Genomic DNA, 205643 nt, shown 5'->3' with positions numbered 1-205643 from the left:
TCCAGACTTGGAAACTGTTTTTAACGACCAGATCCATGGCGGCCACCAAGGGGGCAGATCTCCTCGTGGAGCCCCTGCTACACCACCCCCAGCTCCTTGTGCAGGTGGCAGAGTCCCGCTCGGTGCGCCAGAGCTTGATCCTGGCAGAAGTCACGAGAGTCGGAGACCTCCTGGACTACGACCACGGAGACTGGCTGGATCCCCTGACGCTTGCTTGGCACATGGGGCTCTCCAGACCTCATACCTCGCATGATCTACAGCCAGTATGCTTCCAAACTGCGCCAAGGAAACATCTACACATGCTCGTGCTCCACTCCCTTCATGTCCTCATCCTAGTGTCCCGCCCCGACACAAAGTGGCAAGACCTTCTGCCACCTTTGGAGGGTGAGCAGCCCTGGTGGGCCAGCCTATATTCAACCTTGGTTCCGAGGCCCGTCGGGGACATCAGCTGGTGGCTCCTTCACGGAGCTGTAGGCATGTGCACGTACTTGGCGCGGTTCACCCCCATCCTAGATACTTGTCCCTTTTGCGGTGTGAGGGAAACCCTGGCGCACGTATATTTGGAGTGTGCCAGGCTGCAGCCCCTGTTCCGGCTCCTCACAAATCTTCTATTACATTTTTGGTTGCATTTTTCCCCTCACCTTTTTATTTATGCACTCGCCATCCGTGGCCTCACAAAGTCGCGGGATCTCCTAGTTAACCTCCTCCTGGCCCTGGCTAAAACGGCCATCTATAAAACCAGAGAGAGGAGGTTGGCCGATGGAGTTTCCTGTGACTGTGGGGCTGTTTTCCGATCCTCAGTCCGTTCACGTATCCGGGCGGAGTTCCTCTGGGCAGCGTCCACCGACTCCCTTGATGCTTTTGAGGAGTGGTGGGTGCTGTCCGAGGTTCTCTGCTCGGTGTCCCCGTCCGGTTCCCTTTGTTTGACCCTTTGATTGGGGGAGAGAGTAAGGGACCCCAGCCCCAGCCATTGCTGCTGCGGACACCACCACCTTAGAGGGGTCCTTTCACATGTGGGTACACGTGCCCCCCCCCTCGGATTGTCCACCCCACAGCCTGCCCCTCTTGTTGGGTGCTTTCAAAGGAGGCAATTGTTGGTGACACTGGGCGTGGCGCCAGGTAACTCAACGGGTAGCAGACCTTGAGAGTCGATGAAGCCCCCTCGCTCTGGGCCACCAGGTAACTTGGAAGGGTGGAAGACGAGAGTCGAGGAAGCCCCCCGCTCTGGGCCCAGGCAAGACACTTCCCTCCCCTGAAGCTAATGAGAAAACAATTGTGTTTGGCTGCTGTGTTACACATTGTATATGCTGTTGGTTTAGTTTTTTAAGTGTGTTATGCAAATAAAAACACCTTTTTTTTTGTTATATCATGTTGTATCACAGCTTGTAATGTTAGGAGGTGATTGTGATTGGTGCAGACGATGCACTATGAAGGCTTAAGAAAACTGCCTGTTGCTTTGCAGGGCTCTGTTTGCTTTCAATTAATGGAATACAGATGGCTTTCAAACCAAAACCATTCTTTTATTAAAAAGCAACCGCCAGAGGAGAGAGACAAACAAACAAAAAAGAAAAATGAATCAGCACTGTGGGGGATGGGGGAAGGGAGGGTCCCATGAGGAGGTGAGGTCCCGGGATGGTTAAAAATTTGTGTATGTCGAGGTATTATATGCAACCTTATCCTCTGGAGTACAGTGCAGCGGGAACCTGTACTTCAGGAGGAATAAACGGCCGAGGGACGGGTGTGGAGTGCAGTGGGTACTGGGAGTCCACAGGGCTGGACTGTGATGGGGCAGGGGTGGAATGCAGCGGGTACAGACTGGAGGCAGGAGATTGATAAGAATGTGTTGACGGTGTCAGGGAGGTGCAAGGGAAAGAGTTTTGCGATAGCGTCTGCAGGGGAGGGTGGGCATGGAGCTGCTTGGCTGGCAGTGCTAGTAGCACCTGGATTGTGTCCACTTGGCACTCCATAACGTTTAAGAGCCCATACGTGGCTTTGTTCTGGCGCACCTCATTCTCCTTTCAGTCCCTCTTCTCACTGTCCCGACACTCCTTCAATTCTTGTCTTTCGGCCATGGAGTGCATCATGACATCAGGCAGAAAATTCTCTTTAGTTCTTCATGGCCACTTTCTAATTCTGAACAGCCATCAATAACAAAGAGTGAGACTGGGCTCTCAAGGTCATATCTGTGAAGCCAAAATGCAATATTTTACACAAGCAGTATTGTTTGCAACACACAGACCATTGATGCAGTGATTTAAAATACAGCCACTATTCACATACCTATCACTAACTGGCTGTCCCCAGCCAAGCACACATGAGCCCCATGACCGCCAAAATGGTAACAGCGGGGGTAGGGGAAATCACTGTCCAGGACGGTACTATACAGTGGGCACATGGCTCTTGGGGAGAGACAGCACTGTAGGCAGGGGGCCTTATAATCATTTGTGTGCCCACATTTTCCACAGGCTGTTTCCATTACGGAAGATATCTTGCTCCTGAGGGTGAGCAGGGAATCAAAGGATGGTCTTCTCCAAGACTGTGGTGTCCGCCCTGGCCCTTACGCGGCTCACCTGTGTGCAGCAATGGTCTCCGCCCCTTCTCCCCCCGGTGACACCAGAGTGGCACAGGAAAATTACCCTTAATGGGGCAAGAAACAAAGCAACTCTGCCAAAGATCCTGCAGCAGCGGATTGCCCAGTATCATGAGGGTTTCATGGAGATCTCTGAGGCAGATTCCCGTGAAGTGAGGGAGTCAATCATCACCCTATTCCGCCACTCAGACTAGGCATGTGGTGGTATGCACATCATACAGACACAAGCCTGCTTTCTGCAACCCTCCTGTCCCCAACAACTCGCTTCAGTGATTCCCCAGATCAAAGCCACTTACCAAAGGCCTCCTCTCCTGTTTGTGCTTCGCCAACTCCGACTGCTGTGACTGGCTAGCCTCCTCCGGGGTAGAGAAGAACTCCGGGCTCCATGCATCTCCAACCTCCGAGTTGTCCTCTGCCTCTGGGTCCTCCTCCACCTCCACATCCTCATCCAAGATTTCCTCCTCCTGGCTCAGTCCACTCTCGACTGCCATGTGAGCCACCGAAGTATCCAGTGACCTTCACAGTGGAGGTGGGGTCACCAGTGATTATCGCTCCCAGCTCTTTGTAGAAGTGGGAGCTTGTGGGTGCAGCACTGGAGTGGCGGTTTGCTTCCTCTGCCTTGTGGTAGGCGTTCCGCAGCTCCTTCACTTTGATCCTGCACTGCAGTGTCCTGGTCATGGCCCTTTTCTCTCATACATCGTGAAATCTGTCTGTAGGTATCATAATTCCCACATCTGGAGCACAGCTGGGAGTGGAAAACCTCCTCTCCCCAAATGCTGATGAGGTTCAGCAGCTTGGCATTGCTCCAAGGGGAGGGATCACCTGGTGCGTGGAGCAGGCATGGTCACCTGAAAAGATGCGCTGAGACCACTCCATGCATCACCGAGCGAACAGGAAGGGGACTTTCAAAATTCCCAAGGAATTTAAGGGGGAGGGTTCATGGTTGGTCACCTGAGGGCAGTGCAGTAGAGTTCAAACTGATGACCAGAGAAGCAAGAACAGGGATTGTGGGACACCTCCCGGAGGCCAATCACAGCCCTGTAATCCTCCAGGGTGTCTACACTGGCACCGCAGTGCTGTAGCCCCAGTGCAGAGAGCTGTACAACACTTATCGGGGTGGGTTTTTTACAGCGCTACAACTGTGCAGTTTCTGCGCACTAAGTGACTTGGCCGTGCGTACACCTCAGACGTTACACCACAGAAAGCTGCTTTCCTGTGCACAAACTTGCCAGTGTAGACAAGGCTGTAGATGGCTTACATAAAAATGAAAGACTGGTAATACAGGGTCAGACCAATGGTCCATCTAGCCCAGCGTGCTGCCTGACAGTGACCAGTGACAGACGTCTCAGAGGGAATGAAAAGAACAGGTTTGTTGACCTGCTCACCCTTACCTTTAACTTAATTGTTGTCGATTCCTACTTATCCTATCTTACCACACCTCCCCCGAGGTCTCTGGGAAAATCAGGAGTGAACCACTCCTTTGATACAGACATGTTCCAATCCAGCTGAATTGAGGCAGACTTTGGGCTAATGTCAGTTTGGAAAAGGCTCACTTAACCCAGCAGGCTTCTCATAGTATCTGTTGCTGTGAACTGCATGTCGTGTGGGTGTGTGAACCCCAAAGACATCAAACATGAAGAAACACAAGGCCAGTTCTGAGGAGGTTTCCAGAGCCAGGCCTGAGGGTTAAACAGCTGTGATCAAAAGGAAAAGGGGCCTCAGCACGTATAAAAATGACTGATTGCAAAAACAAAACAAAAAGTAAATTAAAAAACCAAACCAAACCAAAAAAACAACCCAGAAAAGCTACCATCACACATCGATCACCATGTTAGATTTTGATATCTCCTGCCTGATGTGACATCTTTAATTTGCGAGAAGGGACCTGGGGAACTCTCTGGCTGTTCCCCTCTCACTGGATAAAAGGTTCACATCTTGTCTCAAGTAATTTTCCTCTTAACAGAAGATTTATTTTAAAATTTATCAAAATAAATTCCATTTGAAATACAAATAATTACAATCTATCCTGGGTCTCTATTCTCATACGTGTTACTTCTCTCACATATTCCCCAACTCTAATTCCTTTGGAATGAGGTTTAATTTCAGGATTAGCCACCATTTCCTATATAGTAGGAGGGGGCAGAGAGAGAACTAGAAGAAAAACTGAATTATATTGTAACACTGAAAGTTATCACAGAATCAGCCTCTTTCGTTACACTAATTAACTTCATGTTTAATTTCATTGTCGCTGGTGGTAACTTATTCAAAGATTACAAAATATAAACTTATAGGGCAGTTTTCTCTTGATTCCCATTTCCACCCAGTGAGCTTTGTGTGAAGTCACATTCTACAATAACCTAGGAGCCTTCCATTTCTGTGAGTTCATTTCTCCCTGGGTCTTCTCCCGTAAGTGTGGGTGGAAAGGGGTCTCACACTATGTGGGAAGGTTGCATGATGAGAAAAACCACCTGTGCTCTATTTTCACACTTTCTAATCTTTCAAAGTAGCAAGAGGCGGAGAAATGATACAAATGCGTAAGACTCAAGACCAAAACTAAGAGACAAAACCACAGAGTCAGGACTCAGCATCCATGTATCCTGCAGTCTGAACTTGGAATCGGATACATTCCTCATTGGCTACCATCATTTGTCCAGCATGGAAGTGCTTCTTGTCCAACAAGGCAGCCAGATTGGGACCCATAGGCATGGAATGGCTCTGAAGGAATCAGCTGTTTCTCTCTGTGCTTCATCTAACTTTGGATCCAAATGGTAAAAGACAGTTGTTCCCAATTTAATCACGGCATCCTTTAGGAGTGTGATCAATGCCACTTAACTAGGGAGTAGCGTTCTAAAAACAGTTTACCTGGGCCACAGGTCACCACAGCGTCCATCTCTGGGGTGAAAATCAACCACCAGTACCTGCAATTTCTACCTGAGTTCTTGTCAAATCATTGACCTTACTTGGAGTAATTTTAGACTTCTCTAGGGTAGAATTCTTCACCAACCGCACAACATATCAGTCGCGATAATGAGGTATAAATCCCCCAAATATGCCTTTTTATTTCTTTAATCTGGTGGCACAGATTTAAAATTAGGGACTAAATTCAGGTCCGTTTTAGAATCCCTGTAAGACACCAAACGTCAGGTAGCTATTAAAAATAGGTATCTTTCTGCAGCCCTATCATATTCAACACGGATTCCATTTTCTACACATTTGCAGCATCTCCCAGGGGTGAGCTGAACAGAAACGTCACTTCCATTTTTCCCATCTCTACCTAAAAAGGGATTGTATTTCCCAAATAATAGGCAACATGCACCTGATTAGGAAGGAGATATCTTCAAGAGGCATCTCCTGAAGGGCCTGGGCCAGAACTGCAGTGGGAGCCAAATGTATGAGTATTTTGCCTATTTACATGTCATTTACTAAGGAATCCTCTTTCCAGCCCTTTAGAAAAAATATTGACCTAAGCAATTGAACAATAGGGGATTGGGATGGTGATGGGGAATCCCTCTGACTTACCCTATCTTCTTCTGTTGTTACAGAGGGTGAAATGACATTTTTCCCTATCCCTGCCCTGTTCCTGCTCTTTGTTATACTTCAATATATTTTAAGTGAGGAAAATGGTAGCAAAAATATCTGCTCTCCAGCACAACCTGAAGCAACATCAAAGCAACTGGGAATGAAACAATTTGTTCCCAAAGGGGAAACTTGATGACTAACAATTGCTTTGAAATGGGGGAACAGTATAACCGGGATGCTCAGGGTTTGTTTAGACTAGGAAAAGTGATGGAGTTTAGGTCAGGCCAAGGGGAAAGCTAATGTCAACCACTGCACATGGGCTGTATCTGCTCTACAACTGTAACTGTCTTTTTAAACCAAGATCACTCACTTGAGCAGCCAACGCCATGTACAGTCCTAGTGGATGTAAGGCACAGGTAGTTTTTTCCTCAGTGTAGCTTGTTGGGATCAAACCATCTCTCTGGAGCTGATGAACATTCCTGGCTGGAGGGGGACACACTCTTATGACTAAAAAGGAAAGGAGTTGATAGAAAAGATCACAGGACTGACCCCAAAGAAGGGTGAGCTGCAAAAGGCAGAAGCAGGCAACTCCTCTGGGGGAGCTGAGAGACCACGGTGAAGATGGTGCAAAGATCACTATACATTAGCAAATGTGATACTTTTAAAAACAAATCTTTGGCCAGGCCTACTCCAGGCATTTCTTACAGTTCTCTCCCACGTGGATTTCCTGATGTCTAATGGGGAATGACCGCTGATTGAAGCTTTTCCCACACGCAGAGCATGTGTAGGGTCTCTCTCCGCTGTGGATTCTACGATGTCTGACAAGGTCTGAGCGCTCAATGAAGCTTTTCCCGCACTCAGAGCATGTGTAGGGTCTCTCTCCTGTGTGGATTCTCTGATGTCTGCACAGGGTAGAGCTCTGTTTGAAGCTTTTCCCGCACTGAGAGCATGTGAAAGGCATCTCTCCTGTGTGGATTCTACGATGTGTGATAAGGTTTGAGCTCTGATTGAAGCTTTTCCCACATTCAGAGCATGTGTAGGGCATCTCTCCTGTGTGGATTCTCCGATGTGTGATAAGGGCAGACCTCCGACTGAAGCATTTCCCACATTCAGAGCACGTGTAGGGTTTCTCTCCTGTGTGGATTCTATGATGTGTGATAAGCTGTGAGTGCCGATTAAAGCTTTTCCCACACTCAGAGCATGTGTAGGGCGTCTCTCCTGTGTGGATTCTCTGATGTGCGATAAGGGCATAGCTCCAACTGAAGCGTTTTCCACACTCACAGCATCCATAAGGTTTCTCACCCGTATGGATTCTCCGATGTATGATAAGGTATGAGCTCCGATTGAAGCATTTCCCACACTCAGAGCATCCATAAGGTTTCTCACCCGTGTGGATTGTCTGATGTGTGATAAGGTGTGAGCTCCGATTGAAGCGTTTCCCACACTCAGAGCACATGTAGGGTCTCTCTCCTCTGTGGATTCCCTGATGTGTGAAAAAGTCTGAGCTTCCATTGAAGGTTTTCCCACATTCATGACATATGTAGCATGCCTCTTCCAAGTTCATTCTCCCATGTGTAATAAGGTCTGAGTGGCTACTGGAGTTTTCCTCTGGCCTTTGCTGAGTCTCACAGGCTTTTGCTGGGAGTGCACAACTCCCGGAATCTTTCCCTTTGGATCTTCCAGATAACGTCCCATATGGTTCTACTTGCTCAGCATCTTCCTGCTGGGGATTCTCCTTATTCTCACTCACCATTCCAACAGCTGATGGGAGACAGAGAGAATCCAGACATAGGTCACTCCCGGTGCCTGAGAGAAAGGAAATCTCAGAGACAGGAATGGAAAAAGGGATGAACAAACCAAAATATGTGCGGGAGAGAACAAATCTATGAGGAGCTGATTTTCCCCAAACCCTTCCCCAGAGGAGAGAGGAAGGGATCAGTTTTGGTCCGCATCTCACCAGAACACTCAGGGGAAAGCGAGATCAGGGAGGGACCTGCTGCCAGTTGTCAGTCAGGATAGGTGGGAAGCCATGAGTGACATCTGCCTAATGATTCTACATCTGCAGGAAACAATCCTGAACTTGGAGAGCTCACAAGGTCTTTGTAGGGCATCCCAAATGTTTCCTGCATTCATGGACAGTTTTTGAGTTGCTTTAACCAATTCCTCACCTGTGCAGGCAGCTCTCGGGAGCACTTTTTTCTCAGAGCCATGGAAGTCTGGGACCCACGGCTCTTCCCCTCGTTCCAGCTGCGAGATCACATCAGGCTTGGAAACTGGAAACCCTGCTCAAGGCAAAGAAAACAAGGAAGATCAGTGGAATTTGTGGGATACTTGTCACAAAGAATATTCCATGATTTTAAGCCCAGCTCATTTTTAAGCAGTAACATCTCAAGGCCAACTTCCTTTGCTCAACCCAGGAGAGTTGTTATTATTCTAAATCATATTCATTACCTTAGTGCCTAAGGACCAACTAACACTGGGTCCCCATTGTGCTAGGACAAGTACAAACACAAAACAGTGGATGGCCCATGCCCTGAACAATTTACAATCTAAATAGACAAGACCGACACAAAATGGGGGAAGGGGTACAACCCACTGTGAGAATATAGATTATCAGGGCCTGCCTGTAAAGCCTATACTTTAAGAACTTAGGTGTATTTTTATCATTTAGCTAGTTACAGGGGTATAAAAACAAAGAATCAAAATCTCAGTCTGCCTGTATATGGACCTTCTCTCACTAGGATAGTCTGAGGCCATGTTCTTAGGCTAATGAAGTGGTCCCCAACCTTTCTTGTGGGAATACCATACTGCTATTCCCAGAAGACTGTGGTGGGAGCCGGACACCCCACCGCCGAAATGCCAAGTAGAAGAACCGGACACCAAAATGCTGCCGAGAAGCGGTGGTGGCGGCAAGAAGAACTACCGCCGAAATACCGCCGAGAAACAGTGGGGTGTCCTGTGGACGCACAAAAATGCCATGGCGCCCATGGGCACCGTGTTGGGGACCACTGGGCTAAGGCCTTTGGCTAAGCAGCAGGGGCAGCCATAAGCCGGGAAGCGAACGATCACATTGTCATGTCCCAAACCAGTCACATAAGGTGCTATTGGGTTGTTTGGAAGACGATCCTGTCCAGACAGTGCCCATCACCACCAGACAAAGAAACAGATCTTAAGATGCTTAAAGAAAATTTAGTTTGATAGCATCCTGTCTGGCAAGAAAACACTTATCAATGGTCATCGTACCCTCATTTCTGTATTGTTTTATCTTTATGGCCACCACTTTTTGATTGTTAATCTGTCTGGTTCTCTAATTGTTTCTGTCTGCTGTATAATTAATTTTGCTAGGTGTAAGTTAATTAGGGTAGTAGGATATAATTGGTTAGAGAATTATGTTACAATATGTGAGAACTGGTTAGTTAAATTTCAGTAAAATGATTGGTTAAGGTATAGCTGAGAATATGACTATATAAACTGGGGTTAAACGGGGGGAAGGGAAATTGAAATCAGATTTATTAAGGGGGAGAATGGGAACAGGGACACAGGCAAGGTTCTGCAGCATCAGAGCTGGGAAGGGGGACGTGGGGGAAACACTCTGCAGCATCAGATCTGGGAACGGAACATTGGGGAACAGACTCTATGGGTGTATAGAGATAAGCCCGATTGGTGTGAATGGTTTTGGAACATGCTTAGGTTAGGGACCCCCCACAGCTCTAGATCCCCAAACCTCTCCTCCTTCCCATGCACCCACCCAGCCCACTTCCTGGGTGCCCTTCCTCCCCTTCTTCCCATTACTCTCAGCCGGCACCACCTCCCGGCACCTTGGGAGCTTCTTGTGTTCTCTCCTCGTCTCTCACTACCTCATCCCTCCCTGCTGCTTCTTAGCTCTAACTCTGCACACACCCTCGCCATTTCCTGGCATCTCAAATTATCTACTCCCCCTTCTCCTGCCCTCCCACAGCTCTGTTATCCCTTCACCTGTGGGGTCCTGAATGGCAACATTATGCGCTCTCCTATCAAAAGAGGAGCTCATCTGACGGTCACACAAGCCATTCATCAGTCATCGACCTATTTACTCAATTTAGAATTCTACAGGTGGCATATTTTCCTCTTAAAATGAGGAAAAGGCATGAAAGCTGTAGTTATGAAAGTATCCAATAAGGATACATTAAATGCACTTTTTAAATGACTGACGGCACCAAAAAGGCACATGTCCAAAAATTATTCTAGTGGGTGGGAGGTAAGGAAAAAAAAGGAGGGCAAGGGAACTTGTCAAAACTTGTATGACGAATAAAGATATAAAGTTATTACTACTCAGGTTCTTTAGAGACCCCACAGCTTCTAATAACCCAGGGGACAGGACTCCTTACCCAGCAATAACACCGTCTCATAGTTCTCCTGCATGACATCCCTGTAGAGGGCTCTCTGAGTGGGGTCCAGCAGAGCCCCCTCTTCTCTGGTGAAATACACAGCTACCTCCTCGAAAGTCACCGGCCCCTGAAAGAGCAAGAGTCCAACACTCAGTACCTGCTGCCCCAGTCATAACCCCACTATTCACGGAACAGCAGCACCAGGTAAATAGAAGCTCTGGGAGGCACATGTTAACAGATTCCCACCCCAACCTTGCCTAGAGCAGCCAGGATGCATCAGAGGGTAGAAAGAGAGAACCTTTGTGTCTCCCAGCTGACAGACGGAGGCAGGATCTTGACATTTATCACATACCTACCAGCAAGAGCTTGATAAAAGAGATGGGACTGCCTCTGTACCCTGCTGGTGCTCCTTGGTAGGAATCCCAACACTCTCCAAATAAAATATAGGGAAGAAAGGGGAAGTAAAGAATATAAGTTAGATCAGAATTGTAGAAAATTGGTAAGGGAAGCTATCAGAAATCAATGACCAATCAATGAAAATAAGAAGGAAGTTTTTAAAAGTATATTAAGTACAAATTTAATCCAAACAATGGTAGTGGTAAATTACTAAACAGAAATGACAGAATTATCAAAAAAATAATGCAGACGAGGTAAAAGTCTTCAATAAATATTTCTCTCCTGGGTTTGGAGAAAAACTAATGATGTAGTCGTATCATAAGATGTTGATTATGACACACTTTCCATTCCAACAATAGCTCACGAGGACGTTAAACAGCAGCTATTAAAGTTAGAAATGTTTAAATAAGCAGGTCCAGATAACTTGTATCCAAGAGTTTTAAAAGACCTAGTGGAGGAGCGTGGTGGACTGTTAATGTTGATTTTAATTAGGACTTGGAACACTGGGGATATTCCAGAAGATTGGAATAAAGCTAATGCTGTGCCAATATTTAAAAAGTGTAAAAGAGATGACCCTGCTAATTACAAGAGTGTCAGTCTGACATTGATACTGGGCAAGATAATGGAGCAGCTGATACTGGAGTTCATTAATAAAGAATTAAAGAGGGTAATATAATTAATACCCATTAACAAAGGTTTAGAGAAAATAGACCCTATCAAACTAATTGGATATCCTTATTGGATGAGATCAAAAGTTTGCCTGCAGCTGATAGTACTGATGTAATATACCTAGACTTCTGCAAGGCCTATGAATTGGTTCAGCACAATATTTTGACTAAAAAACTAGAATGATACAAAATAAACACGGCATACATTAAATAGATTAAAAACTGTGAGATTGTAAATGGGGAAGGATGGTTGAGTGGATTTATTTCTAGTGGGTTCCCACAAGCATTGGTTCTTGGCCCTGTGCTATTGAACAGTCTTATCAATAACCTAGAAGAGAATATAAAATCACTGATAAAGTTTGCAGTTGCCACAAAGATTAAGGGTGGTGGTAACTAATGAAGTGTCAGTAGATTCAGGCTGCAGCACTGGGTGTCTGGGAAGTTTTCCCAGCTCTGGCTGGGGGGTTATTTCCTGTTCCACAAGGAGGGGAAGTTCCATTCCCAACTCCTGTGCTTTGAAATTAGGCCCTATCTGACACTACGCCCCATATTCAGCATAGCGGTATGATTATAATAGGCTTGGGACATAATTATGATGCATTTGGTGCAAGATGCAGCATGTACGGTGTCATTGGAGAAGTTATGATTTGCTGAATATGATTATCCTATTTGTGTGCATGGATCATGTTTGTATCTGAAGTTATGGATATTGACTATGTATCTGCATTTCCAATGTGCTTACTCTGGGTAACACCCACAACTAGCCTTTCAAGTAAACAATGAAAAAGCTAGACAGTGCTGATGGCTCATTGGCAAAGACAATGGACTGTGGAAGAGCTGAGCCTTCCTGTGAATGTTTCAGCCAGCCTATGAGTCATGGCTACTATGACTCAGCAGGGCATGCAACAAGACCACATGACACTGAACTCCATTTTCGTACCTGTATTTTTCCACAAACTGGACTGGAAACTGAGTTTGGAAGAAAGGGTTCCCACCATATGGAAAAGCTACCTAAGGTGGGATGTGACATCATCTCTTGGCCTCATTCCCCACACAAGAGAATGCCTGGAAATACCTGAGGAACAAAGACTGAACTGGGGGAAGTGCTGGTCCCAGGGTAAGGGATTTCTAGCTTGTGTATGGAAACTTGCGGGACTGCTTGTATCATCACTCAGGGTGAGAAATTGCTCATTCAAATTCTATCCATTTAGTATGTTAGGCTTAGTTTGAGTTTTTGGTTATTTGCTAAGTAATTTCTTTGACCTGTTGGCTATCACTTATAATCACTTAAAATCTATCTTTCTGTAGTTAATAAACTTGTTTTATGCTTTATCTTAACCAGTGTATTTTGAGTGAAGTGTCTGGGAAAAATCTCAGCTTGGTTAGCTTGTTGTGCATATCTCTCCTATATTGAGGGGAAGGCGAATTATACATTATACAGCTCCCTGTGCACTGTAAGATGGTATAATTCTGGATTTATACAACAGCCGGTTTGCAAGGTTGGGGAGCTGGGAAATTGGCTGTTGTCTTCTATCTGTCCTTGAGTGGCTTAGGTAAAGCACTCAGGTTGCTTAGTTGGGTGCATGATGCCAGTTGCTGTTGTGTTGGGTGATAAGAGGGCCTGGAGAGTCTGGCTGAATCTCCAGCAAAGCACTGTGAGAAGGGCCAGACCAGCCTGAGGGTTAGAGGGCATAGCAATTCCCAGAAGTCCGCCCAAACTGCACCCCGGGGGTGACAACCCATCATACCCTAGATTACACAAGTCTCAGCAGGTTTGTCACATCCTGTCCCCTCCCTTTCTCCTCCCTAGATATTTCCTGCCTCCCACCACCTCCAGCAGCTCCCATCCTCCTATGCACTTACTGCTCCTCTCCCTCCAAGCAGAGCCCACCACCAGCTCCCTGATGATCCCTTACCTGAGCCAGCTCCATTGCAGCCATTTCCTTCCCCTGGGAGGATGGGATGATCTGGAGCAAAACGTGGACGCTATTCTGTAGCCTGCCAGGGCGAGAAGGGAATGTGAGAGAATTCAGACAGGGATTTTGTCCATTCAACAAGCTGATTCACCCCAGGATTTTTCCCTGCTAATGGACATTCTAGGTTCTGCAACGCTGCGAAGCACAGAGTGACCTTATTCCAGTACAGGCGTAGCCCCCCTCCCACCAGGGTGGAACCCTCTGAGACATGGTGAAACCCTCCCAGTAACAGAGTCTCTCTGTTACACTTATCAAGTTTGCGGACTATGCCAAGCCTGGAGGGTTGCAAGTGCTTTGGAGGGTAGGATTCAAATTCAAAATGATTTGAACAAACTGGAGAAATGTTCTGAGGTAAATAGGATGAAATTCAAAAAGGACAAATGCAAAGTACTCCACTTAGGAAGGAACAATCAGTTGCACATGTTTAAAACAGGAAATGACTGTCTCGGAAGGAGTACTGCGGAAAGGGACCTGGGGGTCATAGTGGATCACAAGCTAAATATAAGTCAACAGTGTAACGCTGTTGCAAAAAAAGCAAACATCGTTCTGGGATGTATTAGCAGGAGTATTTTAAGCAAGACACGAGAAGTAATTCTTCCGCTCTGTTCTGTGCTGATTAGGCCTCTGCTGGTGTATTGTGTACAGTTCTGGGTACCACATTTCAGGAAAGATGTGGACAAATTGGTGAAAGTCCAAAGAAGAGAAACAAAAATGATGAAAGGTCTAGAAAACATGACCTATGAGGAAAGATTGAAGAATGTGGGTTTGTTTAGTCTGGAGAAGAGAAGACTGAGAGAGGACATGATCACAGTTTTCAAGTACATAAAAGGTTGTTAAAAGGAGAAGGGAGAAAAATTGTTCTTCTTAACCTCTGAGGATAGGACAAGAAGCAAGGGGCTTAAATTGAAGCAAGGGCGGTTTAGGTTGGACATTAGGAAAAACTTCCTAATGGTCAGAGTGATTAAGGACTGGAATAAATTGCCTAGGGAGGTTGTAGAATCTCCATCCTTGGGGATTTTTAAGAGCAGGCTGAACAAACACCTGTCACGGATGATCTAGATAAAACTTAGTCCTGCCTTGAGGGCAGGGGACTGGACTAGATGACCTCTTGAGGTCACTTCCAGTTCTGTGATTCTATGAACCAAAGGCCAGAGAAGAGCAGAATGAAAGTCATCACTTTGTGGGATTCTCTTTGTCATTTTCCCCAAGGCAGCTGTCTCAGGTTTACAAAGTTGTTTGATACTCCCTCCTTTATACAGTCTCTCCTGGGAGTGCCCCCTTTCGTGGGTTGGGCCTAGTTTTAGCTTTTCGCAAGTGTGATCCTGGGGGCTCTGAGACTGGGCCTTCTTGCCTCAGCACACCTTGTTTCTTTCTGTGGCTCCCCAGTGAGTCCAAATGAGTAGATACTCCTGATAGAGACTGTGAACATAAGAACGGCCCACTGCGTCAGCCCAATGGTCCATCTAGCTCAGTGGCCAATGCCAGGTGCTTCAGAGGAAATGAACAGAACAGGTCATCATCAAGTGATCCATCCCGTCACCAATTCCCAGCTTCTGGCAAACAGAGGCTAGAGACACCATCCCCACCCATCCTGCCTGTGACACTGGCAGATGAGGTGTTGGCTCTTGCAAAAGCCCCCATGTCTTAATTGAACACGGACAAACACAGAGCTGGAATCAGTTTGGCTCAACTATGTTAGTATTGTTAGAACAGGTATTAGAATGATAAGAATGTGTTTAGGGTTTAGACTTTATTGAATGCTTGTGAGTTGCCGCCTGGGTTAATATCTGACTCGCTGCATTGTGAGCCTCTGTGGCTCTGTAAATCAGCGAACAGGAGAGAGACTTTACCTGTGTGAAGTGCTGACTGGCAACAGAATGTATTATACGCTGCCAGGCAGGAAAGGTCCATCAACACCAGACAGACTATTATGGGATGTTAAAAAAGGCAAAAGACTGTTGTTGTGTTCTTGACTTCCCATTAGCTGAGTTTGCAGCTCAGAGCACATGGCAGGAAGGGGATAAAAAACCCCATACGGAAGGAACTGATTAACTGTATGCTGCTTGGGCTCTGTGGGGCAAAGTTTCTAGGCATAAGCAAGCGATCCCCAGCTACTTAGCCTGGGTTAGTCCTAAAGAATATGTAGAGCTTGCTTATTATAATAGAAGCTTCTATTATCTTTTGAAATTTAAGACTGTAACTTGTCTGCATCTATAGGATTACCCGCTTTAACTTTATAAACAACTCGTTTCCTTTTAAATAATCTTAATATAGGTAATTACATGAATGGTTACAAGTGTTCTCTTTGTTGTGAGATTGAAGATTCAATTGACCTAGTAAGTGCCTGGTCCTTTGGGACTGGCAATAACCTGAACATTGCTGTGATTCGTGGTGTAAGGCAGTGGTTCTAAACCAGGGGTCTGGAGCTCTGTGGGGGACCATGAGCAGGTTTCAGGGGGGATGCCAAGCAAGGCTAGCATTAGATTCAGAGGCCCAGGACAGAAAGCTGAAGTCCCAGTACATGGGACTGAAATTTGGGGCCCTGAACCCCATCACCTGGGGCTGAAGACAAAGCCTAAGCAACGCAACTTTGGGGGGGGGCCTGTGGCATGGGGCCCCAGGCAGCTGCCCTGCTTGCTAGCCCCTTACGGCAGCCCTGGCTTTTATATGCAGAAAACCACTTATTTTGGCCCACATGGTCAAAACATGCGTATTTTATAGCATGTTGGGGGGGCCTCAGAAAGAAAAAGGTTGAAAACTCCTGCTGTAAGGGACCATCTGTCACAAAAGTGAGCTCAGTTGCGTGGTGAGATCTATGGGATGACCCAAGGGGACTGTCTGTGATTCCATGTTAATGCTGTTACAGTGCCTGAAGCGTTTACACTTGATACTTAATTGGTGAAATCTACTCTCATGCTCTCGAGTCACTGAAGACAGCGTTACAGAGACTTACAGGAGCAATGCCACCAGCAGCAATTTGCAGGAATGCAGAGCAGGCTTTACAGTGGCACCGTGTGGGCCAAATGGTCCATGGACTCAGTCAAGCCCCAGGTCTCCTCCAGTGCACATCAGCATCCCAGCAACCTTCAAGGAGGGTCAAGGATGCCACTCCTTCAGTGATGATGGATCTCCAGCATAGCATCACCCGCACCCCATGACCCGCCTTATCTCCTGAGACACAGGTGAGTGACAGAGGGTGCACAACGGATCCTGCAGTGGGGGATAACAAAACACACCCTCTGGGGGTCACCCCTCAGGAAATGAAGGTGACAGGCATTGTGGTGGCAGTAAACAGGGAGAGGAGGGAGTGGGAACAGCACCCTCAAAGGCAATACTGCCAGTGGGTCACCCCACCACATCAGGCATGGGGCTGATAGGGGGCCATTCCCTGGGCCAGGATGCCTCTGAACGGCTATATAAACCCCAAGCTAGCACAGAAGCGGTTAAACTGCCGCTTTAGTCTGGACTGGCCCACCCCCTCCAAACCTGCAAACCATGCCAGGACTGGAGCAGGAGTTAATAGGAGAGATCTACTCTACTCAAAGGGGAGCAACTTTGGGAAGGGAAGAGTCTGTGGAGCATCTCCAGCCCAAGAGAGAGGGCTGACAGCATTCGGGGCTCTGGCCTTCACCAAGGGAGGGTGGGGATCCCCAGAACTCAAAGGGGGAGTAGGCTGCAACTTGTGCTGGAGACCCAGTAAACTCTGAAGGTAACTGAGACACTCCCACAGCCCCCAGAAGTAAGAGAGGCCCACATCCTGATGGGATCTGTTCAGTGTTTTGCCCTCCGTTTATTTTCTTTCATTCCTTTATTTACCCTTGTTTGCTAACAGTTGGCTCTTTTGCTGTTTCACCTGGTACCCAAGAGAAGAAGAAAGTGCCCCTAGGCCTCAGCCATAGGGTGGAGCCCTGACGCACTAGAAGGACATGCCCCTGTAGTACCCCTGGGACAGGGGCAATTGGACTCACAGAGGTGCACCCCAGAAGGCCTGAGGCCTAGCACGCTGGCACCGGTTTGATGGGCTGGATGGCCTCTCACTGGGGGCTGCAAGAAGCCTGGCACATGGAGTAGATACGGGGTGGCCTGGGGAGCAGGAAGCAGGGCAGCATCCCAGACAGCACACTGAGAAGGGAAATGGAGAGGGGATGAGGGGCACTGTAGTGTACTCAGCATCCGTCCTGAAGGCCATTGGCAGAAAGTATTCCTCTCCCTGGCTTGGTCTTTTCCAGCAGCTCTCACCTGAGACATGACAAACCCATCACACCAAACATCTCTTAGAGGGTATTTCACAGAATCACAGAATATCAAGGTTGGAAGGGACCTCAGGAAGTCATCTAGTCCAACCCCCTGCTCAAAGGGGGACCGATCCCCAATTAAATCATCCCAGCCAGGGCTTTGTCAAGCCTGACCTTAAAAACTTCTAAGGAAGGAGATTCCACCACCTCCCTAGATAACGCGTTCCAGTCTTTCACCACCCTCTTAGTGAAAAAGTTTTTCCTAATATCCAACCTAAATCTCCCCCACTGCAACTTGAGACCATTACTCCTTGTTCTGTCATCTGCTACCACTGAGAATAGTCTAGAACCACCCTCTCTGGAACCACCTCTCAGGTAGTTGAAAGCAGCTATCAAATCCCCCCTCATTCTTCTCTTCCGTAGACTAAACATCCCCAGTTCCCTCAGCCTCTCGTCATAAGTCATGTGTTCCAGACCACTAATCATTTTTGTTGCCCTTCGCTGGACTCTCTCCAATTTTTCCACATCCTTCTTGTAGTGTGGGGCCCAAAACTGGACACAGTACTCCAGATGAGGCCTCACCAATGTCGAATAGAGGGGAACGATCACGTCCCTCGATCTGCTCTCTATGCCCCTACTTATACATCCCCAAATGCCATTGGCCTTCTTGGCAACAAGGGCACACTGCTGACTCATATCCAGCTTCTCGTCCACTGTAACCCCTAGGTCCTTTTCCGCAGAACTGCTGCCTAGCCATTCGGTCCCTAGTCTGTAGCGGTGCATTGGGTTCTTCCGTCCTAAGTGCAGGACCCTGCAGTTGTCCTTGTTGAACCTCATCAGGTTTCTTTTGGCCCAATCCTCCAATTTGTCTAGGGCCCTCTGTATCCTATCCCTACCCTCCAGCGTATCTACCTCTCCTCCCAGTTTAGTGTCATCTGCAAACTTGCTGAGGGTGCAATCCATACCATCCTCCAGATCATTTATGAAGATATTGAACAAAACCAGCCCCAGGACCGACCCTTGGGGCACTCCACTTGATACCGGCTGCCAACTAGACATGGAGCCACTGATCACTAGTCCATTCATCCAGCCCATACTTCTTTAACTTGCTGGCAAGAATACTGTAGGAGACGGTGTCAAAATCTTTGCTAAAGTCAAGAACAACACGTCCACTGCTTTCCCCTCATCCACAGAGCCAGTTATCTCATCATAGAAGGCAATTAGATTAGTCAGGCATGACTTGCCCTTGGTGAATCCATGCTGACTGTTCCTGATCACTTTCCTCTCCTCTAAGTGCTTCAGAATTGATTCCTTGAGGACCTGCTCCATGATTTTTCCGGGGACTGAGGTGAGGCTGATTGGCCTGTAGTTCCCAGGATCCTCCTTCTTCCCTTTTTCAAAGATGGGCACTACATTAGCCTTTTTCCAGTCATCCAGGACCTCCCGCGATCGCCATGAGTTTTCAAAGATAACGTCCAATGGCTCTGCAATCACATCCGCCAACTCCTTTAGCACTCTCGGATGCAACGCATCCGGCCCCATGGACTTGTGCAAGTCCAGCTTTTCTAAATAGTCCCGAACCACTTCTTTCTCCACAGAGGGCTGGTCACCTCCTCCCCACGCTGTGCTGCCCAGTGCAGCAGTCTGGGAGCTGACCTTGTTCGTGAAGACAGAGGCAAAAAAAGCATTGAGTACATTAGCTTTTCCCACATCCTCTGTCACTTGGTTGCCTCCCTCATTCAGTAAGGGGCCCACACTTTCCTTGACTTTCTTCTTTTTGTTAACATACCTGAAGAAACCCTTCTTGGTACGCTTAACATCTCTTGCTAGCTGCAACTCCTGGTGTGATTTGGCCTTCCTGATTTCACTCCTGCATGCCCGAAAAATATTTTTATACTCATCCCTGGTCATTTGTCCAATCTTCCACTTCTTGTAAGCTTCTTTTTTGTATTTAAGATCAGCAAGGATTTTACTGTTAAGCCAAGCTGGTCGCCTGCCATATTTACTATTCTTTCGACACATCGGGATGGTTTGTCCCTGTAGCCTCTATAAGGTTTCTTTCAAATACAGCCAGCTCTCCTGGACTCCTTTCCCCCTCATGTTATTCTCCCAGGGGATCCTGCCCATCAGTTCCCTGAGGGAGTCAAAGTCTGCTTTTCTGAAGTCCAGGGTCCGTATTCTGCTGCTTTCCTTTCCTCCTTGTGTCAGGATCCTGAACTCGACCATCTCATGGTCACTGCCTCCCAGGTTCCCATCCACTTTTGCTTCCCCTATTAATTCTTCCCAGTTTGTGAGCAGCAGGTCAAGAAGAGCTCTGCCCCTAGTTGGTTCCTCCAGCACTTGCACCAGGAAATTGTCCCCTACATTTTCCAGAAACTTCCTGGATTGTCTGTGCACTGCTGTATTGCTCTCCCAGCAGATATCAGGGTGACTGAAGTCTCCCATGAGAACCAGGGCCTGCGATCTAGTAACTTCTGCGAGTTGCCTGAAGAAAGCCTTGTCCACCTCATCCCCCTGGTCTGGTGGTCTATAGCAGACTCCCACCACGACATCACCCTTGTTGCTCACACTTCTAAACTTAATCCAGAGACTCTCAGGTTTTTCTGCAGTTTCATACTTGAGCTCTGAGCAGTCATACTGCTCTCTTACATACAGTGCAACTCCCCCACCTTTTCTGCCCTGCCTGTCCTTCCTGAACAGCTTATATCCATCCATGACAGTACTCCAGTCATGTGAGTTATCCCACCAAGTCTCTGTTATTGCAATCACATCAAAATTCCTTGACTGTGCCAGGCCTTCCAGTTCTCCCTGCTTGTTTCCCAGGCTTCTTCCATTTGCGTATAGGCACTTGAGATAACCCACTGATCGCCCCTCGTTCTCAGTATGAGACAGGAGCCCTGCCCTCTCACACGCCCCTGCTCGTGCTTCCTCCTGGTATCCCGCTTCTGCACTTACCTCAGGCTTTGGTCTCCTTCCCCTGGTGAACCTAGTTTAAAAGCCCTCCTCACTAGGTTAGCCAGCCTGCTTGCGAAGATGCTCTTCCCTCTCTTCGTTAGGTGGAGCCCGTCTCTGCCTAGCACTCCTCCTTCTTGGAGCATCATCCCATGGTCAAAGAATCCAAAGCCTTCTCTCTGACACCACCTGTGTAGCCATTCGTTGACTTCCACGATTCGACGGTCTCTACCCAGGCCTTTTCCTTCCATGGGGAGGATGGCGAGAACACCACTTGCGCCTCAAACTGCTTTATCCTTCTTCCCAGAGCCACGTAGTCTGCAGTGATCCGCTCAAGGTCATTCTTGGCAGTATCATTGGTGCCCACGTGGAGAAGCAGGAAGGGGTAGCGATCTGAGGGCTTGATGTGCCTCGGCAGTCTGTCCATCACATCGTGAATCTTAGCTCCTGGCAAGCAGCAGACTTCTTGGTTTTCCCGGTTGGGGCGGCAGATAGATGGACAGATTTATCCATAAGGGAGAGCATGTGAGGCTGTAACAAAGTGGGTGCTGCCTGTGAGTCTTACTGTCCTACACTAATCCTGTGTGTATCTCAGTTTCCCAGTGTAGTGCACCCAAGACTTCAGTGGTAGGAATTCGGTGTATAATTTTTGCTGAGGCCCTCGGGGCAGGTGAAGCATCCAGCTGCCTGCACTTATGTAACCTGAGACCCAGGAGAGGGGTGAGACCAGGTGACACCTTTTTCCCAGGAAGTGAGACACGGAGATGTAGGAGGAGCAACGGGGGGTGTCGGAGGTCGGGTCATTGAAAGTGGGCAGTCTGCATGGGGGGACTGGAAAAGGGGGAGTCAAAGGCGTCTGTCCCATGACTCCCAAGCTGGACTTGGCTGAAAGTCACTGATTTCTGTGATAGCAAGCTCTGTTCTACACTGTGTTCCTTTCGCCTAATAAACCTTGTGTTTTACTGGCTGTCTGAGAATCATGTCTGACTGCAGAGTTGGGGTGCAGGACCTCTGGTTTCCCCAGGAGCCCCATCTGGGTGGACTCGCTGCAGGAAGCACACACTGTGGAAGGGGATGCTGAATGCTCTGAGGTCAGACCCAGGAAGGTGGAAGCTGTGGAAGCTCCTGCCCTGGAGACAGTACAATCAGAGAGAGGAGGCTTCCCCAGAGTCCTGACTGGCTTCATACAGAGTAGTTCTAGAGCATTGACGCGGTGACTCTGTGACAAAGGCATCTACAAAAAGCTCATAACTGGTCAAGACTCATAATGACTGAGAGATCAACATATGGGTCATATGTAAGGAACAAAGTATTTATATTGAAAATCTACTTTATGGACTTGGAATGGAAATCAAATCACCAAGAGGTAATGTGCCCCAGGATTGGCCCATCCACCCAAGAGGGAGCAGCCACCAATGTTCCCTCTAATTTTTTCCATCCACGTGCAGAATGAATTTTGTTATGTGCTCCACCAATATTGAGGTAATGTGTGGATGTGCGCCACCAGTACAAACAAAAACCCTAGATATAATATATATTTTTAAACAGTTCATAAGTATGGAAGAAGAAGAAAGAATATTAAAACAAGGGATAATTAATAAGGTGCACTGCTCAAGATATGTATTTAGTATGAAATCAAATAAAAAGAAAATTGACACTGCCCTTGGAGTACATGTACCGGATACTGGAAAGGAGAGTAGAAGGTATTCACTCAGGCTTATACCATTTCTATGGGATGTCAATTCTTAATTTGATGAATACTTCACACACATAGAACAGTAAAAAGAAGTAATAAAGCAACACAGACAGCAAACAAAACCCCAAACAAACAAGTGACAACACTGAAAACACAAAAGGGAAGTAAAACATCAACTGGTCAGTTATAGGTATTTTAAATGAGTGTTTAGGACCCACGCTGTGCAAGTGCAACAGAGCCCTGTAGAAACAGGCGAAGTTCTCCTGTTTTCACATGGACACACACACACACACACACACACAGACTCAAAAACTCAGAGTAGAAGCCCTGGAGCACATTAACACATGGTTTTGGAGTTTTCAGACAGATCCCTGCTTCAAAGAGCTTGCAAATAAGGTCTTCATCCTACAAAACACGTAGCACCACACCTTGTGCTTTCTACTTCTGAGTCAATGGAGTACTCGGAAGAGCCAGACCTCTACCAGACAGCAAAGATCTGGCCTTAATGTTTCCAATACCTCTCCCCAAACAAATTCTAAAACTTAATGGAAATCACTTGTCTGGAATCCAACTCTAATTGAAAGGCCAAACAAATAAAACTGGAAGAACTTTACCATGGATACTGTTTAACTATTTACGATGTATTAATTAGTAACAGGATTTTTTTTTAAAAAATCATTAAGATCACAGTTTTCAGACACCTAAAACACGCTAAAAAAATTATGTTGTTAAAAGAATCCTTGCTCTCTTACCTTAAGCCATCAACACCTATATAAGCTTTGTTTGAAATGTAACTGTGCCAATGTCACAAGCTAGGCCTAGCCACATGCTTTTGCTCCAGTATTCATTCACTAAAGCCCCAATCCTGCAAATGCCTATGCATGGATGCCCTCCAGAGGCATAACTGTTTGCAGGATCAGTATCGAAGAGAGAATAAATAGCATGAAAGCAGCTTCTTAAAGCCACACCAATCAAAATAAAATCACAGATCTATTTCTTTTAACCTTGGATTGCTGTAATTTACCCATAAGATCACTACAACAGAAAGATCAAAGTGTTTTTTCAGTTTGTTCAGTGTGTGGACTTGACAGCAGTTTAGAGCCTGATCCTGCACTTAAGACCTCACTGCAACCTAATCTGCAGTCTGTACTCTTTAAAAATACTCATATAACTTCCTCAGAACTCTAGGAAGAGGACAGATTATTAACACCTATCTACAAAAGCAGCCTAAATGCTTTACAATAAAAAAAAACAAAAAAACACCAACACAAGTCAGATTCTGCATTAAGATCTGCTAAGGCAGAATCCCTCCGCCCTCTTTACCTCTCTGCTCTGGATCTGTCTCCCTCCAATCAAACTAAATCTTAGCCCAGTCTTTCTCACATCTCTGGCAGATGTCCACCAGCTGTCAACTGAAATGCAACATGGCCCAAAGCAAGCTCTTCATCTTTCCCTGCTGATACCAGGTGAAAAATATTTTGGTATAGAACTGCAGAGGAGTCACTGTTTTGTGTTTGCTCTATAATTCTAACAGTGGAAAATAGCGGGGGTGCCACATTATTCCTTCCCCATCAGATTATTCCTGACATATTTCAGATCTTGTAATTATATCAATAATCAGGTGGTAATTAATACCAGCTCCTCACCCCAGACTCATAGTTACCTCAACAACAAGAAAAGGCAAGATGTGCTTGGACTGACCTTGCTCTGATGCATTAATCAGACAATGGAGTTTCCCCAGCACCCCACCTCCCATGTAGCCACATCCCCCGCATGCCCCAAAATGCCAGCAACCTGCCCAAAATCTTGGCACCCCACCCAGTGCAGCCTGCTCTGACCAGTCCCTCCACCCCCCGTGCAGCCTGCTCCCCCAGCCCAGCCTGGGGCTGGAAGACAGTCCTTTCTCTCCCCGGCACCAGCAGCTGCAGCCCAGCTCGGGTTGCTGAGAGAGTCTGACTCTCTCCTCTCCCTGCAGCAGCCCAGCTGGAAGTCAGGACACCCCAAACTCCCCACCCCCAACTCATCCCACCTACCCCCTACTTCCCCCATCATGTCACCTTCTTCCACATTCTCTCCAGGGTCCAGGAGGCACCTAATTAGTGGACTCATATCTGCACAGCTCCACTAATTAGGTACTGTCAGGGTTCCTTCCCCACTCTGAACTCTAGGGTACAGATGTGGGGACCCGCATAAAAGACCCCCCCCCAAGCTTATTTCTACCAGCTTAGGGTAAAAATTCCCCAAGGCACAAAGTCTTTGCCCTTGGATTAGGTAAACGCTGCCACCACCAAGTGCTTTAACAAACAATCAGGGAAAGGACCACTTGGAGTTCCTATTTCCCCAAAATATCTCCCCAAGCCCTTCCACCCCCTTTCCTGGGGAGGCTTGAGAATAAACAAGATGAGCACAGACCAGCCTTAGATTTTTAAGACCCCAAAAAACCCAGTCAGATTCTTAAAAACAGAACTTTATTAGAAGAACAAAAAAAGATAAGAGAACAACTCTGTAAGATCAGAATGGAAGATAATCTTACAGGCAGCCAGATTCAAAACATAGAGAATCCCTCTAGGCAAAACCTTAAGTTACAAAAAGATATGAAAACAGGAATACACATTTCCTCCAGCACAGTGAATTTCACAAGCCAAAACAAAGAAAACCTAATGCATTTTCTAGCTAGAATACTTACTAACTTTACAGGAGTTTGAGGGCTTGCATCCTTGATCTGTTCCCAGCAAAGGTATCACACAGACAGACAAAAGCCTTTTTCCCCCACTCCAGATTTGCAAGTATCTTGTCCCCCATTGGTCATTGTGGGTCAGGTGCCAGCCAGGTTACCTGAGCTTAAACCTTTAGAGGTAAAAGGATTTTGCCTCTGGCCAGGAGGGATTTTATAGCACTGTATACAGAAAGGTGGTTACCCTTCCCTTTATATTTATGACAGGTACGCAGCCCTTCATTCCCTCGTGCGCGGCCGTCCAGGTGCGTACCTTAAAGGGAACTATGGTTGTCACTCCTCACTAGTCAGCTAGCAAGGTAATGCAACACTCAAGTGACCAACCTTGCTCCCTCCCACATGTGTAACTCACACCTTGCACTAACATAACCTGCTCACTCCCATCTCTTCTCCCTATAACTCCGAGTCCTAGAGCTGCTGCTGTCATTAATGCACACAGGCTTTCACTCCTGTTAATGCTGGAAAGACCTAATCCAGGGACAGGACTGAACCCTTATTTTCTCATCTCATAGGACAGTCTCAGCTGAGGGGGAGGTGAGAGGGGGAACAGGTACAAAGGGAAGAGAGTTGTTGTAGCCATGTTAGTCCCAGGGTATCAAAGAGAGGGATTTTTAATTGGTTCTACATGAAATTCCCTCACCCACCTAGTCTCTGCAAGAGATCTGAAAGTGCCAGAACAAAAACAGGAAGACAGAGCTCAGGACTCTAAAGCAAACATTTTCAATCCCCTGGAAGAAACTACATTTCCCATCTGCACACGGGTCTGTTTATATCCTATATGAGGGACCACCCCATTCCTCTCACAGCAACAAGGGGAGACTGCAGCCAGCCCCACAGAGTCCTTCCCCACCCTGGGATGTGAAAGATCCTTGTGCCTTCGGTTCCACACTGGTGAACGGAGTTTACGAGTACTCCCTCCCCAGACTCCCCAGGGCAGCCAGGGATAATTAGTGGGTTATGGGAATTAGAAAATGAAAATTCATTAAGAACAATATTCTTGTGTTTATTATTAAATCCCGAGACACCCACCAATCCCCGTCCTTCTTCCGATGAGCTATAAATATCTAAGGGACTCAGCTACTGATCCTACAGTGAGTTTCTGCCCCTCCCCACATTCTCTAGCAGCACTTTTAAGAACAGGCCAGGGAAACATGTAAATACTTTGAACCAAATTCCAGAAGCTGCTGAGCATGGACAAGTTAAAATGAAACCAAGGTTCTGTCTCTCCAAGGACCCGGCCACTAGTGCAAAATTATAGACACTCCCCAGAAATCTGAAATGGCCACTTCATAACTGATAGAATGGTATTTATCTGTTGACTTCTGGGAATTATCAATAAAAGAAACAACCCAGTGAAGGTGATACCCTGAGGGAAAGATCTCATGTGTCTTTACAAATCGGTATAATCCAATCTAATCTGGGACTTTATACACTAAAATGCTTCATTCTTAGCCCTATGGCAATTGCCTGGTGTCACTACAGGGCAGAATTAAGGTTGGGTGCCTTAGCCATGAATTTCCATCCCCTAGCACAGGGGTAGGCAACCTATGGCATGCGTGCCAAGGTAGCTGATTTTCAGTGGCACTCACACTGCCCAGGTCCTGGCCACCAGTCCGGGGGTGGGATCTGCATTAATTTTAAATTAAGCTTCTTAAACATTTTAAAAACCTTATTTACTTTAGTTATTGAATCATACAATCTCAGCGTTGGAAGGGACCTCAGGAGATTATCTTGTCCAACCCCCTGCTCAAAGCAGGACCAATCCCCAATTTTTTCCCCAGATCCCTAAATGGCCCCCTTGAGGATTTAACTCACAACCCTGGATTTAGCAGGCCAATGCTCAAACCACTGAGTGATCCGTCCCCCCATATATATATATATATATATATATATATATATATATATATATTAAAGACACATAGAAAGAGACCTTCTAAAAACGTTAAAAGGTATTATTGGCACATGAAACCTTAAATTAGAGTGAATAAATGAAGACTGGCACACCACTTCTGAAAGGTTGCCGACCCCTGCCCTAGCATATTGCAATTGCTGTTAAGTGGGTTTAGCAAAATTCATTGTGTCTATTTCTTTTTTTAATTTCAATAGAGGACATCGATATTTAATACTAAGCCCTTTTTTTAATGTTTACAATTTCAATGTTCAGAGCTGTGGGAAGTTATGTGGCTCATCGGACAACAATTATTTGATTAGAGTAGATGTTGAGATTTGAAACACCAAATCTTTTTAACTGTTGAAATAGAAATTGTAAATGTCACATGCAAAATATACAGTGTAAATATCCTTAAATCAAAACTTGACTTTGTTCAGAAGCATTTCTATGTTTTACCTAATTTTACGTGTGTGTGTGTGTGTGTGTGTGAAGTGAAATCAACATTTACTGCAATTTGTTAATAAAAATCCAATCCTTTCAAGCATACTTTCAAATAATTAAGTACTTTTAATTATTTCACTTCTTGGACTGTAATGCTTGCGTTGAGGATAATTACATTGTGATGTAGCTATGGTGAGGCCAGAAAGTGACACTCTGACACATGAGCGAGGGTGGAGGATGAGGTAACATGGAGGCTACCAGGGTTGAACATGGCCCTACAGAGCGTGAGGAGAAAACTCCCTCTCAGCCTCTCCTCTCTCCCACCTCCCAGAGTCAGTAACTCTGATAAATCATTCACTGAAATCTAAAGAGCCCCAGTATGTGAGAGAGTGATTAACGCACGTGCTTTAGGGGCTGCAGCGCCAACCCCCTGCCTCGACGAGGGGGATGAAGAACTACAGTAGAAAAGGGTTAGGCTGGGAGAGGGCACAGCTCATGTGGGACGGGGAGCTGAGTTGACCAAGAGGCCAGAACTCATGGGGGTTTGGGACAAGAAATCAAGAGGATTGGGAAGACGCACTTCTGTGTATTTTCTCCCTGTTTCCAATCCTGCCATGTATTTAATATAGAAACTTTTCATTCACATTTAAACACATTGGAGCTAAGCTGCTATTTCCACTTACATTGGTACCATTTTAATTAGGTGCTTAATCAGATGCTTATGCATCACAAAGCAATCAATAATTGGTGTGCTTTCATTAATTAACTTGACTGTGTGCTGTGCATTGCTTTTAAAAAAAATGACAGTGTGAGCGAGTGTCAATTTCAGGCATGAAGAAATGGAAATTAGGTGTCAGTTAATCTCTAATGCACTTATCTCAATTTTAATTTCAATTTTGAATCAGTATTAATACCATGTTGTTTAAACAGCATTAGCGTCTATTTGTATAATTGTTTGCAAGATTTCACTGGATATTGCGAATCAGAAGTCTTAACCTTTTATTTTGAGATCAGTAAATGCAATCCAGCGCACCACTCCTGAAAGTCTGCAACCCCTAGCCGTTGACATGCTCCCTAGAGAGCAAACACCTGGCGAGCCCTTTCGCCCTAAAAAGCGCTTTTGGCTCTTTGCCATTGCTTCATCCACCCCACCAGAAAATGCTGTAGGTAACCAGGTAATTAAAGCATACCTTCACTAGGTATAGTTCTACCAGCTATGCGCCAAAATTCAAATGGTTGTTTCTTTTATCTTTCATTCAGCTTTGCAATTATTAGATCCCATTTAAAAACTGGAACTGAAATAACAAAAGCAAGTTAAGAAGAGAGTGGCATCGGGCATAGGTGGGGGTAAAACAATAAAGGGAAAGAACTGACTATGCAAAAAGAAACATCCCAAACTATCAGAGCCCCAGATCCCCGTCCAACTGAATCCACCCCAGCCAGGCATATCAAGCTGGGCCCCTGAAATATCACCCATCCCGTCTGGCAGTGAATGCTGCATGTTCCAGATGGAGCTATGGTGTGTGCGTCTCCTCCACTGACATGCTGCTTTGATACTGAATGCACCCCTGCCACAGGGAGCAGAGACATGGACTCCTACAAAACAGAATCCCATATACCCCTCCAACATCACATCCCCTCCCCCACACTGTCTGCCATCCCTTCCCCCACCTCCACATGGCCATTCGCAGCCTATTGCTAACAGTTCCTTCCAGCCTTCAACACAATAAATAAAACACTCTGTTACAAAAGTTAGATTGTGCCAGAGAAACCCGATCTCGTTCTGTGAGGTGGTTTTCTTTTGGACAAAAGAAAATGCAATAGCATCTGGATGACAGTAAGGCATATGATACAGTTCCACATGGGAAACTACTCGTTACATTGGAGAAGATGGGGATATGAGAAGTGAAAGGTCAGTAAGAAATTGGTTACAGGGGAGACTACAAGGAGTCATACTGAATGGTGAGTTGTCAGGCTGGAGGGAGGTTACTAGTGGAATTCCTCAGAGATCAGTCTTGGGGGACCAATCTTATTCAACATTTTTATTAGTGACCTTGGCACAAAAAGTGGGAGTGTGACACAAAGCTGGGAGGTATTGCCAATATGGAGGAGGACCGGAATATCATACAGGAAGATCTGCATGACCTTGAAATCTGCAGTAAATGAAATGGGATGAAAATTAATAGAGCAAAATTATGCACTTGGGGAGTAATGACAAGAATTTTTACAATAAGCTGGGGATTTATCAGTTGGAAGGGACAGAGAAGGAGAAAGACCTGGGTGTATTGGTTGATAACAGCATAATTATGAGCTGCCAATGTGCTGCGGCCATGACATGGGTTAATGCAGTCCTAGGATGCAGGCGAGGTATTTCCAGTAGACACAGGGAAGGGTTAATATTGTTATACAAGGCACTGATGAGACTTCATCTGAAATACTGCGGGCCATTCTGGTCTCCCATGTTTAAGAAGGATGCATTCAAAGTGGAACAGGTGCAGAGAAGGGCTACTAGGATAATCCGAGGAATGGAAAATCTGCCTTATGAGAGGAGACTCCAAGAGCTTTAGCCTAGCCAAAAGAAGGCTGAGGGGAGATATGATTGCTCTCTATAAATACATCAGAAGGACAAATATCAGGGAAAGAAAGGACTTATTTCGGTTAAGCACCAATGGTGGCACTAGAACAAATGGATACTGGCCATCAATAAGTTTTGGCTTGAAATTAGGCGAAGGTTTCTACCCATCAGAGTGAAGTTTTGGAACAGCCTCCCAAGGGAAGCAGTGGGGGCAAAAAACCTAACTGGCTTCAAGACTGAGCTCGATACATTTCTGGAGGGATTGGTACGATGGGACTGCCTACAACGGCAGGTAGCCGATCTGCAACTGCTAGCAGCAAATATCTCCAACAGCCGGTGATGGGACACTAGATGGGGAGGGCTCCGAGTTACTACAGAGAATTCTCTCCCAGCTGTCTGGTTGCTGGGTCTTGCCCATATGCTCAGGGTCTAACTGACTGCTATATTTCGAGATGGGAAGGAATTTTGCCCAGACTCAGATTGGCAGAGACCCTGGGGTTGGGGGGTTTTTTTTGCCTTCCTCTGCAGCATGGGGCATGGCATGGATCATTTACAGGTTTAAACAAGTGTAAATGATGGATTTTTTGGTAACTTGAAGTCTTTAAATAAATGATTTGAGGCCTTCATTAACTCAGCCCGAGGTGTCTGTTCAGCACCACAATGGAGACCCTGATCTTACAGAATCATAGACTATCAGGGTTGGAAGGGACCTCAGGAGATCATCTAGTCCAACCCCCTGCTCAAAGCAGGGCCGATCCCCAATTTTTGCCAACTGTGTCCGTGCAGAGCCCTGCACAACCAGGGGCCTGACCTCAATCAGGGGCTCTGCAACTCCTGGCATTACAGGATCCCTAGTTTTGTTTAGGGTCCCTGCAGCATCTGACGAAATGTGGGGCCAAGATCTCTGTCAGGGTCTGTGCAGTGCCCAGTACAGCGATGGGGTGCGATCTTCGTCAGGATCCGTGCCGTGCCGGGCCCAATGGGGACACAGATCTCACTCGGGGTCTCTGAGGCGCCCAACACAATGGAGGCAGCAATCTGGGCCGCAGTCGGGCGCTGCCTGGCACAAGGGGGGCTGTGATCTCGGTCCAGGTCTCAGTTTTACCTAAAACAACAGAGGTGTCCCTGTCTCGGGCTCTGCCCGCCTCTGCCCGTTTCAGAATCACTCCGGGGAACGATTCCCCCCTAAACCGGGACAAGTCACTGCAGGTAAAGTGGGGGGGACACCCCCCCCCAACGCTGAGATTTGAACTGGCCACGGGCAAAGTGGGGAGGAAACGGGGTCCGGGGGGGGGAAGAGCCCGTCTCAGGGGGGGGGACGGGGGGGGTCACCCGGGCTGCTGCTCGTCGCTGCCGGGAGAGAAAGGGGGCAGGACGGGAGCGGGGGGCCCCGGGGGGGGCAGCGGTAAATCCGAGGGGATCTCAGCCCCCCCTTTCCCTCCCCGCCCCTCGGGGGGCCCCGGCTCTTCTCCCCCCCCCCGGCCATGCCCGGGCTGCGCCGACATTTTCCCCCCGCCCCTGTCCCCAGGTCCCCCGCGCCCGGCCCCACGCAGGGACCCCGGGGGGCTGGTCCCCCCCCGGACACTGGGGCAGAGTCACCGCCCGGCCCCGGGGCTCGCTCCGGTACCTGGAGGCTGCAGCTCCGCAGCGGGGCGGGCGGAGCCCGGGGCGGCCCCAGGGCGGCTCCGGCGGGCGCGGGGCCCGGGCCGGGCACGGGGGGGTGAATGACGGTCTCCCCGGCACAGACCCCGCGGCCCAGCGCGGCCCCGCAGCGCAGCGGCAAGTGAGCTCTGCCTCTGCGCATGTCCGACTCTTCGCGCCCCCCCCCCGATCTGCGCATGCCCAGAGCCGGGAGACACAAAACCCTCCTCCGGCTCCGGGAGAGGCTCCAACAGCCCCGCACGAGCCAGGCAGAGCCACAGCGCCGCGCGCGTTCGCAGCCCCTCTCGTCCTCCCGCCCCCACCAAACGTCACTTCCGTTCCCGGGAGAGTCAGGAACTACATCTCCCAGCCTGCCCCGGGGGGCGCTTCCGCCCTCTCCAGCCCGGGTAGGGGAGGGTTGCAGAGGAGGCTTTGGAATTAATTGATAAACTTAACAGTAACAAGTCACCGGGACCAGACGGCATTCGCCCAAGAGTTCTGAAAGAACCAGCTGGCATTCGCCCAAATGTGAAATTGCTGAACTACTAACTAGGGTTTGTAACCTGTCTTTTAAATCGGCTTCTGTACCCAGTGCCTGGAAGACAGCTAACGTTAGGCCAATATTTAAAAGGGCTCTAGAGGGGATCCCGGCAATTACACACCGGTGAGTCTAACGTCAGTACCGGGCAAATTAGTTGAAACAATGGTAAAGAATAAAATTGTCAGACACACAGAAGAACATAAATTGTTGGGCAAAAGTCAGCATGGTTTCTGTAAAGGGAAATCATGTCTTACTGATCTCTTAGAGTTCTCTGAAGGGGTCAAACATGCGGACAAGGGGGAATCCAGTGGACACAGTGTACTTAGATTTCCAGAAAGCATTTGTCAAGGTCCCTCACCAAAGGCTCTTATGTAAATTAAGTTGTCATGGCATAAGAGGGAAGATCCTTTCATGGATTGAGAACTGGTTAAAAGAGAGGGAACAAAGGGTAGGAATAAATGGTAAATTTTCAGAATGGAGAGGGGTAACTAGTGGTGTTCCCCAAGGGTCAGTCCTAGGACTAATCCTATTCAACTTATTCATAAATGATCTAGAGAAAGGAGTAAAAAGTGAGGCAGTAAAGGTTGCAGATGATACTAAACTGCTCGAGATAGTTAAGACCAAAGCAGACTGTGAAGAACTTCAAAAAGATCTCACAAAACTAAGTGATTGGGCAACAAAATGGCAAATGAAATTTAATGTGGATAAATGTAAAGTAATGCACATTGGGAAAAATAACCCCAACTATACATGCAATTTGATGGGGGCTAATTTAGCTACAACTAATCAGGACAAAGATCTCGGGAGTCATTGTGAATAGTTCTCTGAAGACGTCCACGCAGTGTGCAACGGCAGTCAAAAGCAAACAGGATGTTAGGAATCATTAACAAGGAGATAGAGAATAAGAAGGAGAATATCTTATTGCCCTTATATAAATCTATGGTACACCCACATCTTGAATACTGTGTACAGATGTGGTCTCCTCACCTCAAAAAAGATATACTGGCATTAGAAAAGGTTCAGAGAAGGGCAACTAAAATGATTAGGGGTTTGGAACGGGTCCCATATGAGGAGAGATTAAAGAGGCTAGGACTTTTCAGATTGGAAAAGAGGAGACTAAGGGGGGATATGATAGAGGTATATAAAATCATGAGTGATGTGGAGAAAAGTTATTTACTTATTCCCTTAATATAAGAACTAGGGGTCACCAAATGAAATTAATGGGTAGCAGGTTTAAAACAAATAAAAGGAAGTTCTTCTTCACACAGCGCACAGTCAACCTGTGGAACTCCTTGCCTAAGGAGGTGGTGAAGGCTAGGACTATAACAGGGTTTAAAAGACAACTGGATAAATTCATGGAGGTTAAGTCCATTAATGGCTATTAGCCAGGATGGGTAAGGAATGGTGTCCCTAGCCTCTGTTTGTCAGAGGGTGGTAATGGACAGCAGGAGAGAGATCACTTGATTACTACCTGTTAGGTTCACTCCCTCTGGGGTACTTGGCATTGGCCACTGTCAGTAGACAGCACACTGGGCTGGATGGACCTTTGGTCTAACTGAGTACGGCCATTCTTGTGTTCTTATTAACCACTTCTCTCAGTGGTGTCAATTTTTCACGCCCCTGAGAGATGTGGCTATGTCAACATAGCTTTTCAGTGTAGACCAGCCTTTACATGGCTTTTTGATGTGAAAGGCAATGGACTTCAGCCTTTTCCTTGACATTGATAGTTGACGATTGCAGCTTTCCTACCAGCTGGACACATCCTATGACAGATGTCATGCCTTTCCTTTGCAAATTAGAGAAGTGAGGAAGTCAGTGACCCTACAGTCTAAGTGGGTAAAAAGTTATACAACTTGTCTCCTTGAATAGTGTGTGTGTGTGTTTTTTTTTTAAAGAAATTGCTTTGAAGCTAAGCAAAATATGTTCTATTTGAAGTACAAAAAATTGAAATCTATACTGGGCGAATATTCTCTTATACACTCTTTCTAACACACATTCTTCCACCCCAACCTTTGGAGTGAAGTTTCCTACCAAAACTCCTTACACCACAGGGGGTAAATTAAATCAAATTAACTTTTGAAGATTAGCCATCATTTCCTGTATGACTAACAGAACTAAAAACAAGACAACTTTCAGTTTTCCAAAATAATTCAGATCATCAAACAAACAATTAGTCTCCTACTCTTTAACCAATAACTTCACCTATAATTTCATTTTCATTTGTAACAACATATTCAAAGACCACAAATTCTTGTCATATATGTTGGTTTTCTTTTAATCCCCATTGCCAACAACTGAATGTTGGCTCAAGTTGTTGCGTGTCCCAACGTAGATCCCAACCACTCCTCTGAGTTCATATATCTCTGGTTCTTCTGCCATCTGTGTTGGTGGAAGGGGTCTCCTATGTGGGAATGTTTGCATCATGAGGAAAAAAAAAACTTTCTCTTTTCACACTTTGTTAGGATATAGATATTCAGGCCTGTCTGCAAAGGCCTGTACTTTAAGAATTTCGGTGTATTCTTATCACTTGGCTAGTTAGAGGTATAAAAGAAAGCATCAAAATCACCGTCTGCTGGTGTAAGGGCCTTCTCTTACTGTGACAGTCTGAGAACCTGTTCTTAGGCTAAGGCCTTTGGCCAAGCAGCAGAGGCAGCCATAAGCTGGGAAGCGACCGGTTACCTCCTCACATTCCAAAGTAGTCACATTGAAAGAAGTGCTATTGGGCTGTTAGGAGTACAATCCTGTCCTGATAGTGCCTATCGCCTCCAGAGAAAGGGAAGTGCCTAGAAAATGTAAAAGGAAACTTAGTTTGATAGCATCCTGTCTGGCAAGAGCTCATTTATCAATAGCTGGGATGTGAAATCCTCACTTCTGTATTGTTTTGTCATTATAGTTCCCACTTTGCTGACCCAAACATTCTGTGATTCTACGGGTATGTCTACACTACGAAATTAGGTCGGATTTATAGAAGTCGGTTTTTTAGATATTGTTTTTAGATAGTCGAGTGTGTGTGTCCCCACACAAAATGCTCTAGTGCATTAAGTGCATTAACTCGGCGGAGTGCTTCCACAGTACCAAGGCTAGCATCGACTTCCGGAGCGTTGCACTGTGGGTAGCTATCCCACAGTTCCCGCGGTCTCCGCCACCCATTGGAATTCTGGGTTGAGATCCCAATGGCTAATGGGGCAAAAACATTGTCGCGGGTGGTTCTGGGTACATGTTGTCAGGCCCACCCTCCCACCCTCTGTGAAAGCAATGGCAGACAATCGTTTCGCGCCTTTTTGCCTGAGTTACCTGTGCAGACACCACACCGTGGCAAGCATGGAGCCCGCTCAGTTCACCATCACCCTACGTCTCCTGGGTGCTGGCAGACGTGGACTGCATTGCTACACAGCAGCAGCTCATTGCCTTGTGGCAGCAGACGGTGCAATAGGCCTGATAACCATCGTCATCGTGTCCGAGGTTCTCCTGGCCGCCTCGGTAAGGTCGGTCAGGAGCGCCTGGGCAGACATGGGCGCAGGGACTGAAATAGGAGTGACTCGACCAGGTCATTCTCTTTAGTCCTGCCGGCAGGCGTATTGCACCGTCTTCTGCCGAGCAGCCAGGAGATGAGGATGGCTAGCAGTCCTATTCCACCGTCTGCTGCCAGCCAAAGATGTAAAAGATAGATGGAGTGGATCAAAACAAGAAATAGACCAGATTTGTTTTGTATTCATTTGCTCCCCCCTCCCTCCCTCCCTCCGTGAAATCAGTGGCCAACAATCATTTCAGTGAGGTCTGCCAGGGGCACCTTGAAAAGTTTTATGGAGATTCAGTCCTGCTTGGAATATGAGGGGGAGGGATAGCTCAGTGGGTTGAGCATTGGTCTGCTAAACCCAGGGTTTTGAGTTCAATCCTTGAGAGGGCCATTCTGTGTGACAGTTGTTTTTGTTTCTCCTTGATATAAAGCCACCCCCTTTGTTGATTTTAATTCCCTGTAAGCCAACCCTGTAAGCCATGTCGTCAGTCGCCCCTCCCTCCGTCAGAGCAACGGCAGACAATCATTCCACGCCTTTTTTCCGTGCCGACGCCATACACGGCAAGCATGGAGCCCGCTCAGATCACTTTGGCAATTATGCGCATGGTGTTTAATGTGCTCCTTATCCAGCAGTATATGCAGCACCAGAACCTGGCAAAGCGAAATCGGGCGAGTAGGCGACGTCAGCGCGGTGACGAGAGCGATGAGGACATGGACGCAGACTTCTTTCAAAGCACGGGCCCTGGCAATGTGGGCGTCATGGTGCTAACGGGGCAGGCTCTGTTATGATATAAATATTCAGGCCTGCCTGTAAAGGCCTGTACTCTAAGAATTTAGGTGTATTCTTATCACTTGGCTAGTTATAGAGGTATGAAAGAATCAAAATCACTGTCTGCCGGTGTAAGGTCCTTCTCTTACTGTGACAGTCTGAGGCCCTGTGCTTAGGGCTAAGCAGCAGAGGCAGCCATAAGCTGGGAAGTGACCAGTCACCTCCTCACGTTCCAAACTAGTCACTTTGAAAGAAGATGCTATTGGTAGCACAGGTAGAAGAAAAGGAAAAGGGGAGGAATGATGGGAACACTGAGCCTTGGGGTGGCTCTGGGGGATCAGATTGTTGCTTTGGTGGGTGTGCATGAAAACTCTGTGGGCATGGGGGAGGCAGTTACACCTTGTGTAAAATTAATATGGCTAATATAATGTTATGGAGGTTAAACTATATGGAAGGAATGTGCATTTTCCCAGGATGTGTACAGTGCTAAAATCTGAAGCTGTGTCTCAGCTATTACCTGAGAATAAACTTAAAGCTTGGTACAGCAGAGAAACTATTGCAAACCTGATCTGTTGTACAGGAGGGGAGACTGAGGTACACCACCTCATGAATTTCATAAATGACCAGTGAGTGGGGTAATTCACTAACCTGACTATAGAACAAAATAAGGACAGCCTGGAGGTAATTCTTCTGTTTTTTCCTGCAATTAGCAAGGAAATTTGTAAAAGAAAGTGATATTATTATTATTATTAAGCAATAATCTGTCCCCACCGGGGGGGTGCAAATTGTTTCTTTTGTTTTTCAGACACTCTACAAGCAAGCTGGCGCCAGCGGGAAAAATAACCCACAATACCATGGATCTGTGTTTTGTGTTTGTCTTGTTGCTAGCATTGTTGTGTTTTTAATGAACAGAAAATCTCATGATGTGGGTGGGGGATGGCTTCAGAAGGCTGACCTTGGGGGTGGGAGATGTGTATGGGAATGCAAAATCCTCAGCCAGGAGGCCAGCACCTGTGTAATAGCTACCGTGATACCTGGAAATGGAATGGCAACTAAGGTGGCCCCCACAAGCCCTATGGAAATAATGAGAAGGGGAGGAGCTCACTGGGAATCAATGGAGGGGTGTGTAAAATAGTGTAAATCAACAGAAGATGGTTGGATGTGCCCCTGTCCTATGACTATGGAGGAGCAGAATCAATGGCCTATGCAAGGGGTGGACAATTGGGTGTACTGTGTATAAGGTGTTTTGCTGGGAATGTACATATTACTGGGGGCACAATTACACCAGCCCATAACCAAACTACACACATCTACGTGCTGCTATCTGGACTTTGGTGCACAAATGGATCTGTGAATCTTATTGCTGTGAATAATCAAACCAAGGCCTACTGCCTGATTCCATACCAAGTGGTCAAGCTGGTTTGGACAATATCCCATTTCTCTGTGAACATTCAATGGACTTATGATATGGACAAAAGCAAGCAAAACCTGTAGGGGCAGCTTGTTGCAACTGCCAGCAACTGGACACATCAGATCGTGACCCTGTCGAGGGAGGAAGCTTGCAATGCCAGACAGCTACCGGTCAGTCGGGAATCAATTGGAGTGGGCAAACCTATTGTGGTGGCTGCTGTGATGCAAGTACCAAAGCAATCAAAGATCTGCTGCTATCAAGGGTAGTGACCCTGGGAACTGTGCAGGTCATAGTGGATGACTTTGCTGCAATGGGATCCCCTAACTGTGGTGGGGCCATAGACGGGACCCATATCCCTATCTTGGCACCGGAGCACCAAGCCGGCGAGTACATAAACCGCAAGGGGTACTTTTCAATAGTGCTGCAAGCTCTGGTGGATCACAAGGGACGTTTCACTAACATCAGCGTGGGATGGCCGGGAAAGGTGCATGCCGCTCGCATCATCAGGAACTCTGGTCTGTTTCAAAAGCTGCAGGAAGGAACTTTCTTCCCAGACCAGAAAATAACCATTGGGGATGTTGAAATGCCTAAAGTTATCCTTGGGGACCCAGCCTACCCCTTAATGCCATGGCTCATGAAGCCGTACACAGGCAGCCTGGACAGTCGTCAGGAGCTGTTCAACTACAGGCTGAGCAAGTGCAGAATGGTGGTAGAATGTGCATTTGGAAGTTTAAAAGCGCACTGGTGCAGTTTACTGACTCGCTTAGACCTCAGCGAAACCAATATTCCCACTGTTATTACTGTTTGCTGTGTGCTCCACAATATCTGTGAGAGTAAGGGGGAGACGTTTACGGCGGGGTGGGAGGTTGAGGCAAATTGCCTCGCTGCTGGTTACGCGCAGCCAGACACCAGGGCGGTTAGAAGAGCACAGGAGGGCGCGGTGCACATCAGAGAAGCTTTGAAAACCAGTTTCATGACTGGCCAGGCAACGATGTGAAAGTTTGTTTCTCCTTGATGAAACCCCCCCACCCCTTGGTTCACTCTACTTCCCTGTAAGCTAATCATCCTCCTCTCCTCCCTTCGATCACCGCTTGCAGAGGCAATAAAGTTGTTGTTTCACATTCATGCATTCTTTATTAATTCATCACACAAATAGGGGGATAACTGCCAAGGTAGCCCGGGAGGGGTGGTGGAGGAGGGAAGCACCGGGTGGGGTGGTGGAGGAGGGAAGGACAAGGCCACACAGCGCTTTAAAACTTATTGAATGCCAGCCTTCTGTTGCTTGGGCAATCCTCTGGGGTGGAGTGGTTGGGTGGCCGGAGGCCCCCTCACTGCGTTCTTGGGCGTCTGGGTGTGGAGGCTATGGAACTTGGGGAGGAGGGCGGTTGGTTACACAGGGGCTGTAGCGGCGGTCTGTGCTCCTGCTGCCTTTCCTGCAGCTCAATCATACGCTGGAGCATATGAGTTTGATCCTCCAGCAGCCTCAGCATTGAATCCTGCCTCCTCTCATCACGCTGCCGCCACCTTTCAGCTTCAGCCCTCTCTTCAGCCCGCCACCTCTCCTCCCGGTCATTTTGTGTCTGCCTCCACACGTTTGTCTGTGCTCTCCCAGTGTGGGAGGACAGCATGAGGTCAGAGAACATTTCATCGCGAGTGCGTTTTTTTCACCTTCTAATCTTTGCTAGCCTCTGGGAAGGAGAAGATCCTGTGATCCTTGAAACACATGCAGCTGGTGGAGAAAAAAAAAGGGACAGTGGTATTTAAAAAGACACATTTTATAGAACAATGGGTACCCTCTTTCACGGTAAACCTTGCTGTTAACATTACATACATAGCACATGTGCTTTCGTTACAAGGTCGCATTTTGCCTCCCCCCACCGTGTGGCTACCCCCTCAACCCTCCCTGTGGCTAACAGCGGGGAACATTTCTGTTCAGCCACAGGCAAAGAGCCCAGCAGGAACGGGCATCTCTGAATGTCCGCTTAAGAAAAGCACCCTATTTCAACCAGGTGACCATGAATGATATCTCACCTCTCAGGATAACACGGAGAGATAAAGAACGGATGTTGCTGGAACGCCAGCAAACATACACTGCCATGCTTTGTTATGCAGTGGTTCCCGACTATGTGCTACTGGCCTGGCGCGGTAAAGTGTCCTACCATGGTGGACGGAATAAGGCTGCACTCCCCAGAAACCTTTTGCAAAGGCTTTGGGAGCACAGCCAGGAGAGCTTTATGGAGATGTCCCTGGAGGATTTCCGCTCCATCCCCAGACATGTTAACAGACTACAGCCAGTAGCTGTACTGGCCGCGAATGCCAGGGCAAATTAATCATTAAACACGCTTGCTTTTAAACCATGTGTAGTTTTTTAAAAGGTACACTCACCGGAGGTCCTTTCTCCACCTGCCGGGTCCAGGAGGCAGCCTTGGGTGGGTTCGGGGGATACTGGCTCCAGGTCCAGGGTGAGAAACAGTTCCTGGCTGTCGGGAAAACCGGTTTCTCCGCTTGCTTGCTGTGAGCTATCTACAACCTCATCTTCCTCATCCCCAAAACCTGCTTTCTTGTTGCCTCCATTTCCATTGAAGGAGTCAAACAACACGGCTGGGGTAGTGGTGGCTGAGCCCCATAAAATGGCATGCAGCTCATCATAGAACTGGTGTGTTTGGGGCTCTGACCCAGAGCGGCCGTTTGCCTCTCTGGTTTTCTGGTAGGCTTGCCTCAGCTCCTTCAGTTTCACGCGGCACTGCTTCGGGTCCCTATTATGGCCTCTGTCCTTCATGCCCTGGGAGATTTTGACAAAGGTTTTGGCATTTCGAAAACTGGAACCGAGTTCTGATAGCACGGATTCCTCTCCCCATACAGCGATCAGATCCCGTACCTCCCGTTCGGTCCATGCTGGAGCTCTTTTGCGATTCTGGGACTCCATCATGGTCACCTCTGCTGATGAGCTCTGCACGGTCACCTCTGCTGATGAGCTCTGCATGGTCACCTGCAGCTTGCCACGCTGGCCAAACAGGAAATGAAATTCAAAAGTTCGCGGGCCTTTTCCTGTCTACCTGGCCAGTGCATCTGAGTTGAGAGTGCTGTCCAGAGCGGTCACAATGGAGCACTCTGGGATAGCTTCTGGAGGCCAATACCGTCTAATTGCGTCCACACTATCCCAAATTCAACCCAGCAAGGCTGATTTCAGCGCTAATCTCCTTGTCGGGGTGGAGTAAAGAAATCTATTTTAAGAGCCCTTTAAGTAGAAAAAAAAGGGCTTCGTCGTGTGGACGGGTGCAGGGTTAAATCGATTTAATGCTGCTAAATTCGACCTCAACTCCTAGTGTAGACCAGGGCTAGGTAGCTGCAAGTGATCCCCAAACGTTGCTTTGTGTTCACATCTGTACAGATGCTGAGAATGGGCGATGGATCAATTGATGATTACCTGTTCTGTTCATTCCCTCTGAAACACCTGGCATAGACCACTCTTGGAAGACTGGACACTGGGATAGCTGGACCACTGATCTGACCCAGTACGGCTATTCTTATGTTTTATGTACAGGAATGAGGCACTCACAAAGCAGAAATGGGGGGAGGGGCTCTAAATTTAAATCAGTTTTAGAGAGAAATGTGTTCAAACACTGTGAGACGTGATGTATGGAAGAAATAACAAGCGATCCCCAGCTCCTTCCCCCAAGCCTTAGGTGGGGATTAGCTGCTAGCAGCTGTAGCTGGTATAAATGCCTGTGGATGCAGCCCACCAGGTGATTCACCTGGGGTAGGTGGTGAGTTGCTTGGCAGGGATGCTAGGGGCTGAAGTATGAACAGGGATCTAAGGACTCTACAGTGGCCTCCAGTGGGGGTTGAGGATGCAGTGGAATCTGAGCATCACAGTTATCAAGATTCAAAGCTGCTTGTGCGTGGAGAGGAGGGGGTTGACTCTGCTGAATTTTTAGTGCATCCCATTAACTACTTGCCCATGACAACCTGGCAGCCCCCTGCTTTGTTATTGCACTGCGGCTGTGTTCTCTCTGGAAAGGGTCTCCAGGAATTGGTATTTGCAGCTGCATTAAAGAGTCATAAAAGAGAAGGAAGAGTTAATGTCTTGGAAAAGTCTGTGTGTGTATGTGTGTGTAAGATGGGTGGGAGGGTTTCCAGAAATCAGTTTGCTCCAGTCTCTTTACTCTGGGATTTCCTTTAGAAAAAGCTGAAGCAGGGAGCAAACCCTCTGCCCTCTCTGAGGCTCAAACTCAGGAGCTTCAGATTATGAGATTGACATGCTGCCAACTACACTAAGAAGGCTATGAAAGGCTTTTAGCTAAATGCATGTAGGACCCTCCTACACAGTGACTGGGGCAGGGAAGGAGCCAGGGTTGTGCTGGAAGAAGCAGGGAGATCTGGTGCCCAGACACGTTGCATGGCAGCAAACAAACCGACTCCCCCTGCCTCTGAACAATCCACCTGGAACTAAGAGCAGCACTGAGGGGGGCTTTCTTCTTGCCACTTCTGCTGGCATAGGCAGGCATCCTGGAGGCCTTTCTAGAAGAGAACGGAGAACTGAGTTGGGAAAACCAGTTTGAAAACAGGAAGCTCAGGTTTAGACTCATTTATAATATTAAATAATCCTTCAATTCTAGTATCACAGTCAATACAATTGCTTCAGCCTCATAGTTTCCCAGAGGGAAAACTCAAGTTCTCTCCAAAGGAAGTGGAGAGAAAACACTTTTTCAGAGTCCAGGAGAGACAAGGCAGGTGGAGAGGCCTCAGATTGCTATAATCCAGTGCGGATAAATCAGGCTTATTCACCCTCTGTCCTGCGGGGGTCGGAGTTACCCCAGGGACAGGCCAGTGGTAGAAGGAGGAGTGCCTTGCTGGACAGCTAGAAAAAGTAAGCCATCATGTTTCTGCCTGGTTTCAAACCAGGGGCCTTTTGCGTGTTAGGCAAACGTGATAACCACTACACTACAGAAACTCTGTCACAGAGCTCTGCCCCTCCCTTCAAATTCCATCCACTTGGCTGGCGCTCACCCTGGCACACACTGACGGGCAAACCTGGAGAAAGTGGTGGCAGCCCTTCGGTAGGTCAGCTGGTAGAGCAAAGCACTGGAGCCGGCGCTCAGGAAGTCATCCTTACGTCTCCCTTGTGACTCCAGCTTGAAGGAGAGCTTCTTTTTCTTCCCCTTGCTGAGAAAGAGCAAGAGAAGAAAGAAAGCTCAGGTGGGCCAACTTGGTGCACAAGCCCACGCTGCTTTTTCCTGCTGCAGAGCCCGAAATGAGGGACTCATGGCAGGTAAAGGCACCGCTGCACTTCCAGAAAACAGCCCACCCCTGCACACAAAGGGACAAAACAACATGCCGAAGCCTGGGATTGAAGCAGGGACCTTTAAATCTTCAGTCTAATGCGCTCCTGGCTGAGCTACTTTGAGAGTTACTAGGTTTCTGTTTGGCCTGCTGTTTCTCTGTCTGGGATGTTTTTGTCAGCCACGGCACACAAAAAGGACCTCACTGTGAGTGGCCCACGAAGGCAAGATGAATTTTTGCCTGCCTTGCTCAGCTTGACTTGCTTCCTCCCCCCATTCCTGCCTTAGTTCCTGGCTTACCTGGTGGCTGCAGGCGACGGGGGCCTAGCGGCACGGGGAGGAAGTTGGGCAGCTGAACCCTGGTGGCAAGAGTCCTGCTGCCACTTGGCCCCCCACCCTGTATTCCCGGCCTTACTGACTGGCCGCCAGGGACTTGGTGCCCAGCAGCACAGGGGAAGGAGGTGGACAGAGCCACCCTCGCCTTGAAGCTCAGGCTCATTAAAACATATGTTCAGTCTATGATGGCCAATGAGAGACCGACATCACTTGCTATTTTATCACTTGAAAATGCCATTGGCCAGTCTTGGCATCTCTCTAATGCTGCGCTTCAGTTCATGAGGACAAAGTCGAGAAAGTGACCTTTGAACTAAAGGACTCGGGTTAACAGTCGAACGCTGTTTCTCACTGTAACACTAGTTAAGACTGGTCCACCCTGTGTTGGTGGCCGTTCAATTTCTAGATGTTAGTACATTCAGTTACTGTTAAAATTTAAAAAAAGCCAGAGGTTGAGCAGTGAGCACCCCCGGCACATTGGAAAGTTGGCATCTGTAGCTCCAGCCCCAGCGTCAGCACCTATAGAAGGAGCCGCATATTAACTTCTGAAGAGCCGCACGTGGCTCTGGAGCCACAGGTTGGCCTCCCCTGGCTTACAGCAATCTGATGCCTCAAACAATCTGTCTCTCCCAAAGTGTTGGATCTGCATCCCCAGAAGGCTCCTGCACTGCCTCCCCGCTTTTCACAGTCTATAGAAAGGAGGAGCATCAAGGGTTAATGATGAGCGACAAGGTACAACATGGGTGGCAGAGGCTTCAGGATCCCAGAGTGTTTGCCTGTCTGGGGCATTTTGAGTGAGATCTCAGGGACACATTGTAAGGCAGAATCCCAGGAATCTATATGAAAGGAGCATAGGGCCATAAGGACGTAAGAACGGCCATACTGGGTCAGACCAAAGGTCCCGATAGCCCAGTATCCTGTCTTCCCATAGTGGCCAATGTCAAGTGCTTCAGAAGGAATGAACAGAACACATAATCATCAAGTGATCTATCCCTTGTCGCCCATTCACAGCTCCTGGCAAACAGAGGGTAGGAACACCATCCCTATCCATCTTGGCTAATACCCATTGATAGGCCTATCCTCCATGAATAGATCTGGTTCATTTTTTGAACGCTGTTATAGTCTTGGCCTTCACAGTATCCTTTGGCAAGGAGTTCCGCATGTAGACTGTGGGTTGTGTGAAAAAATACTTCTTTTTGTTTGTTTTAAACGTGCTGCCTATTAATTTCATTTGGTGGCCCCTCGTTCTTGTCTTAGGAGAGGGAGTCAATAACACTGTCTTATTTACTTACTCACACCAGTCATGATTTTATAGACCTCTATAATATCCCCCCTTAGTCGTCTTTTTTCCAAACTGAAAAGTCCCAGTCTTATGAATCTCTCCTCATATGGCAGATGCTCCATACCCCTAATCATTTTTGTTGCCCTTTTCTGAACTTTTTCCAATCCAATATGTCTTTGAGGTGGGGTGACCACATCTGCATGCAGTACTCAAGATGTAGGCGTACCATGGATTTATATAGAGGCAATATGATCTTTTCTGTCTTACTATCTATCCCTTTCTTAATGATTCCCAAGATTCTCTTTGCTTTTTTGACGGCCGCTGCACATTGAGTGGATGTTTTCAGAGAACTCTCCACCGTGACTCCAAGATCCCTCTCTTGAGTGGCAACAGCTATTTTAGACCTCATCATTTTATATGTATAGTTGGGATTATGGTTTCCAATGTGCATGACTTTGCATTTATCAACATTGAGTTTCCTCTGCCATTTTGTTGCCCTTTCACCCAGTTTTGTGAGGTTTTTTGTAACTCTTTGCAGTCTGCTTTGGACTTAACTCTCCTGAGTAGTTTTGGATCATCTGCAAATTTTGCCACCTCACTGTTTACCCCTTTTCCCAGATCATTTAGGAATATGTTGAAGAGTACTGATCCCAGTACCGACCCCCTGGGGGACACCACTACTTACCTCTCTCCATTTTGAAAACTGAGCATTTATTCCTACCTTTTAACCAGTTATTGATCCACGAGAGGACCTCCCCTTTTATCCCATGACAGCGTAATAGAGCAGAATAGGGTTTCCTTGGGAGGGGGAGTAAACTGAGGATATATCAGGAGGTTGTGTGTCTGATACTCAGCCTTTGCTGCTCCTGCCGGCTGTGGCTGCTGAGGACATTTTCCTTCTCTCCTCCTGGGTCACTCTTCTGCCAGATTCTCAGCCAGTGCGGCCGCCCTGCAGCCGAGGGCAGAGCAGTTTGGTGAGAGGCTGCCGGACTCACCACATAAGAGCGGGGCTGCTGTAGCAGCTTGACTGATCATGGGCCACGTCCTGCAGCCCTGGCAGCCCAGGATAACCTCCCACTGAGGGCCATGGGAATTTAGCCTTTGGAACTAGCTGCTGGTACCTGAGGTCTCAGCTATGAAGTAAGCTGGTGGCACACACAGCTTCATCCAAAGAAGTGAAGGATGTAAGCGAAAGGGCAAAGTTGGCCACCTGGGGAGCTGCTGCAGTCCCATAACCACAGCTGGAAGGGAGAAGAGGAAAAACTCCCTGAAGTGCTCAAAGCAGCACCGAGAAAAGGAAGTTTGCCAGTGAGATCAGTAGCAATAAATATGAAATGAAGGAGTGCTTTCCCCTCTGTGATGACATGTTCGAATTATGTTACTTTACGATGAGATAAAGCTTTAAAATATCCTGCTCTAATTTCAGGATGGGTCTGTAACCATAATCGGTCTCTGTGGGAAGTGGCCTCTAGATAGTGATCTTTGGGAAGAGCTGGCTGAAGAGCCTTCCTACGAACCAGGAGATCCTGGCTTGGCCTGCCAGTTCTGCCTTGCTGAACCTGGCTTGTCTGCTAGGCTCCTTTTTTTGCATCTCTTCTCATAAAAAGAAAAGACCTCACAGCACAATCCTTGTAAGTGCTCGTTCAGGACGGAGAGAGCTTCCTTGTGGCGAAGGCTTGGAAAGTGGCAAATGCTAAGTCTGGAGCTGATGGAAAGTTACCATGAGTCAGAGTTGAGTTGAAGTTGCTGTGACTGAAACCCAGAGCACTAACCCACTCTAGGATCACAGCAGCTTGTGGGAGAAGCAATGTTAGAAGCCCTCTGTCAACTCAGCTGTGGCTTTCCCTGCACAGAGAGCCAGCCCGCTCAAGGTCTGCAAGTTTTGTGGGAAATGGGGAACGTCTGTACTTTGGCATTTGAAGGTGTTGTCTTGGACCATCAAGGGGAACAGTTGCAAACAGCTAGTTGAGGAAGGCACCATGGCTTAGTAGGTTAAAGCACCTGTCTTGTAAACAGGAGATCCTGGGTTCAACTCCCAGTGGTGCCTTGTTGTACAGCTTTTGTCTCCTCCGCTCATGTTTTCCTCTGTCTTCCTAGGAAACAGAAGAGACCTCCCTTGGCAATGTAAGTAATTGCTTACTAAGGAAAAGGCTTCTTTGCAGAGGAGCATTGGAGAGAATCAAATCACCAGCCTGGAGTTGATGAAAAGGCTATTGGTGTTGGGAAGGAGGTTGCTTTGACTGCAATTGCTGTGACACCAGAGCTTGTGTCCCATGCAATTCACTAGAAATGTCTATGCACAGAGACCCTTCTAGAGGGTTCTCTGCAGGGCTTGCAGGAAATGGAGAATAACTGTCCTTTCACCTTTCATTTTATTGTTGATGAAAGATGGAGCAGTTACGGGAGAAGTCCCAGAGAGTGGCACCGTGGCAGAGCTTGCCAATAAACCTGCTGGATAAAGAGCAAATTCAGGATCCAGCATCCAGTGCTGTTTTGCTGAACGTGCCTCCTCTTGTCACTTTTTGGTCTTTTTTGTTAACGGAGAAGCCCACCTTTGACTAGCCATACACATGCTTGCAAAAGAAACAGGTCTTTTTGCTGACAAGTGTTGAAAGGAGGCATCGGATGAACATGGAAACAAGGTACAGGTTGCTGTAACTCATCTTGCAGGCACGGCTGTTGAACCTGGGCTGCCTCTTACAATACTGTGCTAGTGACAAGTAGCAAAACCCCTCCAGGTGCTGTGATCACTTGGCCAACAACATGCAGAGACACACTATGGACACACTATGGTCCATGTTAAAGAGCTTTCCCTCAACCCTCCCGCTTCCCTGGTTCTTGTCAGGCAAGCAGCAAAAGGCCAGAAGTCCAAAGCGCAGACAATGCGATGTTTATTGGGGTTAGTTTCCAAGCAAGCATATTTCGGAGCCCTTCACACCAGTTGGGCTTATTTCTATACACCAATAGAGTCTGTTCCCCAGTGTTCCCTTCCAAGCTCTCATGCCACAGAGCATTTACCCTGTATCCCCCTTCCCAGCTCTGACGCCGCAAAGCCTTGCCTGTGTCCCTGTTTCCCGTTCCCCCCTTAGCAAGCATGATTCCAATTTCCCCTCCACTTCCTGTTTGACCCCAGTTTATATAATAATATTCTCAGCTATACCCTAACCAATCGTTTTACTGAAATTTAACTAACCAATCCTAACATATTGTGACATAATTCTCTAACCAGTTATATCCCACTACCTTAATTAACTTACATCTAGCAAAATTAATTATACAACAGACAGAAACAATTAGCGAACCAGACAGATTAACAATAGAAAACTGGGGGGCATAAAGATAAAACATACAGAAATGAGGGTTTCACAACCACAACCATTGATAAGTGATTTCTTGCCAGACAGGATGCTGGCAAACTAAGTTTTCTTTAACCATCTTAAGATCCATTTCTTTATCTAGTGGTGATGGGCACTCTCTGGACAGGATCTTCTTCCTAACCGCTCAATGCCACCTTATTTCACTGTGTCTGGTTTGGGATGTGACAATGTGACCGTACGCTTCCCAGCTTATGGCTGCCCCTGCTGCTTAGCCAAAGGCCTTAGCCTAAGAACAAGGCCTCCGACTATCCTAGTGAGAGCAGGCCCATACACAGGTGGACTGTGATTTTGACTCTTTGTTTTTATACCCCTGTAACGAGCTAAGTGATAAAAATACACCTAAGTGCTATAGCAGACTCACATGTCGATAGAGCGAGGCCAGAGCTGGCTCCAGTGTTGAAAGTGTTGTGACACAGAAACAACAGCGATGACAGCACACTAACGTTTCTGTAGCTGACAGGATTTGAACCTGCGTCGGGGGGACCCCCACAAGGGATTTCAAATCCATCGCCTTCACCACTCGGCCACAACTACTTGATGGACAGCTGCTTAGCTACACTATGATTCTGTTCTCACAGAACTGTCACTTCAAATTGCTTGCTCAGACCAGCTTCCCCAGCACAAGTGCGTCCATGGCGGAACAGCGAGAATTTCTGCCCATTTCTCTTCCGGCTGGAGCATGATCGGAGTGTGTTTGTGGTTAATGACATTGCAATAGATTGTTGTTCATTCCCCACTTCGACAAGTCAGACAGTCCCTTTCCTATTCAAATCTCCAGCACATCATTCCAATAGCAGGGGTCAGGATTTCTCTGGGGCACTGGCAGGGATGCAGGTAGCTACATCCCCTCTGTCTGACTATTGCCATTGCAGGAGAGAAGGTTTCAATGGAATTGAATGCCCTGGCTCAGACAAGAGACACAGGGAGGTGTTACTGTTCATGGATCTGTGCAAAGGAAATTGTGTCTCTGTGTGAAATTGAGGAGGGAAATGAAACATTCACATGGCAGCCCAATGCCCTAAGGAATGTGGGTGAAGGACTCGGGCTGAGAAATGATCTAACGGGTTTGTATCAATTTCTTGCCCTGATTAAAAACTATGGCTAAAAGGCAGCCATTGCTGTTAGTACTTAGAATCATAGAATCATAGAATATCAGGGTTGGAAGGGACCCCAGAAGGTCATCTAGTCCAACCCCCTGCTCGAAGCAGGACCAATTCCCAGTTAAATCATCCCAGCCAGGGCTTTGTCAAGCCTGACCTTAAAAACCTCTAAGGAAGGAGATTCTACCACCTCCCTAGGTAACGCATTCCAGTGTTTCACCACCCTCTTAGTGAAAAAGTTTTTCCTAATATCCAATCTAAACCTCCCCCATTGCAACTTGAGACCATTACTCCTCGTTCTGTCATCTGCTACCATTGAGAACAGTCTAGAGCCATCCTCTTTGGAACCCCCTTTCAGGTAGTTGAAAGCAGCTATCAAATCCCCCCTCATTCTTCTCTTCTGCAGACTTGTACCTGTGTAGGGTCACCCGGGTGGGTATCAAGTCCATTGCCTTAACCGGGGGTAGTCGATTATTTTATCAAGATCCAAATTTCTTGGTCAAGGTATAGTCATGGTCTAGATTCCAGAGAAAATAATACACTGATGATAATAAGTATATAAAAATGTTTGCAATCACTATGGGCATAACTGTGATGATTGTGTCGTGTTTCACTCTATCTCTTGTGCCACCGCCTTTCCCTTTAGCCTTGTCGTTTACCAAGGGTAAAAACTAAACCTCTCTTCAGACACAAGGGAGTGTTTGTGTTCATTCCTGCGAGCTACACAAGGGTTTGATGTTGCTGCTTTCAGTTCTCCGGCTCTTCCGGGACAAGGAACAATTCAGGCTGTCACTGAACTGAAGGAGGGAGATCATTTTTTGACAGGGAGAGGGATGCCTCCTCTTAAAGGTGTTTGTCTGGCTGGCAGCCCTGGTTCCCAGGTCTCTCCTGAGGGAAGAAAGTTTTGATGCAAAATACTAAATACTTTTAAGGGAGAGGAGAGAAAGTCAATGGCCACGTGATGGGGCCGGTCTGAACCACAACATGGTTCTTTCACGTGGGATGACTCTGAACACTGACTGATCTCCACGCCCTTGGATTTGAAGAGATGTTTAGTTTTGCACTTGGTAGACTACAAAGCTGAAGCAATTTTATGGATGGTGACACGATGATTGAAGGGTTATTTAATGTTGTAAAAATTGGTAAAAACACTTAGCTTAAGCTTGAGCTGCCTGTTATTAAAGGCTGGTTTCCCCACGTCAGTTCCATCAGCTCTTCTAGTATTGCCCTGGGTTGTCTCATGCCTCGGTGGGAAGTAAAGGGAATCGTCCCGTGCTGCCCTTTGCTCCAGGCTGATTTATCCAGGGAGGGGACGTGGAATTGATTTGTTTGCTGTTGAGAAGGGAGCCAGGCCAGTTCTCAAGGAACGAGAACTCCCAGCATCTTCCCAGCCCAACCCAGGCTGCTGCCCTGTCCCAGCCTCTGTTCCCCTGGGGGCCCTGCATGTCTGACTCGAGAGCATGCGGGGAGCAGCGGCTGACGCAGAGGACAGCCTGGGCTGGGCAAGTGCTAGGAGCTCAGCACCAGAGGCTCCCTGCTCAGCAGCAAACAATCAGTCCCCGTCCCCACCCCAGGACGGCAGCCTGGAGCTAAGGGCAGTGCCAAGTGGGGGTTTCTCTTTTTTCTCTTCCTGGGGTGAGCAGGCACCTGGGGGGTGGTTTCTAGCAGAGCAGTTGGAACTGAATTGGGGAACCAGCTTTTAATAACTGGCAACTCAGGTTAAGACTAATTTTGTTTCAATTTTCTCTATAAGGTAAAAAAAATCGAAAGTAAACGGGCAACAATGATTGGAACTCTTCTCTGCTGGTGTTCCCGGCCACAGAACGAAACGGCTTTGTGACTTTTCATGATGTGGGAGTCAGGTTCCCTCCTCACTGTTCAGAATCAATGTGCACAGAAGAAGCCTTTTGTGTTTCATTTCTTGTGTTTCATTTCATTTCTGCTGCCATCGTGTGGCCATTTCCTTCCCCTCCTTTCTGTCCAAAGCGCAGAGCTCAGTTCCTCCAGGGAGAGAGGGACATCTTTCTTCTTTCCTTCCTAAACAGCCCCTTTTCTTGGATTACCCTTTGCTGGGATCTGGATGGGGAACAGCCGTTTCTGAGGATTCATCTAACACCATATTTGGTGTTGATATATAGATTTTACAGCCAGACTAGATCACTATGTACATCTGCTCTGACAAAGGAGCTCTGCGTTTCTGGTCTAAATGGAATTATTTGGCCATTAATTCTATCGGGATGAAGGGGTTCTAGTTACCTGTGCCCTGTACCGTTAAGGGATTGGGGCAATGCTGGAGAGATTGAAGGGCGTGGAGCTGGGGAGCAGTGTGTGCTCCAAGGAAAGTTGTTGCTGTCCTCAGGTAACAGAGGGCAGGTCTTGTGATTTTGTAAGCCGTGGTGTTTGTATATATATAAAGTGTACTAAATCTCCAGGTTCAAACCCATCCCTTGTCTGGGCTATCCGAGGCGCTCTTTGTTGACTGTATAGCTCAGCGATTGAACCTTTGCCTGCCTGGCAATGGGTTCCTCCTTCAAATCCCAGTGCTTCTGTTTATAAACTTTTTTGAATGAAAATCGATTTCCTTACCCCTCTCCAGTATGATCAGGAATGAGGCTTGTAATAAATTGAAAAACTCAGCATTTTACTAGGCAAATGTATAAAAACCTAGCAAACCTGTCCATCAGCTGAAATCCGTTCCAGTCCTCGGCATCTCTGAGAGGGACACTGTATTTGAGGCATGTGGGAAACCACTGTGATGATGATTGGTTGAAAAATGCTGGATTCAATGAAAGATGAGACCATAGGAGGGGAAGGTGAATGGCAGCACCACACAAGGTCATAACACTCAGACATGGGGCTTCACTGTCACTACCCCTGTGTGTTCCATCATTTATATCCTAGAGAATCACACCCTCCCCATCCCCACACACTGTCACACAAAATCTTTTCCCCTTGAGCCCAATCCAACCCCAATGATTAGGGGACTGGAACACATGACTTATGAGGAGAGGCTGAGGGAACTGGGGTTGTTTAGTCTGCAGAAGAGAAGAATGAGGGGGGATTTGATAGCTGCTTTCAACTACCTGAAAGGGGGCTCCAAAGAGGATGGCTCTAGACTGTTCTCAGTGGTAGCAGATGATAGAACAAGGAGTAATGGTCTCAAGTTGCAGTGCGGGAGGTTTAGGTTGGATATTAGGAAAAACTTTTTCACTAGGAGGGTAGTGAAACACTGGGATGCGTTACCTAGGGAGGTGGTGCAATCTCCTTCCTTAGATATAGAATCATAGAATCATAGAATATCAGGGTTGGAAGGGACCCCAGAAGGTCATCTAGTCCAACCCCCTGCTCGAAGCAGGACCAATTCCCTGTTAAATCATCCCAGCCAGGGCTTTGTCAAGCCTGACCTTAAAAACCTCTAAGGAAGGAGATTCTACCACCTCCCTAGGTAACGCATTCCAGTGTTTCACCACCCTCTTAGTGAAAAAGTTTTTCCTAATATCCAATCTAAACCTCCCCCATTGCAACTTGAGACCATTACTCCTCGTTCTGTCATCTGCTACCATTGAGAACAGTCTAGAGCCATCCTCTTTGGAACCCCCTTTCAGGTAGTTGAAAGCAGCTATCAAATCCCCCCTCATTCTTCTCTTCTGCAGACTAAACAATCCCAGTTCCCTCAGCCTCTCCTCATAAGTCATGTGCTCTAGACCCCTAATCATTTTTGTTGCCCTTCGCTGGACTCTCTCCAATTTATCCACATCCTTCTTGTAGTGTGGGGCCCAAAACTGGACACAGTACTCCAGATGAGGCCTCACCAGTGTCGAATAGAGGGGAACGATCACGTCCCTCGATCTGCTCGCTATGCCCCTACTTATACATCCCAAAATGCCATTGGCCTTCTTGGCAACAAGGGCACACTGCTGACTCATATCCAGCTTCTCGTCCACTGTCACCCCTAGGTCCTTTTCCGCAGAACTGCTGCCTAGCCATTCGGTCCCTAGTCTGTAGCGGTGCATTGGATTCTTCCATCCTAAGTGTAGGACCCTGCACTTATCCTTATTGAACCTCATCAGATTTCTTTTGGCCCAATCCTCCAATTTGTCTAGGTCCTTCTGTATCCTATCCCTCCCCTCCAGCGTATCTACCACTCCTCCCAGTTTAGTATCATCCGCAAATTTGCTGAGAGTGCAATCCACACCATCCTCCAGATCATTTATGAAGATATTGAACAAAACCGGCCCCAGGACTGACCCCTGGGGCACTCCACTTGACACCGGCTGCCAACTAGACATGGAGCCATTGATCACTACCTGTTGAGCCCGACAATCTAGCCAGCTTTCTACCCACCTTATAGTGCATTCATCCAGCCCATACTTCCTTAACTTGCTGACAAGAATACTGTGGGAGACAGTGTCAAAAGCTTTGCTAAAGTCAAGAAACAATACATCCACTGCTTTCCCTTCATCCACAGAACCAGTAATCTCATCATAAAAGGCGATTAGATTAGTCAGGCATGACCTTCCCTTGGTGAATCCATGCTGACTGTTCCTGATCACTTTACTCTCGTGTAAGTGCTTCAGGATTGATTTCTTGAGGACCTGCTCCATGATTTTTCCAGGGACTGAGGTGAGGCTGACTGGCCTGTAGTTCCCAGGATCCTCCTTCTTCCCTTTTTTAAAGATTGGCACTACATTAGCCTTTTTCCAGTCATCCGGGACTTCCCCCGTTCGCCACGAGTTTTCAAAGATAATGGCCAATGGCTCTGCAATCACAGGCGCCAATTCCTTTAGCACTCTCGGGTGCAACTCGTCCGGCCCCATGGACTTGTGCACGTCCAGCTTTTCTAAATAGTCCCTAACCACCTCTATCTCCACAGAGGGCTGGCCATCTCTTCCCCATTTTGTGATGCCCAGCGCAGCAGTCTGGTAGCTGACCTTGTTAGTGAAAACAGAGGCAAAAAAAGCATTGAGTACATTAGCTTATTCCACATCCTCTGTCACTAGGTTGCCTCCCTCATTCAGTAAGGGGCCCACACTTTCCTTGGCTTTCTTCTTGTTGCCAACATACCTGAAGAAACCCTTCTTGTTACTCTTGACATCTCTTGCTAGCTGCAGCTCCAGGTGCGATTTGGCCCTCCTGATATCTTTCCTACATGCCCGAGCAATATTTTTATACTCTTCCCTGGTCATATGTCCAACCTTCCACTTCTTGTAAGCTTCTTTTTTATGTTTAAGATCCGCTAGGATTTCACCATTAAGCCAAGCTGGTCGCCTGCCATGTTTACTATTCTTTCGACTCATCGGGATGGTTTGTCCCTGTAACCTCAACAGGGATTCCTTGAAATACAGCCAGCTCTCCTGGACTCCCTTCCCCTTCATGTTAGTCCCCCAGGGGATCCTGGCCATCTGTTCCCTGAGGGAGTCGAAGTCTGCTTTCCTGAAGTCCAGGGTCCGTATCCTGCTGCTTACCTTTCTTCCCTGCGTCAGGATCCTGAACTCAACCAACTCATGGTCACTGCCTCCCAGATTCCCATCCACTTTTGTTTCCCCCACTAATTCTACCCGGTTTGTGAGCAGCAGGTCAAGAAAAGTGCCCCCCCTAGTTGGCTCCCCTAGCACTTGTGCCAGGAAATTGTCCCCTACGCTTTCCAAAAACTTCCTGGATTGTCTGTGCACCGCTGTATTGCTCTCCCAGCAGATATCAGGAAAATTAAAGTCACCCATGAGAATCAGGGCATGCGATCTAGTAGCTTCCGTGAGTTGCCGGAAGAAAGCCTCATCCACCTCATCCCCCTGGTCCGGTGGTCTATAGCAGACTCCCACCACTACATCACTCTTGTTGCACACACTTCTAAACTTAATCCAGAGACTCTCAGGTTTTTCTGCAGTTTCGTACCGGAGCTCTGAGCAGTCATACTGCTCCCTTACATACAGTGCTACTCCCCCACCTTTTCTGCCCTGCCTGTCCTTCCTGAACAGTTTATAACCATCCATGACTGTACTCCAGTCATGTGAGTTATCCCACCAAGTCTCTGTTATTCCAATCACGTCATAGTTCCTTGACATCACCAGGACCTCCAGTTCTCCCTGCTTGTTTCCAAGGCTTTGTGCATTTGTATATAAGCACTTGAGATAACCTGTTGATCGCCCCTCATTCCCAGTATGAGGCAGGAGCCCTCCCCTCACAGACATTCCTGCCTGTGCTTCCTCCCGGTATCCCGCTTTCCCACTTACCTCAGGGCTTTGGTCTCCTTCCCCCGGTGAACCTAGTTTAAAGCCCTCCTCACTAGGTTAGCCAGCCTGCTGGCAAAGATGCTCTTCCCTCTCTTCGTAAGATGGAGCCCGTCTCTGCCCAGCACTCCTCCTTCATGGAACACCATCCCATGGTCAAAGAATCCAAAGCCTTCTCTCCGACACCACCTGCGTAGCCATTCGTTGACTTCCACGATTCGACGGTCCCTACCCAGGCCTTTTCCTTCCACGGGGAGGATGGACGAGAACACCACTTGCGCCTCCAACTCCTTTATCCTTCTTCCCAGAGCCACGTAGTCCACAGTGATCCGCTCAAGGTCATTCTTGGCAGTATCATTGGTGCCCACGTGGAGAAGCAGGAAGGGGTAGCGATCCGAGGGCTTGATGAGTCTCGGCAGTCTCTCCGTCACATCACGAATCTTAGCCCCTGGCAAGCAGCAGACTTCTCGGTTTTCCCGGTCAGGGCGGCAGATAGATGACTCAGTCCCCCGGAGGAGAGAGTCCCCGACCACCACCACCCGCCTTCTGCTCTTGGGAGTGGTGGTCGTGGAACCCCCAACCTCAGGACATCGCATCTCATGCCTTCCAACCAGCGGAGTCTCCTTCTGCTTTCTCCCCCCAGACATATCATCTGGTCCACTCTCCGCAATGGTACCTGTGGAGAGAACATGAAAGCGGTTGGTTACCTGTGTCTGTGTTACTGGAACCCGGACATTCCGCTTACCTCTTCTGGAGGTCACATGTTGCCAAGCTTCTTCACTGGCCTCTTGGCTCCTCTGTGCAACCTGCTCTAAATCTTTAGAGCTTTGTGCCCCTAGAAGCCTATCCTGAGTTTTGTCCAGAAAATCCTCAGTTTCTCGTATACAACGCAGGGTCGTTATCTGTTGCTCCAGACCTTCAATCTTCTCTTCCAATATGGAGACCAGCTTGCACTTTGTACAGACAAAGCCGCTTCTGTCTTGTGGAAGAAAGACAAACATGGCACATCCAGTGCAGGTCACAACAGCTGAACCCCCCGCTTCCATATCACCTACCTACTATGAGCTTCCTCAGAGACGTTTGCAAGATGTAAGCCTCCCTGGGCTCACTCCAGGCGAACTCCCAGGCAAACTCCTGCTGTGAGCTGCTCTGCTGTCCCCGCTGCTCAGCTGGTTCGCTGCCACTCAGCTGGTTCGCGAGGCTCTGGCTATTTTTAAACAGCCAGGCTTCCCTGGCTTTTTTTAAGGTCAGGCTTGATAAAGCCCTGGCTGGGATGATTTAGTTGGGGATTGGTCCTGCTTTGAGCAGGGGGTTGGACTAGACGACCTCCTGAGGTCCCTTCCAACCCTGATATTCTATGATTCAACCCTACTGTGAGGGGACTGTTGCCCCCTTACTAACATTCAGTGGGGGTGTTTTAGTTGCTAGCCCCCAGTACTCAAAGGGGAAGGGTCGATGGGGAATCAGGACCCTGAGACTGACAGGCCCCAGGAACAATGGGGAGAGGCCAGTGCTCCAGGTCAGCCTGAGTGACAGGGCGGGCAGGCTAATCAGGGAGTCAGGAGGCCGGGGAAGTCCCATCCTCCATGTGAGCTGGAATTGCCTGGGTCAGACAGAGTGGGGCCGAGCTAAAGAGGAAGCAGGGGCCCGAGCTTAGCTGGGGAGCAGAGCTGGGCCAGATCCAGAGGGACCAGAGGCGCAGCCCAGAGAGAGCAGACCCTGTCCTGGGAGCAGAGCTGCAGCCCCAAAGCCAGAGGCACAGCCAGAGAGAGGAGACCCTGTTGTGATGAAGTGGGACTGTTCTTAATGTTTCCTCTGAATATTGTGGGGGTGCCTCAGTTTCCCCTATGCAATTCTTAAGTCTCTAGGTGGTGGGGTAAGGGTGTATGATCATTGCAGAGCCCTACAGGGCAGGTGTGTGCAGGGGTCTGGACACAGAGAATGGCCGACACCCTGTTTCCTGGCAACTGATGGTCTGGCCCTTCCCCCCTGCAAGGTGGAAGCTGTGTGAGCTTTGTGTCCTGAAGACAGGCTGCTCACAGGAAGGCGACTGCCGCAGAGTCCTGCCTGGCTTCATGGGGAGCTGTTCCAGAGCATCGCCCAGGGACTCAGTGACAACTGGTGGTAGCGGTGGGATGTACTGCACCCCATGGATGGCACTTCCTGCAGTAAGTGACTGGGGAGCAGTAAAACGAAGGGGGATTGATGAGGACCAGGTGTGCTGAAGGCTCAGAGAGGGGGGCGGTTAGCCCCTGGGAGTGTGTGACCAGTGAGAAGGACTGTGCAGTAATGGGGTCCCCCTGGGGCGGAGGAGCCTGCAGCTTGGCCCTGGGAGAGAGAAGGACTTTTGCAGTAACAGGTGTGATGAAGTGGGACTGTTCTTAATGTTTCCTCTGAATAATGTGGGGGTGCCTCAGTTTTCCCTAGGCCGTTCTTAAGTATCTAGGTGGTGGGGTAAGGGTGTATGATCATTGCAGAGCCCTAGAGGGCAGGTGTGTGCAGGGGTCTGGACACAGAGAATGGCCGACACCCTGTTTCCTGGCAACTGTTGGCCTGGGCCCTTCCCCCCTGCGAGGTGAGAGCTAAAGGGTTGGAGAACAAAGGAATCAGGTGACCTCCTGGCCCGGGAAAGGAACAAAGCCCAGGGGAGGAGGGGCTGGAGGGAGTTTCAGTTTGGGGCTGGCTGGGACATGGAGTGAAGGGCAGACGTGGTTGTCTAGCTCACTGCCCCCCAAAATGGACCCAGCTGAGGGGTCCCGTTCTCTGCACCTACAAGCTCTGTTTTAGACCGTGTTCCTGTCGTTTAATGGACCTCTGTTTTGCTGGCTGGCTGAGAGTCACGTTTGGCTGCGAAGTTGGGGTGCTGGACCCTCTGTCTTCCCCAGGAGCCCTGCCTGAGCGGACTTGCTGTGGGAAGCGCACGGAGGGGCAGAGGAGGCTGAATGCTCCGAGGTCAGACCCAGGAAGGTGAAAGCTGTGTGTCCTGAAGACAGGCTGCTCACAGAAAGGAGACTGTCCCAGAGTCCTGACTGGCTTCATGAGGAGCAGTTCCAGAGCATCACCCGGGGACTCCGGGACAACTGGTGTCAGCGGTGGGATGTACTGCACCCCATGGATGGCACTTCCTGCAGTAAGTGACGGGGGAGCAGTAAAACGAAGGGGGATTGATGAGGACCAGGCGTGCTGAAGTCTCAGAGAGGAGCGGTTTCGGGGGGCGGTTAACCCCTGGGAGTGTGTGACCAGCGAGAAGGACTCTGCAGTAATGGGGTCCCCCTGGGGACTGTGGTGAGCAGTCTCAGGGGTGGAGGAGCCTGCGGCTTGGCCCTGACAGAGAGAAGGACTTTTGCAGTAACAGGGTTCCCCTGGGGATTGCAGCGAGCGCTGGGACCGGAGGAGTCTGCAGCTCGACCCTGGCAAAGAGGTGGTGACCTCAAGAAAGACTGGCACCCTAGGGGTTCTTCCTGGAAATCATGGGGAGCTGAGAGCGCACAGGCCTATGAGCAGGCTGAGAGCGCACAGGCCACAACAACTTGGGAAGAGCGGAGTGACGGCCTATCACCATCTCCTTAAGAAGGACATTGTAACCCGGTGCAGAAAGAGAGGGTTGAGCATTGGAAAGTTCACCAAGGCACAGTTAATCGTGCAGCTGGAGGAGGATGACCGCTCTAAGGAGCAGATTCCTGACCCCAAATGGGGCTATAGCAGGATCTGGGAGCAGCTGGAGTAGTAGCCAGGCATTGCCGAGACTCCTGTCCCCGACTAGACGGGGGTCTTCACGATCGGGTTCCCCATCGGGGGATCGGAGACGGACGGGATTGGAGCTGAGTCCGAGAGAGCAAGAGGACTGTGAGAGACAGCGAGAGCCCGAGAAAGAGATGCAGAAGCAGCAGCAGCATGAACTGGGGGTGGGGGAGCGGAGAGGCCTAGGGGACCTCCCAGGGGTGAGTGGGGATAGACCCCGGGGGGCCAGTTCCGCAGGGAACCTCGAGACTAAATTGCTGCCCCTGGTTAAGGAGCGGGGGATGTGGATGCCCACCTCACTGCCTTTGAGCAGGCTGGCGATTTGAACCAGGGGGACCCTGCGGAAAAGCCCCGGTGTCTAGCTCCCTTGCTGGGTCCCAAAGCCATAGACTCCGTCAGCCAGATGGGTGGGGAGGTGGACAGGCTCCCACTCCTGGTCCCAACCTATATGTCTGTGTGGAGTTCCCTGGGGCTAGGCCCCTCGAACCTCCAGTGGGAGCGGAAGGTGATGGTCAATGGGGAGACATTCCTGGGGTGGGGAGATCCTGGGACAGAGAGAACTGTTGTCAGGCCCCGGGTGGTGCAGCCTCAGATGCTGAGGGGCTGTGTGAGCTGGGTGAGGGTCCCAGGGACGAAGCCCCTCGCCCTGCCTATGGCCCAGATCCCTGTGCAGACCCAGGAGGGGTGGGGCTGGCTGGCCGTTGGGGTTCTCTGGGATATCAGCTGTGAGACCCTGTTGTGGGGTGACTGTGTCTCTTTGGGACACGATCCGGGCCCTGCTCCGGTAACTGCCGAGGGTTTGAATTTGAATCCAGGGAACCAATCGGCGGAGAGGGAAATGGTCAGTGAAAATGCAGATGACCTGGCTGACAGCGGGGAGGAGCTGCTAGGCTCAGGATACCTGCCTGCCTGTAACCAGACCCCTGGGGCTGGGTGGGACAGAGAGACGCTCCTTGCCCTATTGCCCCATTGCAAATCGGAGAGGGGGGCTCAGGGGGCTCACGCTGGCTCTGATGCAGCAAGGAAAGCAGCGAGCTCACTGCCTACCCCACTGGGACAGCAAGGGCAGCGCTGAGCACAGGGGGAGCTGAGACCCCAGCTGAGGGGGGGGACACACAGGCAGGGCAGTTTATCTGTTGGGAGTGGCAAGGTGCCTGGTAAGGAAAGTCTGGATGAGCCTACGCAGCCTTGTGAGCTGATGGCTTTGTCTAGTCAGCAGGGTGTGGGAAGGCGAGGAGAGTGGAAGATGAGTGTCCCTGGACCTTACCTGTTAGCTGGGTGGAGAATTGGGACAGTGAAGGAAATGTGACCGTGTCTGTCAGGGGTATTGACTTGCCTATGGAGGAAGCTACCCCGGTCTCCAAGTGTAAGCAGTGTCAGGATGAGCTCCACCCTGACATCTGGTGGTGAGGTGTGGCAAGTTGTGGAAAAGAACTTCAGGGGCTGATCTCATTTGCATAGGCACACCCACCCCGCCTAGAATGAGGCCATAGCTGCCCAAATGGTCACTTTGGCTGCTGTGGGATCCCCAGTGTCTCTGTTATTGGGGCGGGAAGAATAAATTGTTATTACTCTGATTATGGGAACTGTGCTTGGAACTGTACTTGGCCTTTTGTTTTGCTGGAGGGATTCACCATCAACTAAGTAGCACTCGCTAGGCAAGGGTCATGGGTTCCAAAACTCTGTGAATTGAGAAAGGTGGGGGATAAGTATTAATACTTGGTTGTATGGGTCCCTTGGTGAGGGCCTTACATGCTAATTGCACTTTCTCTTCTCTCCACTGTAGAATATCAGAGCTAATTTTGATTCTATCAGGAGTCTAGTTACAGGTTGCTGAGCTCACTTTGGGCTAATGATGCACCAGCACTGAGGCTCCCCTACTACCAGCTGAATTCACCAAAGAGCTGAACTGACTGAGAACTGAAATCACTGAGTGTTGTGTTAAGTAGTGGGGGAGTCTGAAGATATATTGTGGAGCAGTTTGCAGGATGGTTGGAGTGCCTTGTGGACAGGCTGGTGGAGCAGTTCGGCGGGAGCTGCTGGTGGGATGCAGAGCAGTTTGTGGACTGGCTGGTGGAGCAGTTCGTAGGACAGCGGGAGTTGCTGGTGGGACGCGGAGCAGTTTGTGGACTGGCTGGTGGAGCAGTTCGTGGGACGGCGGGAGCTGCTTGTGGGCCACGGAGCGGAGTGAAGGAGTTCGTGGGGCGGCTGGCGGAGCGGAGCGAAGGCCATGGAGCTGTGGGGCGGTCAGCTTCAGATCATGTAAGGTGCCTCTTACCCCTGTCCCATCTTCACCCAGGTTGGGAGGTAAAGCTCCGCAGATAAACTTTCGAACTCTGGGGCTGCCCTGACCAGGGTCAGAGACTTTTGGGTCATTGGACTTTTGGGACTTTGGGTGATTTCGGGTTGCTGGACTCAAGAACCAAAGGGAAAGGGGCATGCCCCAATTTGCTTGGGGTGGGTTTTTTTGCTCATGGGTTCTGTTATGAATCCTGTTGGTGGTGTTTCCCCAACATAATGCCACATTGTTTCTCTCTGTTATTAAAAGGCTTTTTGCTACACTGAGACTATGTGCTTGCGAGAGGGGAAGTATTGCCTCTTGGAGGCGCCCAGCGGGGGTGGTATATATTTGTCCCAGGTCACTGGGTTGGGGCTCGAGCCGGTTTGCATTGTGTTATTGGAATGGATCCCCTAGATATTGAACCCGGCCCTTGTTGCTGCCAACTCTGACGGGCAGAAGGGTTACACGAGCAGTTGTCTGTGACCAGCCTTGTGTGCTGGGACAAGGGGAAAGAGATCCCAAGCTGTGTGTCTGGGAAAGGAGAAAGTGTGTCCGGCTCTTCTTTGTCTGTGGAGCAGACCGAAGGGGCCTTTCAGCCTGTGATGGTTGAGGGTAGTGCAGTTGTCTCAGAGTTGGTTCTGGATTCAGCTAAAGCCCAGGAAGGGAATGGTCCTAAGTTTGTGTCTGCTCAGGAGAATGGCCCTGTAACTAGGTCACATCCAGTTAGTGTCTATGTAAAATCCCAGAGACCAGATAATTCTGGTGCTTGTATTTTGCCTGTTGCTAGTGTGTTGTTGGAAAGGGTGTAGCAACTCTGTCTAATCAGGGTGAGATCCTAGCCAGGGCACAAGGAGAGCAGAAAGGTGATTTGATCGTGTTACCTACTGAGGGTGTGGAAACCTGTAGCAAGAAGGAAAAGATTCCTGAACTTGTGTGTGGCAAAGGGAAGGAGAATGCTTCTAGCCTTTTATCTAGGAAGTCTGTAAGTTTGCCTGAAAGGGGATGGTGTAGGAATCTGCCTGATGGGCCAGAGGTAATTCTGGATGTAAGCGAGACCCAGAAAGAGTCTGTTGTTGCTCAGGAAAGTGTTCCTCTAGAGCAAGCCCTCGGTGAAGAGGGTAAGAGCAGAATTTCTGTGAGGGGTGAATTGTTGCATAGAAAAGCCCTAGGGAAAGGAATCCTCATGGAGTCTTTGCAAGCAGTTTACTGCAGCTGAAGGGTGTGAAAGTGATTTAATCAAGAAAGTTTCAGTTCCTAACAGCCAGAAATTTTCTGTTGTGAATGGATCCACTGACTTTCCTGTTGAAAGATCCAGTGTGGAGAGCTTTGAGAAGGTCTCCGATGGAGTGAAAGCTGTTAAGAAAGTTGAACAGTCCGATAAGCAAGTGGCTGTGTTTGGCCAGCTTGTTGGGGAGAAGACCTAATCCCAGTTTGACCCCCTGGGCTTTTGGGGTGGCCAAAGGGCACGGGCCGCATAAACCTTCCCACATGCGTCCTGCGAGTGCTATCGACCACCCCCGACCTAAGGGAGGGCGTGAAACTGGAAGGGCCTGGTGTAACTCCTACCAGGGAATGGGAGAGATGCTGGGGCATCCATGGGAACGTTGGTGGCTTCGAACTTCCCCAGGTCACCGGCTAAAGTGACCCTGCTCAGTTTGATCTCAAAGGGGGGAGAGATGTGACGAAGTGGGACTGTTCTTAATGTTTCCTCTGAATATTGTGGGGGTGCCTCAGTTTCCCCTATGCAATTCTTAAGTATCTAGGGGGCGGGGTAGGGGCGTATGATCATTGCAGAGCCCTACAGGGCAGATGTGTGCAGGGGTCTGGACACAGACAATGGCCGACACCCTGTTTCCTGGCAACTGATGGCCTGGCCCTTCCCCCCTGCAAGGTGGAAGCTGTGTGAGCTGTGTGTCCTGAAGACAGGCTGCTCACAGGAAGGCGACTGCCCCAGAGTCCTGACTGGCTTCATGGGGAGCAGTTCCAGAGCATCGCCCGGGGACTCCGTGACACCTGTCCTGGGAGCAGAGCTGCAGCAACCGGAGCCAGAGGGGCCGGAGGAGCAGCCCAGGGGGCTGGAGGCAGAGCAGCAGCCGTGCTGAGGCAGAGTGGAGCTGGAGCTGGAGCTGGGGCTGGAGCCGTCCGGAGCCGGGTGTGGTGAGCAGCTGGGGAGAGCGAGGGGGACCCTGGGCAGTGGGCCCAGCACAGGGAGACGCCTCAGCCAAGAGGCTCTGCAGGCCAGACTCGGAGGGGGATTGGTAACCCCGACAGTCCTCAGGGGAGTGGGGGAGGGCCTGGGACGGAGCAGGGGTTGGGAAGAGGCGGGGTGGGGCAGATAAGGGGTGGGGATTTGGGGAAGGGGTGGAGTGGGGTGGGGCTTGGGCGGAGCAGTGGTGGGGGCTATGGGGTGAGCAGGGACCTGGGGGTGTTTCTAGCAGAGGAGTTGGAACTGAATTGGGGAACCAGCTTTTAATAACAGGCAGCTCACGTTCAGAGAGATCTTGTGGCTAATTTATTTATAACATAAAAGAATTCATAAGTAAACGGGCAGGAATTATTGGAACTCTTTTCTCTTAGTTTTCCCAGCCATAGAAAGAAATGGCTTTTTGGCTTTTCATGATATGGGAATCAGATTCTTTTGCTGTTCAAAAAAAGAAAAGGAGGACTTGTGGCACCTTAGAGACTAACCAATTTATTTGAGCATGAGCTTTCGTGAGCTACAGCTCACTTCATCGGATGCATACTGTGGAAACTGCAGAAGACATTATATACACACAGAGACCATGAAACAATACCTCCTCCCACCCCACTCTCCTGCTGGTAATAGCTTATCTAAAGTGATCATCAAGTTGGGCCATTTCCAGCACAAATCCAGGTTTTCTCACCCTCCGCCCCCCGCCCCACAAACTCACTCTCCTGCTGGTAATAGCCCATCCAAAGTGACCACTCTCTTCACAATGTGTATGATAATCAAGATGGGCCATTTCCTGCACAAAACCTGGATTTGTGCAGGAAATGGGCCACCTTGATGATCACTTTAGATAAGCTATTACCAGCAGGAGAGTGGGGTGGGAGGAGGTATTGTTTCATGGTCTCTGTGTGTATATAATGTCTTCTGCAGTTTCCACAGTATGCATCCGATGAAGTGAGCTGTAGCTCACGAAAGCTTATGCTCAAATAAATTGGTTAGTCTCTAAGGTGCCACAAGTCCTCCTTTTCTTTTTGCGAATACAGACTAACACGGTTGTTACTCTGAAACCTGTCATTTTGCTGTTCAGAATCAATGTACACACAAGCCTGTTGTGTTTCATTTCTTAGGTTACATCGCCATCATGTGTCCATTTCCTTTCCCTCCTTTGGCACCTTAGAGACTAACCAATTTATTTGAGCATAAGCTTTCATGAGCTACAGCTCACTTCATCGGATACATACTGTGGAAAGCGTAGAAGATCTTTTTATACACACAAAGCATGAAAAACCCCCCCACACACAAACCCACTCTCCTGCTGGTAATAGCTTATCTCCTTACAATGTGTATGATGATCAAGTTGGGCCATTTCCAGCGCAAATCCAGGTTTTCTCCCCCCCCCCCACACACACATACCCACTCTCCTGCTGGTAATAGCTTATCTAAAGTGACCACTCTCCTTACAATGTGTATGATAATCAAGGTGGGCCATTTCCAGCACAAATCCAGGGTTTAACAAGAACATCTGGGGCAGGGGACAGGGGTAGGAAAAAACAAGGGGAAATAGGTTACCTTGCATAATGACTTAGCCACTCCCAGTCTCTATTCAAGCCCAAGTTAATTATATCCAATTTGCAAATGAATTCCAATTCAACAGTCTCTTTGAATTGAATACACATTGTAAGGTAGATAAGCTATTACCAGCAGGAGAGTGGGTTTGTGTGGGGGGGGAGGGAGAAAACCTGGATTTGTGCTGGAAATGGCCCAACTTGATTATCATACACATTGTAAGGAGTCTCTACGTAAAAGAATAAATGGACACAAATCAGATGTCAAGAATTATAACGTTCATAAACCAGTTGGAGAACACTTCAATCTCTCTGGTCACGCGATTACAGACATGAAAGTTGCGATATTACAACAAAAAAACTTCAAATCCAGACTCCAGCGAGAGACTGTTGAATTGGAATTCATTTGCAAATTGGATACAATTAACTTTGGCTTGAATAGAGACTGGGAGTGGCTAAGTCATTATGCAAGGTAACCTATTTCCCCTTGCTTTTTCCTACCCACCCCCCACCCACAGACGTTCTCGTTAAACCCTGGATTTGTGCTGGAAATGGCACACCTTGATTATCATACACATTGTAAGGAGAGTGATCACTTTAGATAAGCTATTGCCAGCAGGAGAGTGGGGTGGGGGGAGGTGTTTTTTCATGCTTTGTGTGTATAAAAATATCTTCTACACTTTCCACAGTATGCATCCGATGAAGTGAGCTGTAGCTCACGAAAGCTTATGCTCAAATAAATTGGTTAGTCTCTAAGGTGCCACAAGTACTCCTTTTCTTTTTGCGAATACAGACTAACACGGCTGTTACTCTGAAACCTTTCCCTCCTTTCTGTGCAAAGCGCTGGTATTTTGCACAGTAAAGGTATTTCCTGAGGAGGGAAAGGGAGCTGCATTCACTTAATGAGCAATCACTAGAAAATGAACAAAAGAACAGCCACGCTATGTCAGACCAATGGTCCAGCTAACCAGTATCCTGTCTTCTGACAGTGGCCAATGCTAGGTACTTCTGAGGGAATGAAGAGAACAGGGACTCATCAAGTGATCCATCCCGTGTTGCCCATTCCCAGCTTCTGGTGACAGATTAAACCCATTAGATGAGGCCTCCATCCCTCACAGAAATCATCTCCCTTCTTCAGGTAAGGGACATCCTGGATCTTTCCTTATCCCTGAAGAGACCAAGGGTTGGAATCTGCTGTATCCAGCCACTTCTGTACATAGCAGGAACGAACACAAAGAGTTCCTTTAGAAGGAGCTGTCTCCTTCCTTCGCAGGTTAGATTTTTCTATGATTTTTCTTCCTCCCACGCTTTTCATCACGCTTGGAGCCTGACTCAGTTCAGAGCTGAAATGCTGCCTCCTTGAACACATTCAAGAAAATGTCTGTGCTATGGACAGAAATGGGATTCAGACCCCCTTCTCTACAGGAAGCTATAGCTTGAATACATTGAAATACAATGTGCGACCCTCTGGGTAGGTGGGAAAAGAGAAGCCAGCTCAGCACATGATGAAACTGGAGCCTAATTCCTCCGGGGAGAGGAAGACCTCTTTCTTCTCTTTGTCCTAAACAGCCCCCTTCCTTGGATAACCCTTTACTGGGATCAGAATGGACAGGGAACAGCCGTTTCTGAGGATTAATTTCACATGATATTTGGTGTTGATTCATAGATTTTACAGCCAGACTAGATCACTATGTACATCCGGTCTGACCTCATTCGTAACAGAGTCCAGAGAATTTTCCCCAGTGACTCCTACATCCACCCCAACATCTTCTGGTTGAATGAGCACGGTTCATTCAGAAAGTCATGATGTTTGGATGTAAAAGGTGTGAAGTGATGGGAAAACTGGCCCTTCCTCCTAGTTTAAATTCTTTGACTCCTACATCTAGACAATAATACTCAGCTCTTTACTGGCCATAAATGAAACCCAGGTCTCGCTAGGGTTGATTGAAGAGGTTTTTCTGTACCGTCAGCACGGTTGAGTGGTCTAAGGCACAAGACTCTATATCTCAAGTCAGTGTTCTGGTCTCTGTATAGAGACATCTGTTTAAATCGCCCTCTATTGGCTCATTTCAATCAGCTTCGTCACATGGAGACACAGTAGCTGGAGAAAGCCTAGTATGGCTGACAAAAATCTGTGTGCATGCATTCCCCAGTGGTTAGAATTTTGTGCTCTTACTCTCAGTTCCCAGTTGGGGAAGGACTTTTTCTAACAAAAATTTACTTTCCATTCTTCACTTGCAAGTCAAACAAAAAATACAATATTCCCCCCACCCCAACTCCCCATCCTTCTTCATGCTGCTGGAAAACTCTGTACCTTAAAGCCCAGGCTCTATGCCCTTTTATAGAACTAGATCTGCTTTTCCCCCCTGATTCATTGTATCAGGTTTCTCAGCTTTGGCTGCCCCGTTGGTCAACTCTGTGCAAGCAGGAAGCAGCCAAAGTGCTGATTTGCCGGCGCATTGGTTACGGGATCATGGTGTTTGCACAGCGTCTGCATGTCCATCTTTCACTGCCTTGTCCTCCTCAGTAAGCCGAAGCCTTTCCCACAGATACTTCCATCAGAAACTGTAGTGACCCAAGGACCTGCAGGTTTCCCTCACTCATCTTTATTTTCCTGCATTTCAGTGTTTTGTATGGTTGTCACTGGAAGCTGTCAGGGAAATGTCCATGAAAAAGTAGAGTGGATGTGAGCTTTGTTGGTTGTGAGATTTGTCTGTGTTTTGTGTCATTGTGAGATGCGCAAATTGGAGGTGCCCTTGCAGGATTTGTGATGATTGTTTGAGTTAAAACAGAAGTTCTTGGTGCCATTTGCTTCCCTGTTCTTCAAAGGGACACCAGCTGATGTAGTGGCTACTGAGAGAGCCTTCAAAAAGGGCCCCAAAAGTGACAGTAACTGGTTTCTGTAGTGTAGTGGTTATCACATTTGCCTAATGCGCAAAAGGTCCCTGATTCAAAACCAGGCAGAAACAGTGCTGCTTTCTCTCTTGTGGATCCTGTTGTCTTCTTTCCATCCAACTCCTTTCTCAAATACATCCATAGCTTCTATGCTTTCTTCCTCGTTGTTTTTTTTCTTTCATGAAACTTGAAGTTCAAAAGGAGAACTTAGCCTGCATGTTGAGGGACGGAATAGACCATCATTTGGGAGATTGCCAGCTACATATCAAATCTGAGCATAGAAGAATCCCAACCCTTTGTCCTGCCTAGTTACCTCCCAGCCAGCAGTGTTCCCCCTCGCTTTTGTTTATTTTGAGCTAACCACAAACAGCCTCGTGTACCCCTTCCATGTCAGAAAAATCTATTTCCTGATGATCACATTTCCCCTCCTTTCCTGGCTAGGCAGGGTAGTGATGTGAGGAATCAGAACATAATAATTGGAAATCGCTAGCCTAGTCACAGCATAATCATTGTGGAGCTTAAACTTTGTTCTGTAAACCAGCTAATACCTGTTATCTGCCCATGTATTTTCTGTTCCTAGACCAAACACTGGCCTGTTGGATCCGAGTTCTCCGGAATTCTCAGCCGTTGTTTCTGTGGGGGATTGGCTCCAGGCCATTAACATGGATCGCTATAAGGATAACTTCACAGCTGCTGGCTATTCAACATCACTTTTCCCTTTCTAAATAAGGTTTTTCCCATAATATTTTTTAACACTCAACAGCTTGCTCATCTTCAAACCATGTTAACACAAGCTCTGAGCTACAAATTTCCTTCCTGTTCCCCTGATTTTTTAGCACAGTAAATTGATATAAAAGAAACAGAAAACAAAACAATTTCCAATATTATACATTGAAGACAGGTTTTTTTTTTTTTTTTTTTTACGTTTTAATGCCATCTCGTTTTACTCTCTGGCCGGTTTTTATAAATCATCACAAATGCAGTAACGAGGAGTTACAGAAATATACAAGGAATGGATACAGTGTGACCCAGTCGATAGGCAGAGAGCTGACTCCGTCCGCAGCCTGAAACAATCTCTGTGACAATAAAGAGGGCTGGGAAGGATCTGACACGGAAGTACTTATATGCCCAATGCAGAGCTGGCACCAATGTAGGAAGAAGTAGAGAGGCTACAGATCGCTGAAGGGGACAGTGAGCCCCTGAAGGGTTATGTTTCCCTCTCTTAGCTAGGCTAGAATAGAAGAGGAGAAATTCTCTCTCACTCTGGGAGGATGATGGAAATGTCAGTTTGTCCTCTCTTTCTGTTCCACTAAAGCTCAGAGACAGGAGGAGACATTTCCTGCCTAAGAGCCTTGAGAGAGCAAGGCTAGGGAGCAGGCAAAGCTAAGGGCCCCGTTACATGGAATCTAACTCCTATCAGCTCGTGTGAGGTGCTATCAAAAGCCCTCCCTGGGCTTCTAGGATAGAGTTAGGATTGGCTCCATGTGTTTCCTGGAAGAGCCTCGAGGTAGGAGGAAGAAGAAGCAGAGAGGGTTGCGATGGGCCTAAATGAAACAGACAAGGATTGTACTTCTTGGGGTTTGTTTGTGTTGCTCTTGTGATCCTGGTGGAGGAAGCTGAAGCATCATTTGAGTTTGTGTCAATGCCTTTGGTTAGGCTCAGTTTGTGACCCTGAGCGCTGTGGATCCTTCACCCTCTGTTCTTGTCCCCTCAGGGAAATTGAGAACGGACCAGGTTCCAAAATTAGTCAGAGCAGTCGGCGAAAGCCTAGTACAGGTGATAAAAAACCACCCTCCCTGGTGGTCTAATCTAGTGGTTAAATTTCAGTGCTTTCACCACCGAGACCGGAGTTTGATTTCCAGCCAGGAAATGAAGCTTTTCAACACATATCTTCACTTGTTGTTCCCTCAACTGGTACTTCATCATGCTCAGATGGGTTTTGGATACTACGTGAAACTCAAACAGCCTCAGAACAGAGCATAGGCATGTTCCGACTGTGGACCTTTCATACAAGTAGAGCAGTGCAAATCATTTATTTCCTTGCTTGCTAGCTAGCCTAACCTATATAATAATAATAATAATAATTAATAATCATCGAGGTTGACCCAAGGTTAATTTTTTTCAGTTTTCTTGTTGAAACAAAATTGAAAAAAATCATTTTTGGTCCACCAAAATATTTCAGTAAATAAAATATTCATCCAAAAACTATTCACCCAGCTCCATAGACTAGTCTTCAGAATTAAGCAGCTGGAGAGAAGGATCAGTAGCCTCTTCCATTCCTGAAGTCTAGCTGCTGAAGGGTGGGATGGATCAGAAAATAACAATTGGAAATTTCTAAGCCAGCCTTTCAACACACACAACACCACTTTTCCCTTTTGAAATAACATTATTTCCTTAGCCCTTTTTCACATCAACCTCTTGTTCTTCTTCAAATGATGTTACCACAAGCTCTGAGATACTAATTTCCTTACTGCGCCCTTAATATTTTTAAAAACAACAAGGAGTCCTTGTGGCACCTTAAAGACTAGCAAATTTATTTGGGCATAACATTTTGTGGGCTATAACCCACTTCATCAGATGCATGGAGTGGAAAATACAGTAGGCAGGTATAAATACACAGCACATGAAAAGATGGGAGTTACCTTACAGAGTGTGTGTGTGTGGGGGGTCAATGCTAACGAGTCCAATTCAATTAGGGTGGATGTGGCCCATTTCCAACAGTTGACGAGGTGTGAGTATCAACAGAGGGAAAATGATTTTTTGTAGTGACTTGGCCACTCCCAGTCTTTATTCAGACCTAACCTGATGATGTAAAGTTTGCAAATGAATTCCAGTTCTGCAGTTTCTCATTGAACTCTGTTTTTGAAGGGTTTTTTTGTTAAAAAATGGCCACTTTTAAGTCTGTAATTGAGTGTCCAGGGAGATTGAAGTGCTCTCCTACTGGTTTTTTAATGTTACAATTTTTGATGTCTGATTTGTGTCCATTTACTCTTTTGCATAGAGACTGTCTGGTTTGTCCAATGTACATGGCAGAGGGGCATTGCTGGCACATGATGGTATCTCTCAGGGGGAGGGATAAGTCAGGGTTTGAGCATTGGCCTGCTAAACCCAGGGTTGTGAGTTCAATTCTTGAGGGGGCCATTTAGGGATCTGGGGCCAAAATTGGGGATTGGTCCTGCTTTGAGCAGGGGGTTGGACTAGACGACCTCCCTGAGGTCCCTTCCAACCCTGATATTCTATGATCATGTTGGTAGATGTGCAAGTGAACAAGCCCCTGATGGTGTGGCTGATGTGCTTAGGTCCTATGATGGTGTCCCTTGAAAATGTGGAAATGTCAGTTTGTTCTCTCTTCCTGTGCTATCTAAGCTAAGAGGAAGAGACATTTCCTGCATAAGATTGTTGAGAGGCAAGAAAGTGCATTTCATTTTGGGCTCATCATATAAACAAAAAAGGACACTTAAGGTAGTAAGATCAAGCACCCAACATAGGGCTCAAGCCCATGACCCTGAGACTAAGAGTCTCATGTTCTACCAACTGAGCTAGCCAGGCTCTCTGTAGCACTTCTTCAAAGGCACAGTCACAATGTGAGTTGAGATTCCTTTTCTGACATTTGCCCTCTGTCTTCATTCCTTCACTCTCCAGCTAGCAAACAGGGGCTATTACAAGGCTGGTTAGATGCTGGTTTCTACATCAGAGAGCTGGGGTTGATTTACCAGCTGGTCAGAGAAACAAGCACGAGAGGGTGGAATTTAGTGTTCTCCGACCATGGGGAGATGCTCTTTGACTCACATAGTGGGGGAGAGTCAGAAAAAGCTTCTCAGCTCCCAGAGAGGGGGTAGACAAGTAGGGTCCCCCCAAGCCACACACACATTTTTGCAGGACATCAGACCTCCTGCGGAGAAGCTTCTCAAAGAATATGTGGCCCCAGGAGTGTCAGAGAAGGGAATCACAGTTTGCCTTACGAGGTGGGTGAGGGAAACCTGTAGGTCCTTAGGTCCCTCCAGCATCTGATGAAACCATTTGTGGGAAAGAGTCTGGGGTAGCCGAGCAGGACAAGGAGAGGACAGAAGGGCTTGCAGCTGGTGTGCAATCCCCACGCTCCCAGTGGCCCAAAAGAAGCAGGGTTCAGCACTTTGTCAGCTTCCTGAGAGCGCAGCACTGACAAAATGAGAGCTACACTAGGGGGCAGCTAAAGCCCTGAGACCTGTGAAAATGAATCAGCCTCCCATCAGGTGGCATCAACTCCCCTTTCTGGGTTTCTATCCCAGAAATACTGTCAGCTCAATGATTTTTTCCCCTGACAGAGCCTCCAGATTATAAGCAGAAGAAGAAGCAGAGAGGACTGCACTGGGGTAAAGGCAAGCAGAGGAAAATTGCTCCTCTGGTGATTTCTTTGTTTTGCTCCTGTGATGCTGATGGAGGCATAATTTGAGATTGCGACACCATGTCATCCATTTTTTGGGCTCGGTTTGTGACACTGAGCACAGGGGATCCTTCACTCTCTGTTCTTGTCCCTTCAGGGCAATGGAGACTGGAGCAGCGTCTGAGATTGGTGAAGTAGGAGCCTGAGAAAGCCAAAGCTGGTTGTCAGAAAGTAATGGCACTACCTGGTCCTTTAAGTGGTGGGCTCTGGGGTTTTAACAGCTGAGTCGTGGGTTCGATTCCCACAGGGCAATGAAAGTTTGTAAACAAAAATCTCCATTCATTCCGCATTTGAAATTGGGAGCAAAAGAGGGCTCCTTGTCCTTATCAACAAGGGAGAGAATGGCTTTTTTCTTAGCAAATATTTTTAAAGGGCACTGACTCGAGCTGCAGATCTCATTTCATTTGTATTTACAGTGGAATGATTCTTTCTAGTATAGACAGAAATTCTTCAGCTCGCCTTGGATTCCACAGGAAGACTCGAAGCAATGGTGTCTAACTAATATCTGCCTTTTTTTCGGAGAACAGGAATATCTGAGTTTTCCATGGACATTTCCCTTCCAGCACCTTGGGCCTCATCCAACAATATAGGAAACCGACACACAGTCAAATACATGGAAAGTTTCTCAGCAAAGGGTTCACTGAGCAGGCCAGGGGAAAAGTTTTGCCAGAACACTTGGTTATAATATCCCACCCTGACCGTAAATGGAAAGCAAGGAGATGACTGTCAGAGCACACAGCCAGAGTAGGTAGGGCACCCACTTACGACTCAAAACCACCGATTATGAGTCTCACGTTCTACATTGTCAATGTACTGCGCCCTTCTCCCTCCACCTGTATATTGAACAGCTAAGCCTGCCTCCCCTCAAGCCATGTCAAGTCTCTTCTGGATAAGGAGCATGGAATTTACCCAACTAGGTGGCCTGAATGCACAGCTTTGGAGGATCTTTGAATTCCCTCCAACTTCTACCATAAAGTGCTAAGCAGTTGGTTTTGTAATGTTACTGGAGAGGCTGAAATCACAGAATCATAGAAACGATAGAAATGAGGCCGTTTCTTCAGGTAGAAGACAACGATTGTGTCAGGAGGAAGCCCCATAGTCACCACTGTCATATAATGATGATATGGTTTGTACAACATGTGTCTTGTGAGGTATCATTGTAAAAGTAGTGATCTGTTGAACGTTAATACCTGGTTGGATGGTGTGTACTAACCTTGTCTGGGAAGTGATGAAGTTTTACTCTATGTGCGTTATTGAAATATGTTCTGAGGTTGGGAAATGCCCACCACCAGCCTTTCAGGTGCGACAATGGAAAAGCCAGGCTCGCTGCTGGCCCATTAAAGGTATCCACGCTCCCAAGGTCTATCCCAGGAACCATGTATAATGCAGACTTCTCCAAGATAGCACAGAGACAATGGACACTGCTTGACTCACATCCTAGCAAAGGCGCTTTCTAGAAAGTTGGAAGAAACTATGAAAGAGGGGAAGAGACATCATGACTTGGCCTCGCTCCCCCACAACTCAACACCTGGAAACACATCAGGAGGACAAAGACTGAACTGAAATAATTCAGAGAGCAGAAGAGAATAATAATAATTCATTCAAATCAAAGTCCCCAAACAGACTAGTATTGGTTTTTCAGGGGAAAATTTTCAATTTGGGGGATTTTGTTTTCCCAGTCAGATCTTGCCAAGGGAAGCAGAGAGAAAATGTTTGAGTTGCCTCCTTCAGAATAGCTTGGCCTGGACACTCTAGCTGTGGGTCACTGTCATGGCCTTGCTGTGCACGGGGGCATTTTAATAATTTGGGGAGGTCCCAGGGTGTTTGGGGGAGGTTATGAGGATGTTACCTTTTGAGATAAGATATAGAGAGCTAGACAATTCTTTCAGCACCACATTTCATTTAAAGCGGGGATCTGAGTTCCTGAGAAGGTTTTTGTTTGCAGAAAGCACCATGGTTTGGTCTGTCATTGTACCAAAGGGGGATATGGTTGTTTGTAAAGGAAGAGAGAAGACTGAACGCCTTCGATGAGGATGGGATTCGAACCCATGCGTGCAGAGCACAATGGATTAGCAGTCCATCACCTTAACCACTCGGCCACCTCATCTGAGCTGTCAGGAAAGGACACGAGGAGAAATCTAAGGCCAGCAGAGATAGGGACAATAAGGAGTTTTTAAATACTAAGCATAAGCAGGGTCTGAATGATCTCCCCCCTCACATCTAGAGAGGAGCTGGGGGGAAAGACTTCAGGAACAGACTGTTTGCATAGACACGCCTACTCTGCCTAGGTACACAGCCTTGATGGAGCCGCTTTGCCAGAATGACCCATTTTGGCTGGTGTCAGGTTACAAATCACTTGAGCATTCAGTGAAATGAAATGTTTTTATCCTTCCTGTACGAGTGAAGGGCAGCAGAACATACCTAGTCCATCCTGACTGAGGGGCTAGGTGGGTGAGGAATACCTTTTATTGGACTGCATAGAAGTGATTGAGGACTTCACCTAAATCAGTGGTCCCCAAACTTGTGCCCTCTTATCCGTGTCTGCGGCCCTTCGGAAGCTGCAGTCGAGAACCAGGGCTGGGAGTGGGGCTCTTGTTTCCCGGGAAGAGGGGTGCGGACGGGGGTAAGGGGGACGAGGCTGAGCCAGAAGCCAGGGGCCCAGGCTGAGGGTGGGGTTGGGGAATAGAATCATAGAATCATAGAATATCAGGGTTGGAAGGGACCTCAGGAGGTCATCTAGTCCGACCCCCTGCTCAAAGCAGGACCAATCCCCAATTAAATCATCCCAGCCAGGGCTTTGTCAAGCCTGACCTTAAAAACTTCTAAGGAAGGAGATTCTACCACCTCCCTAGGTAACGCATTCCAGTGTTTCACCACCCTCTTAGTGAAAAAGTTTTTTCCTAATATCCAAACTAAATCTCCCCCACTGCAACTTGAGACCATTACTCCTTGTCCTGTCATCTTCTACCATTGAGAACAGTCTAGAGCCATCCTCTCTGGAACCACCTCTCCGGTAGTTGAAAGCAGCTATCAAATCCCCCCTCATTCTTCTCTTCTGCAGACTAAACAATCCCAGTTCCCTCAGCCTCTCCTCATAAGTCATGTGTTCCAGATCCCTAATCATTTTTGTTGCCCTTCGCTGGACTCTTTCCAATTTATCCACATCCTTCTTATAGTGTGGGGCCCAAAACTGGACACAGTACTCCAGATGAGGCCTCACCAACGTCGAATAGAGGGGAACGATCACGTCCCTCGATCTGCTGGCTATGCCCCTACATATACATCCCAAAATGCCATTGGCCTTCTTGGCAACAAGGTCACACTGTTGACTCATATCCAGCTTCTCGTCCACTGTCACCCCTAGGTCCTTTTCCGCAGAACTGCTGCCTAGCCATTCGGTCCCTAGTCTGTAGCGGTGCATTGGATTCTTCTGTCCTAAGTGCAGGACCTTGCACTTATCCTTGTTGAACCTCATCAGATTTCTTTTGGCCCAATCCTCCAATTTGTCTAGGTCCCTCTGTATCCTATCCCTACCTGCCACCGTATCTACCACTCCTCCTAGTTTAGTATCATCCACAAATTTGCTGAGAGTGCAATCCACACCATCCTCCAGATCATTTATGAAGATATTGAACAAAACCGGCCCCAGGACCGACCCTTGGGGCACTCCACTTGATACCGGCTGCCAACTAGACATGGAGCCATTGATCACTACCCGTTGAGCCCGACAATCTAGCCAACTTTCTACCCACCTTCTAGTGCATTCATCCAGACCATACTTCTTTAACTTGCTGACAAGAATACTGTGGGAGACCGTGTCAAAAGCTTTGCTAAAGTCAAGAAACAATACATCCACTGCTTTCCCGTCATCCACAGAACCAGTAATCTCATCATAGAAGGCGATTAGATTAGTCAGGCATGACCTTCCCTTGGTGAATCCATGCTGACTGTTCCTGATCACTTTACTCTCGTGTAAGTGCTTCAGGATTGATTCCTTGAGGACCTGCTCCATGATTTTTCCGGGGACTGAGGTGAGGCTGACTGGCCTGTAGTTCCCAGGATCCTCCTTCTTCCCTTTTTTAAAGATTGGCACTACATTAGCCTTTTTCCAGTCATCTGGGACTTCCCCCTTTGGCCACGAGTTTTCAAAGATAATGGCCAATGGCTCTGCAATCACAGTCGCCAATTCCTTTAGCACTCTCGGATGCAACGCATCCGGCCCCATGGACTTGTGCACGTCCAGCTTTTCTAAATAGTCCCTAACCACCTCTTTCTCCACAGAGGGCTGGCCACCTACTCCCCATGCTGTGTTGCCCAGTGCAGTAGTCTGGGAGCTGACCTTGTTCGTGAAGACAGAGGCAAAGAAAGCATTGAGTACATTAGCTTTTTCCACATCCTCTGTCACTAGGTTGCCTCCCTCATTGAGTAAGGGGCCCACACTTTCCTTGGCTTTCTTCTTGTTACCAACATAACTGAAGAAACCCTTCTTGTTACTCTTAACATCTCTTGTTAGCTGCAGCTCCAGGTGTGATTTGGCCCTCCTGATTTCACTCCTTCATGCCTGAGCAATATTTTTATACTCTTCCCTGGTCATCTGTCCAATCTTCCACTTCTTGTAAGCTTCTTTTTTATGTTTAAGATCCGCAAGGATTTCACCGTTAAGCCAAGCTGGTCGCCTGCCATATTTACTATTCTTTCTACACATCGGGATGGTTTGTTCCTGTAACCTCAATAGGGATTCCTTGAAATACAGCCAGCTCTCCTGGACTCCTTTCCCCCTCATGTTATTCCCCCAGGGGATCGTACCCATCAGTTCCCTGAGGGAGTCGAAGTCTGCTTTCCTGAAGTCCAGGGTCCGTATTCTGCTGCTTACCTTTCTTCCCTGTGTCAGGATCCTGAACTTGACCAACTCATGGTCACTGCCTCCCAGATTCCCATCCACTTTTGCTTCCCCTACTAATTCTTCCCAGTTTGTGAGCAGCAGGTCAAGAAAAGCTCCCCCCCAGTTGGCTCGTCTAGCACTTGCACCAGGAAAATGTCCCCTACGCTTTCCAAAAACTTCCTGGATTGTCTATGCACCGCTGTATTGCTCTCCCAGCAGATATCAGGATGATTAAAGTCGCCCATGAGAACCAGGGCATGCGATCTAGTAACTTCTGCGAGTTGCCGGAAGAAAGCCTCGTCCACCTCATCCCCCTGGTCCAGTGGTCTGTAGCAGACTCCCACCATGACATCACCCTTGTTGCTCACACTTCTAAACTTAATCCAGAGACTCTCAGGTTTTTCTGCAGTTTAATACCGGAGCTCTGAGCAGTCATACTGCTCCCTTACATACAGTGCTACTCCCCCACCTTTTCTGCCCTGCCTGTCCTTCCTGAACAGTTTATAACCATCCATGACAGTACTCCAGTCATGTGAGTATGACTATGCCACCAAGTCTCTGTTATTCCAATCACGTCATAATTCCTTGACATCACCAGGACCTCCAGTTCTCCCTGCTTGTTTCCAAGGCTTTGTGCATTTGTACATAGGCACTTGAGGTAACCTTCTGATCGCCCCTCTTTCTCAGTATGAGGCAGGAGCCCTCCCCTCTCACACGCTCCTGCTTCCTCCCGGTATCCCACTTCCCCACTTACCTCAGGGCTTTGGTCTCCTTCCCCCGGTGAACCTAGTTTAAAGCCCTCCTCACTAGGTTAGCCAGCCTGCTTGCGAAGATGCTCTTCCCTCTCTTTGTTAGGTGGAGCCCATCTCTGCCTAGCACTCCTCCTTCTTGGAACACCATCCCATGGTCGAAGCATCCAAAGCCTTCTCTCCGACACCACCTGCGTAGCCATTCGTTGACTTCCACGATTCGATGATCCCTACCCCGGCCTTTTCCTTCCACGGGGAGGATGGACGAGAAGATCACTTGCGCCTCAAACTCCTTTATCCTCCTTCCCAGAGCCACGTAGTCCACAGTGATCCACTCAAGGTCATTCTTGGCAGTATCATTGGTGCCCACGTGGAGAAGCAGGAAGGGGTAACGATCCGAGGGCTTGATGAGTCTCGGCAGTCTCTCCGTCACATCGCGAATCTGAAGAGCAGGGGCAGAGTGGAGCTGAGTGGTGCTCCCTCCCTGCCCTCCATGGGGGCTGGCTCCAGCCCTGAGGTGCCCCCATGAACATTCCTCTGTGCCTCCCTAGGAGGCATACCCCACATTTTGGGGACCACTGACCCAACTCGCTAAGCCGGGACTAGTGATGCCAAAGCCCAGGGAAAGGTAGAACAAGTGCAGGGACCCCGGCACTGGAACCATGGCCCTGCCCCCCCCCCTTCTGCCTGCAGCCCCACCCTCTTCACACCTTCCACCCATGGCCCCATCAACTACGTCATCTCTGTTCCACCTCTTCCCCCACTGCTCCACCCTGCTCGCTCCTTAACCCCCCCGTGGCCCTGAGACCGGAGAAGCTCTGTGCCCCGGCTGCAGTCCCCCGGCCATAGCAGGGAGTGAGAGCACCTCCAGCCCTGGGGATGACATAGGGGAGACTTTTCCAGGGGTCTAATTTGGCCAGGGGCCCTAATCATGGGCCCCATTGGCCCATGTGGCAACCCACCACTGCCCCCTTGGCAACACAGCTTTGGGGAGGCTTAGCTTCCCCGAGCCTGCATTACATGCCACCCAGGCTACCACTGCTCAGTGTGTGGCCAGTATCTCTGTGTCCTCTGCTGTTTGTGCTGGCCTTCGGGGTGGGCCACCCGGGCAGGCACCCAGGGCACCCGGTCATCAAAGGGGCTCCATGCAGCAGTGCAAAGGTGCAGGCTGCCAGTATAGTGTCAGAAATTACTTCCTGGGGGGGCTCCCAGATTTCTCCCTGCTTCTTCCCAGCTCAACCCCTCCCACAATGTTCCTCTGTGGCCCCATAGAGGGTTGCGGGGGAGCGAGGAGCAACACGAAGTGTTCCATGCATCCTGGTCACTTTCCCCACCTGGGCTGTGCTCAGAGGCGAGCATCAGAAGCTGCTTCTCTCTGCCCTCCCCTTATACAGTCCAGGAGAGGAAAGTGACCTGGATGCAGGGAGCTCTGAAGTCACTCCTCACCCCCCTCAATCCCCGCAGCCCCTAGGGGTGCCTGGAAGAGCAGCATTCCAGAGAGAAGAAGGCAGCAATGCCAGCTGCCCCATGCACATAGGTCAGTTTCCCCACATGGGTGCAGGAGGGGTACAGCAAGTAGGGGTGAAGGGGGTGCAGGAGGGGAGTATGGGAGTTAAGGGCAAAGGGGACACAGTGTAGGGGTTAGGGCACAGGAGGGGGCAGGGGTTAGGAGTGAAGGAGGTGCAAGGGTTGGGAGTGCAGGAACTAGGGGCAAAGGGGGAGTGGGGACCCCACAGGGGCCTGGGGCAATGGGTGTGCCAAAGTACAAGTTTTGCCCAGGGTGTCATTTTCCCTAAGGCTGGTCCTGGTGAGGAGTTTCCCCATTGATAACATTTCTTGCTGGGAGGGGGAAGAAGAGAAAAGAGGTGTTTTCTCTCTCTTTTTCCTCTCTATTTTTTCCCATTCCTTCAATTCCAGAATTCTCCCTTGTAAATTCTCGCTCTTCAGCCATGGCCACACTTACAGAACTGCACAGCAGTGAGTGTGCTGGGTAAGCTGGTCTGAGCAAACAATTGGAAATGAGCATTCAGTGAGAACAGAACCATAGTGTAGAAAAGCCCCTGTATTAAGTGGTTGTGGCTGAGTGCTTAGGGAGCTGGCCTAGGAAACCATGGAGGTCTTTCTGTGGAGGTTTGGTTCTTGCCAACTAGGGAAGGCTGGTGTGTGGTGTCTTCATGGCTGTACTTTCAGTGCCTGAGCACCCAGGGAGCCAAGTCTAGTCTTCCTCTCAGGCCAAGGACAAGTCTACACTTCAAACATTGAGTCTACACTGCTGGAGCTCGGTAATGAAGATGCTCTGTGCCAGGGTTTCTCAAACTTCATTTCACTGCAACCCCCTCCTGCCAAAGAAACTTACTACATAACCCCGGGAAGGGGGACCAAACACCAAGCCCCTCCACACTGGGCTGGGGGGAGCTAAAGCTGAAGCCCAAGCCCTGCCCCACTGCGGGAAGGGCAAAAGCAAAGCTTGAGGGATTCAGCCCTGGGTGGCGCGTAATCAGACCTTTGGCTTCAGACCCAAGCCCCAACAAGTCTAAGGCCAGCCCTGGTGACCCCATTAAAACAGGGTCATGACCCACCTTGGGATCTTGTCCCACAGTTTGAAAACAACTGCTCTGTGCTGATGGGTGTTACGAATTACACCTGATAGGACACGCACACAACTGCGACGAATTACACCTGGTAGGACACTCACAGCTTGAATCTAGGCTGAGGCACATAAACAAAGTCCGCAACCGCAGAGTTCCCAAAAAACACCAAGTTTATTACGCTCGAGCGTGGTGCCCCCCTGCTAACCAGGAGGGGACCCCAAATACAGATTGTACAAAGGTTATATACTTTTTAGCAAAGCATGTTGCCCTTGTGCATCAGAAACCTTAGCCAAAAAACAAACCCTTTTTTTATCTACCACCTATCCCTGCTTGGTGCATTCCTCGTGCTAAACTAGTATGTTAATTACACAGCATGGTCCTAAAGCCATGCATCAGTAACTTTTATTATCAGGATGGGAGGCCTCACATCAAAGGCCAGGAGATAGGGAGTTAGGGACAGACAAAGAACAGATACCGGGAGTCAAGGCAGGCTGGAGACAAGGAGGAGGATTTTCACAGGAATGCAGTATCTAAGGAACACTCCTCCTGGTGCATGATGTGCTTGCTTTTAGACAATGGTGGGCCCCAAACCAAAATGGAGTCACGTGTGCTAACTTTTCCTTAACATGGGAGAGAGTTTTCCTGTCAGTGTAGTTAATTCACTTCCCCAGGAGGTGGGAGCTATGTCAGTGGGAGAAGCTATGCCATTGGGTGTGCAAGTTGTGGTGTTTACCACATTTATGAACTTTAATCAAACCCCATTATTAAAACCACCTGTGGTCTGGGAGTAGAAAAGGAGCTCGCTGAAGCAGGGTCTGTCCTTCAAAGTCCTGGAGATCATGACTGCAGCCCACTGTCGTTATGGGGGTATAGTTCAGTGGTAGAGTGTTTGACTGCAAATCAAGTGGTCTGTGGTTCAAATTCAAGTGCCCTCTTATAAGCTCTTTTTTCAAAAAAAAAAGGAAAACATTTTCATTTCCATTCTCCATTATGTTCATGAATTCCACTGTATGAGGATTCTTGAAATGAATGTAAACCCTCAATGTTTCACTGTGCAAATGCATAAAAACGTAGCAAACCTGGCTGTCAACTGAAATCATTCCAATCCTCTGTGTCTAGTTTATGTTTTCATAAATTAAACAAAGGTATAATATGAATACACATTTGCAGATCCCTGTTCTCCAGGGGCTATTGTTAGGATATAGATATTCAGGCCTGTCTGTAAAGGCCTGTACTCTAGGAATTTAGGTGTATTCTTATCACTTGGCTAGTTCTAGAGGTATAAAAGAATCAAAATCACTGTCTGCCGGTGTAAGGGCCTTCTCTCACTGTGACAGTCTGAGGCCCTGTGTTTAGGGATAAGGCCTTTGGCTAAGCAGCAGAGGCAGCCATAAGCTGGGAAGTGAACGGTCACCTCCTCACATTCCAACCTAGTCACATGGAAATAAAGTGCTATTGGATAGGAATACAATCCTGTCCTGATAACGCCTATCGCCTCCAGAGAAAGGGAAGTGCCTAGAAAATGTAAAAGGAAACTTAGTGTGATAGCATCCTGTCTGGCAAGAACTCACTTATCAATAGCTGGGATGTGAAATCCTCATTTCTGTCTTTGTTCTATCACTGTAGTCCCCATTTCCCTATTGTTTGTCTGTATCATCTCTGTCTAGTTCTGTGATTGTTTCTGTCTGCTATATAATTAATTTTGCTGGGTGTAAACTAATTAAGGTGGTGGGATATAATTGGTTAAATAATCATGTTACAATATGTTAGGATTGGTTAGTTAAATTTCAGGAAAATGATTGGTTAAGGTATAGCTAATTAGAACTCCATGGTGGGGAAATTGGAATCATATTTAGCTAAGGGGGGAAATGGAACAGGGACACAGGTGTAAGGCTCTGTGGTGTCAGAGCTGGGAAGGGGGACACGAAGGAAGGAAACTGGAATCATGCTTGCTGGAAGTTCACCCCAATAAACATCGAATTGTTTGCACCTTTGAACTTCGGGTATTGTTGCTCTCTGTTCATGCGAGAAGGACCAGGGAAGGAAGTGGGTGAAGGAAATAGGCCCCTAACAGCTATGCTGTGCAGAAGAACAAGACCCACATCCAGTTGGGGTTCAGGAGTCTGATGAGCAAAGGCAACTTGGTGCAGGCTAAAGTCACCAGCACCTTGGCTCCTTCACATTCAACCAGCAGCTAGGATAAGGACATGGCATGAGAAGAAGACAGTGGCTCTGAGCAGGAATATAGTCACCAAGAAGCTGGCTAAAGCTGCCAGGATCCCCAGGAAGGCCACCACACCCATGTCTAGGAATAATCATCAGAATGCGGTGACTGCAGGGGGGACCAAAAAGTCAGAGACAAGCCCTCAAAAGGTGTAATCTGCCAAGCCTCAGAAGGTGGTCAAGATCCCACCTAAAATCAAGACTGGAGAGCCAACTTCAAAGCACCCAAAGCCAGGGCTAAGATGGTGCACTGAGAAAGAAGTGAAGAGATTTCTATTGGGATGACTCCTGCTCCCCTAATGGCTCTTTTATGAATCACCATGGACCACCCAGAGAGATCAAAGTCCTGCAGAACAAACAGCCCCCTGGATAGTATAATGAAGTGGTGGCCGTGGGGGGAAGGGTTTCTCTTCCAGAGGGGAAGTGCTGTGTTTTCTGTAACACCTCCCAGGTGTGTGATGCACTGACAGGGCAGCTGCCTAGAGCTCCCACATGAGCTCATTCTCTTTGACCTGCTTCTCTTGTTATTTCAGAACCAGCACGAGTGGGAGTGTGTCCCTGTCACTTCACCAGCTATAGAACAGGCTCTGTCTGCATCCCATCTTTGATTAATCCCACTTTTTAATGTATTCCTATTGTGATACTTCCCCAGTTCTCTGCCTCATTCTAACATTCTGGTCAGAGATTGACTATGGGGAGGAATGGACGAGTTTGCATGACATCTGGTAAGCTGCCATAGTATGTGATTGAAAACTCTGCTGGAGGTGGACAAGAGCCTGTTACAAACATAAAATAGCTTAGCTTCACCAAACCTACCTGTTACACATTCAAACCTTCCTGTACACACACAATAGAAATCAACAGCCTCTGGAACAACTCTGACATCATAATCAAAACGGCTAACAAAGGAGGTGCTGTCGTCATCATGACTAAGTTGGAATATGAACAAGAGGCTGCTAGGCAGCTCTCTAACTCCACATTCTACGAGCCATTATCCTCTGATCCCACTGAGGATTACCAGGAGAAACGACACCATCTGCTCAAGAAACTCCAGGCTTATTCACCCTGTATACTGGCACACCAGTGAAGGCCAGAAAGGAGCAGCGGTTCTCACTGGAACATGTCCACCCACTGCTCACAGGCAATTCCCAGGCCCACCACAGCACACTATCTTGATGAGAAAGGATCCCACTCGGCCTAACCATTGCTTCTTTTCCTTCCACCCGGAACCCCGCTTCTTTTCCTGGGCTACAAGTAGCCATCCCTGGGATGCCAAGAGGCAGGCACAGGATTCTTCCTCCCAGCAGCCAACTGCACTATCATGGGTTCGGCCCTCAGAAGGGATCCCAGTTGCTCACAGCCAGCCCAACCCCCGCCTCCAAAGCCATCAATCACGCCCCCGGGTCGGCCACAAAGGAGGAGTGGTTCTCGCTGCTCCATGTGTGGCAGGGAGCCTCTCAAGCCCATCATCGCACCCCCATCTTGGCCAGAAAAGAGCACCGGCGCACACAAACTCGGACTCAGCTTTGCTTCTCTTCCTTTCACCCAGAACCGTCCTTCTTCTCCTGGACTGCAAGTAGCCATCCCTGGGAAACCAGGAGGCAGGCACAGGATTCTACCTCCCAGCAGCCAACTGCACCGCCCCTGGCTTTGGCAGAATGAACGGTGACGCTCTGCTAACCCCACTGAGGCACTTAGCTTCAGCCCTGCCTTCCTCAGCATGACTTTCCTCTTTTGCCCTATTCCTGCCTCACTCCCTCCTTTGGCAAGTCACGCAAAGGATGGCAGCCGGAAGAGCTGGCCTCCATAGGCCAACGTCCAAGGGCAGAGGAGGCCAAGCCACAAGGCTCCAAAAGGTGACTGGCCTAGACCCTCTAGATTTCTCAGCTCATTTCACCACCCTCTGTCCTGCGGGGGTCGGAGTTACCCCAGGGACAGGCCAGTGGTAGAAGGAGGAGTTCCTTGCTGGACAGCTAGAAAAAGTAAGCCATCGTGTTTCTGCCTGGTTTCGAACCAGGGGCCTTTTGCGTGTTAGGCAAACGTGATAACCACTACACTACAGAAACTCTGTCACAGAGCTCTGCCCCTCCCTTCAAATTCCATCCACTTGGCTGGCCCTCGTCCTGGCACACACTGACGGGCAAACCTGGAGAAAGTGGTGGCAGCCCTTCGGTAGGTCAGCTGGTAGAGCAAAGCACTGGAGCCGGTGCTCAGAAAGTCATTCTTACGTCTCCCTTGTGACTCCAGCTTGAAGGAGAGCTTCTTTTTCTTCCCCTTGCCGAGAAAGAGCAAGAGAAGAAGGAAAGCTCAGGTGGGCCAACTTGGTGCACAAGCCCACGCTGCTTTTTCCTGCTGCAGAGCCTGAAATGAGGGACTCATGGCGGGTAAAGGCACCGCTGCCCTTCCAGAAAACAGCCCACCCCTGCACACAAAGGGACAAAACAACATGCCGAAGCCTGGGATTGAAGCAGGGACCTTTAAATATTCAGTCTAATGCGCTCCTGGCTGAGGTACTTTGAGAGTTAGTAGGTTTCTGTTTGACCTGCAGTTTCTCTGTCTGGGATGTTTTTGTCAGCCATGGCACACAAAAAGGACCTCACTGTGAGTGGCCCACGAAGGCAAGATGAATTTTTGCCTGCCTTGCTCAGCTTGACTTGCTTCCTCCCCCCATTCCTGCCTTAGTTCCTGGCTTACCTGGTGGCTGCAGGCGACTGGGGCCTAGCGGCACGGGGAGGAAGTTGGGCAGCTGAACCCTGGTGGCAAGAGGCCTGCTGCCATTTGGCCCCCCACCCTGTATTCCTGGCTTTACCGACTGGCCGCCAGGGACTTGGTGCCCAGCAGCACAGGGGAAGGAGGTGGACAGAGCCACCCTCGCCTTGAAGCTCAGGCTCATTAAAACATATGTTCAGTCTATGATGGCCAATGAGAGACCGACATCACTTGCTATTTTATCACTTGAAAATGCCATTGGCCAGTCTTTGCATCTCTCTAATGCTGCGCTTCAGTTCATGAGGACAAAGTCGAGAAAGTGACCTTTGAACTAAAGGACTCGGGTTAACAGTCAAACTCTGTTTCTCACTGTAACACTAGTTAAGACTGGTCCACCCTGTGTTGGGGGCCGTTCAATTTCTAGATGTTAGTACATTTCAGTTACTGTTAAAATTAAAAAAAAATCTATATGCTTAAAGGAAATAAACGTTTGTATTTGATTATTTCTGGCATGAATAAAAACAGATGTACAGATCCTAGCCTGCAAATGTATCATCTTATATGACAGAGAAAATCATGCATACAAATTCTGCATCAAAATCATGAAATGAGTTGCAAATGCAATAAAAATAAAATATTCAGAAGTTTAACATGTGAGGGGGGGCACCGCAGACGCTTCTTGCCTGGGGTGCCTTTTGATGTAGGGGAAGCCTGTCAGGGAGCACAGGAGTTAGTTTCACATACCTATTTTCAGGCTGTAATCTGTGGGCACCCTGCCCTGTGGGAGGGATCCCGGTAGCCCAGACTCAGGGCTGGAACAGGCCCCTGTTTTAGGGGGAGGCTGCATGGTTTAGAGCAGGGGGTGGCCAGCCTGAGCCTGAGAAGGAGCCAGAATTTACCAGTGTACATTGCCAAAGAGCCACAGTAATATGTCAGCAGCCCTGCATCACCTCCGCCCCCCCAGCTCTCACCATCTCCCACCCACCGACTGCCCCGCCGATCAGTGCCTCCTCCTCCCTCCCCGCACCGCCCGATCAGCTGTTTCGTGGCATGCAGGAGGCTCTGGGCGGAGGGGAGAGGAGCGAGGGCACGGCAGGCTCAGGGCAGTGGGCTGGAAGAGTTGGAGTGGGGGCAGGGCCTGTGGAAGAGCCAGAGGTTGAGCAGTGAGCACCCCCGGCACATTGGAAAGTTGGCATCTGTAGCTCCAGCCCCGGAGTCAGCACCTATAGAAGGAGCCGCATATTAACTTCTGAAGAGCCGCACGTGGCTCTGGAGCCACAGGTTGGCCTCCCCTGGCTTACAACAATCTGATGCCTCAAACAATCTGTCTCTCCCAAAGTGCTGGATCTGCATCCCCAGAAGGCTCCTGCACTGCCTTCCCCTTTTCACAGTCTATAGAAAGGAGCAGCATCAAGGGTTAGTGATGAGCGACAAGGTACAACATGGGTGGCAGAGGCTTCGGGATCCCAGAGTGTTTGCCTGTCTGGGACATTTTGAGTGAGATCTCAGGGACACCTTGTAAGGCAGAATCCCAGGAATATATATGAAAGGAGCATAGGGCCATAAGGACGTAAGAACAGCCATACTGGGTCAGACCAAAGGTCCCTATAGCCCAGTATCCTGTCTTCCCATAGTGGCCAATGTCAAGTGCTTCAGAAGGAATGAACAGAACACGTAATCATCAATTTTCTATCCTTTGTCGCCCATTCACAGCTCCTGGCAAACAGAGGGTAGGAACACCATCCCTATCCATCTTGGCTAATATCCATTGATAGGCCTATCCTCCATGAATAGATCTGGTTCATTTTTTGAACGCTGTTATAGTCTTGGCCTTCACGATATCCTTTGGCAAGGAGTTCCGCATGTAGACTGTAGGTTGTGTGAAAAAATACTTCTTTTTGTTTGTTTTAAACGTGCTGCCTATTAATTTCATTTGGTAGCCCCTAGTTCTTGTCTTAGGAGAGGGAGTCAATAACACTGCCTTATTTACTTACTCACACCAGTCATGATTTTATAGACCTCTATAATATCCCCCCTTAGTCGTCTTTTTTCCAAGCTGAAAAGTCCCAGTCTTATTAATCTCTCCTCATATGGCAGATGCTCCATACCCCTAATCATTTTTGTTGCCCTTTTCTGAACTTTTTCCAATCCAATATGTCTTTGAGGTGGGGTGACCACATCTGCATGCAGTACTCAAGATGTAGGCGTACCATGGATTTATATAGAGGCAATATGATCTTTTCTGTCTTACTATCTATCCCTTTCTTAATGATTCCCAAGATTCTCTTTGCTTTTTTGACGGCCGCTGCACATTGAGTGGATGTTTTCAGAGAACTCTCCACCGTGATTCCAAGATCCCTCTCTTGAGTGGCAACAGCTATTTTAGACCTCATCATTTTATATGTATAGCTGGGATTATGGTTTCCAATGTGCATGACTTTGCATTTATCAACATTGAGTTTCCTCTGCCATTTTGTTGCCCTTTCACCCAGTTTTGTGAGTTTTTTTGTAACTCTTTGCAGTCTGCTTTGGACTTAACTCTCCTGAGTAGTTTTGGATCATCTGCAAATTTTGCCACCTCACTCTTTACCCCTTTTCCCAGATCATTTAGGAATATGTTGAAGAGTACTGATCCCAGTACCGACCCCCTGGGGGACACCACTACTTACCTCTCTCCATTTTGAAAACTGACCATTTATTCCTACCTTTTAACCAGTTATTGATCCACGAGAGGACCTCCCCTTTTATCCCATGACAGCGTAATAGAGCAGAATAGGGTTTCCTTGGGAGGGGGAGTAAACTGAGGATATATCAGGAGGCTGTACATCTTTATTGTCCTAGTGAAAAGTGTGTCTGATACTCAGCCTTTGCTGCTCCTGCCGGCTGTGGCTGCTGAGGACATTTTCCTTCTCTCCTCCTGGGTCTCTCTTCTGCCAGATTCTCAGCCAGTGCGGCCGCCCTGCAGCCGAGGGCAGAGCAGTTTGGTGAGAGGCTGCCGGACTCACCACATAAGAGCGGGGCTGCTGTAGCAGCTTGACTGATCATGGGCCACGTCCTGCAGCCCTGGCAGCCCAGGATAACCTCCCACTGAGGGCCATGGGAATTTAGCCTTTGGAACTAGCTGCTGGTACCTGAGGTCTCAGCTATGAATTAAACTGGTGGCACACACAGCTTCATCCAAAGAAGTGAAGGATGTAAGCGAAAGAGCAAAGCTGGCCACCTGGGAGCTGCTGCAGTCCCATAACCACAGCTGGAAGGGAGAAGAGGAAAAACTCCCTGAAGTGCTCAAAGCAGCACCGAGAAAAGGAAGTTTGTCAGTGAGATCAGTAGCAATAAATATGAAATGAAGGAGTGCTTTCCCCTCTGTGATGACATGTTCGAATTATGTTACTTTACGATGAGATAAAGCTTTAAAATATCCTGCTCTAATTTCAGGATGGGTCTGTAACCATAATCGGTCTCTGTGGGAAGTGGCCTCTAGATAGTGATCTTTGGGAAGGGCTGGCTGAAGAGCCTTCCTACGAACCAGGAGATCCTGGCTTGGCCTGCCAGTTCTTCCTTGCTGAACCTGGCTTGTCTGCTAGGCTCCTCTTTTTGTATCTCTTCTCATAAAAAGAAAAGACCTCACAGCACAATCCTTGTAAGTGCTCGTTCAGGACGGAGAGAGCTTCCTTGTGGCGAAGCCTTGGAAAGTGGCAAATGCTAAGTCTGGAGCTGACGGAAAGTTACCATGACTCAGAGTTGAGTTGAAGTTGCTGTGACTGAAGCCCAGAGCACTAACCACTCTAGGATCACAGCAGCTTGTGGGAGAAGCGCATGTTAGAAGCCCTCTTCAACTCAGCTGTGGCTTTCCCTGCACAGAGAGCCAGCCCGCTCAAGGTCTGCAAGTTTTGTGGGAAATGGGGAACGTCTGTACTTTGGCATTTGAAGGTGTTGTCTTGGACCATCAAGGGGAACAGTTGCAAATAGCTAGTTGAGGAAGGCACCATGGCTTAGTAGGTTAAAGCATTTGTCTTGTAAACAGGAGATCCTGGGTTCAACTCCCAGTGGTGCCTTGTTGTACAGCTTTTGTCTCCTCCGCTCATGTTTTCCTCTATCTTCCTAGGAAACAGAAGAGACCTCCCTTGGCAATGTAAGTAATTGCTTACTAAGGAAAAGGCTTCTTTGCAGAGGAGCATTGGAGAGAATCAGATCACCAGCCTGGAGTTGATGAAAAGGCTATTGGTGTTGGGAAGGAGGTTGCTTTGACTGCAATTGCTGTGACACCAGAGCTTGTGTCCCACGCCCATGCAATTCACTAGAAATGTCTATGCACAGAGACCCTTCTAGAGGGTTCTCTGCAGGGCTTGCAGGAAATGGAGAATAACTGTCCTTTCACCTTTCATTTTATTGTTGATGAAAGATGGAGCAGTTACGGGAGAAGTCCCAGAGAGTCGCACCGTGGCAGAGCTTGCCAATAAACCTGCTGGATAAAGAGCAAATTCAGGATCCAGCATCCAGTGCTGCCTTGCTGAACGTGCCTCCTCTTGTCACCTTTTGGACAATCTTTTTTGTTAACGGAGAAACCCGCCTTTGACTAGCCATACACATGCTTGCAAAAGGAACAGGTCTTTTTGCTGACAAGTGTTGAAAGGAGGCATCGGATGAACACGGAAACAAGGTAAAGGTTGCTGTAACTCATCTTGCAGGCACGGCTGTTGAATCTGGGGTGCCTCTTACAATACTGTGCTAGTGACAAGTAGCAAAACCCCTCCAGGTGCTGTGATCACTTGGCCAACAACATGCAGAGACACACTATGGACACACTATGGTCCATGTTAAAGAGCTTTCCCTCAACCCTCCCGCTTCCCTGGTTCTTGTCAGGCTGTGGCGGTTCAAATACAAGACAGCACAGAGCTTTTAGCAAGCAAGCGAGCTGGTCTGCCAAAGGACTTCTGCCTGTCAGCTTTCCACCTTCCCCTTTATTCTTTCTCTCCCCCCGCGCATTACATTCTCCAACAGATAAAAGGAATACACTGGCTTTGTTTAACATTCTTATTTACCAATTTCTATCTACCGCATTCCTTGCTCTCGGGCCTTGAGCCCAGTCCCAGGAGGCTTCCCACGGTTCATGTCATCTGGGCGAGATTCCAAGGTTCATGCCCTTGAGAGGAGCTGTGTGTGCACAGGTCCAGCACAACACTCCGGGTGTGCTCTGAATGTTGCCAAGCGCATGAACCCTGTATGAATCCCACATCCCCTCCTTTTTTGTTTATTTGTGCTCAGCCATCTCATGGTAGCCATCAATTTACTTTTGCAAGCCAATTAACTCCCGGACAGACAAGGTCATAACTCGTGGAGCCTGCCAGGGCGGTTCTTGACAAAGCCTTAACAAAAAGGAAATACATTGCACACAGCAACAGCAAAAAATAAGCTCAAGAAGGTAAAGTGTAATTGGCCAGGCTCCAATTAGCCATGCTAGAGTACTGGGAAGAGAGGTTCGCGTAACCAGCGAGCATCATCTCATTCCCTATTTCCTCAGGGTGATGACATACTGGAATAAGGCACATACCTAACAATTCTTCAGCTGCTACAAAATCAAATAAACAAAAGTGGGTAACATTTGCTATTGAAGCCAATCTTTCCCATAAGTTATATGTCATTCGGGCCCATAACGGAGGAAGGCACCCGAGCCAACCCCTCCAGGAAATAGCAGGCACAAAAGGCATACAATCAGTACAGAATTAGCAGTGATTTGGGCGAGAATTGCCACAAACAAAGTCTCAGGAGTCTCTGGCTGTTGGTTTGCTGCCAGTCTTCGTTGAGCCGTGGCGACCAATGCTTTTACTGCTCCCCATGTCAAGGGCTGGCTTGGGACGCTACGTCTCCTCTGTCTCCGTCCCGCCATTGTCGACCCGGGAGGCACCGCGTTCTCCTCCAAGATCAGCTGAAACTCCGGTATGGGGTTCGACAGTCCCTGGTGCCACGCCATGCTGTTTCAGTGCCAGTCGCACACACCGGGCCGGAACCCACAATGGTCCTGCAGGGAGAAACACAGCAGCATATCCCCGACCCCAAGTAATTAAAGGCACTGGGCCCAGCCATTGCGGATCGGGCAGCTGACGGTAATAGACACGCGGTCTTTCCAGTACCTCGGACTTATGAAAATGCCGATCGGCGGGGGTCTGCTGATCTGCGTTCAGCGTTAAATTATTTAAAGTAAACAAAAGGATATGCATTTGTTGCTGAATGTCTCCTAAGGTTCGGAGACGCAACTCCCCTTGTTTTAATTGTTTGTCGAGCAAGGTTTTTAGCGTGCGATTTGCACGTTCAACAATGGCTTGGCCCGTGGAATTATAAGGGATCCCGTGTTTGAGACGGACGTCCCATTAGGCACAAAAGGTGGAGAGGGCTGTGGAGCAATAGGCTGGGGCATTATCCATTTTTATCTGGCTCGAGTGACCCATAACAGCAAAACAGGCTAGCAAATGGTGAATAACTTTGGGAGTGGCTTCCCCACGCTGTGGGGTCGCCCAGAGGAATCCCGAATAGGTATCAATGGAAACATGTAAAAACGAATAGGGGCGGAATTGTGGCACACGAGTGACATCCATTTGCCACAGCTGATTCGCTGCGGCACCTCTGGGGTTAACGGCATAAGAAAAGGTAGGGGCAGCAGTGGCACAGAGGGGGCAGGAACGAACAATAGAACGTGGATGATCAGCAGGAATGTGAAACTGTCGGGCCAAGACAGAGGCAGACTGATGAAAAAAGGAATGGCTTTCAGTGGGGTCAGAAAAAAGGGAATTTACCTGACCACGTAACGCGTGATCGGCGCGCGCATTGCCTTCAGTGAGTAGCCTAGGCAGAGGGGTATGACTGCGAATATGAGCAACAAAATAAGGGAAATTACAAGTGGTGATAAGATACTATAAGGACAAAAACAGGCGAAGAAGGTCCGCATCGACCTGAGGGGTGATGAGGGCAAGGGGTAAATGATCAATTACCTGATAAACATAATGCGTGTCCACGATCAAATTAAAGGGACAATCAGCAAAAAATTGAAAGGCCAAAATAACAGCAGCTAGTTCCAAGGACTAGTAAAGCTCTCCAAGCGCTGTGCATGCAAATATTGTTGTACAAGTGAATGAAGCACTTTCAGCTTTTCTAGAGGGAGGGGCCACTGGTCAATCCTCTAAGGATTGCCATACCAATGGTAATGCGGATGGCAAGGTGGGTGAGGGAGGATTTAGGGCCATTATATATTAATATCGAGGGTGGTGTCCAGCTTTACAAGTAAGTCACGGCCCCAAATATTGAGGTGGACAGGGAGCACAAAAGGGCGGATCGTAGCAAGGGCACGGCCTCCTGGTTTAGAAACCGTGACCCAAGACAAACTTTGGCACCCGGGTTTGCTACCCCCGATCCCCCACAACTCTTTAGAAGGAACTGTTGGCCAGCTGACCGGCCACTCCGGATCACGAATCACTGTAACGTCAGCTCCAGTGTCCACCAGCCCTGAAAAAGGAACATTATTTAAGAGAAGTGTTAACTGAGGTTTCGAGGGGCGGACCGACATTGTTAGAGCAACAAGTGGAGAGGACGTGTCGTGAGGCGGCGACTGAGACAGCGTCGATCCAAAGCCGTTCCCGCCCGGGCTCGATCCTCTGCGGCTGGCACCTGATAGGGGACTAAAATCAATTGTGCAATTGACCGTCCACGCGGGAGCGCCTGCGGAAGATGGGTCCACACCTGAACCTTAATAACGCCGGTGTAATCGGCGTCAATGACCCCTGGGATGACAAAAAAAACCCTGTTTCCCAGCGTGTGAGTGAGGGAGAACCAGACCCACAAATCCGGCAGGGAGAGGTCCCGTCACCTGTGTAGGTATGGCGCAAACCTCCCCCGGCAACTGAAAATCAGTGTCCTCCTGCATAATCAAATCAAGCCCTGCACTTCCGGCAGTCGCCGCCCTCATGGAGTCTATGGATTGTAAGGCAGAGGAACAGTTGTCTGAGTGGGAAACACCCCCGTTTGGCCCTGGGTTCGGGGGGGACCCGTCGTGCGGTTTCCCGACCCGCTACGACACTGATTAGCCCAGTGATAGCCCTTCCGACACTTGGGGCACTTCTTTGAGGGGCGGGCGGGCGCCGTCGATAAGCGGCACTCCCGCTGAAAGTGACCCTCCTTACCACAGCGGTAACAATGCTTCCCCTCCTTCCCGCTTTTCCGCAGGGCGGCGGCCATAACCCCAGCTTTATGTGCTTGTGTGCCGATGTTTTGGCACGCCCGCAGCATGTCCGACAGCTCTAGAATTCCAGAGGCTTGTGCAGCCTGGAGAGCACGGCGGCAATCCTCGTTTGCATTTTCAACCGCCATTTTTAACAGGATCTCCTGAGCTGCCGCAGGGTTATCCACCTGTCGGAGGATAGCCTCCTGCAATTTGTTGGTAAAATCCATAAAGGACTCTGATGCACCCTGACGGATACTGGCAAAGCTTTTGGTAGGCTTGCCTGAATCCGGGACCTTCCGGAAAGCATGCTGGGTGCAGGTGGAAATAATGGGGAAGACGGCCTGAGGGAGTTGAGACTGCATCTGAACGGTAGCAAACTGGCCCTCCCCTGCCAACTGCTCATAAATGACACCTTGCTCTCTATATACCTGGGCTTGGCGTTCCGCCATCTGCCGATACTCACTAAGCCAAATAACATACTGGCTGGGCGTCAGCATCATGCACAACAGCATCTTCCAATCTTCAGGGATCAGGGTGTACCCGGTACCTAGCCCTTCAATGAGACCACGTACATACGTGCTAGTCAGGCTGAACTCGCGAATCGCTTTCTTTACCTCCCAGATCACCAAGTAGGGCAAACTGCCCTGGCCATCATCCTGCCAGGTCACCGGACAAGCTGAGACCAGATCAGCCAGCTCCTCTGCTGTAATATCTGAGCGAGTCTTCGCTGCGTGAACCATTTGTTGCACCAGCGAAAGCCCCTGAGCAAACGCGGACGACCCCCCGGGGGGCCCCGGAGCATGGGGCCCCATGTGGGGATGGTGATCACACACCGGCTCCGGTGGGGAAGGCCAGGGAGGTGGTGGTAATAGAGGAACTGGGGGCGAAGCAGGGGGAGGGATGGTTGCAGGAGCGGACGGGGGTGGCGAGATTGGCAGCCCCTCTGTTGGCGCGGGAGAGGGTCTTTCCGAGGCGACACGGTGTGTCGCCTCGGTAGGAGGGGGGGTGGCTGCAGGAGCCGACGGGCGTGGCGAGATCACCAGCCTCGCGAGGGAGGGCCTGTCTGAGGCGACACGCTGTATCGCGTCGCGGCAGAGGTGCCAGGCATGTAAAGCCTGCACGGGCGCCCGAGGCTCTTTGTGCAATGTCTGGCCCAACCGCTCCCAGTCCGCTAGCTTAAGGGTTCCGGCTTCAGGGTACCACGGGCATTGGGCACTCACCTCCTGTAGCAGGAGAGTGAGTTCTAGAGTGGGGCAGTCATGCTGAGCCTTACGCAGCAAATACTGTAGCTCATTGCGGTGTTGCACTTGCAAAGCAGAGAGGGAGCTTCCCATACTTACCACAACGAAAAATACTCACCGGGATCCACGAAGCGGATGAGTGACGCGTCTGAAACCCTTGCCGGGCGAGGTGAGTGCTGAGGGCCCCACGTTTGGGCGCCAGTTGTGGCGGTTCAATGACAAGACAGGACACAGCTTCTAGCAAGCAAGCAAGCTGGTCTCTGCTAACAGGCTTCTGCCTGTCAGCTTTCCACCTTCCCCTTTATTCTCTCTCTCCCCCCGCGCATTACATTCTCCAACAGATAAAAGGAATACACTGGCTTTGTTTAACATTCTTATTTACCAATTTCTATCTACCGCATTCCTTGCTCTCGGGCCTTGAGCCCAGTCCTGAGAGGCTTCCCACAGTTCATGTCATCTTGGCGAGATTCCAAGGTTGATGCCCTTGAGAGGAGCTGTGTGTGCACAGGTCCAGCACAACACTCCGGGTGTGCCCTGAATGTTGCCAAGCACATAAACCTTGTATGAATCCTACAAGAGGTTATTTAAAAACTCTGCGCAAATAGACAAAACGTTCTTCTGACCCCAAAGGGTCAGCCACATTACCAGGTCAGTATAGGTTTGGATCTTACACAAAATACGATGCTGCCTGCCAATCCTTTAGCATCTAAACTAAAGGTTTATTATAAAAGAAACAAAGAAGAAGGGAGCTGTTAAATGGGAAAGCAGTCAGATACATTCATAAATCTATATATCAGGTTCTTAGCAGTACTGGTGAGTTTCTGGCTTGAAAGTCCATCTGGAACACAGCCACAGCTTGGATGGGTCATTTAGTCCTTTGTTCAAGGCTTTAGTTTGTAGAAAAGTTGCTCCAGAGGTAGGAAGAGGGATTGAAGACAAAAGGGAGTTGATTCACCTGCCCTTTATATTCCTTTTGCCATGTGGCTTGTACTTCCTGTGTCCCAAACACAAGCTTCACAGCACATGGCATGGAAAAGCCTTGGAATTCTCAGTAAACAGGCATAACCCTGTATGTTTTGCTGACTCAACAGATATTTCCCATTAGTCCTTTCCATGGGTTCATTGTACAGATGATGACCCTGGATGGGCCATCGAACAGGCTAGGCAGTACTGATGCCAATATGTCTGGGTGTGTCACCCAGAAATGCTGCACAAGTCTGGAAATACATATATACCCTACATTTCTATAATTCACCATACAAAGGTGATACAAACATAGAAACAAAATTATAATACTTGGAAAATCATAACATTTTCACTGACACCTTACATGGCATATCTAGTGCGATTCATTGCAATTTTATCATATTGGTATTAATAATAAAAATAAAATAATAATAATAATAATAAAGTGTCTCACAATTCCATACGGTGTCACACTTAGTAAACCAGGACCAGCTCCACAGGTCCTTGAAGATGCCAAACACTCTGCTTATGAGGGATTGAAATACCTGCTGGGAACACACATAGACAGAGACTGTGTCAGTCTGTACCCCTATGTTCACTCTTCTAGAAAATTATGACCAATTTTGTACATATTCTGGCTTGTGAGGTATCATTTGAAAATGCATAATCTACTGACTATTATCCTCCTGTTAAAATGTGTAGCAACACTGTATGTAAAGTTATGAGGTTTTACTGTATGATATTACTGAAAAAGTTACAATGCTGGTGTAAGCAGAGTCAGGATGGGCTCCCCCCTGACATCTGGTGGTGAGGTGTGGCAAGTAGTGGAAAAGAACTTCAGGGGCTGATCTCAATTTGCATAGGCACACCCACCCCGCCTAGAATGAGGCCATAACTGCCCAAATGGTCACTTTGGCTGTTGTGGGATCCCCAGTGTCTTTGTTATTGGGGCGGGAAGAGTAAATTGTTATTACCCTGATTATGGGAACTGTGCTTGGAACTGTACTTGGCCTTTTGTTATGATGGAGGGACTCACCATCAACTTAGTAGCACTCGCTAGGCAAGGGACATGGGTTCCAAAACTCTGTGAAGGGAGAGAGACTTGAGACAGGTATTAGTACCTGGTGGTGTGGGCCCCTTTGTGAGGGCCTGAAGCACCAATTGCACCTCTGTCTCTCTCCACTGTGGAATGTCAGAGCTAATTTTGGGTCTATTAAGAGTCTTGCTACAGGTACTATGCTGCATTCACTTTGGCCTTATGGTGCACCAGCACTAAGGCCCCCACTACTATGAGCTGAAATCACTAAGAGCTGAAATCACTGAGCACTGTGTCAAGTAGTGGGGAGCCGGAAGATCTAGAGTGCAGTGGTGCTGTTCGTGAGACGGCGAGCTGTGCAGAGGGAGCCGGTCGTGGTGGAGCGGAGCCGTTTGTGAGACGGCGAGCTGAGCAGAGCGGAGCCGATCGTGGTGGAGCGGAGCCGTTCGTGAGACAGCGTAGCAGAGCAGAGCCCTGTGGGGCAGTCAGCTTCAGGACACGCAAGGTACCCCTTATCTCTTTCCCCCACACACAGGCACATTTTAGCCAGACTGGGGAGTAACACTCTGCAGATGAACTTTTGAACTCTGGGGCTGGACTTTTTGGATTTTGCGTGATTTGAGGATTGCTGGACTCAAGAGACATTTGGGTTCTGGGACTCAAGAACCCGAGGGAAAGGATGTGGCCCACTTTTCTGGGGTGGGTCTTTGCTCATGGTTTGGTTAATGAACACTAGTTGTGGTGTTTTCCCAATTTAATGCTGATGTCGTTTACCTCATGTTATTAAAGATTCTCTACTACACCGAGACTCCGTGCTTGCGAGAGGGGAAGTATTGCCTCTTTGAGGCGCCCAGGGGGTGTGTAAGATTTTCCCAGGTCACTGGGTGGGGGCTCGAGCCAGTTTTGTATTTGCTTTGATGAGAGGGAACCCCTGTGTACTGAACCCGGCCCTTGCTGCTATCAACTTGGCCTGGCAGAAGGGTTACACTGGAGAACACCCACAGACCAGTTCCTCAGAGACAGCAAGGCAAACAGCTGGTCAAATAGCCATTCTCCAACAAGGGGAAGGTGTGAAGAAGACATTTACATTCCATCACAGGGACCACTTGAAGCTCATATCTACGACAGCCTGTCACCATGACTCAACTGAGAACTGAAGTTGTTTCTAGTCCAAAGGACTGAATTATAAAAAGAGGGGAGGAAAATGCTTGAGACTCTCTCTCCCCCCTTTCCCTCTGCTCATGACAACGCCTGAAGAACTGAACTTGGGTGCCAGGGGTGGGTTAGGGGGAGTCCTGGCTGAAAGAAAAGTCAGCCTGTCTCAGCATATGGTGAGAAAAACATTTGCTTTGAATCCGTTTTACCTTGTTAAGTTAGATGTTAGTTTGTGTTTTATCTTGCATTCCTTTTGTAAACAATTCTGACTTTTATGCCTCGTTACCTGTAGTCACTTAAAATCTTTTTTTCAGTAGTTAACAATCTTGTTTTATCATTTTATCTAACCAGTGTGTTTGGATTAAAGTGTGTTGGAAACTCCATTTGGGATAACAAGGCTGGTGCATGTCATTTTTCACTGATGAAATGACAGACTTCATATAAGCTTGTGTTGTTCAGTAGTGTGCTGGACAGTGCAAGATGCACATTTCTGGGGGAAGTCTGGAAAAAGAGAATTTTCTGGGGTTCTCCTGTGGTGCACGGTAATTTGTGAGTGGCTGACTAGCACTACTCAATACTGTGTAGCTGGGAGCGAGTTATATGCTGGAGACTGTGTGTTAACTGCCCAGGAGTGGCTGTTCTCACAGTAAAGCAGTGTAAAAGGCACCCCAGCTTGGGGAACTGAGGGGAAACAGCTGTTCAAAAGTCCAGATTGTACTGTGGTTCATATCACAGACACTCAGTTTCAAAGAGTCTCCTAAAACACAGAGAAAGTAAATCCATGTCCCAGAAATTGAAGACTCCAGATAGAGGGCAACTTGCCCTGGCACTGCTTCTTGCTGACAGAGAGGTCCAAAGACAATGAGAGAGTTCTGGGGAAGTTGTGAACAGTAAGCATTGGCTGGTGGGGTTCAGTGGAGAAAGGGAACAGGAAGGGCAGGGATATTACTGAATGCAGGATCTCAGCAGTCCTAGATGTCAGGATAGCACATATTACAGCCCATTGGAAAACATAATCCCAACTCAGATGATGGGGTCTATATTAGCTGTTTCCACTGAAGAGAGGGATCTTGGAGTCACTGTGGATAGTTCTCTGAAAACATCCACTCAATGTGCAGAGGCAGTCAAAAAGCGAACAGAATGTTGGGAATCATTAAGAAAGGGATGGATAATAAGTCAGAAAATATCATTTTGCCTCTATACAAGTCCATGGTACGCCCACATCTTGAACACTGTGTGCAGACATGGTCACCCCATCTCAAAAAAGATATATTGGAATTGGAAAACGTTCAGAGAAGGGCCAAAAAACAAAACAAACAAACACAAAACTAGGAGTATGAAACAGCTTCTGTATGAGGAGAGATGAAAAAGACTGGAACTTTTCAGCTAGGAAAAGAGATGAAGGGGGCATATGAGAGAGGTCTATCAAATCATGACAGGTGTGGAGAAAGTAAAGAAGGAAGTGTTATTTACTCCTTCTCATAACACAAGGACTAGGAATCACCCAATGAAATGAATGGGCAGCAGCTGCTAAGCCTGGTCTCCCAGATCACAATAGAGGCTGCAGCATCTGATCCAGGAAGCTGAACCCCAATATCATAAGCAGAGAGGGACAGAGCGTTTCAGCAGCCTTCCCTCCTTTAGCTCTCTGGGGAGAGCAGCTAATGAGAGCACGTCCTCACAGGGAGACTTGCTAATCTCATTTGCCCCACTGTTCATCTGGAGTCACTCCTTGTCTTTCCACACAGGGACTCTGGATTAACAATGGTCTCAATGAAACCAGAATTCAGAAAAAATGAGTCCAGAATGCTGTGGAAGAGATCATTGTGTGGCAGTGCTAACCCCCTTCCCACCTCCCTCACCCCCCAGATCTAGGACAAGGACTAGGGGTATGAATTTTCGCAACAGTACCGGAAGTTCCTGCAGTTTTCAAGAGAGGAGAAAAGCAAACTCTGTGTTTGATAAGTGGATAGAAAGTTGTCACTGTGACTGGGCATGGCCGGGGAACGTCGGGCAATACTTGGAGCTAGGATTCTGGCACAAGCTGATCAGGGAGAAGGAGCATGGTTAGTAGCAGCCCCCAGACAGCTCCCCAGTACCCAGACCCCCAGCCAGGGTCTCACCAGATATTCCCTGGGACCCAGCCCCCAGAGTCCCTGGCCAGGGACCCCAAATACCGCTCAGAGCCCCACCAGACCTTAATTGCCAGTCTGAGAATCCCAAAGGGTTCCCTCCACCAAGAGCCCCCAACAGCCAGGGACTGCTGGGAACTCAGTCTCCAACTGCCTGCCTAGGATCCCCACCTGCCCTTCAGCAGGATCTGCCATGCCATTTGCCTGGGATCCCCTGATGCTTTACAGCAGGACCCCTCACCCCATTTGCCTGGCATCCTCCCCCCCTCCCAGCTCTGTGCACTGGGCATGGCAACGATCCCAGGAGCCAGCAGGTGAATCCCAGACAGAGCCCCTGGCACAGCACCAGGTACCCTCTAACCCCCTGCCCCACCCCCAAAGAAACGCCCACCCCCGCTGTTCTGCAGCCAACAGGCTCCCAGCAATACCCACCCCCAGGACGCATAGCCTTAGCACTGGACACATCAGAACCACCCCCCGAAACCTCAAACCTCCAGAACCCACCAACCTGACTAGGGTACCCCCTGCCCAGTCACCCAGAGGCCTCCCCCTTCCACAATGCCCCTTCAGCTCCAGCTGCAATCTCCCCACACAGACATGCATCCCCCACCCACCTCCCAGCAACAGTGTTACCTCACAGTGTCTGATAAATGGATAGAAAGTTATCACCACCCCTTGCTGGCCAGTCACACAGGCAAAGGGAGCCCTTGGGGATGCTTCTTTAACAGGAGAATGGAAGGCATGGAGGGCCAAAATAGGTAACAGAGTGGCAGCCGTGTTAGTCTGTATCAGCAAAAAGAAAAGGAGTACTTGTGGCACCTTAGTCTCTAAATACTCCTTTTCTTTTTGCAAAATAGATAAGAAATTTCCATGCCCTGTCACTAGCAAATAATGGCCACCATGCATCCACCCCAGAGGTGGCTACATCTTAGCATGGCGGGAAGCAACCTCTTACAGAGACCATTTGTCACGCTATGTGGGATACTTCTAGACCCACGCTGCACCCAGAGTGACCTCCTCATCCTGTGCCAGCTGGAGAAAAGAAAAGGGTCCAACCAACTCTCTTGGTACCAGCTGGGAACCACTGATCCCCCAGACAGGGGGAGGCCTCTGGCTTTGATGTGTATTAAATATGTGGCTGGTCTCTTTCATCGGCAAACCTTTTAACAGAGATACAGTGGGGAACAAATGATTCTCAAAGGGGAGGGGAAAGATGATCACTGGGCAATTTAACCCCCTGCAACCTCCAGGATGAAGAACGACTCAGGGCCACAGGTTCCCTCCAAGGAAGGAGAAGTTGCTGGGATTTAGAAACATGGGGAACAGCCCCAAACCCAGCAGGATTTCTAATTGACATCTGATAACACAGAAAGAGGCAAAACCTGAGTTTTGAGATCAATGTTCAGAAATGAAAGAGAAAGGGTGCAAATTGGAGGGATTTTGGATCCATTTTGCAAATTATAGAGAGGAAAGTGGAAAATCATAGGGATTTTATATCAGTTGTTGATATGAGGTAAAATCTGTGTGTATTTCACATCAATATTTGATAAATGAATAGAGAGGAATTGGGCAACATTTGCAAACATTTTATATCCATGTTCAAAAATCTGAGAAAAGGTGGGGGCAGTACTACTCAAAAGGATCTGGAGGTTATAGTGGATCACAAACTGAATCTGAGCCAGCCCTGTGACTGAGTTGTGATGAAGGCTAGTTCAGTACTGGAATAGGTTACCAAGGGAGGTTGTGAAATCATCATAGATTCATAGATACTAAGGTCAGAAGGGACCATTATGATCATCTAGTCTGACCTCCTGCACAATGCAGGTCACAGAATCTCATCCACCCACTCCTGCGAAAAACCTCTCACCTATGTCTGAGCTATTGAAGTCCTCAAATTGTGGTTTAAAGACTTCAAGGAGCAGAGAATCCTCCAACAAGTGACCCGTGCCCCATGCTACAGAGGAAGGCGAAAAAGCTCCAGGGCCTCTTCAATCTGCCCTGGAGGAAAATTCCTTCCCAACCCCAAATATGGCGATCAGCTAAACCCTGAGCATATGGACAAGATTCAACAGCCAGATACTACAGAAAATTCTTTCCTGGGTAACTCAGATCCCACCCCATCTAACATCCCATCACAGGCCATTAGGCCTATTTACCATGAATATTTAAAGATCAATTAATTACCAAAATCATGTTATCCCATCATACAATCTCCTCCATAAACTTATCGAGCTTAATCTTAAAGCCAGATAGATCTTTTGCCCCCACTGCTTCCCTTGGAAGGCTATTCCAAAACTTCACTCCTCTGATGGTTAGAAACCTTTGTCTAATTTCAAGTCTAAACTTCCTGGTGGCCAGTTTATATCCATTTGTTCTTGTGTCCACATTGGTACTGAGCTTAAATAATTCCTCTCCCTCTCCGGTATTTATCCATCATTGGAGGTTTTTAAGGACAAGTTGGGCAAACACCTCAACGTTGGAGGGCTGGACTAGATGACCTCTCATGGTTCATTCCAGCCCTACAGTTCTATGTTCTATTCTGAGGAAATGTCTAGTCATTTTATTACACCACTGTCCCGGCCCACCCCACTAGCAGTAAATCGAGACATTTTGAAACCCTCCCAGTAACAAAATCTGCCACTGCCCCTATCAATCTCTCTTTCCCTTTTCTCCTTGCGTTTCCCATCTCCTGGCCCTCCCCCTCTGGCAGAATGACAGCCATTCCTGGGTGTTCGCTCTGCTCTCCTATGGCTGGATCGGCTCCTGCAATTCCTAAGGGGAGGAGAGATGTGGGGTGAGGAGGGGCTATTTGTGCAGAGTCACTTTCATACCCAGCACGTTCCCTGAGGTCTCTATCAATCACCTGGAGTATCTGGCTCAGATGCTTGGTGTGGGCAGAGCCTAGGGCTGGCGCATGGAGCTAATTACAGCTGGAGAAAGTCCTCACCTTGCCTGGGCACAGAGGAAGCTTCACTCCAACTCACTCCCAAGCCCAGACCCCACCGGGGGAGCAGCAGCTGCTCAGACTGGGCTCCCAGATCACAATGCAGGCAGCAGCGTCTGACCCAGGAAGCTCAACCCTAACATCCTGAGAAGAGAGAGACACAAAGTCAAACAGAGACTGAGGACTTTCCCCGCCTCCTTTAGCAACAACTGAAACCCCTTCCCCTTATTGGGACATATCCTGATTTTATTTGCCCCCACATTAATCTGGAGTCACTGCATGTTCTTTCTTGAAGTGTCTCTCGATTAACACTGGTCTGAGTGAAACCAGAAACACGGCTCAGGAGGGATGAGGCCAGAGTCCTTTCCTCCTCCCTCACCCCCGTCTTCTGAAAGGGATTCACAGCAACAGGTTTGCCTCCAAAACCTGGAGTTCCTCTAGTTTTGAAAATTGGGAGAGAAGCAAAGCCTGTCGTGATTTCATATCAGTAATTGATAAATGGATAGAAAGTTATCAGCAGCCCCTGCCACCCATTCACACAGGTGTGGGGAGCCCTGGGCGATGCTTCTTTAAGAGGAGAATGGATGGCACAGAGAAGCCAATTTTTTTTTTAAATTTCCATGCCCAGTGACTGGCAGATAATGGCCAATAGGGACCCACTCCAGAGACGACTACCTCTCAGCACTGGATGAAACCATCCCTCATGGAGACCATTCGTCATGGGCGTTTGGGATACTGCTGGTGAACATGGTGAGGGGCTAACAGAGTAGCATGGAGATTCTCAGCCACTCTGGGTACAGCCTGGGCAGCAAGGAGCCAGGCACAGACTGAGCCCTCGTCCTGTGCCCCCCAAGGAAAAGAAAAGGGTCCAGCCAACTGTTCTGTGAGCAGCTGGGAGATACCATTCCCTGAAAGAGGGGGAGGCCTCTGGCTTTGATGTGTATTAAATATGGGGCAAGTCATTTTCATCAGCAAACATTTTAATGAAGATAAAGGGGGAAAGAAATGAGTCTCAAATGAGAGGAGAAAGTTGACCCTTTAACTCCCTGCAACCGGCAGGATGGAGAATGACTAAGGCAACAAATTCCTCCAAAACAGGAGAACTTGCTGCAGCTAAACATGGGAACGTCTCCAAACACAAGATGTTTTTTTTAAACAGACATTTGATAATTACATGGAAAAAGACAAAATCTGACAGCTGACATTAATGACTTAACATGGAAGAGAAAAGGGTGGAAATCTGGAGAATTTTGATCGACTTTCACAAACTAGAAAGGAAAGTGGAAAATGTGAGGGATTTTATATCGATCGTCAATAGTAGGTAAGGAGGTAAAATGAGAGTGAATTTCATATTGTTATTTGACAAATGGAGAGAAAATGGGAAACATCGGCAAAACTTTTCTAAGTATATTGAAAAATTGGAGAAAAGGTCAAAATTGAGGATATTTTATGTTAATATTTTTTTATTAGTGAGACATGGAAAAATCTCATGGAATATTAAATTAGAAATAGATAGCTAGAGAGAAAGGAGGGCAAATTTTTAGGCCACTCTCCTGAAGATGACATCTGCGTGTAGCTCAGAGATTTGTCTCTCTCACCAAGTGAAGTGGGTCCAATAAAAGATATTACCTCACCCACCTTGTCTTTCTAAATGCAAAGCAATGCACATTGGAGAGAAAAACTGCAGCTACTTATACACTGTGGGGTAAATTAACTATCAAATGTAGCCCATAGATCCAGCTTTTTAGCATTTATTTTATGCAGCAATAATGCCAGGAACCTACAGGCCTGTATCCTGTATGATATTGGCTTGAGCAGTTAGCAAAAGGCTTGAGGCCTATGAACTCTGACACAGATAAATGGCCTAACAGTCACCCCTAAGGTTTGGAGAACTGGAAACAAGAGTGTCTAAGGGGGAATTTCGTCCATAAAGACATCAGCCAACCAGAGGAACATGAGCTAACACCAGCTTTTCGATAGAACATTCACAGATGTCTGACCACAGGAGTGCCACGGCACCGAATTGACACATTTGACCCCAAGATCATAAGATCATTAATACACAAACCTATAGGAGCAGGACACCCCAACATTAGTAGGGAGAGGAAATACAAATAAGGAAGAGGGGAGAAACCCCTATGAACATGCATTACACCTAGTGGCGTCAGCAGAACATATTATTGGCTACACAACTCAAGAAAGGGATCTGCATGTTGCTGTAGACAGATCAATGAGAAGCTCCACTCAATGCACAGCTGCCAGCAAAAAAGCTAACACGTTCAGATTCATAAGGAATGGGATGGAGAATAACACCGAACATTTGTAGATAAATCAGGGGGGCAGCCTCTAATATCCTTGGACCACCACGGCTACTACAGCACTGCACACAGGATATTTTAGATCTATCTTGGAGAATTGGGGAAGAAATAAATCTAAAAAGAAATATTTGATAATGAGAGAAAAGCACCCAGATCTGAAGAGATTTTATACTAAGTGAGAGTAGTTGGACAGTGTGCTGGGATTGGATATGGAAGTTCAATAAATGGACAGTAATAATTTCCCCCCACACCATTCACATGGGCAGCAGGGAGCCCTTTGGGGAGGTACTTTAAGAGGGTAGGTGAGGGGAGTATGGAGCAGGGAAACTCCCTGGCAGCGGGGAGGAGGCAGCAGCAGGGGCAGGCAGGTGACTGGCGGCTGGGGGGAGCTGCGTTGGGCAGTTGGGGGCAGCAGTAGCCAGGACTGTGTAACCTTGGGCTGGACAGTCTCCAGTGGGTTTTTTCCCTCCTTCTGTCCCCCCTTCCTTGCCCTGTTGCTGACAGACAATGGCCACCCCACCCCACCCCAGAGCCAGCTGGGTCTCAGGGCTCTGCAAGCTGCACTCATTGAGCCCCTTCTCATTTGGGGAATGATTCAGGACAACTTCCCACAGAAAGAAAGACAATTTGCTGCGGGTCAAACGGGTGGGAAAATATCCCAAATCTGAGATTGCTAAACGAACACTGGCGAACGAGAGAGAAAATGGGGCAAAATCTGAAAAGCGGGCGGGAGGGAGGGTCAGGAATTGCTCCCTCCCGCCGACCCGGCCCAGCCCCGTGCCGCGCGGCCCGGCAGGGGACGGTCTCTCTCGGGCTCCCGCCCGGGGCCGCGGCAATGGGGGCCCCGCAAGGCGGAGCCGGGCTGTCTGGGGCGCGGGGAGCAGTCAGGCTGACCCCGGGACCCTCCCTTACCTGCGCTAGGGAGGGCGGAAGCGCCCCCCGGGGCAGGTTGGGAGATGTAGTTTCTGACTCTCCCGGCAGCGGAAGTGACGTGAGGCGGAGGGGCTAAGGAGGCGGGCTCCGAACGCGCGCGGGGCGCTGCGGCTCTGCCTGGCTCGTGCGGGGCCGTTGGAGCCTCTCCCGGACGAGGGGTTTGTGCCGCTGGAGCGCTTGTCTCTACCCCGTCTTGCCTCCCGGCTCTGCGCATGCGCACATCGGGCGGGGGTGGGGCCGGCCTCACACAGGCTGCATTTCCCAGGGCGCCGGGCCCGGGGGGTCCCCCCAGGCTTTAGGGTCCGGCAGCCCGGGGCTCCGCCCGCCCCGCTGCGGAGCTGCAGTCTCCAGGTACCGGAGCGAGCCCCGGGGCCGGGCGGTGACTCTGCCCCAGTGTCCGGGGGGGGACCAGCCCCCCCGGGGTCCCTGCGTGGGGCCGGGCGCGGGGGGGGGGACCTGGGGACAGGGGCGGGGGGAAAATGTCGGCGCAGCCCGGGCATGGCCGGGGGGGGGGGAGAAGAGCCGGGGCCCCCCGAGGGGCGGGGAGGGAAAGGGGGGGCTGAGATCCCCTCGGATTTACCGCTGCCCCCCCCGGGGCCCCCCGCTCCCGTCCTGCCCCCTTTCTCTCCCGGCAGCGACGAGCAGCAGCCCGGGCGACCCCCCCCCGTCCCCCCCTCCCCGAGACGGGCTCTGCCCCCCCCCGGACCCCGTTTCCTCCCCACTTCGCCCGTGGCCAGTTCAAATCTCAGCGTTGGGGGGGTCCCCCCATTTTACCTGCAGTGACTTGTCCCGCTTTAGGGGGGAATCGTTCCCCGGGGTGATTCTGAAACGGGCAGAGGCGGGCAGAGCCCGAGACAGGGACACCGCTGGGCTGGGCTGGGGGGGCCAGGAAGGGGAGGGAGGAACCAGTGCCCCCCCCATGGAGACGGCCCAGTTCCCGGTTTCCCAGCCCCCGCTACTTCCCCTCCCCCACCCTGCCCAACCCAGCAGTGTCCCCCCGCCCCCCTCCACCTGCTAGTCATGTTCCCAGACCCCACTGCCAGCCCCTCCCCACAGCCAGTGACCTTCTCGCTCCAGCCCCGCTCCTTTCCCCTGTGAAAGCCACATCACCCAGGGCTCCCTGCCGGCCATGTGAGTGTGAGGCAAGAAGAGTCCATCCCACTCTGTTGTTGATTGAATATCGCTGTATAATCCCCTCAAATCTCCCCTCCTTTCTCTTGAACTGTTGAACGGTGACATAAAATCTCCCCAGATGTTGGTGCTTCTCTCTTGTATTCGCAAATATTTCGTTTGTGCCCCATTTTTTCCTCAGTTCTGAAATTCAGATATTAAATTCTTGAAAATCTTTCCGCTTTTCTCTCCAGGTGTCTGACTGAGATCAGGGCTCTTATCATACTGAGCGTGGCTCAGGCCTTGCCTGAGATCAGGTCCCCCAGTATGTCGGGCACTGCACAAACCCTGACCAAGTTTAGGGCACTTGTTATGCCAGCCACTGCACAGACCCCTACAGAGAGCAGGGACCTTGTTGTGCCGGGTGCTACAGTGACCCGGACTGAGATCTGGGTCCCTGTTCTGCCAGGCACTGCAGAGACCCCAACAGAGGTCAGACCCCACTGTTGTGACAGGTGCTGTGGAGACCCCAGCTGAGATCTGTGCCCCTGTTGTGCTGGGCACTGTAGAGACCCCAACTGACATCAGGCCCCACATTGTGCACTGAGACCTGGACCAAGATCATGGTCCCCCTTGTGCCAGGCAGCGTACGACTGCTGCCCAGATTGCTGCCTCCATTGTGCTGGGCACTTCAGAGACCTCCACTGAGACCTGTGTCCCCATTGGGCCCGGCACTGCACTAACCTCCAACCAAGATCATGCCCCACCACTGGGCACTGTACAGACCCTGACAGAGATCCTGCCCCCATATTTTGCCAGGTGCTGCAGGGACCCCAAACAAAATCGGGGATCCTGTAATGCAGGGAGTTGCAGAGCCCCCGACTGAGGTCAGGCCCCATGTTGTGCAGGGCTCTGCACAGACACTGACCAAGAGAAGGGTCCCCATTGTGACAGGTGCTGAACAGACACCAAGGGTATGTCTACACTGCCATTAAAACCCTTCAGCTGGCCCATGCCAGCTGACTCAGGCTCACAGGGCTCGGGCAAAGGGGCTGTTTAATTCCAGTGTAGATGTCTGGGCCCGGGCTGGAGCCAGGCTGTAGGACCCTGCGAGGTGGGAGGGTGCCAGACCTTGGGCTGCATCCCAGGCCAGAACATTTACACCACAATTAAACAGCCCCACAGCCTGAGCCGTGTGAGCCCATGTCAGCGGGCACGGCCAGCCGCCGGTGTCTAACTGCAGTGTAGACATGCCCACAGTGACAGAGAGTCCTTGCCGCAAAAACCTCAAAGGCTAAATAGGCAAATGGTGGGAGGCTACTCTCCATTTTACAAATGGGGAAACTGAAGCTCAGAGAGCTGAAGTAATTTGCTCAAGTTTGCATTGAGAGTTTGGGGCAAAACTGGGATCTGAACCCAGATTGTTTGAATTCTTGTGTCTCCCCTTAACCACAAGCCCAGCTTGTGTGTGTACAGCGTTGTTGTGGCCTGTGTTTGTATTGCATTGGCTTCCAAGGGAGGCTGTGGCATTTCCTTCATTGGAGGTTTTTAAGATCAGGTTAGAGGTACACCTGTCGAGGGCAGAGGTGGGCAAAGTACGACCTGTGGGACTGTCCTGCCCAGCCCTTGAGCTCCTGGCCAGGAAGGATAGCCCCTGGCCCCTCCCATGCTGTCCCCCATTCACCACAGCCTCAGTTTGCCGCGCCACCAGTGCTCCTGCCGGGCAGCATGGTGGTGTGGCTGGCTCTGGCCAGGCGGTGGGGCTATGAGCTCCAGCTGCTCTGAGTGGTATGGTAAGGGGGTGGGGAGCAGGGGGTTGAATAAAGGGCAGGGGGTTCTGGGGGGCAGTGAGGGGACAGGGAGCAGGGTGTGGTTGGATGGGGCGGAGGTTCTTGGGGGGGCGGTCGGGGGACGGGGAATGTTGGATAGGCGTGGGAGTCTGTCGGGGGGCGGGGATGTGGAGGGGATCAGGGCAGTCAGGGGACAGGGAGCAGGGGGGGGATGGATGGGGGTGGGGTCCTGGGAGGGGGTGGTCAGGGGTCAAGGAGCAGGGGGGGTTGGATGGGTTGGGAGTTCTGAGGGGGGCAGTAACAAGTGGGCCCTCTGTACAGTTGTGCAACCCTGATGTGGCCCTCGGGCCAAAAAGTTTGCCCACCCCTGATCTAGTGATACTTGGTCCTTCCTCATCACAGGAGACTTGAGTAGATGACCTCTCAAGATCCCTTCCAGACCTACATTGAAATAATTCTGTCTTGTGCTGTGTCGTGTTCTATGCTGAGCTGTTTTGCAGGGTGCCATTTGGAAATGTGATGCACCATGTTGTGTTGCATAGTGTTATGGTGTATTGTTTTGCCTCAGCTTGTTTGGTGCCTGTGTTGTGTTGGTTTGAGTCGAGCTCTTTTCCATTGTGTACTTTAGGGTGTGTTAGTTTGCCTTGTGTGGCTTTCCTCTCCTTTGTGTTGTGTCATTTTATGCTGTGGAGTGTAGTTTTTTGTTGTTGTTTTTCTGAATTGCCTGACATTATGTTGTGGTGGGGATTTTTCTGTATGTTGTGTTTTAGATGTATATATTGCATAGCATCATAGAAATGTAGGGCTGGAAAAGACCTCAAGAAGTTATCAAGTCCGGTGCTCTCTCTGCTGAGGCAGAACCAAGTATATGTAGATTATCTCTGACAGAGGTTTGTCCTGCCTGTTCTTGGAAACTTCCAGGGAAAGATATTCCACAGCCACCCTTGTAAGACTATTCCAGAGCTGAACTACCTTAGCTCTGGGGATTGACTACATGCCATTGTAGGCAGTTCCATCATACCAATCCCTCCAGAAAGGTATCGAGCTCAGTCTTGAAGCCAGTTAGGTTTTTTGCCCCCACTGCTTCCCTTGGGAGGCTGTTCCAAAACTTCACTCTGATGGTTAGAAACCTTTGCCTAATTTCAAGCCAAAACTTATTGATGGCCAATATCCATTTGTTCCAGTGCCAGCACTGGTGCTTAACCTAAACTCCTCTCCGTCCCTGGTGTTTTTCCTCTGATGTATTTATAGATAGCAATCCTATCTCTCTTCGGCCTTCTTTTGGTTAGGCTAAACAAGCCAAGCTGTTTGAGTCTCCTCTCATAAGGCACATTTTCCATTCCTCAGATCATCCTAGTAGCCCTTCTCTGCACCTGTTCCACTTTGAATTCACCTTTCTTAAACATGGGAGACCAGAATGGTCCACAATCTCAAAATAAAAGGTCAATATCCAATGAAATCTTGCGAACATTATACATGTAAACCCTAATGCTATTAAAACAACATGGTATTAATACTGATTCTATACTGAAATTAAAATTACGAGATAAACGCATGAGAAATGAACTGACACTAATTTCCATTTCTTAATGCCTGAAATTTTGACACTTGCTCACACCATCTTTTTTTAAAAGCAATGCACAGCATACAGTCAAGTTAATTAATGAAAGCACACTAATTATTGACTGATTTGTGTTGCATAAGCATCTGATTAAGCACCTAAGTAAAACTGTACCACTGTAAGTGGAAATGCATCAACACAGCTTAGCTCCAATGTGTTTAAATGTGAACAAAAAGTTTCTAAATTAAGTAAATGGCAGGATGGTTAATGGGGAAAATACACAGAAGTGCCTCTACCCAGTCCTGTTGACTTCTTGTCCCAACGCCCCATGAGTTCTGGCCTCCTGGTCAACTCAGCTCCCAGTCCCACATCAGCTGTGCCCTCTCCCAGCCGAACCCCTTTCTACTGCAGTTTTTCATCCCCCTCGTCCAGGCAGGGGGTTGACGCTGCAGTCCCTAAGGCACCTGCGTTAATCACTGTCTCACATACTGGGGGTATTTAGATTTCAGGGAACAATTTATCAGAGTTACTGACTCTGGGAGGTGGGAGAGAGGAGAGGCTGAGAGGGAGTTTTCTCCCCACACTCTGTAGGGCCATGTTCAACCCTGGTAGCCTCCATGTTACCTCATCCTCCACCCTCCCCCATGTGTGTCTGCTCATGTTTTCAGAGTGTCACCTTCTGATCATAATGCCACTGGCCTGAGCAGAGCTCCCAGACAGGAGCTACATCACAATGGGGTTATGGTACTGAGAGTCAAATACATCACAGGGAGGCTGTAATTATCCTCAAAGCAAGCTTTACAGTCTAGGAAGTGAAAGAATTCAAGAACTTCATTACTTAAAATTATGCTTGAAAGCACTGGATTTTTATTAATAAATTCCAGTAAATGTTGATTTCACTGTACACACACAAATGAAAAAATATGTATATAGGTAATATACAGAAATGTCTCTGGAGAAAGTTGAGTTTGACTAAAGGATATTTACACTGTATATTTTGCATTTGACGTTGACTATTTCTGTTTGAACAGTTATAAAGATTTGGCTTTTGGAATCTCAACATTTACTGTAATTAAAAATTGTTGTCTGACAACCCCCATAACTTCCCACAGCTCTGAACATTGAAATTGTAAACATTGAAAAAAGGGCTTAAATAAATATTGATATCTATTGAAATTAAAGAAAGAAATAGACAAAATGAATTTTGCCGATCCCACTTAACAGCAATTGCAATATGCTAGAGAATGGAAATTCATAGCTAAGGCACCCAAGCTTAATTCTGCCCTTTAGTGACACCAGGCTATCGCCATAGGACTATAAATAAGGCATTTTACTGCATAAAGTTCCAGATGAGATTACACCAATTTGTAAAGACACCCTGAGGGAAAGATTTCATGTATCACTTTCACTGGGTTGTTTCTTTTATTGGTAATTCCCAGAAGTAAATAGAGAAATACCATTCTATCAATTATGACGTGGCCATTTCAGATTTCTGGGAAGTGTCTATAATTTTGCGCTTGGGCCAGGTCCTTGGAGAGGCAGAACTTTGGTTTCATTTCAACTTGTCCATGCTCAGCAGCTTCTGGAATGTACTTCAAAGAATTTACATATTTCCCTGGCCTGTTTTTAAAGGTGCTGCTATAGAAAGTGGGGAATCATAGAATATCAGGGTTGGAAGAGACCTCAGGAGGTCATCTAGTCAAACCCCCTGCTCAAAGCAGGATCAGTCCCCAACTAAATCATCCCAGCCAGGGCTTTGTGAAGCCTGACCTTAAAAACCTCAAAGGAAGGAGATTCCACCACCTCCCTAGGTAACGCATTCCAGGGCTTCACCACCCTCCTAGTGAAAAAGTTTTTCCTAATATCCAACCTAAACCTCCCCCGCTGCAACTTGAGACCATTACTCCTTGTTCTGTCATCTGCTACCACTGAGAACAGTCTAGATCCATTCTCTTTGGAACCCCATTTCAGGTAGTTGAAAGCAGCTATCAAATCCCCCCTCATTCTTCTTTTCCGCAGACTAAACAATCCTAGTTCCCTCAGCCTCTCCTCATAAGTCATGTGTTCCAGTCCCCTAATCATTTTTGTTGCCCTCCGCTGGACGTTTTCCAATTTTTCCACATCCTTCTTGTAGTGTGGGGCCCAAAACTGGACACAGTACTCCAGATGAGGCCTCACCAGTGTCGAATAGAGGGGAACGATCATGTCCCTCGATCTGCTGGCAGTGCCCCTACTTATACACCCCAAAATGCCATTGGCCTTCTTGGCAACGAGGGCACACTGTTGACTCATATCCAGCTTCTCATCCTCTGTAACCCCTAAGTCCTTTTCTGCAGAACTGCTGCCTAGCCATTCGGTCCCTAGTCTGTAGCGGTGCATGGGATTCTTCCGTCCTAAGTGCAGGACTCTCCACTTGTCCTTGTTGAACCTCATCAGATTTCTTTTGGCCCAATCCTCTAATTTGTCTAGGGCCCTCTGTATCCTATCCCTACCCTCCAGCATATCTACCTCTCCTCCCAGTTTAGTGTCGTCTGCAAACTTGCTGAGGTTGCAATCCACACCATCCTCCAGATCATTAATGAAGATATTGAACAAAACCAGTCCCAGGACTGACCCTAGGGGCACTCCGCTTGATACTGGCTGCCAACTAGATATGGAGCCAGTGATCACTACCCGTTGAGCCCAACGATCTAGCCAGCTTTCTGTCCACCTTATAGTCCATTCGTCCAGCCCATACTTCTTTAACTTGCTGGCAAGAATACTGTGGGAGACCGTATGAAAAGCTTTGCTAAAGTCAGGGAATAACACATCCACTGCTTTCCCCTCATCCACAGAGCCAGTTATCTCATCATAGAAGGCAATTAGATTAGTCAGGCATGACTTGCCCTTGGTGAATCCATGCTGACTGTTCCTGATCGCTTTCCTCTCCTCTAAGTGCTTCAGAATTGATTCCTTGAGGACCTGCTCCATGATTTTTCCAGGGACTGAGGTGAGGCTGACTGGCCTGCAGTTCCCCGGATCCTCCTTTTTCCCTTTTTTAAAGATGGGCACTACACTAGCCTTTTTCCAGTTTCAGCAGCTGTTATTGTGCATGCTCAGTGAGAGCCCCAGCAGGGTTTCATGGGCCCAGGCCTGTACAGCGCAGCTCACCTAAAACCAAATTCCATCTTAGCAAAGATTAGGGGCTTGATTCTGTGCCATGGTTGTCGTTTTCCCTAGTACTTTAGTGATAGGCCCTATCTGCAATGGTTGGGTTTGCATAGGTGTGTTGTGGGAGTATTGGGTCATTGCTCACATCAGTCAGATTTAGGGTTACATTGGTGAGTACCTTATCTCTGCATTTCCTGATTATTACAAGTTTGAGTTTTGCTGATCTCTCTTTTGGAGGGGCACCAAACAGCTCTGGGCAACTTTAAATCCTACATTCATAAAGTTTTTTGTTAGTGAATTTCCTAGCTTTTTGCGCAGAGCAATGTTGGCTGGAGGAGTTAGCAGCCCTATAGGCAGTTGTGGGTTTCACACAAGTTTGCAATCAGGTGCACAGAGAAGTGCAATGACTTACCCAAGGTCACCCAGCAGGCCTGTGGCAGAGCCAGGAATAGTCTCTGTCCAGTGCTCTCTCCACGTAGGTGCTGGGTGATTCAGTAGTGCTGCCCTCCCCCCCCCCATACTTTTTGTTACGGTGTAATGGGAATAACAGTCATGGTTTCAAATGTCTCTCTCTCTGCCACCTCCTCCTGCTGCCACCAGTTCCAGCTCGGCTTCCCCTCCAGCCCTCTCTTAGCTCTGTAGGAGCCAGTAGCTGTCTCCTGTCCTCGGCTGCTTCATACATGTATTACAGGCAGCAGCATATGATATGGCACATGCCACCTTGGTGATGTAGCCTGAGCTGCACACTGAGCTGGGCCCTCACTGCTTCTTCCAGATGGGCCCCCTGCCCCTGCTCCAGCCATGCCCTAGCTCTGCCCCTCCTCCAAACAGGCCCCCTCCCCTGTATACTCTGGCCTGCCCCTCCACCCCATACACGTGTAACATGTGCCTTTAAATTATTCATATTTTGGATTTCAGATGATTAAATTTTTGTTACCTTCAGCTTCACCATCTTCCCTTGCCCAACCCGGTTTCAGGTGATTGGTGGTGCCCCGATGGTTTTCCATTGATAGTTTGGGAGGAAGCAAGGCTGGTCTCTTGAGCGTTGCGTTACCTTACCAGCTGACTAGTGAGGAGTGATGACCATAGTTCCCTCTAAAGTGCGCACCTGGGCGGCCACGCACATGGGAATGAAGGGCTGCATACCTAATAAGTGGAGCTGCACAAATGTGGCTCCACTAATTAGGTGCCTTCTGGACCATGGAGAGGATGCGGAAGAAGGTGAGGTGATGGGGGAAATAGGGGTAGGTGGGGGGAATAGGGGGTGAGTGAGGTGATGTGGGGGTCGGGAGTTTGAGGTGTCCCAACTTCCAGCCGGGCTGCAGTGGCAGGGAGAGGAGAGAGTTGGACTCTCTCAGCAGCCCCAGTTGGGCTGCCGGTGCCAGGGAGAAACAGGAGACTCCCCCAGCCCCAGGCTGGGCTGAGGGAGCAGGCTGCACAGAGGTTTGGGGTGCCAAGATTTTGGGCAGGTTGCTGGCATTTTGGAGCATGCAGGGGATGTAGATACATGGGAGGTGGGGTGCTGGGGAAACTCCATTGTCCGATTAATGCATCAGAGCAAGGTCAATCCAAGCACATCTTTCCTTTACTTGTTGTTAAGGTAACTGAGTCTGGGGTGAGGAGCTGGTATTAATTACCACCTGATTATTGATATAATTACAAGATCTGAAATATGCCAGGAATAATCTGATGGGGAAGGAATAATGTGGCACCCCCGCTATTTTCACCTGTTAGAATTATAGAGCAAACACAAAACAGTGAATCCTCTGCGGTTCTAAACCAAAATATTTTTCACCTGGTATCAGCAGGGAAAGATGAAGAGCTTGCTTTGGGCCATGTTGAGTTTCTGTTGACAGCTGGTGGACATCTGCTAGGAGATGTTAGAAAGACTGGGAAAAGATTTAGTTTGACTGGAGGGAGACAGATCCAGAGCAGAGAGGTAAAGAGGGCTGAGGGATTCTGCATTAGCAGATCTTAATGCAGAATCTGACTTATTTCAGAGTAACAGCCGTGTTAGTCTGTATTCGCAAAAAGAAAAGGAGTACTTGTGGCACCTTAGAGACTAACCAATTTATTTGAGCATAAGCTTTTGTGAGCTACATGCACGAATGCATCCGATGAAGTGAGCTGTAGCTCACGAAAGCTTATGCTCAAATAAATTGGTTAGTCTCTAAGGTGCCACAAGTACTCCTTTTCTTTTTGCGAATCTGACTTATGTTGGTGCTTTTTTTATTGTAAAGCATTTAGGCTGCTTTTGTAGATACGTGTTATTAATCTATCCTCCTAGAGTTCTGAGGCGGTTATGAGAGTATTTTTAAAGAGTGCAGACTGCAGATTAGGTTGCAGTGAGGTCTTCATAAGTGCAGGATCAGGCTCTAAACTGCTGTCAAGTCCACACACTGAACAAACTGAAAAAACACTTTGATCTTTCTGTTGTAGTGATCTGATGATAAATTACAGCAATCCAAGGTTAAAAGAAATACATCTGTGATTTTATTTTGATTGTTGTGGCTTTAAGAAGCTGCTTTCATGCTATTTACTCTCTCTTAGATACTGATCCTGCAAACAGTTATGCCTCTGGAGGGCATCCGTGCATTAGGCGTTTGCAGGAGTGGGGCTTTAGTGAATGAATATTGGAGCAAAAGCATGTGGCTAGGCCTAGCTCATAACATTGGTATGGTAACATTTCAAACAAAGTTTACATGGGTGTTAATGGCTTAAGATAAGAAAGACCAGGGTTCTTGTAACAACATAATTCTTTTGGAGTGTTGTAGGTATCTCAAAACTGTGATCTTAATGATTTTTTTAAAAAATCCTATGTTTACTAATCAATACATGGTAAATAGTTAAAACTGGAAGAACTTGACCATGGATGCTATTTATTTGTTTGGCCTTTCAATTAGAGTTGGATTCCAGAAAAGTTATTTGCATTACGTTTTAGAATTTGTTTGGGGAGAGGTATTGGAAACCATTAAGGCCAGATCTTTGCTATCTGGTATAGTTCCGGATCTTCAGAGTACTCCCATTGACTCAGAAGTAGGAAGCACTAGGTGTGGTGTTCGGTGTTTTGTAGGATGAAGACCTTATTGCAAGCTTTTTGACACATGGCTTTGGAGTTTGCAGACAGATCCCTGTTTCAATGTGCTTCAGGGCTTCTACTCTTCAGTTTTTGAGTTGGTGACACGCACACACAATGTGAAAACAGGAGAACTTTGCCTGTTTCTACAGGGCTCTGTTGCACTTGCACAGCGTGGGTCCTAAACACTCATTTAAAATACCCATCACCAGCCAGTTGCTGTTTTACTTCCCTTCATATTTTCAGTGTTGTCACTTGTTTGTTTGTGGTTTTGTTTGCTGTCTGTGTTGCTTTATTACTTCTTTTTACTGTTCTCTGTGTGTGAAGTATTCATCAGATTAAGAATTGACATCCCACAGATGGTATAAGCCTGAGTGAATACCTTTTACTCTCCTTTCCAGTATCAGAAAATATTGTATTAATATTTGCGATGAGAGCATGACTATTTCTAGTTGACTCATAAATTTGTTTAGCATCTTAAAGCTGGGCTGTGTGCGCAGATAATATGCATGCAAGAGGGATAGTTTTGTGAACTGCAAAAGTCGGTAGCATGCTAGTGTTTTGGCAGATGCTTCATTTTTTGAGAGCAGCTTTCCCTGAAGATTTTGTGGTCTATGGTAGGAGGAGGTTATTAAATTGGGCCTCTGGTGCATGTTTTTTATGCTTTCGCTTAATGCCCATGACTGTGTTTTATTTCTGTAGCTGTTTTCAGTAGGCCACATTTTGTCCCTTGTTTTAATATTCTTTCTTCTTCTTCCATACCTATGAACTGTTTAAAAATATATTTATATCTAGGATTTTTGTTTGAACTGGTGGCGCACATCCACACATTACCTCAATATTGGTGGAGCACATAACAAAATTCATTCCGCAAATGGATGGAAAAAATTAGAGGGAACATTGGTGATGACTCCCTCTTGGGTGGATGGACCAATTCTGGGGCCCATTACCTCTTGGTGATTGATTTCCATTCCAAGCCCATAAAGTTGATTTTCAATATAAATGCTTTGTTCCTTACATACGCCCCATTCGTTGATCTCTCAGTCATTGTGAGTCTTGACCAGTTATGAGCTTTTTGTAGATGCCTCTGTCACGGAGTCACTGGGTCAGTCCTCTGGAACTACTCTGTATGAAGCCAGTCAGGACTCTGGGGGAGACTCCTCTCTCTGAGCATACTGTTTCCAGGGCAGAAGCTTCCACAGCTTCGACGTTCCTGGGTCTGACCTCAGAGCATTCAGCATCCCCTTCCACAGTGTGTGCTTCCTGCAGCAAGTCCGCCCGGACGGGGCTCCTGGGGAAGCCAGAGGGCCCTACACCCCAACTCCGCAGTCAGACATGACTCTCAGCGAGCCGATAAAAGGTTTATTAGGCGACAGGAACACAGTGTAGAACAGAGCTTGCTATCACAAAAATCAGTGACTTTCAGCCAAGTCCAGCTTGGGAGTCCTGGGACAGACGCCCTGGACTCCCCCTCTTCCAGTGACCCGACCTTTGTTACAGCCTCACATGCTCTCCCCTATGGATAAATACCCTCCCAAGAGATGTTTGGTGTGATGAGTTTGTCAGGTCTCAGGTGAGAGCTGCTGGCAAAGATCAAGTGACCCTTTGCCAAGGGATCTCTGTGTCACTGTCTGACCCCCAAAGGCCAGGGAGAGGACAACTTTCTGCCAATGGCCTTCAGGACGGGGGCTGAGTTCACTGCAGTACCCCCTCGTCCCCTCTCCATTTCCCTTCTCGGTGTGCTGCCTGGGATGCTGCCCTGCTTCCTGCTCCCCAGGACACCCCGTATCTACTCCATGTGCCAGGCTTCTGGCAGCCCCCAGTGAGAGGCCATCCAGCCCATCAAACTGGTGCCAAAGTGCTGGGCCTCAGGCCTTCTGGGGTGCAGAGAGTCCAATTGCCCCCTGCCCCAGGGGTGCTACAGGGGCATGTCCTTCTAGTGCATCAGGGCTCCACCCTCTGGCTGAGACCTCGGGGCACTTTCTTCCTCTCTTGGGTACCAGGTGAAACCGCAAAAGAGCCGACTGTCGGCAAACAAGAGTAAATAAAGGAATGAAAGAAAAGAAAGTGTGTGTGTTGGGGTGCGGGGGGGGGGGGACTGTGGACAGATCCCATCAGGATATGGGCCTCTCTTACTTCTGGGGGCCCCGAGAGCATCTCAGTCACCTTCAGAGTTTACTGGGTCTCCAGTGCAAGTTCCAGCCTGCTCCCCCTTTGAGCTTTGGGGATCCCCACCTTCCTTCAGTGAAGGCCAGAGCCCCAAATGCTGCCAGCCCTCACCTTGGGGCTGGAGATGCTCCACAAACTGTTCCTTTCCCAGTGTTTCCCCCCTTGGAGTAGAGTAGGTCTCTCCTGTTAACTCCTGCTCCAGTGCTGACAGAATCATAGAATCACAGAAATGTAGGACTGGAAGGGACCTCAATAGGTCATCTAGTCCAATCCCCTGCACTGAGGCAGGACTAAGTATTTTCTATTATAGGCCATCCCTGACAGGTGTTTGTCTAACCCAGGGGTTGGCAACCTTTCAGAAGTGGTGTGCCGAGTCTTCATTTATTCACTTTAAGGTTTCGCGTGCCAAAAATACATTTTAACGTTTTTTAGAAGGTCTCTCTCTCTAAGTCTATATATTACATAACTAAACTATTGTCATATGTAAAAAAAGGTTTTCAAAACGTTTAAGAAGCTTCATTTAAAATTAAATTAAAATGCTGATCTTACACCGCCAGCCCGCAGCCGGGACTCCAGCCGGCAAGGGGCTGGCAGCCAGAACCCCAGACCGGCAGTGGGCCGAGCGGGGTCAGAGGCCGGGACCCCAGACCAGCAGTGGGCCGAGAGGCCCAGCCTGCTGCCACCCAGCCCACTGTTGGTCCGGGGCTCCATCCTCCGGCCCCTGCCGGCCAGGGCCCCGGCCGTCAGCCCCGCCCGCCGCCGGCCCGGGGTCCCGGCCCTGTCCACATAGAGTGGGTACCTACCTTCTCCCTGGTTCTAGCCATTCTCACCTCAGTCCCTGGAAAAATCATGGAGCAGGTCCTCAAAGAATCAATCCTGAAGCACTTACATGAGAGGAAAGTGATCAGGAACAGTCAGCATGGATTCACCAAGGGAAGGTCATGCCTGACTAATCTAATCGCCTTTTATGATGAGATTACTGGTTCTGTGGATGAAGGGAAAGCAGTGGATGTATTGTTTCTTGACTTTAGCAAAGCTTTTGACACTGTCTCCCACAGTATTCTTGTCAGCAAGTTAAGGAAGTATGGGCTAGATGAATGCACTATAAGGTGGGTAGAAAGCTGGCTAGATTGTCGGGCTCAACGGGTAGTGATCAATGGCTCCATGTCTAGTTGGCAGCCGGTGTCAAGTGGAGTGCCCCAGGGGTCGGTCCTGGGGCCGGTTTTGTTCAATATCTTCATAAATGATCTGGAGGATGGTGTGGATTGCACTCTCAGCAAATTTGCAGATGATACTAAACTGGGAGGAGTGGTAGATACGCTGGAGGGGAGGGATAGGATACAGAAGGACCTAGACAAATTGGAGGATTGGGCCAAAAGAAATCTGATGAGGTTCAATAAGGATAAGTGCAGGGTCCTGCACTTAGGATGGAAGAATCCAATGCACCGCTACAGACTAGGGACCGAATGGCTAGGCAGCAGTTCTGCGGAAAAGGACCTAGGGGTGACAGTGGACGAGAAGCTGGATATGAGTCAACAGTGTGCCCTTGTTGCCAAGAAGGCCAATGGCATTTTGGGATGTATAAGTAGGGGCATAGCGAGCAGATCGAGGGACGTGATCGTTCCCCTCTATTCGACACTGGTGAGGCCTCATCTGGAGTACTGTGTCCAGTTTTGGGCCCCACACTACAAGAAGGATGTGGATAAATTGGAGAGAGTCCAGCGAAGGGCAACAAAAATGATTAGGGGTCTAGAGCACATGACTTATGAGGAGAGGCTGAGGGAGCTGGGATTGTTTAGTCTGCAGAAGAGAAGAATGAGGGGGGATTTGATAGCTGCTTTCAACTACCTGAAAGGGGGTTCCAAAGAGGATGGCTCTAGACTGTTCTCAATGGTAGCAGATGACAGAACGAGGAGTAATGGTCTCAAGTTGCAATGGGGGAGGTTTAGATTGGATATTAGGAAAAACTTTTTCACTAGGAGGGTGGTGAAACACTGGAATGCGTTACCTAGGGAGGTGGTAGAATCTCCTTCCTTAGAGGTTTTTAAGGTCAGGCTTGACAAAGCCCTGGCTGGGATGATTTAACTGGGAATTGGTCCTGCTTCGAGCAGGGGGTTGGACTAGATGACCTTCTGGGGTCCCTTCCAACCCTGATATTCTATGATTCTATGATTCTCCTCTCTCTGCACTGAGCTGAGGGTGGGAGTGCGCTGAGAACAGGGCTGGGGGTGAAGGATCAGGTTGGGGTGTAGGGTCTGGCCAGGAGCTAGAATGAGGGAGGGGGCTCAGGGTTGGGGCAGGAGGTTTGGATGTGGAGTGCTTACCTGGGCAGCTCCCATTTGGTGCGAGGGGTGGGGTGGGGATGTGGGGGGTGCAAGAGTCAGGGCATGGCATGTGTGGGGGCTGGGTATGTGTGGGGGGTGCAGGAGTCAGGGCAGGGGGCTGGGGTGTGTGAGGAGTGTGCAGGAGTTAGGGCAGGGGGCTGGGTATGTGTGGGGGGTGCGAAAGTCGGTGTTGGGGGGTGGGACAGGGGTCAGGGCACAGGGCTGGGAGTGTGTGAGGAGGTGCAGGGGTCAGGGCAGAGTGCTGGGGGGTATGGAGGGTTCAGGGCAGGGGGGTGTGGGGGTGTGAGGAGGGTTCAGGGGTCAGGGCAGAGGGCTGGGGGGGTGTTGAGGTGCTGGAGTGAGAGCAGAGTGCTGGGGGGTGTGGAGGGTTCAGGGCAGGGGGCTGGGGTGCGAGCAGAGTGCTGGGGGGTGTGGAGGGTTCAGGGCAGGGGGCTGGGGGTGTGAGCTGGGGTTGTGGGGGTGCTCCCAGCCCCCTACCCTGAGCGGCTCACGACAGGGGGTTGGAGGGGATATGCCAATTCCACCCCCTTCCGCAAGCTCCCGGAGCAGAGAGCGCGCTGCGGCTCCGCCCCCCCCTCCCCCCCCCCAGCAAGGGCCGCGGCAGAGAGGGAGAGGAGGAGGGGTAGGAACCCAGCATGCTGGGGGAAAAGGCGGAGGGAGGGGGAAGCTTGCCTGCCCTGCAAGGAGAGAGCGGTGCATGGGGGGGCGGGGAAGAGCGGGCCGGGCCGGGCTTTTAATGATACGCTGCTGACCGCCGGGGTCTGGCAGACAGCAGCATGCCGTCAAAAATTGGCATGCATGCCATAGGTTGCCAACCCCTGGTCTAACCTGTTCTTAAAAACCTCCAGTGACAGAGATTTCACAACCTCCCTTCATAATTTGTTCCAGTGCTTAGATATCCTTACAGATAGGAAGGTTTTTTTTATGTCTAACCTGAATCTCCCCTGCTTCAATTTAAGGTCTTTCTGTCCTGTCCTCTCCTCAGTGGTTAAAGAAGAATTTATCACCCTCCTCTTTATAACAACGTTTTACATACCTGAAGACTGTTGTTATGAAGAAAAGAGAGGACGGGTGGGATGTATAGGAACAGGATGGCTTGTGCTTGTCATAAGGACTGTGCTCATCAGTCTCATGCCCAAAGGATCACTGGGGGCTTTCCTCCATTTCATGTTAGCCTGCGGGGGAACTGGGTGCTCATGGAAACAAATGATGATCGCTGGCTTGAGCCAAGCCTACAGCAGACAGCTTCCCGGCTGGACTCAATAGAGTAGCCAAATCTCTTCACTCCTGGCCTGCACACACCACATACTTCAGTCTTAGGCCCCCTCAAACAGCTCTGCCAATATAGTTCCTCTCTGACCTGCATCCCCTGAATACTCCAGGCCTGGACCCCTCTCATCAACAGGGCCAGCAATTTGCAGCAAACCGTGCAGTGCTTTTGTGATGTGGATAAAATGTTCTCTAAGAACTAGGCTTAGAATGCTGTACAGGTTTCACTTCATCCCTCCCTACAACGCTTAACCCCACTGCACTGGTGCCCATATTGACCTATGCTGAATACCGGACACCTGGTAAAATTACTCATATTCAAGCGAGTTCAATGGCTATCAATCAGAACTATGCAGTACAAACGTTCAAATTAACATCAAGCTGACTGAGCCCCCGTTAAAAAAATTCTGCGTAATTGGATTCTTTTTATTTACCTTCTTATCTTTAAGGCTTTAGGGTTCACACAGGGAGGGGTGACACTCTTCCCCCCATCCCCCACTCCCATATAACTTCCTTATGTGGGGGGTGACCGACCAACCCCACCCTCCCTGCCCAGGGCTCTCCACCCTCCATGCCTGGCTGGGCCCCTGGGACTGACCCGCCTCTCCTGGTACCCGGCACCACATCTTCCCGAGGCAACAAGTGAGGGGGCACGCAGGGTCACATACCCTACCTTCCCCAGATTTCTGCCAAGGCTCTCAGCAGAATGTGGCCAGCAGCAGCCTTTCGGCACTCTGTGGGAGGGAAGGGACAGGAGCTGCTCCTAGCTGCAGAGGATGATCTGGTCTTTGCCTTTGCAGAGCTCAACTCTTCCCCGCACCTGTCTGTGTCTGGAAGCAGCTTGTCCCCTCCTGCCCACACAGTGCGGAAAGGCAGGTAACACCTCCAGGCTGCTGCTGGCCACGCACCGACATAACCCAGCAGCCTCCTGTCCTCCCCACCCTGGCTCCAGCACAGGCAGGAAGCGGTTGAGCCCTAAGCATGCCTTGTGCACCAGGGCCCTGGGAACTCGACTGCAGGGGGTTCAACGAACCCGGCTAGAGAGGTGGCTCAGCAGAGGAGGGTGCCAGGGGGAGCGGCCTGCCCCACATGCTGCATCTTCGCCTTGTCACCAGCTTTGCACACCCACCCCCATCATCAGCCACTAGGTCACCCCACACTCACCGCTGATGGGCGGGCGGGTGGCCGGCGAGCAGAGATCTGGCCAGCAGCAGGACCCACCAGTACTCTGGGGGGTGGGGGGAAGAAAGACAGAAAATATGGGACGCTTTGCCCATTTTTAAGGAAAAGTCGGGACACCTGCAGGAAGACTTAAATATGGGACTATCCCTTTAAAAACAGGGCATCTGGTCACCCTACCACTGCACCACCCTAATCTCCTCCCCCACCTAAGGATCTCATTGTAAGAAGGAATGAAAACATCTAATCCCACCTCCTGTTCCCCACCCCATCCCCTTTACATTTCTTGAGAACTGCTGATGCAGTCTGATCTGGCTGTGCTGCCACCTGCTGAGAGAAACAGGCATTGCCTCCCCTTGCTTCACATTTTTACTGGACATGTTTCTGTCGGGGCTGTAACAACATGAGATAGCCATATACTGAAGTGAGCCCTGAACCGAGGTCGCCAGGGCTTGTGCATGGATTGCCATACAGATGGTCTTTCCTGCAAGAAGATAAGGACCAGAACTGGTTTGGGGATGCCAGGGTGAAGAGACTTAAAGTACCTTGAAGAGGTGGTTCTCAGTGGTGCTTTTCTTTAGGATCCCCAGCTCTTTCAGCTTCTGTCCCATATGTGTTGCAGGTGTGGAGGGGCTGGGCCAGTCCAGACTAAAGCAGCAATTTAACGCCTTCTATGCCAGTGTGGGGTTTATATAGCCCTTCACAGGCACCCAGGCCCAGGGAATGGCCCCCTATCAGCCCCATGCCTGATGTGGTGGGGCAACCCATTGGCAGCATTGCCTTTGAGGGTACTGCTCCCTTTTGCTCCCACTTCCTCCTCTCCCCCTTTACTGCCACCACAATGCCTGTCACCTTCACTTCCTGAGGGGTGACCTGCAGAAGGTGTGTTTTGTTATCCCTTTCCCTACCCCCCCCAGGATCTATTGTGCACCCTCTGTCACTCACCTCTGTCTCAGGAGATGAGGGAGGTTATGGGGTGCGTGTGATGCTATGCTGGAGATCCATCATCACTGAAGGAGTGGCAGTCTTGACCCTCCTAGAAGGTTGTCGGGATGCCGAAGTGCACTAGAGGAGACCATTTGGCCCACACGGTGCCACTGTGAAGCCTGCTCTGCATTCCTGCACATTTTCTGCAGTGCATTACAGCGTTGTGCCTGTAAGTCTCTCTAACGCTGTCTTCAGTGACTCGAGAGCATGAGCACCAGCCTCGGGCAGACTGGTAAGAAGCAGGGCCCAAACCCCAAATTGGTTGTGAGATCTACATGTAGATTTCACCAACCAACTGTGAAGTGTAAACGCTTCTGGTGCTGTAACAGCATTAACATGGAATCACAGACGGTCCCCTTGAGTCATCCCATAGATCTCACCATGCAGGTGAGCTCACCTTTGTGATAGACGGTCCCTTCCACCAGGGGTTCTCACCCTTTTTGTTTCTGAGGGTCCCCCAACATGCTATAAAAACTCCACAGCCCCCGTGGGCCACAATAACTGGCTTTCTGCATATAAAAGCCAGGGCTGGTGTTAGGGGGCCCCATACATTGCTTAGGCTTTGGCTTCAGCCCCGGGTGGTAGGGCTGAGTGCCCCAGACTTCAGCCCCATGCACTGGGACTTCAACTTTCTGCCCTGGGCCTCGGCGAGTCTAATGCTGGCCTTCCTTGGCAGCCCTGCTGAAACCTGCTTGTGGCCCCACAGAGGTCCCCAGTCCCCTGGTTGAGAACCACTGCCTTACACCTTGAATCACAGCAACATTCAGGTTACTGCCAGTCCCAAAGGATGAGGCACTTAAGTCAATTAAATCTTAGATCTTAAGATTAGTAGCCAGTCCTGTAATAACCTGTATTATTTATTTAAAAGGAAACAAGAGTTGTTTACAAAGTTAAAGCAGGTAATCAAAAAGATGCAGATGAGTTAAATTTCAAAAGGTAATAGAGCTTCTATAATAAGCAAGCGCTACGTATTCTTTAGGACTAACCCAGGCTAAGCAGTTGGGGATCTCTTGCTTATGCCTCGAAACTTTGCCCCCCAGAGTCCAAGCAGCATACAGATAATCCGTTCCTTCAGTATGGGGTTTTTTAATCCCCTTCCTGCCATGTGCTCTGAGCTGCAAACTCAGCTAATGGGAAGTCAAGAGCACAACAACAGTCTTTTGCCTTCTTTAACATCCCATAATAGTCTGTCTGGTGTTGATGGACCTTTCCTGCCAGGCAGGGTGTAATGCATTTTGTTGCCAATCAGCACTTCACATCGGTAAAGTCTCTCTCCTGTCTGGTGATTTACAGAGCCACAGAGGCTCACAATGCAGCGAGTCAGATATTAACCCAGGCAGCAACTCACAAACATTCAATAAAGTCTAAACACATTCTTATAATTCTCATACCTGTTTTAACAACACTAACACAGGTGAGCCAGACTGATTCCAGCTCTGTGTTTTTCCATGTTCAATTAAGACATGGGGGCTTTTGCAAGAGCTAACACCCCATCTGCGACTGTCACAGGCAGGATGGGCAGGGATGGTGTCTCTAGCCTCTGTTTGCCAGAAGCTGGGAATGGGTGATGGGATGGATCACATGATTACCTGTTCTATTCATTCCCTCTGAAGCACCTGGCATTGGCCACTGAGCTAGATGGACCATTGGTCTGACGCAGTGGGCTGTTCTTATGTTCACAGTCTGTATCGGTTTCAGAGTAGCAGCCGTGTTAGTCTGTATTTGCAAAAAGAAAAGGAGTATTAGTGGCACCTTAGAGACTAACCAATTTATTTGAGCATAAGCTTTCGTGAGCTACAGCTCACTTCATCGGATGCATTCCTGTCTGTATCGGGAGTATCTACTCATTTGGACTTACTGGGGAGCCACAGAAAGAGACACGATGTGCTGAGGCAAGAAGGCCCAGTCTCAGAGCCCCCAGGGTCACGCTTGACAAAAGCTAAAACTAGGCCCAGCCCATGAAAGGGGGCACTCCCAGGAGAGACTGTATAAAGGCTGGAGCATCAAACAACTTTATAAACCTGAGACAGCTGCCTTGGGGAAAATGACAAGGAGAATCCCACAAAGTGACGACTTTGATTCTGCCCTTCTCTGGCCTTTGGTTCATAGAATCGCAGAACTGGAAGGGACCTCGAGATGTTATCTAGTCCAGTCCCCTGCACTCAAGGCAGGACTAAGTATTATCTAGACCATCCCTGACAGGTGTTTGTCCTGCCTGCTCTTAAAAATACCCAATGATGGAGATTCCACAACCTCCCTAGGAAATTTATTCCAGTGCCTAACCACTGACAGTTAGGAAGTTTTTCCTAAAGTCCAACCTAAACTGCCGTTGCTGTAATTTAAGCCCATTCCTTCTTGTCCTGTTCTCAGAGGTTAAGAAGAACAATTTTTCTCCCTCCTCTTTGTAACAACCTTTTATGTACTTGAAAACTGTGATCATGTCCCATCTCGGTTTTCTCTTCTCCAGACTAAAGAAACCTAGTTTTCTCAATCTTCCCTCATAGGTCATGTTTTCTAGACCTTTAACTATTTTTGTTGCTCTTCTCTGGACTTTTGCCAATTTGTCCACATCTTTTCTGAAATGTGGCACCCAGAACTGGACACAATACTCCAGTTGAGGCTTAATCAGCACAGAGTAGAGTGGAAGAATTACTTCTCATGTCTTGCTTACAATACTCCTGCTAGTACATCCCAGAATGATGTTTGCTTTTTTTGCAACAGCGTTACACTGTTGACTTATATTTAGCTTGTGAAGCACTATGACCTCCAGATCCCTTTCCACAGTACTCCTTCCTAGGCAGTCATTTCCCATTTTGTATGTGTGCAACTGATTGTTCCTTCCTAAGTGGAGTACTTTGCATTTGTCCGTATTGAATTTCATCCTGTTGACTTCAGACCATTTCTCCAGTTTGTCCAGATCATTTTGAATTTTAATCCTATCCTCCAAAGCCCTTGCAACCCCTCCCAGCTTGGTATCATCCACAAACTTGATAAGTGTAACAGAGAGACTCTGTTACTGGGAGGGTTTCACCCTCTCTCAGAGGGTTACACCCTGGTGGGAGGGGGCTAGGCCTGTTCTGGAATAAGGTCACTCTGTGCTTCACAGTGTGACAGAACCTCCTCCCAATCCCTCTCTGCGCAAACGCTCCCTGAGAAGGAAGACAGGGACTAGAGAGGGTTCTTACACCTAACCCATTGACTGGCCGATGATGAAGCGGGAGAGAGGCTACATTGTGGGTCCGGGCAAACCTGTGAGGCAAACCCTAACCGCCTGGAAGCGCAGTACCCCCCGAGGCAAAGCCAGTGCTCTGCCACATCGGGCACAGTGAAAGGAAATGAGATTGTTTTCTACAGCAGCATGGCTCAAGGGCATTGGCCAGTCTGGACTATATTGTCTTCTTTGCTTCTCTGTCCTAATCTAAGGACTTTCCAATGCTGTGTTTCAGTTGACAAATAAACCCTGGTATGTTTTAAAAGTCTGCCCAGTGTCACAGCAAAAACTTGCTGAGGTGCATGGAAGCATGAATGAGGAACAGTCTCTGAACAGGAGTGTAGTTCAGCTGGGCCTGCTGGCAGAGCTCTCAGGCTGAAATAGGAGTGCTGAAGCCAGAGGCTTGTTAGGATACAGATATTCAGGCCTGTCTGTAAAGGCCTGTACTCTAAGAATTTAGGTGTATTCTTATCACTTGGCTAGTTCTAGAGGTATAAAAGAATCAAAATCACTGTCTGCTGTTGTAAGGGCCTGCTCTTACTGTGACAGTCTGAGGCCCTGTTCTTAGGCTAAGGCCTTTGGCTAAGCAGCAGAGGCAGCCATAAGCTGGGAAACCAACGGTCACATCCCCACATTCCAAACTAGTCACATTGAAATAAGGTGCTATTGGGCTGATAGGAATACAATCCTGTCCTGATAATGCCTATCGCCTCCAGAGAAAGGGAAGTGCCTAGAAGATTTAAAAGGAAACTTGGTTTGATAGCATCGTCTCTGGCAAGAACTCACTTATCAATAGCTGGGATGTGAAATCCTCACTTCTGTGTTTGTTCTATCACTGTAGTCCCCATTTCCCTATTGTTTGTCTGTATAATCTCTGGTTCTGTGATTGTTTCAGTCTGCTGTATAATTAATTTTGCTGGGTGTAAACTAATTAAGGTGGTGGGATATAATTGGTTACATAGTCATGTTACAATATGTTAGGATTGCTTAGTTAAATTTCAGGAAAATGATTGGTTAAGGTATAGCTAAGCAAAACTCAAGTTTTACTGTATAGTCTGCAGTCAATCAGGAAGTGTGTGTGTGGGGGGGGGGAAATGGGAAGAGGGAATGGGGATGGGGAAATTGAAATCATAGAATCATAGGTTTCAGAGTAACAACCGTGTTAGTCTGTATTCACAAAAAGAAAAGGAGTACTTGTGGCACCTTAGAGACTAACCAATTTATTTGAGCATGAGCTTTCGTGAGCTACAGCTCACTTCATCGGATGCATACTGTGGAAACTGCAGAAGACATTATATACACAGAGACCATGAAACAATACCTCCTCCCACCCCACTCTCCTGCTGGTAATAGCTTATCTAAAGTGATCATCAAGTTGGGCCATTTCCAGCACAAATCCCGGTTTTCTCACCCTCCGCCCCCCCCCCCCCCCACACACACACACAAACTCACTCTCCTGCTGGTAATAGCCCATCCAAAGTGACCACTCTCTTTACAATGTGTATGATAATCAAGGTGGGCCATTTCCAGCACAAATCCAGGTTTTCTCACCCCCCTCCAAAAACCACACACACAAACTCACTCTCCTGCTGGTAATAGCTTATCCAAAGTGACCACTCTCCCTACAATGTGCATGAAAATCAAGGTGGGCCATTTCCAGCACAAATCCAGGTTTTCTCACCCCCCCACCCCCATACACACACAAACTCACTCTCCTGCTGGTAATAGCCCATCCAAAGTGGAGAGTGAGTTTGTGTGTGTATGGGGGTGGAGGGGTGAGAAAACCTGGATTTGTGCTGGAAATGGCCCATCTTGATTATCATGCACATTGTAGGGAGAGTGGTCACTTTGGATAAGCTATTACCAGCAGGAGAGTGAGTTTGTGTGTGTGTGTTTTTTGGAAGCGGGGGGGTGAGAAAACCTGGATTTGTGCTGGAAATTGCCCACCTTGATTTTCATACACATTGTAAGGAGAGTGGTCACTTTGGATAAGCTATTACCAGCAGGAGAGTGAGTTTGTGTGTGTGGTTTTTGGAGGGGAGGGGGTGAGAAAACCTGGATTTGTGCTGGAAATGGCCCACCTTGATTATCATACACATTGTAAAGAGAGTGGTCACTTTGGATAGGCTATTACCAGCAGGAGAGTGAGTTTGTTGGGGGGGGGGCGGAGGGTGAGAAAACCTGGATTTGTGCTGGAAATGGCCCAACTTGATGATCACTTTAGATAAGCTATTACCAGCAGGAGAGTGGGGTGGGAGGAGATATTGTTTCATAGTCTCTGTGTATATAATGTCTTCTGCAGTTTCCACAGTATGCATCCGATGAAGTGAGCTGTAGCTCACGAAAGCTCATGCTCAAATAAATTGGTTAGTCTCTAAGGTGCCACAAGTACTACTTTTCTTTTTTCATAGAATCATAGACTATCAGGGTTGGAAGGGACCTCAGGAGGTGTCTAGTCCAACCCCCTGCTCAAAGCAGGACCAATCCCTAACTAAATCATCCCAGCCAGAGTTTTGTCAAGCTGGGCCTTAAAAACCGCTAAGGAGGGAGATTTCACCACCTCCCGAGGTAACCCATTCCAGTGCTTCACCACCCTCCTAGTGAAATAGTTTTTCCTAATATCCAACCTAAACCTCCCCCACTTCAACTTGAGACCATTACTCCTTGTTCTGTCATCTGCTACCACTGAGAACAGCCTAAATCCATCCTCTTTGGGACCCCCTTTCAGGTAGTTGAAAACAGCTATCAAATCCCCCCTCATTCTTCTCTTCCGCAGACTAAACAATCCTAGTTCTCTCAGCCTCTCCTCATAAGTCCTGTGTTCCAGTCCCCTAATCATTTTTGTTGCCCTCCGCTGGACTCTTTCCAATTTTTCCACATCCTTCTTGTAGTGTGGGGCCCAAAACTGGACACAGTACTCCAGATGACGCCTCACCAATGTTGAATAGAGGGGAACGATCACGTCCCTCGATCTCCTGGCAATGCACCTACTTATACATCCCAAAATGCCATTGGCCTTCTTGGCAACAAGGGCACACTGTTGACTCATATCCAGCTTCTCGTCCACTGTAACCCCTAGGTCCTTTTCCACAGAACTGCTGCCTAGCCATTCGGTCCCTAGTCTGTAGCGGTGCATGGGATTCTTCCGTCCTAAGTGCAGGACTCTGCACTTGTCCTTGTTGAACCTCCTCAGATTTCTTTTGGCCCAATCCCCTCCAGATCATTAATGAACATATTGAACAAAACCGGCCTGAGGACCGACCGTTGGGGCACTCCGCTTGACACCGGCTGCCAACTAGACATGGAGCCATTGATCACTACCCATTGAGCCTGACAATCTAGCCAACTTTCTATCCACCTTATAGTCCATGTTTGGCTAAGGGCAGGAATGGGAACAGGGACACAGCTATAAGGCTCTGTGGTGTCAGAGCTGGGAAGGGCGACACTAAGGAAGGAAACTGGAATCATGCTTGCTGGAAGTTCACCCCAATAAACATCGAATTGTTTGCACCTTTGTACTTCGGGTATTGTTGCTCTCTGTTCATGCAAGAAGGATCAGGGAAGTAAGTGAGTGAAGGAATAAGCCCCTTAACAAGGCTCAGGCCTGGTCTATGCTGGGGGAAGCTAAATCGGTCTGAGTTACACACCTTCAGCTATGAAAATAGCATAGCTGAAGTCAACGTACTTAGAGCTACTTACCGCAGTGTCTTCACTGCGGTAAGTCAACTGCTGCCACTCCCCCATCGACTCTGCCTACACTTCTCATGCCGGTGGAGTACCGGAGTCAACTGGAGAGCATTTGGTGGTTGATTTATTGTGTCTTCACGAGATGCGATAAATCGACCCCCGCTGGATTGGTCGCTCCAGAGGTAAGTGTAGACATGCCCTCAGTCTCAGGTGTTGAAGCTACATGGTCTATCCTTATGGAAGAGTGGGACCCCTTGGGGGTCTGGTGCACTCAAGGGGCACCTCCCAAGGACTGTTTAAAGGCCAGGATATTGCACAGATCCTACGGATCCATGACAGTGGGCCAGAGGTTAAGCTTTATGGGGAAAAGATATAAAAGAAGAAAAGCATCTAAATGCGTATTTACCATTACCCCCTCAACAGTTCTCTTGGGAATCCCTGATCGGTTCCAAAGTGTATTAAAACCTTTCTTAAAGGGTTACCTCTTGGTTATCAGGTCATGTCAGTTTGTAGCCCAAAAAGACCCCCCTCAGTCAGCTCAAACACAGCTGTTTCTCCCCAAAAAGTCAGTCTGTCTCTTCAGTCTCCTGAAAGAGGTTAAATCCGTCACTGCCCCTTTCTGCATAGGGCAAAGCTTCAAAAGCTGGAGATCTGCATAACTAACCTTGAGATGGGGCATTCATCACGCCTTAGTGACACCAGCTTCAACAGAAACCCATCCCTGAGCCCATCCCAGTATCATCTGACCCATCTCAGCATCATAGTCTGTGAAGTATTCATGCTTTCAAGGACCAGCTCAAATATAGAGATAGCAGTCTTAGCTAGGGCCAGTGTTTGCTGACAATGAAAACAGAGTAATTGACAAACATGAACAATATATAATCCTTTACAGCATGAAAGTGCATTTGGGGGAGGCAGCAGGAACCGGCTGTATGGGGGAGGAGGGGGCCAAGACACTGGGCATAGAGAGCCTAGAGCCAGCTGTGTGCTGGGGAGATGGGGCATGAACCAGATGTGTGCAGGGGAGATGAGCAGGGGAGAGGTGCTGTGGACACAACCAAGAGGAGGTGCGAGTGCCGTCCGCTCCACAGTATGATTAGGGAGCCCAGCATCCCACTGCAAAGTGCCCCGCCTGCCCAGGGGAAACTTCACAGTGGTTTTGCTGAGCCTAGACTTGTATGAGGATGGAAGAAATTGGCAGCAAGTCTCAACAGCAGCCAGCCCCCAGCCTCTGCCCTGTGCCCCGGGGGGTGGGAGTCAGGTGTCTCCAGGCAGAAATCTGGGGGGTTGTGACCTTGCATGCCCCCACCCTCTGTTCAGCAATTCTGAAGATGAAGGGTGATTCCAGAAATGAAGAGTAATGTCAGGGGAAAAAAATGCAGTAATAGCAGTAATTTCCAGAAAACACTGGCCCTAGTCATAAATTAAGTACAATAGTCTCAAGATGTATGCTTGTGTTCATCAGATCTGTCACTCTGCCTTCACATAGTTCACTCTGCTGGTAGGTTCTACCCCTTCCCCCATTCTGTGTCTGCCTTTTCTATTTAGATGGTAAATTCTTCCTGGAATGGGCCATCTACTATTCTGGGTTTGTACTGTGCCGAGCACAACGGACTGTTAAGTTGGTCCTTAGGCACTAAGGTAATGAATATGATTTATTAATTATTAATTTAATTATTATTAATTTAATAATAATAAATTTGTGAGTCTCTAAGGTGCCACAAGTCCTCGTTTTCTTTTTGCGGATACATACTAACACGGCTGCTGCTCTGGAACCAATAATTCTCCTGACACTTTGAGCCAAGGAAGATGGCCTTGGGATGTTAATACTTAAAAATGAGCTCGGGTTAAAACCATGAAATATTCCTTGTGACAAGTATCCCACAAGTTCCACTAACCTCCCTTGTTTTCTTTGCTTTGAGCAGGTTTTCCAGTTTCCAAACCTGATCAGATCTTGCAGCTGGAAGAAGGGAAAGACCCGTGGGTCCCAGGCCCCCACTGCTCTGAGAAAGAAGTGCTCCTGAGAGCTGCGTGCACAGGTGAGGAATTGGTTAAATCAACTCAAAAACTGTCTGTGAATACAGGAAACATTTGGGATGCACTACAAAGACCTTGTGAGCTCTCCAAGTTCAGGATTGTTCCCTGCAGATGTGGAATCATTAGGCAGATGTCACTCATGGCTTCCCACCTACCCTGACTGACAACTGGCAGCAGGTCCCTCCCCAGTCTCGCTTTCCCATGAGAGTTCTGGTGAGATGCGGACCCAGAACTGATCCCTTCCTCTCTCTCCTATATGGAAGGGTTTGGGGAAAATCCTCTCCTCATAGCTTTGATCTCTCCCGCACATATTTTGGTTTCTTCATCCCTTTTTCCATTCTTCTCTCTTTGATTTCCTTCTGTCCAATGCAGGGAGTGATCTGTGTCTGGATTCTCTCTGTCTCCCATCAGGCATTGGGATGGTGAGTGAGAACGAGGAGACACCCCAGCAGGAAGATGCTGAGGAAGTAGAATCCCATGGAATGTTATCAGGAAGATCCAAAGGGAATGATTCCTGGAATTGTGCACGCCAAGAAAAAGCAAAAGCCTGTGAGAGTCAGCAAAGGCCAGAGGAAAACTTCAGTAGCCACTCAGATCTTGTTACACGCAAGAGAATCAACTTGGAAGAGACATGCTACGCATGCCATGAGTGCGGGAAAAGCTTTGATGGGAGTTCTGCCCTTATGAAACATCAGAGAATCCACACAGGAGAGAGACCCTACACATGCGCTGAGTGTGGTAAAAGCTTTAGTTGGCCCTCACACCTTATCACACATCAGAGAATCCACACAGGAGAGAAACCCTACGCGTGCTCTGAGTGCGGGAAAAGCTTCTCTCAGAGCTCGAACCTTTTCACACATCAGAGAATGCACACAGGAGATACACCCTACATGTGCTCTCAGTGTGGGAAAAGCTTTAGTTGTCACTCGCACCTTAGCATACATCATAGAATCCACACAGGAGAGAAACCCTACATGTGCTCTGCATGCGGGAAAAGCTTCAATCAGAGCTCTACCCTTAGCACACATCAGAGAATCCACACTGGAGAGATGCCCTACACATGTTCTGAGTGTGGGAAAAGCTTCAGTCAGAGCTCAAGGCTTATCGCACATCAGAGAATCCACAGCGGAGAGACGCCCTACACATGCTCTGAGTGCGGGAAAAGCTTCAATCAGAGCTCAAGGCTTATCACACATCAGAGAATCCACAGTGGAGAGAGACCCTACACATGCTCTGAGTGTGGGAAAAGTTTCAATCAGAGCTCAAACCTTGTCTCACATCAGAGAGTCCACAGTGGAGAGAGGCCCTACACATGCTTTGAGTGTGGGAAAAGCTTCAATCATAGCTCAGGGCTTATCACACATCAGAGAATCCACAGCGGAGAGAGACCCTACACATGCTTTGAGTGTGGGAAAAGCTTCAATCAGAGCTCAAACCTTATCATACATCAGAGAATCCACACAGGAGATACACCCTACATGTGCTCTGAGTGTGGGAAAAGTTTTAGTTGTCACTCGTACCTTAGCATACATTGTAGAATCCACACAGGAGAGAAACCCTACACGTGTTCTGAGTGCGGGAAAAGCTTCAGTCAGAGCTCTACCCTTAGCACACATCAGAGAATCCACACTGGAGAGATGCCCTACGCATGCTCTGAGTGCGGGAAAAGCTTCAATCGAAGCTCTGCCCTGATCACACATCAGAGAATCCACACGGGTGAGAAACCTTATGGATGCTCTGAGTGTGGGAAACGCTTTAATCGGAGCTCACACCTTATCACACATAGGACAATTCACACAGGTGAGAAACCTTATGAATGCTCTGAGTGTGGGAAACGCTTTAATCGGAGCTCACACCTTATCACACATAGGACAATTCACACAGGTGAGAAACCTTATGGGTGCTCTGAGTGTGGGAAATGCTTCAATTGGAGCTCACACCTTATCAGACATAGGCAAGTCCACTCAGGAGAGACGCTCTACACATGCTCTGAGTGTGGGAAAAGCTTCAATCAGAGCTCAAGGCTTATTAAACATCAGCAAAACCACATGGGAGAGAACTGTAATAAATGCCTTGACTAAGGCCGGCCAATTTTTTTTTTTTAATTCACATTTGTTAATTCCCATATAGTGATCTTTCTGCCATCTTCACCGTGGTCTCTCAGCTCCCCCAGATGAGCTGCCTTTTGCAGCTCACCCTTCTTTGGGGTCAGTCCTGTGATCTTTTCTATCAACTCCTTTCCTTTTGAGACATAAGAGTGTGCGTCCCTCCAGCCAGGAATGTTCATCAGCTCCAGATGGGGGAAAGAGGTTTGATCCCAACAAGCTACACTGCGGCAAAAAACTACCTGTGCCCTACATCCACTAGGACTGTACATGGTGTTGGCTGCTCAAGTGAGTGATCTTGGTGTAAAAAGACAATTATAGTTGTAGAGCAGATGCAGCCCAGGTGCAGTGGTTGGCATTAGCTTTCCCCTTGGCTGACCTGAACTCCATCACTTTTCCTCGTCTAAACAAACCCTGAGCATCACGGTTCTACTGTTCCCCCATTTCAAAACAAACATCAGGTTTCCCCTTCAGGAACAAATTCTTTCCTTCCCAGTTGCTCTGATGTTGCTTCAGGTTGGGCTGGAGAGCAGATATTTTTACCACCATTTTCCTCACTTAAAATATATTGAACTATAACAAAGAGCAGGAACAGGGCAGGGATAGGGAAAACTGTCATTTCACCCTCTGTAACAACAGAAGAAGATAGGATAAGGCAGAGGGATTCCCTTATTCACCATCCCAATCCCCCTGTTGTTCAATTGGTTCGGTCAATATTTTTTCTAAAGGGCTGGGTAGAGGATTCCCTTGTAAATAAGCAAAATACCCATGCATTTGGCTCCCAAAGCAGTTGTGACCCAGGCCCTGGAGGAGGTCGCTGCTGAAGATATCTCCTTTCTAATCAGATGCATGATGCCTATTTGGGAAATGCAATCCCTAGCTAGGTAGAGATGGGGAAAACGGAAGTGACATTTCTGTTCAGCTCTCCCCTGGGAAATGCTGCAAATGTGTAGAAAATGAAATCCATGTAGAATGTGATAGAGCTGCAGACAGATACTATTTTTAATAGATACCTGACATTTGGTGTCTTACAGGGATTCTAAGCCACACCTGAATTTAGTCCCTAATTTAAACCTGTGCCACCAGATTAAAGAAATAAAAGGGCATATTTGGGGGATTTATACCTCACTATCACTACTGATATGTTGTGTGGTTGGTGAAGAATTCTACACCAGAGAAGTGTAAAATTACTCCAAGTAAGGTCAATGATTTGACAAGAACTCAGGTAGAAATTGCAGGTACGCATGGTTGATTTTCACCCCAGAAATGGAAGCTATGGTGGCCCAGGTAAGCTATTACCTGTGGCCCAGGTAAACTAGTTTTAGAATGCTGCTCCCTAGTTAAGTGCCATTGATCATGGTCCTAAAGGATGCCATGATTAAATTGGCAACAATTTGTCCTTTACCATTTGGATCCAAAGGTTCATGAAGCACATAGAGAAACAGCTGATTCCTTCAGAGCCATTCCATGCCTATGGGTCCCAGTCTGGCTGCCTTGTTGGACAAGAAGCACTTCCATGCTGCACAAATGATGGTAGCCAATGAGGGAATGTATCAGATTCCAAGTTCAGACTGCAGGATACATGAATGCTGAGTCCTGACTGTTAGGATATAGGTATGCAGGCCTCCCTGTTAAGGCTTATACTTTAAGAATTTAGGTATATGTTTATAATTTAGCTAGTTCTAGAGGTATAAAAGAATCAAAATCACTGTCTGCCTGTGTAAGGGCCTTCTCTCACTGTAACAGACTGAGGCCCTGTTCTTAAGCTAAGGCCTTTGGCTAAGCAGTAGAGGCAGCCATAAGGTGGGAAGCATATGGTCACATCCTCACATTCCAAACTAGTCACATTGAAATAAGGTGGTATTGGGCAGTTAGGAGTACAGTCCTGTCCCTGATAATGCCGATCACCACCAGATAAAGATGGTTAACGAAAACTTAGTTTTATAGCATCCTGTCTGGCAAGAAATCACTTCTCAATGGTTGTGGTTGTGAAACCCTCGTTTCTCTATTGTTTTATCTTTATGGCCCCCACTTTTCTATTGTTAATCTGTCTGGTTCTCTAATTGTTTCTGTCTGCTGTCTAATTAATTTTGGTAGGTATAAATTAATTAAGGTAGTCGGATTATAAATGGTTTGAGAATTATGTTACATGTTAGGATTGGTTAGGTAAATTTCAGTAAAATGATTGGTTAAGGTATAGCTGAGAATATTACTTTATAAATTAGGGGCAAACAGGAAGTAAGTTGGGATTCGAAAATAAGGAAAAAGGAACTTGTATTTAAGCTTGCTGGAAGTTCACCCCAATAAACTTTGAATTGTTTGCACCTTCGGACTTTGGGTATTGTTGCTCTCTGTTTATGCGAGAAGGACCAGAGAAGTGAGAGGGTGAAGGAATAAGCCCTCTAACATCTTGGTGCCATGACTCGGATGCATCGCATCGGATAGGTGAGTGGCAGCCTGTAAGTCCCCATCCCCAACAATCCATGCAGCTGCTTGGAGGGGGTATGTCAAATTCTCGTGTTGGTAGTTGCTGGTTCTGGCAAGCTGGGGTAATGGATTTTTTGAACAAATGGATAAGGAACAATCAGGGCCCATACCAGGTGCAGGGGTACAGCTGGGATGAGTTTGAAAAGGAGATGGGGGAGGTTTTGGGAGACCCCAAGGGAAAGGAGTGTAGGAAAAAGGGAATGGTATTACAAGGTTTGTGTGCTGGGATGGCATACTGGGTAAAAGGGGAAGCCGATCTCCTCCAACACATTAAAGATTTGGAGGGGATTGTGGATCAGCAATGGATTTTAACAGAAAAATCCATGTTAGCTGTAGAGAGAGCTGATTTGAAGGCACGAGATGCTGCACGGACAGAGGAGTCTTGTGAGGCAATCCGGCGAGAGAGGGATGAACTGCTGGGAAGAGTAGGAGACTTAGAGGAGGAATTGTATCAATGTAAACATGGGGGCAATGGACTTGGGGACCCCAAACCATCCGCCCCACTAATGGAACTGAAGGAGACACCTCCACCATCCTACCCTGAAAAAACACTGTATCCACCACTGCCAGTGGACATTGTAAGCCGGCCATCCACAGTTACAGTCCCTACGAGAGAGGCTACACAGGAGAAACTGCAGGAGATAGGAATAGTGGCCCTGATTGCGGGGTGGGGGACCATGCCCCACAAGTAGAACAGGCAGAAATCCGCCCCTTGTCCCTGAAGGACCGGGAGTCAGTACTGGGCCATTTGGGAAAGGTACCCCGGGATGATTGAGATCAGTTTGTGCTGTGGCTAGTGGAGGTGGGCAGGGAGAAGAAGGGTCTAACTTGTGAGGACCAGGTGATCATATGGCATAGTCTTTTGGGATGGGGCACCTTGGGAATCAATATGGCAGGACTGGCACACCCATTTCTAATCCTCAGACAGGTGACAAAACAATTGTTTGGGGTGTACTCTCGTACTGCAGGGATGAATAAGGTGAAGCAAATCTCTGGGGAAACAGGGCGGGATACACTGAATCACATACAGGCATGGGCACAGTGCTGCATGGATCCCCTGGACAGTCCATGGGTGATGCCCCAGGCAGGGACACCGGGTCCTGGTGGGGGTGTGGGATTGCTGGAGAAATGTTTGGAGCTGAGCGATCCACAGTTCGTGGGGCATTTAAGGTTGCAGCACCCTGAAGTTGCTCCCAATCAGCTACCCCAATTTCTGGAACAGGCAGATGTATCGGGGGCAGAGCCAGTCCATGTGTTACTGCAGGGGATCAGCACAAGGTGGAAAGGGGTGGGTCAGCCCAGAGGAGAGGATGTAGAGGGAGAGGTGGTGGCTTTGGGGGGCGTGGTAATCAGGGACGAGCGGGCAGCTATAGAGCCACAGATCCAGAGACTGCAGGCTAAGCTGACTACCCAGGATCTTACCAGATCAGGGGGAAAGTGGCCCTGGAGGCCAGGGGAGGGACTGCCGGAAATGCCAGGCACACAATTTTGCTTGAAGACAGGAATGTCTTCGGTGCCAGGACCCCTGTCCCCCCTGTGAAACAGTGGGAGAGACAGAGGTGGGAGCTGCAACTTAGGGGTGCCCTGGGAGGCCTCCTGTCCATGTTCTCAGTTTAGGACGGGATGCATCTGGTCGCCCCATGCTCCAGGGGGTGATCGAAGGGAGTCTCATGAGGGATTTTTTGATAGACACTGGAGCAGCCATCAGCTTAACCACATGGGGGCAGGGGAGACCCTCAGAAGGAACTGTGACAATTGTAGGGGCAACGGGAGGGGAGACACAGTTAACCCTGAGGCAGGGACAGATAAAGGAATCTGGAGGGAAGGGGAGATTATGTGGGGTTGTAATGATATGCTTAATCTGTTGGGGGCAGGAGATTTACACAAACTGGGACTTGTACTGGATTTAGCCAATTGGGTGTGTTTACTGGGGCAGATGCAGGATGGTCAGGGCTATACCATTCCCATGGGGATAGCCACTATGACCATTAAAGCCTCACATGCCCGCCCACCATCCCCGGCAGGGCGGGAACACATCCCTGTGTGGGCGAAGGATAACCTGGATTGTGGTGGGGCCGCATTGAGGTACTGCTGGAGGGAGGGGACCCTCCCCCACAGAAACAGTATCCTATTCCTCGGGAGACGTTGGCAGAGGTGGGGGCAACGATTGGGGAATTGGAACAGAGGGGACTGATCAGAGCAGTTGCATCCCCTTGTAATGCTGCTGTGTGGCCCGTGAGGAAGCCAAACGGTACCTGGCGCCTCACTGTGGCTTACAGGGCACTAAATGCTCTGGCCAATTCACCAGCCTCAGTGGTGGCAGCATACCCTGAAATGTAGCCCGTATGGGACCCCAATTTTGAATTTTCAGTTTTGGACATAGCGAATGGGTTTTGGTCTCTGCCACTAGCTACCTCATGTCAGTATAAAACTGCAGTCACATGGGAGGGCAGACAATTCTGCTGGACAGTCCTACCCCAGGGATATTGGGACTCCCCTGCAATTTTTCACAGATACATGAGACAGGCTCTGGAGGGGGTGGATTCAGCAAGGTGCATACAATATGTAGACGACCTGTTGCTAATGTCAGGGACAGAGGAAGAAGACAGGAAACTAACCAAGCAAGTCCTGCAAGCTTTGGCAAGAGCAGGGTTGAAGGTCAATGGGGAAAAGGCTCAGATGGGACAGACAAGAGTGACCTACTTAGGAGTGGAAGTGTCCCAGATGGGAAGGGAAATTGATAAGGGATGAGTGCAGTTGATCCAGTCCCTGCCACTGCCTACTGGTGTTAAAAACTTGCAAAGTTTTCTGGGTCTAACTGGATTTTGCAAGGATTTTGTGGCCAGTTATGCAGAAATAGCCCAGCATCTATTTGACCTAACCCGAGCCTCAACTTGGGAGTGGTCAGAAGAGTGTACTGAGGCAGTGAGAGTGCTAAAGGAAAACCTGGCCAGTGCTCCAGTGCTGGCCTCCCCGGATGGGGAGAAACTCTTTTATCTGTACCCTTTGGTATCGGACACTACCATTGGTTGTGCGTTAACACAGGAGTATGGAGCAAAGGACAGACCTGTGGCCTTTGCCTCTCGACTTTTGAGTGTTGTGGAACTTCAATATAGATGGTGTGAAAAGGTGCTCTTGTGCACCTACTGGGGGGTAGGGAAATTCAAATACCTTACGGGAATGCAGAAAGTAACAGTCCGATCTCATCATGACCCCTGTGGCTATTAAACATGCACACTATCTTACAGGGACCAGTGAGTGGGCAGCGTATTACCAAATGGTTGCTGGCTCTACAAACAGAAAACATTAAAGCAGAAGTGTTAAAGGAACCCATTTTCTGGGTAGCCAGATTACATCTGGCTGGCACCCCACACGACTGTGAAGCAAATCCAGATAAAACCCAACTTCTGGTGTTTCGGGCGGCTAACCCCAATCAGGTAAAGGAGGGGACACTGGTATGGTTTTTGGATGGAAGTTGTAGGTATCAGGGGGGACGGAAAACTGCAGGCTTAGCTGTTGTGGGAATCCGAGGCAATGAGACAGCCAGCACCATTGGTTTCTCACTAGAAGCAAGGTCAGCTCAGGAGGCAGCCTTGCTAACAGCTTTAAATGAAGCGGTCATAAATATAAAGGGAAGGGTAAACACCTTTAAATCTCTCCTGGCCAGAGGAAAAACCCTTTCACCTGTAAAGGGTTAAGAAGCTAAGATAACCTCGCTGGCACCTGACCAAAATGACCAATGAGGAGACAAGATACTTTCAAAGCTGGAGTGGGTGGGGGGGAAACAAAGGGTTCTCTCTGTCTGTGTGATGCTTTAGCCGGGACCAGCGCAGGAATGCAGGTCAGAACTCCTGTAAAGAGTCAGTAAGTAATCTAGTGAGATATGCGTTAGATTCTGTTTTGTTTAAATGGCTGATAAAATAAGCTGTGCTGAATGGAATGTATATTCCTGTTTTTGTGTCTTTTTGTAACTTAAGGTTTTGCCTAGAGGGATTCTCTATGTTTTGAATCTAATTACCCTGTAAGGTATTTACCATCCTGATTTTACAGAGGTGATTCTTTTACTTTTTCTGTAATTAAAATTCTCTTTTAAGAACCTGATTGCTTTTTCATTGTTCTTAAGATCCAAGGTATCAAAAATATAAAGGGAAGGGTAAACCCCTTTAAAATCCCTCCTGGCCAGAGGAAAAATCCTCTCACCTCTAAAGGGTTAAGAAGCTAAAGGTAACCTCGCTGGCACCTGACCAAAATGACCAATGAGGAGACAAGATACTTTCAAAAGCTGGGAGGAGGGAGAAAAACAAAGGGTCTGGGTCTGTCTGTGTGATGCTTTTGCCGGAGACAGAACAGGAATGGAGTCTTAGAACTTAGTAAGTAATCTAGCTAGGTATGTGTTAGATTATGATTTCTTTAAATGGCTGAGAAAATAGCTGTGCTGAATAGAATGAATATTCCTGTCTGTGTGTCTTTTTTGTAACTTAAGGTTTTGCCTAGAGGGATTCTCTATGTTTTGAATCTAATTACCCTGTAAGGTATTCACCATCCTGATTTTACAGAGGTGATTCTTTTCTTTTTACTTCTATTAAAAGTCTTCTTGTAAGGAAACTGAATGTTTTTTCATTGTTCTAAGATCCAAGGGTTTGGGTCTGTGGTCACCTATGCAAATTGGTGAGGATTTTTACCAAACCTTCCCCAGGAAGTGGGGTGCAAGGGTTGGGAGGATTTTGGGGGGAAAGACATTTCCAAACTCCGTTTTTTCAGGAACCCAGATAAAGTTTGGTGGTGGCAGTGGAAATCCAAGGGCAAAGGGTAAAATAATTTGTACCTTGGGGAAGTTTTAACCTAAGCTGGTAAAAGTAAGCTTAGGAGGTTTTCATGCAGGTCCCCACATCTGTACCCTAGAGTTCAGAGTGGGGAAGGAACCTTGACACAAGGGTTTGGATATGTGGTCACCTATGCAAAGTGGTGAGGATTTTTATCAAGCCTTCCCCAGGAAAGGGGGTGTAGTGCTTGGGGGGGATATTTTTTGGGGGGGAGACGTTTCCAAGTGGGCTCTTTCCCTGTTCTTTGTGTAACACTTTGGTGGTGGCAACGTTTAACCTAAGCTGGTAAGAATAAGCTTAGGAGGTTTTCATGCAGGTCCCCACATCTGTACCCTAGAGTTCAGAGTGGGGAAGGAACCTTGACAGAAGCAGATCCCAAATTTGAGGCAGAATGTTGGGTGGTGGTAGATTCATATTATGTATTTTGTGGGGTCACGTTAATGCTGAGAAGGTGGGCAGATCATCATTTCAGGGCAACAGACAGCTCCACAATCAAGCATGCTAACTGGTGGAAGTGAGTGGAGAAGCTGAGTCACTGTTTTCATAGAATCATAGAATCATAGAATATCAGGGTTGGAAGGGACCCCAGAAGGTCATCTAGTCCAACCCCCTGCTCGAAGCAGGACCAATTCCCAGTTAAATCATCCCAGCCAGGGCTTTGTCAAGCCTGACCTTAAAAACCTCTAAGGAAGGAGATTCTACCACCTCCCTAGGTAATGCATTCCAGTGTTTCACCACGTGTTTTACACGGATCAATGTGGTAAAGGTAAAGGCACACAAGAAAACAGGACCCCTAAGCAAAGGCAATAATCTGGCTGATGTAGAGGCCAAGCGGGCTGCAACAGAGGCACCCCCATAGCCCTGGGAGCCAGAAGAGAGTGTGCCTGTAGCAGTGATAACAAGAAGTGGGGTGGATACAGATCGGGGAGGGCGAATTCAAGAGTTGCAAGAATCTGACCCAGGACTGGAAGGCATCATGAAACTTGGGGACTGGCATGTGCCAAAGGTGGAACTAATGGAAGGGATTTGGTCTGATGGACCGGTCATGCTGTGCCCTCAAGGAAGCCGGATGGCTTTCTTAAGCTGGGTGCATGGGAGCTTGGCAGGGGGACACCCTGGGTTTGAGGAGGCACTGGGAACTTTAAAAAGGTTGTGCTGGAGGCCAGGAATGGCAGCTGATTAAAAATCACATCTGGAACATTGTTTGGACTGTGCCAGGCACAACCCACCACCTCACAAGGTGCTAAGGGGAGAATTAATGAGACAAGCCCCAAGGGGACCATGGGAAAGAATACAAAGTGACTACACAGGACCCCTACCACCAGATCAAAGGAAAAATCAATTCATGTTGGTGGTAGTGGATGCTTTCAGCAGCTGGATGGAAGCTTTCCCCACAAAGTATCAAACTGCCTGGGTAACTGCTGAAATACTGATAAAAGAGGTATTCATAGAATCATAGAATTCCAGGGTTGGAAGGGACCTCAGGAGGTCATCTAGTCCAACCCCCTGCTCAAAGCAGGACCAATCCCCGAGGTATTCACTTGCTGGGGGGTCCCAAAGGTGATTGACTCAGACCAAGGAGCTGCTTTCCAGTCTGATCTGTTAGGGGAGCTATCAGCCCTCACTGGAATCACACAGTTGTTCCATATTGCTTATCACCCCCAGGCTGCGGGGCAGGTGGAACGCATGAACCGCACCATTAAAAGTGAGCTAAGAAAGGGAGTGGAAATGGGAGGAAAAAACTGGTCACAGTTACTGCCCTTTGTCTTAATGAGAATAAGGGCCTGAGAATCAAAGGTCACAGGATTTTCTCCATATGAGGCTCTCATGGGAAGGCTCATGGAATGGTGGGAAAATCTACTTACCCCAGCACCTGGGGAAGTCACTACACACGGCTTAACACAAGAATGGATTTTAACTCTAATCGACCATGTAAAACAGGTACAGCTCGCGGTGGCCTGGCGAGACAAACAAGGAGCAGCAAGAGTCAAAACATGGTATGACCTTCCCAAGGAGCGTGATCTACTCACGGTGAGAGATCTAGTGATGTACAAGATTCCAGGTCAACACCATCCATTCCCAGCTCCTAAATGGAAGGGCCCCTATCTTGTCCTTGACCAATTCGGCCCCAGTCTGCTACTATTGGGTACAGAGAATGGAGGGTGAGAGTGGGCTCACTGCACGCAAATAAAAAGGTACAAACAGGGGATTGGGAAAGGGGACGTGTAAATTTTGTTATGTGTATATTACAGGTTAATTCAAAAAGGAGAAAAGGATGAAAATCCCCTGGCTCTGGATGGAACAATTCTTAGTGCTAATCACAATTGTCACATTTACAAATTCTATTCAGATCCCACGATATGAAGTGTCAAAAGGAGGAAACACATGGACGGCTACACATGCAACCTGTGGTAATAAAGCTAATGAAGACTATGAGACTCTCCCCATAGAAAGATGTATCACTAATACTCCAACAGGAATTTGGCAGTGTCGGTAGATGGTTTATGGATTAGATGGGGGAATCCCAACCCAGAGGAGAATATCAAATTTATCAGGAAATATCGCATGGTACTCCCTGGGTGCTGCCATGATTAATGATAGTGGAAAACACAGTTACCCAGCTATGGTGGTTTGTTACAGAGGGTCCAAAGATATAACCCTCTGGTCTCCTGGAGCAAATGAACCCTCTTGGGAAAATAGGGCCCCACATTTAGGGTGTGATGTTACCATATGTAACCCCAATGGTACTTCCATGGAAGATAATCCCAGAGGTTGTGATTGTTACATATTACATTGAGCGTAAAATCCCCTTTGTGATGCTGGGGGTATGATGAGTTAACTATTTTACAGAATGTAACCCTACAGTTGATATGGATGCCAAGTTGGAAGAATGCAAATTTAAAGTGGCCACAGCCTGGAGCCGAGAATATTCCCTGACAAGCAAATGTGTGGGAGCCATTGTGGGAGTGGGTGCAGCCAGCACTGTTTAACATGTCCTTTCACTCTATTCCAGGGGTGGGATGCCCCAAGGCATGGTGGGTGGACCAAATTCATCCTAATTGTAGTATGTACATCAAAGGATTGAAACAACAATTCAATTGGTGGGTGAGGGGACACACCTGGAATCGTCGTTGGAAAAGGGGATTGTGGGCAGCTGGGAACATTATGCTGGGCACATGGAATCTATGTGACGAATGGGTAACCAAGCAATTAGTAAGCCAACATGTGAGATTTCAACAACAAATTAATGAATTAATGGCACAGCAGCTGCCACAGGGTGGAGGATAGCAGAGAGGTAGATTTCAGAGTAGCAGCCGTGTTAGTCTGTATCCGCAAAAAGAACAGGAGGACTTGTGGCACCTTAGAGGTAGACTTGCAGTTAACTCATTGGGTAGGGGACCTGGTGATACGGGTGGGGGTTGGCTTCAGAAGAGTAACATGGGGAGAAGTGTGTGTAGGTATTCAGAATGCTCAGCTAATAATGTTAATGGATATTATGAGAGATGCTTGGTCAGAACAATGGCCTTCAGTACTAAATTGGGAGGCTAGCCCATAATTGAAAATAACATCCCCAACCTGTGGGAACAGTTCTTGTGTAATTGTTACTATGATACCCTGGGAAGGAAATGCAAATAAGGTGGTCCCCTTGTACCCTATGGGAGTAACTAGGGAAGGGGGAGCACTTTGGGAGCCACTAGGGAATAGGTGGGGGGGGGTGGAATGGGGTAAATTGGACTGTCATCACATTAAGCAGTTGTATATCCAGAGGAGGAATATGGATGTGCCCCTCTCCTATGACTATGGAGGAGCAGGATCAATGGCCTATTGCAAAGGGGGGCATTTAGGGGTAATGTATATGGGGTACAGTGTATTCTGTTGGGAATGGATGCAATCCTGCCATATAACACTAGGAGACAAAATCCTTCCACTATATGACCAAATTATGAAGTTCTATACACTGCCACCTGGACTAGGGTGCACCAGTGGATCAGTGGACTTAATCGTTGTAAACAATCGAACTAGCACCTACTACCCTATGTCGTACCAAGTAGTTGAATTGCTTTGGACAATACCAGATTTCACTGTGGATATTCAATGGACACACAATATGGACAAAAGTACACAAAGATTACAAGAGCAACTTTCTGCAAGCACCAACAGTTGGACACGCTTACACTACACATTACAGGATGGTGCTGACAAAATTTTAACCCTCTCAAGGGAGGAGAAGCCGCGTTTTTGGTGGTGGCCGGGATGTTGGACCATACTGCAGTGGTCAGGACTTTCTGTGTTCCTGTGGATTATCATAGCAGCTGGTGTATTGTTAACAGTATTTGTGTTATGTTGCATATGGAAACAACCAAGGGGGGCATAATCCCCTAGAGAACAGCCACTAATGATAACCTATAAGTAGTGTAGTAAGCCCTCCCCCTCAGAGTACTAGACAACCCGGACCCAACCTTCTCAGGCCTACTATACTGGGAAGTCTGGAACACTAATTGGAATAGGTGTGGTATGCCCGTACGAGAGAAGGTGCAGGGTACGGAGCTACACAAGGGGCAGTGGGACAGATGGAGCATCGACACCTTGATGCCTGGCCCTATCAGGAAGTGTGTCACCATATGTCCTATGCTTTTCCAGGGGTACCTGGGCAGGAGGATCCCAAAAGGAAAAAAAAGAGGGTGGAGTGTTAGGATATAGATATTCAGGCCTGTCTATAAAGGCCTGTACTTTAATAATTTAGGCATATGTTTGTTATACCAATAAATTAAAAACCAGCAATAAATTAAAAACCAGCAGGATTTTATTAAAGAGGAAAAGGCAAAATACCACATTTATTGTGAATACAGAAAGAATCACAGTAAGCAGTTAGTTATATCTATAACATTCCATTCAATCTCATATTTATTCACACATTCATTCCTACAAACACACACACACAGGTTCTGCAAGGTTGTTATCATCGTTACCAGCCTTAGAGTTGCTCATGCCAAGCCATTGGCCAGGTGGCCTGGACATGAGGAGGGAGCAGGGCCTTGTCAGATGCTCATCTGATGTTCCTGGAAGTTGGTTTGCAGAATCAGACCCCCCAAAGTTCTCACTTTCTAGAGTCCATTTTTATAGGAGTTTCTTCTTATGCCAGTCTATGGGAATTGCTTCATCATGCTGTTGCTGAATCAATCAGCAGATAGCGCATTCCTGACGGCTCCGTGCTGCTAGATGTTATCTTGTTCTTTGGTTCTCCCATTCTTGAGGCTGTTGGGTGGATTCCAGTCTGCCCTCCGGGGGTCCTCTGGTTATTTCCACTTGACGCCTTCTTCAGCCGATGGACACTGGATTCTTAGGCTGGCACCTCCCTGATCATTCAGTTATTATCCACACCAAGCATCCATCCACATACATCCTCTGTCTCTATTTTAATCACAATTGTTAATACAACAAAAGGGCGGGGAGTCTCTGGGTGCTGTTTCTGTTGTTACAGAGTATTGCTTTGCGTCTCTCTCTGTGTGAATTGCTTTGAGAACAGACTCTGTCTTAGAATGTACTAACACAATTAGCAGCTTGCAAGTTTCACACATAGAGGGAGAGAAACAGTACCAAAAACCAAGAGACCTCTTCATTAGTAATACCCTGGAATTTAAACTATGGGGAATCAAACTCATTTGTGATTTTCATACAGAACTTCTTTAATATGATCCAACATGTCTATCACTTGGCTAGTTATAGAGGTATAAAAGAAAGAATCAAAATTACTGTCTGCCAGTGTAAGGGCCTTCTCTTACTGTGACAGTCTGAGGCCCTGTTCTTAGGCTAAGGCCTTTGGCTAAGCAGCAGAGGCAGCCATAAGCTGAGAAGCGACCGGTCACCTCCTCCCATTCCAAACTAGTCACATTGAAATCAGGTGCTATTGGGCTGTTAGGAATACAGTCCTGTCCTGATAACGCCTATTGCCTCCTGAGAAAGATGGTTAAAGAAAACTTAGTTTGATAGCATTCTGTCTGGCAAGAAATCACTTCTCAATGTTGTGGTTGTGAAACCCTCGTTTCTCTATTGTTTTATCTTTATGGCCCCCACTTTTCTATTGTTAATCTGTCTGGTTCTCTAATTGTTTCTGTCTGCTGTCTAATTAATTTTGGTAGGGGTAAGTTAATTAGGGAAGTGGGATATAATTGGTTAGAGAATTATGTTACAATAGGTTAGGATTGGTTATAGATAGATTTCAGTAAAATGATTGGTTAAAGTATAGCTGAGAATATTACTATATAAATTAGGGGAAAACAGGAAGTAAGTTGGGATTCGAAAATAAGGAAAAAGGAACTTGTATTTAAGCTTGCTGGAAGTTCACCCCAACAAACATCGAATTATTTTCACCTTCGGACTTCGGGTATTGTTGCTCTCTATTCATGCGAGAAGGACCAGGGAAGTGAGAGAGTGAAGGAATAAGTCCTCTAAGGCATCTTAAAAGCCCTCTGTTAGTGCAGCTGTGGCTTTCTGTGCACAGAGACCCAGACACCTCAAGGTCTGCTGGTCTTCAGGGAAATGGGGAACGTCTGTACTTTGGAATGTGCAGCTGTTGTCTTAAGTGGAGCAGCTGCAAACAGCATCTTCAGGTAGGTACCATGGCTTAGCTGGCTAAAGCACCTGCCCACTAAACAAGTGATCCTGGGTTCAACTCCCAGTGGCGTTTTGCTGTATGCATTTGTTCTCCTTTCCTATGTCTTTTTGGGGAACATGAGAGCTCCATCAGTAATCCAAGCAATTGCTCATCAAAGAAAAGTCTAATTTGCAGAGGAACATTGGAAATCAAATTTAATTTTGGTCAGGTGCCAGCGAGGTTATCCTAGCTTCTTAACCCTTTACAGGTGAAAGGGTTTTTCCTCTGGCCAGGAGGGATTTTAAAGGTGTTCACCCTTCCCTTTATATTTATGACAGCATTAAAGGACGGTTGCCATTTATTAGAGCCCCAATTTATATTGTGCGCACAAAGAGAGGTTTGAATGTGTAACAGGTAGTTTGGTAAATCTTGGTTATTCTATTTTTGTAAGAGGTTCCTGTCCACCTCCAGTAGAGTTTTCAGTCCCATACTATGCAACTTACTTTCCAAATGTAACACAAACTAGTCCATTCCTCTTAAGTGGATGTGGTTCTTGTTCTTCTGAACATTGTAGCCCATGGAGATCAAGGACCTGCAAATGTGCATTGATATTATACCTTTGTTTAATGGATGAAAACATAAACAAGACACTTAGAGGATTGAAACTGATTTCAGCTGAGGGACATGTTTGCTAGGTTTTTATGCGTTTGCACAGAAAATGTTGAGTGTTTCCATTCATTTCAAGCATCCCCATTCACTGGAACTCCAGAACATAATGGAAATGGATATGCAAAAATTTTTGTTAAAGGATCAGGTTTCTAACGGAGACCTTGGATTTGAACTTAAGCTGCAATCAAACTTTCTACCACTGAGCTATACCCCCATGACAATCATATTTGATTAAACTTTATATATACATGTAAACACAAGAGCTTGCACACCCACTGACATAGCTTCTCCCACTGACATAGCTACCACCTCTCGGGGAGATGGATTAACTACACGGATGGGACAGCTCTCTCCCATCCCCTTAGAGCATCTTCAGCAATTATAAGTAAGTAGGAAATAACCTACTGAATGGACAGTAACCAATTTATCAAATATTGCTGTGTCTGTATTCAAATATGGGTAACTGGACAGTGAACAAGACTGTTTTGAATAACATGTACCTCAGTTAGGATGCAGTGTCATTGACCCCAGATTGTGACTGGTCCCAAAAGGGAATTTGTCTTGACACATTGACGATTCACTATTGTTATATTATACTCTAAGGGAAATGCCAATTAGATATTTATTACTAATAAGGTTAGGCAACTTTCTCTCTCTTTGTTTTTTAATGTTCTTTAGTGAATTGTTACGGTAGTTGCTATATAACGCTGCTAAGCAGTACAAATAATTTCTTTAAGAAAGTGTTTTTTCCTTGCCTTCATACTGTTTCCTGAAATTGATTTATTAATTTTTACTTGTGTTTGGTTAAAAAGTTTATTGGTGCACGTTTATTTTAAATGGTGTACTGTTTCCTCAGTAGCCAGGCCCTTAACACCATGAATTATAGTTTCAGAGACAGTTTCTGCTGCCCAGTGGCCAAAACAGTTAATTCCCCTCCCCCAAATGGGTGTGCAGAGACGTGCCAGCAGCGCTCAGGTGGCTCTCTGCCCACTACACCTCCATCCCTCCATGCCGCGCCGCTCCCAGAAGTGGCCGGCATGTCCCTGCGTCCCCTGGGGGGTGCGTCTCCATGAGCTGCCCCCATCCCTGGTACCAACTCTGCAGCTCCCATTGGCCAGAAACTGCAGCCAATAGGAGCTGTGGCGGGAGAGCATGCAGGCAGTGGTGCACGGAGACCCCCTGCCCCCCTACCTAGGAGTCGCTGCTGGAGGGGTCATTTTGTGAGCCACGCTGCCCAAGATAAGTGCCACCCCCCTGACTCCCTCCTGCACCCCAACCCCCTGCCCCAGTGCACAGCCCGCACCCTGCACCCAATTTCCTCCCAGAGCCCACATTTCTCAACCCCCCCACCCCAATCCTCTGTCCCGCCCACAGCCCGCACCCCACACCCAAACTTACTCCCAGAGCCCACACTCTTCACCCCCGCCCACACCCCAACCCCCTGTCCCAGCCCAGAGCTCACATCCACCACCCAAACTCCCTTCTGCCTGGCCCCCGCAACCCCTTCTGCACCCCAACCCCCTGTGCCAATCAAGGTACCTCACTTTATGTTCATTTACTTCCCACTACTTATAATATAGGAGGAGGTTGAAGGGAAAAAAATGAAAAATGGGGGGAGATAGGAGAGAATGTTCTTTTTCTTGGATGGGTCCAGAGGGGGCCCCCCCGAAATGAAGCTGTGCACAGGGCCCCACTGGGGTTTCCTATATCCCATTCACTCTAGCCAGCACCTGGCCCCTCGCAAGCTGTCATGGGCACCCCCAGCTTGGCCAGAAAGAAGCAGTGGTTCTCACTGGAACAAGTCTGCCCACGGCTCGCTGGCAACTTCCAAGCCCACCACAGCACACCATCTTGCCCAGAAAGAAGCCCACTCAGCCTCACTATTGCTTATTTTCCTTCCACCCAGAACCCAGCTTCTTCTCCTGGACTACAAGTAGGCATCCCTGGGAAGCCAAGCGGCAGGCATAGGATTCTACCTCCCAGCAGCCAACTCCACCTCCCCAGGCTTTGGCAGAATGAATGGTGGTGCTCTACTAACCCCACTTAGCCGCACTGAGGCACTTAGCTTCTGCCCTGCCTTCCTCAGCATGACTCTCCTCTTTTGCCCCATTCCTGCCTCACTCCCTCCTTGGCAAGTCACTCAAGGGAGGCCATCAGGAAGAGCCGGCCTCCGTAGGCCAACCTCCAAGGGCAGAGGAGGCCAAGCTACAAGGCTCCAAAAGGTGACTGGCCTAGATGCTCTAGCTTTCCCTGGTTGATGCCAAGGTGCTTTGTCAGTGCATTTCACCACCCTCTGTTCTGCAGGGCTTGGGTTATCCCAGGGACAGGCCAGTGGCAGAAGGAGGAGCATGTTGCGGGACAACTAGATGTGCTGGGAAAAGTAAGCCATCATGTTTCTGCCAGGGTTCGAACCAAGGCCTTTCGCATGTTAGGCAAATGTGATAAACCACTTCACTAAAGAAACTCTGTCGCAGTACTCTGCCCCTTTCTTCAAATTCCATCCACTTTGCTGGCGCTCACTCTGGCACACACTGATGGGCAAACCTGGAGAAAGTGGTGGCAGTCCTTTGATAGGTCAGCTGGTAGAGCAAAGGACTGGAGCCGGCGCTCAGGAAGTCATCCTTATGTCACCCTTGTGACTCCAGCTTGAAGGAGAGCTTCTTTTTCTTCCCCTTGCTGAGAAAGAGCAAGAGAAGAAAGCTCAGGTGGGCCAACTTGGTGCACAAGTCCACCTACTTTTCCTGCTGGAAAGCCTGAAATGAGGGACTCGTGATGGGTAAAGGTAGTGCTGCGTTTCCAGAAAACAGCCCACCCCTGCACACAAAAGAACCAGAGTATACACTGAAGCCTGGGATTGCACCAGGGACCTCTAGAGCTTCAATCTAATGCTTTCCCCACTGAGCTACTTTGGCACCACCAGAGCACCTTTTTGGCCTGCTGCTTCTCTGTCGGGGATGTTTTTATCAGCCATGGCACACAAAACGGACATCATTGTGAGTGGCCCACGAAGGCAAGATGAATTTTTGCCTGATTTGCTCAGCTTGACTTGCTTCCTCCCCCCATTCCTGCCTTAGTTCCTGGGTTACCTGGTCGCTCAAGGCAACTGAGGCCCAGTGGCACGGGGAGGAAGTTGGTCAGCTAGACCCCGGCAGCAAGAGTCCTGCCGCCACTTACCACCCCACCCTGTTGTCCCAGCTTCACCTACTGGCTGCCAGGGACTTGGTGCCCAGCAGCACAGCAGGAGGTGGACAGAGTCACCCTCACCAGAGGAGGCTCTGGCCACCTCTTTTCCTCTCTCTGGGCTCCTGGCTCATCTTGCTGGCTGACAGGGATTTTGGGGTGCAGGAGCGCAGGGAGAGGGAAGGGCAAAGTCAGCAGCCGCCTCCCTCACATGCGGGAAAATCGGCTTGACCTGCTGGCCCTGCATACTAAGTCACCAGGCCTCCAGCTCGCCCCATTCGACTTAATGGGTTGACCTGATGGCCAGAATTCTTTCCGGCTGGGATTTACCCCCAAAGGTACCCTACACGGGTTCAGGGTCCCCTACAGTACAGACCACACAGGAAGGCTTAATGCTCGAGCTGCAGCACGTGCTGGGCAGCCTTAAGGCTGGACTCCCCAAGGCAGGAGAGAAGAAGAAGACTTGGCCCCTGGAGGAGCAGGCCGGGGCCTCCTGCATCCCATTCACTCACAGCCAGCCCCCCACACCCACTCTCAAGCCATCAATGGTGCCGCCAAGTTGTCCAGAAAGGAGAAGTGGTTCTCACTGGAACAAGTCCACCCACGGCTCGCAGGCAGCTCCCAAGGCCACCACAGCACACCATCATGGCCAGAAAGGAGCCCACGCGGACTCACCATTGCTTCTTTTCCTTCCATTTGCAACCCCGCTTCTCCTCCTGGGCTGCAAGTAGCCATCCCTGGGCTGCCAAGAGGCAGGCACAGGATTCTACCTCCCAGCAGCCAACTGCACCCCCATGGGTTCGGCCCTTGGAAGGGCAGGCGGGGGCTTCCTGGATCCCAGCTGCTCACAGCCAGCCCAACCCCCGCCTCCAAAGCCATCAATCACGCCCCTGGGTCGGCCACAAAGGAGGAGTGGTTCTCGCTGCCCCACGTGTGGCAGGGAGCCTCTCAAGCCCATCACCGCACCCCCAGCTTGGCCAGAAAAGAGCACTGGCACGCACACTCAGATTCAGCTTTGCTTGCTGAAGCTCTGGCTTGGTGAAAGGACAATTCACAGGAAGAAGCTGGCAGATTTCTTCCCCTTTCTAGGCACCAAAGCATGAACGTTGTTTTCCTTGTAGCCCTTTGCTTTATTGTTAACGCCTCCCCCTTGGTCTGAATTTTGCTGCGTTCAGTATCTCAACACGGGTAGGCTTTGATGAGTAAGGGCCATTTTGTTTCCCATTCAACCTGCCTCACATACAGATGAGACCTCTTTCCTTCACCATGTTCCCTGCCTCTGTGTGTGTCCATTCACACCCCATCCATTCTTCCACACTCCATCTGCACACATTCCCTTCCCAGGGAGGAGGGCTTAGTGCCCAGATCTCTGGTTAACGTCTTGTCAAGGTGTCACTTAAATTTCAAAAACCCTAGAAGATCCTGGCAGCCCCCAGCTCTTCCTGCTCCCCCTCTCCCTGGGCAGTTTACCTGGGCTGCAAAACCTCCCCAGTCACTTTGACATCACAAAGAGACTGTGGGTTTCCCAGGTAATAGGTAATGCAACCCTCTCTGCAGGGGCCTGGCTGCAGGGGCCTGGCCTGGCCTGAGCATGGCCAGAGAGGGTCTACTCTACACACTAAGCATGGGATCCAACTCAGGTTTGAGCCCAGGTCCCAAGTCCCAAGTCTGTGCAGACACAAATCAGTCCGACTTGGGTCAGCAGGCACTCAGGTCCTAGGACACAGCTAGGGCCGATGATCAGATCCCAAACCCAGTCCCGGTCGTTGCACAGTGGGGATGCAGGTCAAGCGGCAGATCCAAGTCAGAATGGCTGCGTAGGGCAGTGTGGGCATGTAACACAACGCCCACCCCCCACCCAAGTCCTTAGTGGTGGATCAGGCAGCAGAGGATCGTTGGATCCCAATGGCTGTGAAAGCAGGCGAAGGCTGCAGCGAGTTGGGATCTCCAGTCGTCTCAGACTTTCCCTGCCGCTAGGCCCCAGACCTCCTGCTTGTCATGATCATGCAGTCACTGCTGGCACACCAGCTGCCGCACATTAAAAGAAAACACGTGCAGGCTTCTACCACGCCCTGAAGGGGTGTCTCAAGAAAACTGATGTGGACATCCCAAGTAGGGCGACCAGATGTCCTGATCATATAGGGACAGTCCCGATACTTGGGGCTTTGTCTTTTATAGGCGCCTATGACCACCCACCCCGTCCCAATTTTTCATACTTGCTAACTGGTCACCTATTCACAAGATGGGAGGAGCAAGCCACCAACTGACCTCAATGGTGCCACATCCTCCCTCAGGCAAGTGGCCTGCTTCGAGGAGAAGCGCCTTCCCCTCAAAGTGGAGTGCCCCAGGGGTCGGTCCTGGGGCCGGTTTTGTTCAATATCTTCATAAATGATCTGGAGGATGGTGTGGATTGCACTCTCAGCAAATTTGCAGATGATACTAAACTGGGAGGAGTGGTAGATACGCTGGAGGGGAGGGATAGGATACAGAAGGACCTAGACAAATTGGAGGATTGGGCCAAAAGAAATCTGATGAGGTTCAATAAGGATAAGTGCAGGGTCCTGCACTTAGGATGGAAGAATCCAATGCACCGCTACAGACTAGGGACCGAATGGCTAGGCAGCAGTTCTGCGGAAAAGGACCTAGGGGTGACAGTGGACGAGAAGCTGGATATGAGTCAACAGTGTGCCCTTGTTGCCAAGAAGGCCAATGGCATTTTGGGATGTATAAGTAGGGGCATAGCCAGCAGATCGAGGGATGTGATCGTTCCCCTCTATTCGACACTGGTGAGGCCTCATCTGGAGTACTGTGTCCAGTTTTGGGCCCCACACTACAAGAAGGATGTGGATAAATTGGAGAGAGTCCAGCGAAGGGCAACAAAAATGATTAGGGGTCTAGAGCACATGACTTATGAGGAGAGGCTGAGGGAGCTGGGATTGTTTAGTCTGCAGAAGAGAAGAATGAGGGGGGATTTGATAGCTGCTTTCAACTACCTGAAAGGGGGTTCCAAAGAGGATGGCTCTAGACTGTTCTCAATGGTAGCAGATGACAGAACGAGGAGTAATGGTCTCAAGTTGCAATGGGGGAGGTTTAGATTGGATATTAGGAAAAACTTTTTCACTAAGAGGGTGGTGAAACACTGGAATGCGTTACCTAGGGAGGTGGTAGAATCTCCTTCCTTAGAGGTTTTTAAGGTCAGGCTTGACAAAGCCCTGGCTGGGATGATTTAACTGGGAATTGGTCCTGCTTCGAGCAGGGGGTTGGACTAGATGACCTTCTGGGGTCCCTTCCAACCCTGATATTCTATGATTCTATGATTCTATGATTCTACCCAAAGAGAGACGAAGTCTGAGACCTCCCAGCCCTGCAGCAAGGGAAGCAAGAGATTTCCATAGCCTCTGCCCTCAGTGCCTATCGGAACCATAGCAACACCCATGGGCACCTGGGGGTGAAGGTCGGGTGGTTCGCCTGGCTGCTCTGTGCTACACCAGCTCTCTTCCGGTGCCCAGCAGCACCAAGCGCCCCACAGCGTGGAGGCAAGTGCTGAAGGTGCTTCAGCTGCTCGGCCCCCTGGGAGCTCACCCTGCTGGGTTCCGGTGACCCCTCGGACACCCAGCTAAAGCGAAGAGGCCTTGGCTAGGGCTGGCCCAAAGGAAAGGTTGCCAATTGCCTACACCTCAAGGTCAAGCACTGCAGTTCCCATCTTGGCCCCTAGGGCTGTCCAACAGAGGGGTTCGGCTTCTTAAGGTCAGGCTTGACAAAGCCCTGGCTGGGATGATTTAACTGGGAATTGGTCCTGCTTCGAGCAGGGGGTTGGACTAGATGACCTTCTGGGGTCCCTTCCAACCCTGATATTCTATGATTCTATGATTCAAAGCCAAAAAGAGAGAGAAAAGGAAGGAAAAAGAAATAACTTTCTCCCAGCAGGCAGCTGACCTGCCGGGAAATGTCTGTACCTACTGCAGGTGGATCTGTGGTTCCAGGCTCCAAATCCTGTGTCATCTCAGGACCCACATGTAAATCCATGCTGGAGATCATCCTCGAATCAAGGGATCGCTGGTGGTGGCAGACATGTAACATGACTGTGAGACCTGGGTCAAACACGTGTAAGCCCAGGTTCACAATGCAGTGGGGATGGTAAAACATGGGCTTGGAAACAACCAGTCCTCAGGCACAGGTCACACAGAGGTTTGAGAGAGGTGTCACCCTTGAACCCTTCTGGTTTTTCTCTTCTTGTTGGGTTTCTTAGAACCACTAAGAGCTGTAGGTTTGTCACAGGACAAACAGCCCTTGTTTGTCTCTGAGGCAAGCTAGTTTGGGGCTGGCTGGATGAGGAAAGAGAAGGGCAGAAAGATTATTGTAGAAGAGAGGCTGAGTGAGAAGCATTTGGGCTCATTGCACATCCAGCACTGATCGATAGCACTTCTGATTCTTCTCGTGAGACAAAGGCCGCCTTCTCAGACCCAGCAAATTACATGTAGAAAAGGGGGTGGACATTTTTATATGGCATTTCCTCAATTTTTTAGAAAGGAAAATTGAACAAATAGAAATTCCATTCTGATCAGCTGTATTGACCAGCCAGTGTGTGATCAGAAAAGCAGGGCCTTTAGATCCACCACAGAGATGACTGCCATGTCAACTCATAGAGTAGCAGCCATAGTAGGCTGTTATCCTCTACGTAGACTGGCCATTGGTTTGGGGAGTGGGGAATGAGACACAAATACACTTCCAGGGAATTTCACAGCTATTTGCTATCCGCTGGGGAATGTAGAAAATGCACTATCCAAGCGCTGCAGTATCCCTATGCATCTCCAATAATTCCCATGATCTGCCCCCCTCCACATGTTCCTAACTCCCTTACACCCTCAGTGGCTCCTGGCTCTGTCTCCTCCCTGCTCCTCACCCCTTTGCACTTGGATTAGGCTGTTGATTCCTCCTATTCCACCCTGCTTGGTGCCAGAATTGGAATCCTGGAGAGCACTGGAGACTAGAGACACACTCCCCGCTCTCCTTGCTGGTGCTCGGTACCACACCAAACCCTGGTGTCCTCTCCATGGCTGCAGCGTAGAGGGAGCCCAGTGAGATGGGATGAGAGTTAAGGAGATGGTGGAAGGCAGACAGTTTGCAAGGGAGGAATTCTCTCTTTCTCTACTTTCTGTTCTTTCCTTTCCAGGATGGCAGCTTCTATTTCAGATGAGACGGTGACTGAGAATGCAGGAGGTTTCAGAGCAGAAAGATCCCGTGAGCTCAGGGGAAACTGCTCCCATCCCAAATTCCATCCCAGCTGGGGTCTGCTAGATGGGAGGGACCCAGAGCTCTGCTTGCAGCCAGAGCTTGAGCATCTACACTGCAATTAAATGGCCTGAGCCCTGTGAACCCGAGTCAGCTGGCACAGGCCAGCCCTTGGGTTTTTAATTGCAGTGTAGACATGCCCTGAGCCCCTGTGCAGGGCTGTACTTGTAGCTACAGCCCTGAAGGGATGGTGCCACCACGTGGCTGGTTTATCCATTCCCCGCTGGGGTGCTTTTACAGGGAAACACATTTTCTCTGCAGGGAGCCACGAGCAGAAAAACCTGTCTCTGGCTGTCTGAGCTACAGCTTTAGGCCTCCTGGAAACTCTCTTTTGTGCATCTGCAGCCTCTTCCTGTCCCCTCCCCCAACCTGGCCGCAGGTGCCAGCCGGCCCTGGTACCTTGTCTTGCCTTGGTTCCTAGTTGTGTTCTCTTGGCATAAATCCCCCAGCTGAGGCAGAGTTCTGGGGGTTTTGGGAGGAGGGTGTTTGGTGTTTGTTTCAGAGTAACAGCCGTGTTAGTCTGTATTCGTAAAAAGAAAAAAGAAAAGGAGGACTTGTGGCACCTTAGAGACTAACCAGTTTATTTGAGCATGAGCTTTTGTGAGCTACAGCTCACTTCATCGGATGCATAGCATATCGTGGAAACTGCAGAAGACATTATATACACACAGAGACCATGAAACAAAACTTCCTCCCACCCCACTGTCCTGCTGCTAACAGCTTATCTAAAGTGATCATCAAGTGATCATCAAGGAAGGCCATTTCCAGCACAAATCAAGGTTTTCTCACTCTTCCCCCCCCACACACACACACACAGACACACATACAAACTCACTCTCCTGCTGGTAATAGCCCATCCCTCTTTGAAACCTCTCTTTATAATGCGCATGATAATCAAGGTGGGTCATTTCCAGCACTAATCCAGGTTTTCTCACCACCCCCCCCACACACACACACACCCCCTCCAAAAACCACACACACAAACTCACTCTCCTGCTGGCAATAGCTCATCTTACAATGTGCACAGCAATAATCCAAGTTTAACCAGAACGTCTTGGGGGGGGGGGGGGGTTTGTAGGAAAAAAACAAGGGGAGATAGGCTACCTTGCATAATGACTTAGCCACTCCCAGTCTCTATTCAAGCCCAAATTAATAGTATCCAATTTGCAAATGAATTCCAATTCAGCAGTTTCTCGCTGGAGTCTGGATTTGAAGTTTTTTTGCTTTAAGATAGCGACCCTCATGTCTGTGATTGCGTGACCAGAGAGATTGAAGTGTTCTCCGACTGGTTTATGAATGTTATAATTCTTAACATCTGATTTGTGTCCATTTATTCTTTTACGTAGAGACTGTCCAGTTTGACCAATGTACATGGCAGAGGGGCATTGCTGGCACATGATGGCATATATCACATTGGTGGATGTGCAGGTGAACGAGCCTCTGATAGTGTGGCTGATGTTGTTAGGCCCTGTGATGGTGTTCCCTGAATAGATATGTGGGCACAGTTGGCAACGGGCTTTGTTGCAAGGATAGGTTCCTGGGTTAGTGGTTCTGTTGTGTGGTATGTGGTTGTTGGTGAGTATTCGCTTCAGGTTGGGGGGCTGTCTGTAGGCAAGGACTGGCCTGTCTCCCAAGATTTGTGAGAGTGATGGGTCATCCTTCAGGATAGGTTGTAGATCCTTAATAATGCGTTGGAGGGGTTTTAGTTGGGGGCTGAAGGTGACGGCTAGTGGCGTTCTGTTATTTTCTTTGTTAGGCCTGTCCTGTAGTAGGTGACTTCTGGGAACTCTTCTGGCTCTGTCAATCTGTTTCTTCACTTCCGCAGGTGGGTATTGTAGTTGTAAGAATGCTTGATAGAGATCTTGTAGGTGTTTGTCTCTGTCTGAGGGGTTGGAGCAAATGCGGTTGTATCGCAGAGCTTGGCTGTAGACGATGGATCGTGTGGTGTGGTCAGGGTGAAAGCTGGAGGCATGTAGGTAGGAATAGGGGTCAGTAGGTTTCCGGTATAGGGTGGTGTTGATGTGACCATCGTTTATTAGCACTGTAGTGTCCAGGAAGTGGATCTCATGTGTGGACTGGACCAGGCTGAGGTTGATGGTGGGATGGAAATTGTTGAAATCATGGTGGAATTCCTCAAGGGCTTCTTTTCCATGGGTCCAGATGATGAAGATGTCATCAATATAGCGCAAGTAAAGTAGGGGCGTTAGGGGACGAGAGCTGAGGAAGCGTTGTTCTAAGTCAGCCATAAAAATGTTGGCATACTGTGGAGCCATGCGGGTACCCATAGCAGTGCCGCTGATCTGAAGGTATACATTGTCCCCAAATGTAAAATAGTTATGGGTAAGGACAAAGTCACAAAGTTCAGCCACCAGGTTAGCCGTGACATTATCGGGGATAGTGTTCTTGATGGCTTGTAGTCCATCTTTGTGTGGAATGTTGGTGTAGAGGGCTTCGACATCCATAGTGGCCAGGATGGTGTTATCAGGAAGATCACCAATGGATTGTAGTTTCCTCAGGAAGTCAGTGGTGTCTCGAAGGTAGCTGGGAGTGCTGGTAGCGTAGGGCCTGAGGAGTGAGTCTACATAGCCAGACAATCCTGCTGTCAGGGTGCCAATGCCTGAGATGATGGGGCGTCCAGGATTTCCAGGTTTATGGATCTTGGGTAGTAGATAGAATATCCCAGGTCGGGGTTCCAGGGGTGTGTCTGTGCGGATTTGATCTTGCGCTTTTTCAGGAAGTTTCTTGAGCAAATGCTGTAGATGCTTTTGGTAACTCTCAGTGGGATCAGAGGGTAATGGCTTGTAGAAAGTGGTGTTGGAGAGCTGCCGAGCAGCCTCTTGTTCATATTCCGACCTATTCATGATGACAACAGCACCTCCTTTGTCAGCCTTTTTGATTATGATGTCAGAGTTGTTTCTGAGGCTGTGGATGGCATTGTGTTCTGCACGGCTGAGGTTATGGGGCAAGTGATGCTGCTTTTCCACAATTTCAGCCCGTTTGTTTGTTTGTTTGGTGGAGGATCAGTGACTGTTGTTGAGTCACACCAGGATGTGTTTTGTGAATCTTCTTCCATGCGAGCGAGGCACTGAAAGGGCCCCTGCTTGAAGTTCAGTCATTGAGCTCCTGCCCTTCGAGCTGGGGCTGGTGCTATTTTATAACCAGCAACAGAGGCTGTGTCCCCCTGGCACTTTTCCCAGGGTCTGCCTCTAAGGGTCTTATTCACTGCAGGTTGGAATCTTAATCTAGCACCAGGGCCGTCCTTACCCATATGCAAAGTATGCAGCTGCATAGGGTACCAGGAAATTTGGGGCATGCTGCGTGCTGCTCTGCCCCTGCTCCGGCTCTTCCCCAGGGCCCCCCGCTCCTGCTCTGCCCGAGCCCTGTCCCCCACTCTCCTGAGCTCTGCAGCAGGGCCAGGCCTACACTCACTGGTGGCGGGAAGTGCAGCTACCTGGCCCCAGTCACGCCGCTGGTGAGTGCTGGGGGGTGGTTCCCCCCTGCCCCCCAAGCCAGCCCCCCCTGCCCCCGAGGCCTGGGGCTCCATACACACACCCTGTGGGGGGGCTGTGTAGGACCCCAGAATAGCTAGGGACTGCCCTGTCTAGCACCAGGTTGAGGATTTCCCTGGTTTAGTCGCACACTGCAATCCAATTGAACAGCGGGAAGGAAAAACCTGGGCTTTAGTATATTTCTGAAACTCTGCATGCTCGTGGACATCTTTACGTTCCCTGTGTGTCAGGGTAACACCCACCTCTGATTGTGGCTTGAATGAACAAACAATAACGTAGCCACAGAGGGCACTAAAAGAAAAACTAGATGAAAGGAACTTTTGTGCAATAGTTCGGCCTTTGTGCTGGGATAATATAGTGAATTCCAGCACTGGCCATGGGGGTAACAAACCTTAGCCCATTATTTTGCCTTTAGCCAAGCTCCTGGGCATAAAATCCACTGTTCTTAATGGGGGTAGGACTCAGCAATTATTAAATTAAAAAATCTTCAGGGAAGTAGCTGTAAGTGGTCCACAAAGGTTTCTTTGTGTTCACATCTGTACAGGAATGAGGCATAAAGCAGAAATGGAGGGAGGGTCTCTAAATTTAAATCAGTTTTAGAGAGAAATGTGTTCAAACACAGTGAGGAAGAAATAACAAGTGATCTCCAGCTGCTTCCCCCGAGCCTTAGGAGGGGATTAGCTGCCAACAGCTGCGGCTGCTGCCCTGAGGGGAGCGGTATAAGCTGTCTGCCCGTGGATGCAGCCCACCAGCTGGTTCTCCTGGGGCAGAAGGTGAGTGGCTGGGCAGGGATGCTGCACCGGCTGGGGTCAGGACTATGAACAGGGGTCTCAGGAACCTGCCTCCAGTGGGGGTCGAGGATGCTGAGGAGGTGGAATCTCAGCATCACAGTCATCAAGAGTCAAAGCTGCTTGGGGGTGAGCATGGGGGGCAATGGCCCTAGTGGATTTTTTGTGCATCCCTTTCGCTACTTGCCCACAACAACCTGGCAGCCACCAGCTTTCTCTTTGCACTACGATCATGTGCTCTGTGGAAAGGGGCTTCTAGGAATCGGTATTTCCAGCTGCATTAAAGAGTCATAAAGGAGAAGGAAAAGTTAATGCCTAAGAAAAGTCTCTGTGTATGTTAGCTGGATGGGAGGGTGTCTAGAAACCACTCAGCTCTAGTCTCTTTTCCCTGATTTCCTTTATAAAACCTGAAGCAGGGAGCAAAAACAGCTGCTTTCTCTGAGGCTTGAATTCAGGACCTTCAGATTATGAGACTGACATGCTGCCAACTGTGCTAAGAAGGCTTGGAAAAGCTTTAGGCTCAGTGCATATAGGACCCTCCTACAGCAGTGACTCGGGAAGGGAAGGAGCCAGGGGTGTGCTGGAAGAAGCAGGGAGATCTAGTGCCCAGAGACCTGTCCTGGCAGCTTTCTCAGCAGCAAATAAATCAATTCTCCCTGCCAGTGAACAATCAACCTGGAGCTAATGGTAGTACGGGGAAGGGGAGGGGGAGTTCCCCAAGCTATGCACCAACCTCCCATTTTGGAGTTTACTCTCATTACCCTGGTATGGTACTTTCCCTGTGAATTGGGCAAAGCAAGTGGGGAAGCTACAAGGGCAATAGAAACCAGGACTCCAGGCAAGGCTCGAACTCATAACCCCAGCAGCAGTCCCCTTTGCATTAACCAGTTGCACCACTGCAGGTGCTCTTAGACAGCGTTGGGAAGTAGGCAGTTATCAGTTTCTGTGGTTCACACCTTTGCCTGGTAATTGAAAGGCTGCTGGTTCAAACCGAATTCAAGATGCAGCTTTTCAGCGACGAGACTCCAGCACATTTCAACAAGAAGAAAATCTCCTCTATTCTGGTTTAGCCCCATTTGACTCCTTCTACCTGTCTTCTCCCCCAGCCCCCTGTCTCTTTCCTTCCCCACTGGGGCCCTGCAGAGAGGAGCCCCAGTCAGTCTCTGTCACAGAGAGTCTGTATCCCATAAAGGGAGGTAGGGTCACTTTAAAACATTGATAATGGGGAGGAGAGGGGTGCGTGGTTAGGGGGAGAAGGGGTGGAGAACTAACAGTGGGGCCCAGAGAGATTCCCCCACAGATCGGGGACATCCCCTGCTGCCCACCATCAGCCAGCTGTGGGAAGAACAACTTGGGATTGCTTGGGGAAGCCACTTTTAAAATCACAAGTGTACCATGCTAATTACATTTTAATAAGACCAAAGCCTCCTCAAACCCAGAGTCACAATCACTGGAATGACTTTGTCCTGATATTTTACCGGCTGCAGACAGAAAGCAAATCAAATGTCAGCTCCCGTTCGGAGTCAACGCACACAGAAGAATCCGGAGGCTCTTAATTCCTTAGGTTCTGCTGCCATTTCATTTCTATCCTGTTCCAAGATTTATCGTTGTGCAAAGCAATGTTAGGCCCCTGGGAGTGTCCCCCCGGTCCGGCCTGCCTCCCCGGGCAATTTAAAAGGGCCCGGGGACCCCCGCAACCACCACCAGCAGCACAAGGGGGCTAAGGCACGCCACTCCTGGAAGCAGCTGGCACGTCCCTGTGGCCCCTGAGGCAGGGGGGTCTCCACACGCTGCCCCGGTCCCGAGCGCCAACTCTGCCATCTGTGGCAATGGGAGCTGTGGGGGGTGGAGTCTGCAGGCAGCTGTGCACAGAGACGCTCCCAGTCCTCCCGCTTAGGGGCTGTTTTTGGGAGATGCCCGAGGTAAACGCTGCACCCCTCATCCTCTCCTGCACCCCCAAGTCCCTGCCCCAACACAGATCCCACACCCTCACCCAAACTCCCTCCAGGAGCCTGCCCTGCACCTCCTCCTGAATCACAACCCCCTGCCTGAGCCCAGACCCCACACCCAAACTCTCTCCCAGAGCCCAACCCCTCTCCCTCCCACACCCAAAACTCCCTCCCAGAGCCTTAGGCAGGTGCGGGGGGGCACGACCAAAAGTTATACAAACCTGCCACCCCTGGGGAGGGGTGGACTCAGAGTAATAAACCCACACTGGTCAGGCTTCTGACTAGGGCAAGATGGCATAGTCCAGGGGTGCAAGGCTGCAGAGCTGGGGGGAATTGGCTGGAGGCTCTCTATCATTAGAATTATGCGTGGCTGGGAGAAGCATTCCTGTAACTCAGTTGGGTGTGTCCCTACCTGTGGATGTCTGTGTAAGTGCAATATGTGCCAGAGAGTCGCAGCTTGTCAAAAGCATCACAGTGTGAGAGGGAGTCCAGGAGGCGGGACCCTTCTGTCACCCGCTGTGGTCATACAGTGCTTCGTGCTCTGCATTGTGGCTTCAAGAGCCATGGAGGCAAGTTGAGTTATGGCGACCTTTTCCTTGTCTCCACATTTTTTAGTGCCTCCCTCCGATGCTTGTCAGAAAAAACGACCGGTTTCTCTTGCAAGCATTTGCATTGCTAGGCAAAGGCACTTGTCTCTGTTTCCCCAAAAGACTGACCAAAAGGTGGGAAGAGCAGACACATTTGGCAAGGCACCACTGGGTGCTGTATCCCTAACCTCCACTTTACCCGGCAGGTGCCCTGGCCAGCTGAGCCATGGTGCCGCTGTCTGGGACTTTTCTCCCAACTGCTCCGTTTTTCATCAATGACAATCAAAACGAAGGTGACAGGAGAGGAACTCTCCATTTCCTGCAAGACCTGCAGAGATTCTCTATCAGGGTCTCCATGCGCAGACATCCCCAGCGAATCACAAGGACGTGTGGCACAGGCTCTCATGTTGCAGCAATTGCAGTCGAAGCAACCGCCTTGCCAGCGCCAGTCACGGCAGCCTTTTCATCAACTCCAGGCTTGTGATTTGATTCTTTCCAACACTTCTGTCTAAAGAAGCCTTTTCCTTAGCAAGCTATTACTTGGATTGCCAAGGGAGGTCTCTTCTGTTTCCTAGAAAGGCATAGGAAAACATGAGCAGAGGAGATCAAAACCCATAAGGACACCAAGGCACCACTGGGAGTTGAACCCAGGATCTCCTGTTTACTAGACAGGTGCTTTAGCCAGCTAAGCCATGGTGCCTGCCTCAAGAATGTGCTTTCAACTAGTCTACTGGATGGTCTAAGACAAGACCTTCACATTTAAAAGTACAGACGTTCCCCATTTCCCCCAAGACTTGAAGACCTTGAGGTGTCTGGCTCTCTGTGCACAGAAAACCACAGCTGAGTTGACAGAGGGCTTCTAACCAGCTACTGTGATCATAGAGTGGTTAGTGCTCTGCATTTCAGTCGCAGCAACCTCGGCTCAATTCTGAGTCATGGTAACCTTTCCATCAGCTCCAGACTTCTCATTTGCCACTTTCCAAGTGTGGTGGGGCGGGTGCCCCCCACAGGCAGGAGAAAGGTTAAGGCAGCCTTGGAGAGGCTGTGCTGAACCCAGCCAATCAGGAGAAGGCTTGCTGGAGCAGCCCATATAATTCCCAGGATGGCCAGCAGGAGGCGCCTCAGTGGTGAGACATGCCCCATTACACCAAGACTTAGCTGCAAGGGAGGATTGCGCTGACAGGTCTTTTCTTTTTATGAAAAGAGATACAAAAAAGGAGCCAACAGACACACTAGGTTCAGCAAGGAAGACCTGGCAGGACAAGCCAGGATCTCCTGGTTTCGTAGGAAGGTGACCATCATCAACCTACCAGCAGTTCTGTGCACAGTGAGGCCCCTGCTGGTGGCAAAAAGCTTTGGTAGAGACTTTTCTGACACCAGCCGTGGTCATGCAGTGTTTAGTGCTCTGTGTTGCAGCTTCAATATCCACGGATGCAAGTTCAGTTATGGGGACATTTTTCTTGTCTCCACATTTGTCTAGTGCCTCCTTTCAACACTTGTCACCAAAAAGACCTGTTTCTTTTGCAAGCAACGTATGACTAGGCAAAGGCAGTCTTCTCCATTTCCTCAAAAGATCGACCAAGCTGTGGGGAGAGGAGATACATTCAGCCAGGCACCACTGGGTGCTGGATCCTGAATCTCCTCTTTACTCAGCAGATTTCTGTTAGGGGGCTTCCCTTTACCCCCTCCCCTGGTTCTTGTCACACAGGCAGAAATCAGAAGACGAGAAATCCGAAGTGTGAGCAATGCAATGTTTATTGGGGTTAGTTTCAAGCAAGCATATCCATAGCTCCACATGCCAGCAGAGTCTGTTTCCCAGTGTTCTGTTCCCAGCTTTGACACCTCAGAGCCTTTATCCATGTCCCTGTTTCCCCCTCCTCTTTCTTAGCAGGCCCAAATATACCTGCAGTGCATGCCCTTGGTCCCACCCCTTACAATTTATGGTCACGTTCCGTTTTGGAGGGTCGTGAGTATCGGGGCTCAGTGCCACCTTTTTTGTATCCCATGGGAGAGGTAAGAAGTGAGGTTGTGTACGGGTCAAGGCCCGGCTGTTCTGTGGCTTTTAGTGTGTCTTATGCCTCCACCCACCCCCCCTTACCCCTCCCAACTGGTTGCTTGACCTTGGCTTGAGAGAGGAGCCAGGCAGTCTTCCAGTATAAGCTCGCATATTACACTCCCACCATACCTAGTAACACTTTAGCTCTATCATTTAACTTTTCCATTATACTAACAAACCCATCTGGCTGGGCAGAAGCAACTTTGTTCTTTGTTCACACATATTAGCAAGGATATAAGAGTATCAAAAAAAATCAAACGCAAAATTCTATCTCAGGCTAACAAACAGGCCTATATACTAACAGGGCCTTGGCCAGATTAGCCACATTGCCGCTCTCTGGGACTTTTCTTCTAACTGCTCCATTTTTTATCTATGACAATTAAAGGGAAGGTGAAAGGAGAGGAACTCTCCATTTCCTGCAAGACCTACAGAGATTGCACTATCAGGGTCTCTGTGCACAGACACACCCAGCGAATCCCAAGGACGTGTGGCGCAGGCTTTTGTGTTGCAGCAATTGCAGCCCAAGCAACTGCCTTGCCAATGCCTGTCACAGCAGCCTTTTCATCAACTCCAGGCTCCTGGTTTGACTTTTTTCCAGTGCTCCTCTGCAGAGAAGCCTTTCCCTTAACAATGTGTTAATTAGATTATTGATGGAGGTCTCTTGTGTTTTCTAGAAAGATATAGGAAAATGTGAGCAGAGGTGGTCACAGAATGATAGACCACAAAAGTCATCTAGTCGAGCCTCCTCTTCTCGGTCTGATGTTGTTTAACATCTTCATTAATTACCTGGATGTAGGAATAGAGAGCATACTGATCAAATTTGCAGATGACTTTGCCAACTATTTCTCTGAGTTGGTTGAAATCCAACTGTCTGATGTCCAGTGCTCTTGTTTTGCTGTTCTCATGTCCTCCTTTCCACAGGATCTTGAATTCTATCAGATCATGATCACTTCCCTCCCACATTCCCAACCACCTTCTAATTCTGAACTCATTTACCCCTGTTGGTCAAAACCAGATTCAAAATGGATAACCCCCTGGTTGTTTCCTCAGCTTTATGAATCAGAAAGTTGTCCTCTACACATGCTAAGAATTTTCAGGACATATTACTGTCATTAATATAAAGAGAAGGATAACCACCTTTCTGTATACAGTGCCATAAAATCCCTCCTGGCCAAGACAAAACCCTTTCACCTGTAAAGGGTTAAGAAGCTAAGGTAACCTCACTGGCACCTGACCCAAAATGACCAATGAGGGGACAAGATACTTTCAAATCTGGAGGAGAGGGGACAAAGGGGTTTGTCTGTCTGTGTGATGCTTTTGCCGGGAACAGATCAGGAATGCAGCCTTCCAACTCCTGTAAAGTTAGTAAGTAATCTAGCTAGAAAATGCATTAGATTTTCTTTGTTTAATGGCTTGTAAAATAAGCTGTGCTGGAGGGAATGTATATTCCGGTTTTTGTGTTTTTTTGTAACATAAGGTTTTGCCTAGAGGGATTCTCTATGTTTTGAATCTGATTACCCTGTAAGGTATTTACCATCCTGATTTTACAGGGGTGATTCTTTTACCTTTTCTTTAAATAAAATTCTTCTTTTAAGAACCTGATTGATTTTTCATTGTTCTTAAGATCCAAGGGTTTGGGTCTGTGTTCACCTGTACCAATTGGTGATGATTATTATCAAGCCTTCCCCAGGAAAGGGAGTGTAGGGCTTGGGGGGGATATTTTGGGGGAAGACATCTCCAAGTTGTCTCTTTCCCCATTCTTTGTTTAAAATGCTTGGTGATGGCAGCATACTGTTCAAGGACAAGGCAAAGTACCTTGGGGAAGTTTTTAACCTAAGCTGGTAAGAATAAGCTTGGGGGGGTCTTTCATGCAGGTCCCCACATCTGTACCCTAGAGTTCAGAGTGGGGAGGGAACCTTGACATGGTGGCAGAGCGGTGGGATCATTTTGAACCAGAGATCATTTTGAACCAGAAGCACAGCAGGATTTTAAGTCCCACTGCGATTTGAACTCCGATGACAGAAGTCAGAGTCCTGAGGGCTGACCATGGGACTTGCAGCTATTGTTATTTCTGGACTCCTGGGTGACCCTGAGCTGGTCGGTTTGCACTCTGCACTCATTGCTTCCCTCCAGCTGCTTCCTCTCTCGGGACTCTCTCTCCTCCTCTGTCTCTGCTGCAGAAGGAGTGAGAGGCTGGGCTCTGGGAGGGAGTTTGGGTGCTCAGTGCAGACTCCGGGCTGGGACAGGGGGTGGGAGTGAGGGGTTCAAGATCTAGGAGGGAGTTTGGGTGCTGGGTGCAGGCTCCAGGCTGGGCCAAGTGGTGAGGGTGCAGGCTCTGGGATGGTGTTTGGTTGCAGGCTCTGGGAGGGAGTTTGGGGACATCAGGGGGTGCAGAGGGAGGGGGTGAAGGCTCTGGGAGGGAGTTTGAGGGCAGGAGGGGATGTGTGGGAAAGGGTGGGGGTGTAGGCTATGGGATGGAGTTTGGGGATGAGAGGGGGTGTGGAGGAAGGGGGTGCAGGCTCTTGGAGGGAGTTTGGGTGCAGGCTCTGGGCTGGGGCAAGGGGTGGGGGTGTAGGAAGGGGTGAGGGGTACAGGCTGTGGGATGGAATTTCGGTGCAGACTCCTGGAGGGAGTTTGAGAGCAGGAGGGGGTGTGTGGGAAAGGGGTGGGGTGCAGGCTCTGGGAGGGGGTGTGGAGGGAGGGGGTGCTGCCTCTGGGAGGGAGTTTGGGGGCGGGAGGGGCTGTGTGGGAAAGGGGTGGGGGTGCAGGCTCTGGGATGGAGTTTGGGTGCTGGATGCAGGCTGGAGCAGTGGCTGAGGTTGTAGGAGGGGGTGAGGGGTGCAGGCTCTGGACTGGGTGTGGGGATTCAGGCTCTGGGAGGGAGTTTGGGGATTGGAGGGGGTGTGGAGGGAGGTGGTGTAAGCTCTGGGAAGGAGTTTGGGAGCAGGAGTGGGTGGGGTGCATGCTCTGGGATGGAGTTTGGGTGCTGATGTTAGGATATAGATATTCAGGCCTGTCTGTAAAGGCCTAGACTCTAAGAATTTAGGTGTATTCTTATCACTTGGATAGTTATAGAGGTATAAAAGAAAGAATCAAAATCACTGTCTGCCGGTGTAAGGGCCTTCTCTTACTGTGACAGTCTGAGGCCCTGTGCTAGGGCTAAGCAACAGAGGCAGCCATAAGCTGGGAAGCGAACGGTTACCTCCTCACATCCCAAACTAGTCACATTGAAATAAGGTGCTATTGGGCTGTTAGGCACTATCAGGACAGGATTGTATTCCTATCACCTCCAGAGAAAGGGAAGTGCCTAGAAGATGTAAAAGGAAACTTAGTTTGATAGCCTCCTGTCTGGCAAGAACTCACTTATCAATAGCTGGGATGTGAAATCCTCACTTCTGTATTGTTTTGTCATTATAGTTCCCACTTTGCTATTGTTTGTCTGTATAATCTCTGTCTGGTTCTGTGATTGTTTCTGTCTGCTGTATAATTAATTTTGCTGGGTGTAAACTAATTAAGGTGGTGGGATATAATTGGTTACATAATCATGTTACAATATGTTAGGATCGGTTAGTTAAATTTCAGTAAAATGATTGGTTAAGGTATAGCTAAGCAGAACTCAAGTTTTACTATATAGTCTGCAGTCAATCAGGAAGTGAGTGAGTGTGTGTGTGTGCGGGGGGAAACGGGAACAGGGAATGGGGGTAGGGAAATTGGAATCATGTTTGGCTAAGGGCAGGAATGGGAACAGGGACACAGGTGTAAGCCTCTGTGGTGTCAGAGCCGGGAAGGGGGACACTAAGGAAGGAAACTGGAATCATGCTTGCTGGAAGTTCACCCCAATAAACATCGAATTGTTTGCACCTTTGGACTTCGGGTATTGTTGCTCTCTGTTCATGCGAGAAGGACCAGGGAAGTAAGTGGGTGAAGGAATAAGCCCCCTAACAGCTGGGTGCAGGCTCCGGGCTGGGGCAGGAGTGCAGGAGAGGGTGAGGGGTGCAGGCTCTGGGAGGGAGTTTGGGAGCAGCAGGGGGTGTGTGGTAAAGAGGTGGCTCTACAGGCTCTGGGATGGAGTTTGGGTGCTGGGTGCAGGCTCCGGGCTGGGACAGGGTTTGGGGGTGTAGGAGGGGTGAGGAGCATGCATTCAGTCATTTCCTAGGCAGAGTTTTAAAATTTGGGGAACTATTCTTCCTAGCATCTTCCCTTTGTAGATTTCAGATGTGTTCACACGCTCACACCCACTGAGCGGCACTGTTACACTCCAATCTAATAGGGTGTCTCCAAGTTCATAAAAAGAAACAGAGACAAAAAATAGAAAAAGGAACAAGATTATAAGGGGCTGGATCTCTGCACCTCTCAGTCTTTGGATTCCCCTGGAGCAGGAACTGTAGCTGCAGTTGAGGAACCAGGTAATGACATAGATGGTCCAGCACATTGGGCTAGCAGGGTTTACAGGTACAGGAGACGAGTGAAGGCTGCATAGCCTGTCGACGTTGTGCTTCATTCCCCAGAGGGGATCAGTCCTGGGATCCTGGCAGCCTGTCTCTCTGAGGCTGTGTCTACACGGGCAGAGGTACAGCACCAGGAGTTACAGTGCTGCTCAGAGAGCGCTGAAGGGAAACCGCTGTTGTGTGTTCACACTGTCAGCTGCCTGCACAATAGTGTGTTCACACTTGCGGCACTTGCTGCGGTATTCAGAGCGGTGCACTCTAGGCAGCTATCCCACTGAGCATCTCTTCCTCTTCTGTCACTAAGAGTTGTGGGAAGGTGGAGGGGGTCACAGGGCATCCTGGGTCCTATCCCAATGCCCTGTGATGCCTTGCTTCGCATCGCAGAAATCCCTGTACTTCCGTCCACATTTGGCGCCATCTTTCAATTGTTTGTGTACTGCGCGCTCTGCCTCTTCGGGCAGCAGGAATGGATCCCGCACTGTTGACCAATATGCTGCTCCCTCTTACAGACACATCACGAGTGGCAGTGGAGTTATTCCTTAAACTACAAAGGCAAGAGGAGTTCGACATTGATCTCACCCTACGTAGTAGCTATGACACGGGATTGCTTGTGGCATTCATGGAAGTGCTGACCACAGTGGAACGCCACTTTTGGGCTCGGGAGACAAGCACTGAGTGGTGGGATCACATCATCATGCACATCTGAGATGACAAGCAGTGGCTGCAGAGCTTTCAGATGAGGAAAGCCACATTCATGGGACTATGTGAGGAGCTCACCACAGCCCTGCAGCATAAGGACACGAGAATGAGAGCTGCCCTGTCGTTGGGGAAGTGCGTGGCAATTGCACAGTGGAAGCTAGCTACTCCAGATTGCTACCAATCAGTTGTTAACCAGTTCGGAGTAGGAAAGTCGACCGCTGGATGCGTGTTGACAGAAGTGTGCAGGGCATTAATTGCATCCTGCTCCGAAAGACGGTGATTCTGGGCAATGTGCATGACATTGTGGATGTCTTTGCACAAATGGGGTTCCCTAACTGTGGAGGGTGATAAATGGCACACACATTCCAATTCTGGCACCAGACCACCTAACTACCAAGTATATTAATCACAACGGGTATTTATCTATGGTTCTCTAGGAACTTGTGGATCACTGTGGGCATTTCACAGACATTAACGCAGGCTGGTCCGGAAAGGGGCATGATGCACGCATCTTTCAGAACACTAGACTGTTCAGGAAGCTGCAAGCAGGGACTTTCTTCCCGGACCAGAAGATCACTGTAGAGGAAGTTGAAATGCCCATTGTGATCCTGGGAGACCCCGCCTACCCTTTAATGTGGTGGCTTATGAAGCCATACACGGGGCACCTTGACAGCAGCAAGGAGCAGTTCAACAACAGGTTGAGCAAGTGCAGAATGACTGTTGAGTTTGCTTTTGCCCAATTAAAGGCCCGCTAGCGCTGCCTATATGGAAGGCTGGACCTGGCCAATGACAATATTCCTATGCTTATTGCTGCATACTGTACTCTCCATAATACTTGTGAAGGGAAGGGTGAAAGCTTCACTCAGGGCTGGACCACTCAAGCTCAGTGCCTGGAGGCTGAATATGAACAGCCAGAGATCAGCACTATTAGAGGGGAGCAGTGTGGGGCCATAAGGATCAGGGATGCCTTGAGGCAGCAATTTGAAGCCGAAAGCCATGAATATTTGTTGCTATGCACAGGAGTGCAGTGCTTGTAATGCTAGGAGGTGATTGGTGGAGACAATGCACTATGAAGGTTTAAGAAAATTGCCTATTGCTTTGCAGGGCTCTGTTTGCTTTCAATTAATGGAATGAAGATGGCTTTCAAACCAAAACTATTCTTTTATTAAAAAGCAACCACTGGAGGAGAGAGACAAACAAACAAAAACCACATCAACACTGTGGGGGATGGGGGGAAGGGAGGGTCCCAAGAGGAGGTGAGGTCCTAGGACAGTTAAAGATTTGTGTATGTCCAGGTATCACATGCAATCTTACTCATTGGAGTACATTGCAGTGGGTACTGTACTTCAGCAATAATAAACTGCCGAGAGACAGGTGTTGAGTGTAGTGGGTACTGGGAGTCTGCAGGGCTGGACTGTGATGGGGCAGGAGTGGAATGCTGCGGGTACAGACTGGAGCCAGGTGGTTGATAAGAGTGTGTTGACGGTGTCAGGGGGTGCATGGAAAAGAGTTTTGCGACAGTGGCTGCAGGGGAGGGCGGGCACAGAGCTACTTGGTTTGCAGTGCAAGTAGCGCCTGGAGCATGTCCAATTGGCACTCCATAACGTTTAAGAACCACCCTGTGGCTTCGATCTGGTGCACCGCGTTCTCCTTTCAGTCCCCCTTCTCGCTGTTCTGCCACTCCTTCAATTCTTGTTTTTTGGCCGTGGAGTGCATCGTGACATCACACAGAAAGCTCTCAAGTTCTTCATGGCCACTTTCTAATTCTGCACAGCTGTTCAGCTGCCGATAACAAAGAGGGAGGCTGGGCTCCTAAGGTCGTATCTGTGAAGCCAAAATGCAACATTTTACAGAAGCAGTATTGTTTGCAACACAGAGCACTGATGCAATGATTTAAAACACAGCCACTATGCACATACCTATCACTAACTGGCTGGCCGCAGACAAGCACACATGAACCACAAGACCCCCAAAATGGTAACAGCAGGGGCAGGGGAAATCACTGTTCCAGGACCATACTGTACACTGGGAACGTGGCTCTTGGGGAGAGACAGCACTGTAGGAGGGGCCTTATAATCATTCATGTGCTCACATTTTCCACAGGCTATTTTCATAATGGAAGATATCTTGCTGCTGAGGGTGAGCAGGGAATCAAGGGAGGATCTTCTCCAAGACTGCAGCATCCGCCCTGGCCCTTATGCGGCTCGCCTGTGTGCAGCAATGGTCTCCGCCCCTCCCCCTGTGACGGCAGAGTGGCACGGGAAAGTTACCCTTAATGGGGCAAGAAACAAAGCAGCTCTGCCAAAGAACCTGCAGCAGCAGATTGCCCAGTACATAAGAATAGCCATACTGGGTCAGACCAAAGGTCCATCCAGCCCAGTATCCTATCTACTGACAGTGGCCAATGCCAGGTGTCCCAGAGGGAGTGAACCTAACAGGTAATGATCTAGTGATCTCTCTCCTGCCATCCATCTCCACCCTCTGACAAAGAGAGGCTAGGGACACCATTCCTTACCCATCCTGGCTAATAGCCATTCATGGACTTAACCTCCATGAATTTATCCAGTTCTCTTTTAAACCCTGTTATAGTCCTAGCCTTCACAACCTCCTCAGGCAAGGAGTTCCACAGGTTAACTGTGGACTGTCTGAAGAAGAACTTCCTTTTATTTGTTTTAAAGCTGCTGCCCATTAATTTTATTTGGTGGCCCCCAGTTCTTATATTATGGGAACAAGTAAATAACTTTTCCTTATTCACTTTCTCCACACCACTCATGATTTTATAGACCTCTATCATATCCCCCCCCCCCGTCTCCTCTTTTCCAAGCTGAAAACTCCTAGCCTCTTTAATCTCTCCTCATATGGGACCCGTTCCAAACCCCTAATAATTTTAGTTGCCCTTCTCTGAACCTTTTCTAATGCCAGTATATCTTTTTTGAGATGAGGAGACCACATCTGTAAGCAGTATTCAAGATGTGGGCATACCATGGATTTATATAAGGGCAATAAGATATTCTCCTTCTTATTCTTGATCCCCTTTTTAATGATTCCTAACATCCTGTTCACTTTTTTGACTGCTGCTGCGCACTGCATGGACATCTTCAGAGAACTATCCATGATGACTCCAAGATCTCTTTCCTGACTAGTTGTAGCTAAATTAGCCCCCATCATACTTGGGGGTATTTTTTCCAAAGTGCATTACTTTACATTTATCCACATTAAATTTCATTTGCCATTTTGTTGCCCAGTCACTTAGTTTTGTGAGATCTTTTTGAAGTTCTTCGCAGGCTGCTTTGGTCTTAACTGTCTTGAGCACTTTAGTATCATCTACAAACTTTGCCACCTCACTGTTTACCCCTTTCTCCAGATCATTTATGAATAAGTTGAATAGGATTGGTCCTTGGACTGACCCTTAGGGAACACCACCAGTTACCCCTCTCCATTCTGAAAATTTACCATTTATTCCTACCCTTTGCTCCCTGTCTTTTAATCAGTTCTCAATCCATGAAAGATCTTCCCTCTTTTCCCATGACAACTTAATTTACATAAGAACCTTTGGTGAGGGACCTTCTCAAAGGCTTTCTGGAAATCTAAATACACTATGTCCACTGGATCCCCCTTGTCCACATGTTTGTTGCTCCCTTCAAAGAACTCTAATAGATTAGTAAGACATGATCTCCCTTTACAGAAACCATGTTGACTTTTGCCCAACAATTTATGTTCTTCTATGTGTCTGACAATTTTATTCTTTACTATTGTTTCAACTAATTTTCCCGGTACTCATGTTAGACTTACCGGTCTGTAATTTCCAGGATCACCTCTAGAACCCATTTTAAATATTGACATTACATTAGCTATCTTCCACTAATTGGGTACAGAAGCTGATTTAAAAGACAAGTTACAATTGTTAATAGTTTCGCAATTTCACATGAGTTCTTTCAGAACTCTTGGGTGAATGTCATCTGGTCCCGGTGGCTTGTTACTGTTAAGTTGATCAATTAATTCCAAAACCTCCTCTAACGACACTTCAATCTGTGACAATGCCTCAGATTTGTCACCTACAAAGGACGGTTCAGGTTTGGGAATCTCCCTAAGATCCTCAGCCGTGAAGACTGAAGCAAAGAATTCATTTAGTTTCTCCGCCATGACTTTATCATCTTTAAGGGCTCCTTTTGTACCTTGATCGTCCAGGGGCCCCACTGGTTGTTTAGCAGGCTTCCTGCTTCTGATGTACTAAAAAAAAAACATTTTGTTATTACCTTTTTGGCTTTTCTTATTACATTTTTACACTTAGAATCATAGAATATCAGGGCTGGAAGGGACCTCAGGAGGTCATCTAGTCCAACCCCCTGCTCAAAGCGGGACCGATCCCCAATTAAATCATCCCAGCCAGGGCCTTCTCAAGCCTGACCTTAAAAACTTCTAAAGAAGGAGATTCCACCACCTCCCCAGGTAACGCATTCCAGTGCTTCACCACCCTCATAGTGAAAAAGTTTTTCCTAATATCCAACCTAAATCTCCCCCACTGCAACTTGAGACCATTACTCCTTGTCCTGTCATCCGCTACCCCTGAGAATAGTCTAGATCCATCCTCTTTGGAACCACCTTTCAGGTAGTTGAAAGCAGCTATCAAATCCCCCCTCATTCTTCTCTTCTGTAGACTAAACAATCCCAGTTCCCTCAGCCTCTCTTCGTAAGTCATGTGTTCCAGTCCCCTAATCATTTTTGTTGCCCTCCGCTGGACTCTCTCCAATTTTTCCACATCCTTCTTTTAGTGTGGGGCCCAAAACTGGACACAGTACTCCAGATGAGGCCTCACCAATGTCGAATAGAAGGGAACGATCACGTCCCTCGATCTGCTGGCAATGCCCCTACTTATACATCCCACTTAATTTGGCAGTGTTTATGCTCCTTTCTATTTACCTCACTAGGATTTGACTTCCACTTTTTAAAAGATGCCTTTTTATCTCTCACTGTTTCTTTTACATGGTTGTTAAGCCAAGGTGGCTCTTTTTAAATTCTTTTACTGTGTTTTTTAATTTGGGATATACATTTAAGTTGGGCCTCTATTATGGTGTCTTTGAAAAGCGTCCATGCAGCTTGCAGGGATTTCACTCTAGTCACTGTGCCTTTTAATTTCTGTTTAACTAACCTCCTCATTTTTGCATAGTTCCCCTTTCTGAAATTAAATGCCACAGTGTTGGGCTGCTGAGGTGTTCTTCCCACCATAGGAATGTTAAATGTTATTATATTATGGTCACTATTTCCAAGCGGTCCTGTTATAGTTACCTCTTGGACCAGATCCTGTGCTCCACTCAGGACTAAATTGAGGATTGTCTCTCCCCTTGTGGGTTCCTGTACCAGCTGGTTCAAGAAGCAGTCATTTAAAGTATCAAGAAATTTTGTCTCTGCGTTTTGTCCTGAGGTGACATGTACCCAGTCAATATGGGGATAATTGAAATCCCCCACTATTATTGAGTTCTTTATTTTGGTAGCCTCTCTAATCACCCTTAGCATTTCATAATCACCATCACTGTCCTGGTCAGGTGCTCGATAATACAGCCCTTCTGTTCTATTCTTATTAGAGCCTGGAATTACTATCCATAGAGATTCCATGGAACATGTGGATTCATTTAAGATTTTTACTTTATTTGATTCTACATTTTCTTTCACATATAGTGCCACTCCCCCCGCCCCCCCCGACCTGTTCTGTCCTTCCGATATATTTTGCACCCTGGAATGATTGTGTCCTATTGATTGTCCTCACTTTTCCAGGTTTCTGTGATGCCTATTATATCAATATCCTCCTTTAACACGAGGCACTCTAGTTCACCCATCTTATTATTTAGACTTCTAGCATTTGTGTACAAGCACTTTAAAAACTTGTCATTGTTTATTTGTCTGCCCTTTATTGATGTGTCAGATTCTTTTCTATAAGAATGTTTCTAGTCTGATCTGGCCCATACTTTATCCTCTTCCATCTTCTCCTCCTGACTAAAACCTAGAAAATCTCTAGCACTAGACTCTCCTCTAAGAGATGTCTCTGTCCGATCTGAGTGCTCCTCTGCAGCAATCGGCTTTCCCCCATCTCTTAGAGTTTCATGGAGATATCTGGGGCAGATTCCTGTGAAGTGAGGGAGTCAATCATCACCCTGTTCCGCCACTCAGACTAGGCATGTGGTGGTATGCACATCATACAGACACAAGCCTGCTTTCTGCAACCCTCCTGTCCCCAACAACTCGCTTCAGTGATTCCCCAGATCAAAGCCGCTTACCAAAGGCCTCCTCTCCTGTTTGTGCTTCGCCAACTCCGACTGCTGTGACTGGCTAGCCTCCTCCGGGGTAGAGAACAACTCCAGGCTCCATGCATCTCTGACCTCTGAGTTGTCCTCTGCCTCTGGGTCCTCCTCCACCTCCTCGTCCAAGATTTCCTCCTCCTGGCTCGGTCCACTCTCGATTGGCATGTGAGCCACCGAAGTATCCACAGCGGCCTTCGCAGTGGAGGTGGGGTCACCACCGCGTATCGCATCCAGCTCTTTGTAGAACTGGGAGCTTTTGGGCGCAGCACCGGGGGAGGGGGTTGTCTCCTGTGCTTTGTGGTAGGCGTTCCACAGCTCCTTCACTTTGACCCTGCAATGCAGTGTGTCCCAGTCATGGCCCCTTTCTCTCATGCATCATGAAATCTGTCTGTTATCATAATTCCTACGGCTGGAGCACAGCTGGGACTGCACAGCCTCCACTCCCCAAATGGTGATGAGATTCAACAGCTCGGCATTGCTCCAAGCGGAGGATCGCCTGGTGCACAGAGCGGGCATGGTCACCTGGAAAGATGCGCTGACACCATTGCATGAGTCACTGAGCAAACAGGAAGGGGACTTTCAAAATTCCCAAGGCATTTAAGGGGGCGGGGGGTTCATGGTTGGTCATTGAGGGCAGGGCAGTAGAGTTCAAACAAATGACCAGAGAGGTGAGAACAGGGATTGTGGGACACCTCCCGGAGGCCAATCACAGTGCTGTCATCGATCAGGGTGTCTACACTGGCACCACAGTGCTGTAGCCCTGGCGCAGAGAGCTCTACGCCGCTCGTCAGGGTGGCTTTTTTTTACAGTGCTGCAACTGTGCACTTTCTGAGCACTAAGTGGCTTGGCAGTTTGTAGAACTCCGAAGTTAGACTGCAGAAAGCTCCTTTCCTGTGCAGAAACTTGCCAGCGTAGACAAGGCCGTAGAGGACTTACTTAACATAAGAACGCAAGACTGGTCATTGGGTCAGACCAATGGTCCTTGGAGCCCAGTGTGCTGCTGGAGAGTGACCAGTGCCAGATGCATCAGAGGGAATGAACAGAACAGGTTTGTTGACCTGCAAGGTGAGGGTCTTTCACCCTTACCTTTATTGTTGTTGACTCCTACTTATCCTGTTTTACCACACCTCCCCCGAGGTCCCTGGGCAAATCAGGTGTGAACCACTCCTTTGATACAGATGTGTCCCAAGCTGAATTAAGGCAGACTTTGGGCCAATGTCAGTTTGGAAAAGGTCCGCTTAACACAGTAGGTTTCTCAAAGTATCTGTTGTTGTGAACCGCATGTAGTGTGGGTGTGTGAACCCCAAAGATATGAAACATGAAAGAAACACAAGGCCAGTTCTGAGGTGGTTTCCAGAGCCAGGCCTGAGAGTTAAAGCATTGTGCTCCAAAGGAAAAGGGGCCTGGTTGCTAAAACAAAAAAATTAAATTAAAAACCAAACAAAAACAAAAAACCAGGAAAGCTACCATCACCATTTTAGATTTTGACATCTCCTGCCTGATGTGACATCTTTGCTTTGCAAACAAGAGACCTAGGGAAATCTGTGGCTGTTACCCTCTCACTGGATAAAAGGTTCACATCTTGTCTCAAGTAATTTTCCTCTTTTAACGGAAGATTTATTTTAAAATTTATTAAAATAAATTCCATTTTAAATAGAATTAATTACAGTCTATCCTGGGTCTCTATTCTCGTAAATACTATTTCACTCACATATTCCCCCACTCTAATTCCTTTGGAGTGAGGCTTTAATTCCAGGATTGGCTACCATTTCCTATATAGTAGGAGGGGGCAGGGAGAGAACTAGAAGAAAAGCTGAATTATATTGTAACACAAAGTTATCACATAATCAGCCTCTTACATTACACTAATTAACTTCACGTTTAATTTGTCGCTGGTAACAACTTATTCAAAGATTACAAAATATAAACCTATAGGGAAGTTTTCTCTTAATTCCCATTTCCACCCAGTGAGCTTTGTGTGAAGTCACATTCTACAATAACCTAGGAGCCTTCCATTTCTGTGAGTTCATGTCTCCCCGGGTCTCACACTATGTGGGAAGGTTGCATCATGAGAAAAACCACCTGTGCTCTATTTTCACACTTTCTAATCTTTCACAGTAGCAGGACCTGAAGTGATACAAATGCACTAGATTAAGAGCAAAACTAAGAGACCAAACCCCAGAGTCAGGACTCAGCATTCATGTATCCTGCAGTCTGAACTTGGAATCTGATACACTCCCCCATTGGCTACCATCATTTGCCCAGCATGAAAATGCTTCTTGTCCAACAAGGCAGCCAGATTGGGACCCACAGGCATGGAATGGCTCTGAAGGAATCAGCTGTTTCTCTCTGTGCTTCGCGAACCTTTGGATCCAAATGGTAAAAGACAGTTGTTCCCAATTTAATCATGGCATCCTTTAGGAGTGTGATCAATGCCACTTAACTAGGGAGCAGCACTCTAAAAATACTTTACCTGGGCCAAAGGTCATCATAGCTTCCATCTCTGGGGTGAAAATCAACCACACATACCTGCCATTTCTACCTGAGTTCTTGTCAAATCTTTGACCTTACTTGGAGTAATTTTACATTTCTCTGGCGTAGAATTCTTCACCAACCACACAACATACCAGTTGTGGTAGTGAGGTATAACTCCCCCAAATATGCCCTTTTATTTCTTTAATCTGGTGGCACAGATTTAAATTAGGGACTAAATTCAGGTGCGTCTTAGAATCTCTGTAAGACACCAAAAGTCAGGAATCTATTAAAAATAGGTATCTTTCTGCAGCTCTATCACATTCTACATGGATTTCATTTTCTACACATTTGCAGCATCTCCCAGGGGTGAGCTGAACAGAAACATCACTTCCATTTTTCCCCCATCTCTACCTAGCTAGGGATTGCATTTCCCAAATAATAGGCAACATGCACCTGATTAGGAAGGAGCTATCTTGAGGAGCCATCTCCTGCAGGGCCTGGGCCACAACTGCTTTGGGAGCCAAATGCATGGGTATTTTGCTTAGTCCCAAGTCATTTACTAGGGAATCCTCCTCCCAGCCCTTTAGAAAAAATATTGGCCTAACCAATTGAACAACAGGGGGATTGGGATGGTGAATAAGGGAATCCCTCTGACTTACCCTATATTCTTCTGTTGTTACAGAGGTGAAATTACATTTTTCCCTATCCCTGCCCTGTTCCTGCTCTTTGTTATAGTTCAATATATTTTAAGTGACGAAAATGGTGGTAAAAATATCTGCTCTCCAGCACAACCTGAAGCAACATCAGAGCAACTGGGAATGAAAGAATTTGTTCCCGAAGGGAGAACTTGATGACTAAAAATTGCTTTGAAATGGGGGAACAGTATAACCGTGATGCTCAGGGTTTGTTTAGACTAGGAAAAGTGATGGAGTTTAGGTCAGGCCAAGGGGAAAGCTAATGTCAACCACTGCACCTGGGCTGTATCTGCTCTACAACTGTAACTGTCTTTTTACACCAAGATCACTCACTTGAGCAGCCAACGCCATGTACAGTCCTAGTGGATGTAAGGCACAGGTAGTTTTTTGCCTCAGTGTAGCTTGTTGGGCTCAAAACTCTCTCCCCCACCTGGAGCTGACAAACATTCCTGGCTGGAGACACACTCCTATGACTCAAAAGGAAAGGAGTTGATAGAAAAGATCACAAAGAAGGGTGAGCTGCAAAAGGGAGAGGCAGAAGACTCCTCTGGGGGAGCTGAGAGACCACAGTGAAGATGGTGCAAAGATCACTAAGTGCGAATTAGCAAATGTGATTTAAAAAAAAAAAAAAAAAAATATCTTTGGCCAGCCCTAGTCCAGGCATTGATTACAGTTCTCTCTCATATGGATTTTCTGATGTCTAATAAGGTTTGAGCTGTGATTGAAGCTTTTCCCACATTCAGAGCACGTGTAGGGCATCTCTCCTGTATGGATTCTCCGATGTGTGATAAGGTGTGAGCTCCGACTGAAGCGTTTCCCGCAGTCAGAGCACATGTAGGGTGTCTCTCCTGTGTGGATTCTACGATGTCTGATAAGGTGAGAGTGCTGATTAAAGCTTTTCCCACACTCAGAGCATGTGTAGGGCGTCTCTCCTGTGTGGATTCTACAATGTGTGATAAGGTTTGAGCTCCGATTGAAGCTTTTCCCACACTCAGAGCATGTGTAGGGCATCTCTCCTGTATGGATTCTCTGATGTATGATAAGGTTTGAGCTATAACTGAAGCTTTTCCCGCACTCAGAGCATGTGTAAGGTGTCTCTCCTGTGTGGATTTTCTGATGTCTATTAAGGTTTGAGCTCTGATTGAAGGTTTTCCCGCACTCAGAGCACGTGTAGGGTGTCTCTCCTGTGTGGATTCGCTGATGTGAGATGAGGGTTGAACTATCAGTGAAGTGTTTCCCACACTCAGAGCATCCATAAGGTTTCTCACCTGTGTGGATTCTCTGATGTTTGATAAGGTTTGAGCTCCAACTGAAGTGTTTCCCACACTCAGTACATATGTAGGGCGTTTCTCCTGTGTGGATTCTACAGTGTGTGATAAGGGCAGAGCTCCGACTGAAGCTTTTCCCACATTCAGAGCACATGTAGGGTCTCTCTCCTCTGTGGATTCTCTGATGTGTGAAAAGGTCTGAGCTCCCATTGAAGATTTTCCCACACGCATGGCATATGTAGCTTGTCTCTTCCAAGTTGATGCTCTCGCATGTAATAAGGTCTGAGTGGCTACTCAAGTTTTCCTCTGGCCTCTGCTGCATCTCACATGCTTTTGCTTTTTCTGGGCATGCAGAACTCCCGGAAACATTCCCTTTGGATCTTCCTGATAACGTCCCATGTGGTTCTACTTGCTCAGGATCTTCCTGCTGGAGTTTCTCCTCCTCATTCTCACTCACCATCCCATCACCTGATGGGAGACAGAGAGAATCCAAACATAGGTCACTCCCTGCGCCAGAAAGAAAGGAAATCTCAGAGACAGGAATGGTAGAAGAGATGAACAAACCAAAATATGTGCGGGAGAGATCAAACCTATCAGGGGAGGATTTTTCCCAAACCCTTCCCCATAGAAGAGAGGAAGGGATCAGTTTTGGTCTGCATCTCACCAGAACACTCAGGGGAAAGTGAGATCAGGGAGGGACCTATTGCCAGTTGTCAGTCAGAATAGGTGGGAAGCAATGAGTGACATCTACCTAATGATTCCACATCTGCAGGGAACAATCCTGAACTTGGAGAGCTCACAAGGTCTTTGTAGGGCATCCCAAATATTTCCTGCATTCCCAAACAGTTTTTGAATTGGTTTAACCAATTTCCTACCTGTGCAGGCAGCTCTTGAGAGCACTTCTTTCTCAGAGCCCTGGAGGTCTGGGACCCACGGCTCTTCCCCTCGTTCCAGCTGCAAGTTCACATCAGATTTGGAAACTGGAAACCCTACTCAAGGCAAAGAAAACAAGGGAGGTCAGTCGAAAGTGTTGGATACTTGTCACAAGGAATATTTCATGGTTTTAACCCCAGCTTATTTTTAAATAGTAACATCCCAAGGCCTGCTTCCTTGGCTCACAGTGGCAGGAGAGTTGTTATTATAAATCATATTCATTATCTTAGTACCTAAGGACCAACTAACAGTGGGTCCCCATTGTGCTGAGCAGAGTACAAACACAGAATAGAAGATGGCCTGTGCCCTGAAGAATTTACAATCTAAATAGACAAGACAGACACAGAATGGGGGGAAGGGGTAGAACCCACTATTAGAATATAGATATTCAGGACTGCCTGTAAAGCCTATACTTTAAGAACTTAACTGTATTTTTATCACTCAGCTAGTTACAGGGGTATAAAAACAAAGAATCAAAATCACAGTCCGCTTGTGTATGGGCCTTCTCACTAGGATGGTCTGAGGCCTTGTTCGTAGGCTAAGGCCTTTGGCTAAGCTGCAGGGGCAGCCATAAGCCGGGAAGCGTACGGTCACATTCTCACATACGAAACCAGTCACACTGAAATAAGGTGGTATTGGGCTGTTAGGAAGACGATCCTGTCCTGATAGTGCCCATCACCACCCGTTAAAGAAACAGATCTTAACATAGTTAAAGAAAACTTAGCTTGATAGCATCCTATCTGGCAAGAAATCACTTATCAATGGTTGTGGCTGTGAAACCCTCATTTCTCTATTGTTTTATCTTTATGGCCCCCACTTTTCTATTGTTAATCTGTCTGGTTTGCTAATTGTTTCTGTCTGCTGTACAATTAATTTTGCTAGGGGTAAGTTAATTAGGGTAGTGGGATATAATTCACTAACCAATTGTTACAATATGTTAGTATTGGTTAGTTAAATTTCAGTAAAATGATTGGTTAAGGTATAGCTGAGAACATTACTATATAAACTGGTGTTAAATGGGGGGGGAGGGGAAGGGAACTTGGAATCATGTTTGTTAAGGGGGGGAGAAAACGGGAACAGAGACGCAGGCAAGGCTCTGCCACGTCAGAGCTGGGAACGGAACACTGGGGAACAGACTCTATGGGCGTATAGAGATACGCCTGACTGGTGTGAAGGGCTTTGGAATATGCTTGATTGGAAACTATCCCCAATAAACATTGCATTGTCTCACCAGGTTGCAGCCAGACACATTTCTTGGATCAGCACCTACACCAGGAAGGCTTCTGATGATGGCTGCACCTCAGTGGGACGAGCCATCATGACAGTTGTCAGGGGCACTTTTGCCAGTTCATAAGAGTAGTGGATGCAGGCCATGATCGAAGACAAGATTCTCTGGGCACACACTGGGCAACCCTCGATCCTGTCTGCAAACAGCAATGAACAACTGCATTGACTTTCAGAACAGCTTCGTTCTATCTATATAAAAGGCCAGCGCCCATCTGACATCCAGGGTATGCATCCTGCACTCCTCATCCATCGCATGAGGCTTTGAACAAAAAGCCAGTAAGTATATGTCTTGACCAGTATGAAACTGGGAGACGAGCTTGGGTAGAAAAGACGGGTGGAGACGCAGCTGGACCTTGTCCTTATAGAAGACCATATAAGGCAGCTCCAATGTGAGCGTCCTGATGTCAGACACTCTACGGGCCAAAGTTATAGCGACCAAGGAGACCTTCAAGGAGAGAAGCAGGAGGGAGCAGGAAGCAAAGGGTTCAAAGCGGGGACCCATGAGCCTTGACAGTACAAGATTCAGGTCCCAAGGGGAGACCAGGTCGCAGACATGAGGGTAGAGGCACTCCAGACCTTTCAAGAACTGCACGCTGTCATGGAATGGGCGAAGACCATCCTCTTTTTTTTTTTTTTTTTTTTTTTTTTAAAAAGGGTTGGAAGAGACTTCAGGAGGTCATCTAGTCCAACACCAACTAAGTCATCCCAGCCAGGGCTTTGTCAAGCCAGGCCTTAAAAACCTTTAAGGATGGAGATTCCACCACCTGCCAAGGTAACCCATTCCAGTGCTTCACCACCCTTTTAGTGAAATAGTGTTTCCAAATATCCAACCTAGACCTCCCTCACTGCAACTAGAGACCATTGCTCCTTGTTCTGTCATCATTAGGAACAGCTGAGCTCCATCCTCTTTGGAACCCCCCTCCAGGTAGTTGAAGGCTGCTATCAAACCCCACCTCACTCTTCTCTTCTCCAGACTAAACAATCCCAGTTCCCTCAGCCTCTCCTTGTAAGTCATGTGCCCCAGCCCCCAATCTTTCTCTTTGCCCTCCGCTGGACTCTCTCCAATTTGTCCACATCCTTTCTGTAGTTGGGGGAGGAGGCCAAAACTGGATGCAATACTCCAGATGTGGCCTCACCAGTGCCGAACAGAGGGGAATAATTACTTCCCTCGATCTGCTGGCAATACTCCTACTAATGCAGCCCAATATGCCATTAGCCTTTTTGGCAACAAGGACACACTTCTGACTCTTATTCAGCTTCTCAGCCACTGTAATCCCCAGGTCCTACCTTGAAACAGAGGGTAGAATGACGAAATGCCCACCAGGTGTATCCTGAAGAAAGACAGCGACAGGTCCTGGGTCTTAAGGTGCAGCAAAGGTCCAGGATGTGCTGCAGCAGGGCCTCTTCACCACAAATGTGTCAATCAGAGGCCCAACACATTAACCACTTTCACTGTGGCTACCTACGTGGCAAAGTGGAGGGTTTCCTGCTGCTCAGCAGAACCTGCTGGACACCCTCAGAGCACTGCCATTTGTCCCTACTTAGCCACGCAGAAGCCAAGCTGTCAGGTGAAGCATCACCAGGTACAGATGCAGCAGATTGGTGTGGTTCTGGGACTACAGATCCAGCAAAAGAGGCAGTTGCAGCAGGGTGGCCACTGAAAGACTCAACAGCATACCAAACCAGTGTTGACGAGGCCATGCGGGGAGTATGAGGATGACATTTGCTTTGTCTTGCCTCATCTTGAGCAGGACCTTGTGGATTTAAGGCACCAGCGTGAAGGCATACATCAGCGCTCCTGACCACTGAATCAAGAAGGCGACTCACAGGGAACTTTTGTCCCTTCCCTGCAGGGAACAGAACACATGGCATTTTCTGTTCTTCCTGAATGCAAACAGGTCCACCTGTGGGGGATTAGGTTGTTCACCTCCAGATAGATTGACCATTCGTGGTGAGACGAGAAGGTCCTGCTGAGGTGATCTGCCAGGTCGTTCTTGGTTCCAGGCAGGTGGGTGGCTACCAGATGAATGGCACGCTGCACACAAAAGTCCCAGAGGTTGAGCACCTCCCAACAAAGGGCCGAAGACCTGGCACCACCCTGCTTGTTGATGTAATACATTGCAGTGGTATTGTCCATCAGGACCTGCACGTCCGAGACCAGGGTGAGCGACAGGGATGGGACCATCAAGGGAACTCCTTGCAGAACTGACTTCGTATCCACCCACCAGTCCAGGGATGAGAGGTCATGGCTCGGCACTGTGACCACTCGATTCAGGGCGTGCCTGCTGGGGTTATAGACCGAGGCCAGCCATGCTTGCAGAGGCCGCAGATGAAGTCGAGCATGGCTGACCATGTACATGTACGCAGACATGTGGCCCATCAGTCGCAGGCATGTGTGGGCTGTGATGAGCAGGTGGCTCTTTATGTGGGAAATCAGGTCCAACATGGCCCAAAAACGCACCTCTGGAAAGTAGGCTCCAATAAACCGCTCCAATAAATTCTATGCATTGGACTGGCGTCAACGTGAACTTTTCTGTGTTTATTAGCAGACCCAGGTCACTGTAGGTGGAGCATACCAGATCGAGGCTCCTTCGCACCTGCCCCAGAGACCTGTCCTTGATGAGCTAGTCGTCGAGATACAGGAAGATCTGGACTCCTCGAACGGTCAGGTAAGCTGCCACTGGCGTCACGCATTTTGTGAACACTCTGGGAGCCAAGGACAGGACAAAGGGCAGCATTGTGAACTGGAAGTGGCACCCGGCCACCATGAAACACAGGAAACACCTGTGTCCCAGGAATATGTAGACATCAAAGTAAGCATCCTTTAAGTTGAGAGTTGCATACCAGTCTCCTGGATCCAGGGAAGGGATGATGGAGGCCAGAGAGACCATGCAAAACTTCAACTTCTTGAAAGACTTGTTGAGGCAAGTCAGGTCTAGGATTGGTCTTAGGCCCCCTTTGACCTTCAGGATTAGGAAGTAGCGGGAGTAGAATCCTCTTCCTTACATTTCCCAAGGAACTTCCTCCACAGCCCCCAAGTCCAGGAGCTTTTCAACCTCCTGAATGAGGAGTTTCTAGTGAGAAGGGTCCCTAAAAAGGGACAGGGACGTGGTAGGGAGGGGCAGCCAAAAATTGCAGGGTATAGCCCTGAGCTATTACGTTCAGGACCCAGCAGTCCAAGGTAACCTGCAACCAGGCCGAACGGTAGGGAGAGAGGCGGTTGAGGAAAGGCAGGAAGGATCCAGGTGGCTGACTGGGGTGTTGCTCTCAGGCGCACCCTCAAAATGAGCATTTTTGGCCCCCTAGATGTTTGGCAGGTTCAGGTTGCACAGGCGAGCAGGAGGAAGAAGGCCTTCAACAACTAAAACTAGCATCCCTTCGTATTGCAGAGCCCTGATGGGGTTGCCAGAGTCTTGGCAGCTGGGGCAGCCGGAAGTACTTTCTAGCAGACTGTGGCGTATGCATGCCCAACGAGGAAAGGGTAACTCTAGTGTCCTTCAACCCATGCAGCCTGGTGTCCATCTGCTAGGAGAAAAGACCAACCCCATCGAAGGGGTGGGTCTTGAATTGAAGCCTGCATCTCCTGGGAGAAGCCGCTGTTTGGAGCCAGGAGCTGCATAACCACCACTGATGCGACCACTCGAGCTGCCGAGTCCACCGCATCCCATGCCATCTACAGCGAGGATCTGGCCACCGTGGTACCCTCCTCCACCAGGGTGCCAAACTCTTGGGCTACACTTTGTGGGAAGGATTCCCGGAACTTTTTGAGACCGTCCCAGAGGTTAACGTTATATCTGCCCAACAGGGCCTGATGGTTTGCCACCCAATATCGTAGCTGGTGGTAGAATAAACTTTTCTCCCAAATAAGTCGAGCCTTTTGGCCTCTTTGTTCTTGGGAGTCAAGGAGGTGTGACCTTGTTTGTCTTTCTTGTTGGTCACAGACACAACCCGTGCCGACCCTTTTGCCTCCATCCCCATGGCAGTCGACACCCCGGGACCTCCCCCAGCCCAGACAAAGCGGTCGCAGGACCTTTGAGGGCTAGCCCACTGGATAACTTTAGTGAGCATCAAGCCCTACTTCGGCACGTGGCTGAGACCTTGGGGCTGGAAGTGCAGGAGATGGCGGAGCAGGAGGGGACACCCTTTTCAATGTCCTCTTGACCTCTACGCCCACCCTGCCCATGCACGAAGGGGTTCTCAAGATAGCCAAGATCCTATGACATCTTCATCATGAGAAGTGTTCCTTCTCAGGAGGAAGCTGCGTTGTTGTTTCATTCGGGCAACTAGGCCTTGCATTTCTTTGTTGCACTGTTTGCATTTTGCACCCATGCCTGTCTTACCCACGGATAGAGGAACTTCATTAAAATATTCCCAAACCGGGTCTCCTTTATGGCCTGCTGCCATTATAGGTTTTCCCTTCTAGTGAGAGAATGGTATGGTCGATCTCAAATCAATGAAGGCTACAGTCAGAAAGACCTCAAGACTTCTGGAATATGCTGCTCAAACAGTTTCACTTTTGTTTCTACTGCCTGTCCCTCCCTTCTCACATTTATCTCCAGACTTCTTCTCCTTGTCCAGATCAATTCCGCCTCCAACAATCTTCTATTCATTGAACTTTTTGAAACTTTGCACTTTTAGAGAGAGGTAAGGGATTGACTCTGTGTACACAAATTTGCAGAGGTACAATAAGGTTGAGGTCCGTTATTTCTCACCTCTATATATTATTTATTTTAAAACATTGTTGCTGTTAACAAGCATGTTATCTCTGGAAACACAAATCCAGAGTTTGAGAATTGCAAAACTAACCATCTCTGATGGCATCTTCTAGACTGAGCACTGAGCCCTATTGGGTAGATAGAAAGATTAACCTCAATAACCGATACAGAAGCCCCTGGAATCCCATAAGATTGGGTCCCTAATCCATAAACTATTGGAACTCATTTACAAAACTTTTCTTAAACACTACATGAATATATTGTTTCATATTATAGATTTAAAATTTATAATCCCTATTCCATGATAAGATATCTTTGAGCTATAATTTATCTATTTTAGATGTTTTTTTCCCTCAAAAAGCATTTTATCAAAAAAATCTGATTTAAATAAAAAAAATCCAATTTTTTAAAAAAAATGATTGATTTTTATCCACCCTGCAAAGTACTACATTTTAGGGAAGGAAAATCCAAAACACAACTACAAACGGGGGACTAACTGGCTAGGGGGCAGTACTACTCAAAAGGATCTGGGGGTTATAGTGGATCACAAATTGAATCTGAGCCAGCCATGTGACTCAGTTGTGACGAAGGCTAGTTCAGTACTGGAATAGGTTACCAAGGGAGGTTGTGGAATCACCATCATTGGAGGTTTTTAAGGACAGGTTGGACAAACACCTCAGTGTTGGGGGCTGGACTAGACGACCTCTCATGGGTCATTCCAGCTCTACAGTTCTATGATTCTATTCTGAGGAAATGTTTGGTCACTTTATTACACCATGGAGACCATTCATCATGGGGGTTTGGAATACAGCTGGTGAACATGGTGAGGGGAAACTGAGGGGCTAACAGAGTAGCATGGAGATTCTCAGCCACTCTAGGTACAGCCTGGGCAGCAAGGAGCTAAGCACAGACTGAGCCCTCATCCTGTGCCCCCTGAGGAAAAGAAAAGGGTCCAGCCAACTGTCCTGTAGAGCAGCTGGGAGACACTCTGGCTTTGATGTGTATTAAATATGGGGCAAGTCACTTTCATCAGCAAACATTTTAATGAAGATAAAGGGGGAAAGAAATGAGTCTCAAATGAGAGGCGAAAGTTGACCCTTTAACTCCCTGCAACCGGCAGGATGGAGAATGACTAAGGCAACAAATTCCTCCAAAACAGGAGAACTTGCTGCAGCTAAACATGGGAACGTCTCCAAACGCAAGGTGCTTTTACCAGACATTTGATAATTACATGGAAAAAGACAAAATCTGACAGCTGGTATCCATGTTAAGTCATTAAAGAGAATTTTTGATCGATTTTCACAAACTAGAAAGGAAAGCAGAAAAATGTGAGGGATTTTATATCGATCATCACTAGTAGGTAAAGAGGTAAAATGAGAGTGAATTTCATATTGTTATTTGACAATTGAGAGAAAATAGGAAATATCTGCAAAACTTTTCTAAATATATTCAAAAATTGGAGAAAACGTCAAAATCTGAGGATATTTTATGTTACTATTTTATTAGTAGTAAGACATGGAAAAAATCTCAGGGAATATTAAATTAGAAATAGATAGCTAGAGAGAAAGGAGGGCAATATTTTAGGCCACTCTCCTAAAGAAGAGATCTGTGTGTAGCTCAGAGATTTGTCTCTCTCACCAAGTGAAGTGGGTCCAATAAAAGATATTACCTCACCCACCTTGTCTTTCTAAATGCAAAGCAATGTACATTGGAGAGAAAAACTGCAGCTACTTATACACTGTGGGGTAAATTAACTATCAAATGTAGCCCATAGTTCCAGCTTTAGCATTTATTTTATGCAGCAGTAATGCCAGGAACCTACAGGCCTGTATCCTGTCCGATACTGGCTTGAACAGTTAGCATAAGGCTTGAGGCCTATGAACTCTGACACAGACAAATGGCCTAACAGTCACCCCTAAGATTTGGAGAACTGGAAACAGAGTATCTAAGCGGGAATTTCGTCCGTAAAGACATCAGCCAACCAGAGGAACATGAGCTAATCATAGAATCATAGAATATCAGGGTTGGAAGGGACCCCAGAAGGTCATCTAGTCCAACCCCCTGCTCGAAGCAGGACCAATTCCCAGTTAAACTAGTTAAGCTAACACCAGTTAAGCTAACACCGGCTTTTCGACAGAACAGCCGCAGATGTCTGACCACAGGAGCAACGAATTGACACATTTGACCCCAAGATGAGATCATTAATACACTAACCTATAGGAGAACGACACCCCAACATTAGTAGGAGAGAAACCCCTATGAACATGCATTACACCTAGTGGCGTCAGCAGAACATATTATCGGCTACACAACTCAAGAAAGGGATCTGCATGTTGCTGTAGACAGATCAATGAGAAGCTCCACTCAATGCACAGCTGCCAGCAAAAAAGCTAACACGTTCAGAGTCATAAGGAATGGGATGGAGAATAACACGGAACATCTGTATATAAATCAAGGGGGCAGCCTCCAATATCCTGGGACCACCACGGCTACTACAGCACTGCACACAGGATATTTTAGATCTATCTTGGAGAACTGGGGAAGAAATAGGTCTAAAAAGAAATATTTGATATTGAGAGAAAAGCACGCGGATTTGAAGAGATTTTCTGTTAAGTGAGAGTAGCTGGACAGTTTGACGGGATTGAATATGGAAGTTCATTAAACAGACAATTCCCCACACACACACACCATTCACATCGGCAGCAGGGAGCCTTTTGGGGAGGTACTTTAAGAGGGTAGGTGAGGGGAGTATGGAGCAGGGAAACTCCCTGGCAGCGGGGAGGAGGCAGCAGCAGGGGCAGGCAGGTGACTGGCGGCTGGGGGGAGCTGTGTTGGGCAGTTGGGGACAGCAGTAGCCAGGACTGTGTAACCTTGGGCTGGACAGTCTCCAGTGGGTTTTTTCCCCTCCTTCTGTCCCCCCTTCCTTGCCTTGTTGCTGACAGACAATGGCCACCCCACCCCACCCCAGAGCCAGCTGGGTCTCAGGGCTCTGCAAGCTGCACTCATTGAGCCCCTTCTCATTTGGGGAATGATTCAGGACAACTTCCCACAGAAAGAAAGAAAATTTGCTGCGGGTCAAACGGGTGGGAAAATATCCCAAATCTGAGATTGCTAAACGAACACTGGCGAACGAGAGAGAAAATGGGGCAAAATCTGAAAAGCGGGCGGGAGGGAGGGTCAGGAATTGCTCCCTCCCGCCGACCCGGCCCAGCCCCGTGCCGCGCGGCCCGGCAGGGGACGGCCTCTCTCGGGCTCCCGCCCGGGCCGCGGCAGCGGGGGCCCCGCGAGGCGGAGCCGGGCTGTCTGGGGCGCGGGGAGCGAAGCCGAGCCGGCGGCGCGGGGCGCGGGGCCGGGGCGGCGGGGGCTGGGCTCCCGGCACCGGGGCTCTCCGCCGGGGGCGCGCACCCGCGGGCACAGGGCGGGGTCCTCCCGGGCCCATCGGCTCCTGCAGCCCCCGGCCTGCGGCTCCAACGGGCTCCGGGGAAGCACCAGCGCGGCCCCCGGCCCGGGCTCGCTCGCTGGGCGGGGACTCCCGGCCGCCGGGCCGGCCGCTGCCTCGGGAGCCCCCGGCGCGGGCCAGGGGGGCGGGGGCCGGGGCGGGGCCGGTCCTAGGGGCGCTGCCCGGACCCCGGGGAGCAGCCGGGCCGAGGCCCCGGGGCTGAGGCTCCGGCCGCCCGGGGAGCAGCCCCGGCCCGCGCTCCCCGGCTCCCCCGCGGCGCAGCGGCCGGGCCCAGGGGCGGGAGAGGTCGCCTGAGAAGCGGGAAGGCGCCGGGGGGCTCCGGGCGCGGCGGGTCTGAGAGGCGCCGGGTGGGGGAGGGGCGTGGGCCGGGGGCGTTTGCTGGGGGGGGATGAGAGACTCGGGGAGAGTCAGGCTGACCCCGGGACCCTCCCTTACCTGGGCTGGAGAGAGTGGAAGCGCCCCCCCGGGGCAGGCTGGGAGATGTAGTTCCTGACTCTCCCAGGACCGGAAGTGACGTTGGGAGGGGGCCGAGGACGAGAGGGGCTGCGGGGCGCTGCGGCTCTGTCTGGCTCGTGCGGCGCCGTTGGAGCGTTTTGTGTGTCCCGGCTCTGGGCATGCGCAGATCGGGGTGGGGGGAGAATCGGGCATGCGCAGAGGCAGAGATCGCTCGCGGCTGCGCCCCGGGGCTGCGGGGCCGGGCTGCACCGAAGGGTCTGTGCCGGGGAGACCGTCATTCACCCCCCCGTGCCCGGCCCGGGCCCTGCCCGCCCCGCTGCGGAGCTGCAGCCTCCAGGTAACGGAGGGAGCCCCGGGGGCGAGGCCGGTGTAGCGCCGTAAACTGCCCCCCATAGGAGTGTGCGACTTAGGGTGTCCTGAGCATGCTCAGTTCATGTGCTGAAGCCACTGCCCTTCCCCCTGCCCTTAAGGGGCGAATGGGAGCAGGGGGGTGCCCAGGGTCGGAGCAGGGGCCGGAAATTGACTGCTCAGGGGGGTCAAGCAGCTGGAGGCAGGATTAGGAGAGGGGCTAAAGGCAAAATCAGGGCTGGTGGGGAGGAGCAGGAGAGAAGCTCGGGGTGAGGCGCTGACAGAGGGCAAAACCTGGCCCTGGCAGGGGCACAGTGGGTAACAGTTACCCCAGTGGGACTGAGACCCCAGGGTTTGCAATGGGGGGGCAGAGGGGCTTTTTTATTTCCCCTCCCACAGACACTACCTAGTTGGCAGCCGGTATCAAGTGGAGTGCCCCAAGGGTCATTCCTGGGGCCGGTTTTGTTCAATGTCTTCATAAATGATCTGGAGGATGGTGTGGATTGCACCCTCAGCAAGTTTGCAGATGACACTAAACTGGGAGGAGAGGTAGATACCACTGGAGGGCAGGGATAGGATACAGAGGGACCTAGACAAATTGGAGGATTGGGCCAAAAGAAATCTGATGAGGTTCAACAAGGACAAGTGCAGAGTCCTGCACTTAGGACGGAAGAATCCCATGCACAGCTACAGACTAGGGACCGAATGGCTCGGCAGCAGTTTGGCAGAAAAGGACCTAGGGGTTACAGTGGACGAGAAGCTGGATATGAGTCAACAGTGTGCCCTTGTTGCCAAGAAGGCCAAAGGCATTTTGGGATGTATAAGTAGGGGCACTGCCAGCCGATCGAGGGACGTGATCATTCCTCTCTATTTGACATTGGTGAGGCCTCATCTGGAGTACTGTATCCAGTTTTGGGCCCCACACTACAAGAAGGATGTGGAAAAATTGGAGAGAGTCCAGCGGAGGGCAACAAAAATGATGAGGGGACTGGAACACAGGACTTGTGAGGAGAGGCTGAGGGAACTGGGATTGTTTAGTCTGCAGAAGAGAAGAGTGAGGGGGAATTTGATAGCTGCTTTCAACTACCTGAAAGGGGGTTCCAAAGAGGATGGATCTAGACTGTTCTCAGTGGTAGCAGATGACAGTACTAGGAGTAATGGTCTCAAGTTGCAGTCGGGAAGGTTTAGGTTGGATATTAGGAAACACTTTTTCACTAGGAGAGTGGTGAAGCACTGGAATGCGTTACCTAGGGAGATGGTGGAATCTCCTTCCTTTGAAGTTTTTAAGGTCAGGCTTGACAAAGCCCTGGCTGGGATGATTTATTTGGGGATTGGTCCTGCTTTGAACAGGGGGTTGGACTAGATGACCTCTTGCGGTCCCTTGCAACCCTGATATTCTATGATTCTACCTCTCAGCATCAGCTTCCCAGCACTGGGTTCTTAAAGGCACAGGCATCCCACTGCCTCGTCAATGCAATTCCTCTTTGTCTTATCTAACCTACGGAGGCTGTGTCTACACTACAAAGTTCAAAGCGCTGCCGTGGGTGCCAGTGCTCCTGGTAATCCACCTTGACGAGGGGATTAGCTCCAAGCATTGGGAGCTGAGCCTGTCTACACTAGCGCTTTAAAGTGCTGAAACTTGCTGCGCTCGGGTGGGTGATTTTTCACACCCCATGAGCCAGCAAATTAGAGCGCTTTAACTTCCTAGTGTAGATAATCCCTGAGACTTAATTCAGTGAAACATTTTACATATATCCCCTCAGAAACAAAGAATCCCTTATCACTGCATCTGATTGCGTAGAGTCTCCTAGCAGTTTCCCAAGTTGTCTTATCTCCTGCTGGGATTGCCTGAATTTTTAAATTTAATTTTTTCTTCTCATTTTAGACCTGACTGAATTTCTGGCTTAGTGTTAAAACTTTGTTTTGAGTCAATCCACCAATGGGGATTGCATTTTTGCAACTGTTATTTTGCCTCTCAGTCTAGCCCTTAGTGTTTTTCCGCATGCCATTGTGTACAACTTGATTCTCAAATATTCAATAAAGGCAGTATACTATCTCCTATAACGTCTTTCTCCCTGGAAAAAAATTTATTGTAATTTTTGCAGAAAATTAGAACTGCCATCGTGGGTCAGACCAATAGTCCAACTAATCTAGTATCCTGTCTTGTGACAGTGGCCAATGCCAGGTGCTTCTAAGGGAATTATGAGACCACGCAATGACTCAGTGAACCATCCCATTGTCCACTCCCAGCATCTGGCAGTCAAAGGATGGTTTAGGGACATGCAGAGCATGGATCTGCATCCTTGATTGTCTTGGCTAATAGCCAAAGTAGTTATCCTGAGGGACTGATCTAATTCTTTGTTCAACCCATTCATAGTTTTGCCTTTCAAAATATAATGAACACACATCTACAACCCCAAGATACCTTTACAACCACAAAAATTCTAAAATCATGAGTTATACACCCTCGAGTCAAGAAATTTTAATAAATAAATGATATCTTTCTTTTTTATGTGCCTCTTTGTTCCTGAGCCTGTAGGGTGCAGTAAGGCCAGTTCCAATGTCTTGAGCCTAAACACCTGAATGAATCTTAGTCTGCCCTGCCTTAGTCTGTTCCTGTTACCTCTCCCAAACATTTAATATACCGAAGGCCATATCTACACTTTAGGTGTGTGTTAACTCAAGTTATGTCAGCATAGAATCACTATGGTTACTATGTCAACCCCTAGCCCTCTAAACCCACCTTGCCTCAGTGGCTACAGCTAGTCATCATCTAGCCCCTGCTTACTGGGGCAGACTGCAGTCTCTCATGGCCACTCATCATTGACAAGGGGTTAGGACCTGCTGCCTTTGCCTATCCCCAGGCTGCCCCTCTGCAGCCCCAGTAGCTTTTCATAGGCCTTCATCAAGGCCTGCAGCTTGGGGGTTTACCAGGCTGGAGCTCCCGCTGCCCTCGCCCTCGCCCTCGCCCTGCTCTCTTTCCCACTCCAGAGCTAGAGTGAGACATCTCCAACTTCTGGCCCACAGCCCTCTTATCAGGGCCAGCTGGGACCTAATTGAGCTGGCCACGGCTGTGGCTGCTTCCCCCAATCAGCCTAACTTGGCTGCTTTTAACCCCCTGCTTATCGAAGTGGGGAAGCCACCCCACTACAGGCACAGACACAAAGTTTTTTGTATAGTGATGTGTATATATTTGGTATGTTAGCAACAAGACGAAAGTCAAGGAAAGTGTGGGCCCCTTACTGAATGGGGGAGGCAACCTAGTGACAGAGGATGTGGAAAAAGCTAATGTACTCAATGCTTTTTTTGCCTCTGTCTTCACAAACAAGGTCACCTCCCAGACGGCTGCACTGGGCAGCACAGCATGGGGAGGAGGTGACCAGCCCTCTGTGGTCAAAGAAGTGGTTCGGGACTATTTAGAAAAGCTGGACGAGCACAAGTCCATGGGGCCGGGTGCGCTGCATCCGAGGGTGCTAAAGGAATTGGCGGATGTGATTGCAGAGCCATTGGCCATTATCTTTGAAAACTCATGGCAATCGGGGGAGGTCCCGGATGACTGGAAAAAGGCTAGTGTAGTGCCCATCTTTAAAAAAGGGAAGAAGGATGATCCTGGGAACTACAGGCCAGTCAGCCTCACCTCAGTCCCCGGAAAAATCATGGAGCAGGTCCTCAAGGAATCAATTCTGAAGCACTTAGAGGAGAGGAAAGTGATCAGGAACAGTCAGCATGGATTCACCAAGGGCAAGTCATGCCTGACTAACCTAATTGCCTTCTATGACAAGATAACTGGCTCTGTGGATGAGGGGAAAGCAGTGGATGTGTTATTTCTTGACTTCAGCAATGCTTTTGACGTGGTCTCCCATAGTATTCTTGCCAGCAAGTTAAAGAAGTATGGGCTGGATGAATGGACTATAAGGTGGAAAGAAAGATGGCTAGATCGTCAGGCTCAACAGGTAGTGATCAGTGGCTCCATGTCTAGTTGGCGGCCGGTATCAAGTGGAGTGCCCCAAGGGTTGGTCCTGGGGCTAGTTTTGTTCAATATTTACATTAATAATCTAGAGGATGGTGTGGATTGCACCCTCAGCAAGTTTGCAGATGACACTAAACTGGGAGGAATGGTAGATATGCTGGAGGGTAGGGATAGGATACAGAGGGCCCTAGACAAATTAGAGGATAGGGCCAAAAGAAATCTGATGAGGTTCAACGAGGACAAGTGCAGAGTCCTGAACTTAGGGTGGAAGAATCCCATGCACTCCTACAAACTAGGGACTGAGTGGCTCGGCAGCAGTTCTGCCAAAAAGGACCTAGGGGTTACAGAGGATGAGAAGCTGGATATGAGTCAACAGTGTGCCCTTGTTGCCAAGAAGACTAATGGCATTTTGGGCTGCATAAGTAGGAACATTGCCAGCAGATCGAGGGACGTGATCATTCCCCCGTATTCGGTATTGGTGAGGCCTCATCTGGAGTACTGTGTCCAGTTTTGGGCCCCACACTACAAGGAGGATGTGGAAAAATTGGAAAACGTCCAGCTGAGGGCAACAAAAATTATTAGGGGGCTGGAGCACATGACTTACAAGGACAGGCTGAGGGAACTGGGCTTATTTAGTCTGCAGAAGAGAAGAGTGAGGGTGGATTTGATAGCTGCTTTCAACTACCTGAAAGGGGGTTCCAAAGAGGATGGGTCTAGGCTATTCTTAGTGGTGGCAGGTGACAGAACAAGGAGCAATGGTCTCAAGTTGCAGTTGGGGAGGTTTAGGTTAGACATTAGGAAAAACTTTTTCACTAGGAGGGTGGTGAAGCACTGGAATGCGTTACCTGGGGAGATGGTGGAATCTCCTTCCTTTGAGGTTTTTAAGGTCAGGCTTGACAAAGCCCTGGCTGGGATGATTTACTTGGGGATTGGTTGTGCTTTGAGCAGGGGGTTGGACTAGATGACCTCCTGAGGTCTCTTCCAAACCTAATCTTCTATGATTCTATGATATGTGTTAGTTTCCTTTGAAATCCCAGTTGAGACCAAGTGAGCCTTACGGTTTACCCCAATATAGATTCATTCCACTTCTGGTAGTTCATTTATCTCTGGGTCTTCTGCCATAAATGTTGGTAGAAAGGGTCTCCTAGGAGGGCAGGTTTGCAAGTACAGCCTGTACTTTTTTTCACACTTTGTAATCTTCCAAAATAGCAGGAGGTGGAGGAGAAGGGGTCCAAATGTATAAGACACAGGAGCAAAATTAAGAGACAAAAGCATAGAATCAGGACACAAGATTTGTAAATGTTGCAGTCTGAATTCTGGGCCAGACCCATTCATTCCTTCATTGGTTACCATCCCTTCCACAGCACAAAAGTCCTTGTTGTCCGACCAGGCAGCCAGACTGGGATCCATGGGGAAGGAACGTCCTCTGAAGGCATCAACCATTTCTCACTTTGCCTCATGGAACTTTGGATCTCAATGGTAGAGGACAATTGTTCCCAATCTAACCCTGGCGTCCTTTGGGGCTGTAATCAGTGCCACTGTACTAGGCAGTTTTCAGAGGAGCAGCCGTGGTGTTCCAAAAACAGTTTGACCTGCGTCATAGTGCACCCCAGCTTCTTCTCTGGGGTGAAAATGAACAAGTGCGTGCCTGTTATTTCTACCTGAGTTCTTGCAAATCCTTTGCCTTGGTCAGGGTAAATTTACACTTCTCCGTGGTAGAATCCTTTACCAGACCACCCAAAATCTGGGTAATTGTAGTGAAGAATGGCCTCTCAAACATGCCCAGTTTATTTTTTTAAGATGCTGTCATTGATCTAAATTAGGAACCAGATTACAGCCCTGTATCCGAGTCTCACTGAGTAACCAGAGGTGGGGTTTCTACGAGAAAAAAGTTATTTTTCTGCAGCTGTCTCACATTCAACACTGATTTCATTTTATACACAATTGCAGCAACTAGAAAGGGTGAGTTCAGCAAAGCACCACTTCTCTTTCCTCCACATCTGCATAGTTCGGGACAACATTTCCTAATTCACAAGGTTAGCCAGGCGAGATCTTCAGGAGTAACCTCCTGTACGGCCAGGGACACAACCCATTTGAGAACCAAATACAAGGGGATTTTGCACCGTTCGATGCCTCTTACTTTGGAATTCTCTCCATGGATCGTCTGAGACAATATTGACCTGAACAATTGAACACCACTGTGATCATCTGAACTTGCTTCAGTTAGTTGCACAGTTTGGAGTCTGCTGGAGATCACAATGTCAGAGCAGAGATTTAAACACGCTACTATTCCTTTGTTAGCATGTCCAATAACTTGGAGTATTCTATCTTGTTGACTGAACTGCACTTGGACCTTCTCCATGTCATCATGGCAGGGTGGGAAAATAGCAAAAGGAAAAAGAAAAAAAAATAGAGTCTATTTTACCATTTGGCTCAAATTCCCCAGGAAATCTGTTGCATTCTGTCAAACAAAACTAATGTCCATTTATGTAACAAAACGGCCTTCAGGAGAGAGAGAAAAACCCACCTCTCACCGAGGGGTAAGAACCTTTTGGTTTCACAGAAAGTTAAATTCCAGAGCAGGATACACCTGATGACTCAGAATCAGGACAACAGATTCTCCCATCATCTTCTCCTCTCATCCTTTGAAACCCGCTTCACTCCACGCTATCTGACAATTACTGAGTCAAGTGATTTAGGAAAGTTTTAGCATCATCATAATGTGAAAAAACAACCAGCCTTCCCATCCAAAAACAATCCCAACTCAAAAGGAAAAAGACAGGAGGTGGCTTTGCCTATAGATGAAATATGGGGTTTCAACAAAGAATGATCACATGGCTTTAGATCCAATTAAACATTCTCCTTCTAGGTCTGTGACTCATCTCCAAACCTAATGAGTCTGATTTAGGATCAAAGAAATCAAACCATGATTCCCAAGCATGGAGAGCTCAGAACACTGTGTCTTGGGAAACTATGGGAAGTGGAGGGATAGAATGTGAAGATGATAAACTCTGCACAGCTGAGACAGAAGGAAACACTGCTGGGATGATGGGAAAGGGGGGAATCTGCTATAATCAAATATATTGTAAGTGAGAAAATGGCGCAAAAAATAGCTGATATTCAGCACAATCCATGGCAATGCAAATAGGGGGGAGGGATAGCTCAGAGGTTTGAGCATTGGCCTGTTAAACCCAGGGTTGTGAGTTCAGTCCTTGAGGGGGCCATTTAGGGATCTGGGGCAAAAATTGGGGATTGGTCCTGCTTTGAGCAGGGAGTTGGACTAGATGACCTCCTGAGGTCCCTTCCAACCCTGATAATCTATGAATGTGAGAACAAATGGGAATGAGGGAATCAGTGCCCAAAGGTGACTTGGTGATTCTAACAATCACTTGGCAGTGGGAGCAACAGTAGAAATGAGACGCTCCGGGGTTGCTTAGACAAGGAAAACTGATGGAGCACTGGTGAGGTTCTGAGTAAACCTGCTAGACCCCCCCCCCCCCCCAGCTACTATACACACGCTATGTCTCTTCTGCAGGAATAGTTGTGGTTTTACATCAAGCTAGCTAAGGCCATGGGAAATCCGAGTGGAGATAAGGGCCAAGTAATTTTATCTCGATGGAGCTAGTTTAGGTCACCCCTGTCCCCTGGAGCTAGTGACATTCCTGATAGGAGGGAGAGATGCTCCCACGACATGCAGAATAAAGTTGTTGATAGAATGGAGCAGAGGATTAATCCCAAAGAATGGTGAGCTACAAAAGAGAAAAACGGGCAACTTACTTAGGGGACCCAAGAGACCACGTGAGGCAAATAGTTCAAAGAGCTTTTAAGAGGGAATTAGCAAAAACTAGTAAAGAAAAAAAAACCCTGTTGTCAGCCCTTGATGAAGTTCTTGTGCCCCAGGCAGGCTTTTGGGGAGTGTGTGTGTGTGAGGGCCATGTAGCCAAGAGAGGGATCACTGAATGGGGGCAGATGTGTATGAGTGGGTGGAATTTGCTAGGCACTTAATGTCCTATCCAGGCATAGCCAGGGCCCTCATCTGGCTCACCCTGGTAAGGGCCAGCTGAGGTTCTGGATCTTGTTTAAAGGGATCTAAAGGGAAGGGAAAAGCTCCTCCCCTTGGAATGAAAATTCAGGCCCCAACGCTGAGCTTCACCCAAGCTTCTCAGGAACTGGCTACACACAAATACCTGCTGCCTGGGAAAGGCATGGAGTACCCCCAGGCACTGCAGATACATGCTCCTTCAACACCACTCCAGCACCACAGCTCTCACATGCCTCCCGCTACAGGAACTAGCCCCAACAGCTGCAGCAGTAACGAGATGGGAGGGGGGGTGGTCTGAGTCTAAGCCTAAAAGCTGCTCCCTCCAAGAAAAGCAGGCCCTGGATGAGCAGCAAACACTGAAGGTGGATTTCTTTCCGGCTCTGGGTAGAGCGTGCTTTGCACTGCTGCAGGAGAGAGCACTCGAGGAGCAAAAGTGCCAAACACGCCACACATCATGCCTCAGAAAGGAAACCCAAGTCAGCAAATTCACTTAAAGATGGAGGCAGAGACATAGCTCCCGATTCCATGCACAGTGTCTGCAGTTATCTAAGAGACACAACAACCCTCCAGTGCTTTTCATAAGAGCACAAGGTCTTTTTGCCTCCAGGTTGCAAGGCCAGTGGGGAAGGCCCAAAGTTGCCCCTCGTGGAGCCAGGAGTCCCCACACCTGCTGAGTAAAAAAAAAAGCACCAGAAAGTGGTCCATAGTCTCAAGTGGCGCCAGAGCATGACACAGCGCCCCTGGGCAGCCTTTGCTTTGCACATGCCAGCCATGCACATTTGCAAATACTTTAAAGCTCCTGTCAGTAAGTTCTGGGGACAGTTGCTCGCCTTCAGAGGAAGCTCCCTGAAATTGGCCTGTCTCACCTAGTGGTACATTGACCTCCATTCGGACTGAGCCGAAGGGGGGACCTCACTGTGGCTGCTGCTGCTGTGAGGGCAGCCACTATTGTGGCTGAAGCCATCCTGCAAGCACCTTCCACCTAGCACTGAAAAGTGCTGTAGGACATAAGGTGGGAGTGGATGAACACTAGACGGGGGGGCCCTCCTAATCTCTTCCCACTTCCGCCACCATTGGCCACCCCATACCCGGTGCTGCACCCAGTGGGCCTGAAAAAAATACGGCCAGATCTGAAGAGTCAGTTGCGTTCTTTGTGGTTGCCCTGCCATTCCCCTCGGACCTGACCTGCCCTCCAGCTCAGCCACCCACTGAAAATTGAAAAATAAAAAGTAGAGCCATAGAAGTCTTCAAAACCCACCAGGCCCAAACGCCCTTCTAATATAGCAGAAAAGCCACACTTCTCCTGACTAGCTAGGGACATCCTATTGCCCCACAAGAAGTGGAAGGCCATCGTGTTTGGTCTCAGCAGCCCTCGTGGAGCAGGGGGAAACACATGGCTGAGGAAATTCCCCATGGCCAAAAAATAGTTCTTAAGCATGACAACTTTGTAGGCTAATGACAAGGTCCACTTACACCACCAGCTGAGCCATTCCTCACAGGCCAGCAGCTGCTTCTCCCAGTGCATGTTCCCCATCTCATTCCCGATCAAATGCTGGAAGGCCCAGCTCATCAGCCTGCCCACTCTTGCAGCCCTCCTCTTCTGCCCTGACTGACAGGGAGGAGTATTAAGCCTCCCTCCCTTAGGCCCTCCCTTCAGCATTCCTGTGGAACACCAATGCCACCCAAGTGACTTAGGTTGACAGTAGGTCAACCAATAGGGCTGCCTCCTAGACCAGGCTTGCAGCCCAGCTTCAGGACTGAGAGGAAATGCACCTCGCATCCCTATCTACAGGACTCCAGGTACCTCCAGCCTTCTGGCTCAAACATCCCCTCTTGTGTTCAAGTCACAACAGCGAGTGGGCAAAAGACAGACTCCCGTGTCATTTGAGAGAGCAAGATAAAGCTTTGGAAACCCCGGTAGGGTTAGCTGGTAACCAAAGGGCCCCAAGGTCCCACTGAGATTTGAACTTGGATTGTAGGATTCAAAGCCCTGAGTGCTGGCTCTTACAACATGGGACCAGCAGGGGACCCCTCAAACTCTGTTGACTTCTGACAGGGAGGACTCTATGGGGACAATTTTTTCTGGCAGGGAGGACCCTGTGGGAACATGCCTCACTGGCCAGCCCTGCATTTCCTCAACAAGTAAGCATGCAGCGCTTTGCTGCAGGCCCAGAGGCCTTTCTTCCTCCAGACTGTGAGGCCAGTTGGCATGTGAGGAAGTTGCACCTTCAGT

At 48.6% G+C, this 205643-nt stretch overlaps 3 protein-coding genes, 1 long non-coding RNA gene and 8 other non-coding genes across 18 annotated transcripts; 4 read left to right on the top strand and 8 right to left on the bottom strand.

Moving 5' to 3' along the window:
- Positions 1–1539: 1539 nt before the first annotated feature.
- Positions 1540–31685, bottom strand: LOC141978971 (uncharacterized). 3 transcript variants are annotated; one of them, XM_074941404.1, is made up of 6 exons: positions 31668–31685; positions 13457–13538; positions 10477–10603; positions 8278–8391; positions 2887–7915; positions 1540–2183 (listed from the first exon to the last, which is right to left on the bottom strand). In XM_074941404.1, exons 2-5 carry the CDS (start codon positions 13478–13480, stop codon positions 6795–6797), a joined length of 1386 nt encoding a protein of 461 aa, XP_074797505.1. In that variant the 5' UTR covers positions 13481–13538; positions 31668–31685; the 3' UTR covers positions 1540–2183; positions 2887–6794. The 3 variants fall into 3 exon arrangements, with proteins under 3 accessions (XP_074797505.1, XP_074797503.1, XP_074797504.1); XM_074941402.1 differs by lacking the exon at positions 31668–31685 and adding an exon at positions 20707–21353; XM_074941403.1 differs by lacking the exon at positions 31668–31685 and adding an exon at positions 20707–21267 and having other exon boundaries at positions 2887–7870.
- Positions 31686–42800: 11115 nt separating this feature from the next.
- On the bottom strand, positions 42801–42873 carry TRNAV-AAC (transfer RNA valine (anticodon AAC)). The gene has a single exon. It is a non-coding gene; the product is annotated as a tRNA-Val (tRNA).
- Positions 42874–46789: 3916 nt separating this feature from the next.
- On the top strand, positions 46790–46863 carry TRNAT-UGU (transfer RNA threonine (anticodon UGU)). Its single transcript has one exon. It is a non-coding gene; the product is annotated as a tRNA-Thr (tRNA).
- Positions 46864–48641: 1778 nt separating this feature from the next.
- TRNAS-UGA (transfer RNA serine (anticodon UGA)) lies at positions 48642–48727 on the bottom strand. Its single transcript has one exon. It is a non-coding gene; the product is annotated as a tRNA-Ser (tRNA).
- Positions 48728–68194: 19467 nt separating this feature from the next.
- On the top strand, positions 68195–68267 carry TRNAI-AAU (transfer RNA isoleucine (anticodon AAU)). The gene has a single exon. It is a non-coding gene; the product is annotated as a tRNA-Ile (tRNA).
- A 6374-nt stretch (positions 68268–74641) lies between these two features.
- Positions 74642–74723, bottom strand: TRNAS-GCU (transfer RNA serine (anticodon GCU)). The gene has a single exon. It is a non-coding gene; the product is annotated as a tRNA-Ser (tRNA).
- Positions 74724–85054: 10331 nt separating this feature from the next.
- Positions 85055–85127, bottom strand: TRNAV-AAC (transfer RNA valine (anticodon AAC)). Its single transcript has one exon. It is a non-coding gene; the product is annotated as a tRNA-Val (tRNA).
- Positions 85128–89751: 4624 nt separating this feature from the next.
- Positions 89752–89825, top strand: TRNAT-UGU (transfer RNA threonine (anticodon UGU)). Its single transcript has one exon. It is a non-coding gene; the product is annotated as a tRNA-Thr (tRNA).
- A 5699-nt stretch (positions 89826–95524) lies between these two features.
- On the bottom strand, positions 95525–103595 carry LOC141978998 (uncharacterized). The gene is made up of 3 exons (XR_012636459.1): positions 103460–103595; positions 96644–96737; positions 95525–95757 (listed from the first exon to the last, which is right to left on the bottom strand). It is a non-coding gene; the product is annotated as an uncharacterized LOC141978998 (long non-coding RNA).
- Positions 103596–106863: 3268 nt separating this feature from the next.
- On the top strand, positions 106864–138707 carry LOC141978972 (uncharacterized). Its single transcript, XM_074941405.1, has 3 exons — positions 106864–107058; positions 134167–134280; positions 134651–138707. Exon 3 carries the CDS (start codon positions 134698–134700, stop codon positions 136357–136359), a length of 1662 nt encoding a protein of 553 aa, XP_074797506.1. The 5' UTR covers positions 106864–107058; positions 134167–134280; positions 134651–134697; the 3' UTR covers positions 136360–138707.
- A 28181-nt stretch (positions 138708–166888) lies between these two features.
- On the bottom strand, positions 166889–166962 carry TRNAT-AGU (transfer RNA threonine (anticodon AGU)). The gene has a single exon. It is a non-coding gene; the product is annotated as a tRNA-Thr (tRNA).
- A 7631-nt stretch (positions 166963–174593) lies between these two features.
- LOC141978987 (uncharacterized) lies at positions 174594–195174 on the bottom strand. 5 transcript variants are annotated; one of them, XM_074941439.1, is made up of 5 exons: positions 195030–195174; positions 185075–185188; positions 179738–184706; positions 177641–177695; positions 174594–175289 (listed from the first exon to the last, which is right to left on the bottom strand). In XM_074941439.1, the coding sequence occupies exon 3, from the start codon at positions 184657–184659 to the stop codon at positions 183583–183585; it is 1077 nt and encodes a 358-aa protein (XP_074797540.1). In that variant the 5' UTR covers positions 184660–184706; positions 185075–185188; positions 195030–195174; the 3' UTR covers positions 174594–175289; positions 177641–177695; positions 179738–183582. The 5 variants fall into 5 exon arrangements, with proteins under 5 accessions (XP_074797540.1, XP_074797541.1, XP_074797537.1 ...); XM_074941440.1 differs by having other exon boundaries at positions 179738–184667; XM_074941436.1 differs by lacking the exon at positions 195030–195174 and adding an exon at positions 186364–186606.
- Between the last annotated feature and the right edge of the window lie 10469 nt (positions 195175–205643).

This window comes from Natator depressus, chromosome 28 (genome assembly GCF_965152275.1).
Source record: "Natator depressus isolate rNatDep1 chromosome 28, rNatDep2.hap1, whole genome shotgun sequence".
NCBI classification, from domain to species: Eukaryota; Metazoa; Chordata; order Testudines; family Cheloniidae; genus Natator; species Natator depressus.
The sequence above is the reverse complement of the archived record's forward strand: the minus strand, read 5'-3'. Positions and strand labels throughout refer to the sequence as shown.

What these genes read in the sequence shown, in the direction of transcription:
- LOC141978971 (XM_074941402.1), bottom strand. Translation starts at nt 20,954, where the DNA reads ATGGAAGGAAAAGGCCTGGGTAGAGACCGTCGAATCGTGGAAGTCAAC. An exon ending in GAAGGAGACCAAAGCCTGAG is followed by an intron (nt 13,539 to 20,706) that starts GTAAGTGCAGAA and finishes TCGCCCTGGCAG; the next exon opens with GCTACAGAATAGCGTCCACG. An exon ending in CCCGAGAGCTGCCTGCACAG is followed by an intron (nt 7,916 to 8,277) that starts GTGAGGAATTGG and finishes CCTTTCTCTCAG; the next exon opens with GCACCGGGAGTGACCTATGT.
- LOC141978972 (XM_074941405.1), top strand. Translation starts at nt 134,698, where the DNA reads ATGGTGAGTGAGAACGAGGAGACACCCCAGCAGGAAGATGCTGAGGAA.
- LOC141978987 (XM_074941439.1), bottom strand. Translation starts at nt 184,659, where the DNA reads ATGGTGAGTGAGAATGAGGAGGAGAAACTCCAGCAGGAAGATCCTGAG.